Source organism: Mobula birostris, chromosome 9, assembly GCF_030028105.1.
Source record: "Mobula birostris isolate sMobBir1 chromosome 9, sMobBir1.hap1, whole genome shotgun sequence".
NCBI lineage: Eukaryota > Metazoa > Chordata > Chondrichthyes > Myliobatiformes > Myliobatidae > Mobula > Mobula birostris.
The window spans coordinates 112,848,853-113,137,210 of record NC_092378.1 but is presented as its reverse complement, the minus strand read 5'-3'; the positions used below and the strand labels follow the sequence as shown (position 1 = coordinate 113,137,210).

Here is a 288,358-nt window from a genome sequence, read left to right as displayed (position 1 = left end):
CAAATACACTTACTTCTCCACATTGTGCATCTAAAACACCCAGTAAGCTCAAATTTAAAGAAACATTGCTCCTATTCATCTATTCAGGACATGCTTTCTTCTTGCTACCGCCATTGGGTTGGAGGTACGGGAGCCTTAGGTCTCACACCACCAAGTTCAGGAAATTATTACCCTTCAACCATCAGGCTCCTGAACCGGCGTTAGGTGACTTCTATCGTTTCAACTCTGAACTGATTCCACAACCTATGGTCTCCATGATTCATATCTCCCCTCCCCCCCTTGGTGTTTATACTTCCAATCCAAAGTGCTTGTGGATTAATTTCACTCTAAAAGATCCCTGTGACAATATTCCACAACAGAATAAAATTGTACGTATACACGAGGAAATCTGCAGATGCTGGAAATTCAAGCAACACACATCAAAGTTGCTGGTGAACGCAGCAGGCCAGGCAGCATCTGTAGGAAGAGGTACAGTTGATGTTTCAGGCCGAGACCCTTCATCAGGACTAACTGAAGGAAGAGCTAGTAAGAGATTAGAAATTGGGAGGGGGAGGGGAGATCCAAAATGATAGGAGAAGACAGGAGGGGGAGGGATGGAGCCAAGAGCTGAACGGTTGATTGGCAAAAGGGATATGAGAGGACCATGGGACATAAATTGTATGTATGTTACTTCATCAAAAGCAATAAAATGATTTCTAATCACAAAGGAATGTATGTAGCAAATACCATTAACATTATTCTCCTTTGAACATTAATGGGGCCAGTTAACAAGGATAGATTTGAGTCATAAAGCTGATTATAATTATATTATAAATATATAATTCTCCGTAACTTCCGCCACCTCCAACGTGATCCCACCACCAAGCACATCTTTCCCTCCCTCCCTCCCTCTTTCTGCTTTCAGCAGGGATCGCTCCCTATGCGACCCCCTTGTCCATTCATCCCCCCCCGTCCCTTCCCACCGATCTCCATCCCAGCACTCATCCTTGTAAACAGAACAAGTGCTACAACATGCCCTTACACTTCATCCCTCACCACCATTCAGGGCCCCAGACAGTCCTTCCATTGGCGAGACCCGACGCAGACTGGGAGATCGTTTCACTGAACACCTACGCTCTGTCCGCCAGAGAAAGCAGGATCTCCCAGTGGCCACACATTTTAATTCCACATCCCATTCCCATTCTGATATGTCTATCCACGCCCTCCCCTACTGTAAAGATGAAGCCACACTCAGGCTGGAGGAACAACACCTTATATTCTGTCTGGGTAGCCTCCAGCCTGATGGCATGAATATTGACTTCTCTAACTTCTGTTAATGCCCCTTCTCTACTTCCCACACCATCCCTTATTTAGTTATCTATATATATTTTATATTTTTTTAATTTTTAAATTTCCCCCCCTTTTTTCCTCTCTCTCTTTTCTCCCTCTGTCCCTCTCACTATAACTCCTTGCCTGCTCTCCACCCTCCAGGCTCCCCTCCCCTCTTTTCTTTCTCCCCAGGCTTCCTGTCCCATGACCCTCTCCCTTCTCCAGCCTCATATCCCTTTTGCCAATCAACTTTCCAGCTCTTAGATCCACCCCTCCCCCTCCTGTCTTCTCCTATCATTTTGGATCTCTCCCTCCCCTCCCCCTCTCAAATCTCTTACTATCTCTTCTTTCAGTTAGTCCTGACGAAGGGTCTCGGCCCAAAACATCAACTGTACTTCTTCCTATAGATGCTGCCTGGCCTGCTGCATTCACCAGCATTTTTTGTGTGTGTTGCTTGAATTTCCAGCATCTGCAGATTTCCTCGTGTCTGTGAGGTTAGACAATATCCCTTTTGTGACTTAAAAAACATGACTTTTTCCACATTGGTACATTTTGTTGCCATTTATTCTTATATCATGGTATGTGTACTCATTTTCTGGTTTTGGAATGTCTCAAGGGCAATAGGCAGTGTAATCCTACCACATCACTGATGACAGACCCAAGCATTTTTTATAATGCTTAGGTCTTGGAAAACAAACTGCTCTTGTTGTTGGAAGTTTCAAGAGCCTAACTAATTAAAAGGCATCACCATAGATCCTGCCTGTCAAAAATGAATAATATTGCATACCCTGAAGCACTTAAGGAATGTAAAATGAAAGTACAGTATATTCTAGTTAATTGGGACACCAAGGGACAAGTTCATTTTGACCCACTTAAGTGGCTACCCCAATTAGCCAAAGTTTCATGGAAATAGTTAAAAAGGTATAAAAAAGACAAACTACCATTTAACAAATTATGTACTTAAATGAAATACAGAATAAATTAGAACACTACTAATGCTACTGTAGGACTATAGAACAGTTATTGACCAAAAATTAATCTAGTGTACACTGCTATGTATGGGGTGAGGGGCAGCACCTCTGGTGAAGGGGCTTGTCATGTCCATTCTGGGGCAGCTCACTCACCCTTAGTCCCCACCAGATATTCAGCTCTCCCCTGTGGCTCCAAGTAGCTGTTAGCAAGCGGCAGCGGCCACACCACTTCGGAAGAAGGGCTAAAACAGGGAGGGTAGCCTGCGGGTGAAAAAGGGACACACCTGTCCTAGCGTGCGAAGTCAGCTCTGGCAGACTGGGTGGATGAGATGAACAGTGAGATCTAACGACCAAGAAGTCGGGTCTGCAATGCTCGATGGACCGTGACATGGCACAGAAGTCATGGTCATCCACTACAACCAAGGAAGACCAGTTTGTGATGACTGCTCGTACCACTGAACATGGATTTCTGAGGTCAAGAGAGTGGAACTGCCCTAATGCAATGGCTTTTCCATTTTAAAAACTCTCCCACACAGGTTTCATTGTCATCATTGGATACAACGGACGTCCAACATGCTGCCATGTTCTTCTGATTAACTGTAAATGAACAAAATTAGCGCAAACACCTCGTGCAGATAATGGACTGCTCTCATACAACGCTTTTAATTATTGCATCTTTCAAATCTTCATTTTCATTGTAACATTCAAGATGATGGTTGATACCTTCAATTTCTTCATGATTCTTAACCTCTTGAATGAGAGAAGTCATTTCATTTTCATTCTCGGTCATTTCTGGCATCTCCAAGCCTGAATACTTGAAACTGCAGTGAGCAAAACAATTCTGGACACTGCTTCTTTCTCACTAACTTTCAGTGACAAAATTCAGTGCGTTTTTGAACAGAAGCACACACAACTGATGCTGTTTAAAAACTGCTTGCTCTAAACACAGTGTCATGTCTAATGGCCACACAAACACATGCATCTGACGCTAGTTAGAAGCTGTTCAGCAACATTCTCCTGCCCCAGGTAGGTGGCATAATGTCCCAAATAAAGGAAAGGAATCCCAGCAATTTTCTCCATTCATTTTTCTTCTTTAAGAATTGTATCAAATAAATGGCTACCCTGATTAACCAAATGGACCAATCAACTGCATTTAAAATTTAGAAAGAGATTGGAGTGATAAATAGTGACACATTGTTTCCATTGACAATTGGAGCATGAGATAATTCCGAGTGAGGAAAGCAATTTGTCCCATTCCAGCGCGTTCATTCAGTTAAAATAAACCTCACATTTTCACAGGAAACAAGGGCTAAATAACAACCTACACTGAAATTTTGATGATTGTCTGAAAGCACCGGACTAACCTCTTGAAAAGCCTTCTATAGTTCCGGACTACTCTTTATACTGATTGCCACAATTCTCTAGCTGTAGTGAACAGGTATCTGCAAGGTTTCCATTTGTCAAAGACAGATTTTTGCAGCTTTTCTGACGTAATAAAATTATTGTTCTTTAAGTAGTTCTTTTTCCTTGTAATTTTCAACATTTTTCTAATGCAAATTAATGATATAATGTAATCATCAGTGCTCATAATTTATTAGAAAATGATGGATTAGGCTTCAAACTGTGATCAACGTCTGCTAACATTATGCTCCCACGCATCCATCATCAACCTTTGACAGACCAGGAGTGAGAGATTGTCTTGGAATAGATGCCTTGTAGCAGTTGTGTTCAAGCTTGAATCCAGTTCAAACAAGTTAAAAATATTTGCAAGATTAAGTGAAAGAAAATGTGAATGATCTCAACCTTAAAAGTCAGCAATTATTTTATATTTGGTGTTGTGCAGTTAATATAGCCCAATGTGCCTTCTCACATAGAATGCTGAGATGGTGACTACAGGAAGCAGATATGACATATGGATCCACTATGAAGTTAGAATTCTTGAGAACCTGTTGTAAATGAGGTTGATTACACATTAGAAACCAATGGGAAACAACAGTTTCGCACTCTTTTTTATATACCACATTTGAGGAGCAGTGAAGTCCACATGTACTTGTTAGAAATGTGATTGCCCAAACACTTCCTTATGATCCTGCATTGTCAAAAGCTGAGGGAAATTACAACTCCCATATTATCTTAAAGCATTTCAAGGAACATCTAATGGCTTACCTCATGAGAAATAGAAAACGAGCAAGGATAAACTAAAAGGACAGAACTTTGCAGCTTTGCCATGGTACTGCATTGGACTTTCAGCATAAAATTAAATCATTTACTCTCTCGCTTAAAGGAAATGTTTACCCATTGCTTCCAAATTTTGTTCTAGTTCCCTCACCATGTTCCTGAACCGATTTTACAGTTCCAGGTCGGATGTGTTCTGCAGTGACAGCAGAAAATAGGGGCAGTCCTTCAACATCAAGCAATGGAATTTCTGGTTTGCTTGTTTGCACCTCTGCTGCTGTGGTATATCTGCCAAAATAAAACTGTTCATATAATATTCCAAATGAAGCAGACACAATAATTGGACTTTATACATTAGATCTGATGGGTAAGATAAACAGAAATTTATTTTCTGAAGTAAAATGGAATCAATATGTCACTGATTACCTGAATTTCTGGAACTCAGTTTCAAGTGTTGAAGTTTGAAGTGTCTGGTTAGAAGACAAGTGTTTCTAGCATTCTCTTTATTTCAGATTTCCTGTAACATATATTTGTATCTTCTCCAGGAAGATCAGTTGTGGTTAACAAGTCTTCTTCACCCTCTTTCAGCCTGTATCACAAACTTAGAATACTTGTTGTCTCTTGTTCTCCATGTTATCATTGCCATTTTATTTCTTACCTTCACCACCACCCTGCAATTGAAAAATCTGATGAACTTCTATAGATGTGTGGTGGAGAGTCTATTGACTGGCTGCATCACAGCCTGGCATGGAAACACCAATGCCCTCCCCACCACTGAGCACATCTCCATGGAGTGTTGTTTTTAAAAAGCAGCAACCATCATCAAGGACTCCCAACATCCAGGCCATGCTCTCTTCTCATTGCTGCCATCAAGAAGATGGTATTGGAGCCTCAGGACCCAAACCACTAGGTTCAGGAACAGTTATTACGTCTCCACCATCAGGTGCTTGAAACAGAGGGGATAACTTTACTCATTCCATCTCTGAACTGTTCCCACAACCTGTGGACTCCCTTTCAAAGACACTTCATCTCATGTTCTCAATATTTATTGTTTATTTATTTTAAATTATCATTTCTTTTTTTTCTCTTTGTACTAGCACAGTTGGATGTCATTTGCACATTGATTAGGGATGGTCTTTCATTGAGTGTATTGTGCTTCATGTATTTACTGTGAATGCCTTAGGGTTGTATATGATGACATGAATGAACTTTGATAATAAATTTAATTTTAACTTTGAACTTTGACAATGGTGCCAATATTAATACATGCAAACTAACTTCCAAATATCCATGAAGGATAAATACATTTACAACTAGTTCTGCTGTTCCACACTCACTTACTTTTGGTTACAGCTTGTTGTGAGATAAAGTATAGGGATGAGGCATATATGAGAGCATGCCATAAGAGCATTTACACTTTGAGAGATCATGGGATGAATGAGAACACTGACAGTAGCACAAAACGGGTAGGTATGAAGATTGTGAGGGAATCAGTGAAAGTGCCCAGGATTACTCTCAAGTAATGGCGATATTGGCAGAAATGATAAGACCAAAGGAATTTTACCAGATTTGGTTATGGATAAAAAGAAGTTTCCCCCTTTTTATGTGAGAGAACAGAAATACAGCCATACAGATGGGAATATAATAGAGAGTGGAAGTGTTATAAGTATGTAGGAATGTGGTGAAAATAGCACCAAGGAGGCATTTGATCAAATGTAGAATCCAGGAGCTCTGCTAAATGGTCAATGACCATCAAAGTGAAAACACTTCAGTAAATAAAAAGATCAACCCATACCTGGAGTCTCAGCACTCCAGTTCTTCAGGGCTTAACTCTCTTCAGCTGCTTCATTAATTATCTTGTTTCATTAAAAAAAACCTTCAAAATTGGGGATGTTTGCTGGAATTGAAGCAGTCTCAATTCCATAGCAATTCTTCAATAAATGAAGCAGCCTATGCCTGCATGCAAACTAACCGAGACAGCAAACAGGCATGGATTAAAAGGTGGCAATTAAAATTTGCATTGCAACAATACCAAATAATAACATACTTCAAACAAGAGTGTAACGACTTAACCTTGACATTGAATATCAGTAACATCACCTAATGCCATCTTTAATATATTTGGGGCCATCACTGATCAGAGACTCCACTAGAAGACGTCAGAGGCAGGGTACATCCCCTGATACCTCCAAGTATTTGATTCTTCTACAAAGCACAAGTCTGAAGCAGGAAGGAATATTGTCCAGTACTTGTCTAAACAAGAGCAGTTCCAAAGTTTGATACCATCCTCATTCACTAAGCTCAGTATCTATTCACTCCATCTACAAAAGACATGTCCTTACTTGCTTAGGCTACTTTAAGAATACTTCCCATACCAGTGACCTCTACTATCAAGAGCATCGCCACCTGCACGCTTTCCCCAAAGTAATATGCCATCATAACACGGAAACATATGACTGATCTTTCATTATCATTGGGTTTAACCTTGGAATTCCTGACCCAACATTATAGTAGTACCTTCAACAGAAGGGTCTACTAACACCTTCCTCAAGTAAGTAATGCTGACAGTAACAGCAACCACCATATCTTATCTATTCTCTGTAGCTAATGCTCTCAGTTACATTTCCAATTACAACAAATCAGCCACACTAATCTTACTCTGAAGTTAAAATGCAATTGGACATGATAAAGTTCCTGTCCACAAGATTTTGACTTACAGTAGCTGCAAATTAAATCAGGCTGTCTATTTTGCTTCTGATCCTCTCTAACATTATTATTAGAGAGGATACATACTGTACGTTGAATGTAGAAAGATGCTTGTTGCTGGGACAAGATGAAATCAGACTTGGTTAGTTACATAAAACTGACGCTACAAAATAGCCCATTGTGCACTTGAATCAACAAGGACACAAATAAGACAGACCCTATACACTTTTATCCCCCATCATGAAGGCTTCAATGTTCTCTGGTTCTTTTCTGACAAAAGATCCAACTAGCTGCCCTCCACCACCACTACCATTCTCCGTCTGGCAGAACTCATCCTCACCCTGAACAATTTTCCCTTCCGCTCCTCCCACTTTCTCCAAACTTGAAGGGTAGCCATGGGCACTTGCATGGGACCCAGCTATGCCTGCCTCTTTATTGGTTACATAGAACAATCCATGTTTGAAGCCTTCTGTGGTAATACTTGCCAACCTTTCCTCCGCTATATTGACTGCTGCATCACTTACCTGTGAGCTTGTTGATTTTATCAATTTTGTCTCTAACTTCCACCCTGCCCTTAAATTCACTAAGTCCATTTCTGACACCTCCCTCCCCTTTCTCAATCTCTCTGTCTCCATCTCTGGAAACAAACTGTCAACCAACATCTTTTATAAACCTACTGATCCCCCACGACTGTACCTCTTCCCACCTTAACTCCTGCAATAATCCTATTCCCTTTTCTCTGTTTCTTCACTTCTGCTGCATCGATTCCCAAGAAGCAGCTTTCCATTCCAGGACATCGCAGATGTCTTCCACTATTGATGCTGCACTCACCCGCCTCTCCTCCATCTTCCTACTGCCTTAACAATGATAGAGTTCCTCCTATCCTTAACTACTGTTCCATCAGCTTCCACATCCAACACATTATCCTCTGCAACTTCCATCATCTCCAAAGGGAACCAACCACTAAATATATCTTTACCTCCCCCCTCCACTTCCAGCAGGGATCATTCCTTGTGATTCCCTTGTTCATTTGTCCCACCCAGCACTTACCCCTGCAAGAGGTCTTACTACATGTGCCCATATACCTCCTCCCTCACCTCCATTCAGGGCCCTCAAACAGTCCTTCCAGGTGAGACAACAATTCACCTGTGAATCTGTTGGGGTCATCTATTGTGTCTGGTGCTCCCAATGCAGCCTCCACTACATTAATAAGATGTCAGAAATTGGGGGAACTGCTTCATCAAGCACCATCTCTCCATGCACAAGCTCGACTTACTGGTGGCCAGATGTTTTAAATCTGATTCCCATTCCAACATGTTGGTCTGTGGCCTCCCCTTGTGCCAAGAGGTGGAGAAGCAACACCTTGCATTTCATCTGGATAGCCTCCAACCTGATGGCAGGAACATCTTTTTCTCCTTCCGGCAAACAAATTCCACTCTCCCCTCCTCTATTTCCCACTTTGATCTTTTACCTATTCTCAACTGCCTATTTCTTCCTCCAGGGTGGCCCCCTCTTCCTTTTCTCCCATTGTCTACTCTCCTCTCCTATCAGATTCTTCCTTCTCCAGTCCTTGACCTTTCCCACCCACCTGGCTTCACCTATCACCTTCTAGCTATCCTCCTTCCACTCCTCTCACTTTTATTTTCTGGCTTTCCCCTTTCTTCTCAGTCCTGAAGAAGGGTCTTGGCCCGAAACATTGACTACCCATTCATTTTTATAGATCCTGCCTGACTTGCTGAGCTCCTCCAGCATTTTGTGTTTGCTTTGCATTTCCAGCATCTGCAGGCTTTCTCATGGCTAGAGCATAAAAGAGGTTGCTTGTTATACGCATGAAAGGATGGAGCAACTGAGCAAGTTAGACAGCATCTACTGAGGGGAATAAACATTCCTCCATAGACGCTGCCTAACTTGCTGGGTTCCACTGGCATTTTCAGTTTGTTGCACAAGATTTGCAGTATCTACAGAAACTCTTGTCTTTATGTGTTGGTTTGTCCTGATGCCCAAAAGGAATTATGACCCCCACCCCCGGCAGTAATTAAGAGGTAAATGCTATTCCATTTAGGGAGATTTAATAATCTTAAAAAAATTTTAATTTACCCATTTATGTTATTTTTCTCATTGTCCCCTTCCTACAGGTTTCTCAGCTTTTACCACAAGCATGGAGGGAGGTTTCTGTTATGTCTCTCAACACAAGATAGTCCCTTTCAGCCATTCAGTGGTTTTGGAAATGCTGGCCATGAACTGAAATCCTTATAATTTACCTCCTTGATTTGCCATGTTAAATTACTTGGCCCAAAGTAATGTATAATCGAGGAGTAAGAGTTTAAGCACTTTAATATTTTTGAATAATGAATCTTGGCAAGAGATATCTTACTGGAATTTGCTGAAGTAGTTCTTATTAAGTGAAAATTTGATACAGGCATTTTGTTTCTTTGGAGAAGGGGTACTTCCAATTCACTTACGAGGGAATCAGCTACTCCAGATATCTCCTTCCCTTCAGTTGGAGAGTCCATAATAGTGAAAAGCAAATTTACATCATAACTAAAACCTCCTATCTTCTTACAATCACACATCTAAACTATAAAAAGAAACCAATATGGTGTCTTATGTTTCTTCAGCAATTCATTCCCCGCAATTTTGTTTGATCAGATGACTAACTGATTAATTTCATGTTAATAAATTGTCATTTCACTGCCAAATACCAACATACAGCATTGCACAAATAAATTTTGACAAATAAAATGCTTTCCAATAAATTTCCACTGTCATTTTACTTTATATGCATGCTATGAAAAAGTACAAGGGTTAATATTACGGTATCATGATTACATTCTATTTAAACAAACCTACCCTGGAAATTCTTATACCCAAATCTACTAGTAAAAATAAACACTTGTAAAGAATTCTAACTAGTTTGGCCTAATAATACTTGTTTAATTTATAGGAGTAGGAACACTGACTCTTGGGAATCACTAAGACAAACATTTTCTGAGGGGAAGGTAACATGCGACGGTAATGTATAATACTCTGGATCAAGCTACTTGTGCTAACTTAGCTCTCTCCTATCAACACACTCAATAATTCCTTTTAGACAATACTTAGGTGACCTCTTCCAGACGTCATTCTACACTACTTGAACACAAATGTACTTGATAAAATGAGTTGGCAAAGGGAGCCAGCGATACTTAATAGAAATAATCTGACAAATAGTTTTGATTTCAGTGCAGTCTGCATCTGACTCTCTTTTTTAAAAACTACATTTACATGAGATCTCACAATAAACTACCCCAAAAACGTTCCACAAAATGAATTATTTCTGAGATGAAATCATTGTTTTTATTTAAAAAGCTGACACTATAAAACAAACACTTGGTATATCAGGCAGAAAGCACAATTAGTGTAGATCAAAGACCATTCTTCAGATCTGGGACAGAGACCAGGTTAGCTTTAAATTGCAAAGAGGGAATTGATGGATAGGACAAAGGCCAAGATTGCTCAGATGATCCTTATCTCTAAAGATTACTGAGGAAAATACAAAAGGAGAAAATCAAAAAAAGGTTAATTAAGGTTGTGAAATGCTGGCCAGAGTGGTTATTTAAATTTAAAACCTAAAGGAGACTGCAGGAAATTTCTAGCACATCATGCAGTGCCTGCAGGGGAAAAAAACAAGTTAATTTTAGAATATGGCAGTTAATGAAAATTAAGTTCTCCATCATTTACAGGAAAGTAAAGAGCAACATTTGTGAGCCTTAAGGATCAAAATGCAGAAACAAACAAGATACTACCAGAACTGTGGCAGAACCAAAATATATAAATTTCAAGTTCCTGGGTGTCAACATATCGATGCAGTTACAAAGGCACAACAGCAGCAAAATTTCATTAGGAGTTTGAGGAGATTTGGTATGTCACCAAAGACACTCACAAATTTCCACAAATGTACCGTGGAAAGCATTCTGACTGATTGCATCACTGTCTGGTATGGGCTGGGGGGAGGGTAGGGCACTGTACAGGATTGAAATAAGCTACAGAAAATGGTAAACTCAGTTATGGGCACTAACCTCCCCAGCATCCAGGACACTTTCAAGGAGCAATGCCTCAAAAAGGTGGCATCCATGAATAAAGACCATCACCCATCTCATCAGGGAGGAGGTACAGGAGCATGAAGGCGCACACTCAATGATTTGCTTCTTCCTCTCTGCCTTCAGATTTCTGAATGGGCATTAATCCCATGAGCACTATCTCACTACTTTTTTTCTTCTCTTTTTGCACCCCTTGTTTAACTTTTAAAAATATATATACCTCTTACTGTAATTTAATTTTATTATGTATTGCAAAGTACTGCTACCACATAACAAATTACATGATATATACCAGCGACATTAAACATGATTCTGATATAGTTAACTGAGAATGAAATATTCTTCAGTGAAAAAATACTTACACTAAAATTAATAGCATGTTTATTCTCTATAATTAACAAGCTTTCAACAAAATTTGACTGAACTAAGCTAAAATAAATCTTATTGAAATCAGAACTTTACAGCCAACAACGGCAGAAATTAGTGTTACCAGTGAATTAGACTGATTCAAAACAGCAGCGTGCAGCCACCATTTTCGGTTCTGCTTTCAAATGATCTACATTTGAAAAATGTCCTTTGGGCAATGAAAAACATCTGTTTAATTTCGAACAGAATATAACTCAAATGGTCATTAAATTATATCAGTGAGAATACTAAACGACACTTTAACTTCAAAATGCTGATGCCAGCAAATGTAAATCTGCTTATATAATAGTCCAGCTTTTTTGAAATGCTTAGTTTACAATTTTATTGTGGACACTGTGTATAATGTCACAGGGTAAAGGTACTGTTAAATGTTTTGGCTTCAACTTACATTTCTATGTCTTATTTAGACCTTATCAACCTTCTGGCAGCCCATTCAGGCTAATGTGCAATCTTAAATTTCTTTTGACTCTGAAATCAACTAATTTACCTTCCATTTCACCAAGGCCCCATATTTCATACTCTAGAATATTCACAGCTCATGTCCCTACCTGTACCTCTAAAATACTTTAATCAACACAGTTCAGACTGGAAGCACAATATCCCCAGACTACATTCTCTTGATTTATCCTCTAATTTTCTTTTCTTTGCTGGGTAAGGAACCCGCTTCTGTGTAAAGTTTTGCTTGACTTTTATGAGATTTGAAAATTAATGAGCTTAAGAATGTAATTGTGAAGAAACTAAATACAAATGGTGTTCCACAAGAAAAAGACCAATTCATTTTCAAAGACTTAAGAAAAAAAAAGTCCAAATACAATTATTTTTATTGTTTTATAACTGTGAAATGCAAGAAGAGAATAATAAATTTATCAACCATAACAAGTTCAGTTCTCATTACGGAAATAGAATTGGTTTATTATTGTCACATGTACTGAGGCACAGTGAAAAGCTTGTCTTGCATAATGTTCAAACACTTCAGATTATTACTCAGTGCATTGAGGCAGAATGAGGTAAAATGATATCAAAATGTAGAATAAAGTGTAACAAGGTATAGAGAAAATGCAGAGCCAGTAGACAATAAGGTGCAAGGTCCTAACAAGGTAGATTAAACTCACTCACAATGTGTGTAGGCTCAACCATTCACCTGGATAGGTCTAATTCCTTGTTAGCTTCAATAACTTTGACTTCATGGTTCATCCTATAAATTTGTCAGATGGTATTCTTTGATCAAATAAATTTGTTGACCAAAGCCAGATATTCAAGCTGAAGTCCAGAAATCAGTTGTATATGATTTTATTTATATAAAAGTTGCATACTTATTATAGAATTCTTTTTTTAATGCAGTTTAGGCAGATCAGTAGCAGTCTGCATCATTTTCTTCAGAGTTCTCAGCAGTGGCCAATATGTCTTGTAGCAGAGATTGAAGACTACTCTCAATATGATCACTGCTACATGCGAGGTATTGGTGTTGGTATTCCAAATCTAGTGCTATCAAAACGTTCACTGCATCATTCACATTTTTCAAATTTAGATCATTTAGGGAAAGCCAGCTGTTGAAACTTTCACTGTTTGGTTCTTTTCCATTAAGAATCTTGGCAATTTCTATGTTGTCAGCATGTGAAGCAGTCATTTTTAGTTTCATTAATATCTTGCACGCTTTCTGAGCCACTGGTCTATCACAGTCCCACAAAGCATGAAATAAGATATCAAAAATTCCTAGATCACAGAGATTTTGTAGAAAGCCTCGCACTTGTGATGAACATGTGTTACTTGGCAATGCAACAGCATATGGACTTAATGATAAGTCGAATGTTGATCCATCTATGAAAGCTTCGGCCAATTCCAAACTGTAAAGTTTGACCTCCCAATCCAAATCATTGCTTCCAACCTTTAAAACAACAGGAACCACATCCACCAATTCACATGAGCTGAGCTTGTGGCTATTTTTCACCCAATCAACAAACACTTTAACCACAGCCCTTCTAGGAAAGCCCTCTGTATCCTGGTTCAAAATATCCAACAAAGACGAAAGAATATTTCCCTGGAAGACAAAAATATATGTTACTTGCTTTTAAATGTTCTCTGTGCCATTTCATAAAACAAAAATTTAAATTTGTATAAATGAGTTAAATCTTTAAGGCAAATATCCAGTGCTTACATCAAACCAACACGAATAAAGCCCTCCCCACCATTGAGCACATCAACACAAAACATTGTCACAGGAAAGCAGCATCCATCATCAGGGAGCCCTATCACACAAGACATGCTCTCTTCTCGCTGCTGCCATCAGAAAGAAGGCAAAGGAGCCTCAAGACTCACACCACCAGGTTCAGGAACAGTTGTTACCCCTCAGCCATCAGGCTCTTGAACCAAAGAGGATAATTTCACTTGACCCATCATTGAAATGTTCCCATAACCTATGGACTCACTTTCAAGGACTCTTCATTTCATGTTCTTGATATTTATTGCATATTTATTATTTATTTCTTTTTGTATTTGCAGTTTGTCTTTTGCATACTGGTGAATGCCTAAGCTGGTGCGGTCTTTCATTGATTCTATTATGGTTAATATTTTATTATGGATTTATTGTGTATGCCTGCAAGAAAATGAATCTCAGGGTTGTATATGGTGACATACATGTACTTTGATAATAAAAATTATTTTGAACTTCGAAAATACCTTTGGATACAAATATTGAAAATTGTATTTACTTAAACATAATAATTAAATTACTACCTTCATTTATCTTTTATGGATTATATTAGCAAATAATAATTCAAACTATAAAATTTTAGTTCCAATTATTTAAGTGATGAGGGAATTTGATATAAACTATTCATGCCATAAATAATAGTTGCCATGACTTTCCCAAATAAATGTTGGGATTTTACACTCATTTCTAGCAACGAGCATTTGTATTTATTTAAATTTATATTGTGCACCTTCTTCTCTACGCACTGCGGAGGCACAAGCACTCATTCAAAACGAAACAGCCACCAATTTAGGTCCCATTTTTGCGTGTGATCTCTATGATGTGAGGATCAGATGGAGAATTGGTATTTACTTTGTAAAACGCTTCCATCCAGTCAATGCAGAATCTAATTCTTTGTTCAGCCGTTATACTTGCCTGTCCTTAGACCCCTACATTGTTCTGGTGGGACTCAACCTGTGCGAGAGGAATGACATCTCATTGCAAAGTCAGCTCTCAATTTAGCTATAGTGAGATCAGAAGGATAAAGCAGAAGCCAAGTCCTTCAGAGTTCAGTATTAAGTGTAACACAATACAGTCTCAGCCCTTTGCACATCTTTTGGTGGATATCCTAAGCTAAGAACAATCCCATTCACCAAAACCCTTTGGTAATGTGAAAAGCAGTCAAAATAAAATGATTAATTTAACCAAAACATAGGCAGGTGTAAAATATAATCAAAAATATAATGCACCTTCACTGCTGTGAAGTTATTTTCATTTGATATAGTTTGCCAATTAGGAGAGAGATAGTCCATCTTTCCCACTGCAATAATGCCACTTGCACGGACATAACTTTCAGGATCTGAAAGCAGCTCCAAAACAAGATGAGGAAGTCCACAGGTCCAAATTAACAGAGAGAAATTCTGAACAGCTGAAATAACGACAAAAGAGTCAAAATTAAAATCCAGTACAAATGAACACCTCCTACAACTGATAATACCAGCCTTAGCATGATCAATCATTTTGCCCATCCTAACTTAAAATATTTCACTAAGAAATTGGCTGCACTGTGTTGATCTCAACTCATCCTTAAATGTGGCTGCTAGGGATTAATCTAGAGATATGAAACTATGGATCGCAGATATTAATTTAAATGAGAACTAGTCTTCAGGAAATAAAACCTGTCCACAGATTAGCTTCAACTGAAACTGAAGGCCATCAAACCCAGTCATGGAGCATGACAATACATTCATGTTAATGTTAATGGTGGTCATTGAGAACTTCAGGATGAGACCAGGGAAGGCATCAAGTGGCCATCTTCTAACTTAACACACTATTCAAAGGCACATGCATGCCACTTAATGCACAGTTCAGGACATGTCTATTTTGTCACATAATACTCTGGCTAGTTGTATATTCAGGAAACACATGCAAAATTCATCAAGACTGATGAAGGGTCTCGGCCCAAAATCTCAAATGCTTATCCTCCCCATAGATATTGCCCGAGCTGCTGAGTTCCTCCAACATTTTGTGTGTGCTGCCCTGGATCTGCAGCACCTACAGAATCATTTGTGTATATTCCGGGAGTCATCCTCAGTACTGTAACAAAAGAACTATACTTTTCATGTCTAGAGTTTATACTTAGAAGCACTTAGATCAGCTGTGTTTGAATACTCAAAGGAATTCTGCTAATTGGGATGTGTTACATTGTAAATATGTAATTCTGAAAAGTTACTGTCTAAATTAAAAATACTAAAGCTAAGTAATTGATTATAGCCACTGAAATGGTAGTTAACCATTTATTAAACAAGAGATCCTGCAGATGCTGGAAATCCAAAACAACACAAAATGCTGGAGGAACTCAGGTCAAGCATATCAATGAAAATGGACGTTTCAGGCCAAGAGCCTTCATCAGGACTGGAAGGATGGGAAAACCACCTTGAAGAGGTCACCTCCTCTTACTGCTTCAAGAGGACTCCATTCAGTACTATCGGAAAATTGTCTCCAACAGATTAACCAAGCTCATCATCTTTGGAGATCTCCCATACACAGCCACCAAACTCATAGTGCCCTTACCCTGCACTGCTTGTTTCTACCTCCTTCCCAAGATCCAAAAACCTAACTGTCCAGGTAGGGCCTTTGTTTCTGCCTGGTCCTGCCCCACTGAATGTGTCCGCGTACCTTTTATCCCCTCAGTTCAGTCCCTTCTCATCTATCTCCGCGACACTTCACATGCTCTCAATTTCCTCAAGAACTTTCAATTCCCTGGCACCAACTGCCTCATTTTCACCATGGATGTCCAGCTTTATACACTTCTACCCCCCATCAAGAAAGCCTTATAGTCCTCTGATTTTTTCTTCACAACACACCCAAACAGTCCCCTCCCACCAGGAGCCTCCTCCACCTGTTGGAATTGGTCCTCCTCCTCAGCAGTTTCTCTTTTGGCTCCTTCCACTTTCTCCAAACTCAAGCTGTAGCCATTAGGCGCCCACATGAGCCGCAGCTATGCCCGCCTTTCCGCTGGGTACATGAAACAGTCCATGCAACTTGGCAATGCTCTCCAACTCTTTCTGTGCTACACTGATGACTGCATTGGTGCTGTTTCATGTAGCCATGCTAATCTTGGCAATTTCATGAACTTCGCTTCCAAGTTCCACCCTGCCCTTAAATTCACCTGAACCTTTCTCCACCAGTTCTATAAAAATGCCATACCCTTTCCTCAGTTCCCAAGATGAGACTTATGCTCCCAGGATGAGACTTCCCTTTCCAGGACATCAAATATATCCTCCTTCAAAGAGTGGGGTTTCTCTTCTTCCACCATTGATGCTGCCCTCAGCCACATCTCATCCATTGTCTTGACAATCATGTTCGCATCTTCCTGCTGCCTTAACAGGGACAAGAGTTCCTCTTATCCACACCTACCACACCACAAGCCTTCACATCCAACACATTATTCTCCAAATCTTCTACCACCAAGCACACCTTTACCTTCACCTCCCCACATGCTTTCTGTAGGAATCGCTCCCTCCATGATTCCCTTGTCCATTTGTCCCTACCCACTATTCTCCCTCCTGTCATTTGTCTCTGCAAATGACAGAAGTGCCTGTTCACCTCATCCCTCACTTCCATTCAAGGTCCCAAACAGTCCTTCCACAACACTGCACATGTGAGTCTGTTGGGGTCATCTACTATATCCAGTGCGGTCTCCTCTACATTGGTGAGACACGATGTGGGTTGGGGGACTGCTTTGTCGAGCACCTCAGCTCCATCTACAAAAAGCAGAATTTCCCCATGGCCAACGATTTCAATTCCTATCCCCATTCCCACTTGTCAGCCCATGGTCATCTCCTCTGCCACGATGAGGCTTCTCTCAGGTTGGAGGAGCAACACCCCTACGTAGCCTCCAACCTGAAATATCGATTTCTCCAACTTATGGTAATCTTTTCCCCCTTCCCTCATCTTCAATTACCCATTCTGGCCCCTTACCTCTTCTCCTCACTCGCCCCCCCCCCCCTTGTGCCCCCCCACCTTCCCCTTTTCCCCATGATCCACTCTCTTCTCCTATCAAATTCCTTCTCCAGCCACTTGCCTTTTCTGCTTATCACTTCCCAGCTTGTTACTTCATCCCCCATCCCTCTCCCACATAGCTTCACCTATCACCTTCTAGCTTGAACTCGTCCTCCTCCTCAACTTCTTATTCTGGCTTCTTCTTTTCTTTCCAGTCCCAAAACACCGACAGTTTATTTATAAACGTTTGTATTTCTATAGATGCTACTTGACCTGCTGAGTTCAGCCAGCATTTTGTGTGTTAATCATTTATTATAGCCTTTGCATTTACATGGTATAAAACACAACGGGAGGAGAGAAAACTGGATTCTCTCCAGAAGATCTACTGTTTTGAAGAAAGACTTTTATACTTCCAGTATCAGCTTCCGTCTGGCTCAATCTTGTTAGTCCAAGAAAAGATATGAGAGCTTGGTTATAGAGCACACTTCTGCAAGAATCTTCCCAATCCGGCACTCTTTATCATACAATAGTAAGTAAATTAACACCTATGAACTGACTGTTAACTGACTAATCTACTATTTATTGAGTAAGCTTATGTTATTTTTATGTTATGTTATTTTTAAGTGTAACAACCTGGGGAAGGTTTTACTGCTCATGTAGTGGTTTCTCTGTAGTGCAATGTTTGGGTTATGACTAGAGATAACGGGGGCTTTGGAATGTGCGCTGGCCAATGAGGGGAGATACTTTTCTTTCTTGTGTGCCCGAGCGAAGGTTTTGTGGTCTTTTGTTTGGCAGAAGATGGAGAGAGAAGAGACCAGAATGGGGAAGTCATAGACTGCAGGACGGAGTGGATTTGAAATGGGGTTTAGGAGTCAACACCCAGGGAAAATCAATGGAGAACGAACAGACAGGAAAACAGTGACCTCCAACTTTGCGCATTAGACTGTTTCGTGAGAATGGGCTCTTTTTCTTTTTTGTTTCTTTACTAACCCTATAGTCAAATTAAGAATGATAAAGCTCAATCATTTAATTGCATATTGTGTACTGTTTGTTATTTTGTGGTACTGATCTGTAACAGGGGAACACATCACGCAGCATCCACCCAAACAAGGTTTCTCAGGTTTGGCCGGGCCAGAGGCTGTCTTCCCCTAGATTAAGCCGCTAGCCGAACCCTAGGGTTACATAAGCATCTGCATCCAGCACATAATCCTCTGTAACTTCTGCCCTCTCCAACAGGATCCCACCATCAAGCACATCTTTCCCTCCTCCCCATTTTCCACTTTCCACAGGGATTGCTCCCTACGTAACTCCCTTGTCTGTTCCTCGCTCCCCACTGATCTTCCTCCTGGTACTTATCCTTGCAAGCGGAACAAATGCCCTTACACCTCCTCCCTCACTACCATTCAGGGCCCCAAACAGTCCTTTCAGGTGCAGTGACACTTCATCTCTGAGTCTGTTGAGATCATCTACTGTACCCCAGAGCTCCTGGTGTGCCCTCCTGTATATCGGTGAGATCTGACGTAGAGTGGGAAGCCACTTTACCAAGCACCTTTGCTCCATTCAACACAAGAAGCAAGATCTCCTGGTGGCCACCCAATTCAACTCTATTTCCCACTCCCATTCTGACATGTCAGTCCATGGCCTCACTACTGCCACAATCAGGTTGGGGGAGCAACACCTTATATTCTGTCTGTGCAGTCTCTAACCCGGCATGAACATCAATTTCTTATACTTGAGGTAATGCCCCTCCCTTCATCATTCCCCATTCCAGTTTCCCTCTCCCACCTTATCTCCTTACCTGCCCATCACCTTCCTTCCCTTTCCTCCATGGTCTTTTGTCCTCTCCTAGCCTTTTATCTTTTTCACTAATCAACCTCCCAGCACTTTATTTCACCCCTCCCTCTCTCCTGGTTTCACCTATCACCTGCCACCTCCCCTACCTGCATCTTCTTACTCTAATTTCTCTTTCTTTTCCAGTCCTGAAGAAGGTCTCAGCCTGAAATGTCAACTGTTTATTCTTTTCCATAGATGGTGCCTGACCTACTGAGTTCCTCAGAATTTTGTGTCTGTTGCTAATCCTTGTTAAATTAATGATACATATATCGGAACAATATTTTCCATTAGTGAGAAGGCTAATACCTTTAAGATGGAAGCACAGTTCACCAAGGAATTCAGCTGTGGAATCTCGAATCTCCCAATGAATATCGAATAGTCGCTTTTTCATTACTGATATGAAATCTACAACATAGTGAAAAAAAACATAACATTATTTGAGATACATCCACATAGACCATGTCAGTTTTGGAAGCCTCAAATAGATTATATTCAACAGCTGTACACCACATACAAACAAAATTTATGCATTCTGTAAGAGGACCAGTGATTCAAAGTGAAAATGCTCTGCACTATTATAGTTTACTAAAATTTTCCAAATATAAAGTAGTTTATAAGCTCTCATTTGTAAATACTTTTGGCACAATGATTAAATGAAGTTAAAAAATAAAATAATACAATTTTCTCTCTAAATTCATTTTGGCATCAGTTTTAAATATATTAAACCCAAAAAGGTTTGCAAGAAAACCTATTTGAAGAAAAGCAAAATTTCCTTACCCATGTACAGAGGGGAATTTTTTTTTAAGTTTGTCAGCAAACAAAAATGTTAATGAGGTAATTTTACACAATGAATTCTTGCTGGTGTAAATATTATGCATTATTTATAAATGCTGCGCATAACTAATCTAATATCAAAGGAAACTAGGCAGTATCATTAAATAAGTTTGTCATGATTACCTTGATCTGCACCCAAAAAGAAATGATATTGTCGAAGACACAATCTTCAGAATAGGATAATCAGATGAGACAGGAAGAGGTGCCAATACTAGGCCAAATGCATAACTGAAAATGACTTATGAAATTTGGTCCTCTAACATTTTCGTGGATCTGATTGCTGGGAAACCAGATATCATGTTCTGCTCACAGTCTGACCACCAGAGAATGTACAAACTGCCAGCACAGACTAAAGGCAAGTAGCTACATTTTATTTTCTGACTTATTTTTCTGAACTGAGCTACACGGGATATAGCAGGGATCAGTTTAAGAAGCAGCTCCAACAACATTAAAAATGCTGCTTAGTGCATAGCCATAATATATGCCAGTTCCTTACCTCCATGTAAGAACTCTTGAAACTCATTTTCAGGCATATGAGTATCTCCAGCTTTGAAGCAGCGTAGGATCCATTGAAGTAAAGCATGGAGAGTTTTCTTCAAAACCTAAACATTATTTAGCTTTGAATAATTACTTAAGCTTTTACATGTGATGCAACAAATTGGTACAAATATATATAAATATATAAATAATTATTTTACTGCTATGCATCATGTGAATAAAAAGATTTACACTGAAATATTATGTATCTGTATATAAAACAAAATAACACTCACAATACAGTCTGTATCTGGGTTTTGGACGTAATCAAGGAGAAGGCTTAATGCATTCTCTGCTTCCTTGATTCCCACTGTAATTAAATATAGGTCTATTTATTGTTGAAAATAACATATTTCAATATCACAACTGCAAACATTTTCATAATCAAAAGTATACAGGAGCCAAATTCACACTCCTGAACAGAGGATTCCTCAGGAAGTGGATTCAAGTAATGGTTATCAAGAAAAGACGGCAGTGGGTTGTAGAGGGAGGGGTGTGAACAAATAAGATTGAATTTACTATATTTATAACAAAAAATGTTTACTCACTCTATGCTAAATTAAAATTTCTAATGAAACTGAATTTTATCTTTGCCAATAAGCCTTCAGAGGAATGTTTCCTAACCTGGCATTGTGCATATTAAGTCACAGATAAATCCACAGAGTAGTTAACTGAAAACTATTCGGATCATTGTTTACCTGTTGGAAAAACAATAGCTTATTTTATAATATAGTTTCTTTAACACAATAAAATGTCTCAAGATGCTTCTCTGAGGATAAATAATATTGATCTATAAATTTATTTGCATATTTAATTATTTTGTTCTGCATGCCAAGTTACCGTTGTTATTAAGACATTAATACATAAAAACACAGCACACCTCAAATAGCAAACCATGCTTTTGCTTGAATGACTGGGCAAGACCAATACTTTAAGGCGCTAAAGGCATAATTATTGGGCAAGTGTTAGTATTTGTTAATATTTTGTTTTGATTCGTACCTGCACATTGAACAACTGCACCAATAACATCCATTCCTGCTCTCTGAACCTTAATGCATCCAATCAAATGTCTGCCAATGTTGACACCAGCTGAAGTGGTGGGAACTGAAGTGCCAATGCATAACTGTAGAATAGTTAATACTGAGTTTATCAGGGCTTGGTGTGGAAAATCTATCACCTGAGAGGGCTGAAAAAGAAAGAAATTCACCAATTTTTGATTTATTTTACAAGCTGTATAATGAAATTGATTTACAATTAGTCTCTGCTCCTGCAATTCAATACTTAAAAGCCCATTTGGAGAAGTATGGACATTTTTCATGAGTTGAGAAGACGTGTTGTTTTATTCCGTGTGATAAAACCAAAGATAAAATCGAATTTCCTCTGACAGACACAACATTTTCTGTTTATTTTCCTGTTAATGATTTAGATTCCAAATCTGAGAAGATGGCAGTCTAATTTAAAGCACAGTGCAACTACTTACCATTTGTAACAGTTCACAGAGATGTGAAAGTGTCTGACAGATCAAGCTGATGCAGGTTGATTTCTTGGAAAGATGATGCTCAGTATCAACCCTGCGATTTGAAAGTTCATCCAGCTGTACTGCAGTAAAAGTGTTTCAGTATTAAACAAAATGTAGATTTTGCTTAAACACAGATATTGAAAATTTGTTATCCAAAATGGAATGTTTTTCCAGAAATACTGTTTTTACAATAGTGTTATGTTTGAAAGAACATACATTATTGATTAATTACAACACTTAAAAAGTTAACAACTAAAAAATAGGATGTTCTTTGGATTAAGGGGTATTACTGATAAGGAGTGATTGAATAAACTTTCTCTGGAACATCAGAAGCTGAGGGCAGACCTGATAGAAGTATAAAATTATAAAGACACACAGATAGGGTAGAGAGCCAGAATCTCTTTCCTAGAGTAGAAATACTGAATACTAGATGTTGCAGCTTTAAAGTGAGGGGGAAACTATAAAGGAAATGTGCAGGGCATATTATTTTTGTTTTTAACACCGAGAGTGGTAGGTGCCTGGAACACAGTGCCAGGGTTGGTACTGGAAGCTGATATGATAGTGGCATTCAAGTGGTTTTTAGGGAGTCACATGAATTTGCAGGGAATGGAGAGATTTGGATCATGTACAGGCATGATTTGGCATCATGCTTGGCACAGACACCATAGGTGTGTTCCTGTCCTATACAGTTCTATGTTCTAACATGTTAATGTACTATATTCTCCAGATCCCCAAACTGACATCCCTCCTTCCCTCCTCAGACTGATTAGTCAGGTTTTGTTTATTCTCTGCTGAATGCTAAGGAAAAAAGTAGAGAAAAAAGTAAACATCCTCACTAAATCTGTCTTTTCTCACTGACAAGTTTTCAGCTATACATTTTCACTACTTAGTTATTTTCATAAAGTAGGAAACAAACAGGATTAAAGCTTCCAAAAAGTTAAAAGCACATTCTGATAAGGATGCTGTTCTGATCTGACACCAACCCTCCCTCTTGAGGTTCAAGTTTCAGCTCTCACCCTCTCAGAACCCTAAACATTCAGCAACAGAAAGCAGATCACACCAAATCAAAGTCTGCATCAACATTGTAAAATTTGTGTGGGAGTTCATGCTTTCACAGGGTTGTTGTTGATTGATGCCGTTAGGATTTTACTACAATATCACGGTACTTTCTGGATATTTTATGAGTTGCAAAAGTTTAAAGAAATGGTGTGTTTTGCTGCTTTTGTGATTTCTGCAAACAGCAGGTGCTTGTGACAATGTAGAATTTCCTTTGGAATGGAGCAGAATAGAAAACAAAGAATTTGAGAGTGGCACTGGTGAGAGTATGTATGATATCTTCTTGAGGAAAAAAGATTCATGTTTAATGGAGCCAGCCACTTCAATTACCCCACTCCCCTGGAATGAGTGGCGTCAGTAAACTTCTGGAGATCATATTTATTGCCTACAGTGCTACAAGCCCTCTGATTATGCTGCAGCAACAGTAATGCACGGCAGCTGGGCGCACAATGGATAGTGAGTCAATGGATAACTCACTACTGCTCCCACAAGGCGAAGGCTGCTTTCCAAGTACAGCGGTTTAGACTGTGTGAAGCTGATGCTGACACCTTCTTGCTCCTCAATACCAAACATAGGCTTTCTGGCAGATATCCTGATGTGTCAATGAATCATCGTGCACTTCCATTAATGTTTTTCCATTGCCTACCCCATCAAAATCTGTATCTAAGTCCCCTACAGCAAGACTTGGCTAATTGCTCCTCTGCTGAGCTGACACATGTCACTCTTGTCTCCTGCCCTGACTGCAGCACATATGTGCCAGGCAGATTATGCTTTCACACCATCCAGTAAATTGCCCAATGCGTCTGTACGGTTGCGAAAGTGAGACTGATTGACTGTGCTTTCCTCACTGCTGATCATGTTTCAGTCCTTGGGTGTCTGAAATGAAAATGTCACAAATAAGGAACTGGAATATAAGGGAAAAGTAGTAAGGGGCGCCTTTTTATATAAGAGATGTGCATCAATATCAAAATGTGTGTTTCGAACTGTGAGACATGAACAAGGGGCTTGTAGCAGTGTTAAATACATAAGGGTGAGCTGAAGTAAAGCAAGTGAGTGAAGTGCATGACTCCATTTGATAGGATCTCTTGGCACAGGTCACTGGGTATCAGTTGCTAGTGTATGGCTTTTGAATGTGCCTTCACTAATCTTGTGTGAATTCACAAGGACTTGCCTAATGGCCATGATTTCTGGGCTTCACCATCCACTGTTTTTGAATTGGAAGACATCCAAGTACAGAACATTCCTCATCTTGACTAAAAAGCCCCAAATGAAGTATTTGAAAACATCGCTGCTGAATTTCTCCCATTGCATCATTCATCAGTATTTCACCCCGCCACAATAAATTCCCTTTTACAGTTGGACAATTTTAATTGGCAAGGCTAATTTTAACTGGAGCTATTGCCGATTGCTGCTGTGTGCTGTCAATCAACAACACAGATAACACTGGCTAAATATTAAAATCGTTTAAATAAGCAGGCACCATGAAAATGCTAGACTACAATCAATAGGCACAGGGCTCCTTCTGCTTATGTTGAGGTCTACTGCAGCTCTTATAAAAGAAGAAACATAGTGTATCAATCTTCTCTCAAACACTTCTCTGGGTTTACATAATTATTTCTACAATATGGTCAAGTATTCAGTATTATCATGTTGCTTCCTGTTTAAATTTTTAAATCTACAAATTGAAAACAAAATTACCACAGGCAGAATTAGTCAGCTTTTGTAAAATCTATGTAAGCAGTACCTGCATCATCCCTGGTTACGTTAAAGATGTAATTCAGTGGCTGGAGCACTGTTGTCATAGCCTGCATCCTAAGTGGCTGTGGACTTTTAAAAAATACATTAAAATAAGATGCTGAAACAGGATGTAGTATACTCATCATTAATACAAGCACAATCTTCATACTTTTTTTAAATAAAACTTACAAGCAGTAATTGTTTTCTAAAATTATAACATCAGCTGCAGAACCAAAGTGAAGGGAGCAAGCTACCAGCTCATTAAGGAAAGCATTTAAAAAATAACAGATACATTCAAAATTCATTACTAAATAGTAGGACAAATCAAATATGAAATTACCATTAGATATTATATCAGCATTGGCTAAATTTACAGATGACAGAGCTATGTTAGTTGGTCTACATCAAAACCCCAACTCCCATCAAGGAAGTGTGATATTGATTAATACTGAGAAACAGATGAAGATCTAGGCATTGGAACTCAATGTGTTTCAAATATTCGAACATTCTTTCACCAGATTTCTCTACTTGCTTAAGCTGAATAAAGACTATTATATTGATAGCTCCAGCTCCAGTCTCCAGGAGACTCCTTCAAGCACAACATATGCAATAAAGAAAACCTTAGCAAAAATTGTGTGGGTTCCTTAGATTGAGGCAGGAGTAATTCTTTTGGTAGTTAAGATAATGGCAGAGATATCACACAAATATTTTAGTTTGTTTTCACAGGAATCAAACAAACCTGACTGTCTGTAGGTAGACCCATTGTTTCTGCCCGCTGCTCCTGCCGCACTGAACTTGTGTCTGCATACCTGAATTCTGTTTTATCCCCCTTGGTTCAGTCTCTTCCCACCAACATCAGTGACACTTCACATGCGCTCAATCTTTTCAATGATTTTAAGTTCCCTGGTCCTGATAATCATATTTTCACTATGGATGTCCAGTCCCTAAAAAAAGCTTGTATCACATCAGGAAGGTCCTAAGATCTCCACTTTTTTTTCCCTTGACAACAGACCCAACAGGTTTCTCTCCACCACCACCACTCTCCTCCGTCTGGCAGAACTTGCACTCATTCTCAATAATTTCTCCTTAGGCTCCTCTCACTTCCATCAAACCCAAGGTGCAGCTATGGGCACTTGCATGGGTCCCAGCAATGCCTGCCTTTTCATCAGCTACGTGGAACAGTCCATTTTCCAAGCCTACACCAGCATTGCTCTCCAACCCTTTCTACGCTACATTGACAACTGCAGTGGTGCTGCTTTCTGCACCCGTGGAGAGCTCATCAACTTCCACCCTGCCCTCAAATCTACCTGACCCATTTCTGACACCCATCTCCCCTTTCTCGATCTCTCTATCTCTATCTCTGGAGACAGTCCATCTACTAATATCTTTTACAAACCCACTGACTCTCACAGCTATCTGGACTACAGCTGTTTCTACCCTGTCACTTGTAAAAATTCTATTCCCTTTTCTAAGTTCCACCATCTCCACCGCATTTACTCTCAGAATTTGGCTTTTCATTTCAGAACAACTGAGATGTCCTCCTTCTTCAAAGAAAGGGGCTTCCCATCCTCCACTATTAATACTGCCCTCACCAACATCTCTTCCATTTTGTGCACATCTGCCCTCACCTCATCCTCCTGCCACCACACCAGGGATAGGGCTCCTCTTGTCTTCACCTACCACCCAGAAGTCTCCGCATCCAGCACATAATTCTCCGTAACTTCCACCAACTCCAACAGGATCCCACCGCCAAGCATATCTTTCCCTCCCCCCACCCATCCCCACTTGCTGCTTTCTGCAGGGAACGCTCCCTACGTGACTTCCTTGTCCACTCATCCCTCCCCACTGATCTCCCTCCTGGAACTTATCCTAGCAAGTGGAACAAGTGTCACACCTGCCCCTACAGGTCCTCCCTCACTACTATTCAGAGCCCCAAACAGTTCTTCCAGGTGAGGTGACACGTCACCTGAAAGTCTGTTGGGGTCATCTACTGTACCAGGTGCTCTAGGTGTGGTCTCCTGTATATCAGCGAGACCCAATGTAGATTGGGAGACCGCTTTACCGAGCACCTACGCTCTGTTCGCCAGAAAAAGCGGATTTCCCGGCGGCCACCTATTTCAATTCTATTTCCCATTAGCATTCCAACGTCAGTCCATGGTCTCCTCTACTGCCACGATGATGCCACACTCAGGTTGGAGGAGCAACACCTTATATTCCGTCTGGGTAGCCTCCAACCTGAAGGCACGAACATCGATTTCTTGAACTTCCGGTAATTGCCCCTCTCCTTTCCTTCACTATTCCCCATTCTTGTTTCCCCCGACACTTTCTCTTCTCACCTCCTTCTGCAGCTCCTCTCCTTTCCCTTTCTTCCATGGTCTTCTGTCCTCTATCAGATTACCCCTTCTCCAGCCCTTTATCTCTTTCACCAATCAATTTCCCAGCCCTTTACTTCACCTCTCCCCCAATCCCAGTTTCACCCATCACCTGTCACCTTGCACTCCTTCCTCCCCACCTTCTTATTCTGACTTCTTTCCCCATCCTTTCCAACCCTGATGAAGGACCTTGGCCTGAAACGTCAACTGCTTAGTCTTTTCCATAGATGCTGCCTGACCTGCTGAGTTCTTCCAGAATTGTGTGTGTGTTGCTTTGGATTTGCAGCATTTGTAGATTTTCTTGCATTAGTCAAAGATTATAGTTTTTCACAGGTACATCTACAGTTGATGCTTCCTCTGAGCAAGGATCACACCCTCAGAATAAGGACAGGAGTGATGGGGTGGAGATTCGTCTCTATCAAAGGAGGAGTACAGCACCCCTTGCCTCCGCTAGCCTGCATGTCACCCTTGGGTAAGGTGTAGCACCTGCTTAGCCCCACCGATCAGAGTCACATGAAGCCATGGCAGCAGGTGGCGGATGATCGTATGAGCAGCTAGTGCATATCACAAGTCCTGGTTAAGCAACCACTGACACCAGGCAATCTCTGAAGAGTATTCATAATGGATAATGGCCTCACCAGTTTGTAAGGACACTGCCCAGAAGGCAACTGCAAACCACTTCTGCAGAAAATTTTGCCAAAAACAATCATGGTCATGAGACCATGATTGCCTATTGTCATATGACACGGCACATAATGACGATGATGAATTCAGAAAAAGGACATGGATAAGTCCTATCACCTTGAGGTGAATAGGATTTGGAAATCATGAAGTAAAAGAAACATGCACCTGCAAATGCTGGAGATCCAAAACAAAAAGTGAAAATATTGGAAGCACAGGGTCAGTGCTTAAGTGAAGAGAGAATCAGAGTCAACATTTCCAGTAAATTTTGATTACATATGTTTGGAGAAAAGAGAAGGTCGAGATATATTACATTTGCTCAGAGACTGCTAAAGTCTTTTCAGTTATAAATAAGATGATCACTCGTGTGTGAATAAATCTCTTGAAAGGAGTGAAAGTAATCTAATGTTGGTTTATTAAGCTTTCTAAAGAGAGATGATTTTAATATACCAATGAGAGATGTCATAAATTAACCTGAATGGCTTGTCAGAGAAAATTTAGATTGTTAAAATGCTTGAATAGTCTTTATAGGGAAGAGTACTCAATTATTCTCCCATATTGAAATAAAATTTAGGTCTCTGAAAAACAACCACAGAATATTCTGCACTATAGTGCATTGTATTAACTCACAATGATTTCTATAAACATTCAAATTTAATTTATATTCTTTTTAACAATTGGACCAAGCTACAAGTTCAATAAACTTACTCTAAGGTTGGAGGAGCAAGACCTCATTTCACCTGGGTAACCCCCAACCTGAAGGCATTAACATTGATTTCTTCAACTTCCAGTAATTTTTCCTCCTCCCCATTCCTTCTTCTTCAATTGCCCACTCTGGTCCCCCCCTTACCTCCTCTCTTTGCCTCACTTGTCCATCACCTCCCGCTGGCGGCCCTCTTCCTTCTTTCTCCCATGATCCACTCTCCTCTCTACTGGATTCCTTCTTCTCTGGTTCTTTACTTTTTCCACCCATCACCTCCTAGCTTCTTACTTCTTCCCCCATCCCCCACCCACCTGGCTTCACTTATCACCTTTAAGCTTGTAATCCTTTCCCTACCCTCACGGTCTTATTTTGGTTTCTTCCCCCTCCTGTTCCAGTCCTGAGGGTCACTATCTGAAATGTCAACTGTTCATTCAAAGCTGCTTGACCTACTGAATTCCTTCAACATTTTGTTTGTCTTACTCTGAATTGCCAGCATTTGCAGCATCTTTTGTGTCAATAAAACCACTGCTGCGGTGGTCCACGATAGCTAAATTATAAAATAAAATATACTTTATATTTAAAAACGCAAACAACAGGAATTCTGCAGATGCTGGAAATTCAAGCAACACACATAAAAGTTGCTGGTGAACGCAGCAGGCCAGGTAGCATCTCTAGGAAGAGATGCAGTCGACGTTTCAGGCCGAGACCCTTCGTCAGGACTAACTGAAGGAAGAGTGAGCCTTACTCCTGACGAAGGGTCTCGGCCTGAAACGTCGACTGCACCTCTTCCTAGAGATGCTGCCTGGCCTGCTGCGTTCACCAGCAACTTTTACGTGTGTTGCTATACTTTATATTTTATCGGTTGTGATTCAAAAATGGGGATCAATCACATATGAGAAACCTATCTAATTCTTGCACATTTTTCTGATGTTCAGTTTACTTATTCCCATTGGTGTCAGTAGCCAAATATGAAAATAAATTTAAAATTTTGGATGTGTGAAAAGTTCATTTGACTCATTAGGTCACACAGTAATAAAAATCCCTATGAGTTTTACTCTAACGTATCTACTTCTTTGGAACTTGACATGAGTTCAGCTGGAATTCCCAATTTCCATCATGTATTGCAACTCTGGCTGCAAGAAAAGGATGAGCAGAGAGCAGAACTGACTGTACATGCATGCCTTATTGACAGATTACAAACTGAGGTTTCCTTGTTTCTGGGATCTGAGTATCATTGGCAAGACCATCACACTGCTGAGCAGAGAGTTGCAGAATTTAGACCTAAAAGACAGGTGAATATATTTCCAACTTTGATGGTGTGGGACTTAGGGGAGAACCTGGTGGCAATGTGTCCAAGCATTTGATCGCATTGCAGTACATGTTTGTAGATATCACAGGTTTAGGAGATGCTCTGAGGATATGCCTTTTCATTGGCTATGTAGAACAGTCCATGTTCCAAGTCTTCCCCAGTAATGCTTCCCCAATCTTCTTCTGCTACATTGACAACTGCATTGATGCTGCTTCATGCACCCATGTTGAGCTCCTCAATTTCACCAACTTTGCCTCCACTCTGCCCTTAAATTCATTTGGTCCATTTCTGACACTTTTCTCCCCTTTCTCAATCTCTCTGACTCCATCTCTGGAGACAAGGCGATGACAGATATCTTTATAAACCTACCGATTTCCATGGTTAGCTTGACGGTTATTTATTTCCACCCTGTCTCCTATAAAAATGCCATTCCCTTTTCTCAGTTCCTTCATCTCTGCTGCATCTGTTCCCAGGATGTGGTTTCCTTTCCAGGACATCAGAGATGTCCTCCACCATTGATGCTGCCCTTACCTGCATCTCCTCCATTTACTGAATATCCACAGTCACCTCACCTTCCTGTCGCTGTAACAGTGATAGAGTTCCTCTTCCTTACTTACCTCCCCATGAGACTCCCAACACATAACTCTCTGCAACTTCCACCATCTCCAAAGGGACCCTACCACCAAACATATCTTAACCCCCCCCCACCCCCACTTTCCACAGATTGCTTCCTCCATGATTCCCTTGTCTATTCATCCCTCCTCACTGATCTCCCTTCTGGCACATCACTGTACTCCTCCTCCCTCACCTCCATTCATGACTCCAAACAGTCTTTCCAGGTGAGGTGACACTTCACCTGCAAAGCCGCTGGGGTCGTCCATTGTGTCCGGTACTCCTGATGCAGCCTCCTCTACATTGGTGAGACCTGTTGTAAATTGGGGGACCACTTCACTGAGCACCTCTGCTCCATCTGCCAAACCAAAACGTCCTGGTTGCAAAACATTTTAATTCCGATTCCCATTCCTGTTCCGAGATGTCAGTCCTTGGCCTCCTCTTGTGCCATAATGAGGCCACCTCCAGGGTGGTGGAGCAACACCTTATACTCCGTCTGGGTAGCCTCCAGTCTGATGGCATGAATAGCAATTTCTCCTGGTTAAAAAAAATTGTCCCTCCTCCTCCTCTTCTATTCCCCATTCTGGCTCCTTATGTCTTCTCACCTGCCTATCATTTCCCCCTGGGTCCCCTTCTCCTTCCCTTTCTCCTATGGTCCACTCTCCTCTCCTATCAGATTCCTTTCTCTCCAACCCTTTATTTTTCCTACCCACCTGGCTTCATCTATCACCTTCTAGCTAGCCTCCTTCTCTTCCTCCTACCTTTTTATACTGTTATTTTACTCCTTCCTTTCCAGTCCTCAAGAAGCGTTTCAGCACAAAACGTCAACTATTTCTTCACTTCCATAGGCGTGGCCTGACCTGTTGAGTTCCTCCAGCATTTTCTGAGCTTTGCTTTGGACTTTCAGCATCTGTAGAATTTCTTTTGTTTAAAAAAACACTTATTTCTTCATATTGAAGTTCTGCCTTCAGTTGAAAAACAAGTTTTCCAAGGAGGCTACAATTATATTTTGTAGTGATATCACAATGTTCTCCATACTACTCAAGGCTGTACAAATTTCTACATTAAAAGACGACGAATAGCTATCAAATCTGCACCTGTAATTTCATTGCATGGGTCTTCTACTGGCAAACAGCACCAGACTCAACCTGTACATTTATCTCCCCTGTTGTTATTTTAAGCAGCTTCACTCATATTTGCTAAAAGAAAATACACTTGAAATTGTACAATCCATAAATTACTTAGAACAACAGACAAGAAATTGTAGAGGGAGCCTGAAAATACTTGAGCTATGCTTCCATTTCTAACGATTTTAAGAATATATTACACAGGGGCCAATAATTTCTACTTTAAGGAATAAGTTTGACACCCAGGACTGGGAGGAAACCTTTCTGTTTTAGGACAGCCTATATATCCATTCTTCAATTTCATTGATCATGATATAAAATATTTATATTTCCCCGTAACAGAAATAAATATCTAAGCATTCTTACCAGTTCTGGAGCTTTACAATCCCTGAAGATAATGCCAATGCTTCAGCCTGATTCAGTGACTTCAGTAAGAGACCAAGCAATTCCCATGTCTTGGACTGCAGTATTTCACATTGAACTGTTCTGTAAGATTGAAATTAAAAAATCTTTTACTCACTCCATGTGACTTAAAGACATAAAGCCAATAAATTATGCCACAATTCATCAATAAGTGACTTTTCTTCCTTTTCCATCTTTATTCCCTAAATCATGAAATGAGATAAGGAACTTAGATGTACACAAAGAATACTGACTGTACACATTTCAAGGGGCATTACCAAGACCAATTATTTTGAGGAACAAGTCAGCCTACTCAGTTTTCCACCTCCCTCCAATCACACAATTGACAGCAAATCATCACCATGGAGCACGAGCTTATGAATCCCATTGCAGTGAAGCAGCAATGGCAATGTTCCATCATTTACATTGAAACTAATTAATAACACACAGCATTTTTGAAGGTAGTATTAAACAGGTAAACCCCATTCATTTGGCGTGAATTAGCAGAATATGATTAGGTAATTTTAGTACCTATAGATGCCAATTTTTTTTTCTGTATTATTCTCTTGCATTAGAAATTTCCTACCTTCCCTAGCTTTTTATAAATGAATTACTACAAAGTTATAGGTTAAACAACGTGCCCATTGCACAAACCCCATTTCCAGAAAAGTTGGGATATTTTCCAAAATGCAATAAAGACAAAAATCTGTGATATGTTAATTCACGTGAACCTTTATTTAACTGACAAAAGTACAAAGAAAAGATTTTCAATAGATTTACTGACCAACTTAATTATATTTTGTAAATATCCACAAATTTAGAATTTGATGGCTGCAACACACTCAACAAAAGTTGGGACAGAGTTAAAATAAGTTTGAAAAGTGCACAGAAAAGTCATGTCACTGTGACAATTATAGCCACCTGGGCTCGGGAGTACTTCGCTCACTCAACACAGTCCGTCACTGCATCCAGAAATGCAACTTGAAACTGTATTACGCAAGGAGGAAGCTATACATTGACTCTATGCAGAAACGCCGGCCAGTTCTCTGGGCCTGAGCTCATCTCAGATGGATCGAAAGACTGTGGTACCGTGTGCTGTGGTCAGATGAGTCCACATTTCAGCTAGTTTTCGGAAAAAGACAGGCATCAAGTTCTCCGTGCCAAAGATGAAAACGACCATCCAGATTGTTATCAGCGAAAGGTGCAAAAGCCAGCATCTGTGATGGTATGGGGGTGCATCAGTGCCCACAGCATGGGTGAGTTGCATGTATGTGAAGGTACCATTGACTCTGAGGTGTATATTAGGATTTTAGAGAGACATATGTTGCCATCAAGGCGACGTCTCTTCCCGGGACGTCCATGCTTATTTCAGCAGGACAATGCCAGACCACATTCTGCACGGGCTACAACAGTGTGGCTTTGTAGACACAGAGTGAGTGTGCTTGACTGGCCTGCTGCCAGTCCAGATCTATCTCCTATTGAAAATGTATGGCGCATCCTGAAGAGGAGAATCAGACAACGGAGACCACGGACTGTTGAGTAGCTGAAGTCTTATATCAAGCAAGAATGGACAAAATTTCCAATTGCAAATCTACTACAATTAGTATCCTCAGTTCCAAAATGATTAAAAAGTGTTATTAAAAGAAAAGGTGATGTAACACAATGGTAAACATGCCTCTGTCCCAACTTTTGTTGAGTGTGTTACAGCCATCAAATTCTAAATTTGTGTATGTTTACAAAATACAATTAAGTTGGTCAGTAAAACTATTGAAAATCTTTTCTTTGTACTTTTGTCAGTTAAATAAAGGTTCACGTGAATTAACATATCACAGATTTTTGTTTTTATTGCATTTTGGAAAATATCCCAACTTTTCTGGAAATGGGGTTTGCAATTCGAGAAGTGTATTAAGTAAAGAGACTATTGTCAATTGCACTCTCAAGTATTTTCTTGAATCGTTCATGAAAATGAAGTATTTCCAGCTTTAGTTGGAGAATTTTAACTCAGTGTTATTTGTTCCAGTCAATATTCTCAATTACTCTTCTATTGCTTAACATCCCATGCTCCAAAATTGCAAACTCACATAAGAACACTCAATTTGATTCAAGTATCACTAAATGGTATCACTGTATGATATTTTCACTCACTGGGTAAGACAGCTGAAAGCTAATTTTTTTCTCTTGAAATAACATATTAGGTTCTAGAGACATTTTAGATCTAAAAGTAATCCAACTGGAACTGGAATAAATTCATCACAGCTTATTTCTGGTGGATTGCCAGAAAATCAACAAGCATAGTGTGAAGCAAACCAGAATGTCATCTGACAGAACTGTGGAGACAAATATTAAGAAGCTCTTCTAAAAGCTTCTGTATTCTTACCTGGATATATTCAAGAATAGCTCTGCCAAAGGTTGACCAATTTTAGTTAGATCACCATTTAAAAGTAACTTTAAACTTCCTTCAACTTTAGGCCACAATGATGCAATACAAGCTGGATCACAGGTTACAGAAATCTTGGAGAGTAGTTTCAGGGCCAGTTGAATGTTGGAAGTGATGTTGGATCTCAGAGAATCTTCAATGTGTTCAGTAATTGCACAGACACATAAAGACCAAACAGTAGAGTCCAAACCAGTATTTGTACCAATTGTGTCAGTTAATTGGATTTTTCTACTAGTTTCCAATGGAGCAAGTTCAGAATGTTGTAAAGAGAAAGATAAAATGTTCGCCAGAAGTTGGCTTGCTGCTGAGGCCACGAATATACTTGGATCCCTCTGAAGACATATGATCTTGGAGATACAGTCTAATGGCACAAATGATAAGAAAGCATAACCTATTGTTGAAATTAGAAGCACTTTTTTAGATAAAGCAGAAATACAATGTTAATATAGGAAACATTTCCAATTTACACTTTAAATTTCACGAAGAATTTTTTATTTCTCACAGTCTTGTTTCCTAAGAACAATGAACAACATCAATTCATCACAAAGGGCTTTCATCATATCCATTAATCAACAAAAAGATCACATCTAGGTATCCTAGACACTATAATTCCGGTATAAAACAGTAAATTTTCTGAAGTACTTCCAAAGGATTTAGATTTTTCCTTCAATAGAGAGACAAATACTTCTCACAGCACCTGAAATATGGCCTCACCAATGCTGTCACCAAGCCTTGTATTCAATTACTCTTGCAATACTCATCAAAGTGAGTCTGTTGAGAGTTAGGGGAGGATATCACATTTATTTATCTCATGACCTGGTTCGGATCTATTACAAGAAAGAAATAAGCAATATCATGCTTTAAGTGGTTTCTAATTGAGCACTTGGCCTTTAGCCTTCAATGCCAAGATGATGAAAGTGTTCATTTAGACATCTCTTAAGTGTTGGCAAGGACTATTTCCACCACCAATAGTGCAAGGTCTTTTCTAAACCACTTACCGTCCTTTCTCTAAATCCATGTCCTCTAGTTTTATTCACCTCTGTTAAGGTGAGAAAGATTCCTGCAGTCTATCTTATCTATACCTATCATAGATCTACATACCTTAACCATGTCCCTTTGAACCTCCCCCATTCCAGAGAAATAAGTTCCCTTGAACATCAATGCATCTGCTTTTGTGTGGAGCCACAGGAGACTGGTGAAGTTTTAAATTAATATTTCTCAACTGTATGTACCATAGTGAGGGTCACGGAAGCTAGAGAATTCAGGGAAGAGAACAGCAATATCTTGAAACATAACCACATTACAAAGGAGCTTGCTCTGGCAATCTTAAAGCACGTAAAGCTGAATAAATCCCCGAGACCTGACCAAATACTGTATATCCCAGGAAAATACAAAATCAGGAAAGAGATACATGTATCATCATTAGCTGCTGGTGAGGTACTAAAAGACTGAAGGGTAGATAATGTTGTAACTTTACCTAAGAAGGGCTGCAAGGATAAACCAAGGAACTATAGGCTGCTGAAATTAATTTAGTGGTGGGAAAGTTATTGTAGGAGATTCTATGAAACAGGATTTATCTGCATTTGGAAAGGCAAGGATTGATTAAGGATAATCAGCATGGCTTTGTGTGTGTGGTTCTATCTATTGCCTCGCCTCATTTCACCTTCTCCTTCTACTCTCAATCTTGATGCAGGATCTCTGCCTTGACAGATGCTGCCTGCCCCACTGAGATTCTCTAGCAATTGTTCGTTATACATTTAAGGAAAAGGATGAGGCAACAAAAAACCTCCCTCAAAGAACCTTTGGTAATTGGGTTCAGATCCTCAGTGTTCTTCATCTGTAGAAGCAAACTTACTGAACATTTTAAGGTGGAATTGGATAGACTGTTAAGTAAGGTAAAGCTAGATATCTAGAAAAGCGGAGTTAAAGCTACAATCATGTTAGCATCCCTACAATTACAACATTTGTACCATTTTGGTTTTCTTATCTAAGAAAAGATGTCTTAGCTAAAAGAAAGAGTAAAGATTTACTGGACCGCTTTCAGGGATGGAGAGTTTGCTGCATAGGAAAGAATGAGCAAACTTTCCCTTTTTTCATTTGCTCAAAATAATAAAAAGTCTCATTGAAACTTACAAAGTTCTAATAGGGTTTTACAGGCTGAATACAGAGGAAATGTTTATCTGGCTAGTAATTCTGGAACAAAGTCAATCGAAGAATAAGAGATAGCCTATTTAGGACTAATATGAGGAGAAATTTCTTCACTGATTAATCTTCATCTGAAAAGCTAATGTCATAGCACAAATAATTAACCTTCATGAACATTTGGAAAGAGTCAATCTACTGTAAATCCTCAATATAAGATGGCCAATAGTTCACAATAAAAATAACAAACAAAGTTTCCTTAAGGACGTAATAGCCAGGGGTGGTTGTGGGGATAAGATCCTACTACCTATTAAATGCTCCTAATGGTGTGCGTCTCAAATAACCTCTGACAACCGAGTCCAGCTCCTGGCCTTCACATGTGGCTTAGCTACTAAGTCCAGAAGAACCATTTTTATTGATAGGAGAAGGGGCAGGGGTGGAGGGTTACTGGTGCCTTAAAACCAGTCGCTTCAGGCAGATGGGGCTCATCAGCCGTGGTCGGAAGCTCAGCTAGAAGAAAAACTATGATCTCCAACCTCCGTTGCCTTGCAGCAATACCCACTCATAGGGAAGGCTTCAGGAGTAAACCCTGAAGAAAGGTCTGGAGTTGGAGTCCCTAAGGCAGTCCTACACTGAGCTCAACACTGAACGGCAACTCCTGCAATGTTGTTGGTGCCAACTGAATTGGTGTCTGCTGTACCTTTGTGTTCATCAGCTGCTTGGAAGGGTGTAGCCTGCTATACAGGTAACAGCTAGCTCTCTAACTCATACTGCAATGGTTTGTGTATCACGTAGACAACTGGGATGCAACAAATATGGTCGATCCCAACCAACAGAGGATCTGAGCAAATAAACAACACTACATGTATCAGATCAATCATACCAGCTCCCAAGAACAGGGTCAGCTGCCTTAATGATTATTGCCTAGCAGCACTCACATTGACTGTTATGATGTGCCTTCAGAGGTTGGACATGGCTAGAATTAACTCCTGATTGAGGAAGTACCTGGTCTAGCTGAAATTGACCTGTGGTTGGGTTGACTTGTTCTCTGCTCTTGAACAGTGCACTGATGAGATCTCCTCGTACGGTGACGAAACATTTGCAAATGTATTGCCAAGATTGGGAAACAACTAAATCCAACCATCGACCACCCGAGCTACATTTTCCGAGTTATTTCCAATTTACTTACTGTCACAATAGATCTCCAGTGGATGCAATCTCACTGGCTCTCCATTTCACCTTGTACCACCTAGACAACAGCAATATCTACTTCAGGCTGCTATTTATTGATTACACTTTAGGGGTCAACACCATCATCCCCGCAGTACTAGTTAACAAGATTCAAAACCGGCACCTTAGTACTTCCCTCTGCAACTAGATCCTTGACTTCCTCATCATGAGATCACAGTCAATGCAGAATGGAAATAACATCTCCTCAATAGTAATCAACACAAGCTCAAGAATCAGAGACACACCCAGATCAAGGGTATGTGCTCTGCCCACTACTCTATTCTCTCTACACTCATGACTGCATGGTTAGACACAGCTCAAATGCTACCTAGAAATTCACCAATGACACAACTACTGTTGGCAATCTCGGGTGGTGATGAAGAGGTGTATGGGAGTGAGATAGGATGGCTGTTTGAGTGAGGTTGCAAGAACAACTTTACATTCAATGACCAAGGAACTGATTGTGGACTACAGGAATAGGAAATTCGGAGAATTCACAGCAGTTCTCATCAACGGATCAGCAGTGGAAAGGATGAGCAACTTAAAGCTCCTGGGGGGTCAACAACTCTGCAGATCTATTCGGGGTCCAATGTATTGATGCAATTACAAAGAAGGGATGCCAGAGGCTCTATTTCATCAGAAGTTTGAGGAAACGTATGTCACCAAAGTTCCCAGCAAATTTCTACAGGTGTACCTTAGACTGCAATACCATCTGGCATGGAGGTGCCAATACATAGAATCAGAAACAGCTGCAGCTGGTTGTGAACTCAGCAAGCTCCATCATGGGCCCTCCCCTCCCCACCAAGGGGACACCTTCAAAAGGCGAAGCTTCAAGAAGGTGGCATCCATCATTACGGTCTCTCACCATCCAGACATGCTCTCTTTGCATTACAGCCACTAATACAGAGGTACAGGAACCCAAACAGCCATCAATTCGGAGGTACAGAAATCCAAAGGCACACACTCAACGTTTTGGGAATAGTTTCTTCCCCTTCACCATCAGATTTCTAAAGTGTCTGTGAACACTACTTCACACTATCTTTCTAAGACACTGTATATTCCTAATGTAATGTATAGTAATTTTTATGTATTGCACTGTAATGCTGTTGCAAAGCAACAAACATCACAATGTATGTCAGTGACAATAAACCTAATTCTGGTATCAAAGGAGCCTCTATAATTTGCATATGCAGAATTAAAGAACAAAGAGTTTCACATGCATCTATGCATTCAACTGATTTTTTTTCAGTGACCATAATAGACGCTTACAATAGAAAATGTTTATACTTCAGCATTATCATATGATTTGTAAGAGATTGAGTAATTACCATGTTTACAGAGAAAATGAATCACAGCTCTATGCTGTAGCATATTCTGGATACCCATGAGCCAGCCACAGCGTACAGTTGCATCCTTCCATGCTTCATCTTCAAGGTTCGCTGGACTCCGAAACAGACAGCTCATAATTCCATCAGTCTGGAATAACAAAGGCACTGGAATTCAGCAACACTTCAGACAAACTACATTAAAACAAAAATCAAAAGCTCCTTTGATAATCTTCTATTGCCTGGCTTTCCCTCTGCAAATTAAAATTGATAACTACTTAAACTTTACGAGACTGCAAGTTGAAAGAAATACAATAGAAACTGCTGTCAACACTCAGCAGGTTATTCAGCATCTAAAGACAAAGAATCAATCCCTCCACAGATGCCGAGTATTCTTTCCTACCTAACAGCTCTCTCTGCTCCCATGAACCCAATGAATGAAGATTTTATCCTGTGGATTTTTTTTTTTTTAGGCATCCGTTAGTCTCATGAGACCATGGATTTGCGCCTTGGAAGGTTTCCAGGGCGCAGGCCTAGGCAAGGTTGTATGGAAGACCAGCAGTTGCCCATGCTGCAAGTCTCCCCTCTCCACGCCACCGATGTTGTCCAGGGGAAGGGCATTACGACCCATACAGCTTGGCACCAGTGTCGTTGCAGAGCAATGTGTGGTTAAGTGCCTTGCTCAAGGACACACACGCTGCCTCAGCCAAGGCTCGAACTAGCGACCTTCAAATCACTAGACGAGCGCCTTAACCACTTGGCCATGCGCCAACACCCTGTGGATATATAGTGAAACTATCGAATTCATAGCCAGGTATGGCTAAGCCATATAAGGCACATATGGATCTTGCTCTGACCTGCCAGATGAGATGAAGACCCATTCATACTTTATAACATGTAGTCAGACTTGGCTATCAACTTGATCATTTTACCTACTAGATAAAGTCTTCATCCATTGGATTTAAGAGAGCAAAGACAATGGATGGACCACAGAAAGCAGTTAGGGTAAGTCAGCTAATAACTATTGTAGTGAGGATTCATGATTTGAAAGGCTGGAACAATGGAGTTGTTGCACATATAGGTAGCTGCAGAAATGCTGTGGATGATCTTAGTTCAAGACGTCTGAAGCCTGGTTCTAATGCCTACATTTCTGATCTATTGTTACTCAATAGTGATGGATATCACACTTTTTTTTATCTGGATAAGCAATACTGAGCGAGTTTTGGAGGGAAAAGGGAACTTAAACGGAGAGCAAAAATGAAGACACAAAGATGCACAATTCACCAGATGGGATAAGTGTGTCCATGTAACATTTTTTCAAAAGTGACCGTGAACAGGGTTCCTAATGTGGAGGGAGACAGACATAAAGAGAGAATGGAATACTGCATAGAGCACCTGTTAGTTTGGATAATCTCTTGATTTAATAGTATTGGTAAATATGAACATGAATGTACACACACACACACACAGTGATGTAAAGCATTGCTCATTTAGCAGTCTGCCCTATCATTTTATAATTAAGGTGGGTTGTGCAACATGTAGTGAATACAAATATAGAAATTAAGATGCAATTCATTACATTTGAAATTGTTAAAATATTAGAAAAGTGGAGAGTTGAAAAACAAAACACAAAAAAGACTTAGCAGGTTAACAAATAGAAAGGAAACCTAAACAAAATATTTAAAGTACACTTCACTTCTCAGAAAAAAATATCCACCCATCATTCAGCTTTTCAATGGTTATGGAACAGATGACTTTTGGCAACATTTTGTACTCTTATTTAGATTTCCAACTTCTTTTTGCTATTTCTTTCTTTTAAATTTTGAAACTACCATTGGGGAGTGGATTTGACTGTAGAAGAGATTCACCATGATGGCACCTGGAATGGAGGGCTATAGTTACAAGGGTAGGCTGGATTTGTTATCACTGGAATATACGAGGCTGAGGGGTGACCTTATGGAGGTTTATAAGATTCTGGTGCAGATCGGGTGACGGCTTTTTTTTTCTCAGGTTAGGAGAGGCTAGAACTACAGAGCATAGGTTTAAGATGAGAAGGGAGAAATTTGAAGGAGATCTGAAGGGCAAGTTATTCCACAAAGGAAGTGGTAAATGCAGAATCAATCACAACATTTAAAAGCAATTGGAAAGATAATTGGATAAGAAAGGAGGGAAATATGCCTTTTGCAGGTAAATGGGATTAGCATAAACAGGCATCCCAGTCAGCATGGGTCCCAGTTGTACTGAACTTTGGCTCATGACTACATACCTCAAGTTTACAGAAATGCTCCTCTGAAGCTGCAAGTAGTCCAGTCAGTCGCATAATGAAGTTCAAGATGCTTGGATTAAGGTCCTTGTACTTGGCAGCATTTACAATATTGATCAGACACAGATTCTTCTGCAGAGCACTGAGCTCAGTTTCTGAGGAAAGACCACAAAAAATGAAATATAATCTTAATAGTTCAAATGTTTACTTTGCAATTATAATTTTGCTTCTGGCAAATATATTTCAGATCATTAGATCAAAATTACTTTCACGGTCCTTAAAAGTAAGTAACACAAGCAGATCTTAGCTATAATCACATCTTTCACTGTTAACCCATTCTTAGTACATCACAGTGCACTGTGAAGGGCAACAAGGGTGGCTAATGTGAAAATGTGGGTGAAAAATCACTCTGGAGTGCACGTCAGTGCCAGGAATTACTACTATAGGATAAGTTACAATAACTTTATTAGTACAAATTGCAACATTTTAGTGCTAAAAACGCACACACGAGGAAATCTGCAGATGCTGGAAATTCAAGCAACACACATCAAAGTTGCTGGTGAACGCAGCAGGCCAGGCAGCATCTCTAGGAAGAGGTACAGTCGACGTTTTGGGCCGAGACCCTTCGTCAGGACTAACTGAAAGAAGAGCTAGTAAGAGATTTGAAAGTGGGAGGGGAGGGAGAGATCCAAAATGATAGGAGAAGACAGGAGGGGGAGGGATGGAGCAAAGAGCTGGAAAGTTGATTGACAAAAGGGATATGAGAGGATCATGAGACAGGAGGCCTAGGGAGAAAGAAAAGGGGGAGGGGGGGAAAACCCAGAGGATGGGCAAGGGGTATAGTGAGAGGGACAGAGGGAGAAAAAGGAGAGAGAGAAAAAGAATGTGTGTATGTAAATAAATAACGGATGGGGTACGAGGGGGAGGTGGGGCATTAGCGGAATGTTCATGCCATCAGGTTGGAGGCTACCCAGACGGAATATAAGGTGTTGTTCCTCCAACCTGAGCGTGGCTTCATCTTTACAATAGAGGAGGCCATGGATAGACATATCAGAATGGGAATGGGATGTGGAATTAAAATGTGTGGCCACTGGGAGATCCTGCTTCCTCTGGCAGACAGAGCATAGGTGTTCAGCGAAACGATCTCCCAGTCTGCGTCGGGTCTCACCAATATATAGAAGGCTGCTTCGGGCACACCGGACGTAGTATATCACCCCAGCCGACTCACATTCTTTTATATACACACACATTCTTTTTCTCTCTCTCCTTTTTCTCCCTCTGTCCCTCTCACTATACCCCTTGCCCATCCTCTGGGTCTCCCCCCCCATCTTTTCTTTCTCCCTAGGCCTCCTGTCCCATGATCCTCTCATATCCCTTTTGCCAATCACCTGTCCAGCTCTTGGCTCCATCCCTCCCCCTCCTATCTTCTCCTATCATTTTGGATCTCCCCCTCCCACTTTCAAATCTCTTACTAGCTCTTCTTTCAGTTAGTCCTAACGAAGGGTCTCGGCCCGAAACATCGACTGTACCTTTTCCTAAAGATGCTGCTTGGCCTGCTGCGTTCACCAGCAACTTTGATGTGTGTTGCTTGTTATTTTAATGCTAATTTGCTTCTGATGTACAAAAAATACGATTATGCAAACCATATTTTTCCACAAGCAATGGTTGCCTAGTAAACCAGGTTTAAATAAATTGATTACCATTTCCTGTAATTGCTTGGAAACAATCAAGAAGCTTCTCCAGACAGGTATCGTCAACAACTGACTTGCTGGTGTCTCCCAACACGGCACAAACACGGGGCAGCAGCTCCTCATAGTCACTTCCCATTGTACAACTTTACTACAAGTTCTCTGAAAAAAGATCAAAAATATAAAACCTTGTGCTTTTTTGCCAGTATATAAATATATCACACACCTTCCCAAGAATCTCCCTGATAAGCCACAGACTGCTAAATATCTCTCAACAGTTATCATATCATACCATACAATACTTACCCTATCAAGTAGGATAGAATGAGTTACAGGCTCCAATAGGTTGTTATACAGTGAAGTTTTATACGAGTACTTCCATTTTATACCACTTATTAGCTGTTTTTAATTTCATGTCTAATTTGCCAAATATCAAAATATTTTATATATTCAACACAACATTTTAGTTTCCTAATTTTTAGATGATATTGCTGTTTTCTTGTATATAGAACAGCCACAATAAAACTCATAACAATGTATTGCCTTGGTGTTCCTAACAAAGCATATCTGAACTGGTAGATAAGCAGAGAAATGAAGGCATTTTTTGAAGAACAATAAAATCCTGGGAGGAGAAAAAGGGTCGCAAACAAGAGAAAATCTGCAGATGCTGGAAATCCCAGCGACACACACAAAATGCTGGAACTCAGCAGGCCAGACAGCATCTCTGGAAAAAAGTACAGTTGACACTTCGGCCAAGTCCCTTCGGCAGGACTGGAGGAAAAAGATGAGGAGTAGGTTTAAAAAGTGGGAGAGGGTAGAGAAAAACACAAGGTGATAGGTGAAACTAGGAGGGGGAGGGATGAAGTAAAGAACTGGGAAGTTGATTGGTGAAAAAGATACAGGACTGGAGAAGGGGTGTCTGATAGGAGAGGATAGAAGGCTATGGAAGGAAGAGAACGGGGCGAGGGAGGAGTACCAGAAGGAGGCGATAAGTTGAGAAAGGGAAAAAGGGATGGGAAATGCTGAAAGTGGGCGGGTGCATTACCAGAAGTTCTAGAAATCGACGTTCATGCCATCAGGCTGGAGACTACCCGGGTGAAATATAAGGTGTTGTTCCTTCAACCTGCGTTTGGCCTCCACGACAGTAGAGGAAGCCATGGATTGATATATCAGAATGGGTATGGGCAGTGGAATTAAAATGAGTGAAAAAGAATTCTCTCAAACCTTGTTTATGCCATTGGATACCCCCCACCACTGATAACCGAAGGATCTATGGACCCTTGATTTAAGATAAAGGCATCCGTTAGTCTTGTGAGACCATGGATCTGCGCCTGGAAAGTCTTCACTCTCCGGGGCGCAGGCCTGGGCAAGGTTGTATGGAAGACCAGCAGTTGCCCATGCTGCAAGTCTCCCCTCTCCACAACACCAATGTTGTCCAAGGGAAGGGCATTAGGACCCATACAGCTTGGCACCGGTGTCCTCGCAGAGCAATGTGTGATTAAGTGCCTTGCTTAAGGACACAACACGTTCCCTCGGCTGGGGCTCGAACTCACGACCTTCAGGTCGCTAGTCCAATGCCTTAACCACTTGGCCATGTGCCCACACGGATTTAAGATAAGGAGTGAGATAGCATGCTGCTTCTGGGAAGAAACACAATTACAAATTTTAATCCATATTTTAGTGGCAGATTGCAATGACTTCTTCAGATTGGAGCTGAAATAGGATAACTTCAACACCATTCAGGATAAAGCATCCCCCATGATAATGCACCTTATCCACTCTCCAAATGTCCAATCTCTCCACCACTGATGGACGCAGCAAATGACCTTAACAAAATGCACTTTAGTTATTCCATAAGCACCACACAAACCAAGTAAGACAAGGGCAAGTGGGCATCTGAGAACATTACCACCTGCAGGGGCTTTCTATGCTGTATACCATACTAACTTGGAAATATCTCAACACCCCTTTATTATTACAATGCTTAAATCATTCCCTAAAGGCACTTTGAGATCATGTGTATCTGGACTGTGAGGTTCATGAAAATAATCCACCAATACGTCTCAAGAACAATGAGAGATGAACAAGTCGTACACCTTTCCAGCAATGCCCACAAGGTAACAAAACATTAAGAAAGTGGCCATGCGACTATTTGCAGGAAATGAACATTAAGGGACAAATTTGTTGAGGTTTGATATTAGCTTGGGTGCTTATTGCACAGGAAAAGAGACAAAGTTCTTTATTGATTCAAATTTGTAAAGCCAAAGGCAGTGAATTTGCAGAGACAAACTGGAAAAAAACAATATGAAGGCAGAGACAGTGGTTTCAACGGTGCACGCTGAAGTTGGGGAGAAAGTTGCCAATTTTTTAGAAACTGAGGGTAAAATAATTGTCAGTGTTACATTGCAAATCTAACTCTGATACTCTGATAGATGAAAGCAATATTAAGTGCTTATTCCAAATTACATTTTAAAAATATATTAGCCTCAAACACTTGTTAGATATAACATCAAAAAACTACCCTTAATAATGTCACTCTTGCTTTTCAGGGAATGAAACCTGCCGTTCTTGTCAAGCCGAGTGGCAATACTAGACCAACCAGGATCATAGATACAGAGAAAACCTACAGCACAATATAGGCCCTTCGGCCCACAATGCTGTGCCGAGCATGCACTTACTTCAAAAATTACCTAGGGTTACCCATAGCCTTCTATTTTTTTCTAAGCTCCACGTACCTGTCCAAGATTCCCTTAAAAGACCCCACCGTATCCAAACCGCAAATCACAGGCTTGAACAATTCCAAAATCATATTCAAGACAAACAAATGTAAAAGACATAAAATTAGTGAAGTATATGGTTTCATGACCTATCGGGAAAGAGCATTGCATGCAGATGGTATCTTGACTGGAATACAAGATACTCATTAGTAAATCTACCGGGCAATTCAAGAAGGATTTCATTTAAAGAGTGCTTAAAATGTGGAATGACCACCACAAGAAAAGCAGATGCATTTAAACCAGATAATTCAAAGTTCAAAATAAATTTATTACCAAAGTACATATATGTCACCATATACAACTCTTTCTTGTGGACATTCTCAGCGAATCTATAGAATAGTAACTGTACCAGGATCAATGAAAAGCCAACCAGAGTGCAGAACAAACTGAGAAAATGCAAATTTAAATAAGTAGCAATAAATAATGAGAACATGAGATAATAAGATAAAGAGTCCTTAAAGTGAGATCATTAGTTGTGGAACATTTCAATGACGGGGCAAGTGAGTGTAGTTATCCCCTTTTATTGAAGAGCCTAATGGTTGTGGGTTAGTATCTGCTCTTGAACCTGGTGGTGCGAGACCTGAGGCTCTCGTACCTTCTACCTGATGGCAACAGCGAGAAGTGAGCATGACCTGGGTGGTGGTGATCTCTGATGATGGATGCTGATTTCCTATGACAATGTTTCATGTCGATGTCCTCGATGGTTGGGAGGGCTTTACCCCTGATGTTCAGGGGAACTAGCGTCAGTGTTATGTAGCAGTGATAGACCCTTCAGCCTCATTAATTTCAAATCATGGAACACGCATCAATCTTAACCTCACTTTTCAGTGACTGGCCTGTAACTTTCTATTCCTTGGGGATTCAAGTCTCATCTATATGAGTTTGCGCCTAAACCATTCCCCTAGACAGTGCATTCGGTAAAAGCTGCTCCTCAGATCCCTTTCAATCCTCCTATAGCTCATCTTAAACATTCAACTGTTATGTAGCTTCAGCATCTGTGTTATGGGGAAACTTTTTCTTCTCTCCCTGCACTATTTTTGCACTTCATAATTATGTGTACCTTGATCACGACTCCCTACCCTACTCCAAGGTAAAAGGGTTAGATAGATAATACGGTGAGGTTAAGAGGGGGTGGGAGGCGGCTTCCAATGGAGCATAAACATTGAAAGAGTACACATTCTATGTGTTGCATAAGAAAACAGTAAATTACCAAACGGCGGAGGACTGAATTGTAACACTCATCCAAGCAGTTCCCAATACACAGCTGAGACAGAGATTAGATGCACCTCGAACTTTAACGCACCACTACGAAGACCAGCCGCAAAGGCATGACGACAATTTTATTTTTTGTAAGTTAATGAATAACAAGGCCGAACAGCAGCGCACCACACCGCCGTCTCCCTGCTACTCACTGATTGAGGGACCAGAGAGGCGGCCGCCCCACCACCGCTGGCTGAACATCCGGGACTTCCTGAAAAACTAAAGGGGTGGAGGGAAAAAACTCCATAACAAAAAAAATTCAACGACAATAACAATTAGCGCAACATCAGAGTACTTTACTTTTATTTCGTTTTTCATCTGAGACCACGCTGGTAACCAGTAAGGATCTCGCCCGCCTTTGACATCTTCCCCTCTGAGGTAAATAATCCACCCCTCCGGGCGCTGGGAGCGCCGCTGACCCCGGGATAAAGGTCAAACACCGGCGCAGTCGGTGCGCGCGCGCTCCCGAGGCCGGCCGCGCGCCCGCGTGAACGAGTGGCGCGCTCTCTCGTTCTTTTTCCGGCCGCCGATCTAGAGGAGGATGAAGGAAACGAGTGACGGGGAGGCTCGGGAGGCTGAAGATGAAGTTGCAGAGTTGGAGGAGCCAGAGGAAGGTTTCAGCGATCCCGAAGGCTTCGTGGATGACATCTCCGACGAGGGTAAAGCGGAAAAAATCCATCCCGTTCGATGATTTTGACGCAGAGCTGAAACAGTTGGTAGCACTGAGTCCATGTGCGTCTGGGAGTAGCTGGAGCCCGAGGCCTAGAGCCGGCTTTCGGAAGCAAGAACTGCTGTAGATTTTAAACTACGTTGACTAGATTGCTTGCATATTATTTCAACCAGGCCGTGTGGACTTTGTCATCGTTTATCTGGAGTGTCATTCATTAGTTATTGCATCTAATTACATTGTCGTCAGAGTAAAGCATCTCTAATGTTTAAAGACGTATGTAGGAAAGTGTTTGATCCATTAGTAAAGTGTGTAATGAGATGCTGGTGAGGATTTGAGATGAACTGGAAGGAGATGTTTTCATGAATTTTGTATGGGTTATCATTTAATTGCATCATACTGTAATTTTAAATTAGTGCCAACCGCCTGCTTCTTGTAGTATTTATTCTGAATTTTTGTTTTTTTTTGAGTGAAGGACTCTTTATTCAATAGATCAGTAAACTGAACTTTGCATTTTCTGCACCCCCACCACCCCATCTAAGTATCATATTTAAGGACATCGGAATTTCAGCATGTAATTCTGACTAAACAGTTAACTGCTACTAATGTTTTTCTTCTGTTCTTGGTTATTCGCATTTATCATGATCGTCATTGCATTTAAGTAAAGATAATAGATTCATTTTCCTTTACAAATCACAACCCATCTCCAGCTTCTCAAATTCTTGTCCACTTTATCTGGCATGTGAACATGAGATTCTGCAGATGCCACGAATTTAGAGATGATTTCTCTAAATCTAAAGAATACTATGTTTGAATGCTTCTAATTGGATGTCACTTGTTAAAATCATTGAATCCTGCATGGTTTTTGATAAACTAGTCTTCTAACTTCTCAACCAGCCTGTACCTTTAATCTAGTGGTTAGTGCAACACTGTTACTGCCTTGAGTTCAATGCGAGGAATTTGTCTATTTGCTCCATGGAATGTGTGGTTTTCTGTGGGTGCTCTGGTTTCCTCCCACAGTACAAAGATGTAACGGTTAGTAGATTAGTTTGTCACTGTAAATTGTCCCATGATTAGGTTAGGGTTAAATGGCAGATAGTTGGGGGTTGCTGGGTGGCACAGCTGTAAGGGCTGGTGGGGCCTATATCTCTAAATTAAATACTGTAGATAAAATCTCCTCTGGTAGCTCTTCTTCCCTAGAATACTAACCTAACTTGGACTGTAAAAGACAGTTGGCTTTATCTTGAGGATCAATCCTTGTCTGCCCCTTCCTTTCCACTTGTTATTCATCTATTTTGTGTTCTTAACCTTGTATTATAATCTAATCACTGTGTATAATTTACATATTGTGATTCCTGAATTTACTCATTCCACATTTGTTGGCTGTGTTTTCAGCTCCCAAGGTCCTAAACTCTAGAACTTTTACTGTAACTGGTCTCGTCTGTCCTTCTGAATTCTGAAGGGATTTCAAAATATCCTTAAATTTTTGGTCAATTGCAGTTACAGTTCCTTGTGGTCTTGAGTCAGTTTTATTTGATCATGTTCCTGTACTTTGCCTTGGGCTTCATTGTTGTTATATCACACAAATTGTGGTTGTCTTTCTCGTGTATGTTTGACAATATCTGTGTTTATTTAGGCAGAGGGAGAGTATGATACAAAACTGCGCAGGACATCAGAGGTTCTGTGTAGCCCAGTTTAAACACACGTCCTTTAGGGTAACATATAAATATTATCAAATGTACTAATTGTCAGTATATTTACTACAACGTAATAAACTTAACTGCAGTTCACTTTACTTAAAGTGGAATGTATTCTTCTGTAATCCAGTTTGGGGATGGGAGCCATTGATAACTGGTGTAAATGAACAACATCTGCAAGAATACAGAAGAAAAAATGGTTTTGCTTTTTATCATTAAACCAACCTTTCTTTCCATGGGTGATTATAAGATAATTAGGGAGGGGGAAATTAAAATTTGTAGTAAGATTAATCACACAGAAGAAAAATTGTTTTGGATATATAAACATTTTGTATTGTGGTTTATGAATTGGTATCTGCTGTTTCATTTCAGATAGCTGATAAACAGATCAATAAGCTGCAGTAAAAGAGACTGTTGATTGGATTGGCATAGTTATAATAAATAGCCTGGTTCTGTTTGTCCTGCTCCTGTATCGCAGGTATATCTGCCGGAATGTTTTCTGCTTGTTCCCTTTAGTCAACTGTGTAAGCACTTTTGCCCTCTCCTTTTTCTCACTAACTTCATGTCTCATGGGTATAGTCAGTGCTCACAGCTTTTTACCCTGATGATGTTGCCGAATCAGTGATTTGTCTGATGTCAATTTGTGGTTTACTTTCACATCTGCAGTTCTCCATCAGTTTGAATTTAAGAAATAAAAGTAGGATTAGGAACAGGCAAGAAGGTTTCACAACTTTGCTCAGGAAATCTATAAGATCATAGCTGATCTTTTTACCTAATACCACTTTCTTGTATAAACGCTGTGCCTGTTGCTTTCTGTTAATAGTTCAAAATCTGTTTATATGTCTTGAGAATGTTTTGTGACAGAATCTCCACAACCTACTTCAGTAGAGAATTCCAAATACTCACAGGGAGGAGAAATTTCTTCTCATTCTCGTTCTGAATGATCATTTTGAGACTGGCTCCTGACAACACAGCAAGGTGGTGATCAACTTTGCATCTATTTTGTCATGTCCCTCAAACTTCTGTATGTTTCAAAGAAATCTCATTCTTCTAAACATGGAGACCCAGTCAAATCTGCAATAACCAGATCAATTCCAGGGAACCTTTTGAGTATTTGTTCAAAAACAAATAAGCGGGTCACGACTGTACATAATTGAAGCAAGGTGGTTTTACTTTGTACTCAAATACTCTTGTAATAAATGTCCATGTGTTATTTGCTTTAATTGTTTGTTGTGCGTATATATGAATTTTCAGAGATTTGAGTACAAAGTCCCCTTAAAACTATTATTTTTCAACCTCTTACCACTTAAATAGCCTTTTATTAAACCTAAAGTGCATAGTTTTCCACTTTTCTACAGTACATTCCATCTGCCATGCCCTCCCAAAGCTGCTGTGCATCCCCTTGGCACCTTGTACTGGCCTAACTTGTATCTTCAGCAGACTTGGATATATTACATCCAATCCTTTGTCCAACCGATTAATCTAGATCTTCACTTCCTGGGGAACTGACATCTGTCTTGGTGCTGTCCGACTACTCAGACTACTCATAGTTTGGGAAGAAGATGACGCCAGCGAACAACATGACCAAGGGCGACATCCTCCAGACAGTTCACAAAACAACTTCTTTTACATCTTTTTCTTTCAATTGTGGTTCTGCTGCTGTTGGAACCCATGATCTACATTTTGGTGGCGTGTTTTCAGGCCAATGGAGCAATCTGGTGCTTTGCTGTTTCCGAGGGTGTTTGGTGAGGTTTCAAGTGAAGTGTGCAGCCAAGGCCTAAAAGCTTGGAGATGGAGTGTGAGTCCACGATTGACTCATATTTCTCACCGATTAAAGTGTCAAGGGAGATTGAAATTATCGAGGTGAGAGCAGAAGGCGAGTGGGTGTCCAGCGCTGTCTTATCAGCCTCTTACTCATTGCTGCCGGAGGAAGGTGTCTGTGTGTGATGGTCTCTCTCCCTCTTGCTTGCTGCTCCTGGAGGAAGGTCACTGTGTTTGAATGGTCTGTCTTTTCCTCTCGCTCGATGCTGCTGGAGTCCGGGGTCTTGGGCAAAGTTTAATTGACACGGTTTGTGGATTGGGCTCTGTTGTTCACATCATGATGTGTTTCTAGTCACTCCTTTTTTTTATGTTGCTATTTTGTGCATTTTTGATCAGGGCAAACAGGCTCTGTGGCCTGCCTATAATGAATGACACAGCACTAGATTGAACTGAATAATACCGGACTTTCTGTGACTTTGTGGGTTGGTGTTTTATATTCCGTGTTTCTCACTCGTTTTTGTTTCCATTTGTATGATTTTTTTTTTGTGTGGGGCGGTGTGGGGTTGATGTTTTTGTTTGAACAGGTTCCATGGTTTTCCCAGGGTTGTATATTGCATTCATACTTTGATAGTAAATGTACTTTGAATTTTGAAATTATTTGTTTATTCCTATTGTTTTCTGCCTGTTAACTAATCTTCAATCCACTGGTGTTTATTACTTCAAATAGAATGCATTCTAATTTTGTTTAATGGTCTCTTGATTGACATCTTATCTAAGTTTCCCCAAAGCTTAAAGGCATCACGTTAACTGATTTTCTACATTTATACTTGTTTATTTTAATCTTTTTAACATAGTGTAGTATTCCCAAAATGGTGACGTGTAGATAAACAAATCAGTACTGCAACAGTGACACTAATTATTATTTTTTTTAATTCCTATAGAATTGCTGGGTGACATTTTAAAAGATCAACCTCTAGAAGCTGATGGAATAGATTCTGTTATTGTTGTGGATAATGTACCACAAGTTGGACCAGATCGGCTAGAGAAACTTCGAAATGTTATCCAGAAGATCTTTTCCAAGTTTGGGAAAATTACGAATGAATTTTACCCAGAAATAGATGGGAAGACTAAAGGGTATGTTTCCTTTTAATATACACTTGTGTCACAAGTAGATTAGCTTTATTTCTGTTAAAGCATCATTGTTGAACCAAATCATATTGAGTAAAAGCATCATGCTATATTTTGCTGGTAAATGCAAATGGTTACACACTGAATCCTCATAGGTTTGGGACTCATGTAAATGTGAAAATCCCAATATTGCAATCTCACTTGTCAATGACTTTCTGGGGGATATCTCAAAAGAATCTCTTGTTTCTGTATTTAATGCAGGAGATGAACAGAGAGACTATATAACTGAGGCAAAAGAGTATTGAGGTAATGGACAGTATCTGGATTGCATAAGAGGAGGTGCCAGCTGTCTTGAGGTGAATTAAAGAGGATTTTTCCCGGGGCTTGTCAAGCTGAGACCTCAGATCTTGTGGGAGGCTGATGCAGAAATTGGAGGGGCCTTGGCAGAGATATCTAAAACAACCTCAGCCGTGGGTGAGGTGCTGTGGGGTAGCTGATGTTGTTCTGTTGTTCAAGAAAGGCTCTCAGAATAAGCTGCTAAATTATAGGTCAATGAGCCGGATGTAAGTTGTGTATAAATTATTGCAAGGTATTAAAAAGTTCAGGATATACAGTGGACTGCAGTTATTTGGGACACACTGGGACCAGTACATTTTAGCCCAATTAAGTGGATGCCCCAGTTAGCCAAGGTGTCATGGAAATAGTTAAAAAGTATTAAAAGTAAAGTCAAGCTACCGTTTAACTGAATAATAAATTATATGTTTTAAATGAAATGCAGATCAAATTAGAATACTACAAAAACTACAGTAGCATAAAGCTGTATTAGTTCCTAATAGGTATCGACCGAAGAATTAATCCAGTGTACATGTTCTTCTGATTGACTGCAAATGAGCAAAATCAACACAGGCACCTAGTGTGGGTAATTGCCTTCAAACAATGCTTTCGGCAATTATATCCTCCAAATCATGATTTTCATTATAATGTTCAAGATGATTGCCAGTACCTTCAAATTCTTTGTAGGCCCTAACTTGTTGAACTTGTTTCATTTTCACTCCCAGTCGTTTCTGGCATCTCCAAGCCTGAAAGCTTGAACCCGCAGTGAGAAAAACATTTCTGAATTGTCTTGCTGCTTACTACTTGGCAACTATCAGTGACAAAAATCATTGCTTTTTGAACACAAGTGCATGCAAGTGAAGTTATTTTAAAACTGCTCTAAGCACAGTGTAGTATCTAATGGGGCCACATGACATGCGCACAATTGATGTTTGTTAAAAACTGGCAATTGTCTCTTGTCTTAATAACTTGCGCAGTGTCTCAAATAAACAAAGGGAATTCTGGCTATTTTATTGTTTTGTTTTTGGTCTTTTTTTGTACTAAATAGGCAGTTGCACCAATTAACTGATGGCCCACATTAACCGGAATCCACTGTACAAGGATTTGGATAGACAGGATTGGTTAGGGATGGTCAACATGATTTTGTGTGTGGCAAGTCACGTCTAACTAATCTTACAGCATTTTTGAGATAGTTATAAGGAAAAAGAAGGAAAGGTGGTGGACATTAAAAACATGGACTTTAGCAAAGCCTTTGACAAAGTCCTGTATAGGACATAAGTCTGGAAGGCTTAGTTACTTGATATTCAGGATGAAGTAGCCAATTGGATACAGCATGGGCTTAACAGGGGGAAGTCAAAGATTGGTAGTAGTTGTCTCTCTGTCTGGAGGCCTATTACTACCTTGTGCCAGATGGATTGGTGCTGGGTTCACTGTCGTTTATCATCTTTATGGTTTAGATGATGATATGGTAAAATGGATCAGCATACATGCCAATAACTCCAAGATTGGGGGCATAGTAAGCAGTGAGGGAGGCTATGAAAGCTTGCAGCATCGTGTTGCTTAGCTAGAAAAAATGGCAGATGGAATTTATAAGTGTGAGGTTTTGTACTTTGGGAAGACAAAACAGGATAAGACTTGCAGAATGAATAGTAAGCCACTGAGCTATTGAGTAGTATCAATTAAATTCACCTGGGAATACAGATCCATAATTACTTGAATGTGGCATCACAAATAGATGGGATTGTAAAGAGGTCTTTTGGCATATTGGCATTTATATATCAGGGCATTAATATGGGGGTTGGGATGTTATATTGATATTTTACAACGTATTGGTGAGGCTGAATTTGGAGTATTGTGTGCAGTTTTGGTTGCCTACCTAGAAGAGTGATTAGAGGCTTGAAAGAGTGCAGTGAAAATTTACTTGAGGATCTGAATTGTAGGCAAATGTTGAACAGTTTAAGATTCTACTTCTTTGAGTACAGGAGAATGAGGGGAGACCTTAAAATGGTATGTAAAATTGAGGAGTATAGATAGGGTGAATGCTTACAGGATTTTTTCCCTCGGGTTGAGTGAGACTGGAGCTGGAAGTCAGGGGTCCAGAGTGAAAGAGGAACTGTTTAAGGGGAATCTGAGGGGAAACTTCTTCACTCATATGGTGGTGCAAGTGTGGAATGAGCTGCCAGTGCAAGTGGTAGATGCAGGTTCAATTGTAACATTTAAGAGAAGTTGGTGCATGAATGGGAGGGTTTAGAGAGATATGGGACCAAGCAGATCAGGTCGGCATGGACTAGATGGGCTGGAGAGCCTGTTTCTGTGCTGTAGTACTCAATGACTAATGTTGGCTAGACTGGACCCTGGATCAATATGCCCTTTCATTTTAGTGACCGATGTATGGCTGTGGGAATTAAAAATGAAACAAGTTTTTTTGTGTTATGTTCACTGAGTATTTTTTTAAATTTCCTGTATTATATTTTTAAAATTTTATTAATTGCATGAATGCTTTGAATATAATAGTTGGGGGTGTTGTGGATAGTGTGGAGGGCTGTCAGAGGTTACAGCGGGACATTGATAGGATACAAAACTGGGCTAAGAAGTGGCAGATGGAGTTCAACCCAGGTAAGTGTGAAGTGGTTCATTTTGGTAGGTCAAATATGACAGCAGAATATAGTATTAATGGTAAGACTTGGCAGTGTGGAGGATCAGAGGGATCTTGGGGTTCAAGACCATAGGACACTCAAAGCAGCTGCACAGGTTGACTCTGCAGTTAAGAAGGCATACGGTGTACTGGCCTTCATCAATCGTGGAATTGAATTTAGGAGCCGAGAGGTAATATTGCAGCTGTGTAGGACCTTCGTCAGACCCCACTTGGAGTACTGTGCTCATTTCTGGTCACCTCACTACAGGAAGGATGTGGAAACCATAGAAAGGGTGCAGAGGAAATTTACAAGGATGTTGCCTGGATTGGGGAGCATGACTTATGAAAACAGGTTGAGTGAACTCGGCCTTTTCTCCTTGGAGTGACGGAGGATGAGAGGTGAACTGATAGAGGTGTATAAGATAATGAGAGGCATTGATCGTGTGGATAGTCAGAGGCTTTTTCCCAGGGCTGAAATGGCTGCCACAAGAGGGCACAGGTTTAAGGTGCTTGGGAGTAGGTACAGAGGAGATGTCAGGTAAGTTTTTTACGCAGAGAGTGGTGAGTATGTGGAATGGGCTGCCGGCAACGGTGGTGGAGGTGGATATGATAGGGTCTTTTTACTTTTAGAGACTTTTGGATAGGAGCTTAGGGAAATGGAAGGCAATGGGTAACCCTAGTAATTTCTAAGGTAAGGGCATGTTCGGCACAACTTGGTAGGCCGAAAGGCCTGTATAGTTCTGTAGGCTTTCTATGTTTCTATATCCAGAAATGTTGGAAAATCTTATGAGCTTTCACAGAAGAAAGCTCAGAGTGGTGGGAGTGTGGAACGAGCTGCTATCTGATGACGTAAACGCGGGCTCACTCTTAAGTTTTAAGAACAAATTGGATGGGTACATGGATGAGAGAGGACTGGAGGGTTATGGACTAGATGCAGGTCAATGGGACTAGTGGAATAATGTTTTGGCACAGACTAGAAGGGCCGAATGGCCTGTTTTCTGTGCTGTATTGTTCTATGGTTCTATGAAAGAGGAGTTTCTAGGAAGCGGTTTATTCTGCCCTGCCTATGTCATCTTATTTGATTGAGGTCCTGCCACCATCTAGCCTCATTTTTGAACTTGGAGGCATTCTTATCTATAAAGACAAGGTTGGAACAGCAGGAAATATGATCAGATGCTGGAGGCTGTCCTGCTGAGCATTTGCAAGATTTTTTTGAATTTATTTTTGGGATTGTTTCCTTTAGTTGACAAAGTAGAAGTTTTTATTCAAGTATTTTCCTGCACTATTAGAAAGCCATTTATTAGAATTGTCCTAAGCTCTAATGCTGTTGACAAGATTGTTAAGAAACAGAATTTGACAGGAGCCTTGGAAACAAGTTGGAGCAATTGCTTTAAATTTTGTGACCTTCTTAGAGAAGTAAAGTAGTGCAGAGGTTTAGAAAGAGATTTTGAGTTTGGATTGCAGCCAATGTCATGTCATCGGCTTGAAGCAATAGAAGTCAAGAACATGTAAGAGGCCATAATTGGAGTGCAAATATCTCAGGACTGTAATACTGGAAGTGATTTATGTAGATAATAGATTGTAAAACCAGTGAAATTTGAAAATAAATTTTAAGTAAAATTTAAATTGTGTGCAATTGTAGAACGGAGGAATTTTTCTGAAATTCTATATTAGTCAAAATGCAGGAGATTTGAAGTACAGACGGAACCTTCCTGAAAATATATCAACACAAAGCTTAATGGAAGTAATGATATTGGAATTAGATTTATTACTACTTGTGTATGTTGTGAAATTTATTGTTCTGCAGTAGCAATATGATGCAAAACAAAAATGTTGTGCAGGAAGCCATTATACTTCACCTTAGAAATATGACTTTTTCCTGTGCTCAAATAAAAGAGACTGAATTCTAAACATTGTGTAGATAGTTTTGAGTCTGATCTGAAATTTGGGCTTCAGTTTTTGTGTGATCTGACTTGACAATCCATCCTCTGTAACAGGTACTAAGTGTTTAAAAGGTTTGGTGTGTAGCCAGTAAACATTGTGGCAACATTTTTGTTTCCAGGTACATTTTCTTGGAATACAGTTCACCAGCTTTTGCTGTGGATGCTGTAAAAAATGCAGATGGATACAAGTTAGACAAACAGCATACCTTTCGTGTCAATCTCTTCACGGACTTTGATAAGTGAGTGTGGACTTATTTCTATTTGGGGTGGGAGGAAGCCTTAGAAATTTTAATTTTGATGTTTCACACTGAGGGCTATTAAGAAACAAATGGACTGAAGTTACGGGTATTAAGTGGGACTATGGGCATTAATCATTTGTGAAATAAATTTATTGAATTTGCTTAATTTACTTAAATGCCACTTAATTTATTTGAATGCCAAGAACCTGCTTGTTGCTGAAACGTTCATTAACAGAACTTCCTTACAGCTACATTCAATATGTATTTCCTTATCAGGTACATGGATATTAGTGATGATTGGGAAATTCCAGAGAAACAGCCTTTCAAAGATTTTGTAAGTATTTTGTAGTATTTTAAATCAATAATACAGAGATGTATTTGTTAAGACATTATTATTGGAAGTTTTTTTAATTGTACCAACATATAACTTTAGAGTTCTACGGATACAATAGGGTCTTTTAAGAGACTCTTGGATAGGTACATGGAGCTTCGAAAAATAGAGGGCTATGGGTAACTCTAGGTAATTTCTAAAATAAGTACATGTTCGGCACAGCATTGTGGGCCGCAGGGCCTGTATTGTGCTGTAGATTTTCTATGTTCTCTTGAGCAGTGTAGAGGGATTTAGATTCAACGTGAAAATGAAACCTGAACCAAGCAGCAGCAGATCCTTTCGAAAGCTTTATCCCTGTTTCAGAAGTAATTATAGTATCTCAGCACCTATCTGTATTGGGCAAATAGTACTGATGATTTTAATATCACAAATGTTGGTTACCACGGTGTCATTTAAAAGATATTAAACAGCAATGGCTATTTTGCGAAGTCCAAACAACTGTTTTCACTTTTTAAATCATTGAATCGCGTAAACAAATTAAACATGTCCATTATAAACAGTGCAACTACAATAAGGGGAAAGTTCTGTTTTCAATTCTGCCAGTTAAAAGTGGACATTTTTACATCTAGTCCATTAAAAGTTAGTGTTGTTGACACCTGTATGTTATACAGGGGAATCTTCGATACTGGATAGAGGATCCAGACTGCAGAGACCAATGCAGTATTATCTATGAATCTGGAGACAGAACAGCTATCTTGTGGAATGATATAAAAGAACCAGTCATCATTGAAGAGCGTGCAGTGAGTATCATTTGAATATTAATATTGAATTGCAGGGGACCTTTGAGAGAACTAAATATGTAAAACAAAATAATTGTACCAAGTTAACAAGTTTGTTTGTTCTTTTTTGCTGTACTTGTATAGTAAAGTAAAATGGATTGATAGCAAAGGGAATCTTATTTTTTTGTCTAAGCAGTGGCGTTCTGCAGCCACCAATACTTGGACATCTATTGTATGTGACTACATATAAATGTAGCTGGGCTGATTTTAGTAAATTCAAAGGTGAAAAAAAAAATTGACATCCTTCCTCACTGTGCGAAACTCCATCAAAGGTCTCAGTCAGATATAAACCAGCTGGAGACATGGGCAAAGAAGTGATATGTGGAATCTAATCCTGACAAGTGTGAGGTGTTACACTTTGGGAGATCAAATGCACAAGGAAAGTATATAGTAAATAGCAGGACTTGAGCATTCATATCCAAAACAAACTTTGGGTGCAAGTTGTAGCTCCCTGGAAAAGGAAACATGGATAAATAGTGTGGCAAACACATTGTATAGCATACTTGCCACTGTCAGTTTGGGTGCTAAGTATAAAAGTCAAGGAATCCTATTGTAGTTTTAAAACCTAGGTCCCATTTGAAGTATTATATGTAGTACTAGTTGCCACATAAGAGGAAGGATATGGAAGCTTTGAAGAGAGTGCAGAGTAAGTTCATTAAGATGCCGGGATTAAAAAGTATTAGCTATAAGGAGAAGTTAGACAGACTAGGAGATCTAATAGAAGTCTATAAGATTATGAGAGGCATAGATGGAGTAGATGGTCAGACATTTCCCATTGAAGAAGTATAATGTACTAGAAGGCATAGCTTTAAGGTGAGAGAGAGAAACTTTCAGGGAGATGTGTGGGGCAGGTGGGATGTGTCTGGAACATGCTGCTGGGGGAAGTGGTGGAGAGAAATATGAAAGAGATATTTAAAAGTTGTTGAGACAGGCACATGAACAGATAGAGGGTTGAGGGATATAGACCATGTACTGACGGTTGGGGTTAGCTTAGTTTGGCAATGTGGTTGGCACAATCATGGGACATAGGGTCTGTCCTTATGGTCGAACATTTTGTTGTATGGAGTACCTTGTGGCCAATCACAGACACCACCTTGCTTGGAGCACTGTGTACCATAGAATGAATTTCTATGATAAACCCACTAAGCTAAGAACATCGAGAGATATGGAAGTAGACCATTCAGCCTCTTGTGCCTGCTCAGACATGGTTGATGTTTTACAATCAGGTCACTTTGACCCTATACATTAATATCTTAAATTCTCTCTGAATGTACTTCCGGAGTGAACTGCTTGATGCAGATAGATTTCCTCTTTGTTCTGAATGGCTTACTTCATAATTTGTGACTGACTCGGGGATTGTATTTTCTCCAGCTAGGATAATGCTAACTCTGCATGAATCCTGCTTGGATTTCTGTGAACTTGTATGTTTCAATGAGATGTCTTCTCATTCTTCTGAACTGCATTATGGGGCCTATTTGCTTAATCTTTCCTCGATCATCCTAGGAATAAAACTGGTGAATGTTCAGTGCCCTCTCAACTACAAATGTACTTTTCCTTACTAAGGAGAATGGAATTGTTTAGTCTTCAGGTGAAGTCTTGCCTGGACTGTATGTAAAATTGAACGAAAGGTTTTTACTCTTGTATTTAAATCTTCTTGCAATAAGGAACAATGTTGGTTTCCCAATGCTTGCTGAACTTGTGTACCAGAATTCAGACAGGTTTATTATCACTGACGTACAATGGAAGACATAACATTTCCTATGTTACAAAAAGTAAATAAATCGTACTAAAGAAGAATAACGAGGTAGTATTCATGAGTTTGTGGACCGTTCAGAAATCTGATGGCAGAAGGGAAAAAACTGGTCTTAAAACATTGAGCATGGATCTTCAGGCTCCTGAACCACCCCTCCCAATGCTGTAATTAGAAGAGGGCATGATTTGAATGATAAGGTTCTTTAATGATGGATGCTGCCTTCTTGGGCACCACCTTTTGGAGATGTCCTCGACATTGGGGAGTGCGATGCCTATGGTGGAGCTGGCTGAATCTACAACTCTCTACGGCCTCTTTTGATCCTGTGCAGTGGAGGCTCCGTACCAGGTTATGATACAAACAGTCAAAATACTGACTACAGTACATCTGTAGAAATTTGCTAGTGATATACCAAATCTGCTTAAACTGATGAAATATAGCCATTGTTGTGCCACCTTCATGAATGCATCAGTATGTTGAGCCCAGGGTGGATATGCTGAGGTGTTCAAATCTCACCCTTTCCACTGTTGACTTCTTAGTGGGACTGACTTGCCCTGCCTGAAATCCCTAATCAATTTCTTGATCTTGCTGACGCTGAGTGCAGGGTTGTTGTTGTGACACCACTCAACCAGCCAGTCTATCTTGCTTAGTCTTTCACCACCTGAAGAAATTTGTTTTCTTCCAGTATGGATGATTGTTCCACTTTATATTTCATCTGCCATGTTGCCTTATTCTTGATCCCTTCATTTAAATAATTGAATATAGTTTGTGGACAACTGGGGCCTGATAATAATGCTGGTGGTTGCGACCTCCCAGTCTAAGAGTAACCTGAGTATTTCTATTTTTAACCACTAATCACTTCCCAGTTCACACCAATATACTATCCTTGTATAACGGATTATAATTCTCTGTAATAATTTGTTGAGTGTCACTCTTGAAGACCTTCTGGTCAAATTTTGCCACATCAGTGAATTTACTCTTTTTTTAAATCTGCTTTATAATCTCTTACAGATTAGTTTATTAACTGCTCCATTCTATTGTTAATTTTGACGTGTTTCCTTCCCACTTCCTTAATTTTCTGCATATTCCCTTCCAAAGTTGTTCTCACTAGTTTATAGCTCCTTGTATCCAGTTTCCCTTCTTAATTTGTGGTGATAAGTTTGCTGCATTTTCAAGCATTATAGAATTTGAAATGTTAGAAGATGATAACCAGTACATTCACTGTCTCTATCAGCACCTCCCTAATTCCTGGAATATGAGTTAACAGGTTATGAGGATTTATTGTGCTTCATTTCCATTAGTTACTGATATTAATTTCCTTGAACTCATTTGCTCTGAGCAATTAGTCTTTTACTACTTCTGAAAAATTTTGTTTGTCATCTTTTGTTGGAAGAAAGCATAAAACCATTTTATTTCTTTGCTATTGCTTTATTTCCCCCAATGTATTTTTTACTTTCTCAGTCTAAGCAACCCCATCAAATTCTGATTTTTGACTTAATAGAAACCTTTTGTTTTCATTTCACCTATTCTTGTATTTGGGTTTACTTTTTGATTTATATGCATCTTCCATTGATCCTGTCTTCACTGATTAACCATGGATAGATCACTTATTCCATTCTTCTTTGCCTACAGAAGGTTAAAATATTACTTGTAAGATGTTAATTGTTGAGATATTGACTATTGCTTTGCCATGTAGGTTTGGAGTTTTTATAGCCAGTTCATGTCATTTGTCTTGGCAGTTTACATTATTCAGATTTAAGACGTAGATTTAGATTGAATTTAAGGCTACGTCCACACTAGACCGGATAATTTTGAAAACGCTGGTTTTGCGTAAAAATGATAGGTGTCCATGCCAGGCGTTTTTGAAAATACCTCCGTCCACATTAAAATGGATATTTGGGTGAATCTCCTCTTACTGGACATGCACACGACACATCTACAGAAAACAAACGATGAGGAAACGGTATGCTATTTCTGTTTCTGTGGCGGCGTGCTGTTTCCATTGGTCAAAATCTAGAGTACCTACAACAACAGCGAAAGAAAGTTTTCAGCAATGTCTTCGAGGAATACAGTACAAAGAAAACCTCCGCTGGAAAAAGCAGACCGGACTTCTTCGTATGGACAGACGATGAAGTCGGGCTGCTTCTGGAAGTTACAAACGACTACAAAGCCAGCAAAGCAGTGGAGAACGTGGACTGAGAGTCATGCCAAACCAAATACAACGACATCCTCGACCGCTATAAAGAGTGCTATATGCGTTAAAGAAAACAATGAAATCCTGCGCTACCACCACCATCTGTTCCGGCACGTCATGATAGTGTTTTTAAAAAGCTTCGGTTACCTTGTACACACTACACTGCCCAACCGGCGTTTTCAGATTTACACAGTCTGGAGAGCGTTTTAGAAAAGCTCCGTTTTCGGGGGAGGAAAACGCCGTTTCAGTGTGGACGGAGGGTCAAAACGAAGAGAAAAAGCTTCGGTTACGGATTTATCCAGTCTAGTGTGGGCGTAGCCTAAGTCACCTTCAATCTTAGTATAAAATTGCAACATGTAATGATCACTGTTAGCTAAAAGCTCTTTAATTGACAGATTATCAAAATAAACAGATTAAAGCTTTTTTCATTACATAATGCTAGAGTGAAAGTATTAAGCTCCTTCTCTTGGTTCCTCAGTGTTTTGTTGGAAACCATCTCTTTTACATTCCAATAAAGTGTCCTCTACACAACCACTGCTGATTTTTGTTTCACCTGTTTATATGTAGGTTAAAGCCTTCTATGATACTGGATTTCTGTTAGATGCGCCGCCAGTTTCCTGGTTTGCAGATTTGTCATTATGAATTCTGTGGTTTGGGAGCACATTTAGAAACTGCTGCTGATATTTTCAGTCACTTGCTGTAATTACTTCTACCCAAACTGAATTTTGTAAATTTTCTTACCTGACAAATTTCACCACTGTTGCAGTTATTCTGCTCCTTAATATAAAAACTAATACCCTCTTCTGCTTTTGTACTGTATGTCTGTTCTAAAAGTTAATGTTCTGGAATATTTAATTCCGTTTGTCATTTTGCAAGTACATCTCCATAATGGTTCTTGGGTTGTAACCATTAGTTCTCATTTGTGCCATTAATTCATAAACCTGTTATAAGTGTTATAATTTCTATTTGTTTACTTACTGATAAATGGACTATTGTTTTATTTGTCTGTAATCTCTGAATATTATATATTATATAATAACAGTGGGCATGCACATATTACTTGGAGCAGGTTCACCCACCCACCCACCCACCTTCCCCTTTACCTGGTTTCACCTATTCTCTGCAAGATTGTACTCCTTCCCCTTTCCCCCAACACCTTATTCTGACTTCTGCCTAACCTGCTGAGTTCTTCCAGTATTTGTGTGCGATGCCTAAACACTTTTAGGCCTCACGCTTTAACTTTGAATATTAATTATCATGTCTACTTTCAATAATCGCTGAGCTAGTTGTATCTGCTATAAAATGTTCAGGTTTGTAAATACTTTTTATTTTTGTTTACAGCGCTGGACAGAAACATATGTTCGTTGGTCTCCCAAAGGCACGTACTTGGCAACATTCCATCAGCGTGGTATTGCTCTTTGGGGTGGGGAGAAGTTCAAGCAAATTCAGCGGTTCAGTCACCAAGGTGTCCAGCTAATTGATTTTTCTCCATGTGAAAGGTATTTGTGTAGATGAAGACTAATAGCTTCCTCAATCGTAATTCTATATTTGTGCTCAGTGTTCCAGCTATGTTGTATCCTATAATTGAAGTGTGTTGAGTTTTTTAAATAATCTATCCATGAAAATTTTGGATTGGATCACCTATGTTTATGATCAGTAATGTATTAAATTTTATTATTTTACCTATACTTCTTTTTCATGCACAGTGCTTTAAAATGAATAATCTCTTTATTCAGCAGTCAAACAATATACATTACATTATAACAATCTTTCTTGGGACAGTAGTATGGACATATGGAATTGAAATTTATTTCTGCAATGGTGGTGCAGTTGTGATGTGGTGATGTGGAAATGTGGCCACATCACAACTGCAATATCCATTCTGGAATGCAATTTGTTCTTTCACTAGCTGAGGTGTAGTCTCTGTCAACAATAGAAATGCAGGCATAAATATAGTGCAATTTTTTGTAGTCTTAGTGAAGTTTGAGGTTAGAATGCAATGTACTCATAAGGACTGACTATAATGAGGATCAGAAGTGCTTTTCATACCCAGTGTCCAACTCAAGCAATCACAGGTCCAAGCTAAGTTACTACCTTGCAAATGTATTGTCAAGAAATAATCAAGCACTTTGTGTGGGGAGTATCATGCTTGTCTTGCAAGGCATTTCTGAGCTAGTTCTGATTCATTGGCAAAAATCAAGGGTAGCTTGATGTTTGTGCTTAATGATAATTGGATTGAGATTGTATAAACATATCCACAGCAGATTTTGTCTGTGTCTGAACTTGTAACTCATAAATAGATTAGTACAGAAAACTAGATAGCATTTTAATTTAATTTCCTTCTTTCATTCTCCTTTTAACTACCTTAATTTAGCAATTTTTGATTATTAATTGAAGTTTGTTTCTGACCATTTTGCAAATGTTTTAGTGCTGCTGATGTTAATGCCAGCAGAGCTAAAGAGTGAACATGATGTGGATGTATTTGAATGTTAACAATTTGTTTCTTTAATTACCCTTCAGGTATATGGTGTCATTTAGTCCTTTAATGGACACAAAAGATGACCCTCAGGCTATTATCATTTGGGATGTATTAACAGGCCAGAAGAAGCGAGGGTTTCATTGTGAAAGCTCAGCCCATTGGCCAATATTCAAGTAAGTATAATTTCAAGAGTGCCTCTGTGCCAGAAGGTAATTAAATCTGAAGAAAGTAAATTTGTAATTTTTTTTCTTTTTGTTATATTAAGTTTTGTAAATGTTCACCAGTTAAACACTTGCATTGTTCCTGTCACCTGTTTTGTATTTCAAGAAAATAATAGCTTTTTTAAAAATTCAGAGGCCTCAGCTATTCATTCACAAAACATTTGAATTCTCTGCAGCAAATGTGGAATTCACATTCAAACAATTTAATTAAACTGGGCTTATGAATGAAGTTGACTTTTAATATAAAAACAATGATCATAACTCCAGATTGTCATGAATCTCTATCTGATGCATTTGTGTTCTTCATGAAAGGAACTCTGCCAACTTTGTCCATTCTGGTTTGTATGTGACTCCAGACCCTGGTCAGTGTGGTTGGATTACCAAGATACCAAGAATGGTCCATTCAATTCAGAGGACAAATTGGATGAACAGAAAATGTAGGCTGTGGTATTAGTAGTAATAGTGTGATCTTTGGAGTCAAGTATGATGTTCTCCTAAGGCACTGTCTACTGGTATTTCCTCACATAGTTGTAGAGACTGATCTGGGATCTGTGTGTTCTGGTGCAGTGTGAGCAAGAGTGAGTGGTGGCTATGATCAGTGGTTGGGTGTTTTGGTTGTTCATTCTCCCATTTTGCAGCTGCCACATGTTCTCTGCAGCACAGCAGAGGTTGTTCTCATGTAGCACAGTTCCCTCTTCAACAGATTTCATCCAGGTATCTATTGGGCACAATATCTTCTCAGTTTTTAGATGTAGCTATAGAGACATATTTGTTAAGACATTAATTATTGAAAGTTCTTTTTTAATTGTACCAACATACAACTTTAGAGTTCTGCGGATACGATAGGGTCTTTTAAGAGACTCTTGGATAGGTACATGGAGCTTAGAAAAATAGAGGGCTATGGGTAACACTAGGTAATTTCTGAAGTAAGTACGTGTTTGGTACAGCATTGTGGGCCGAAGGGCCTGTGTTGTGCTGTAGGTTGTCTATGTAATATCGAATTTCTTCAGGCTGATTTTGATGTTATATTTGGGTGTTTCCGTTCCCACCGGGGCTCCCTGATTTACCATTGAGACCATTGAAGAAATAATTTAAATGTATGTGCAAGGTGCAACCCAGCTCTTCTTCCCCCCCCCCCACCACCTTTCAATTACCGTGGTATTATAAACTCAGCATTTTCTTCTTCATTTTGACTTACCAGGACAATATTCCTCGTGTAGTGCTGAATTTTCTCCTGTACAAAGTTTAAATGTCATATGGTGCCAACCAGAGCACTGCCTTCAATAATGAAGATGGCAATTTGGACTGTAAAGAGTGTCATATAAATATTGATTTAAATGTTTCTTCTTCAATAGGTGGAGCCATGATGGCAAGTTTTTTGCACGAATGACGCAAGATACTCTTAGTATTTATGAAACACCTGTGAGTATATCTGTTAAATGCTAGGATTTTTAATCTTGGAATCATGAAGTGAACATGTTTAATTTTTTTTCTTTAAGAATGTTTCTCAAGGACAGAATACAACCAATGATAGTGTAAGATAGAATTCAAGTCACAAGAGTACTACAGCACACAAATAGGCCCTTCAGCCCATCTAGTCCATGCAGACCTGATCTTCTGGCTAGTCCCATCCACCTGCAGCAGGAGCATATCCCTCGAACCCCCTCCCATCCATGTACCTATGCAAACTTCTCTTAAATGTTACAATTGAACCCATGTGTACCAATTGAACTGGCTGCTTGTTTAACACTTGCACCACCATCTGTGTGAAGAAGTTTGTCCTCAGGTTCTCCTTAAATAGTTCCCCTTTCACCTTAAACCCGTGACTTCTACTTTCAAGAAACACAAACAAAATATTGGAGGAACTTAGCAGGTCAGGTAGCGTCTATGCAAATAAACAAACAGTTGGCCTTTTGGGCTGAGACCCTTCTTGAGGACTGGAAAGGAAAGGGGGAAGATGCCAGAATAAAAAGGTTGGGGGAGGGGAAGGAAACTATCTGGCAGGTGATAGTTGAAGTTAGGGGGTTGGGAAAGGTAAAGAGCTGGGGAAGAAGGAATCTGATAGGAGAGGAGAGTGGACTGTGGGAGGAGGGGACCGGGGGCGGGGTTGATAGGCAGGTGAGAAGAGGTAAAAAGCCAGAGTGGGGAAACAAGGGGGTGGGGGGAGTATTTTTTTCACCGGAAGGAGAAATCAATATTCTTGCCATCAGGTTGGAGGTCACCCAGATGAAATATAAGGTATTGCTTCATCACCCTGAGGGTGGCCTCATCTTGACACAAGAGGAGGCCATGGGCCAACATGTGGGAATTGGCATTAAAAAATCCACCAGGAGTTTCGCTTTTGACAGGTGTAGCAGAGGTGGTCCCCTAATTTACTACGGTCTCACCAATGTAGAGGGGACAGTGTCGGGAGCACTGGACACGATCGATTACCCCAGCAGAACTGCAAGTGAGGTGTTGCCTCACCTGGAAGGACTGTTTGGGGCCCTGAGTGGAGGTGGTGATTAGTCAGTAGCACTTAGCTCGCTTGCAGGGATAAGTGCTGGGAGGAAGATTAATAGGGAGGGATGAATGGATCAGGGAATTGCGGGGGTGGCGGAGGGGAGTTTGGAGATAAAGGTATGTTTAGTAGAAGAATCCCTTTGGAAATGACGGAAGTTGCAGAGGATGATTTGTTGGATACAAGGGCTCAAGGGGTGGTAGGTAAGGACAAGAGTAACTCGATCACTGTTAAGGCAGCGGGAAAATGGGGTGAGCGTGGACGTTCAAGAAATGGAGGAGATGCGGATGAGGTAAAAAAACTGAGAAAAGGGAATAGCATTTTTTACAGGAGATAGAGTGGGAAATGATATAGTCAATATAACCTTGGGAATAGGAGGGTTTAAAAAAAGATATTGGTTGACAATTTGTCTCCAGAGGTGGAGACAGATCGAGAAAGGGAGGTCTAGACTCTAGTCTCACTTAATCTGAGAAAATCTTGCATGCTTTCATCCTATCTATACACATAATGTTGCATACCACTATTATAAGATCTCCCCTCATTCTGCGCACAGAGGAACAGAATCCTAAACTATTCAACCCTTCCCTACAATTAAGGTCCTCAAGTCCTGGCAACATTCCTGTAAACTTTCTCTACACTCTTCCAAGTTATTAATTCCTTTCTAGGAGGTAGGTAGCCAAATCTGCACACAATACTCAATTCAACTTCGCCAAATTGTTGTACAGTTTCAATATAATATCCCAACTCCTGTACTCAGTGCCCTGGTTTACATAGGCCAATATGCCAAAAGCACTTTTAGGGAATTATAGATCTGTATCCCCAGGTCCCTTTGTTTGATTTTGCCATGCACCTCAGAGCCCTAACGTTCATTGTGTAAGTCTTGCCCTGGTTTGTCTTCCAAAGTGCAGAACCTCACAGGTACAAATTCCATCTCCCTTTTCTCTAACCCACTTTCCAAGCTGATCAAAATCATGCTGCAAGCTTTTATAGCCTTCCTCGCTGCCCACTATGCCCCTATTCTTGATGTCATCTACAAATGTACTGATCCAGATTACCACATTATCTGAACCATAAAGATGAAAAGCAATAATGGACCCAGCCCTAAATCACACAGCACAACAGTCTCCAGACAGGAACAAGACTCTACTACTAACCTTTGACTTTTCCTGTTTAGCTAATGTGGTATCCAGTGAACTCCGTCATTCTGAATGCCAAGCAGCTTAATCCTTCAGGCCATTATCCCATGCAGGACTTTGTCAAAGGCATTGCTAAAGTCCATTTAGTCAATGTTCACCACCTTTCCTTCATTAACCTTCCTAATAACTACCTCAACAAAACTCTTGATTGATTAGACGTGGACCACCATGCACAAAACCATGTTGACTATCCCTAACCAACCCTGTCTATCCAAATCCTTGTACATCTTGACCTACTGAATACCTTTAATAATTTGCACAATGTTGACATCAGGCTCACTGTCCTGTAATTTCCCAGCTTATTCTTAGAGCCTTTCTTAAGCCATGGAACAATATTAGCTATCCCCTAGTCGTCCTTCACTTTACCTGTGGCTAAGGATGTTTCAAATATCTTTACCAGGGCCCCTGTAATTTCTGCACTAACCTCCCATAAGGTCTGAGGAAATAACTTATTAGGCCCATATCCACCTTAATTCACCTCAAGACAGCCAGCATCACTTCTGCGATGCAGATACTGTCCATGACCTCGCTGCTCTTTTGTCTCCGATATATAATCTCTCTGTTTGTCTCCAGAGTAAATAAGGAGGCAAAATTTTCATTTTAGGATCTTCCCCAGAAAACTTAAAAGGTCTAGAACTATCTGCATTTACCAGGGAAATTAATGTTTTGATTTTCTTTTCCACCGGAATGATAAAATGCTGCCTAACCCTCTGGATTTTCAATATTTTTTGTTTTGCGTTATTTATTCCCAACATCTGTAGTACACAGTTGCAAGAAAAAGTTTGTGAACCCTTTGCAACCACCTGGATTTCTGCATTAATTACTCATAAACTGTGGTCTGATCTTCACCTAAGTCACAATAATAGACAAACACAATCTGCCTGAACTAATAAAACACAAATAATAACACGAAGAAATCTGCAGATGCTGGAATTTCAAGCAACACACACAAAAAAACGCTGGTGAACGCAACAGGCCAGGCAGCATCTCTAGGAAGAGGTACAGTCGATGTTTCGGGCTGAGACTCTTTGTCAGGACTAACGAAAGAAGAGCTTGTAAGAGATTTGAAAGCAATTGTACTTTTCATGTCCTTATTGAACACATTGTTTAATCATTCACAGTTTAGGCTGGAAAAAGTATGTGAACCCTTGTATTTAATAACTGGTAGAATCTCCTTTAGCAGCAATAACCTCTACTAAGCATTTCCTGGTGCTGCTGATCAGGCTTGCACAACAGCAAGGAGGAATTTTAGACCATTTCTCCATAGAAAACTGTTCCAGTTCATCAATGTTTCTGGGATATCTTGCATGAACGGCCTTCTTCAGGTCATCCCACAACATCTCAATTGGGTTAAGGTCTGGATTCTGACTTGGTCGTCCCAAAACATGAATTTTCTTCTTTTTAAACTATCCTGTTGCTGATTTACTCTTGTATTTCGGATCGCTTCTTGTTGCATCGTCCAACTTCGATTCAGCTTCAGGTGATACAACTTTGAATTCATTGTTCCCTCAGCGATTGCAAGCTGTCCGGGCCTTGAGGCAGCAAAGCAGCCCCAAATCATGATGCTCCTTCCACGATGCTTCAGAGTTGGGATGAGGTTTTGGTGTTGGTGTGCAGTGCCCTTGTTCCTCCAGACGTAGTGGTGTGCATTTTTCCCAAAAAGGTCAACTTTTGTCTCATCTGTCCATAGAACGTTGTCCCAGAAGCATTGTGGAACATCTAAGTGGTCTTTTGCAAACTTGAGATATGCAGCAATGTTTGTTTTTGCAGAGCCGTGGTTTCTTCCGTGGTGTCCTCACATGAAAGTTCTGGAGATTTCTGCATGTCTTTTGCTGTTACCCATGGGTTCTTTTTCACCTCCTTTAGCATTGCACTTTGTGCCCTTGGTGTGGTCTTTGCAGGACACCCACTCCTGGAAGAGTAGCAATAGCACTGAATTTCCTCCATTTGTAAATGATTTATTTCTCTTACTGTGGATTGAATACTTGGGTATTTAGAAATGCTTTTGTAGCCTTTTCCAGCTTCAAGCATTTCTACAATTCTTCTATGGTCCTCTGAAAGTTGTTTTGATTGAGGCATAGTGCATGTAAGCAGATCTTTCTTGAGAAAAGCAGGCTCTGTCAGTAACCTGATTCCAAACAGCTTTTGTAGAAGCCATTATCCCAGGGGTTCACATACTACTTTGAACCTAGACTGTGATTGTTTAAATGGTGTACTCAGTATTGATGAGAAGTCGTAAAATTGTTTGAGTGTTGTTAGTTTAGGCAGACTGTGTTTGTCTATTATTGTGACTTGGATGAAGTTCAGACCACAGAAAACCGGGTAATTGCAAAGGGTTCACAATTTTTTTTCTTGCAACTGTACTTTATGGGGCATATAGCAGTTGATGCTTTTACTTAGTATGGTTTGGTTCAACAATCATACTTTAACAGAAATATAACTAATGCACTTGTGACTCAGAAGTATATATTAAAAGGAAACATACCTGTTAGTCTTCCCATTTGTTTCTAGGTGAAGTTCATTTGTAATTTTCCCAGGCTTGGAAAAGATCTGGATAATGTTTTGAAGTTTCTCTGGCCAATCTGGTTCAACTTGTACCTTTTCCACAACAATAACAGAATCTATTTTATCAGTTTCTAGAGGCTGATCCTTTAAAATATCACCCAGTAATTCCTCATTGGAGATTTTGGTGCTCAAATGGTTGCTCCTGGAAGCTGGGGAGAGAGAAAAATGCAGAATATTTTATTCAGTCTGTAATTTACAGCTTAAAAGCTTGGCAGATATGGGCTGTAATTAAGTTTGGTGAATGAAATTAAAAGAAAGTTCTGAGTGGGTGAGGCAGTATTTGTAGTTAATATTTCAGGTCAATGACCATTCATTAATGAAATGAAACATGTTTTAAGATGTAGAAGATGGGCAAAGGTGGAGAGAACAATGGAGATGTTCATGATGTAGGCCAAAAGGGACTGATTGGCTCAATTATTAGTGGCACTGGTTGAGAGGGGGATTGATGAAAGTAGGTGATGTGTCTAGAGATTAAGTAGAAGATGAATGAGAACAAGAGGAAAAGGAGTAAGGCAAAAAAAAAATTGGAACTAAGGTGCATGCAGAAGCAGTTTACACAAAAAGTGCAGGAAGAAATCATCAGGTCAGACAGCATCTCTGGGGGGAAAATAACATTTGGTTTAATGTTTTTGGAATTAGTCAGAACTGGCCAATTTGGATACTTACAAAAAAGGCTGTGTGTCTGAAATTGAGTACCGAGGCCTGTAATCTGCCGATTCAAAGGATAAGATGCTTTGCAGCTAAGCTTCCCAGACTTCTGTCTGGGATGGTAGGAGGCCAAAGACATGGGCGCTAGAATGGAACTGGGAAACAACTTTCATCCCTCAAACATGTTTATCCCTTCATAATTTATATGTTTCTATAAGATCCCATTTCATTCTTCTGAATTTCAGCAAGTATATTCCAAGGTGACTCAGTCCTCTCAGACTTAACCGTCTCATCTCTGAGATCAACCTGGTAGACCTTCTCTGCACTGCCTCCAAGACCTGTATATCTTAAGGAGACCAGAACTGCATGCAGTAGCCCAGCCATACCCTGTACAGTTTCAGCATAACCTCTGTGCTCTTAAGTTCAACTCCTTTAGCAAAGAAGGGCCAACATTCTATTTGCCACCTTGGTATTTTGTTGCATCTGCAAACCAACAGCACTCCCAGGTCCCTCTGTGCAAAAGCATGCTGCAATCTTTCACTATTTAAATAATAATCTGATCTTCTAATTTTCCTTCTAAAGTGGATGACCTTGCATCTACCAGTTATACTCCATCTGCCAGGCCCTTGCCCATTCATTTAACCTATCTTTCTCACTGCAGACTGCAGTGCCCAATTTACTATTTTACTTAATTTTGTGTCATGAGCAAACTTAGATATGCTACACTCTGTGCCCTCTTCCAAATCTTTAATGTATATCGTGAACAGTTGTGTGCCCAGCACCAACCCTTGTGACTATCAATGGGAGATTTATTCCATCTGCCTTCAATTGGTTAACCAATCCTCCATCCATTCATGCATCCTTATGGATTTTTTAAAAATATGGCATCGTACCATAAGCCTTCTAGAAATCCAAGTATTCAACATCCATGTATTCCCCTCTCTATCCACTGCACTCATTAAGAAATCCTGAAAGTTTGGGCTCCCTTGGCCAAAGATTTTAGCACTCATTTGATACCACTCCCAATTATGTCTTTTCCCCCCTCTCTTTGTATATTATTTAAAATAGATTTCAATCTTTTAATGCCCATCTGTCCTGGGGCTCTGATATTTAAATTTAATCTCAACCAAGCCCAATTCACTTTAGGGTTGCAGGAATGTGTCAACCTTTCCAGAACTAGCCCCATTTGGGTGCTAATGAGCTAGTGTAAAAAATGGTATTTGGTGGAATGGACAACAACTGTTTACCTTTTCTCCACTGTTGCACCTAAATTTCTAGACCCACCATGTCCCTTAACAGTGTTATTACCGTAAATTCCAGTGTATAAGCCCCCCCCCCCCCCCCCCCATTTTCAAGGTTAAAAAAGTGACTTTTTCATGTTGCCTTTGTATAAGCCAACCCCTTTTGTATAGGCTTTTAATTTAACCAGAAAAGATCACAAGATCTCACATGCCTGTACTCAGCTTTGCTGGATCCGGAACCTGGAAATTTTGTGAACCAGTACCTGCTAAGAAAATAGGCCTACACATTATAGAGTGTTATAAGCGAATTCTTAATAAATAAATCAGGAAGGGAAGTTTTGGATTAGGTTCCTAATGGTAAAGAATCCTCTGAAATGTAACCCCCGTGAAACCATTTAGCGCCCATCGTAATCTCGTTAAAACATAACACGGGGTGGCGGGATCAGTACGTGTACTCAGTATTGAGTTTGCGACCACCATGTACAAAAGATTAAAATGAATGCAGTATGATGCTGGCTTCAAGCTGAAGGTTGTTGATTTTGCTAAAGGAACGAATAATTCTGCAGCTGCTAAGGAGTTTAGTGTAAATGAGAAACAAGTGAGAGAGTGGAGAAAGGCAGAGGACGCTCTGAGGGAAATGCCAAAGAGGAAATATGCAAACTGCGGGAAAACATGCCAGTGGCCAGAACTGGAAGAAAAAGTTTTAGAGTGGGTGAATCACCAGCAATCGTCTGGATACATTGTTAACAGAGAAATGATTCAAGTTCAAGCGTTGAAATGGGCCAAAAAACACCGTGAGGTCAGCAAAAATTTCAAAGCTACGCGAAGTTGGTGCACCCGATTTATGAATAGATGTGATCTTGTGTTGAGACGAAAAACAAAGATTGCTCAGAAGTTGCCGAGTGACTTTGAGGAAAAGATTATGGCCTTCCAGTCGTTTGTAATCAAGCATCAAAAGGCGCATTCTTACCCGCTCTCACTGTTTGGTAACATGGACGAGACATCAATGTTCTTTGATTTTGCTGGTAACCGCACTGTCAATCAGAAGGGGGAGAAAACGGTCCTTGTCAAAACAACTGGACACGAGAAGCAACATTTTACTGTCGTGTTAACGTGTATGGTTGATGGGACCAAACTACCACTGATGGTGATTTTTAAGAGGAAAGCATTCCTAAAGAAAGAAAAATTCCCGCAAGGTGTTGTTGTTTACGTTCAGGAACGCGGCTGGATGGACGAAGCGGGTTGCTTGAAGTGGGTTAAAGAGGTGTGGCGTCAAGGTCCCGAAGGTTTCAGGAAGGAAAAGTCGCTGCTTGTCTGGGACATGTTCAAAGCGCACTTGTCAGGTGAGACAAAAGCAGCACTGAAAGCTGAAAATACGGACATTGCAGTCATCCTCGGTGGTTTGACGTCCGTGCTCCAGCCACTGGATGTGAGTTTAAACAAACCATTCAAGGAATTCATGCGATGTCGAAGCAGAAATTGACATTCCTTACGATGATATGATGACTGCCGAAGAGTAGGACGAGATTTTCGGAGAGTCAGATAATGAAGAGTGAGAGTTTCAAGCTCTGAATGTTTGACGACAACAGTGTGTACAAGTAAATTGAGAAACAGAATGTGTTTTGTAGGTCTTTTGTGTAGATTTCATGTGTTTGTATTTTCTTTTGTATTTGACTCAAAAACAGCCAATAAATACAACCTGTCTTCTGTGTATTCATTTTTCCAAAGTTAGCACCCTCTGTATAAGCCGACCCCCTAATTTTAGGGCCAAATTCTGGGCTTATACACTGGAATTTACGGTATTTTTAATCTGCATTTTGGATCTTCCTTTCAGCTCTTAAGGTTCATTGTTAAAATTTGTAAAGGTAGGTTATTTGATTGAGGAAATCATGGTTCTCTGGCAGATTAGTGGATAGAGAAGGAGAAATCAAAGTATGGTGTTGAATGTGATTGGGTTTAAATGCTGGCAACAATAAAAGTGAAGTACATTTTAAATTCCTCTGTAGTTTGTCAATTGCTTTCTCTTTAATGTGTAATCTTTTACTGTACATTTGAGGATCACTAATAATTAATTTTCTTTTCCAGTCCATGGGTCTGTTAGATAAAAAGAGCCTCAAGATCAGTGGAATAAAGTAAGTGTATTTTGAGCTAGCTTTTGTGAGTTTTGCCAAGGTTATACCTGTGCCATTCCTTTATCCCTTTTGTGCACTCTTTTTCTACTGAATTTATATCTCTTATTCCATACAAATATTTCATTTCTTTGCAGTCAGCTTTGTGTGTTATTTTTCAAGCTTGTTCAGATGCACAAGGGCTCTTTTTAATCATACTGTGCTTTCTCATCAGGGATTTCTCATGGTCTCCAGGTGATAATGTTATTGCATTTTGGGTGCCAGAGGATAAAGATATTCCAGCCAGAGTCACTCTAATGCAGTTTCCAACAAGGCAAGAAATAAGAGTGCGCAATCTTTTCAATGTGGTGGACTGTAAATTACACTGGCAGAAAAATGGAGATTACCTCTGTGTGAAAGTAGATAGAACTCTGAAAGGTATACAGGTATGTGCTTAACCTGAGCATCATGGTCAACAAAGGGATTTTTTTCCTAATTATGTAAAGTCTAAACTCTTATTGATGGAGGATCTACAATACACACCTTTTAATTAATATGAAATAAAACTTGAATTTTGAGGAGGATATTGGGGACGGTTGTAGATCCTGAGTCATGGTTAATTAAAATATAATTCAGATTGAAGGGAAAGGATGGAGGCAATGTCTTTGCAAAGATTATAATGCTAAAACATTTAAACAAGATTGCTTGTGTGCGCAGTCTTTGAGTTACAGCAATGGGATTAGTGTTGCACTGATTTTTCAAAGAGCCACCTATGAGAATGTAGGCCTCCTGTGCTGTAAAATTTCTCCATCAGATTAGAACAGAATAAATGGGGATCAGTTGACCACTGAAATACTGAATTTAATCCATAGTTTGTGACCTTACTCCCCAGTTAATATGTGAATGTGTAGGTTTTGCGTAGTAGGTATTCTGGCATTCTCTGGATTTGATGGTGCTAGACTAGCAGATTTTTCCTGAACTTATTGGATAGCATTTCTTATTAACATCCTAATGCGCTTAATTTATTACTGTATAGCCCTCTCACCATGGCTCATAACAAACTTGGCTCGTTAGCTCTGGCTAGCAGCCTCGTGAATCATAGTTGCATGGATAACGATGAGAAGGCCACCTTCAATAAGCAACACGTCTCTTGAGTCAGTATGATTCATGTTCAACCAAACAGGATAGTTGGAATGTTCTGATAAGGGAATGAAAATTATGGTGAATGCCGTATAAATGCTGCCCCATGCAAAGCAAGAAAATAAGACCTTACACCAGCATAAAATTAAAGTAGAAATATATTTACAGATATTTCAATTTTAATGAACAGTTAATAGGGAAAAACTAAAATGGCCCAGTACAGCTAAATCAGTCAAAATGTACACATAAATGTTGGAGCTCATTTCTTGGGTGGTTGGGTGCTTTACTTTGATTACTCATGCATTGACCCCACATTCTGCATGGAGGTGACCAGCCACAGTTCAAACTTCCCTCGAAGACCATTTTGGATGAACTGGCTAGCTCAGGAGTATTGGTACTCCTCCTTAGAACCATTCATCTACACAAAGCACTTTTTACAACAGGATCTCTCCTATGAGCAGCATTCTGCAAGCATCTTCCCCTGTGCTCCGGTCCACACCTCCTCTTCCAACACCTCCCAACCAAAAAGCTAAAACCAGACTACTGTCCTTCAGAAATCTGATCCTGCCCAAATCTTTCAAGTGTTCCATGGCATCCCACTGGACAGAATGCAACCCAGCTGGTTGACATAACATTCTTAAGTTGAGCAGAGGACTCATTATCTTAGTCAAAGGCAAAACACTGGTCTATGAAGCTTAATAGAACACGCTACGGTTGCTGAAAATCTGCTAACTAAAATACCTAACAGTATAGCAGGAGAAATATAAAAAACATGTCCTTAACCAGGGCATTACAATTGTTCCACAGTAGTGTAATAAATTTTCGTGAGTTTAAAAAGAACAAAGGAAACAGCAGTTGTTGACCCAGGTGTGGATTATTGGAGTTTTATTGTGGATCTTTTCATTCAGTGAAATTTATACCAGATTTGTTGTAGCAACATTTGACTCTGCTCTGGCTAATTTGCAGTCGCAGTGTAACAACTTAGTCATAGTTGTTGGAACATTTTTGTTCAGGAATTATTCTTTCTAAAACTTATTTCTCATCCATGGTTTTAAAGACTGGGAAATGTACACATTTTAAATGAAGTGTCCAAATTTACGTAAAGCAGATAGTTTGGCTTTGTAGCGATTGGCATTTGTGATTTCAACTAATCCACCTCAGGCAGTGATGGTAATAAACTGCTGTTAATTATTTTGGCATGAAATACATTGCATGTGTAATGTTTAATAAGTTTTTCATTTATAGGGTCTTGTGACTAACTTTGAAATCTTCAGAATGAGGGAAAAGCAGGTTCCTGTAGATGTTGTGGAAATGAAAGGTGAGTTGTGACTGATTTATTCTTGTAATTGAACAAAAAATAGCAGTTTTGACATTGCCATGGAAGTTCATCTTTTATGGTCTACAGTTCTACTTGATGCTTTATAAGCAGAATATGTAGCGTACTTACCTTCTTTTTAAACAAATGAGCACAAGGGGACCCTTATTTGTGTCAGCCCATTTAATCCTAGACCCTGGATTGATCCTTTTGACGGTGGAAATCTTTGTGCTTCAAGCAGTTATCCAGTTTATCATTAAATGTTGTTACTAAATCTGCCTTCAGGCAGTGCATAATGGATCATAAAAAATATTTTGCTTTAAGAATACAGTTCGTCTGTTGCCTTTGCTTATTTTGTTAAATTCTTTAAATAATCTGGTAGTGGAAGAGGATTCTTTTCACCAAACCCCATTAATGATATTTAAATCTCTGCTAAATCTCAGATTCTGTGCTCTCAGTTAAATTTCCATAGTCTTTCATCACTAGAACATTGTATTGGAATTTAACCCTCAAATGGCTGTGGCCAAATTTTCCCACCATATTCCATCTTGCTTAAGTTTTAGAATGACTACTTGTAATGGTAGTCATCATCATCATCGTATGTGCTGTGTTGTATGATGTGGGCAATCGTGGTCTATGACCATGATTTATTGTTCTTGGCAAATTTTTCTACAGAAGTGGTTTGCCATTGCCTTTTGGGCTGTGTCTTTACAAGATGGGTGACCTTAGCCACTATCAGTACCTTTCAAAGATTGTCTGCCTGGTGTCTGTAGTTGTATTATCTATCCATAAAGCAGGTGAGATCATATCATATAGGGTCCTTAACATTCCTGCCATCTTCAAAGTTGTATCCCCTCTCTTTCCTCTTTGGTCCTGCGCCATCTTTTGTTCACATAGTATGTGTTGATTCTTCTTGTTCTCTTACATTAAATTTAAATTAAATTAAATTACATTGAAGTAGAATTGGGCCACTTGGTCCATCAAGTCTGCTCCACTATTCCATCATGGCTGATATATTTTTCCTCTCACCACCATTCTCTTGCTTTCTCACTGTAATCTTTGACACCCTGACTAATCCAAGAACCTATCAATCTCCACTGTAAATACACTCAGTGTCTTGGCTCCCACAACTGTCTATGGCAATCAGTTCCACAGATTCACCACCATCTGCCTAAAGAAATTCCTTCTCATTTTTTAAAAAATGGTTATTCCTCTTTTCTGAGGCTGTGCCCTCTGTCCTAGACTCGCCCACTATAGAAAACATACCTCTCCACATCCAATCTATCATGACCTTTCAATATTCCATTGGTTTCAGTGAGATACCACCCTCATCCCATTCTTCTAAACTCCAGCAAGTTCAGGCCCAGAGCCATCAAATCCTCCTCATGCATTAACCATTTCATTCCCAGAATTATTCTCTTGAACCTCCTCCAGGCCCTCTCCAATGCCAGCACATCTTTTTGTAGATAAGGGACCCAAAACTGCTCCCAATACTTCCAAGTGTGGTCTGTTCTGACCAGTGTCTTATAAGGCCTCAGCATCACGTCCTTGCTCTTATATTCTAGTCCTCTCAAAATGAACGCTAACGTTGCATTTGCCGTTCTCACCACCAACTTAACTTGCAAGTTAACCTTTAGGAAATCATATAAAAGGATTCCCAAGTTCCTTTGCTCCTCTGATTTATGCATTTTTGTCCACATTGTAGGACATAGTCTATGTCTTTATTCTTCTATCAAAGTGCATGACCATACACTTCCCTACACTATATTCCATCTGTTACTTCTTTGCCCATTCTCCCAATCCGACCAATTCTTTCTGCAGATTTCCTGCTTCCTCAACACTACCAGCCCCTCCCCATATCATCTGCAAACTTGGCCACAAAACCATCGATTCTGTCATCCAGGTTGTTGACATATATCGTGAAAAGAAACTGTCCCAGTACCAACCCCTGCGGAACACCACTTGTACTAGCAGCCATTCAGAATAGATACTCTTTATTCTAACTCTGTCTCCTGCCAGTCAGCAAATCTAGTACCTTTCTTGTAATACCATGGGCTCTTATCTTGTTAAGCAGCCTCAAAGTGCGGCACCTTGTTAAAGGTCTTCTGAAAATCCAAGTAAGCAACATCCACTGACTCTCCTTTGTCTGTCCTGCCTGTTATTTCTTCAAAGAATTCTAACAGATTGTCAGTAAGATTTCCCCTTAAGCAAACTGTGCTGATTTTGACCTACTTTATCATGCATCTCCAAGTACCCTGAAACCTTATCTTTAATAATCACCCCGATGTCTTCCAACCATCGAAATCAGGCCAACTGGCCTATAATTTCCTTTCTTCTGCCTCTCTCCCTTAAAGAATGGACTAACAATTGCAATTTTCCAGTCCTCTAAAACCATTCCAGAATCTGATGATTCTTGAAAGATCATTACCAATTGCCTCCACAATCTCTTCAGCTATCTCTTTTGGAACCTGGTCATTCTGGTCCAGATGTTATATCTACTTCAGACCTTTCAGTTTCCCACGCACCACGTCCTTAGTAATAGCAAATGTGCTCACTTCTGCCTTCTGTTCTGGCATATTGTTAGTGTCCTCCACAGTGAAGACTGACACCAGATAATTAAGTCCTTCTGGCATTTATTTGTCCCTCTTTACTACCTCTCCAGCGTCATTTTCTAGTGGTCCAATATCCACTCGTTCCTCTCTTTCTTTTCTCTCTTTTACTCTTCGTATATCTGAAAAACTTGGTTTTCGTCTTTGAAATTATTAGCTAGCTTACCTTCTTATTAATCTTTTCTGTCCTTATGGTTTTTAGTTGCCTTCTGTTGGTTTTAAAAGCTTCCAAATCCTTTAACTCCCCACTCGTTTTTGCTGCATGTATTTGTATTCTCATGAGATTGATGCTATCTACAGCACTATAATCAATTAAAAATATTCTCAGGGTAGGGAGGATCATAGTTAGACATCCTATTCAAATCATTATATAAATTATACCTCATTTTCTTGAATATGATGCAAACCTACTTGATCACTTGTGAGTGTAAAGGTTCAGTTTGAATGAAGCTCATCTGAATTACACTCATTCTGAATGTAATTCAGAAATGTTAATTATATTAAGGACATTTAGCTCCCTGACATTTTGTATAAATTCTGGCTGACATTGTAGAAATTACATAATAGATAATGTGAGTGGAGAAAACTACTAGAAGTGTTCAATTTTTCAGTTTGTCTGAAGTACATTGTAAGTATTTAAACCCATTCTCTTTCATTCGTTATTTATTTTGGGATTTTGGATGGGGTACTGTAGATGGTGAGAAATGAGAATGTAAATGAGCTAAATATTAATGTATCATTTGAGAAACTCAAATTCAAGGAGATTTGGAGTGGTTTCGTGTATCCATGTTTTCGTTTATGGTGTAAGCAATTTTAATAGGCTTTTGTCTTTTTGTATTCCATATTTTATTAGAGGGTATCATAGCTTTTGCTTGGGAGCCAAATGGAAGTAAGTTTGCTGTTCTACATGGAGAAACTCCTAGAATATCGGTATCTTTCTACCATGTGAAGAATAATGGCAAAATTGAACTAATTAGTAAGTGATTGCCTATTGAATTTATTGTTGACAGTCTTGCGTTAATGTTACCTTGATTGTGATTTCTCCTGTCCCGCTCATTTAAATAATAATTCTGAAGACCTTTATTGGGTTACCAAAAAGGAACCCAGTTAGGTCCTCTGTGCACTTAACTCTATTAATTGGATGTATGCTACAGCATATTCACCTTTGCTAATTGAAAACAAGAATAGATTAGATGATTGTCCAACAATTCTGCTCTTACAGGCATAGAGAAGTAAGAACATAGAACAGTACAGTAGAGAGCACGCCTTTCAATCTATGATGCTTGTGTCCAACATGAAGCCAATTTGAACTTATTCCATCATGTCCTTCTATCTCCTGCCTGTTCCTGTGCCTGTCTATATGTCTCTTAAGCATTGCTGCTGTATCTTTTTCCACCATTTCCTCTGGAAGTATATTCCAGGCACCTTCCACTCTATGCTTTTAAAACAAAGCATGCCACAGACATCTACTTAAAGCTTTCCCCTTCCTGTTTTAAGGCTATGCCTTGCAGTAATTGACATTTCCAACCTGAGGGAAAAGACTACCTACCCTTTCAGGCCACCCTTGATCAAGATTTTTTTTTAAATTCAGTCTACCATAAAGGACCTTGTCGAACACTTTTCTAAGGTCCATGTAGACAACATGCACTGCCCTAACCTCATCAAACATTGTCCCCTCTAATCACACGAGTGCACACCTTTAAAGTCCATGCTTTTCCAGACGTGAGTACATCCTGCCCCTAAAAATCTTCTCCAGTAATTTCCCAGTGTTTGCTGTTTTAAAATGTTCAGTTTCTTGCAATACCTTAGGGTAAATCCTATCAGCTCTTGGAGACTTCTCCATCCTAATGTTCTTTAAAGGACCCATTACAACACTACCTCCTAAAGCCCCAGAATGTCAGTATACAGCAAAATACAAGGATGTATTTGTTTGAGTCTTGCAGCTTAAATTCAGTTCACTCATTAAGTGTATTGAGCGTAAAATTAGGGTGTTAATCAATGTGGGTTTGTAATTTCAATTAATTCCTTTGGAATCAGTAGGATTTTATAATTATAATTACTGTTCAACTATTAATCAGTGTTCAGTTTTATTGCAGTTAAAACTCAGATGTTAAAATATTTGTGGTTATGAGCACATAAAATGACATTTCCCAGGGAGAAAAGATAATTTGACTTTTTATAGGAAAAAGAAAAATGCATGATTTATTATGTACATTAATAATTGCAGACTGATGACCTTCAAATATTGATATGACATAAAATATAAGATTGGTTGCTATTTTAATGGTTAATTTTTGCAATCTGCTAAGAGTTGACTTTTGTCAATCTGTTCTTGTAACAGAATAGATTCTGCCAGCATTGTGCTGTAAAGGTCAAATAGCAGCATGAGATAGTTGTGATGTTAAAATTTAGATAAAATGTATTTAGCTGCAATCTCTTTCTGCAGAAATGTTTGACAAGCAGCAAGCTAACAGCATCTTTTGGAGTCCACAAGGCCAATTTGTGGTACTGGCTGGTCTGAGGAGGTGAGTAATGTTATGGTATTAAGGTTATTCTGCATTGCCTTTGTCTTTCTATTGAAACCTTTCCAGGTAAAAGTGGATGGAGTTGGAGGGTTTTTTGGTCAATATCAAAATAAAAGGTAAAATGTAGTAAATTCTGATTTGTCTCAGGCAGAGATATGTGGTGATTTTTGTGAGATTATCATAGTAGGTGTTCTTCAGAGAGGTAGTTGAAAGGTATTTTTAGAAGAGCAGCTGGAATTTGTGTTTCTTTTATTTTAAGAACCTTTACCATTATACAACAGTTATATAATCCTGCAGAACATCTGCCATTTTGATGTAAAACATTACCAGAGTTACATCAAAAGTTTAAATTGACAGCTATGTTATTAAGCAACAATCAATTCAAGTTGACATATCTATCTGAGAGGAATAAAAGCTGCAATTGTGTACAGGATATTTTCCAGCCTGAGTGACTTAGAAACATTTTGTGGTCAGTGAAATATCTGGATTTATCTGTTCTGGGACCCTTTCACTTTGATTTTTATAAATGACTTAGATGAGGAAGTTTGCAGATGACATGAAGGTTAGTGGTGTTGTGGACAGTGTAGCGGTTACAATGGAACATTGGCAGGATGTAGTGCTGGGCTAGGAAGTGGCTAACAGTTTAATCCAGGAAAGTGAAGAGATGCATTTTGAAAGGTTGAAGTTGAAGGCAGAGTACAAAGTTAATGGCAAGATTCATAGCAGCGTAGAGGAGCAGAGGGATTTTGCAGTCCATCAATCCTTCAAAGTTGCCGTGCAGTTTCATAGGGTGGTTAAGAAGGTGTGTGGTGCGTTGCCCTTTATTAGTCAGGGGATTGAATTCAATAGCTGCAAGCTAATGTTGCTTCTGTATAAAACTCCTGTTTGACCACGTTGAGTATTGTGTTCAGTGCTGGTCGCCTCATTATAGGAAGGAAGTGGAAGTTTCAGAAAGGGTGCAGAGGATGCTCCCTGGGTTAAAATTAGAAGAGTTGTTGAAAAATACAACACAGAAACAGGCCCTTTAGCCCACCTAGTCCATAGCGACCCATTTAAACTGCCCAGTCCCATTGACTTGCACCCGGGTCAGTGCCCTCCATACTCTTACCATCTGTGTACTTTCCAAACATCTCTTAAACATTGAAATCAGGCTTGCATACACCAGTTTGCATGGCAGCTTGTTCCACACACTAATGATCCTCTAGTGAGGAAGTTTCCCCACGTGTTTCCCTTAAATGTTTTATCTTTCACCCTTAACTCATAACCTCTAGTAACAGTCCCGCCCAATCTCAATGGAAAAAGTCTGCTTGCATTTAACCTACCTATACCATTCAAAATTTTGTATATCTCTACCAAATCTCCCCTTAATCTTTTGTGTTCCAATGAATGAAGTCCTAACCTATTCAGTCTTTTCTTATAACTCAGGTCCTCCAGACCTGGCAACGTCCTTGTAATTTTTCTCTGTACTCTTTCAACCTTATTTACATTTTTCCTGTGAGCTGTAACCAAAACTGCACACAATACTCCAAATTAGGCCTCACCAACGTCTTGTACAACTTCAACATAGCATCCCATCTCCTGTACTCAATACTTTGACTTATGAAAGATAATGATGTGCCAAAAGCTTTCTTTACGCCCTCATCTTCCTGTGGTGCCACTTTCAATGAATTATGAACCTGTGTTTTACCACACTCCTCAGTGCCTACCGGTCACTGTGTAAGACTTGCCCTGGTTGATCCTACCCAAGTGAACACATTACACTTGTCTGCATTAAATTCCATCTGCCATTTTTCCAACTAGTCCAGATCCTGCTGCAAATTCTATGTCTTCCTTGCTGTCCACTACACCCCTAGACTGGGTGTCATCTGGAAAATTTACTGATAGCCACATTATCATCCAGATCATTGATATAGGTGACAAACAACAGATGCAGCACCAATCCCTGTGGCACTCCACCAGTCACAGGCCTCCATTCAGGGAGGCAACCATCTACCACCACTCTCTGCTTCTTCCACAAAGCCGATGTGTAAAACATTTCAAAGGTTTCAAATGTACATTTAATAGCAGAGAAATGTATAATGCATCCTGAAATGCTGCTTCTTCGCAACCATTCACAAAATCAGAGGAGTGTCCCCAAAGAATGAATGACAGTTAAATGTTAGAACCCCGAAGTTACCCCCCAGCTCTTCTCCCTCCCGTGCGTAAGTGGCAGCAATGATTCCCCCTCCCTCCACCGGCAAAAAAAAAGCATCGGCACCCACCACTGAGCACTCAAGGGTGCAGCAAAGACACAGACTTGCAGTATCCCAAAGACTACTCATTCACCCGGTATTTGGCGTACCACAGTCTGTGTCTGTCTGTCTCTGTCTCTGTCTCTGTCTCTGTCTCTGTCTCTCTCTCTCTCTCTCTCTCTCTCTCTCTCTCTCTCTCTCTCTCTCTCTCTCTCTCTCTCTCTCTCTCTCTCTCTCTCTCTCTCCCCCCCCCCCCCCCTCCCTCCCTCTCCCTAATAAGTGAGAAAGAGATGGCTCCGTTTCACAGCGAGAGGGGAGACATAACAAACAGCTTGCTGGTTTGTGATGTTTAAAGTCCATTGTGTCGCTTTTTCCAAGCTCTGTGCCCAAAGATCTCAGATCTTCCGACTCCCAGGACACACCAATGTGCTGGGACACCGACCTCTGATCCACCCATCTCCGGAGCCATGAGATCCTGGCCCTCCGAAGGCGAGGTGAGCTCTTAGGTCGCGCCAATGGCATGTCGAATAACAGCCAGTCGTGAAACCCTGAGAGCAGGTCCCATTCCTGCAAAGGACCGAAGTCAGCATGCAACTCCAGGTCAGGGTCTTCAAAAGAATCCTGAATGGGAAAAATAGAGATAATAAAGATGGAAATAGAGCTGTTTCCGAAGATGCAAGCAAATGAGTCGCCATTGGACGCTGTTGTCTCCTCCTAACTTTTACTAATTTATCTTGAATGCCAAACGACTGAACCTTCTTGACCAACCTCCCATGCGGGATCTTGTCAAACGACTTGCTAAGTTCCATGGAGACAGCATCCGCTGCCTTGCCTTCATGAATTTCCCTGGTAACTTCCTCAAAAAAAACCTTAAGTTGGTTAAACACAACTTAGTATACACAAAGCCATGCTGACTATCCTTAATCAATCCCATGTCTATGCGAATACTGATATCTGGTTTCTTACAATACCTTAATTTTCCCACTGCTTATGTCAGACTCATTGACCTTGCTTAAACAGCAGAACAACATTAGCTGTCCTGTAATGCTCCGGTACTTCACCTGTTGCTAAGGATAAGGGCCCTTGCAATTTCTGTACTTGCCTCCCACTGGATCCAAGGGAACACCTTGTCAAGCCCTGGGCATTTATCAACCCTAATTTGGCTCAGGACATCAAACACCTCCTCCCCTGTAATCTGTATAGGGTCCATGACCTTGCTGCTGCTTTGCTTCACTTGTACAGACTGAGTCCATCTCCCAGATCAGGAAATTGTAGGCTAGTGAGCCTGACATCAGTAGCGGGAAAGTGATTGGAAGGTATTCTAAGGGACCGGCTATATGAGTATTTGGATAGACATGGACTAATTGGAGATAGTCAAATGTAAAAAATCCATTTAAGATCTCCCTCGTCTCTTTTGTCTCCACACGTAGATTATCATTCTGATCTTCCAGAGGACCAATTTTGTCCCTTGAAGTCCTTTTGCTTTTAATGTATCTGTAGAATCCTTTAGGATTCTCCTTCACCTTGTTTGCTAGGGCAACCTCATGCCTTCTTTTAGTTCTCCTGATTTATTTTAAGCACTCTTTTGTATTTCTCAACCTCCATAGGTACCTCATTTTTTCCTACCTGCCTATACCTGCTATGCACCTCCTTTTTTTTTCTTAACCAGGCCCTCAATATCTCTTGAAAACCAAGGTTCTCTAAACCTGTTATCTTTGCCTTTTATTCTGACAGGCACATTAGAGTTTAGAGATCATGTCTTATGAGGAAAGATTAAGCCAAGCTGGAGCTTTTCTCTTTGGAGTCAGGTGTTGAGAGGTGACCTGATGGAAGTGTATAACATGATCAGGGGCATAGAGTGGACAGCCAGTGCCATTTTACCAGGGTGGCAATGGCTGAGGCAAGAGGATGTATTTATAAAATGATTGAAGGAAAGCATTTGGATGTCAGAGGCAAGTGTTTTTTTTTTACAGTGATAAATACATGGATTACACTGCCAGAGGTGATAGTAGAGGCAGATACATTAAGGACGTTTAAGAGGCTCTTAGATAGGCACATACATCTGTCCATCGATTTCAATGTGGACTGACACATGCAAGAAAAATGGAGGAAGTGTTAGATTGATCTTGGGAGTAGGTTAAAAGGTCAGCACCATGCCCTACTGTATCATACCCTACTGATCATTGCTTTTTGCTTGTGTAGGAAAGTACTTTTCCTCTAGTTCCACTATACAAAACTGAAAAGGCAATGCATAAATTGAGTCATGTTGCTTTGTACTTAAATATCTGTTAGTTGGTTAATGTAAAGTATTCTTTATCTGTAGCATGAATGGTGCTTTAGCGTTCTATGACACATCAGATTGTACATTGATGAATGTAGCAGAGCATTATATGGCTTCTGACGTTGAATGGGACCCAACCGGACGATATGTAGTGACTTCAGTCTCGTGGTGGAGTCACAAGGTAAGCGTAAATACTTATCTCAGATGTCAGATTTCTTATTAGCGCTTCAAGGCCAGGGTAAATAGAGCACCAAGTCCAACTGGGGATTTACATTACATAGAGGTAGAAGTGCAATAATATAATTAATATATGATTGTGTATACAAGAAATGCTGGCACTGGAATCTTCTTGTAACCACTCTTTAAGATAGTAAGTAACAGGACTTGAGTTCTTCATTCTGGAAATGCTGATAGTTCTCTGGGTGCAAGGGGGAAAACTGGTCTTCTTTAACATTGAATTTAGTAGAGAAGAGAGCACATTGCCTCTGCTTTGTTGAGAAGGGTGTACTTCTGTAGCATCCAGGTGCTTCTGTAATGTCACGGATGTTGTCATGTGTTTTGCACTATTAGGTGGATAATGCGTACTGGATGTGGACGTTCCAAGGGCGTCTCTTGCAAAAGAACACCAAGGATCGTTTCTGTCAACTGCTGTGGAGACCTAGACCTGCAACTCTGCTCTCTCAGGATCAGCTTAAAGTATGTATCAAGTGCTGCTTTGCTTTTTAATAAAAGTTATTATTGTGACTAATTGATAAATTTTCTCTCGAAGATTTGGTTTGATAGTATCATTTGGTTGAGAGTTAATTTGGAAAAAACATACTAAAGATGCCTTGTACTGTGCTGTAAATAAGTTAATACCTGATAGGTAAATTACAAAACTGGTGTGCTGCTCGTCAGATTCAGAACTTGAATATTACAGCAAAACAAAATACAGGGGAGGCTTTCAAATTTAATATTGGCCCACTAAAACTCTATTCTATCTTAGTTGAGTTGCTTACTTAATGTTGCATTCAAACGTAATTGTTTTGTGAGACTTGGTTGTATGAGGGCAATACTATGCATATCTTTTAGTGTGCCTACAAAGATTTGAAAGTCTGAAGTCTCCACTATCACTGATATGAATTCTGAGATACTTCCAATTTACTTTATGTGGATATATATATTGTGACATTAGGCGAGGTGGAAGGCATGAGAGAGAGAGATAAATTGGGATATACAAACCCCATTTCCAGAAAAGTTGGGATATTTTCCAAAATGCAATAAAAACAAAAATCTGTGATATGTTAATTCACGTGAACCTTTATTTAAATGACAAAATTACAAAGAAAAGATTTTCAATAGTTTTACTGACCAACTTAATTGTATTTTGTAAATATACACAAATTTAGAATTTGATGGCTGCAACACACTCAACAAAAGTTGGGACAGAGTTAAAATAAGATTGAAAAGTGCACAGAATATTCAAGTAACACCGGTTTGGAAGACTCCACATTAAGCAGGCTAATTGGTAGTAGGTGAGGTATCATGACTGGGTATAAAAGTAGTGTCCATCAAAGGCTCAGTCTTTGCAAGCAAGAATGGGTCGTGGCTCACCCCTTTGTGCCAAAATTCATGAGAGAATTGTTAGTCAGTTCAAAAGGAACATTTCTTAGCGCAAGATTGCAGAGAATTTATGTCTTTCAACATCTATAGTACATAATATTGTGAAAAGATTCATAGAATTCAGAGACATCTCAGTGCGTAAAGGGCAAGGTCGGAAACCACTGTTGAATGCGCGTGATCTTCAAGCCCTCAGGCGGCACTGCCTAAGAAGCCGTCATGCTGCTGTGACAATTATAGCCACCTGGGCTCGGGCGTACTTCAGAAAGCCATTGTCACTCAATACAGTCCGTCGCTGCATCCAGAAATGCAACTTGAAACTGTATTACGCAAGGAGGAAGCCATACATCAACTCTCTGCAGAAACGACGGCGAGGTCTCTGGGCCCGAACTCATCTCAGATGGACCGAAAGACTATGGAATCGTGTGCTGTGGTCAGATGAGTCCACATTTCAGCTAGTTTTCAGAAAAAATGGGCGTCAAGTTCTCCGTGCCAAAGATGAAAACGACCATCCAGATTGTTATCAACGACAGGTGCAAAAGCCAGCATCTGTGATGGTATGGGGGTGCATCATGGGTGAGTTGCATGTATGTGAAGGTACCATTGACTCTGAGGCGTATATTAGGATTTTAGAGAGACATATGTTGCCAGCAAGGCGACGTCTCTTCCCGGGACGTCCATGCTTATTTCAGCAGGACAATGCCAGACCACATTCTGCACGGGCTACAACAGCGTGGCTTTGTAGACACAGAGTGAGTGTGCTTGACTGGCCTGCTGCCAGTCCAGATCTATCTCCTATTGAAAATGTATGGCACATCGTGAAGAGGAGAATCAGACAACGGAGACCACAGACTGTTGAGTAGCTGAAGTCTTATATTAAGCAAGAATGGACAAAATTTCCAATTGCAAATCTACTACAATTAATATCCTCAGTTCCAAAACGATTAAAAAGTGTTATTAAAAGGAAAGGTGATGTAACACAATGGTAAACATGCCTCTGTCCCAACTTCTGTTGAGTGTGTTGCAGCCATCAAATTATAAATTTGTGTCTGTTTACAAAATACAATTAAGTTGGTCAGTAAAACTATTGAAAATCTTTTCTTTGTACTTTTGTCAGTTAAGTAAAGGTTCACGTGAATTAACATATCGCAGATTTTTGTTTTTATTGCATTTTGGAAAGAACACTGAGAAAATGTCTTAGAGTGAATGTAGATCTAAAAAGTCAAAATAAATTGGATTCTAGCAATGTTTCTGTGAAAGATGACCAATTTATCATGATGAGAACTGTCCATCTTTCTAAATCTATATGTATACCAAGCTTTGAATTTACATTTTATCAAGGTGAAGTATAAATATTTTGAAATGCCATTGAAGCATGCAAATTCAGACTTGCAGTCCACTACTCAACATCATTAGCGTGCTATTAATCTAATTGTTTTGCTATTTTATTTCCATAAAACCATTACATACTGGAGCAGAATTAGGCTATTTGGCCCATCGAGTCTGCTCCACCATTTCATCATGGCTGATCCAATTTTCCTCTCAGCCCCAATCCCCTGCCTTCTACCGGTATCCCTTCATGCCCTGACCAGTCAAGAATCTATCTATCTCTGCCTTAAATATACATGTAGACTTGGCCTCCACAGCTGACTGTGGCAAAGAATTCCACAGGTTCACCACTCTCTGGCTAAAGAAATTCCTCCTCATCTCCATTCTAAAAGGAAGCTCCTCAATTCTGAGGCTGTGTCCTCTGATCTTAGATTCTCCCACCATAGGAAACATCTTGTCCATGCCACTCTATCAAGGCCTTTCACCATTTGATAAGATGCATAGAGGTCACCCTTCATTCTAGTGATTACAGGCCCAGCCCCATCAAACTCTTCATATGACAATCCATTCAATCTTGGAATCATTTTCGTGAATCTCCTTTGAACCCTCTCCAGTCTGGGCATATCCTTTCTAAGATGAAGGGCTCAAACCAGCTCACAGTACTCCAAGTGAGGCTTCACCAGTGCTTTATAAATTTTCAACATTACATCCTTGCTTTTATATTCTAGTCCTCATGAAAGGAATGCTAACATTGCATTTGCCTTCCTCACTACAGACTCAACCTGCAAAGTAACCTTCAGGGAATCCTGCACAAGGACTCCCAAGTCCCTTTGCATCTCAGTTTTTTTGTATTTTCTCGCCATTTAGAAAATAGTCAACCCTTTCATTTATTCAACCAAACTGCATGACCAAACACTTCCCAGCACTATTCCATCTGCCATTTCTTTGCCCATTCTCCTAATTTATCTGTCCTTCCGTAGCCTCTCTACTTCCTTAAAACCTCCTGCGGCTCCAAATAACTTTGTATCATCTGCCAACTTTTCAAAAAAGCTATCAATTCCATCATCCAAATCATTGACAAATAACGTAAAAAGAATCAGTTCCAACTCAGACCTCTGTGGAATACCGCTTGTCACCAGCAACCAGCCAGAAAGGGCTCCCTTTATTCCCACTATCTGCCTCCTGCCAATCAGCCACTGCTTTAACCATGCTAGAATCTTGGCCCTTGTTTAGGACTGAACTGGATTCTATCCCCATTAGGGACATGGTTACTCCAATCTATGTGACTCAATTACAAACGTTTGTATATATATCCAGCATATACAAAATATTTATTGAAATTAAGCAGTCCAAATTTTTCTATCAGCAGAATTTTCAGATGAAGTTTTTTGCATGTAAACTGATTTTATAAAGTTATTAATAGACCTTATTATATCTGTGGAATTCTCTGCCACAGGAAACAGTTGAGGCCAGTTCATTGGCTATATTTAAGAGGGAGTTAGATATGGCCCTTGTGGCTAAAGGGATCAGGGGATATGGAGGGAAGGCTGGTACAGGGGTTCTGAGTTGGATGATCAGCCACGATCATACTGAATGGAGGTGCAGGCTCGAAGGGCCGAATGGCCTACCCCACCTATTTTCTATGTTTCTATTAACAATGCTATAAACATAATTTTACCTAATTGTAATATTGTGTGTGTGTATATCTTTTAGCAAATTAAAAAAGATTACAAGAAATATTCAAAAATCTTTGAGCAGAAAGATCGGTTGAGTCAGTCCAAGGCTTCCAAGGTAAGTGCTTTATAGTGAACAAAAGGTTATTGAAATCCAAACCTGCATGAAATACAACTTGTAAACTTTACTTTATTAAAAGTAACTTTTCTTAATTTGTATTCTGTCCATCATGATTTAAAGTGAAATAATTATAACCTAGAACTGCTTTTTTGATTCAGATATAAAAGTTACCTTTTAGAATTGGCTGTCATTGTAACATTAGTTGTCTTGAATCAGTCTGTTGTGTTGCAGCATTAGGTTATAGAGCTTTCACTGGAGTTTTCTCTAAAGTATGTCACTAAACACTGGCAATCTCAAAAAATTTCTGTCAAGATTTTAAAAAAAGATTATTTTGTTAAGAATTTGTTAGCTTTCCTGCATATGCTGAAATTTAGAAATCCCATTTTCCCCTTGTAAGTGCACAAGGTGGTCACTGGTTACAGTAACAGCAGTTGAAAAACAGTTTGGTGGGGTAGTATTATTTCAGTCTCTTGTTAATCTCTTCATGTGAAATCAGGATGGATGTTTAATAGTTCTCCAGGCACTCCTTTTTTATGCCATTAGCAGCTGGTTAAATTTCTTCAAAATAGAAAAATTTGAAATTTAAGTAACTCTTTAGGATCAGTCTCCTACATTAATAACATTCTTTCTTTAAAGGAATTAGTAGATAAACGGCGTAAAATGATGGAAGAATTCCATAAATATCGTGAGAAGGCTATTCAAATTTACGCAGAGCAGAAGCCCCAACGTTTAGAGCTCCGTGGAGGTAATAAATGAGTTTCTGGTTAATCTGTTCAGTGCTAAAATTGTAGGTTTAAGGACTATTTCTGTGGGGGTAATAAAATCAATTTAATAAGTATACAATCTGGGGCAAACTAACCACAAAGGTAATTTTCCATATGTGTACTAAATAAGTTTATTTTAAACGTTAGTAATAAAGTTTGCGTTTGTGGTGGGAAAGGTCATTTAGATTTTACATTGTTCTGTAGTATGTTAAAAGGATAATTGCTTTTTGTTTTAAAATGGATATTTCAAGTCATGAAATGCAGCTGTCTTGTAGCTCCATTAATACAGTTTTTTATTTTGATCTCTTAATATCATCTTTGTGGAATTTGTACGTTCTTTTTCTGATCATGTGAGCTACCACAGGGAGCACTAGTTTCCTCCATCATCCCAAAGATTTGCTGCCTGTGAATTGGCCTAGGGTAGGCGGCCAGTGGGAGAATTGAGTGTTTAAAGGCCATGTCATAGAGAAAAAGTGGGGAAATGGGCCTGATATACTGGCTTTCAGACCATACACAAACTTAATAATCTCAATGACAATCTGCATTCTAACCAAATATGAAATACATACAGTATGGTTGTCCTAAAGTATATAAGATTCTACTTGAAAATTGGCCCATCCACATTGTTACGTACCCCGTAACTGGGTTGCCAAACCAGCAGAAATGGACCACTCGTTGGAGTCTGGCTTACAAGAAACTAATAAAGTTTTATTAAAGAAATAAGTAACACAGTACTCTAATCGTAAGGATATAAATGCAACAGGTTAGCAATAATAAAACACACATGTACACAGAACTAGGGTAATAGGAATCAACCAAGCTCGATCGCAGTCTAGGGGTAAAATGATCCGTCTCAAGTGAGCATAGTTCAGTTCACCTTAGTACAGTTCGCAGTAATTGCTGTTGTGCCGTTGGACAGAGAGAGAGAAAATGCAAATTTTGATTCAAACAGGCCTTTGATGATCTTCGCAGTTAGCTTTCGGGCGAACCCTTTTATGTCTTCTGTGGTCACCAACTGTGACCCCTCCGTTCCAGATACAACCGTTCTTCCGCAGTGAATCCGGCACCCAGGCAAGGGCGGACACACACACCAGGTTCCCGCTGATCGAACCTTTTCACCCAGTCAGTCTAGGGTCGGTTCCCTTGAACCAGACCTCCAACTCCCACCAACTTGTGGGGGCAAACCGCTCTTCCAGGGTCTCGTGATCTCGTGGTGTGTGTCATGCCTTAGCGAACCTGTTCCTTTTATCCCCCTGCTGGGGTATCGCCTGTCTATCAAACTTCAAACAGTTCAGCTTCAAAGCAATCGGTCTGTCAATATTCTGAATTGCGTCTCTTTTCGTTATCTCTCTCTTCTCATTAACATTTTGAACGTTCCTCCATTGTCTCCCTTATCTCTTTCTCATTAGCATCAATCTTCTGATAACTTGGTTTGTCCTCACAGCATAAAGGAAACTCTTAATTATTTTATTGATTAAAAATAATTGCAGGAGTTTTGATTCTGAGTTTAAGGAATTTGGCTTTCAACTAAGTGAGGTGGAATAAAAACAAATTGTGGACTAGATGCTCTGGCTGCAGCCACCTTGTACATCGGAGTAGCATCCTAGCTTACATTTATTTAATGAATTGGATACTGCTTTGTATCTTACGATTTCATAACTAGAGCAATGAGCACCTTGAACTAGTTCCTTACAGATGACTTGAGTGTAACATTTCCATTTAAAATTAAATGGAAACTAGACAACCGGGTGACCCATTGGAGCACCTTTTGCGAGAAAGGTAGTGCAGTGTGATGTGCTTTGGAAATTGAAGAAAAACCTCAGTTTATTAAAGAAGAAAGACACATAGCCTGCATTCTGTAAGTTAGTGCATTTTAAGTCGATTTAGCCAAAAATAGTGCCGCTGCAATGCACCGTTTGCACTAATTGGTAGTCACAAACAGAGAAACAGAGCATGAGAGTTTTAGTAGTATATAGATACCACTTTGGTTGGATAGGAATTCTTACCTTTATAACAAAGTGCACAAGTTGGTTGAGGTTGGGGCCTCACCTAACTGAATTTGATTAGATGATGCTTAATGCTGCATGCTATCTCTTTTTTTAAAAAAAGGAAGATTTCTTGATTGAAACAGTAAGACAGAAACAATTTTACCTGAACAAAACTCTGCTGATTGAACTGGTGTTCAAATGTTCTTTTGACAAAAATAAATGTCCTTGCAATTAAATTCTTCCTCCTTGCCTTGCAGGTGTTGACACTGATGAGCTGGACAGTAACGTTGATGATTGGGAGGAAGAGACTGTTGAATTTTTTGTGACAGAAGAAATTATCCCTGTTGGAGATCAGGAGTAGTCTTATACAGGTGAGCTACTGTAATAATACAGAATCTGATGGACTTTGTTAAGTGTAGTATGATGAAAGGGAAGACTTCGTCTTTAATACTTGAAGAAGCAGGAGACATTATAATGGGAAGTAAAGAGGTGGTTGAGGTTTAAAACAAAGTGAGAAATTCTGATTATTAGTTATCGGAATAAATTCCCAGGACTCCAGATGGCTGATAACCTGGGGATCTAAAACTAGTGTCTGCTGAAATAGTATATACATTAGTGGCAATCTTATAAAAACGTACCAAATTATATTGTTCAAGAAAGGGGTCGAGGAAAAATGAGTAGCCGCAGGCGATGCTAGCCTGGTATGAGTTGGTGGAAGGATACTGGAATCCAATAATTGTAATAGGGGTCTTAGGAGGTTATATGATATGTGGGGGTAGTGGTTAGTATGGTTTTCTGAAAGTGAAATTGTTTGACATGAGAAATAGAAATCTGATAAAATACTGTATAGCCTTGATCTGATTTTCCCCAAGGATATGATTAGCAAGGTGGATAAAGATGCTGTAGTTTATCTGATTTTCAAAGGGCACTTTGGCAAATGCTACATAAAAGTCTGTGGGCCAAGATGTATGGGATAATGTATTAGCAGAGTTAAAGAGTTAAAGAATAAAGGAATAGAAATAAATATGGTATAACTATTTGTCACAGGTTGACTGCTTTTGGGATTAATGTTGAGCCCCTAGTGGTTTTCAAGTAACTATAGATGAAAAGGCCGGAAGTGATGTATGTAGATTTGCTGGTGGGACAGTACTAGAGGACAGGAATCCGCAAAAGCACTTTATTTGATTAAGTGGGGAAGAACATGGGGAAAATTATTCATCTTGGTATAAGGACCACTAGAGTTTGTTCAGAAAGACCAAATACCAAGTCCTGATACAAGGAAGGATTAAGGCTCTGGTACATGGAAACTCAATGTGTAGTAAGCATTTTGGCCTCTTTCTTTTTTTGCAAGTTGTTTGGAATGCAAATATAAGAAATAGAAATCTGATAAAATACTGTATAGCCAAATGTAAGAAACTCTTGCTGGATCATTGACATCATACCTTGAATGCAGTTTTAATCTCTGTACCCATTCATATGACTGATCTTTCTGTAGCGAAAAGCTCACTTCTGAGTGAGCAAATGTGACGTACGCTACCCTTCAGTGAAGTTTTGAAGAAAATGCGTGATCTCATTGAAGTATACTATATTCAGTGGAAGTTGATAAGCTAAATGTCCAGGAATTAATTGCCCATGGCTGAAAAGACTGGAATAATGGCGCATAAACTTTTTAAATAAAAAGGTCACATTTAAGATTGACACAAGAAATATCTTGAATTCCCAATCCAACAGATTATATTCTGAATAAATATATTCTGGTCTGAGATTGATAGGTTTTTTAATCAATTGATTTGAGGATTATGGACTTGAGGTAGAGGATTGCTATATTCTTAATGAATGGCTAAGTAAGCTCGGAACAAATTGATTATTTATTGTTCTGATGGAACATCCAATTTGATATGAGTAAATATAAAAATATATACTTCAAAGATTGAAAACTCTTGGTTGTGGCTACAAACATTTCTGTTGTGACCTCTATTTAAATAAAACTTTTATCATTACAACATTTGAATTGGAACATTGCAAATAATTGTACTTCCTAACATAAGTTACAATCTAGTGGAGTTTTCTGTTAATGCAAACTAACTGAATTTTTGGTATGAAGCACTCTCAGTCTTAGAATATCCCAAAGTACTTTACAGTCAATTAATTAGTTTTAAATTGAACCACTATTACATAGGAAACAAGACAGCACATTTCCAAAATCCAAGACACAGCAGTGAGATAACTTTGAAATAATCTCCTTTAGTCCTGTAAATTAAAGAAATTGTTGGTGTGATTATTGTGGGTAGAGGGAATAAAATCATACTGTTTTTCAAAACCTTGCCATGTAATCTTTAATGTCCAACTGAGAGAGGATTGGGGCTTCCATATCTAATTAAAGAGCACCTACAGATTTACAGTTGTTGGATACTTTTTTCAGTGCATGTGCAAACAGTTTTGTTTATTGTCTTTCCCCAGTGCCACCATATTTTTCAGCGAAGCTGATTTCTCCTGTGTCACCTGGAAGTTCAATGCGCTCCACTCTGCAAAGATCATCACAGTGCCTTTTCCTATATTAGTTTCCGTGGTGGTGATAAAGACGCTGCCTTCACTTTTACTAATTGTGAATAAATTTCACTTATTAGCAGCAGCTCTGCAGTTTACTTTGTGTATCACTAGTCACTGTGGAAGCTGTCATTGGTTTAAGTAAGTATACTATTGAGGCACTCTTTCCTGTAGCCATGGGCTATTTTTACATCCATGGTAAATTAACATTGCATTTTGTATGGAGGAATATTGAGACTACAATGAGAATTATTATGTATTTTAGTGTCCACTTAAGGCACTACAGTGGACTGTATCCTCCTCCATTCAGGTTATATCTGACATCAAATGGGATAAAATAAAGCTTAGTAACACCAATTACTGTTGTACTTGTGTATTAATTATTTAACAACTTAAGTCTGAAGAAACTGCATGCCTTGCTGACTTTGTATATTATCAGCACAGTTTATGGTTTACCTTGGTGTGACAAACCATTACAAACCCAGGTTTTGCATTCTGCTAGTCTACAGTCTGCTCAGTCTCATTAGGTACAATTAATTCTAAACTATACTAAATGTAAGTTTTAATAAATGACTATTTGTCTAACCAATTAAAGAGCTATAGGAGTATCCGAAAAGTCTGCATATTACTTTGGATGCTAAGGAAATCAGTTTTCCCATATTGATGCCGAAATTGAGCATTAAGTTAAATTAGAGCAAGGCAATTTGATCTAATTGGGTTGGTGGCTACTTTACCAATAATCTTTCAGAAAATTCTTAATTTGCAGTGAATTTTTGTATTTTACAAAACTGCACAGTTGTAGTACAGTAATATCCAGTCTTTGAGTTGGTATTTGGTCTTGAGTTTAAATAGTTCAGACATTTACATCTTTATGAGAAGTTTTTTTTTAATTGTGTAATCTATGGCAAGTGAATGATCAATTTATATATTGCATAACAGGTACATGTTGGAATTGCATACCTTTCTCCAACAGGGTTTTGAGTAATCTAGTGCTCAAACTTCGTCCGTGTTGCTGATCATGAAACGCAAGTCACGAAGAAGGGAATGGGAGGGGTATGGTGCTGGAACAGGTAGATTTGAACACCTCGTAGAAGACCTGAGTAAAGCAATGCTTCTCGCAGAACCATCTATTTATTCTAAAGGTCATTGTCAATCCTACTATGCCAAAATTATGTAACCTTTTAAAAACATAGGGTGTGTGCAGGCAGGAATGCCTTGAAGCATCTATGGGAGATAAAATGGAGCCATTACAAAATTTAAGAATATGAATAAAATCAGTAAAGGAGATGATCCCTATTGGATATTGGTGCATGTAGAATAAATAATCATACTTGGTCCTGTAACCTTTCTGTGAAGTGGATGTGCCTTCCAAAAAGACTTTGATCTGCTCATTCTCTGTTAGAAGTGAAACAACAGCTGCTATCTTAGTTAGTCCTTCTTTTGATGGAATATTGATGTAGCGTCCATTTTGTAGTGAGGAATGGCTAATATTTTGAATTATTAAAATTGGTCTCAAAGATTATGATAGTAATTGTACTGCTGATTGATATTATTTGTATTCCTGTGCCGTGGTTTAAAGAACTCAATCATACAGCACAAAAACAGGCCTTTTAGCCCATTACATTCATATCAACCATCTGTATTAATTCCATTGATCAGAATTTGGTCCATAGGGGTTGTAGTGCTTATCCAGATGCTTTTGAAATGCTGTGAATACTTATTTAACCAGCTCCTTCAGACAGTGGGATGCTGGGCACAGAAAATAACAGCATGGAAGTCATGGTCCATTTTTTTTAAACACTGGTTAGACCACAGCTGGGGTATTGTGCAATTTTGGTTACCAAACCACAGGAAGATTGTGATTGGTGCAAAGAAGATGCAGTTTGGGAGATATGATAGGTGAGGCCTTACAAATTGCAGTGACCCTCTGCATGAAAGTTTCCTCTAGTGATCCCTTTAACTTTCTTACTCATCTTGAACCTATTCTCAATAATGGAGGTGTCAAAAACCAGAGGGCAAACATTTTCACAACCCTCCCCATCTCTATCCCTCAATTTTGATTGCCTCTTACAATTCGCTCTTCAGCCACCTCCACACAGAAAAAAAGCTACTGAAACGATCCACCGCATACAACATACTGGTAAATCTCTGCATTGTCTAGTGCAGTCAGTCTTCCTACTGTGTGACAACCAAAATTGCATGATATTTCAGTTGTGGCCTAACCAGAGTTCCATAAATTTGAACCGGGACCTCCATGCTGCTATTTTCTGTGCTACTTGTTAATGGACTTTTTCACCATCCTGCTGTTCCTCAGTCATGCCATATGATTAGGCCTCCCTTGTAAAACCACCCAAACTGCATCTCCTCATTTATTGGGAATTAATTCCATGTTCCATTGCCTCGCCCAACTTGCCGGATGTTCGGTGTTGTTACATAACCCGACTATTTTGCAGGTCCCAATTTTTGTGTACTCTGCAACTGTATATGATAAACAGTAAAGATCCCAGCATTGATTCCTGTGGTATACCACAAATACTAGGCTTTCAATTGCAAATGCAATCTGCCATCATTATCCTGTCTTCTATTACCAACCCAATTTTGAAATCAGTTTTCCAACTTGCCTTAGATTCTGTATGCTCTAACCTTTAGGCCAGATTTCCATGTGGGATCTTGCTGAATGCCTTACTTCAGAAATCTTGAAATATTAGAATATGAGTGCAAATGGGGCAGGGTGGGAGGGGTTGCAGCTGTGGGCAATTATATGACCTTCAAATTGCCCACAGCATAAACAGCTAATGACATGTTAATAAATGCAATATTATATTTGCCACTGATTTCATAGTAGTTTGACAGTTGACTGCCAGATGTGCTTGTAATGTTGGTTGAGGGATAAGTATTGGCCAGCATGATGGGGTTAATTCCCTCATTCTAAGAATGATGTCAAACAGTAAGTGACATGCAATAAATTTTAACCTTTTTGACTTGAATACGCTCTAGTTGAAAATCCTTCAAGAGTCTTGTATAAAGTGTATTTCAAAGTGTCAATTCAGTTCATGGCAGATATGCGATTACATACAAAGATGTGGATAATGCAAATCTGACTGCTTTGACAAGCTGTTCTAAAATGTGGAAACATTGACATTGGTTGCTCTTTTCAGATTGAGAGAAAGCTGTCTTCCAATACACAGCAAGCAATGTATTATCCTGATTAATTACTGATCCTGGTTGGAAAACTGAAATGCTGTACTTGGCACTGACATAATTGGGTGAATGAATACATAACTCATTCTTTTAAAGGCAATTCAATTCACAATTTTTTTGTGAACATCTCATGCATTATTTAAAAATGTACAAAACAGAATGAATCAAGACTGCTGTGTAAAACTGCATAAAATCTTGCATTTAATTATATCAATGAGTCATTAATATAGTAATGGTGTGTGTTCTACATCACATTATGCGTCAAATAAATTAAAATTTTTTATGTACCTAATTTATCCAATATCATTGATGGGGAAGAGTGGAAATTGGGTTTATTCAAATGATTTTTGTTTTATTTTTGACATCAATAGAACACAGAATACTGGAGATGTACATTTAAAATTTTGCCATCTTCAATTCTCAACATATGTGCTTCTCCCAACTGAATGTCTGCTATAGTTTCTGATTCTAATTTCCAGAAACTGTAGCATTTAATTTGCAATTTAAACAGCGGCTGGATGGATGACCTTAATGGTAGGAGGAATGACATGGAATTAGGGCAATGCAGCATGGAAATGTGCCCCTCAGCCCAATGAGTCCATGCTGACCACATTAGCTACCCAACTATTACTAATTTCCTGCATTTGGTATTTTACCATATCTTTGTAAGCCCTGGCCCACCATCTACCTATCCAAGTGATTCTATTCTACCTACCTCACCTTCTTCCTCTGACAGCTCATTTCATACTCGCCACCCTCTGCGTAAGAAAAGGCTGCCCTTCAGATTCATTTTAAATCTTCCTTCTACCCTGAATCTTTTCGCTTAGTTTTGTACTCCCATATTCTTGGGGGTGCTGGGAGATTATTACCTATGCTTCTCATAATTTTAAACATTTCTATTAAGTTCTCCATTCTTCCATGTTCCTTTGGAATAAAGTCCTATCCTGGCCGACCGACCTCTCCTATAACTCATGCCATCCAGTCCTATTAACATCCACAAATCTTTTCTGTACTCCTTTCAGTTTAACCACATCTTTCCTATAATAGGGTGCACGGTGACCAGAATTGTAAAATTCTGAGTGCAGTTTCACCAACAACTGCAACATCATGTCGAAACTCTTAAATTCAATGCTCGCCTTGAAGGCCAACATGCTAAATGCTTTTTTCACCACCCTATCTTCCCTAGTGCTCTATTATTCATAGTACAAGTTCTATGCTGATTTGACTTTCCAAAATGCAACACCTCACACTTAACTGTATTAAAGTCTACTTGCCACTCTTTGGTCCACTTATTAACTGATCAAGATCCTCTTGTAATTTACAATAACCTTAATAATCAACAGCACCTAATGTGTCATTTACTAACTTACTGATCAAATCTCATGTATTCATATTCAAATAATTCATAAATACCAAGGGTCCTAACATTGACCCCTGCAACACACCTCTAATCACTGGACTCCACTCCAAGAATCAACCTTCATCCACCACTCTCTGCTTCCAACCTCCAGTCCAATTTTGAATTAACTGGCTGTACCTGTATTCCACAGGACCCAACCTTCCAGACGAACCTATGATGTGGAGCTTTGGTGAACACTAAGTCCAAATAGGCAAGTCTCACCTACCCTCAACTACTATCTGGTTACTTTCCAAACTTATCAGACTAACTGGTACCTGCATACCTCGACACTGTTTTATCCCCCCTTGTTCAATCCCTTCCTACCTAGTTTTGTGACACTTCTCACGCTCTGAAACTTTTCGATGATTTTTAAGTTCCCTGGCCCCCACCGCTTTATTTTCACCATGGATGTCTAGTCCCTATATACTTCCATCCCCCATCAGGAAGGTCTCAAAGCTCTCCGCTTCTTTTTGGATTCCAGACCTAACCAGTTCCCCTCTACCACCACTCTGCTCCGTCTAGCGGATTAGTCCTTAATTTTAGTAATTTCTCCTTTGGCTCCTCCCACTTCCTCCAAACTAAAGGTGTAGCCATGGGCACCTGTATGGATCCCAGCTATGCCTGCCTTTTTCTTGGTTTTGTGGAACAATCTATGTTCCAAACCTATTCTGGTATCTTTCCCCCACTTTACCTTCGCTACATCGACGACTGCATTGGCGCTGCTCCCTACACGCACGCTGAGCTCATTGACTTCATTAACTTTGCCTCCAACTTTCACCCTGCCCTCAAGTTTACCTGGTCCATTTCCGACACCTCCCTCCCCTTTCTAGATCTTTCTGTCTGTCTCTGGAGACAGCTTATATACTAGCAAGCCTACTATACTAGCAAGCCTACTGACTCTCACAGCCATATAGACTATTCCTTTTCTCATCCTTCTCTTGAAAAAATGCCATCACCTTCTCGCAATTCCTCCGTCTCCGCCGCATTTGCTCTCAGGATGAGGCTTTTCATTCCAGGACGAGGAACATATCCTTTTTTAAAGAAAGGTGTTTCCCTTCCTCCACCATCAACTCTGCTCTCAAACGCATCTCCCCCATTTCACGTACATCTGCTCTCACTCCATTCTCCCACCACCCCACTAGGTACAGGGTTCCCCTGGTCCTCACCTACCACCCCACCAGCCTCCGGGTCCAACATATTATTCTCCGTAACTTCAGCTACTTCCAACGGGATCCCACCACTAAGCACATCTTTCCCTCCCCCCTCCCCCCGCTTTCCGCAGGAATCGCTCCCTACGCGACTCCCTCGTCCATTCGTTCCCCCCCACCCCCCATCCCTCCCCACTGATCTCCCTCCTGGCACTTATTCTTGTAAACGGAGCAGGTGCTACACATGCCCTTACACTTCCTCCCTTACCACCATTCAGGGCTCCAGACAGTCCTTCTAGGTGAGGCGACACTTCACTTGTGAGTCGGCTGGGGTGATGTACTGCGTCCGGTGCTCCCGATGTGGCCTTCTATATATTGGCGAGACCCGACGCAGACTGGGAGACCGTTTCGCTGAACACCTATGCTCTGTCCGCCAGCGAAAGCAGGATCTCCCAGTGGCCACACATTTTAATTCCACGTCCCATTCCCATTCTGACATGCCTATCCACGGCCTCCTCTACTGTAAAGATGAAGCCACACTCAGGTTGGAGGAACACCACCTTATATTCCGACTGGGTAGCCTCCAACCTGATGGCATGAACATTGACGTCTCAAACTTCCACTAATGCCCTACCTCCCCCTCGTACCCCACCCGTTATTTATTTATATACACATTTTTTTTTCTCTCTCTCCTTTTTCTCCCTCTGTCCCTCTCACTCTTCCCCTTGCCCATCCTCTGGGCATTCCCCACCCCTCCTTTTCTTTCTCCCTGGGCCTCCTGTCTTCTCCTATCATTTTGGATCTCCCCCTCCCCCTCCCACTTTCAAATCCCTTACTACCTCTTCTTTCAGTTAGTCCTGACCAAGGGCCTTGGCCCGAAACGTCGACTGTACCTCTTCCTAGAGATGCTGCCTGGCCTGCTGCGTTCACCAGCAACTTTTATATGTGTTGCTTGAAATTCCAGCATCTGCAGATTTCCTCGTGTTTGCAGAGTAACTGGTCTGTAGTTTTCTAGTTTGAACCTTGCTACTCTGTAAACGGATAAACATTATCCAATGTTTAGTCTTTGGGAACTTCAACAGTGGCTAATGAGGAAGTAAATATCTCCACAATTTCCTCTCTAGCCTCCCAGAAAATTTGAGGATACTTGGTTTGAGCCGGTGAATTTATCCACCTTATTGTGCAGTATGGCTGCAAATACCTCCTCCCTGCTAATACAAATGTCCTTAAAAATATTTCCACTTGTTTCCCCTACTTCTTGAGTAACCATGATTTCATCCTCAGTAAACACCAACAAGAAATATTAAAAATCTCATCCATCCTTGTCATTGTCTTTCTGATTTCCTTTAAAGTATCCTTTTTTTTGAATTTGCTCAATAGTTACTTATATGTTTCCTTTCATTTCTTGACCAGAGCTTCAGTATCTCTCGTTGGCCAAAGCTCCCTAACTTCAACCTATCAGAATCATGTTGGCCCTGGACTATTGGTATCACACTCTTAAAAGCCTCCCTCTCGCTAGTCATTCCTTTCAAACAGGCTCACCCATTCAGCCTCTGATAGATCCTGCCCAATTCACCCATAGTAAGCTCTGCTCCTAATCTGTGGGCCTATCTTTTCCCATCGCTATCTTGAAACTAATAGAATTATGGTCATTAAAGGCAAAGTGCTCCCTGACTGCCACTTCAGTTCCTTACCCTGTTCTTTTCTCTAAGAGGTGATCCAGTATAGCTCCCTCCTCAGTAGAGTCTCAATTTATTGATCCAGAAAACTTCCCTGGACACTTTTCACAAATTCCACCCAGTCCATCCCTTAACACTCTGGAGGCTCAGTCAATAGTGGGGAAATTAAAATCTCACACTAATGTCACCCAATTATTCATACAATTATGAGCAATTTTTCTATACATCTGCTCCTCAGATTCCCCCTGACCAATGGTGTGTCTGGTGGGGGGGGGGGGCGTGGGTTGTGCAGAGTAGTCCGTAATACAGCACTGCTCGAGTGAACCGCCCTCCCATCACACCTTGTTTCTAAGTTCTACCCATATGGCCTCATGGGATGATCTGCCAAAAATGTCATCTCTAAGTACAGCTGTTACACCCTTATCCAAAAGGCTGCATTCCCTCCTTGCTTACCTTACCTCTGTCACACCCGTAGCATCTATATCCTTGAATGTTGAGTTGCTAGTCCTGCCCTGCTCTCAGCCATGTTTCTATTATGGCCATAACATCCCAATCCATGGTCTTGAGTTTGCCTGCCTTACCTGTTAAAACTCAAGCACTGAAATAAATGCAGCTTAAATATTCTTTGTGTCCCTGGCTATCCTGATTACTAGACTTGCTCTTTGCTAATTACTGCTTTATCCTATGACTTGCTCCTTCTCAGAGTCTCTCCCATGTGGCACTGCTTTATATTGTGTACAGTATTATGGTCTGATTATTTGGATATCTGAAGTAACACCATAATATGTGGCCTAAAATGTACAAGAACCAGCTGGGGCAGAGTGGAGCAAGAGCAAGGAACAATTCAATCAAATTCTGTTCTGTTCAAGAACTGCCAGGTGGTGGTGTAGTGGCATCAGCACTGGACCTCAAGGCAGACCGTCCTGAGTTCAAACCCAGCAAGGTCCCAGCGGTATCTGCTCAGAAGAAAGGCCTGGCAATCTACTTCTGTATCTTGCCTATGGTCCATGAGGTCACGAAGAGAGGGACTCAACTTAACAACAATCAAGAACTGAGGCACACAGACTCAAATAATTAGAGAGATTTTATGCAAAATGTATTTGTGAATCAAATTGATACATACATTGACTGGAAAATAGTATAAAAATTTGATAAGGAAGATTGCTGGCAGATCAAAGATAATAGTTTTGGATTGTGTTTTTGTGGTTTTTATTACCTTGACATTAGTAATTTTTCTTCTCCCATTTCACTTCAAAGTTGTAGCTATATATTCAAATGTCCTGTTTTAGGTAAATAACAACTTTTTTAAACTCCAAGTTCACAAAATTGATCATAGTTTTAGACTTATCTACAGTACTGCACATATATATATATATATATATATATATAGCTAGGGTGCCTAAGACTTTTGCACAGCACTGTAGTCATTTTAGGTACTGCACTATACTGTTGCCACTGGAGAAAAAGTTTCATGACATATACGAGTGATAAACTTGATTCTGATCTGGGTCTCTATTTTCCCACTGAGAGTTGGAAGGAGCAGGGAGAGGGGAATTACGGTTGGGAAAAGAGGAAAGGAGAGGGAGCGGGAAACACCAGAGAGACATTCTGTCATGATCAAGAAACCAATTGTTTAGAATCAAATGACTTTGTCTGGTGTTTCAGGGCTGGGCGTGTCTGCACTCACAACACCCCCTGCCCCGGCACTCCTCTGCCACCTAACCCAACACCTCCCATGCATTCCACCCTCACCATTCCCAACATTCTATGCTCCCATCAGATTTACAAATTCACTCTCCACTCCACGTTGACAAATACAGACAGTACTGTGCAGAAGTCTTGAAACCTGGCTAGATATATGTGCCTAAGACTTTTGCACAGTACTGTATATCTTTTGTTCCAAAGCTCTAAGGATAAAAAAAAGACATGTTCAGCATTGATCATGAGCTGAGTAACTTGCTTTTGTTTCGCCTTTACTCTGTACTGTATTTTTAAATCTCAGAATGTTGTGCAATTTTCTCTCTCCCCACCCCCCCCCCACCCACCCCGCACCACTCCTCGTCCATATGTTTAATCCTCTTTCACAACCTCTCAGTTTTGCTTCTTCAAACTTTTCATTCTTTGGCCATTCAGAACTGTGATCTTTCCAGGTCAAATTTAACAAATGATCCTACTTTTTTTCTACACCAATTCTGAAGATACAGAAGTAAGCTCTTTAACCCACTGCCCATGCCAACTACAAAGCAGCACTTTTATTGGACTGCCCTACACCATCTTATTCTCCTTTTCACAAAACATACTAATATTTTCTCTTGAATTTCCCATCTGTCCCGTTACAATATCATTAACAGCTTCTAGCATTTTCCCTGTGGCAGATGTTAAACTAAGTCCTGTAGTTTACTATTTTCTACTTTCCTCCGTTTCTTAAATAACATTTCACTATTATAAATAATATTAACACTCCCTGAATCTGGGGATGTTGCAAAATTAAAACTAACACACCAGCTATCTCGCTAGCCACTTTTTAATTCTCAGTTTGAAGTCCATCAGGACCTGGAGACTTGTCAGGTTTCAGCTCCAGTAATTCGCTGAGTACAGGCAACCCCATGCATTACAACCATTTGTGTTATGGAAACTTACCCTTACAAAATTCACAAATCATTCCCTAAAAAGTACGGAATAAAGTTTGCACTCACAATAGTTACGTGAGAGAAAAGGTAAAAAAAATTGTTTTTCTTTTCAACTTGTATCTCTTGACAGGCACAGGTGATGCACCTTCATATTATGGCAATAATTTGATTATGGGCCACTTTCTAGGAATGTTATACCTCTCTCCCTTTGTAATGTGGGGGTTGACTGAACTACTGTGCTGTTTTCCTGAGTTCCTTTCTCCCTTCCAATTCCTAAATTAGTGGTTTTTTGGAATGTTACTTGTATCTTCTACAAGGAAGACCATTGAAAGATACCCATTTAATTCATCTGTCATCTACTTAGATTTAAGTTTTTAGCTAGATCTGCCACACCATCTGTTTTTTTTTCTAATTATTGTTTGTTTTATAATTCTTTGCTTTTATATTCTGTCCAATCTTCTCAGTTGTCAACAATCTTTGTGGAATTGGATGTTTTCTGCTCTTTCTCAAACTCGATACATCAACACTACTCCCCTCAGTTATTCTTTGAGCTAGCTAACTCCAGATGAAGAAGTTCCTTCTCAGTCCCTATTGAATTTCATTTTGAGATCCTAGAAGTGGGGAGATTTGGCGGAGTGGTAATTACCACTGGATCAGTAATCCAGACCCAATTATATACTGAGGACATGAGTTTGAATCCCACCATGTCAGATGGTGAATTTGAATTCAATAAAAATATCTGATGACTACGAAACCATGTCGATTGTTGTAAAAACCCATCTGGTTCAGGAAATGTCCTTTACTTGGTCTGGCCTACATGTGACTCTAGACCCACAGCAATGTGATTGACTCTTAAATGCCCTAGCAAGCCATTCAGTTGTATCCAACCACTAAAAAGAAAATAATAAGGTATCAACCTGGACAGATAACCTGGCATTGACCTAAGCACTGGGAAATACAACAGCAAAACCCACCCTGTTGACCCTGCAAGGTCCTCTTCACTAACATCTGGGGACTTGTGCCAAAGTTGGGAGAGCTGTATTACAGACTAGTCAAGCAAGGTTGTACTGACAGAATCATACCTTACAGTTAACATCCCAGACTCCACCATCACCATTCCCGGGTACGTACTGTCTCATCAGCAGGACAGGCCTAGCAGAGGTGGTGGCACGGTGGTATACAGTAGAGAGGGAGTTGCCCTGGCAACTCTCAGCATCGACTCTGAACCCCATGAGGTCTCATGGCACCAGGTTAAACATGGGCAAGGAAACCTGCTGCTGATTACCACGTACCATCCTCACTCAGCTGAGGAATCAGTACTTCACCATGTTGAGCAGCACTTGGAGGAGGCATTGAGGGAGGCAAGGGCACAGAATGTACCCTGGGTGGGGATGTCAATGTCCATCACCAAGAATGGCTCGATAGTACCACCACAGACCGAGCTGGTCGGGTCCTACTGGACATGGCTATTAGACTGGGACTACAGCAGGTGGTGGGGGAACCAACAAGAGGGAAAAACACACTTGACCTCATTCTCACCAACCTACCTGCTGCAGAAGCATCTGTCCATGACAGCACTGGTAGAAGTGACCACCGCACAGTATTTGTGGAGACTAAATCCCATCTCCACAATGAAGAAACCCTCCACCGCGTTGTGTGGCACTACCACCATACTAAATGGGTTAGACTTTGGACAGATCTAGCAGCCCAAGACTGGGCATCTATGATGTGCTATGATGTGGGTGGGCCATCAGCAGCAGTAGAATTGTACTCAACTACAACCTGTAACCTCATGGCCCGGCATATCCCTCACTCTAATGTTACCACCAGGCCAGGGGATCAATGCTGGTTCAATGAAGAGTGCAGGAGGGCATGCCAAGAACAACACCAGGCATTCCTCAATATGAGGGTCACCCTGGTGAAGCCACAATGCAGGACTACTTGCATGCCAAACACCATAAACAGCAATTAATAGACAGAGCTAAGTGCTCCCACAACCAACAGATCAGATCTAAGGTCTGTAGTCCTGCTACATCCAGCCATGGAGGAGGAGGAGGAGGAGGCTCCACAAATATCCCCATCCTCAATGATAGAGGAGCCCAGCACACCTGTGCAAAAGATAAGGCTGAGGAATTTGCAACAATCTTCAGTCAGAAGTGCTGAGTAGATGATCCAGCTCAGCCTCCTCCAGAAGTCCCCAGCATCCCAGATGTCAGTATCAATCTGATTCACTCCACGTGATATCAAGAAACAGCTGAAAACACCGGGTACTGCAAAGGCTACGAGCCCAGGCAAAATCCCAGCAATAGTCCTAAGACTTGTGTTCCAGAACTTGCTGTGCCACTAGGCAAGTGTCACAAGGTCAGAAGTGGGGATGTTCACAGATGACTGCACAATGTTCTGCACCATTCGTGACTCCTTGGTGAAGCAGTTCATGCCAAAATGCACCTGGACAATATCCAGGCTTTGGCTGACAAGTGCTAAGTAATATTCGAGCCATGTAAATGCTAGGCAAAGATCATCTCCTACACCTCAGGGGCTGTAGCAGCAGAGAAGGCAGCTCCTCACCACCTTCTCAAGGGCAGCTAGGGATGGGCAATAAATGCTGGCTTAGCCAGTATTTATAACGCCAGTAAATGAATTTAAAAATTCTCTCCATTAGCTTGATAGAGTCCTTATAAATTGACTGCACAAATTATCTCCTTCCATCCTGCTTCCTCTAAGGATTTCATTCGATTCTGCAAATTTCTTTGCTCTATCTGTCTGCAGATGAGATTTTCCACACCACCGCCTTCGAGATGTTTTCTTCTTACCTTAACTGTGGCTCTTCCAAAAAAGTCAACAGGGCTCTAAGTTGCAAATCCTCTATTTCTTACATCTGTCCTTACCTCTCTCCTGCTTGGAATAAGGATAAAGCTTCCTTTGTCTTCACATCCATTCTACCAGCATCCCAATTTATTCCATAATTTCCAGGATTTTGCCACCAGGTGCATTTTCCCCTCCCTTTCAGTAGTCCGTAGGTACTGCTCCACTCTCCCATTCAAAAGATTCCCAGCTCCACTCTGCCATTCAGAAAATTCCTTCTCATGCAACCGCAGGGGATGCAATGTTTTCCCTTTTATCTCTTTCTTACTCGCTGTCTAGAGAATCAAATTATCCTTCAGGGTGGGGCAATAATCACTTGCATTTCTTCCAGTTTTGTGTGTTGTATTTTACGCTCAAAGCTTGGTTTCGTCCCGTTCTTGTAACCACTTGTCAAAATGCTTCCTTGCAATCTGCAGGAACATCTCTGTGCTTCTATTCATCGGTCAGTCTAGTTCTCTAGAAAACAAATAAAGTTAGAGACATTGGAATCTCCGGTGGTCGCCCCAAAATTCCAGGCAGTTCAGCAACCCTCATGGAAAGTTTACATTTTGAGCCAGGGCCCCTTCCGAAGAACTGACTTCTCTTGCCGCTGGAGAATGCTTGACTGACTGATTTTACTGGTGGTGACTCTAGTTCTCCTTTCCACTCCCACTTTGATCTCCGAGTTACCCTGCTTCAGCAATGCTTGGTTTGAGCTCTAGAAAAAACATTTCACCTTATGCCTAAGTATATCGCAACCTTGAGATTAATATTAATCTTAACAGTTTCCGGTAGATTACTTTTCGAAGGTGTGATTGTAATTTTTGCTTCAATTTTTCTCCAGTTTTTCCCAACAAAAGGATTAAAAATTTATTTTATTTTGATACCTTTGCTCTGCATCCTATCACATGCACCCATTCCGGTTCTTCTCTCCACACTCGTGTGCAACTTAAAACATCTCTGTCTGTCTTTTCTGTTTTCCGGTTTTGGCGAAGGGCCTAGGACCCGAAAGTTGAGTCCGTCTCTTTCTCTGGAGACGCAGCATGATCTACTGACCAACACACATCAAAGTTGCTGGTGAATGCAGCAGGCCAGGCAGCATCCCTAGGAAGAGGTACAGTCGACGTCTCAGGCTGAGATCCTTCGTCCTGACGAAGAGTCTGGGCCTGAAACGTCGACTGTACCTCTTCCTAGAGATGCTGCCTAGCCTGCTGCGTTCACCAGCAACTTTGATGTGTGTTGCTTGAATTTCCAGCATCTGCAGAATTCCTGTTGTTTATGATCTACTGACCACTTCCTTCTCTGCCTTTCCTAGTAAATGTATTATCAAAGTATATTTGAGCAAGGCACTTAACCACGCATTGCTCTGCAACGACACCGGTACCAAGCTGTATCAGCCCTAGTGCCCTTTCCTTGGACAACATCGGTGGCGTGGAGAGGGGAGACTTGCAGCATGGGCAACTGCCTGTCTTCCATTCAAACTTGTCCAGGCCTGCGCCCTGGAAACCTTCCAAGGCGCAAATCCATGGTCTCATGAGACTAACGGATGCCTATATATATATATATATCAAAGTATGTATATGTCTCTATATACTTCCCCAAGATTAATTTTCTTCCAGACATTCACAGTAGAACAAAAAGAATACAACAGGATCAATGAAAACTACACACAAAGGCTGACAAACAACCAATGTGCAAAAGAAAACAAACTGTGCAAAGACAATAAATACAATAAATAGATAACAATGAGAATATGTATTGTAGAGTCCTTGGAAGCGAGTCCATAGGTTTTGTTCAGTGTTGTGGTGAGCGAAGTTACCCAGCTGGTTCAGGATCTTGATAGCTGAAAGGTAATAAATGTTTCTGAACTTGGTGGTGTGGGACCTAAGGCTCCTGTACCTCCTTCACTGCAGTAGCAGCGAGAAGAGAGCGTGGCCGAGACGGTGGGCGTTCTTGATGGTGGATACAGCTTTGTCGTGTCAAATGTGCTCAACGGTGGGGAGGCCTTTTGCTGAGATGGACATCTCTCATATGGCCCAGCGCTTGCAGTTGTCTTCCTCCCGCTACTTAAATCCAAAAACTATTTAAATCCGGTCTGCCAGCGTTGGTTCCCATTGCTCCGTTCCACTTCGCTACGTGCGCTCTACCTGGCGAGTGGCTGGCTGTAGCATTGCTCCTCCTTCATTCTTAAAGTTTGCGGGTGGAGGTTTGTTTCCTGGGTTTCTATAGCTACGACACGGCTGCTACAACCTTTTGGTAATTATTTCCCGGGTTCTAATGTCGGATTTAATATATCCGTGCTGCCGCTTCTGAGCGCCTTTCGCTTTAGACACTTAAAGTATATCTTAAGAGTAGTTGGCACATTGATTCAGCTGATACCACCAAGAAGTTCCCGGACGTGTCAATGGTCACCCCAAAATTCCCGGGAAAGCGAAAACTGCGTGCCAGGAAACATGGAACGTAACCAGCGAATATGCTCCAAGCATTCGGGGTGACATTCACAACCAGAAGAGGAGAGTCTGAAAGTTGAGATCCTGGCCAAAAACAATGAACGATATTTGCTGGAAGTAGTGTGGGAAATTAAATCTCTGCAGCCATGAAGGAGCTGGGAGGAGAGTCGCGGATTTATCACCAGCTCACGGTGAGCAATAACGTGTGCGGCTGGGTAGAATCAAAGTTAAATTCTTGCCATTGAACGCCATCCTTGTTTCTAAATCTGTTCAGAGTAAGCTGCTGTAATTAAAAACTGAAAACTGGCTGGTTGTTTGGCTACATGTTCTTTTCCAAACGAAACAGCCCTGAAGCGAAAAGTTGGCGTTAGGGTTAGAGTCAAGGGTAGCTTGATATGCTTCATGATAAGAAGTGACTGGAGAGTCAGGAGAATAAGCAGAGCGAGATCATACAGTAAAATCACCAGGATTTTGAATTGCTGGGAAGAAGGTAAAGAGAAACAGACTGCTGTGTCTTGCTCTTGCAGACAACATTCATTGACCCAAATTCGGCCTCTATGATTTTTTTTCGTAAACTGTATGTTTACTACTATTTTATATGTGCTTTAGGTGCCTTGTGCTTTGTTCAACTGTTGATACCTTGTTTTGCACCAAGTTCCAAGTTGTGTTTGACGTATTTCATGGGTATTCATGTTATGGTTGAATGACAATTCAAATTGAACTTGATCTTGGAAAGTAGGAGAGAACCACTTTGCTCTTCAGACCTGCTCTACCATTCAAAGTGATCATGATCAATCATTTAAATTCAGTAGCTTGTTCTTGCTTTTTGCACATCTCAGTACACCTTTAGTCCTTAGAGCTATGGTACATTGCACTCCTTGTCGAGAGTTCTGTCGATTCACCAATCTGTGGGAGAAGACATTTCTCCTTATCTCACCATCAGGAACATCTTTCCTCTGCTTTGTTGACTAGTCCTTAAAGTTTATGATAAATTTCAGTAAGGTCCCCTCTTATTCTAAGTCATCATTCCAATTTTTCCTGGCGATTCAGTCCCACCATCTTACGAATCAGTCTGGTTTAATATCTACATGCTCAAGCTTTTAAGTCCGCTGCAAGTCATCCCTACAATCGTCAAGATCCTTTTCTGTAGTGAATACTGAAGCGAAGTATTCATTAAGTACCTCTGCCATCTCCTCCAGTTCCATACATACTCTTCCATTGTCACACTTGATTGGTCCTATTCTCTCACGTCTTACCCTCTTGCTCTTCACATACTTGTTGAATGCCTTGGGTTTCCTTAATCCTGTCCGCCAACACCTTCTCATGGCCCCTTCTGGCTCTCCTAATTTCATTCTTAAGATCCTTCCTGCTAGCCTTATAATCTTCTAGATCTCTATCATTACCTAGTTTTTTTGAACCTTTCATAAGCTATTCTTTTCTTCTTGACCAGATTTACAATATCCTTTGCAATCCACGGTTCCCGTCCCTACCGTACTTTCCCTGTCTCATTGGAATATATCTACGCAGAACCCCACGCAAGTATCCCCTGAATATTTGCCACGTTTCTTCCGTACATTTTCCTGAGAGCATCTGTTTCCAACTTATGCTTCCAAGTTCCTGCCTGATAGCCTCATATTTCCCCTTACTCCAATTAAACATTTCCCTACCTTGTCTGTTCCTATCCCACTCCAATGCTATGGTAAAGGAGATAGAATTGTGATCACTATCTCCAAAATGCCCTCCCACTGAAAGAACTGATACCTGACCAGATTCTTTTCCCAATACCAGATCAAGTATGGTCTCTCCTCTTGTAGGCTTATCTACATATTGTGTCAAGAAACCTTCCTGAACACACCTAACAAACTCCACCTCATCTAAACCCCTCACTCTAGGGACATGACAATATTTGGGAAATTAAAGTCTCCCACCACAACAACCCTGTTATTGTTACCCCTTTCCAGAATCTGTCTCCCTATCTGCTCCTCTAGGTCACTGTTATATTGGGTGGTCTGTAAAAAACACCCAGTAGAGTTATTGACCCCTTCCTATTCCTAACTTCCACCCACAAAGACTCCGTAGACAACCTCTCCATGACTTCCTCCTTTTCAGCAGCCATGACACTATCTCTGATCAACAGTGCCGTTCCACGCCCCACCTCTTTTGCCTCCCTTCCTGTCCTTTCTGAAACATCTAAAGCCTGGCTCTTGAAGTAGCCATTCCTGCCCCTGCACCATCCAAGTCTCTGTAATGCCCACAACATCATAGCTCCAAGTGCTGATCCTCGCTCTAAGCTCATCCGCTTTGTTCATAACACTCCTCGCATTAAAATAGACACATTTCAAACCCCTCTGCGCCCTGCTCACCATTCTTACCCAGCTTTGTGTCATTGCCATATCTGGAGATATTGAGTTTAATTCCTTCATCTAAATCATCAGTATAAATTGTGAAGTTATGATCCCAGCAGTGAAACTTGTATTACTCCACTTGTTATTGCCTGCCACCCACAAAAGAATGCATTTACTTCAGCTGTTTTCTGTCCATTAATCCATTTCGTATTACTGTCAACATGTTAACTCCTATCTCATAGGCTTTAATTCTGTGCACTGATCTCTTACATGGCACCCTGTCAAAGTCCTTTAAAAGTCCAAATACACTACATCCACCAGTTCTGTTCCTTCCATTCTACAAGATACATTCTCAAAAAATTCCAGTAAGTTTGTCAAGCATGATTTCCCTTTTGCAAATGTATGCTGACTTTGACAAACGCAGCCACTGTTTCCAAACACTCTGCTATTAAATCTTTAATAATGGGCTCTGGCATTTTTCCCACTGCCAATGTCAGGTCAACTGCAATATTTCCTTGTTTTCTCTCTACATTTTCTAAGTAGTGAGACTAAAAAGAAGCCAGCAGTCAACAAACTTGTAGTTATGTACTGCCTCTTAAATAGCAAAATCTTCTAAGAGACTTTCTGTTGTTTGTTCTAAGACACTTGGCTCGAAGGGCTGAATGGCCTACTCCTGCACCTATTGTCCATTGTTTACAGGAGAATTTTAAAACAAAATTTCCCATTGAATCACATGACATAAAAATGCACTTAACATGACCAGAGAGATTGGTTTTAAAGATTATTACAGGAAAGAAGTGGCGAGTTTGACACAGAGAAATCCAGAATATAGGTCCTCGGCACCTGAAAGCCCTGCCAAGAAATCATGGAGAGTTAAATTCTGGATTGGTGATAAAGCTAAAAGTTGAGTAGTGCAGAGATCTCAAAGAGTGAAGGTTGCAAAGATAGGGAAAGACAAGAACATGGCTGAATTTTCAAAGTAAGAATGACAATGTTAAAACAGAGACATTTAAATGAAAACCAAGATTGGACAGCAGGTATGAGACTGTTGGGTGAACATTGGATTGGTGAAACGAAGAACAGCATGATGATTGAGGACTGTATTGCAATAGGAAGCCCTTGACCTGTGAATCAGTGGTGGAACCTTCACTTTTTTTATTCTGGGTCTGAATGTGTGAGGTATAATTAGCATTTCCACAGATGATATGAAAAAATGTGGTATTGTCGATAGTGATTTTTACCACAATGTTATGTTCACGTAACATTAAACACTAGAGGTAACACTATACTACAATAGTGAGTGGCTATAATGTGTGGGCCAGATCTGGTAATAACACAATCTCTTCAGTCCAGATTTCTCATGATCACATTCCTCTTCAACAACTAGAATATGCTTTGTGCAAAGTCTAAGAGAACAGTGGGTCAGCAAGAGATGGAGGTGATTATGTGATCATTGTAATCAATTATGAGGCAATAAGAATCAAAAACTTACAATAAGCATTTCTTAAATTAAGCCCGCAATCCCTGAATTGCCCCCTTCCTACAGAGCAACCTCTCCTCCAACCACCCCCATTATTTTTATTGCTCCCTTAGAAACTCCCACTGCCCCCAGAAGGACAATATCATCAATTTTGTGAACCACTGGTGTACATGGATACTTAATGGCCAATATAAATATGATAGATTGCAGCACTCTTCTCAGGCTCTACGACACTAGGACACCATGCAATTTAAGACATGGATAGCAGATCTTAGCTTTATGGCAGGTAAAATGAGAGAGGCAACCAAATCCATAGGAAATGTAGGATCATTTTTAAGTATTTTAACTGGTGTCCATACCTTAAGTTACCTGATTTACCTCAAGACTTAAAGTCTTACCCTGAACATTTCTCCCTCACATACACACTCTCTCTCCCCCTTTGACTTACATCTTTGACTGAATGTTTGTTCATCTGTTCTACCGTCTTTTTTATAGTTGCATGTCAATTTTGAAATCACTTTTGTGAAGCAAACTGGAAGTTTTACATTGTCAATAATGTCATGTAAATACAAATTACATTTGTTGTTCCTCATCTTATTATTCAGAAGCAATTTTTTTTGACGCATGGAATGTTCGATAAAAATCCTGCTAGAAGCTGATTAAATCTGAAACCATGAAACGAAGCAGGCAAACAACCTATTCAATAGAAGTCAGAAAGTTTGCATTTGGTGCATCTTTTAACTTTGTGTTCTATTTGTAACTTCTGATGCATTCTAAGCAAAGTTTCCATGACATTCGGGTATAGTATTTCACATAGAGAGATTTTGCTTTTCTGCACAAAGTTCTGGGATTTGTGGTTGAGATTAAAATTCACATCTATTTATTAACATTTTTAACAAAATATATGTGGAGTGAGTTTCAAAGCAGTAATTGAATTAAGATGTCAATGCTACATTTAAATCGAAAGATCTGGATTCAGAATTAAGATCCCGGTGTTACACTATCTGTCATATTGTCATAGACACTTGCCTGATGCGCTCTCTATTTCAGTCTGGCACTGAAGCATGCTGAATGAAGTAGAGATCGGTAATGTTGACCCTGGGGGATACAGATCAATTTTCCAGGCTACTGATTTGTGAAACCCAACAGCATTGTTCAGGGGTGGTACCGAAAAAGAACATGGTGTCTCTGTGCAGTAGATTTTGAACACTCAGGCTTGTAACAGGATGTTGTCAGAAGCTTCCAGTGGATTGATTCGTATGGTTTCAGCACTGTGGTGGGACCAACTTGGTTGCTTGCTGTAAGAAGCGCTAAGCCTAGAAATTGGGATCGGTGACAACAGAACTATTAGAGGTGATTGTTATAGTTTGTTGTGAACACACAAGACTAACATCCCAACCATTCCTCAACAATCACGGTCAAATTGGTTTCACCCTTAGATTTATTTATATCATACTAAGAATTTTTCTCTGTAACTATGCTCTGTGGTGAATCACCCTCAACAAAAAAAAATGCACGTACTCCTCTTGCCAAGTTGAACTATCGCTTCATGTCAGTGTATGATTGAATTTTTTAAAAATGTTGTGGTTTTGACATTTCTGAGAAAGTATTTTCAACCCAATAGGTCATTGAATTCTACTGTAATCTGAAATGGCCAGAAATTTGATCTAAATATAGGGGGAAAAAAAACAAACTTGCATTTATAGATCATTCTTCTTGACATTAAACATTCCAAAATTCTTTACAGCCAGCATAGCATGGTTGAAAGCCAATAGCCAAATTTCACACAGCAAGTTCCTACAATCTATAATGTAATATTAACCTGGCACTCTGTTTAAGTAATGTTGATGGGTTGGGGGGGGGAATTATTATTGGCTAGGATACCAGGGATAACCCCACTGATCTTGCATGTAGTGTCCAGGGAGCTTTTTCTATACACATAGCTGAAACAATGTAGACAATTTTTACATATCACCCAGAGGAGATCAACTTTTCCAGTATGGTTTTCTGCCAGAGTGTTGGTCTAAACTTCTTACTTGAGTCTCTGGTGTAGGACTTGTACCTTTCAGATTTGAACTATCTGAGCTAAGGTCAAATAATTACTAAAATAGACTGAGTAGACAAAAATGACCCTGTTTGTTTACACTTACCATGTATTTCTGTGATTTGGAAATTTGATATCAGATAGAGCATATTCACAGTAACTTCTTGATGGTTACTAATGTCTCCAACTACACTGCAGCATGTCTTATATGTGCCACCTCTGGTTGGGTTGTTACACATTCAGTGTACACCTGGCCACTTTATTGTGTACACCTGTACTGCTGCTCGTTAATACAAATATCTATTCAGTCAATCATGTGGCAGCAACTCAATGCACAAAATCATGCAGAACTGGTCAAGAGGTTCAAACCCAACAACAGAATGGGGAAGAAGTGAGATCTAAGTGACTTTGACTGTGAAATGATTGAGTTGGTTTGGGTATCTCAGGAACTACTGATCTGGGATTTTCATGCATAACAGTTTCTAGAGTTTATAGAGAACGGTGGGAAAAACAAAAAAAAATCTAATGAGTGGCAGTTCTGTGATAAAAAATGCCTTGTTAATGAGAGAGGTCAAAGGAGAATGGCGAGATTGCTTCAAACTGACAGGAAGGCGACAGTAACTCAAAAAGCCATGCGTTACAATGCTCTGTCCGCCAGAGAAAGCAGGATCTCCTAGTGGCCACACATTTTAATTCCACATCCCATTCCCATTCTGATATGTCTATCCACGGCCTCCTCTACTTTAAAGATAAAGCCACACTCAGGTTGGAGAAACAACACCTTATATTCCGTCTGGGGAGCCTCCAACCTGATGGCATGAACATTGACTTCCCTAACTTCCGTTAATGCCCCACCTCCCCCTCGTACCCCATCCATTATTGCCCATCCTCTGGGCTTCCCCTTTCTTTCTCCCTAGGCCTCCTGTCCCATGATCCTCTCATATCCCTTTTGCCAATCACCTGTCCAGCTCTTGACTCCATCCCTCCCCCTCCTGTCTTCTCCTATCATTTTGGATCTCCCCCTCCCCCTCCCACTTTCAAATCTCTTACTAGCTCTTCTTTCAGTTAGCCCTGACGAAGGGTCTCGGCCCAAAATGTTGACTGTACCTCTTCCTATAGATGCTGCCTGGCCTGCTGCGTTCACCAGCAACTTTTGTGTGTGTTGCTTGAAATTCCAGCATCTGCAGATTTCCTCGTGTTTGCATTACAACAGTAGTGTGCAGAAGGACATGTCTGAAAGAACAGCACATTAAACCTTGAAGTTGATGGGCCACAGCAGAAGAAGACCACAAACATACACTCAGTGGGCACTTTATTAGTTAAAGGAGGTACCTAATAAAGTGGCCACTGTGTGTATTATAACATTATTTTCAGTTACAGTGTCTGAATATTCTCTATTAATTTATTAATATTTAAATGTAAATTGCCAGAGTATTGTCCAGAGAAAAAAGAGGTCACCTGATTTTACAATATCACTAAGGTACATAAGGATTAAAATTCCATTCAACTGCTAAAGAAATGGAATGACAAGAGCAGGAAAATTTGTCCCATTCAGTGAAATTATGGCTGAACTCTTGTCTACTTCTACTTGTCTCAGTTTATCTTTCTTTTACATACTGTAAATACCCAGAAAAAAATAGAGATTTACTGAGTTAGCACCTTTTGCACTCTGAGCGGTTCTACAATTGCTGTTTTGCAATTTCTCCATTAAATAGCTCAGTTCCAGTATTAATAGTGATGTCTCCAAGACACCCCAAGTAGCAGGAAGATGTTTCTCTCTATCCACTCTATCAGTTCTTTACAAACTTCAAAAAAAACTATATCAGATCATCCTTACATTTTTCATCTTCTCAGAAACTCATGGCTATTTTATATAATGTTATTTTTTATGATCAAACTTTTGGAGACCTGATAACATTATCTACTCTCTGTGTAAGATCAGCAATGCTTTTCGAGATATCGTACCAAAAATTATAAAGTACATCAACTGAGTTCTAATCTGTGTCTTATTAAAGGCATCCATTAGTCTTGCGAGACCATAGATCTGCGCCTGGAAAGTCTTCACTCTCTAGGGCGCATGCCTGGGCAAGGTTGTATGGAAGACCAGCAGTTGCCCATGCTGCAAGTCTCCCCTCTCCACGTCACCAATGTTGTCCAGGGGAAGGGCATTAGGACCCATACAGCTTGGTACCAGTGTCGTCGCCTTGTTCAAGGACACAACATGTTGCCTCAGCTGGGGCTCGAACTCACAACCCTCAGGTCGCTAGTCCAATGCCTTAACACTTGGCCACGTGCCCACACAGTCTTATACTGGTTTAGCATTTCTTATTCACCTTTATATCCTAATTTCCTATTTATAAAAACTAATATTTTTAGTACCTGATCACTCTGTTTAAATGCTTTGTGTACTTAGAGTTGTAAATCTCTTTGGATCTCCTAGCTTTTCATTATCTGATGTTTATCAATGTACATTAAATTGATAATGCAAGAACATTCTTGCCTTAATTGTTTTAAGAGAACAAGTACCCCCTATCTACTGTCATACAATAATTTAAAATTATCTACTACTCTGCCTGATCATATTTCTGTTACAGTCACTGTGTTCTCAACTAATACGCTGATTTGATTCTAATCTCAATAGTGCACTTCCACTGTGAAATCTTGGGTTTGAACAGATATTTGAATGGTTCATAACCAAGGATCGAGTCACTAGTTTAATAATCTTTGCAAAGACCACTTTAATCCTATTTCAATATTTAGATTGATTGAAAGATCTACTGCATTTAAGCAAAAGCTAAGAGTTAAGACCACTTGTGGATTTTGGATTACACTAGTGCTGTCCAACCACCTTGCTCCTTCCATCTCAACACAGGTACCTACACATCTGTATTTGTAAAATGATACCTGCTAAGGCAGCATGTTGTGCTAGGAATCCTTGCCTATTGCTGATGCCTCCCAATGAGAAATTACTCCACAGCTTGGTGTGAGAGTCTGCCTGGCGTTGGACAATCTAGAGCAGGTGGTAAAACCACTCAGCATTAGTAAAGTTCAGGCTGTAGAGCTGCCCATCACTGCTGGGGATAAGTGTAGACCTCCCCGATTCCACCATCTCCCTTATTATTTCACTGAATGTGATGGAAGCTGCTGTGTCTCCCTCTCTTTGCCTGGATAGCTCTCCCAGCCCAGCAATTCCTGTGTGGTAACAAGATGGCCTCTCTACAGCAAACCGTTGCTAATTCATTGCTGAACTCCTGTCAGAGTTCCTTGATCCCTTGGGGCCCAGGGGGAGATAGCGGATTGGATTCATAACTCTCTCAGTGCTTGGAAGCAGAGGGTGATGACTGAGAGTTATTTCTCTGGCTGGAGGCTTGTGTCTAGTGGTGTGCCACGGGGCTTGACACTGAGACCTTGTATGTTAAAGATCTGGGTGTGAATGAGCAAGGCATGATTAGTAAGTTTACAGATGATACTAAGATAGGTGGTGTGGGTGATAGTGTAGGAGGTTGTGAAAATTACTGGGGGATCTTGATCAGCTAGGTATGAGGGCTAAAAGCTTAGCAAATGGAAGTACAACTGAAAGTGTCAAAAAGACCCTGATGTGAGTTATATACAGGCCTCCGAACAGTAGCCAGGATGTGAGCTAAAAATTACAAAGAGAAAAAGAAAAGGCATGTCAAAAGGGTAATGTTACCATAATCATGGGGGATTTCAGAGATTGGGAAAATCATGTTTGTGCTAGATCCCAAGATAGAGAATACATAGAATGCCCACAAGATGGCTTTTTAGAGCAACTTGTGGTTGAGACCAATAGATCAGCTATTCTAGATTGGGTGTTACGTAATGAACTGATTTGATTAGGGGGCTTAAGGTAAAGGAACTCTTAGGAGATATTGATTATAATATGGTCAAATTCACCCTGCAATTTGAGAGGGAGAAGCTAAAGGCAGATGTATCAGTATTACAGTAGAGCAAAAGGAGCTACAGAGGCACGAGAGACCAGCTGGCCAAAGTTGATTGGAAGGGGATGATAGCAGAGATGACACCAATGGCAGTAGTTTCTGTGAGGAATTTGGAAGGTGCAGGATAGATGCATCCCAAAGAGGAAGAAGTATTCTAAAGGCAGGAATGGCTGACAAGGGAAGTCAAAGCCAAAAAAGAGAGGGTATATTATAGAGCAAAATTTAGTGGAAAGTTAGAGCATTGGGAAACATATAATCCAACAGAAGGCAACTAAAGAAGCCAAAGTTCAAAGTATATTTTATTATCAATGTACATATATATCACCAAATACAACACTGAGATTCATTTTCTTTTTGGTATACTCAATAAATATATAGGATAATAACCATAATGGAGTCAATAAAAGACCACCCATCTAAGGTGTTCAACCAGAGTGCATAAGACAACAAGCAGTACAAATAGAAAAAGTAGGAACAATAATAATAATAAATAAATAAATAAATAAACAAACAAAAATTATCGAGAACATAAGACAAAGAGTCCTTGAAAGTGAGTTCATTCGTTGTGGAAATATCTCAATGATGGGGCAAGTGAAGTTTGAGTGAAGTTATCCCTTCTGGTTCAAGAGCCTGATGGTTGAGGGGTAATAACTGTTCCTGAAGCTTGTGAGGTGAATCCTGAGGCTCCTGTACCTCCTTGCTGATGGAAACAGCGGGGAGAGGACATGGCCTGGATGATGAAATAGTAATAATAAGGCGGGAAAAGGTGAAATATGGAGGTACATAAGAACATAAGAAACAGGAGCAGGAGTAGGCCATCGGGCCTGTTGAGCCTGCTCCACCATTGATAAGATCATGGCTGATCTGGCCACGGACTTATCTCCACCTTCTTATATGTATATATATGTGTGTGTGTGTGTGCGTATATATATATATAATAAAAGAGAGGTGAGAGTAGATATTGGACCACTGGAAAATGACGCTGAAGAGGTGGTGGTGGGGGACAAGGAAAGGGAGGATGAATGGAATAAGTATTTTGCATCAGTCTTTGAATTGAATTGAAAATTCAATCTAATTGAAGACACTAGTAGTATGGCAGATGTTCAAAAGTGTCAGGAGCAGAAGTGAGTGCAATCGCTATTTCTAGGGAGAAGGTGCTTGGGAAACTGAAAGGTCTGAAGGTAGGTAAGTCACCTGGACCAGATGGACTACACATCAGTGTTCTGAAACAGGTACTTGAAGAGATTGTGGAGGCACTAGTAATAATCTTTCAAGATTCTCTAGATTCTGGAATGGTTCCAGAGGACATGAAGATCGCAAATGCCACTCCACTTTTCAAGAAGTGAAGGAGGGAGAAGAAAGGAAATTATAGACCAGATAGCCTGACCTGAGTGGCTGGGAAGATATTGGAGTCCATTGTTAAGGACATTGTTTTCAGATACTGAAGACACATGATAAAATAGGCCAAAGTCAGCATGGTTTCCTTAAGGGAAAACCTTGCTTGACAAATCTGTTAGAATTCTTTGAGGAAACAACAGATAGATAAAGGAGAATTCGCAGATGTTTGTACTTAGATTTTCAGAAGGCTTTTGGTAAAGTTCTGCGCAGGAGGCTGTTGACCAAAATACGAACCCATGGTATTGCAGGAATGATATTAGCATAGACAGAGCATTGGCTGATTGGCAGGAGGCAACACGTGGGAATAAAGTGAACCTTTTCTGTTTGGCAGCCAGTGATTAGTAGTGCTTCACAGGGATCAGTGTTTATGCTGTATGTCAATGATTTGGATGACAGAATTGATAGCTTTGTGACCAAATTTACAGATGATATAAAGATAGGTGGAGGGGCAGGTACTGTTGAGGAAGCTGGGAATCTGCCGAAGGAAGTAGATAAATTGGGAGACTGGGCAAAGAAGTGGCAAATGGAATTCAGTGTCAGGAAGTGTATGGTCATGCACTAGAGTAGAAGGAGTACAAGCGTAGATTATTTTCTAACCAGGGAGAAAATTCAAAAATCCGAGGTGCAAAGGAACTTGGGAGTCCTTGTGCAGGATTCCCTAAAGGTGAATTTTCAGTTTGAGTCAGTGGTGAGGAAGGCAAATGCAATGTTAGCATGCATTTCGAGAGGACTAGAATATAAAAGCAAGGATGTAATGCTGAGCCTTTACAAAGCACTGGTTAGGCCTCACTTGGAGTATTGTGAGCAGATTTGGGCCCCTTATTTAAGAAAGAATGTGCTGTCATTGGAGAAAGTCCAGAGGAGGTTCATGTGAATGATTCCAGGAAGAAAGACTGCATGAGGAGTGATTGATGGCTCTGGGCCTTTGCTCACTGGAATTTAGAAGATTGAGGGGGGATCTGATTAAAGTCTATTGAATGTTGTAAGGTTTAGATAGAGTGGTTATGGAGAGGATGCTTCTCGTGGTAGAGGAATCTAGGACCAGGGAGCACAGCCTCAGAATAGAAGGACATCCATTTAGAACAGAGATGAGGAAGAAATTCTTTAACCAGAGGGTGGTGAATATGTGGAATTTGTTGTCACAGGCAGCTGTGGAGGCCAGGTCATTGGTTGTATTTAAGGTGGAAGTTGATAGGTTCTTAATTAGTCAGGGAGAAGGCAGGAGAATTTGACTGAGAGGGAATTGGATCATTCATGATGAAACGACAGAGCAGACGATAGGCCGAATGGCTAGATTCTGCTCCTGTGTCTTATGAGCTTATGGCCTTATAGATTTCCATTCAGATAAATGTGAGATATTACATTTTGGATGATCAGACCAGGGTAGAACTTATATAGTGAATGGTGAGACCCTGGAGATGTTATGGAACAGAGGGACCTGGGAGTGGAAGTGCACAGCCCACTGAATGTGGCATCACAGGTAGAGAGAGCAGTGAAGAAGGTGGACTTCATTAATCAGGACATTGAGCACAGGAATTGGGAAGTTGTGATGCAATTATACAAGATGTTAGTGAAGCCTCATAGAGAATAATGCACAGTTTTGATCACCTTGCTGTAGGAAAGATGTTATTAAAGTAGAAAGGGTTTACCAGAATGTTGTCTGGACCTGGGGTCTGACTGACAAGGAAAGGTTGCACAGGCTAGAACTTTACTCCCTGGAACGTAGAAGATTGAGGGATGGTCTGTTAGAGGTATATAACATCACGAGGGGAAGAGATAGAGTGGAAGCTTTCCTGGAGGGGTGGTGCTAAAAACAAAAGGACAGAGGTTTAAAATCAGTGGAGAGATATTTAAATGAAGCAGCTCTTCACACAAAGAGTGTTGATGACCTTAATAACTTTGTTTTGCAGTCTACCAGATATTCCCTCTCTTCTCTCCATCCTCCTCCTGCCCCTCTGCAATTTAAATTGTGCTGTCTTCTTATTTTTCTATGAAGACTACTTGTTCTAAAAGATCAGCTCTGTTTACTTTGCTGAATCCTTCCAGCACGTTTCCGATTTCCAGCAGCTGCACTTTTTTTTTTGCTGACTTCCCTCTAATGCTCTGGATAATGTTTTGACTTCATCCAAGATCACCAAATTCAACACATTACCTGATTGTTATCGTATTGGTGGTCCTTGGACTACTTGGTTCCAGATTAGTTGCTGCATTTCACACATCTCCATGGTGAAACATCACAAGTATGTCTTCACCTCTAAGCTGAGGCTGTAAAGGGTGCTATAGGAATGCAAATCTTCCTTCATTCGCACTGTTCAGAAGCCCCACCATTTTCCATAAAGGAAGTAGTTACATCATAGAATGCTGTTTATTGCTATGGATACGTTTATTATGAAAACAAAGCCGTGAGAATCTTTTTTAAAGACTAAGTGAAGATCAAAGAAGAAATGTCACAATGGGTGGGCAGGATGTGAACTAGGATGCTTCTGATTGTCGAGCAGGAATGGAAAGTCCTGATCGTCCGAGTGGGAGTGGAAATGTTTTGTACTGTGCTGGTTAATGTCTGAATTACCAGGAATAGTGTCAGCATTCTGGTGCAGAGCTCCAGAACACTGTCAAATTGTGTCATGGTGATTGCAGGGGACATCACCGGTTCTCTTCCCCTGCCTGCACTCTCTCAGCCCCAGGGAAGAATAGTGAGGAAGATAGGCTCACCTGGCCATTTTATTGTTCCCCTGATTGTAGTCCAGTATTTGGCTTCCTGTACCCCTTCTTGGTTGAAGAACCTGAAGGAAGTGGTTCTCAAATAACATTCTTCAAGATAAGAACACATTACTGGATTTCATAAACTTGATTGATCATTAACAGGGATAGGGTTCTAGAATTCTATATCTTTTGTTTGTTTTTAAAATTCTCTGTGCACACAACAAATATAGGACTGAATATGCAGTATGAATCTTTCTGAAAAAATAAAGGTAGGATTTTATAAAATATAGAACTGGCTATTTCTTCATCATACAGTAATCTGATTTCACTAACTTGCCTTTTTCCTGAACGTTGGTAACCTATTTAGTTTGAGCTAGCCTTTCAGATCCACATTACTCATTCTCTGAGACCGATAAGTCCACACCAGTGTCTGTCTCTGGCTTTTGTCGACCCATCTCTGCCCTTTCTACCTGCAGCCCTGACTATTTCAATGTTTTCCTTGTCTTCCCACCTTAAGAGCAGAGCTCAGCTAGTATGAGCACAACTTTTGGATTTGAATGAGGGTTCTGAACTTATTTGCATTTCCATCGCTAAAAGCCAGGAGTGGCAAAAAAGACCAGGCCCATGAATAAGTGACGTAAAATAGAGATGCATTGTTCTGGTCATCAATTATGCTATGGATTTTGAAAATAAGCATTTTACTACAGATAGGTATAGTAGTAGTCTTATTTTTATCTGAATATGATTTGAATCTGAATCCTATATTTTAATTGGAAAATAAAAGTTAACATGCCATTTACTAAGGATAAGATTCTCTTTTCAGGTTATGTTTTTCTCTGTGCTTCCTCTCAATGTTCACTAAAGCCATGGAAATAGGTCAGAACCATTTTGCATTGCCTTTATGTATGCGATCCTGACTATGGCAGACAGAACTTTTTCCTTTAGTTCAGTGTACACGTGGTTATCCGGGGCTTGTGAGCGGTCTCTTTAAGGGGTGTTGTGATTCTTTGTCAACTCCCTCTCGGAGCTCAATAACAGCACAAAACAGAATGAATCAGAATCTGGTTAATTATCACTGACATAAGTCATGAAATCGGTTATTTTGTGGCAGCAGCACAGTGTTGGCACTCAAATTACTAGGTTAAAATAAGATATAAGTCATGCAAAAGAGGAATAGCGAGGTAGTGTTTGTGAGTTCATGGACCGTTCAGGAATCTGATGGCAGAGGGGAAGGAATTGTTCCTAAAACATTGAGGGTGGATCTTCGGGCTCCTCCCTGATGGTAGTAATGTGTGTCCTGGATTGTGAGGGTCCGTCGCGTTGGATGCTGCCTTCTCGAGATACTGCTTGTGGAAGAAGTCCTTGGTGGAGAGGAAGATTGTGCCTGTGATGGAGCTCGCTGAGTCTACAGTCCTCTGAAGCCTCTTCTGATTCCCTGCGTTGGAGGCTCCATACAAAGCAGCGATGCAACTAGTCTGGGTTTTCTCCATGGTACAGCTATAGAAACCTGCCAGAGTTCTTGATGACCGAAGAATTCTGAGAGTTATCTTTACTCGCTGTTCTCCTACACTGAACAGTACTGCTCACATTGAATATGAAAGAGAATTAATCACTATGGTTACGAGAATAACTGATGCTTGCTTTTCATGTGTTTCTGATATGGAGCTGAAGAGCAGCAGGGTCAGGTTGAATATCACTGATTAAGTTTTCCAAGCAAGAAAATGTGACCACAGTTGGTACCTTTATGTCCTTTCAACTGCACAATGGAATTATTGATTATGTCCAAAGGTTTGGAACACTTTTTCGCAGCAATGACACTATAGAAGGAAGGATGCCATTTTGCTTTTTAGCTAAGCCAAACAAGTTGATTTTAAAACGTCCTTGCTCCACCCAAGAGTTGATTAAACTATTTGAACAATATGATGGAATCAGAATATCACTGGCATATATCGTAAAACTTTTTTTTTTGCGGCAGCAGTACATTGCAATACATAGTAATTTTAAAAACTATAAATTACAATAAGAAATATATATATAAATTAAATTAAATAAGTGGTGCAAAAAGCAAGCAAAAAATTAGTGAGGTAGTATGCAAGGGTTCATGGCCCATTCAGAAATCTGATGACAGAGGGGAAGAAGTTGTTCCTGGAACATTGAATATGTGTCTTCAGGCTCCTGTACCTCCTCATTGATGGTAGCAATGAGAAGAGGACATACCCTGGGTGATGGGGGTGCTTAATGAGGGATGCTGCTTTTTTTGACCCATCATCTTCTATAGGTGTCTTCGATGCTGGGGAGCCTAGTGTCTGTGATGGAGCCGGCTGAGTTTACAACTTCCTGCAGCTTTTTCTGATCCTGTGCAGTGACCCCTCCATACCAGAAGGTGATACAACCAGTTAGAATGCTCTCCACAAAGAATTTTTGATGACAAACTAAGTTGCCTCAAACTCCTGATGAAATATAGCCACTGTTCTGCCTTCTTTATAATTACAGGACAGATCTTCAGAGATGTTGACACCCAGGTACTTGAAACTGCTCATTCTTTTTACTGCTGATCCCTCAATGATGACTGGTGTGTGTTCCCTCAACTTCCCCATCCTGAAGTCCACAATCAATTCCTTGGTCTTACTGACATTGAGTGCAAGGTTGTTGTTGCGACACCACTCAAACAGCTGATCTGTCTCAATCCTGAATACCTCCTTGTTACCATCCGAAATGCTGCCAACAATAATTGTATTTATAAATGGCATTTGAACCGTGCCTAGCTACATAGTAGTGGGTGTAGAGAGAGAGTAGACCAGTGGGCTAAATACACACTCTTGAGGTGCACCAGAGTTGATTATCAGTGAGGAGGAGGATTATTTCCTGTCTTCCCTGTCTGTGAAAGTCAGGGATCAAGTTGCAGAGGGAGGTACATAGACCCATGTTTTGGAGCTTGTCAACTAGGTCTGAGGGTATGATTGTGTCAAATGCCGATCTGCAGCAGTATTCCTGCTGTCCAGGTGGTCCAAGGCTTGGTGGAGAGCAGTGAGGTTGTATTTGCTGTAGACCCTTTGTGCCGACACACCATTGGCGCCTCCTGCCCCGTGAGTGCTTATTCTCTTGAAAAATGTTCTGACGTCTTCCTCTGAGACAGAGGTCATAGGGTCACCTGACGCTGCAGAAATCTGCACAGGTGTCATTTTATTCTCCCTTTCAAAGTGTGCATAAGAAGGTTGAAGTCCTCTGGGAGTGAAGTTTCACAACTATTCATGGTATTAAGTTTTGCCTTGCAGGAGGTAATGGCCTGTAAACCCAGCCAGAGCTGACATATATCCCATTCTGTCTCTAACTTCAATCAGAATTGTTTTTTGTTCTTAATAGGTCATAGTCTTTCAAAGGTCATACCTGGACTTCCTGTAAAGTTCTGGATCACTGATCTTGAATGGCAAAGATGTAGCCCTCAGCAGACTACAAATCTCCTGGTTCATCCCCATCTTTTGGTTTGGGTATGTCTGGTATGTTCTCAAAGGCACACAGTCACCCACACAGGGCTTGATGAAGTTGGGGACAACTGTGGCGTACTCATTCAGATTTGAAGACGAATCCCTGAATATTGTGCGGTCCACCCACTCAAAGCAATCCTGTAAGTGCCCCCTTGACCGTCATTTCTTGGTCCTCACCACTGGTGCTATGGCCTTTAGTCTTTGCCAGGGGAAGTACAGTCAGGTGATCAGACTTTCCAAAATGTGGATGTGGGATGGCACAGTAAACATATTTGATGGTGGTATAACAATTGTCAAGTGTGTTGGCTGCTCTGGTTCCACAGGTGATATGTTGGTGGTAGTTGATCAGAGACTTCTTCAAGATGGCTTGGTTGAAATCCCCCATTGTGGGGAAGGTATCAGAGTGTGCAGCTTTGTGACTTGCTGATCATGGTGCACAGCTCTGCTACTGCCTGCTTTCTGTTGGCCTGAGGTGGAATGTACACTGCTGTCAGGATGATGGCGGAAAACTCCCTCCACAGATAAAATAAATGACACTTGACTGCTAGATGTTCCCGGTCAGGTGAGCAGTATTGAGACAGATCCGCCATGTCTGTGCACCAATGATATACAATACGTTCCCCCACATACTACTCCCTCTCTCCATCACTCCCAATTCCCTGGACAAAGAGGACAACAGGGAAAGTTTGACAACTGAAAAGAACATCTGGATAAAACTGGAGCAGATTGGGGGTTGATTGCAGATGAGCTTGGTACAAGTTTGGAGGAGCTGTTTTGGGAATACTTGGTTTGTGTACTGTGTGATGTGTGTACTCAGAAGAGGCTGGTTAGTGAAAAGAAACTGAGCTTTTGGCCAGCATTTGATATGGTCCAGGCAATGAAAACAGTGGCTGTGCAGGCTCAGAGTTCACAACATCCACCCACTGAAAGCTCAGGATGTTAACAAGATGGAATCTGGCTCCTTGAGACTTTCAAGAATGGAAAACTATCTCGGGGGAGATTAGCTGCTGTGCACAGCAGCATCTTACGTTGATGAGTACAGATACAAGCAGTCTGGTTACGATAAGTTTGATGTCAAGGGGTATTTGTCACCAGTTTTCTTGAAATCAAAAAGCAAACTCAAGCAACAGAACAGTGCACAGAAAATTAGGAAGAACGGTACATGGAAGAGATCTAGATGAAGAAAATAGCGATCTGGATGCATCAAGTAGACATTGGCAGTTCCATTTTGCTGTAACCTGGTGTACACTGTAGGAATGAAAACAGGAATAGAAATCCACACTGGTGCTACGAAAACATGATGTAAGTGGCTTTTGCCAGATGCATGTCACCCTTCTCTCTATGGACCTACACCAAGTAAAGGGTTAAGGTGAAAGGGATTTGTGGAATTGGTGGCCCTAGAAATGCATTTTTGTTTCTGGTCCACAGGCAAGATATCTGGCAACATGCTGGATAGAATGATGTACCTGATGTCCTTCATGGGACCACTTTAGAATAACTTTAAACAGCTTTAGAAAGCTGGTTGTTCCTTGTGGTTGAACAACTTTAGATCCCGAAAAAACCAAACATGCAAGGATACTTGACTTATACCTTTCCATATACCCCAGTCACAATGTGCCATTTCACATTTTCTTTCCTGTGCATTGCTGGCAGGTCATGCTTCATCGTGGTAGCAAACCGGTGGGGATTCATTTACTCCAGTAATAACACGGGCTCACCTGGTGCTGCTGGGAGATGGTCCATCAGGCAGCTACAATATCCTCAGGTTGTCAAACTTCTTCAGAGCTGTTGGAGTTGCACTTTTTCCAGAAAGTACAGGGTATTACATCGTGCTCCTGGCTTGTGCCTTGTTAGCTGTCCCCAGTCTGTAGTGAGTGCCGGAATCTGGGGCAAGTTTATGAGAATGTGGGGAGAATGAGAAAAGGGATTCATGTTGGGTCAGTGTAGACGAGTGGCAATGGTTATCATACATTCAGTGGGTCAAAGGATCTTCTATGTTATATCTCTATCTGGCTCTGTGACTAGTGGGGGAAAGGCTTTGCTGTATCAGGAGGTGAATTACTCACCTTTGGGATGCTCAACCTCTGACTTGTTGCTGTAGACACGGTGGAATTTCTGATTGTTGTGATCCTTGGCTGTTGGTTTATGGAGACAAATGCACATTGTTCACTCAGAAGAAAGCAGCAAATTCAGCACTAGTGAAGTTATGTCCATTACCCATCGCAAGCAACTCTGGAACTAAAGAGAAAACACTTCGATGATTGATGACCATACATTGCACAAAGGAATATGGTTGTTGTTACTGGAGTTCTCTTATCCCTACACTGGAGACTCACTGATAGCTGTATCATTGTATGTCAAGGATAAACAATGGGACTCTTTCCTGAGGAAGCAGGTCATTGCATGGTTACTTTTTGTGATAGGGATGGTCACTGACCTCTTATTAGCCAATGTCTGAAACTTGTTTAGCAGTGCATCACCTACTGAGGAGTTTGAACAAGGGAACATCATACATACTTCTGATCCTGTAGTGAAAGGGTGGTCATTGGTGAAGCAGCTGAGGATAAATGGGCTAAGGACACTGGATTATGAAGCTCATGTAGTGTCCTTGGGCTAGGATGACGTAACTACAATAACCACAACCATATTGCTTTGTTAAATGCCACGCCGTTAAAGTTGTCAGTGCACCAGTTAAAGGATTTGCTGAAAACTGAAGGTTTCATCATCTGTTCCAGAAGTAATTATAAAAAGGTCACACCTCAGAGATTTACTATTCACTAGTGATCTACAAGTGCAAACCACCGAATTTATGCCAGCTCTCAGAACAATCTCATAAGTCCCATTCTACTTATTTCCATGTAACCTATTCTCTATCACATGTCAATCAATGCACACTCTTCCACTGGGGGCAATTTATGATAGACAGTTTGCCTACTTGCAAACCTTTGGGAGATGGGGGAAGGGGACCTGAACTCCCAGAGGAAATTCATACAGGCAGAAGGGAATGTGCAAATCCCACAGAGACAACTCCAAAAGACAGGACCCAATGTAGATGGCTGGACCTGAGGGGCAGTAGCATTATCTGTTCTATCTCTATGATGCCAACATTTGCAACAAATGTGGGAATTGCCAGAAAGATTAAAATTGCAAGCAAGGAATCGTTGGATGTTCTCTTTTGTTATAGTACTGTATGTTTATGATTGTAGTTTTACTTATGACTGTTTTCATTTTCATAAAGGGGGAAAAGACATATTAATCCTGGTTTTGTGAGAAGTTCCTTAAAGGGATGGTGCTATTTTATTGTTGTAAGCACCCTTCAATGGCTGGATGATAGCGCAAGATAAAATAATTTTGAGCCTAGCACATGACAAAAAACTGGTTTGTGTGCGTTGATTTTACTCAGTTTGGATACACTCTATGGTCAGTTGAGATAATTTAATGCCAAGGAGTTTGAACCATTGGCTACACATCCAATATTTAAAATAAAAACTGAATATATCACAGATCATGGTTAAGCTGGTTATTTTTCTCAATAACCATATGATAGATAGATAGATACCTATAGATAGATAGAACAGATAGATAGATTGATAAGAAAACAAAACACTTTGCTTTACAGCTTCTATTCCAAGGCAAAAGGGAGTGCTTATATTAACATGTGCCCAGTTATATATTGAGAAGAGGAAATGGGTAGATGTGAAGCAATAAGCATTCTTTGTTATGAACCTTTTGGTTACTGTTCTCCTCATATCCCTGTAAAAGTGATTTGCTTATTTCAGTTATCAGGCTTAAAAGAAAGCATGCTGATAAGTGAATCTGCCAGGTTAACAGGAAGTTTGTTTCTGCAGTTGTGTGATTTTTCTTTCACATTTAGAATTTGGTTTGATTTAGTAATCAGTTGCTTAGCTCTGAAATCACTATATCCAGAGCATTGGAGAGGATTCATTAGGTTGTCCTGCTGTTTAGTTATTTTTAGTAAATGCAGTTTTTGTCACTCTGTAAGTATTAAAACCAAAGTTTTCTCACAAGTGTGATACCCTGTTGTTAGTGAAGCTAAATTTATGCATTTGAAATAAATCCCTGTAAACGTAGTATTTCTGTAACATGCCACCTTCTCTCTAAACTAGGCACAGTGACGTAAAACTTGTGTGTGGAAGTCTAACAGTGTCTCATGATGATGTGATCTACTCTTACTTGTATATTTTTAGGTGGCTCTCCGAATTCGCCCCATCAATGAGTCAGAACTTGATGAAGAAGCAACCATCATAGCACATAAAGTGGATGATCAGGTATGTGGTTCTCCCCGTTTCTTACAGCGCAGTCTTTCACCACTTTGCTAAAAGCTTATTGTTAATGCATTATATTCTGTAAAGTAAAATGTACTATATTTGATAATGTGTATACACACACACACACACACACACACACACACACAATATATAATTCTGGTTAATTGGGACACATCAGGACTAGTACATTTAGTCCAATTAAGTAGCTGCCCTAATGAGCCATATTTTCATGAAAATAATTAAAAAGTTTTAGAAAATAGATGAATAACAAATTATGTATTTAAATAAAATATAAAACAAATTAGGACATTACCAATACTACTACAGAACTACAAAACTGTGTATTCATTTCTAATAGTTATCAATGGAGGAATTTGTCCAGTGTACACTACGTTCCTTTGATTGACTGCAAATAAACAAAGTCGGCACAGACACTTAGTGCAGATAATGGACTGCCTTCAGACAAGGCTGTTGACGATTACATCCTCCGGATCTTTGTTTTCATTGTAACATGCAAGATGATCAGCGATATCTTCAAATTCTTTGTCCTGAAATTGTTTCACTTTCACTCACGGCTGTTTCTGGCATCTCCAAGCCTGAATACTGAATTATCTTACTGTTTATTTCTCGCCAGGTATTAGTGATAATAAATCACTGCTTTTTGAACACAAGCACACTTAACTAAGCTATTTAAAAATTGTTTGCTCTAAGCACAGTGTAGTGCACGTGATTGACGCTAGCGAGAAACGGTTTGGCAACAGCGTTTTGTCCCAATTAAGTGGCATAGTGTCCCAAATAAAGAAAGGGAATCCCGGCTATTTTCTTGATTAGTTTTTGTACTTTTAGAGTTGACACAAATAAGTGGCTGCCTCGACTAACCAATGGCCCAATTAAACAGAATTCACTGTATGTATATATTTGTATTTGATGGTGAAAAAAGGCTGATGTTCCACTTCCAAAAGAAGGTTTGAAGATTCTGCATTTTATTTTTTGCTTCCAAAAGAAGAAAACATTAGTCTTAAATAATTATTTAATCTAACAGAGGTTAATCTGTCAATCGCGCATGGTTTCAAAATTATGTATTTGTATTTCCTATACTGCCATTAGCTCTAAGAAAACATCTTGCCATGAAATACTGCTGAGTAGTCCTAAAATGATCAGACCTTTCAAAACAAAATATGTATATCGATATATATTAACACAGAGGTAAGTAAATATAACAAATATTTTCTGCAGACGTCACCAGCTTTAACACTGAATCTTAAAATAATTAATGTCCTTGCTGTGTAGAGCTAGCTAATTTCATTAAGAAATCAGCAAAAGTGTCTATCACACAGAGAGACAAATACACTGGCATTTAGAGCTGAGCAATTTCTTAATTTATTATGAAAAGAAGGTGCACGGATGTCAAGCAAAAAGTAAATGCTGCAAGTGCCTTTCACCTTCCATAAACATATTCTAAAGGTGGTGAACTCTTCCTCATCCAGTAAATTTCTATTGTTTTCTGTCAATACTCCAATGGGGACAAAGAGTCACACAGTGCAGAAACAGGTCATTTGGCCCACTACATCAAATCCAACCTATCTAAATTAATTTAATTTACCAGCACTTAGTCCATAGCTTTCTATGCTTGGAGATCCAAATACTCATTTACTGTAGGCACTTCTTAAATAGGACAGTAATTGTGTCACCCACTTAGGCAGTGCATTCAAGTTCTAACCATCTTCTGGATGAACCAGTTCTTTCTGACATTCTCTCTAAACCTTTTAGTATTTACACTAAATCCATATTTTGCTAGTTTTAAAGCCCTTTGCCTTGGGAAGGATTTTCTACTATATATTCTGTTATTGCTTCTTACAATTTTGAACACCTCTATTATGTCACCCCTACAGTGTCCACCCAGAGGAAAACAAACCCAGCCAATCCAATCTCTCTTCATAAGTGAAATGCTCCATCCCAGGTAACATTCTCATGAATCTCCTCTGCACCCTCACCATTTCTGCAGTATCCCAGATGTGGCATAATCATAACCTTATTGATTTAATATTCTGTGCTGAGCTAATGAACACAGGCATTTTGTATGTCACATTTACCATCTCAACTATCACCTTGGGACCTGCACTGATGTCCTGCTACCTTTCAGTACTCCCGTGGGCCCTAACTTTCATTGTGTATGCCCTACCATTATTAGCCCTTTCTTTGCATTTATCAGGATGAAGTTCCAACGGCCATTGCTCTGTTCCCCTTACTAGCTCATTACCATCACCCTGTAGCTTTTGTAGACCCTCAAAAAGCAATGTTAATTCTCATCTCTGTGAACTTATTAATTATACCTGCCACATTCACAACCAAATTGATTCCCTTGGTACATCACTGCCTCTGAAACTCAGAAGTAACTTTCAACCATCAGCTTCTGCCTCCTATTTCCATCTAATTTGCCAAGCCCCATGGATTTTGTAGGTTCTAATAGTTTAGACCAGTCTAAGTCTGTACAATCTGCTAGTAATATTTCCCTTCATAATTTCTCTTTCAGGTGCTTCTTATACTCCAGAAGCCTTCTCCCATTTTAAAATCTCTATATCAACCATGTGCTACTTTGTTTCTTTATCCTTTGACATCCAGGGTTCTGGGACTTTCTGCTCATTTTTTCACTTCTAAATGCCTTCGACTTGTAAGACGTAGACTTACTTTTTTAGTACCCATTCCTAGTATACTTTTGTCAACCTCTGTCTTCTGATATTGACATTGAAATTCACTTCAGTACCTTAATGTCAGACTGTCCTTATCCCTTTCATTAACTACCCTGAATCTTCCAGAGTTATGTTCATTTTCTCTAAAATGCTCTCCTTCTGACACTCCAACCATTTGTCTAACTGTGCTCTCTAAACCATCCCCAGTACTGCCCCTTCTCTAGTAGGCCTATGTAGTCTCAAAAGCCCTCCTGAATGCATTTTAAAAACTTCACCTTCTCTTAGTGTTTCACACTGAGGTGATCCCTGTTAATATTGGGTAAGTTGAAGATAGGACCCTTTTACTCTTACGCCTACATATTGCCATCACTTTCTTCCACTGATTGCTAGGAAGCCTGGTACTAAATTCAGTATTCATGACCACTTCATTGCATGACAGTTGTGGAGATGCAAATGGTTGCTTTTGCCTCTGCTCTTCTCCCTGCTGCTCTTTCTCTGCCAGTGATTCAGTGTTGAGGATGATTTGCTTCCAGTCCAGTCCTGACAAGGGCAGGATGACTGTGTGTGAACTCTTCAGTGTTGGCTAGCCACAGTGCACCAGCTACCACGTGGTTTTGACAGAGCAAGCTCTCTGATCAATGGTAAGATGGAGACCATTCTCTCCTGCACAAACATAGGACACAATATTTGCGGATGTACTGGGTCTTAAATTCCTCCTCAGTTTAGGAGTCATAGTCATAGAGCCCTAGAACACGACAGCACAGAAACAAATCCTTCGGCCCGTCTCATCATGTCGAACTGTTATTCTGCCTAGTCCCACTAATCCACACTTAGACCACAGCCCTCCATATCCGTCCCATCCATATTTCTCTTAAATGCTGAAAATAAACCCACATCCACAGGAATGCCAGCAAGGCTCAAATCTTGTGAATGAATAGATTTTTATAAAATAAGAAAATGAAATTGTGTGCATTCCGGAAATGTGAGGCATGAGGTAGTAGTTGTCGTTGTTCCTTTTTGCACCTCGTGGCACATCGGACGGCACTTTTGACTGATTTCTACGAGGCCAAGTTGCTAGCTGGACCCTCAGCCCAGCATGGATGGAAAGCGTGGAAGGGGCCAGCTGGGTTCCAACACGGGACTAGCTCAAAGTCCAGTGCTGATGCTACTGTACCACTGGCCAGCATATGAAGTAGTAATGGTGGAAGAATTAAGGTTCAAAGATGTTTTTTCTTTGAACGGGTTCCATGGTTTTCTTTATGTCGTGGCTGTCTGTGGGGAAACACGTCTCAGGGTTAAATACTACATACTTACTTTGACATTAGATGTGCTTTGAATCCTTTCAATGCTTTAATGCTGACACTGCATGTCTGAAATTGAAAATCTTTCACACCCCTGTGACTAACACATCTCACCTGGCTGAGTACATTTGGTACTTCAGTAAGTGTCTAGCACGTCCCACAGCAGTTACAGTTTGTCATTACTATGTTTCCCCAAAGCTTGAATTAAATAATTTACACCAGCAGGTTAGAAATGGATATTTGAAATTCACAGAAAACAAATTTTGTTTTTTTTACCTGCTATATACTTTCCCCTTTGTGGAAGTATTTCTCAAATGCCTTTAATACACATGTATACATACCTGCCCTCTCTCTAGGCATATACAGATGTACTCCGGTGCCATTTGAAAGTGTGGATGGAGGGTGAGGACAGGGTGAGAACATTACCATCTCTGGCTTATAATAGCATCATCTTCAATAATCAAATGGCATCCTTCATTATATCCTCAGAACCCACTCTTTCCTATGTTGTGCTGCTCCTTGCTGCTTCCCTGGCCAGTTTTAGCTTTCGAATGTCTGCTACAGTCATGTTGCACCACCTGTGTAAAAGGTCAGTGCAGTTTAATTATCCAGTGCAGACCTTAACTGGTATTCGTGCCTCACAATACTAACCTCTTGCTGACCAGCGACCAGTGCCCTTACAGTCGACTGGATGCCGAGCACATCATAATTAGCAGGCCTCATCATGCAGTCACAGTTCCCTCGAGGCAACAAGGGGCCACGTGCTACAATATCTGTACCCATTTTCAGGGCTATCGGATTTAATCCATTGTAGGTTAAATATAAATTTTGGATTTTAAACTTAAGATATTAAATATTAAGTTTCACTGAAATAAATCCAATGACATGGATATTGACTTCCTTTGGGCAGGTTCCAACAGTTTGCTTTAAAGGACTAATATTAAATTCATATATTGAGTACTTGCAGTAAATGGAGCCATATTTTACTGGTGCCTGCTATTCCACTTCTCTTGGACATACTTTTAACTTCACCATTTTAATGCGGTAGCGATTGGTGACAGACCCAGGGATGTCTCACCAGGAGCCATTCTGGACTACACAATTCATCAGCATTGAACAGGCCTTGGTGTATGAATTTCAGTGCTTCTTTTCTCTGTAAATCAAACACAGTGAACGGTGTGATCAGCTCAACCCACCAAATTGTACCTGACACTCCTGTGCATAGCACTCCCAAGTCTCCTGGACCTCTGCTGCTTGGAACATGCACGGATGATGTCAGTTTCTCCTGCGAAGCTTCTTTGGAACGTTTATAAATGAAATCAGATCATGTTTTTCTTTATAAGAAAAGTTATGAGGCACTCACAGGGAGCAAGCTTTTAATAGCACCAGATGTACAGCAGATGGTTTATTTAAAGGGATGCTCAGGCGCTTCTTGCAGTCTGCCACACGAAAAATTGAAGGGAGTTGCAGTACGAGTGTCTCTGCTACTTCTGTTCAGTTGCACGGTGTTCTGATCATTTGTTAAACCTTTGCCAAAGCTACTTCTGGAGCAGTTGTGCTGGGAGTACTGAGCTAACTGCAGCTGCAGGAAAGAAGTTTAAAACTTATTGCTGCAACTCCTTGAATGGCTCGATGAAATAATTTACTTTGTAAAATTCCTATCAGGGCACTCGGACATTTTATCTTTCCAAAACTGTATCATAGATTTAAGCTAACACACACAAAATGGTGGAGGAACTCAGCGGGTCAGGCAGCATCTACGGAAATGAAAAAAACAGTTGACGTTTCAGGCCCAGACCCTTCTGAAAAGGTAGAATAGAATAGAAAGGTGGCGGAGGGGAAGGAGGCTCGCCAGAAGGTGATAGTTGACGTCAGGTGGGTGGGAAAAGTAAAGAGCTGGAGTAGAAGGAATCTAATAGGAGAGGAGAGTGGGCCATAGGAAAAAGGGAGGGAAGAGAGGACCGAGGGGGAAGTGGTAGGCAGGTGAGAAGAGGCAAAAGGCCAGAATGGGGGATAGAAGAAGAGAAGATGGGGATGACCAGAAGGAAAATTTGATATTTATGCCATCAGTTTGGAGGCTAACCACATGGAATACCCTGATGGGAGCTTCATTACGGCATAAGAGGAGGCCCTGGGCCGACGTGTCAGAATGGGAATGGGAATTGGAATTGAAATGTTTTGCCACCGGGAAGTTCCGCTTTTGGCGGATGGAGTGGAGGTACTCGACGATGTGGTCCCCCAATTTACATGCCTCTCTAATATCATCCCATTAGAACCCAAAAAGTAGATGCAGGAGTGGGTTATTTGGCTCTTCCCACCTGCCCTGACCTTCAATAAGATCAGGGCTGCTCTTTTACTTTGTACCACTTTCCCACACTAACTTGAGTCTCGTAATATCTAAAAGTCTATTGATTTCTGTCTTTCATCTGCACAGCAACGGAACATTCCTGGGAGGGGAATTCCAAAGATTCACTGTTCTCTGGGTGAAGAAACATCTCCTTGTGTCCATTTTGAATGTCAAGCCCTTTACTTTGTGACTGTGACCCTTGTCAGCCAGGTGAAACCTCAGCTCTACATCTTCCCTGTCAAATTCTAGAGAATTCTGTGTATTTCAATGAGATCACATCTCTTCTAAATTCAGAACGGAGAAGACACAATGTTCCTAATCGTTTCTCATATGACTACTATAGATCCAGTGAATTAATTTAATGAAGCTTCACTGAGCTCCCTTCCTTACATGTCTATTTTTCTTTGGGAGTATTTGCACACAATGTTTCAGCTGCAATCTTACCAGGTCCTAGTGTAATTAGAACAAGACAGCTCTACTCTTGTATTCAAATTGACACAAATAGTCCTAGTTCAGACTTACTGGACTGGTAAAAGATAAATCCTTGCACAAACTGAGCCCATCACCTACAACACAAATTGCATGGGTCCTCTTCTTTTAGAATAGTAGTGTGCTGTTGTAACAGCTATACTGCCTAAAAACACAAAACCTGACCTATAGTGTTGCTGTGTCTTGCTACCATGCTGTGTGGTAGATAAACATTTTCACTTACATCACATCTTATCACATCTCTGCAGAAGACGCCTCAAGGCATTTTACACATGATGAATTACTTTGAATTACCACATTAATACACCCTGAGAAAGACTGGGCTATCAGGCCCATATGTATTCAGCCATCCTTTAACTGATAACCAATCTATTGGACAACTCTAGCTTCTTCTACATCCTGGGAGAGGCAACAGAGAATAGATACCTACAACAATTTTATTAGCTGTCTGTCAGCAACAGTTAGATGGTTTGTTAGTAGCAATTTCTTCTCTGAGAAGGTTGTGGCTTTGAGCTCATTTGAAGGATTGTGCGATGTCTCACTAAAGCTGATGTTTCAGTATGGATCAAAGCTCAATTTATACAGAAATGCTGGCAGTTCTGTATGTAATTGCCAGGGTTTCCCCAAGTATCTGCCAGAAAGTTTGGGTCTTGCACAGCAGCATGCATGACAGTTCCTCATGGCTGATCTCCTGACTGTTGTCTATAGCTATACTCCTCACAGTAGAGAGACAGCCTCCTGCTGTTTGTTCGAATTTATTCAGGCTAGATCAGGTACAACTTCAGAGCTTCTCCTCACCTCCTTGGAGTAGAATGACAGCGGGGGACAGATAAATGTACTAGCCAATTTACAGTATTTTAAATAAATTGAATATAAAAGGTTTTGTTTTTAAATGTCTGTTAATATGCTTGTTTTTATGATAATTTTGAAGAGTTTAATGTATTTTTAGTTTATAATAGTTTTTGCATGTCAGATATTCAAAAATATCCATTCTATTTGACAGCAGGTTCAATCTGAGGTATGGCTTAACTAGCATCTTTGAAGGATCACGGGTAGAAGACTATATAGTTCTGGGTCTCCCCATTGAGATCAGAGCTAATGTCAGGAAGTAATACACACAAAGTGCTGGAGGAACTCAGCAGGCATGCCCCCACCTTCTTACTCTGAATTTTCATCTTTTTTTTTCTAGTCCTGATAAAAGGTCTCGGCCCAAAGCGTCAACTGTTTACTCTTTTCCATAGATGCTGCCTGGCCTGCTGGGTTCCTCCAGCATTTTGTGTGTGTTACTTTGATTTCCAGCACCTGCAGATTCTTCTTCTTTGTAACGTCAGGAAGTTGCTGCTGAAAGATCCACTTTAAGTAGGTGCAGGTGTAACAGGTAATGGAAAGGCAAATACTGCTCCCACAAAGTCCCAAGGCCTTGTCAAGGGATCTTGTTCTGTGAAAGTTGGTTATCATGTTTAAATCATTCTATTAACCCAAATTGAGACCAATGAGATTAAATATTGGAAAGAATGTGTTCAGGAGACAAAATAATCATATAATCAAACAAGTAAAATAAGTATTTACTTCACAGTACACTCCTGTATGCAATATTGTACATCATCAATGCTAGACGATTATTGGCTTACCACAGAAGCTTGATTTAACAACTTACCTGAAGAACAGCCAGCAAAGAAGCAGATTTGACCTCAAGCACTTTCCAAAACAGAGACGGAAATTCTTGAATCTGCAGTTTTTGGTTGTTCATCTGTCGAATCTATTGAGTTTCAATGGAGGAACATTGGAGTGATTGTCCAGCACTAGAAACATTGTTTTGTATTTTATAACAGCCAATTAACACATTCTCCTTTACGTGTTTAACTGGGACAACTGTTTGACCTTTATACCTCAGAAGTGAGAATGCCACAAAATGAACCATTCTGGCCCCGTGAAGCTTGTCAGTTCTCTCTGTATGAGATGTTAAGGCAAAGTCACTTATGCTTAATCAGGTAGAAATAAGGCTCCTAACGCAAGTTCCTGACATAATCCTGGATGCAACAGCCAATAATTATTCCTTAACTACTAGCACTGGAGCAGAATATCCAGTTACTATTGTCTTTGGGATTTGCTATATGCAAATTGGCTACCACAATCCTAAATCCCTATAGTGAAAATATATAGACAGCCTTTCATTGGCTGCAAAACATTTTGGAATGTTCTGTGTAGGATGCCATAGAAATACAAATCTATTTTTATTTTATAAAAAATGTAAATGACCAAAAATTTACTCTTGGTTGGTAGTGCTGAATACATCATCCATGGAATGAACCTTTGAAAGTCGGGTCAATTGGCTGTCAGTAATTTGGGGTAAATCTCTCAGCATAATCCCCACTTCAATTGCTTCAAAATACTTCTTATTTTGGCTAAATTCTATTAATCTTAGTCTAAACCTAATGCTGCAGTTTGCAAAAAGTACCCTTTATTGATCAATCGTATCACAAGTTTTGTCTGTAAAAGGTGAGTGAATGTGAGTACTTACGAATAATGCAGGGCACAAATAGGAACACTAACTGGGTGCTCTAGATTTACAGCATCTGCTGAATATCTTGTGTTATATTTAGATTATGAAGACATGCAGTCCTCTTTTATTGTCATTTAGTAATGCATGCATTACGAAATGATACAATATTTCCTCTGGTGTGATATCACAGAACACAAGACAGGCCAAGACTGAAAAAACTGACAAAACCACATAATTATAACATATAGTTACAACAGTGCAACAATACTATAACTTGATGAAGAAGTCCATGAGCACAGTAAAAGTTCAAAGTCTCTCAAATGACCCACATCTCACACAGACGGGAGAAGGAAGAATTCTCCCTGCCATGCTGACCACAGTCCGACTCTGAGTCATCCGAAAACTTCGAGCTCTGATCAGCTCTCTGACACCGAGTACTGAGCGCCATCTCTGTTCAAACGACTCGACCTCAATCTTGGTCGCCAACAGCAGGCAAAACCGGGGATTTTGAGGCCTACCCTCCGAAAGATTCCCAACCACGCAGAAACGACAGCAGTGAACGAGCGTTTCAGAAATTTCTCCAGATGTTCCTCTGTACTTTCACGTCCATCTCCATCAAATCAGAATTGTCCACGGCCCCTATTTAACGGATACGATATCATTTTTCACCAGAGGGCTGCACATACGCGGTGCGCTGCTCTCTCTCTCCTCCCGCCATATTGCATTCATTTCTTAGCTTATGGACAGGAGTGAGGAGCTAAAGGAAAGAAGATGAATATATATGAATATTAGTTAATGAGTTCAAGACTGGCAGTGATCCCAGAATCCCAATGATAGCCTTGTTCTGGAATACTAATTCTCAATTGTCATTAGATTAGTTGAGATTAATTTATTTTCATATACGCCAGGGTGCAATGAAATTCCTTGTTCGTATGAAGCTGACAGGGTAAGCAGTGCACATATGTGTTAACAAATGCAGTGACAGGCACAAAGCAACAGAGTAGACCAGTACAAAGAAATTAAAGTGACAATAAAAGAATTGCCGAGAAAGGTAGAGTTAAGAATCCAAGAATGCGACCACTCCACTGGGACGGGGATGTGTGACAGACCCTTGTTAGATCATAATTTCCAATCCAATCCAAAGATTCCCAGTTTTGCCTGTATTTATTGCTAAAAGTAAATAACCAGCTATAACTTGGCCTGAGAGCAAATATTTCTAATCAAAGTAATTTCTGTTGTACCATAATCTACCAATTAACGATTTAGATCATGTAAAAGCCCCCTTCTGTTGATCAGTTCACCAGCTGTGACAGTCCTGCTATTACATTGCTGCTGATTCTCAGACATTGCCTTTTCTCTTTATCAGAACGTCCAAGCTGGCTGTAGATGTACGCTCGCGGTCTGTCAAGGGCTTCCTTTCATTAAGTCTTCCAATGGTAACTGAGCAATTGTGTGAAGCCCTGAGCAAATAATGCTCCCCATAGATGCACTCAAATAGCCTCACATAATCAGTTTGTTCCAGTCTGCGAAAACAAGACCCACTTGTGTATCTGCAATAGATTGTTCATCCCTTTAAATTCAGCAGAAATGCTTGAAGATACATAGATTCTGCTTTTAATTTGTGCTGTAATATATGGAAGGAGAAAATAATATTGATGTAAAGTTTCATGGTTAAAGGGAGAAATTGGTAGGAGAATTAGAAAGAGTGAATACTATTCAATCCACGAACTTGTGTTGCAAAAGCAAATTAACTCTCATTGTGAACTGATGGCAAAAATACATGATTTATCTGTAAGGTTGAAGTATATACTTTTGAATCATCCTCACACACTTGATGTCTGTGACATTTTAGTGACTGCCAGGCCATTTTTCATTCATGGATATAAAAAGCAGATTAAAATGAATGAACTGCGGCATTTTAAAATAGAAAACTCACTTGTACGTGAGCAAGAAACTTTCTAGCTTACCTGATGTGAATATAATTCTCAGAAGTATTTTTGCCTTTCTTGAGTGAAAACTGCAGAAAAACAAAAATTTATAGAAGAGAATGATGGTGGGTCTTCCTTAAAATTAGGCTGATTGTTGTGAAAAAGAAAATTTATTGAGATATAATATTCCTCTCATGTCTGCGTTTTTAAATTCCTCCAGAATGTTACTTTTCAGTAATCTCCAAGTTCCTTCAATTCTAATATCCAGACAATTCATGATTTTAACTGCTCCTGTCACTGGTGTCCTTACCTCATTCTGGGATTTCCTCCATAAAACATTTCACTTATGCCTCCCTGAATACTTTCCTCAAAACCTGAGACTTTTTAAGACATTGGTCAGTCTGCACTTGGAGCATTATGAGAAGCTTTGGGCCCCTAAAAGGGCACGACGGTAGTGTAGTGGTTAGTGTGACACTATTACAGCTCGAGGTCTTCTGGAGTTTGGAATTCAATTCTTCCACCATCTGTAAGGAGATTGTCTGTTCCCTCTGTGGTTGCTTGGGTTTCCTCCAGATGCTTCGGTTTCCTCCCACAGTCCAAAGACGTACTGGTTAGTCGGTCATTGTTAGTTGTCCTGTGATTTGGCTAGTGTTAATTCTTTATTAATATTCATTAATATATGTTAGCTTGATCTTAGAGTAGGTTAAAAGGTTGGCACAACATCGTGGGCTGGAAGATTTGTGCTGTACTGTTCTATATTCTATGCCCAGGAAATTAAATTGAATTAAATCGAATTGACTTTATTTCTTATATTCTTCACATACGTGAGGATTAAAAACCTTTATGTTATATCTCTACCTAAATGTGCAATGTGCAATTAATAGTAATTTGAAATAAATGGTTTGAACAACAGGACAGTTAATGTAGCATAGAAATACAATTGTACAAGATGAATGTTTTTCTTTACATCCTGTAGGAGAGATAGAAATGAAGTCTTTGAAAACATGAAAACCAGTCCCACTGTCGTTATTATCTCTGGCCAAACTGTCCTCATGTGATTTTTCATTACTCACTCTACAAATGTTGCCCCATCAAAACAGAAAGCAGCTGTGGTGTGGAATGTTGTGAACAGGAAGACACATCCTTAGCAACAATAAATACAGATGAATGTTTTTCCAGCTATTGTTCTAACTTTGTATGGTTCGTTCTCCAAGTGTTTATGTTCAGCTTTCAGTGCTGTTTAATATAAATTCAGGAAAGTGTAACGTGAAGTTACTCTAATTTCCAATGGTAATTTGCAGCCTGTTGGCAGGATATTAACTCTTTGTTGGGGAGCTCTCATCATGAAGACAAATCAGCCGTAAGCTCTGTTGGACCGGTTGCAGAGTTGGTAAAATCTAAAGGCTGATTTATGCTTATGTGTACTAGCTTACGCCACAGCCTACGCAAGTGGGCTACGCCGTTGTGAGTATTTATACTTGTGTGTTGGTGTGTCTGCATCTCTCTGCAATTCACCGCCAAAATGCTAGTTGGCGGTGGGGTTTCTATGCCACTGTGTTGAGTTTCTTCGTGTTGAAACTCAAACTTTAAAACAATGGCGACTGAAACTGAAGGAGAGTGTATTTTCTGTACTCGTCCGGCCACTGAGAGACATGGACGAGGAAATGCATTTCAAATATTTTCGGATGTCAGCAGGCAGATTTGACGATTTGGTTCATCGTCTCCAACCATTTATTTCACATCAGTTTACACACAGTAAAATCAGAGACTGGCAATCACCATTCGAGTTTTGGTTTCAGGTGGAAGTCAACAGGCTCTAGCAGCTAGCTACAAACTGGCGTCAAGCACAGGGTCCTCCATAATTCCGGAGGTCTGTAAAGCTTTATGGAAAGCATTGCAGCCAGAGTTCCTTCCCTGCCCTCCAGTTGCCCAATGGGAAGCTATTGCAGCGTAGGAGGAAATGAGATGCTACCAAGTAGACCAATCACAGTTGTTCGGTGTGAGTTGCCGCGACGCGTAGTTACATTTTGGGAGAGGTGTTCGTTAAGCTACAGCGTAGGGTTGGCGTAGAGTGCAGCATAGGATATGCGGCTACGCCGTACTTGCGGCATACATTTGACGCACAAGTATAATTCAGGGAAAGGGTAAAGTACTAATATGTGCTGAATCTTTAAAGAAGATTATTTGTCACATGTACATCGAAGCAGCGAAATGAAGCTGCGCCATTTGCGTCAATGACTTACACTATCTGATGATGTGTAGGGGCGGCCACAAGAGTCGCTAACATATCATGCCCACACTGACTATCCCTATCCCGTAAGTCTTTGGAATGTGGGAGTCCACCAAAACACCCAGAGAAAGTCCCTCACAGTCACAGTGAGAATGTACAAACTCCTTCAGGCAGCTGTGGGAATTGAACCCGGAATGTTAGTGCTGTAACAGCTACGCTACCATAACCCCCACCTGCCCCCCTGACAGTTCCATTGAAGTGTGCAACACAAATCAGCAAATTCATGTCTATTCTACTGCTCCCTGCAAAATCTTTATCTAGCAATGAACTTCTCACAAGAACACCTGATCTCTATCCCAATCCTGATCAATTTTGCAATCTTGAAAATCCACCCCCCCCCCCCACTGACAAAAGAGATGGTATACAACACCTTTCCCTCTTGCACTTCACAGGGAGCCCGTCTCTCAGCCCTTCTGCAAGGTAGTCCTCATTTACGTCTGTGATCTCAGAGGACCATGAGGACAAGCTTACAGAGCTGCCTGCACAGCTTTCAGAATCAGGACCCTTCTGGTCTGCGTCTGTTGATAGGCGCTCTGCTGCTGACAAACTATCTCTCACTGCTGCATTACAGAAATAAATAAAACCTCAGCCTTCCTGGTATTTATGTTTAATGTAACCATCGTCTTCAGGGCTGGAAGGGTACACTGCTGCTTCACGGAGCTCTCCGAAAGTGGAGGCAGTCAGAAAGGGCACTCATACCCCTACAGCTGCTTCCCTAGCAACTCTGCTAGAAATGCTCTTGCACAGAGAAGATGCAGCCTGCACACTCTTTCCTTCCTCGGTTTGAGCAGGTTCTCCAGCTTCTGGAAGGACCTTTAATTCACATCCCATTACTACAGCTTATCATTCCTTATCAACATTCCCCTGTAACACAAAGACTGCAGCTTGTATCATGGTATGACGCTTAAGGGCCACTTCACAAGGCCATCGCTGTGAGGAATGCTATTAGTAATTCTTAAAAACAGTACAGGTCCCTATGGCCCACTATGTTGTACTGACCCTTCTACTCCAAGATCATTCTAATCCTTTCCTCCATCATCCATGTATCGATCCAGGAGATTCTTAAATGCTCCTAATGTATCTGCCTCTACCATCACTTATAGCGAACTCTGTGTGAGGAACTTACCTCTGACAGACCACCGCGCCCCCCCCCCATGCTTTCTTCCAGTCACCTTAAAATTATGCCTTCTGGTGTTAGCCATTTCCACCCTGGGAAAAAGTCTTTCTTTTCCACTCTATCTATGCCTTTTATCATCTTATGCACCTCTTTCAAGGCACCTCTCATCCTCTTTCGCTCCAAAGAGAAAAGCCTTAGCTCGCTCAACCTCTCCACATAAAACATACTCTCTAATCCAGGCAGCCTGGAACAGAATATTGTCACATGAGAGCCTGTTTTCAAATGGACAATAATGATTTTTGCAACCTTTGTCGAGCCTTTCAAAATAGTGTTAGTGAAGTTGCTGATGTTATTTCAACCTGTGCCTGGAAACCTGGCACAGAATAGATCTTTTAATATTAGACTTAAGAAGTTAAGTGAAATGATTATACTACTTAAGCTCTGAAAAAAAGCAGTAAAGTAAATTACCAGTTGCAAGGCAGACTCACAGACCTATGCACAAATTTAATCAAAGTAGTTTTGGGTCATTGTGACTTGGACAATGGACTAATGGTCATGAACTGAAGATTACAGTCAACGAACTGATGGAGTGCTTTAGGGAAATGTTTTCTTGCAGAGGAGTTAAGGGGTCACAAGTGTCCTATTGGGAAGAATCAGCATCAGCTTCGTTATCACTGACATGATGTGAAATTCATTGGCTTGCAGCAACAGTGGCATAATATTACTATAAATTACAAAAGACATAGTGCAAATAAAAGGAATAATATGGTTCATGAACCATTCAGAAGCCTGATGGCAGAAGGGTAGAAGCTACTGTATACCTGAATTGTTACTGCTAGTCTTTAGGCTCCTGTACCTCTCCCCTAATGGTAGTAAAGTTAAGTGGGCATGTCCCAGACATCGAGTCTTCCCAATGATAGATTCCACCTTCTCGAGGCACGGCCTGTTGAAGTTGTCCTTGATGGTGAGGAGGGTTGAGCTTGTGATGGAGCTCCAGTTCTCTGTTGCCTCTTCGGATTCTGTGCATTGGAGACTCCATATCAGGTGGTAGCGCGACCAGTCAGAATCTGCAGAAATTGCCAAGAGTCTTTAGTGACGTACTAAATCTCATTAAACTCCTAATGAAGCAGAGCTGCTGGTGTGCCTTCCTCATGAAGGCATCAATGTGTTGGGCCCAGGACAGACCCTCGGAGATGTTGACACTGGGAACTTGAAGCTGCTAATCCTTTCCAGTGCTGATCCCTCATTGAGGACTGATGCATGTTCTCATGGCTTCCCCTTTCTAAAGTCCGCAGTCAATTCCTTGGTCTTGATGATGTTAAGTGCGAGGCTGTTAACACAACACCACTCAACCATCTGATATGTCTCACCGTTGTATGCTTCCTCATTGCAATCTAAGACAGTGATGTCGTCTGTGAATTTATTAATGGCATTTGTTTAGACACACAGTCATGTGTGTAGAGAGAGGACAGTCATGTGCGTAGAGAGAAAATGGGCTAAGCACGCATCCTTGAGATGCACCTGTGTTGATTGTCAGCGAGCAGATGTTACCACTGATCCATACTGATTGTAGTCTCCTGAGGAAGAAGTCAAAGATCCAGTTGCAGAGGGAGCTACAGAGGCCCAGGTTTAGAAGCTTGGTGATTAATTCTGAGAGGGTGAAGGTAATGAATGCCAAGGTGTAATCGATAAACAGCAGACTGACGTACATTTTGCAGTAGTGCAGGTGCTCCGAAGCAGGGTGGAGGGGCTGTTAGATTGCACCAGCTGTATACCTGTGGTGGTGAAAGGCGAGGGATGGAAATGGAATCCATAATCGTTCCTAAGTGGAAAGTGGAAACAGATTTGGAAATGTATAATTTTGTAGTTATGGGGGACAAGTAGAAGAATAAGCCTGATTAAGATTGGTGTTTCAAGAGCCTTCACAGTGGCCTCTTTGTGTGTTTAAAATGCTATATACCAAACATAGAGTATCTATTGTTAACAGAAATGAAAGGTTACTGTGTTCTTCCATTCTTCCTTTCAGCCTAATGCAGTAACACTCAGTCTGAGTTACAATGACTAGAAACAACTTTGATTAAATTTGTCCATACGTTTGTGAGACTGCCTTATCAAATCTCTTTTCACACGAAAGCCTTATTCTTGGCTTGTCAAAATTCACACTTGACCAATTAAAAATTCTGTAGTGCGGATTCTATTGTTGCAAAAGTGTACTTGATAGCATTGTTTATTGGAATCAGTCCTCGTTTCAAAGGGTGTAGTGATTACATCTAAAAGGGCATAAGGTTTAAAATAATCAATAGCTTTATTATCTTTTCATTCATCACTTCCCCCTTCACATTTATTTCCACTCGTAATCTCTTTAACTTTAAAAAACAATTCACTGGGTGCCAGTGACTGTGGGTTAAATTACTCTGGTTCGAGCATGTTTAAACCTGCCCTCCTTTTGTCTTGACAGCTAAGAGTAATATTACAATGAAGTAATAAGGCAATGAATTATAAATAGGAGGTTTCTTCAAAGTAATTTATGAAGCATTATTGCCTTTGAACAATTCTTTTGTTCATCTGGCCTCAGTGATTTAACATCATGCTTAATTTTTCAATGTGTAAAGTCCATGAGTTTTATTGCTGTTTGAACCTCAGAATATGATCAGATTTTATGGAACCTTTGGAGTTAAATTATGAACTTAAACTTCTTAATTCAAGCCACTGTCTTCCCTCGCAAGACTCCCTGGTTCCATACATCATTCCTCGGCTAGAGGGCAGGCAGACTATATATTTCCTCCTGTCAAGAATCTGCAGCGTGGCTTTGGAACTGTTCCAAAGGCAGCCAAACCACAGAGGTTTTAAAACTCCAGTCCAGTCCAACCCTCAGAGGGTCTGGCAATGTAAAATATAAATATTGTAAAATACCAGTGAAGGGACTAATGCAAAGTTAGCCATAAAAGGGAAAAGCAGTTCACATAAAATGTCATTCAAATGTTGAATAATATCAGGATACTTGAGCCATGGAAACTCTATATAATATACTGGGAAAAAACAAATATTGAGAGGGAGAGACTATTTACTTGAAATAGATCCACTAATTATTGTGGCATCACAATAGGTAAGGTCATTTGGTACAATTTGTTGTTCAGTAAGGTTTGATGTTTGTCTTGCTGGACCCATTTTGGTTTTTCTTCTGGGTAAGTACAGAACCCTGGAGAGAATGGGCAACATGCTAGTCATTAAAAGGTAATTTGCCTTAACTGTCCCCAGCAGCACTTGAAGCAGGGTGCATAACACACTGCAGCGGATGTTAACCGGTCCTTGTACAGCTGTGGTCATTTTAGTTGTGAGTTGGCTATTTGGAAACTCAGTAGTGCCTAGGGTGAAGTCATGGGATGCCACTGAATGGTCTTTTCATGAATGGAGACTCTTCCTTCACACACAGTACTACTACAGAGACAGAGCATGTTCAAAGATTCATCGTGGAATTGAGACCCAGGGATGGAGGGTAGGTGGTTGGGTAGGGGCAGAGGGAGACCAATGTGAGGAGTGATTAGAATGAGGACTCAATTGGCAATGGGGAGTAGTGCTCAGGGCTGGGAATAAAGGACGCGGGAATTAGGTTGGATGAAGATCGCAAGCTTGGATGGTATCGTTGGAGCAAAAGGAGGGGCTGACTGGTAAATAACTTAAAGGGACCAACCTTAGTTCTGTCCCTAACACTGGGCTGGAAACTGCCGAGGTGGGTCACCATTAAGTCACGCAGAATCTGCAGGTCCTGTCAATATCTATGTTTATAGCAGTGGCCTGTAGAAAGTGTATAAGTACCCTGAAACCATATCCAAGAGTCCCAGGATACCATTGTTTTTCTTTAGAATCTTTTGTGATTTCAGTAGAAGTTCATGGAGGACTTTGGAATAAATATTGTGAATTTCCTAATCCATGCTGTAAATCTTTAGTTTATGATCCTGTTTATGTCTTATAGATATTGGATCATATTGAGCACAAAACATGACATAATCTAATTTCTCAGCAGCTTTCTTGGAAATTAATAACTCATTGCCTAACTCAGGGAATTGTTTTAATTTATCTTCATTATTAACTGATCCTGTCAATATTACAATCATTGCTCTGATGCAGATTAAGGGAAATGTTTTCAGGAAAAGCAGTTACACATTTATCCTGGCAACACACACAAAATGCTGGAGGACTCAGCAGACCAGGCAGCTTCTATGGAAAAAAGTACAGTCGACGTTTCGGGCCGAAACCCTTCAGCAGGACTGGAGCAAAATGAGATGAGGAGTAGATTTAAAAGGTGGGGGGTGGGGAGGGAGAAACACAAGGTGGTAGGTGAAACTGGGAGGGGGAGGGATGAAGTAAAGAGCTGGGAAGTTGATTGGTGAAAGAGATACAGGGCTGGAGAAGGGGGAGTCTAATAAAAGAGGAGAGAAGATAATGGGAAAAAGAAAAGGGGGAGGAGCACCCAAGAGAGGCATGGGCAGGCAAGGAGATAAGGTGAGAGATGGAAAAGTGGATGGGGAATGGTGAGGGCTGGGAACATTACCAGAAATTCGAGAAATTGATGTTCATGCCATCAGGGTGGACGTTACCCAAACAGAATATAAGGTATTGTTCCTCCAACACTTATCCTGGCTTTTATTCAGTTAAGGCTAAAAATTGAATTACTTACCAAAACTAGGAATAAATCTTGAATGACTGAAGCATCAACCTAAGCAAATGGTTTAGGAACAACTTCTGCTACATTTTGCTTTAAAGAAAACCACTATGTTAACCTGAATAATAATGCTGAGATCATCCCATTTATGAATATTTCTATGGAATTAATTGTTTCTCATGATCAGTTTTAACATTTCTTCAGTGACCTCCTCGCATAGTTTGTGTGTAACCCACAGCTCTCCATATTGCTCAGGAAGTTTAAATCATCGGACTTGATAATCTGTCGGTGTTTCTGAATGTATACAAGTCAGATGGTTTATGATGGATGAATGAGCTTTATGCTAGTGGACTTTATTGACTTAATTCAGAGACTCATTTTTAGGAAACAGCATTGACTGAGACTCAGAATCATCAACAAGAAGCTGCAATTATACTACTTTTTTAACACAGGAAATAAGAGCATTATTGGAGTTAGATGCAAATTGGCATTCTGCCAAGAAGGAGACACAGAGGGTAACTAAAAGTGTGGTCAGTGAAATAGGTTTTAAGGAGAGCTGTCAAGATTCAGATTTACCTGGGAAAGAGCAAGGATAGAAAGGCACTTCTGCATTGTGTTCCAATTTGGATTCAGTACAATGTAATGCCATCAATAGAATTGATTTGAAGCCTTGTTGTGTGGGTGTGATTCTGGCTGTATTGCTTCTCTGTCTGCATGTAGACTTAACAACCTTTGAAGGGTGTTAAGGTTATAAAAGGAGTATTGCAAATCAAGTTAGATTTAACATCACTGGGGACATGGATCTAATCAACTAAACAAAAAATGAGAAGATCCACAGATGCTGGAAGTCCAAGCAACACACTCAAAATGCTGGAGGAATTCAACAGGCCAGGCAACGTCTATGGAAAAGAGTAAACAGCTGACATTTCAGGGTGAGCCCCTTCATCAGGACTGGGAAAAAAAGATGATAAGTCAGTGTAAGAAGGTGGGGGGAGGGGAGGAAAAAGTACAAGGTAGTAGGTGATAGGTGAAACTGGGACAGGGGGAGGGGTGAAGAAAAGAGCTGAGAAGTTGATTGGTGAAAGTGATAAAGGGTTGGAAAAGGGGGAATCTAATGGGAGAGGACAGCAGGCCATGGAAGAAAGGGAAGGGGGAGGAGCACCAGAGGGAGGTGATGGGCAGGTAAGGAAATAAGGTGAGAGAGGGAAATAGGAATGGGGAATGGTGAATGAGAGGGATCGTCCAATTACCAGAAGTTTGAGAAATCTATGTTTATGCCATCAGGTTGGAGGCTACCCAGATGGAATAACATGTGTTGCTCCTCCAACCTGAGTGTGGCCTCATCTTGGCAGTAGAGGAGGGTCTGGACTGACATGTTAGAATGGGAATGGACAGTAGAATTGAAATGCGTGGCCACTGGGAGATGTTGCTTTTTCTGGTGGAAGCTACAGAGAATTATGTGCTGGATGCAGAGGCTGGTGGGGTGGTAGGTGAGGACAAGAGGAACCCTATCTCTGGTGGGGTGGATTCCATCCCCTTCTTTCAATTCCTCATTGAGACACATCTGCTCTCAGGATGAGGCTTTTCATTCCAGAACTAAGGAGGTGTCCTTCTTCAAAGAAAGGAGCTTCCCTTCCTTCACCATCAATGCCATCGGCAACTGCATCTCTTCCATTTCATTCACATCTGCCCTCACCCCATCCTCCTGCCACCCCACCAGGGATAGGGTTTGTCTTGTCCTCACTCATCACCCCACCAGCCTCCATGCAGCACATAATTTCCTATAACTTCGGCCATCTATAAAGGGATCCCACCACCAAGCACATCTTTCCCTCCCCCCAACTTTCTGCTCTCCGCAGGGATCACTCTCTACGTGACTCCCTTGTCCATTCATCCCTCCCCGCTGATCTCCCTCCTGGCGCATTCTTGCAAGCGGAACAAGTACTACACCTGCCCTTACACCTCCTACCTCACTACCATTCAGGGCCCCAAACAGTCCTTCCAGGTGAGGCGATACTTCGCCTGTGAGTCTATTGGGGTCATCTACTGCTTCCGGTGTAGCATCCTGTATATCGGTGAGATCTGATGTAGATTGGGAGACCACTTCACTGAGCACCTACACTCCGTCTGCCAGAAAAAGTAGGATCTCCCAAAGGCCATCCATTTTAATTCTACTTCCCATTCCCATTCTGACATGTTGGTCCATGGCCTCCTCTACTGTCATGATGAGGCCACACTCAGGTTGGAGGAGCAAGACCTTATATTCCACCTGGTTAGCTTCCAACTTGATGGCATGAATATCAATTTCTCGAAATTTTGGTAATGGCCCATCCCTCTCCTTCACCATTCCCCGTTCCTATTTCCCTCTCTCACCTTATCTCCTTATGTGCTCACCACCTACTTCCATGGGCTTCTGTCCCCTCCTATCAGATTCCCCCTTCTCCAGCCCTTTATCTCTTTCACCAATTGACTTCCGAGCTCTTTACTTCACCCCTCCCCCTCTCTCAGTTTCACCGATCACCTACTAGCTTGTACCTCTTCCTCCCTTCCCCCCCCCCACTTACTCTTACTTCTCATCTTTTTCTCCAGTCCTGATGAAAGGTCTCAGCCAGAAGCGTCAACTGATGCTGCCTGGCCTGCTGAGTTCCTCCAGCATTTTGTGTGTATAACTAAATAAAAATATGCCCTCAGCCTTTAATGTAGAATAGTGTTACCCGAAATTCAGTAGAGATGGGAGGAAGTGCTTCCAATGTGAAGGCTGGTGACATCAGAGAGGATGTTCAAATGAGCTTGATTTGCTCGGTGTGTACCGACTGAGGTGGAGTGTGTAAGTGGAGTTAAGTTCTGGTTGCATTTCTGACATTGCACCATGACCCGCCATTTTAACCAGGCGCAAAGGGAAAATGAGCCACGTGTCTTGTGAAGGTGGCATTTGTATGAATGGACTGCCCTTGAGTTGTATCATTGTCTTGCTGCAGTTTTGAAAGGTATACTCAGCTGATAATTTAGAAGTCGATTGATTTTGAACCCATTCTTTTCTGTGTTTTCTTCTGCAGATGGTGGTTTTGATGGATCCAGATGACATCTTGCGAGCTAATCGGTCCCGTGAAAGAACGTTTATGTTTGACATGGTATTTGATAACAATTGCAGTCAGGTATTCTGCTTGCTATTTTGAAATGTCTTAGCTGCTACATCAACAAAACTTTGCAGTTCTTAGCAGTGGCTGAGAAGAAATGATGAGTTACCCTTTTGTTATTTTAATGTAATGTTGTTGAGCAAAAGATAACTGTAAACATAGTTATTGTTCTTGGTTTCTCAAATTATGTTAAAAAGACATGCAAATTGGTTTTAATGAAACTACAGTGTTTTCTTCAAAAATTAATTTGAGATCACAGATATCAGCACTTGTCATTGTGAAATGTTTGCACTCTTTGTCAGATAGATTTAATTGGAACAACGCCTCCTTGTTCCAAAGTCATGTAATAGAACCATGTTTGTAATCACACACCATGAATCGTGACGGCCTCTTTGAGATGGGCTTTCAATTAGTGCTGATGTTCTCAGCCCAGTGCCCCTTGGACTGAGTATTCAAGTTATTGCTCTTAGAACCCAGAGATCCATCAGAGTCAAGACCTTCAATTTTTGCAAACTGCACTGGAATCTAACTCTGTCCCCTGGGCTGCCTTGTGTATGGTTACTGAGCAAGATTCGATTTGATTTGATTCAATTTGATTCATTTCAAGTCAATTCAGTTCAATTTTCCAGTACACAGGAATAAAGGAGAACAAAATAATGGTTACTCCGGATCTGATGCAGCACAAAAAAAAGCCACAGAAGATAAAGAACACTATAATAAAAAAACCACAATAGATATAAATACATAAGATTGCTTATATCCATAGATTGATGTACAGTACGTCGATAAAGTGACATTAGAGGCAGGAATGGCAATACATAATGAGACTGACAGGAAGTAAAAAAGTAGAGGCTGCTGGGGTGTGGACGGGTGGGTTAGTAGGTGGAAGTGTTGGTCAACCTTACTGCTTGAGGAATGTAATTGTTTTTGAGTCTGGAGGTCCTGGTATGGGTGCTACAGAGCCTCCTCCCCGATGGGAGTGGGACAAATAGTCCATATGAAGTGTGGGCGGGGTCCTTCATGATGTTACTGGCCCTTTTCTGGCACCTTTCTGTTTATATGTCCTTGATGATGGTAGAATTACGTGTTAAAATTACAAGTCTTGTTTCTGGATCCCCTTAATGCCTTCACTAAGTCTATGCTGAATTGAGGGATTGCCTGTCTCTTATCAAGAAAACAAGATCAAAACCGTAATCTGATAAGCATTGCTGCAACCAAAATGGTTTTGTTTTTAAATTGGTGTTTACAATGGAGACTGGATCAATCTGTCTCTCTCGTCACCTACAATTGTCAGAGTGATAATATTAATTTAATCATCTGCTCTAAAGATAGTTTCTAGTTGTCAGTGCTATTTTAACAGTTTCTTAATTAATCTCCATTTACCAATAATTGCGCAATTTCACTATTGTGAATAATAAAGAAAACATCTGCAAAGTTTGAAGTTCTTTAGTAGGAAAGATGTTAATATAGTTTAAAAGTTTAATGTTCCATCTGAGTTCATATTGCAGTTTCAATAATGCATTAAAATGATGCCTTTAATAAAGTTAATCATCCAAAGGTGCTTCACAACATTTGACACTGAATAAAATAATGAAAGAAGAAGGTTTCAAGGACACCCATTAATGGAGGAGAATTGGAAATGTGGAGAGATTTAGAATTGTGGAGTTTAATATCACTGCAATGGAGGGTGCAGCTGCTAGCATTGACCTAAGGGACAGCTGATACCGAGTGCCAAGTGGAATTATTTTCTGTTTTCTGCGCTGAAATCTCTTGGGTGAATATGAATACATCCATCACTTCCAGCTCTTCTTTCCAAGTCCCTGCTGTATTTAACTCTGCTTTATGTTTCCACATTTTTCCGTATGCTCATGACATAATCTTTGCTAAAGAGCGAATGTGAACTTGTGCTCCTGGATGTGTAAGTGAACCATTCACGCGAAGTGAGTCATCTGCCAGTGAATGAAAGTAGGAGACTCTACAAAGTCAGAACATTCTTCACAGCTTGGCCAGTATCGAAGAGCAGATGGGTGAAGTTGGAAGTTCATCGACTAAGGAAGCTCATCTGTGGACCTGAGTGAATACACCATGGCTGTCACAGACTTTATTAAAACAGTTGTAGACAAGTGTGTCCCCACAAAATCACTTAGAGTCTTTCCCAACCAGAAGTCCTGGATGAACCATGAGATCTACAGGCTACTGAGGCCCTGTTAAGAAGCATTCAAGTCAGGTGACCATGAAAGTTACAAGAGGTCCAGGTACGATCTCCGGAAAGCCTTCTTATGGGTGAAGTGGCAATTCTGGACTAAAATTCAATCAACAAAGGATGCTCAACAATTGTGGCAGGGCTTGAACACTATTACTTTCTATAAAGTAAATCAGTGACAAAGGTGACAACAGGGCTTCTCTTCCAGATGAGCTGAATGCCTTCTATGCTCACTTTCACAGCCAAAACATGGAGGAACCATCACGGACTGCCATAGCCCAATAATCCTGTGATTTCAGTCTCTGAGGACTTCAGGGTGGTGAACCCACGAAAAGCATCTGGCCCAGATGGGTTACCTGTCCAGGTACTAAAGACCTGTGCTGATCAACTGACTGGAGTGCTCACTGAGATCTTTCACCTCTCACTTCAGCAGTCTGAGGTACCCACTTGCTTCAAGCCAGCTTCAATTACACCAGTAACTAAGAAGAATGTGCTAACCTGCCTCAATGACTATCGTCTAGTAGCACTTACATACACAGTGATGTAGAGTTTTGAGAGGTTGATGATGAAACATATCAACTCCAGCCTGAAACTGAGATCTGTTCCAATTTGCTTACAGAAGCAACAGGTCCACAGCAGATACCATCTCATTGTCTCTTCACTCAACCCTGGAACATTTGGGCAGCAAAGGTGCATACTGTCAGGATAACCTTTATCTACCACAGCTTGGCATTCAATACCACCATCCCCTCAAAACTAACCAATAAGCTTCGAGGCCTTGGTCTTAATACCTCCTTGCGCAATTGGATCCTCGATTCCCTCACTTGCAGACCCCAGTCAGTTCAGATTGGCAACAACATCTCCTCCACAATCGCCATCAGCACAGGTGCACCACAAGGCTCTGTGTTTAAACCTCTGCTCCACTCACTTTACACTTACGGCTGTGTGGCTAAGCACAGCTCTAATGCCACATTCAAGTTCTCTGATGACACCACTGTCGTAAGCCATATCAAAGGTGGTGCCAAATCAGCACATTGGAAGGAGATTGAAAATATGGCTGAGTGGTGTCATAACAACAGCTTCTTACTCAATATCAGCAAAACCAAGGAGCTGATTGTTGACCAGGAGGAAACCGGAGGTCCATGAGCCAATCCTCATCGGAGGATGGGAGGTGGAGAGTGTCAGCAACTTTAAATTCCCCAGTGCTATTATTTCAGCTGACCTGCCTCGGGCCCAGCATGTAAATGCAATTACAAAGAAAGCACACCAGTGCCTCTACTTCCTTCAGAGTGACATCTAAAACTTTAAGACCTCTTCAGATGTACAGTGTAGAGTGTTTTACCTGGTTACGTCACAGCCTGGTATGGAAACACCAAAGCTCTTGAATGGAAAATCCTACAAGAAGTAATGGGTACACCCAGCCCATCATGGGTAAAGCCCTCCCCACCAGTGAGCATACCTACATGAAACGTCGCAGGAAAGTAGCATTCGTCATCAGGTACCCTATCACCCAGGCCGTGCTCTCTTCTCACTGCTGCCATCACGAAGAAGGTACAGGAGCCTCAGGACTCACACCACCAGCTTCAGAAACAGTTATTACCCCTCAGCCATCAGGCTCTTGAACCAAAGTGGATAACTTCACTCAACTTCACCTGCTCCATCATTGAACTCTTCCCACGACCTATGGACTCACTTTCAAGGACTCTTCATCTCATGTTTTCAATATTTATTGCTTATTTATTTATTGTTATTATTTCTTTCTGTCTGTATTTGTACAGTTTGCTGTCTTTTGAAACTGATTGAACACCCAAGTTGGTGCGGTCTTTCATTGATTCTATTATGGATTTATTGAGTATGCCTGCAAGAAAATGAATCACAAGGTTGAATATGGTGACATATATGTACTTTGATAATAAATTTACTTTGAACTTAAGGGCATAAGAACTGATCTCTATTACTGCAGATATGACAACTATTTTGCCTATCGCTTTTAGGAAGATGTTTACTTGGCCACTACAAAGGACCTGATTAAAGGAGTCATCTGTGGATACAATGCTACAGTGTTCGCCTATGGACCTACAGGTGGTGTGACATCTAATTTTAACGCACAGTTTAATTATTTGAAGTTCAGTCCCATTGTGTTATGTTTTCACATACCGAAGTATTTTTATTTGAAGGAAGAATCATATATAGAATTCTAGAATTATACAGTGAGTGTCTTTGAAACCCAACCTAAGGGCAGCATCTCTGAGAATGAATCTAATGAAATGTTAGCCTGGATGATATATTCAAGCCCTAGAGTGGGTTTTAAATCCATGACTGGAATAACCAACTGATCAGAATGACACTGGGAGGCTGTGAGAGGGAATATTAAATCATAAGAGCTAGATCATTAGAATGTAAAGAAAACTAAATGGCTTTAGCTGGTGTGGGTTTGTCTACCCCGGTGCATGACTACATGGGTCAGGCTAGTTGGACCACTGAATCTCCAGTCCCACACATTTGAATGTTTGGGAAAATAAGACTGATTAGATAGATAGATACTTTATTGATCCCAAAGGAAATTACAGTGTCGCAGTAGCATTACAAGTGCACAGATATACACGTATTAGAAAAGAAGTAAGAAAGAATACAAAGTAAGTTACTTCAAACAGTCTAACAGGAGGAGGTCATCACTTCCCCGGCTCTAGATTCACTCATTATAGAGCCTGATAGCTGAGGGTAAGAATGACCTCATATAACGTTCTTTGGAGCAGTGCAGTTACCTTAGTCCATTACTAAAAGTGCTCCTCTGTTCAGTCAAGGTGGAAAGCAGAGAGTGAGAAACATTGTCCAGAAGAAGATATAAATTAAAAAAAGAAATCTTGGCATCTATGGAGGGGAATGATGAGAATGTAGTTTCCTGAAAATATAATTGATGTCATCCTTTCATTTACCAAAACACATGAAAAAAATGAGCAGCACACAGAAAATACTGGAGGAACTCAACAGGTCAGGCAGCATCTATAGAGGGGAATAAACAGTCCATGTTTTGGGCCCTTCATCAAGTCTGACAAGGAAGGGGGAAGAAACCAGGGTAGGAATGTGAAGGAGGGGAAGGAGTACAAGCTGCCTAACCTGCTGAGTTCCTCCAGCATTTGTGTGTATTGCTCTGGATTTCCAGCATCTACAGAATCTCTTGTGTTTATAAAAACAAGATATCTCTAGTCTTTGGAAAAATGCACTCCAGTCCATTGTTGGAATCCTGAAATTCATTTATCCCTTTAAAGGCTTATCTATAGTTATCTCATAAGAAATCTGTCTTCCCTTTGACCCTAGTATTGACCAGCCATATTTGACCCCGGCACTGACCATCCATATATGACCCTGACATTAACCAGCCATATTTGATGCTTGTATTGTGGACAAGGTTGTTGCCTAAAAATCTGGAAAGCTTATTCTCACAGGCGGGTGAATTGGCGGCAAATAATGGAAATTTATTCAAACTTTATTTCACACAGGAGCTGGTAAAACCCACACCATGCTTGGGATGGACTGCAAACCGGGAATCTATATCCAAACACTGAATGATCTATTCCAGGCAATTGAAGCCAACAGTGAAAACATGCTCTATAGTGTCTCAATGTCTTACTTGGAGGTAAATCGAAGGCAAATTAATCAGAATTTTTGATGGATAGGAGTGCTTTAGTGACACTGTTATTAAATACAAATTTATTTCTCAGATAGAGCAGGTAGGTCCCATCAACTGTCCAGCTCTTGACTCCATCCCTCCCCCTCCTGTCTTCTCCTATCATTTCGGATCTCCCCCTGCCCCTCCCTCTTTCAAATCTCTTACTAGCTCTTCTTTCAGTTAGTCCTGACGAAGGGTCTCGGCCTGAAACGTCGACTGTACCTCTTCCTACAGATGCTGCCTGGCCTGCTGCGTTCACCAGCAACTTTTGTGTGTGTTGCTTGAAATTCCAGCATCTGCAGATTTCCTCATGTTTGAGGTCCCATGTTTGACTTCTGTGTTAGCCTGCTGCTGCATTTGTCCTGAGCACCTCCTAGTTGAGGAATACTTGGACTCCCGCTCCTGTACAAGCTGGATAACTGCAGGATCAGGACTGACTGCCATGCCCCCAGTCAGAATGCAATATTTATGCTAAGAGACAAAGAAAAGCTCCTTGAAACTTGGGCTGAAATTTGAGTTGAATGTTCAGTGTGACTGAAGAGTTCAATACATTTGAAAATACTGGCCATTAGCAGTTGTAATTGAACAGTAGCTGGTACTTCCTGGGAGTTAGAAAGGGAGATGCTCACAAAAGTGAAGATCATTTGTACTCTCAGTATTTGTCACTAAATGTTTGTGTAAGAATTTGTTCATGGTTGCTTGCACTTACTAGCATTTGTACTTGATACTCTGATTTCAGAAACTGCTTTCATTGACATAAGTTTCTATCACATATGCATGTTTTTTTAAAGTATGCAAAGACTTAATGTCTTTTCAGATATGATTATCAACAATTGATATCGCAAGAGTCTTGCTGGCCCGAAATGTCGACTATATTCTTTTCCATAGATGCTGCCTGGCCTGCTGAGTTCCTCCAGCATTTTGTGTGCGTTGCTTGGATTTCTAGCAAGTGCAGGTTTTCTCTTGTTTGTGATTGGACAACTGGTATCCTGTTGTTTATTTCTGCTAATTTCAATCCCTCCCCAGAAATAAAGAACAAATATGTATTCTATGGCAATTTAACACCTCCTCAAATTGAAGTATTTTATAACAAATAAATTAACTTGGAATGCAATTATTATTGTCTAGGTATGTGCAGCAGCCCACTGACACATTATAGTCCATAAATATTGAATACACACTCAGTGGCCACTTTATTAGGTACAGGAGTGGAACAAAGAGTGGTCTTCTGCTGCTGTAGCCCGTCCACTTTAGGTTTGACGTTAGAGATGCCCTTCTGCGCACCACTGTTGTAATGTATGGTTATTTGAGTTACTGTTACCTTCCTGTCAGCTTGAACAAGTCCGAGCATTCTCCTTGGCCTCTCTCATTAACAAGGTGTTTCACGCACAGAACTGCCGCTCACTGAATGCTTTTGTTTTTCACACCATTCTTTATAAACTCTAGAGACTGTTGTGTGTGAAAATCCCCGGAGATCAGCACTTTCTGAGATAGTCAAAAATCCCATCTGGCACCAACAATCATTTCACGGCCAAAGTCACTTTAATCCCATTTTTTCTCCATTCTGATAATGGGTCTGAACAGCAACTGAACCTCTTGACCTTGTCTGCATGCTTTTATGTATTGAGTTACTGCCGTATGATTGGCTATTAGATATTTGCTTTAATGAGCAGGTGTACTTAATAAAGTGCTCACAAAGTATATAATTGAGCAGATACATTTGATGTTATTTGAAGGACAAATGTTGATCAGCATTCCGCAGAATTCTCTACCTTTCTGTTCATGATGATAAAGGATTTTTTTATATATACTTCTTGCACAGAATAGGCTCAAGATAAACTCTTGAGGAACAAGGCCCCAACAAGTCATCACCTTTATCCTTGCACTGAAATGTCAGTTTATTGCTCAGTATGTTTTAAATGTATAACAGATTGCAGAATACAGGTTGGTACCATTGCTTTATGGAATAGTTCAGTTTTGGTGACATGCAAGTGAGCTTGAGCTGCAATGTTATAAATCTAAAGCAACTTTGAGCAGAGTCTGCAACCCAATCAACAACTGAGCCCGAAGAATCCGCTACTCATATGTTCCGCTCATCAAAACTGTTAGTAAAATTGCCAAGGGAAACAAAATATGGCCAGGAAACAGAAGTTAACACATTCTGAACTTGTAGGTTCTCGTCATGGATTGGATTTAGTGATCAGCTTATTTTGGTTCTATGTTTCCAGTTCATTTTATTCTTTGAGCTATCTGAATTCATTACAAACATCTTGATTTCAAAATTAGCAGGTATATTTTAAGTAGGTTTTCAAAATTATGTTTAGATTTGATTAGACCACGAGTTCTAATCAAGTATGCGAAGAGCAAGAGGATAAGACATGACAGAATAGGACCAATCAAGTGTGACAGTGGAGAAGTGTGTCTGGAACCAGAGGAGATGGCAGAGGTACTTAATGAATACTTTGCTTCAGTATTCACTACGGAAAAGGATCTTGGCGATTGTAGGGATGACTTGCAGCAGACTGAAAAGCTTGAGCATGTAGATATTAAAGAAGAGGATGTGCTGGAGCTTTTGGAAAGCATCAAGTTGGATAAATCACTGGGACCGGATGGGATGTACCCCAGGCTACGGTGGGAAGTGAGGGAAGAGATTGCTGAGCCTCTGGCGATGATCCTTGCATCATCAATGAGGACAGGAGAGGTTCTGGAGGATTGGAGGGTTGCAGATGTTATTCTCTTATTCAAGAAAGGAAGTAGGGATAGCTCAAAAAATTATAGGCCAGTGAGCCTTATTTCAGTGGTTGGTAGGTTGATGGAGAAGATCCTGAGAGGTAGGATTTATGAAATTTGGAGAGGCATAATATGATTAGGAATAGTCAGTATGGCTTTGTCAAAAGCAGGTCGTGCCTTATGAGCCTGTTGAATTGATTGAGGATGTGATCAAACATATTGATGAAGGTAGAGTCGTTGATGTAGTATATATGGATTTTAGCAAGGCATTTGATAAGGTACTCCTTGCAAGGCTTATTGAGAAAGTAAGGAGGCATGGGATCCAAGGGTATGTTGCTTTGTGGATCCAGAACTGGCTTGCTCACAGAAGGCAAAGTGTGGTTGTAGACGGGTCATATTCTGCATGGAGGCCGGTGACCAGTGGTTTGCCTCAGGGATCTGTTCTGGGACCCCTACTCTTTGTGATTTTTAAAAATGACCTGGATGAGGAAGTGGATGGATGGGTTAGTATATCTGCTGATGACACAAAGGTTGGGGGTGTTGTGGATAATGTGGAGGGCAGTCAGAGTTTATAGCGGGACATTGATAGGATGCAAATCTGTGCTGAGAAGTGGCAGATGGAGTTCAACCCAGATATGTGTGAGGTGGTTCATTTTGGTAGGTCAAATATGATGGCAGAATATAGCATTAATGGCAAGAATCTTGGCAGTGTGGAGGATCAGAGGGATCTTGGGGTTCAAGTCCATAAGACACTCAAAGCTGCTATGCAGGTTGACTCTGTGGTTAAGAAGGCATACGGTGCATTGGCCTTCATTAATCGTGGGATTGACTTTAAGAGCTGAGAGGTAATGTTGCAGCTATATAGGACCCTGGTCAGACCCAACTTGGAGTACTGTACTCAACTCTGATCGTCTCACTACAGGAAGGACTTGGTAACCATAGAAAGGGTGCAGAGGAGATTTACAAGGACATTGCCTGGATTGGGGAGCATGCCTTATGAGAATAGGTTGAGTGAACTCGGCCTTTTCTCCTTGGAGCGACGGAGGATGAGAGGTGGCCTGATAGAGGTGTATAAGATAATGAGAGACATTGATTTTGTGGATAGTCAGAGGCTTTTTCCCAGGGCTGAAATGGCTAGCACGAGAAGGCACAGTTTTAAGGTGCTTGGAGGTAGGTACGGAGGAGATGTCAGAGGTAAGTTTTTTTACGCAGAGAGTGGTGAGTGCGTGGAATGGTCTGCTGGCCACGGCGGTGGAGGCGGAAACGATAGGGTCTTTTAAGAGACCCCTGGGTGGCTACATGGAGCTTAGAAAAATAGAGGGCTATGGGTAAACCTAAGTAGTCCTAAGGTAAAGACATGTTCGGCACAGCTTTGTGGGCCGAAGGGCCTGTGTTGTGCTGTAGATTTTCTAAGTTTCTTTTCTATGAGTTTTGGAGAGTTATTTTGCTCAAGTCGGAGGAGAAGCAAGGGGTTTATCTCTTTCTAATGCTGATGTGCATTACTAGATATCTGTCAGGATGTGGCTCACCAAACTTCCCCTAGCTTGCGTATACCAATGTTAACATTTCCTCTATCATCTAATACTGCACCCATTATGGAGCAATCCTAATACACGCCAGATTTTACAGTTCAGTCCAAAGGGACCCGAGTAGCTTTGGAATTAATTTTAAAGTTTAATCCTTTCCCTTACTTTGGAATGCTGCCTACTGTGTTGAAGTCAAAGCTGGGCAATACTAGGTGATTAAGAATGTTTAACTAGTAACAGCGTTGATGAATTACACAGTTTTCCAGTTTTCTTTTTCATTTCAGATTTATAATGAAATGATCCGTGACCTGTTGAACCCTTCCTCAGGGTATCTAGATTTGAGGGAAGACTCCAGGGGTGAGATCCAGATCGCTGGAATCACAGAATTCTCAACCAGCAACGCAATGGAGGTATGGCCCAAAGGATTAGTTGCCGCAGGCACAAAGATGAACAGGGCAGGCAAAGTGCCAGCCTCAGTAGACTTTCACCAATTTCGACAAACCTTTATGTTAGAGAGGTGAGAATGGAAAGGAACCTTATGCAGCTAAAGTTGGAATTGGCTTTCCTGTAAAGCATTTTATTGATTCAAAGTTCGGCAGCTCCTACGTGATTTCACAGTTGTAAATACTGAACACATCAGTCATTCATCTAATCCATGCCTGTGTTATTGGTTGTCATCGCTGACATTCAAAGCATTGAAGGTATATCCCTAGCACCTACCATTGTTGGCTTTGGTGATACAGCTGATGATTAGAGGCTTGCTTTGACATTTCTGCTGTACTTTATGCTAGAGGTCATATCGATGCAGGAGTTAAAGAGTACAGAGCTTGTATCTGCCAGAACTATACAGAGAGCAGGTAAATAATGCTAATTACAGTGCAACTTTGACATAATGCCAGCCTGCCTTTTTGGAGCTTTTCTTATCACCTTGCTGAATATGTATTAAGCAGCAGGAAGTTCCCTGGCCAGTGCTATTTAAGTGGAAAGACCACAATTACTTATGGTGTACTTGTTGGTACAATTGCATCTATCTGCTCTTTTCAGCGGTTGTTTCTATTTGCCTAAGTATACAGGGTGTGTTGTGCCAAGTGATAAAGGACCTTGTCCTAGTTCAAGATTTCTGCATAAAACATCCCCTTGGTGTAGGTAGAGGGTAGGAGAGGATATTGCTGGAAGGACTGAATGAAAGGTACTTGGCAGAAGACATGCCTGCCCAGCACGTTCAAGGAGCTACTCTCTGACTGAAACCTCGGCGAGGAAACATGATGGAGTACCTGCGCATCAGTAAGGACATCCTTGTTGAAAGGTGCCACCAGCTGAAAAATCAGTGCAGCAGGCATTACATTGTCAGTGGTTGTTAAGATTACTGTAGCAAATAGTACATGTAAGGTTTATATTTCAGCTGAAGATATTTGCCATCTATCATCATTTGCCCTTGACTGAATGGAAATCTCTTCTCTCACACTTTGTTCTAAGGCATTTTATTCTGTCAAGGACTGTAGGCTTTTCCATGGTGCAATCACTAGCCCACTTCTCCACAACAGGTTATTTAGGTGCCATGTGTCAATTTTGCGATGCACTGCTGTGATATGAACAAACACACTGAGACAAATGGTGTAATCCCCACTACCCTGGCTTTCATGGTGCCTTCATTTCACAGTGGAGTGCCAGTGCTATTTTAACCATCATGATAAATCAAAGGCTGGCTACCAGCAGCAACATTACCCAATGAAAGGATGGATAATGACTGTGCTGGATATACACCCAAGGGCCACTTTATTAGGTAAATTCTGTACAAATATACTGAGTGTACGCTCATAGTCTTCTGCTGCTGTAGCCCATCCATTTCAAGGTTCAACATGTAGTATGTTCAGAGAAATTCTTCTGTATACCACTGTTGTAATGCACAGTTATTTGAGTTACCATTGCCTTTCTGTCGGCACCAACCAACCTGGCCTTTCTCCTCTAACCTCTCTCATTAGCAAGGTGTTTTCTCCCACAAAACTGCCATTCACTGGATGTTTTTTGTTCTTGTGCCATTCTCTGTAGCCCCCAGCTGTCCATGAGGGCTGTTGTGTATGAAATTCCCAGATTAGCAGTTTTTGAGATACTCAAACCACCCTGTCTGGCGCCAACTGTCATTCCATGGTCAAAGTAACTTTAATCACATTTCTTCCCCATTCTCATATCTGGTCTGAACAACAATTAAACCTCTTAACCATGTCTACATGCTTTTGTGCATTGAATTGCTGCCACATGATCGGCTGATTAGATATTTGCATTAGAGAAGAAAGTGATCTACCAATATTTTGCAATGCTGACTTTAATGAGAATTTAAAGTTCCTTCAATGAATCAGAATAAGATTTATTATCAGTGACCTATGACATGAAATTTGTTGTTTTGCTGCAGTAGGCATAAAATTCACTATAAATTACAACAGGTAAATAAATAAATACTGCAAATGGGGAATGGCAAGGTAGTGTTTGTGGGTTCATGGACCATTCAGAAGTCTGGTGGCAAAGAGAGATAAGCTGTTCCTCAATTGCTGAGTATGGGTCTTCAGGCTCGTAGCCCTTCTCTGATAGCAGCAAGAAGAAGGCATGTCCCAGATGGTGAGGGTCTTTAGTGATGGATACTGCCTTCCTGAGGGATTGCCTGTTGAAGATGTTCTCGATGGAGAGTGCCCCAGGTGGGTCTGGCTGAGTCTACAATTCTTGCAATCCTGTGCATTGGGGGCTACACACCAGGCTGTGATTCAACTAGTCAGCATGCTCTCCACTGTATAACCTATAAAATTTGGACGTGACATACCAAATGTCCTCACCTCATAACAAGGTAGAGCCACTGGCATGCTTTCTTCATGATGCTGAGTGTGAGGTTGCTGCTGTGATGCTACTCGACCAGTCTATCTGTCTCAGTCCAGTACGCCTCCTCATCATCATCTGAGTTTCTGACACCAGCTGAGGTATTATCAGTCAAGTTTATAGATGGCATTTGAGTTATGCTTTCGTGAGTTTTGAGACAGTAGAGCAGTGGGCTATGCACTCATCCATGAGATGCACCTGAGTTGACAGTGAGAAGTTATTATCTATCCTCGCTGACTGTGATCACTCAATAAAGAAGCTGAGAATCCATTTGTAGAGAGAGGTACAGAGGCCCAGGTTTTGAAGTTTAGCTATTAGTACTGAGACAAAAAAAATTACCAGAATTTTCAGAAATAAATAAATGGTACAAGAGGCAAATGATGTGGTAGTGTTCAGGGGTTCGTGGACTATTCCGGAATCTGCAGTGACCTCAACAGTGTTGAACGCGGAGGTGTAACTGATAAACATTGTCTGATGTACAGTATGTCTTGCAGTTGTCTTGGTGCTCCAAAGCAGAGCGGAGAGCCAGTGAAATTGTGTCTGGAATAGACCTGTTGCAGTGGTGAATTGCAGTAGGCCCAGGCCTTTGCTCAGGTAGGAGTTACTTCTAGCTATGAAGTAACTTCTTGAAGCACATCTTTCTGTTACATGTGAGTGCTATTGGATGATAGCCATTGAGGCAGCTCTCCCTGCTCTTGTTGGGCACTGGAGTGATTGCTGCCCTTCATGGAGTTCTTGTTACCATCCTTTATACTCACATTGTGGAAAGTCTTCATTTCAAAAGTCACCGAATCTACGTTGAGTTCAGTGTGACAGTAGCACATCCATGTAGTCACCCTGTGATTATTACTTAGTGCTGCATAAACTCCTTGAATTACTGTAAGTTGGTGAATCTGAGCATCGGGCAGTACATTACTAAACAATAGTCTTTAGGGCATGCTTAGCTGCGTTTTCTAGTCAACAAGTGGCTCATTAGCGTGGAGTATATGGAGCCGCACTGAGGTAAAGTGCTGTGGAGTTTGAACAGATTATTTGAATGTTATCATTTTTGATTGAACTATTCAGCAGAGCAAGGGTCAGAACTCTGTTCTCTGCCTATGTTGAGTTAGCTCATTCTTTCCTGTGCTGGCAAGAATGCGATAATGAGAGCCCTGAGCTGGGAGAGGAAACAGGCAACCAGTGTCTTTCAGAGGAGACAATGAACCAATGCTCCAGTCAGAGGGACATAGGAAGTATCCCAATGAAGCAAGAGGCATTAGATTCATAGAGCTGTGCAACATAGATACAGGACCTTCGGCCCATTGCATCACTGCTAGCCCTCACACCAACCTATATTAATCCACCGTGCACTGTTCATTCAGCTGTCCGAACTTTAGCTTCTTATATCATGTTACTGGTCCTGCCTCCACTGCCACCTCTGGCTACTCATTCCAAATGCCACCAACCTTTCAGATCCCCTTTAAGCCTCCTCTCGCTCACTTTATATCAATGCCCTCATAGGAAACATACTGGCTATCTACCCTATCTATGCCTCGTAATTTGACATAACTCTACTGTGCTATTTCTCAGGCTCCTTTTCTCAGGAGTGGATCCATCCTAGGCAACCTCTCCTTTAGCTCAAGCTCTTCAATCCAGGCCACCTTTTCTGCACCCCCTCTAACTTTATCATGTCCTTACAATGCATTCAATGGTGTAGTCAGAATCAGAATCAGGCTTTGTTATCGCTGATATGTTTTGTGAAAGTGGTTGTTTTGCTGCAGCAGTATAGTGTTAAGACAAAAAAAATTACCAGAAGTTTCAAAAATAAATAAATGGTACGAGAGGCAAATGATGTGGTCGTGTTCAGGGGTTTGTGCACTATTCCGGAATCTGCGGTGACCTCAGCTGCCCAATATACTCCAAAAGTTTTGTACAGCTATAAGATGGCATCCCAACTCCTGTACTCAATATACAGAGGTTGAGAATGCCATATGCCTTCTTCACGACCCTGTCTGTCTGTGATACCACCTTTGTGAAACGATGTACTTGTATCCCTAGGTCTATGTTTCATAAGTCACCCTGGACCCTGCCATTTGCAGTGTATGTGAATGTCCTGGTTTAACTAAATTAAACACTTCACACTCGTCTGAGTTAAATTACATTTGACCTGCCTTTGTCCATTTTGCACACGTTAAACTGTCCTGGCCAATATTAGTGTGGCAACTGATCTGGCTGTGTCCCTCACTCTCTTCTGTGCAAATTCACTGCTCCATTTGACCGTATTAAGACAAAGATGAACTTTGAAAAGCACTTTATTGATTGTAATATTCTGAAGTTGTGGAAAGAGCTTTATAAGTGCAGACTCGCTTTTGCCTGTAGGATTACTGCACTCAGTCTCTGACCCTGTCAAATGAGAAGAAGGTTGGAAGTGCAGAGTTGCTGTTCAACACCCGCTGGAACAAATGGTGTGAGCTCATATTGAAACACGATGCGAACAAATAAACATATGATCACTGGATGCAGTGTGTAGTGAGGTGGTGAAGAAGGACAGGCAGATGATTGAGCAAACTTGCAGTCAGTGGGATGAGTTAAAGTGTAACAGGGGGCTAAAACAGAAATGGATGATGAATACAAGGCTGAAGGTGTTATATTTGAATGCACGCACTGCACTATATGGAATAGGTAGATAATCTTGTAGCGCAGTTAGAGATTGGCAGGTATGACGTTGTGGGCATCTCTGAGTCATGGCTTTAAGAAGATCTTAGTTGGGAGTTTAACATCCATGGATATACTTTGTATCAAAAGGATCAGGCAAATTCTTTCAAAAGAGGTGACATGGGATTGGAAGATGTAGAATCCTTGTGGGCAGAATTAAGAAACTGCAAAGGTAAAATGACTCTGATGGGAGTTATGTATAGGCCTGTGAACAGTAGCCAGGATATGGACTACAAATTACAATGGGAGGTACAAAAGGCATGTAAAAAGGACAATGTTGTGATAATCGTGGGTGATTTCAATATGTAGGTAGATTGGGAAGATCAGGTAGGTGCTGAATCCCAAGACAGGGAACTTGTAGAATGCCTATAAGATGGCTTTGTAGAGCAGCATGTGGTTGACCCCACCAGGGGAACAGCGATTCTGGATTGTGTGTTATGTAATGACTCAGATTAGGGAGCTTAAGGTGAAGGAACCCTTAGGAGACAATGATCATAATATGATAGAATTCACTCTGCAGTTTGTGGAGAAGAATCTAAAATCAGATGTATAGAATTAAAGTGGAGTAAAGGGAACTGCAGCTGCATCAGAAAGGAGCTGTCCAGAGCTGAAAGGACAGGTCACTATCAGGGATGATGGCAGAACAGCAATTGCTGCTCTTTCTGTGGGTACTTCGGAGAGCCCAAGAAAGCTGCATCCCAAAGATGAAGTACCCTGAAGGGAGGATGAGGTAACCATTGCTGATAAGGGAAGTCAAAACCAGCATAACGATAAAAGAGAGGGAAAATAATACAGCAAAAATTCGTGGAAGATTAGAGGATCGGAAAGCTTTTAAAAACCAACAGAAAGCAACTAAAAAAAAACATAAAAAGAGAAAAGATAAAATATGAGGGCAAGGTAAACAATAATATAGAAGAAGATACAAAAAGTTTTTTTCAGATATATAAAGAGTAAACAAAGGACAAGGATGGATATCAGACCGCTGGAAAATGACACTGGAGAGGTAGTAATTACGGACAAAGGATTAGCAGATGAACTTAAAGTATTTTGCATCGTCTTCATTATGGAAAACACGAGCAGAATGCTAGAAATGTGGGAGTGTCAGGGGGCAAAAGTAAGCGTCATTGCAATTACTAAGGAGAAGGTGCTTGGGAAGCTGGAAACTCTGAATTATAAGTCACCTGGATCAGATGGTCTACACCCCAGGGTTAAAAGTTCAAAAGTTCAAAGTAAAATTTATTATCAGGGTACATACATGCTACCCCATATAACCCTGAGATTCTTTCTCCCGTGGGCAGACTCAGCAAATCTATAGAACAGTAACTGTAACCAGGATCAATAAACAACTAACTGTGCAAACGTAAATATGAATAAATAGCAATAAATATAATGAAATTACAAGATAAAGCGTCTTTAAAGTGAGATCATTGGTTGTGGAACACCAGAAATCGAATGAGCGTAGTTATCCATTTTTATTCAAGAGCTTGATGGTTGAGGGGTAGTGACTGTTCTTGAACCTGAGGCTCTTCACCTTCTATCTGATGGCAGCAGTGAGAAAAGAACATGGCCTGGGTGGTGAGGATCTTTGATGATGGATGCTGCTTTTCAACAAGAATTAAGGTGTGCTTAATGGTTGGGAGGGCTTTACCCACGATGTACTGGGCTAAATCCACTACCTTTTGTAGGATTTTCTGAAAGAGGTAGCTGAAGAGTGATGATCTTTCAAGAATCAATGGATTGTGGAATGGCTGCTGAGGACTGGAAAATTGCACATGTCACTTTATTCTTTAAAATTGAAGGGAGACAGAAGAAAGGAAATTATAGGCCAGTTAGCCTGACTTCAGTAGTTGAAAAGATGTAGTAGTTTATTATCAAGGATGAGGTCAATGGTACTTGGAGGCACATGATAAAATAGGCCAAATTCAGCACCGTTTTCTAGAGGGGAAAGCTGCTGACAAATCTGTTGGAATTCTTTGAAGAAATAACAGGCAGGATATACAAAGGAGAGTCAGTGGATGTTGTTTATTTGGATTATCAGAAGGTCATTGTCAAGGTGCCACAAATGAGGCTGTTTAACAAGATAAACGCTCCTGGTATTACAGGATAGGTGCTAACATGGATGGAAGATTGGCTGACCGGCAGGAGGCAAAGAGTTGGAATAAAGAGGGCTTTTTCTGGTTGGCTGTTGGTAACGAGTGATGTGCCACAGGGATTTGTGTTGGGACTGGTTCTTTTCAAATCTTGTCAATGATTTGGATGAAGGAATTGATCACTTTGTGGCAAAGTTTGTGGACAATACGAAGATAGGTGGAGGGGTAGGTAGTGTTGAGGAAGCAGGGTGTATGCATAAGGACTTAGACAGATTGGAGGGATGGGCAAAGAAGTGGCAGATGGAATGTAACGTCAGGAAGTGCATGGTCATGCATTTTGTCAAGAAGAATAAAGGTGTGGATTATTTTCTAACTGGGGAGAATATTCAAAACTCAGAGGTACAATAGGAATTGGGAATTCTTGTGCAGGATTCGCTAAAGGTTAACATGCAGGTTGGGTCAGTGGTAAGGAAAGCAAATGCAATGTTAGCATTCGTTTCCAGAGGACTAGAGTACAAAAGCAAGGATGTAATGCTGAAGCTTTATAAGGCATTGGTCAGACTGCGCTTGGAGTATTGTGAGCAGTTTTGGACCCCTTATCTAAGGTGAGTGAGTCTAGGACCAGAGGACACAGCCTGTGAACTGAAGAATGTCCATTTAGAACAAAGATGATGAAACAGTTCTTTAACTGTTGTGAAATCTGTGGAATTTATTGCCACTGAGGGCTGTGCAGGCCAAGTCATTGGATATATTCAAGGTGGAGTTTGATAGGTTCTTTATTAATAAAGGTGTCAAAGGTTATGGGGAGAAGGGAGGACAGTAGGGTTGAAATGGATAATAAATCAGCCATGATAGTTATTTATTCAATGGGCTGAATGGCCTAAATCTGCTTCTATGTCTCATGGTTTTATGGTCTAAGAAATGAGAGTAGGAGTAGGCATTCAGCATTTTGTACCTGCTCTAGACTATCTCTACTAAAGAGAAGAGAAAGCATTTAAGTGAAGTGATGAATGTCTGCAGGATCCCATTGAACTGAGCCAACACCACCTATTGGCTTCATCTCTTATTCGTTCTGTTTGTTTTAGCTCTGATCCTTTGAGATTCTCAATCATTAACCTGGCTAGTCAAGCGCTTTTTTCCTTTAAACTGCACAGATTAAAGTTCACCTTTCCTGCCCTTGGTGATAAATTATCAAAATGCATTGCACACTGTTGAAATCAACCCGTATCTTCTGCGTTAGCTGGTTCATTTCTTGCTGCTGGTTTATTGCATGGGCAGTGACAGCAAAAATGTACTTCCAAGCCTTTCAATAAATTTAGATCAAGTTACAAGTGACTTTTTATTTACATAATTCTCAGATCATGCGGTTGTTGACAAAAGGGAACAGGCAACGAACGCAGGAACCAACAGCAGCCAACAAAACCTCATCCCGTTCCCATGCAGTGCTGCAGGTTACTGTCAAACAGAGGAGTCGAATAAAAGACATTTCAGAGGAAGTACGGATTGGCCGTCTATTTATGATTGACCTTGCTGGATCTGAGAGAGCATCTCAGGTAATCATGAATCAGCCTAAACTTCCTTGGTTACCTCACTTTGTTTTTGATGTATTTCAAAGTTGAATTGTGATTGTGTAAATCATTTGGAAAATTTCAGCCATTTCAAGATGCTAAAAACAAACACAGTATGTATTCTCTTGTGTTTGTCTTTGTCTATTTGACCCTTTGATCAGTCTGCTTTGGGGGAAGAGGTTTGGTGGAATGTGTTGTTATATTGGTGTGGGGAGATGGAATTAAAAGCAATTTGATTGACACCCAGATCTCAGTACGTATTGCATTTCTTTTGGGAGGAAGATAATTGTCTCCTTTTCATTCTAATCTTTGATCTCTGCTTCTCATGGATGGTTTGAATAGATATTGGTGGACACCAAGAGGTAGGAAAGCCACCATGCTTTCAGCATTAGGATACTGATGACCTCAGGGAAACAAGCATATTCAGGGTTGAGTCTCATATCAAATGGCTGACATTATCATGTAAATGATTATCACTAATGAGGCACGGCAAGCCACTGCCCTAAAATGTTGTTAACCTTGTTTGCCAAACAGGAGGATTCCAGCCTTATTTCCCAGAATAGACCTTTTTTGGAATTCCTGAAATGCATAGAAATATTGTCTGAGAAGGAAAATATATAATGATTTAAAAAAAGAACAAAGGGACTACATAAACATGAGTCCTGATGAAGGGTCTCGGCCTGAAATGTCGACTGTTTATTCTTTTCCATAGATGTAGCCTGGCCTGCAGAGTTCCTCCAGCAATTTGTGTGTGTTGCAAGGAGACCACATACTTTGTAGAGTAAAGTAAATTCCACAGAGATAACAAATTTTATGGACACCTGGCCAACAGTCAAACCAATCAAGTCAAGATGAAGTGAATCAACAGAATATGTGAAGATGGAAAGGAGGATCAGACGTTTTGATAAGAATGCTGATGGGGACTCAATTGACTCAAATGAAAAGTGACCAAACTAGCGTTGCTAAAACTGATTGAATTGGATTTGTGGAATTGACTCTGAGAGAGATGCTCAAAATGGAAGCAGTTTTAGGGAGGAAGGGGGATAGAAATTTGAGAGAAATGGGTAAATGTGAGGGTGAACTCTCCTCTTCATCTGGTAGTGATGGAACGCCATACAGCAGCCTTGCATGTAGGTAATGACAGTGGAGAAATGAAGAAACATCTCACCAATTTTTCTTCCAACAGACTCAGAATACTGGCAAAAGGATGAAAGAGGGAGCCCACATTAATCGGTCCCTACTTGCCCTGGGAAACTGTATCAATGCACTGAGTGAGAAAGGAGCGAATCGTTCCCAGTATGTCAACTTCAGAGACAGCAAACTGACCCGGCTATTAAAGGTACCAAGAAACTTTTTACTCTAGATTCACAAGCAGTATTTAAAAACCTGGTGCTGACTTTTCTCTAGATGAAATGACCCTGATTCAGGCAATTTAACCTGATCCGTACTCACATAAATGTTTGTCAGTCTTATCTATAGTATTGTGTTACCTCCTTCCCATTTAATTTAGACGAGAAAAACTTAACATATAGATGTAGGTTTAGGCAATTTGGCCTATCAAATCCATTCCACCATTCAATCAAGGCTGATTTTAAAAATCTCATTCTCCCTGTAGCTCTTAACCCCTTTACAAACCAATATCCTATCAATCTGTCTTAAATACACTCAATGACTTGGCTTCCACAGCCCTCTGTGGCAAAAATATTCCACAGATTTACCACCCTCTGGTTGAATGAATTCCTCCCCATCTTAGTTTTAAAGAGACATCCTTTTATTCTGAGGCTATGATCTGTGATCCTGGACTGTCCCACTAATGAATACATTTTTTTCATCTATCCAGGCCTTTCAGTATCTTGTAGGTTTCAACGAGGCCCACCCAACTCATCCTCTGGATCCTACTGAGTACAGGCCCAGAGACATCATTCTTGTGAACCTCCTCCGGGCCAGCACATCCTCCTTTAGATATGGGGTCCCAAATTCCGAACAATATTCCAAATGTAGTCTGGCCAATATAAAACCTCAGCAGTTCATCCTTAGTTTTGTATTCTAGTCCTCGCGAATGCTAACATTGCATTTATATTTTTCACTACTGATTCAGCCTGCAAGTTAATCTTCAGGGAAACCTGAACTAGGACCCCCAGGTCCCCTAACACTGAATTTTCTCCCCATTTAGAAACTAGTCTGCACTTTTATTTTTCCCACCAAAGTGCAGAACTCTGTATGTTCCTATGATGTGTCCCATATTCCCATTCTTTGTCCAATCTGTCCTGGTCCTTCTGCAGGCTCCTTGTAACTCCCTTTCGTTTTATCTGAATGAAATAAATTCACCGATAGAAAATGGGGTCAAGTGTGAAAATCATTTTCATTGTGGTCGAGATTATCCAATGATAACACGTAAATTTAGAAGAAGGGTGGATCAGCTGTTAGCTCTTTCCAGTTGTTCAAACTGCCCTGCTGTTTATCAAAACCAAGTACTGTAACTTATCATCTCAACTCTGAGTTTTTATGTAATCCTTGTGTTCATGATCAATGGGTTGCATTGAAATGAAGAATAATTTGCTTTGTTTTATTCCAGGATTCATTGGGTGGAAATAGCAGAACTGTGATGATTGCTCACATCAGCCCTGCCAGTAGCTCATTTGAGGAGTCCAGGAATACCTTGATATACGCAGACCGTGCCAAGAATATTAAAACCAGGGTAGGAGGGAAGGCAGATAACCTAAATCCTACCTTTTTAGCTCTGGATTAGCGGTGTAATGGTGAACACGTGCCGAGAATAATGTTCTCACAGCTATTGTTCCACCCGGCCTTTACAAGAGGGTGGAGAGTGTGAGTGTGCTTGTGATGTAGAGTGGGATGCCACACACCTAATTTTCCAGTAAACGGGGTCTCTTGATAAGAAATGGGAATGTGTAGTGGACAAAGAATGTGTTGCTGTACTACTGGATTATTGCAAAGAATGAAAGTTAATGAAAACCAAAGATAAGCTATCCATTGAGAAGTCCCCCAGCCGGGCATGAAGAAAAGGGCTTTCAATGAATGGGGCATTATTTTGTGAGTATACAGTTGAGTGTCAGGAAGCTGTTTGGTTCGAGTGGACCTATCACTCATACTCACAGGCCACTAGAGAGTGAGAAGTGAAGGATACCTAACAAAGTGCTACAGAGCTCTACTACAACCTCACAGATCTGAACTTCCGTGCTCAAAACGTGCTCTTCTATGATTGTTTCTCTTCACACCTCTGAAGAGCGACAATGAAGGATGTGGCGGCACAGCAGTGTAGTGGTTGGCATAACACTATCTCAGTGCCAGCGACCTGTGTTCAACTATACCACTGTCAGTAAGGAGTTTTTGTGTACTCCCTGGGTTTCCTCCAGATGCTCCAGTTTCCTCACACCTTCCAAAAAACATACAGATTGGTAAGTTAATTGGTCACATAGGTATAGTTGGACTAAAAGACCATAAGGCATAAGAGCAGAATTAGGCCATTCTGCCCATTGAGTCTGCTCCACCTTTCCAACATGGTTGATTTATTATCCCCCTCAACCTCATTCTCCTGCCATCTCCCTGTAACCTTTGACTCCTGGAATAATTGAGAACCTATCAACCTCCACTCAATGGCATGGCCTTCACAACTGTCCGTGCATTATTGAATTTCACAGATTCACCACTCTTTGGCTAAAGAAATTATTCTTCATCTCTGTTCTAAAGGGATATCCCACTATTCTGAGGCTGTGCCCTCTGCTCCTGAGTGTCAGGAAGCAGATCACACAGTAGGTCATGATACTGTCAAAGTTACACATGCTGCTGATAGCTGAGGATTAAAAATTGGTGAGTATGTCAGAGAGAACTGCTCTGTTTTGCATCAAAAAGCTATGATCAACTGAAGCAACGTGCCATTTGATATTTTACCTGAAATATGCTGTCTCGGACAAAGTAGTGCTTCATCACTACTGCAGTAAAGTCAGTCTATGTTTTGTTCTCGAGCCTTTGGAGTGAGTTTTGATTTTATTTTCGACTGCATAGACCTTGTATTTTAGTAGAGGCAAAAGAAATTTGATAAAATAGAAACTGTTGGAAGTTCATACCCATGGTAACTATCTATAGAAGAATGGTTAGGTAACATAGCAATTGTTCATTACTAATAAGCAGAATAACTTATCAGGTAGCATCACTGTCATGTTTTTTTTGAGCTGGTACACATTGTTCTGGCATATTGTATTCCGGGTGCCATTTAATGCAAGTTCCCTTGCAGATGTCAATCAGCCCCTGATGTCTCAGCTTGTTCCTGGTTGCGTTTCCTTCATTTTTCATGTTTCTAATTACAGAATTATTACACTTCAGGTGAAACAAAATCTGCTGAATATCTCATACCACATCACTCAGTACACCAACATCATAGCTGATCTCAAGAAAGAGATTGAGCGACTCAAACTGAAGATTGAGCAGCAGGGACCAGAACAGAGAAAATCAGAGAGGGCCAATATCAGGGATATTCAAGGTAGGTGAGGGAGTTCAGATATCCTCAGGATCTGTGTGAGTGGGAATAACAAGTGTCTAATCATTGACCCACAGGAAACACAATAGCCAAAAAGGTTATTTATGATAGTCGTAGTTAATGGTTGCTTCAATTTTGTACACATTTTGTGATTTGAAAATGGTGAATGCCCATTTTTACTGGTTTGTTCTAAAGTGAAACGTGATAATGACTCTTCCAGGGATTTTACATGCCCCCTCAGGAAATTGGATGGGCATCTTCAGGGCGAGTGGCAATCTGATCTGACACGTTCTGTAGGTGGGGAAAATTAGGAATGTTATTCTGCGACTGACCCTTGGTGGATACTTTGTACACCTGAGGCAACCATGTTTTAGTAAAGCAACATTGTTTTGAGAGCCTATAGCTACACCCATTGATCTTCTTGCCCTCTATCATTCATCAAGGCCTAGATCCTCAATTTTCCCAACTCCCCCAAGGGTGACTGATTCTCTCAGCTGTTTGGTACCCCTATAGAGGCCCAGATCACTGAATCACAACACCACACCCCAGCCATTTTGGCAATCATTGGCAAAAACCACAGACCTGAATCATTTCAAGCACTCACCTTGGCATGAACCCTGGTCCTTCCAGACTACCCCCGACCATGGACTCCTATCCGTCCAGACTCTCCTTGACCACTATTCTCAAACCTTCTTGATTGTGCCTCCTGCCAACCTGGACCAGCTCTGGAAGGGCTCTGAACTCTTCAACAATCCCATTCCAGATCCAAGGCCCTGATCACCATTCTCCAACCCTCAGATGTCCTTCTTTCATTACCCAACCCCAACCCCTGTCCTGAGCAGCATATTATTGGACCGTTTAGTGAGTTTAAAATTTACCATCAGGGCCCAAGCAGCTCCTCCACAGTCCAAACCTCTGAAACTTCTTGAATGTTCCGTTTTGTGCCAGGTGTAAAATAATCTGATACAAGACAAGGAAAAAAATCCACGTTTTTTCTGGCCTTGGTGTGATGCCAGGAATTTCTAACCACCTGCCATTTGGCAGTGAAACAATATCTCCTACTTGACCCCATTTACAGCAATTCAATCTTGTTAAGGGACACTGAACAGCAGCATAATTACCCAATATAAAGTTCCACCTTTATAAAATACCGTATCCTTTGACTTGCCCATGAACAGTGCCATACAAATGCGGACAATTGATACTCACCCATCTGCTGCATGTCGCATTTTCCTTGTTTAATAATTTAATAATAAAGTACATACCCACCACATTTATGATTGATTGTCTCACATTTCTTTTCGAGAAATACTTCAATATTTATGTAGATCACTGACTTGTGAGCAGTTCCTTCCAAGTCAAGCTGGATCTTATAAATTCACAGGCGAATTTTTGTCTATTTTATTAATAAAATATTTTTGGCATCTGCTATAACTATTTTATTCTGTATTTTCATGAAGCATATATCAGCATACGACACAATTTAAATGCTGTTCATGTCTCGCTGCCGATATGTTTGAAAAACTTTGTAACGTGCAGCATTGTTTGTGGACAGCTGATTGGCTGAGGGGCACAAAAAATTAATTACATCTACAGTCTCTCCAAATGAGTTAGGGAGGAATATGTGTTACTGTGATTTCTGCTTGGCTGGTCTTACATCATCTACCCATTGTTAAGTCTGTGTGACCTTCAAACACACAGTGAGTATAACAGTAGTCTAACTGGCTAAAATTCTGTAACTAATAATCCTGTACAGAGGACTGCTATGCTTCTCTGTTTGTCCAGGTGGGAGTATTAAGGCACCAGTTCTGTCGGGCATATGGCCATGTGACCATGAGAACAGGTCCCTTTGTGCTTTTTCTGCCATTCCTGAGGTGGCATATCCATTTGAGCTGCTGCCTCACACAGCTCCGGTTGACTCTGGTTTGACCCAGACCTCCAGTGCTGTCCGTGCGGCGTTTGCACGTTCTCTCTGTAACTCCATGGCTTTTCCCAGGCTGCTCTGGTTTCCTCCCACATGTTGGCTGATAGTTTAATTGCCCACTGTATCTTGTTTCTTGTGTTGGCGAGTGGTGGAGGGTTTCATCTCCCAGAATTCCATTGGATAACAAAGCACCATCAATCTCAGATTTAATGTTCACATTGAGCCAACGTTCACTGCTTGTTTTTGTGAGAGCACTCCACAGGCTTCACTTTTCCCAACATGACCTGGTTCTGATTTTGAAGCTGCTTCTACTTGCCCTAGATTCCCTTACTAGCAGACAAATGTTTCTCTCCCTCAAAACTGTCAATTCCTTTGAAAAATCATGGAACTTGAACAAATAGTCCTTTGTATTCCACGGGATTCCTCAATAAATTTTGTAATTTCTTCTTTTAATGTAACTGTTGGAGTGCTAGTAATTTTTTGGTAACGCTGTCCAAGATATTCTTTCTATTTTGTGGATTTCAAATTAATCCAAATGTGATATAACCAGGCCTTCAAGTAGCTTTGCCTTATTGGTTACTTGAATTGAATCATCCAGTGACTAGCATGCAGTGATACAGTGAGGGAGAGAGATCTGGAGAGTTTGGCCCATTTGGATTGTTCTTTCAATTATCCAGCACAGGTACAATGGGCCAAATTCTATTATGAGTCAGGTTGACTGATTAGTTATTCGCAGTGCGCTACAGTTGTGTGGCATCTTTAGTTCAAATATCAGACCAAATCACATTGGTCAATCACAGTCACTACCCCCTAATGATGCTTGACATCTGAGGTGAGAGCAGTACAGGCACTTTCAGTAAAGAGTCAATCAATTCCCATTCTACACCAGTGATAGGCTGAGCTTTCTAGGCTGTTCAGATAAGCATTGTACAAATTAGGTTTTGACAAATTCATCCTGCTTAATTTTCCAAGCTAGGTGTTTGCCATTGTTCAGTGGCAACACATAACTTAAAAATGTTAACATGCAGATTGTGTTAATAAGTTTATGTAAAGTTTATTTTTAATAACAATCACAGGGTATATTTACTTCTGTTTCTTTCCATTTGAAAAGGACATTCAGACCTGCTCTTTTATGATGCCCATCCAATGCGTTCTCTCCCAGACCTTGAGTTTAAATCCTTTGATACCATATTAAAGTCCTCAGCATTCTTAAGTGGGAGGGTGAACAGCCAGAAGTTGTGGACCATGTAGGTACCAATGACATGGGTAGGACAAGTGACGAGGTTCTGCACAGGAGTTCAGGGAGTTTGGTGCAAAGTTAAAGGGTAGGGTTGTGTTCTCAGGATTGCTACCCATGCTACACGCCAGTGAGGCCAGAAGTAGGAAGATTATACAGTTTAATACGTGGCTAAGGAGTTGGTGTAAGAGGGAGGGCATAAGATTTTTGGTTCATTGGGCTGTCTTCGAGGGAAGGTGGGACCTGTACAGAAGGAACAGTTTGCACCTAAACTGGAAGGAGGAGTAATATCCTAGCAGGAAGGTTTGTTAATACTGCACCGTGGGGTTTAAACTAGAGTTGCAGGGGGATATACTGCACCGTGGGGTTTAAACTAGAGTTGCAGGGGGATATGGGAACCAAAGTGCCAGATCAGTTAGTGGAGAGGTTGTGGAGACAGATGTTGGTAAGACCTCAGACAAAGTTAGGAATTAAAAGGTTGAACATGGTGTGACAAAATCAGAAAAGGTGAATACAGGACTGCAGGTGTGTATCTGAATGTGTGCAGTATACAGAATAAGGTAGATGAACTTGCAGCACAGTTGCAGATTGGCAGGTATGATGTTGTAGGCATCACTGAATCATGGGTGAAAGGTTAGAGCTGGGAGCTTAATGTCCAAGGATACACATTGTCTTGAAATGATAGGTAGGAAGGCAGAAGTGGTGGTGTTGATCTGTTGGTTAAAAAAAAATGAAATCAAATCATTGGAAAGAGGTGACATAGGGTCTGAAGGAATTGAATCATTGTGGATAGAGCTAAGGAACTGCAAAGGTAAAAAGACCCTAATGGGAGTTGTATACACCTTCCAAACAGTTGTAAGGATGTGGCCTACAAATTACAATGGGAGATACAAAATGCATACCAAAAGGGCAATGTTACCAGTCATGGGGACTTCAATACACAGGTAGATTGGGAAAATCAGGTTGGTGCTAGATTACAGGAGAGGGGATTTCTAGAGTGCCAATAAGATGGCTTTTTAGAGCAGCTCGTGGTTGAGCCCACTATAGGATCAGCTATTCTGGATTGGGTGCTGTGCACTGTACCAGAGTTGATTAGCGAGTTTATCATAAAAGAACCCTTAAGGGAAAATGATCATAATATGATTGAATTCACCCTGAAAATTGAGAAGGAGAAGCTAAAGTCAGATGTATCAGTATTACAGTGGAAGTAATGGGAATTACAGAGGCATGAGGGAAGAGTTTTTTTGTGGGCATCACCAGCTAAGCCAGCATTTATTGCCCATACATGAGGAAATCTGCAGATGCTGGAATTTCAAGCAACACTCATAAAAAATGCCGGTGAACACAGCAGGCCAGGCAGCATCTATAGGAAGAGGTACAGCTGACGTTTCGGGCCGAGACCTTTCATCAGCATTTTTTATTTATTGCCCATCCCTAGTTGCCTTTGAGAAGGTGGTGATGAGCTGCCTTCTTGAACCGCTGCAGTCCCTGAGGTGTAGTTACACCCACAGTGCTGTTACTGAGGGAATTCCATGATTTTGACCCAGTGACAATGAAGTAACGCCGATATGTTTCAAGGACACGACCCACCCAGCCAACACACTTTTCGTCCCTCTTCCCTCCGGGAGTAGGTTCAGGAGCTTGAAGACTCATACGGCCAGATTTAGGAACAGCTTCTTTCCAACTGTGATAAGACTGCTGAACGGATCCTGACCCGGATCTGGGCTGTTCCCTCCGAATATCCCGACCTGCCTCTCGGTTTTTTTTTGCACTACCTTACTTTCCCTTTTCTGTTTTCTGTTTATGATTTATAATTTAAATTTTTAATATTTACTATGGATTTGTATTCCAGGGAACACGAAGTACGTTCTCTATTGTACGTTCTAGTATCAATTTGGCGACTATAAAGTATAAAATATATGTTTCCAAGTCAGGATGGTGAGTGACTTGGAGGGGGATTTCCAAGTGTTGATGTTCCCTGGTATCTGCTGTTCTCGATTTCTAGATGGTAGTGGTTGTGGGTCTGGAAGGTTCTGCCTTAGGAACTTTGTTGTGTTGTTGCAGTGCATCTTGTAGATAGTACACACCACTGAAACTGTTCACCGATGGTGGAGGGATTGAATGCTTGTGGAAGGGGTACCAATCAAGTGGCTGCCTTGTACTGGATGGTGTCAAGCTTCTTTAGTATTGATGGAGCTGCATTCATCCAGGCGAGTGGCGAGTATTCCATTACACTCCTGACCCGAGCCTTGTAGATGGTGGATAAGCTTTGGGGAGTCAGGAGGTGAATCACACACAGCAGGATTCCTAGCCTTTGTCCTGCTCTGGTAGCCATGGTGTTTATATGGCGAAAGCAATTCACTTTCCTGTCAATGGTAACTCCCAGGATGTTGATAGTAGGAGATTCAGTGATGGTGATGCCACTGAATGTCAAGGGATAATGGTTAGAGCCTCTCTTGTTGGATATGCTCATTGCCTGGCACTTGCCTGGCTTGAATGTTACTTGCCACTTGTCAGCCCAAGCCTGGATATTGTCCAGGTCCTGCTGCATTTGGGCGTGAACTGCTTCACTATCTGAGGAGTCACGAATGGTGCAGAACATTGTGCAGTCATCTGTGAACATCCCCACTTCTGACCTCATGACGGAAGGAGGGTCATTGATGAAGCAACTGAAGATGGTTGGTCCTAGGACACTTCCCTGAGGAACTCCTGCAGTGACGTCCTGAGGATGAGATGATTGACCTCCAACCACCACAACCATCTTCCTTTGTGCCAGGTATGATTCCAACCAGTGAAGGGTTTTTCCCCTAATTCCCATTGACTCCATTTTAACTAGGGCACCTTGATGCCATACTCGGTCAAATTCTGCCTTGCTATCAAGGGCTAACACTCTCACCTCACCTCTGGCATTTAGCTCTTTGGGCCATGTTTGAACCAAGGATGTGATGAGGTCAGGAGCTGAGTGGCCTTGACGGAACCCAAAGTGGGCATCCGTGAGCAGGTTATTGCCGAGTAGGTGCTGCACGATCACACTGTTGATGACCCCTTCCTTTACTTTGCTGATGACTGAGAGCAGGCTGACAGGGAGGTAAATGGCTGGGCTGGACGTCCTGTTTCTTGTGTACAGGACATACCTGGACATTCCAGATGCCGGTGTTGTAGCTGTACTGGAACAGCTTGGGTAACGGTGCGGCAAGTTCTGGAGCACAAGTCTACAGGGTTATCGCCGGGATTTTGCCTCAGCCCATGGTCTTCATGGTATCCAGTTCTTTCGGCCGTTTCTCGATATCAAGTGGAGCGAATCATATTGGTTAAATACTGACATCTAGGATGTTGGGGACTTCTGGAGGAGGCTGAGCTGGGTCATCTACTTGGTAGTTCTGACTGAAGATTGTTGCAAATGATTCGGCCTCATCTTTTGCACAGGTGTGCTGGGCTCCTCTATCATTGAGGATGGGAATATTTTTGGAGCCTCCTCCTCCAGTGAGTAGTTTGATTGTCCACCGCCATTCACGGCTGAATGTGGCAGGAACACAGAGCTTAAATCTGATCCATTGGCTGTTGGACCATTTAGCTCGGTCTATTACTTGCTGTTGGCCAGAATTGATAGGAAAAGAACATGGGCAGGGATGATGGCAGAGCAGCAATGGCTGGAACTTCTGGAAACAATTCAGAAGGCACGGGACATATGCATCCTAAAGAGGAAGAAGTATTCAAAAAGAAAAATGACATAACTGTGGCCAACAAGATAACTCAAAGCCAACATACAAGCAAAGGAGAGGGTATATAATAGAGCAAAAAATAGTGGGAAGTTAGAAGATTGGGAAGGTTATTAAAAAACAAACAGAAGGCAACTAAAAAAGTCATTAAGGAGGTAAAGATGGAATACAAAAGTAAGCCAATCAATAATATTAAAGAGGATACCAAAAGTTTCTTCAGATACATAAAGTGTAAAAGAGATGGGAGAGTGGATGTTGGACCGTAGGAAAACGATACTGCAGAGGTAGTAATGGGGACAACAAAATGGCAGATGAACTGAATAAGTAGTTTGCATCAGTCTTTACTGTGGAAAACACCAGCAGTATGGTGGAAGTTCTTGGGGAACTGAAAGGTCTGAAGGTAGATAAGTTACCTGGACCTATGGTATACATCCTAGAGTCTGAAAGAGGTGGCTGAAGAGATCGTGGAGGTATTAGTAATGGTCTTTCAAGAATCACTAAGTTCTGGAATGGTTCTGGAGGACTGGAAAATTGCAGATGTCACTCTACTCTTCAAGAAGGGAGAGAGGCAGAAGAAAGGAAACTATAGGCCAGTTAGTCTGACCTCAGTGGTAGGGAAGATGTTGGAATCGATAATTAAGGATGAGGTCTCAGGGTACTTGGAGGCACATGATAAAAATGGCCTTAGTCAGCATATTTTCTTCAAGGGAAAATCTTGTCTGACAGATCTGTTGAAATTCTTTGAAGAAATAACAAGAAGAACAGACAAAGGGGAATCGGTTGATGTTGTGTACTTGGATTTTCAGAAGGCCTTTGACAAGGTACCACACATGAGGCTGCTTATCAAGCTATCAGCCCATGGTATTACAGGAAAGACTCTAGCATGGATAAAACAGTGGCTGATTGGCTGAAGGCAAAGAGTGGGATTAAAGGAAGACTTTTCTGGCTGGTTGCCAGTGACTCATGGTGTTCCACAGGGGTCTGTGTTGGGACCAATTATTTTTACATTATATGTCAATGATTTGGATGATGGAATTGATGGCTTTGCAGCAGTGAGCAGCCAATATGAAGGTATTTGGAGGAGAAGGAAGTAGAGAGGCTACAGAAGGATTAGGAGAATGGGTAAAGAAATGGCAGATGAAATACAGTGTTGTGAGGTGTATGGTCATGCACTTTGATAGAAGAAATGAAAGGGTTTACTATTTTCTAAATAGAGAGAAAATATAATAAACTAAGGTACAAAGGGACTTGGGAGTCCTTGTGCAGGGTTCCCTAAAGGTTAATTTGCAGGTTGAGTCTGTGGTGAGGAAGGCAAATGTGAAGCTATCATTCATTTTAAGAGGACTAGAATATAAAAACAAGGATGTAATGTTGAGACTTTATAAGGTACTGGTGAGGCCTCACTTGGAGTATTGTTATCAGGTTTGGGCCCCTTGTCTTTGAAAAGGTGTGTTAAAACTGGAGAGGGTTCAAAGGTGGTTCATGAAAATTATTTTGGGATTGAATGGCTTGTTGGATGACTAGCATCTGATATCTGTGGACCTGTATTCACTAGAATTCAGAAGAATGATGGGTGACCTCTTTGAAACCTATTGAACAGTGAAAGGCCCAGATAGAGTGGATGTGGGGAGGATGTTTCATGTGGTGGGAAAGTCTAAGACCAGAGGACACAGCCTCAGAACAGAGGGGTATCTTTTGGAATGGAGGTGAGGAGGAATTTCTTTAGCCAGAGAGTGGTGAATCCGTGGCATTCTTTGCCACAGGGAGCTGTGGAGGCCATGCCTTTATGTTTATTTAAGGCAGAGGTTGATAGGTTCTCAATTGCTCAGGGCATGAAGGGATATCGGAAGAAGGTAGAAGACTGGGGCTGAGAGGAAAATTGGATCAGCCATGATGAAATGGCGGAGCAGACTCAATGGGCCAAATGGCCCAATTCTGCTCCTATATCCACTGGTCTTCTGGACATGGAATAAGTTCAAGTCATTCAGCCCTATTCTCAGTTGTGAGAACAGATTAGAAAAGGAGGCACCTCTTAACAAGCCAACCCTAAACTGGCAATCTAACTCAATTGGGGTTTGTGCAGAAGCTACCAGTACTTTTCTGTGATGAACTGTAGGGGTAATATGGAATGAATTCTGAATAACACCTGAACCTTATAGGAAACCAGAGAATGCTCATCATACACTCAGGTCACACTTGTGGAAAGTTGCTTTGTTTCTCAATGCTGAGAAGCCTCATTTTATTCTGTTCAGAAATTCTTCGGAAGATAAAATCTGGAAAGCTGTTTTCCTTGCCGCTGAGAGAAACAGTAATGCAAGCTTGCTTGTGAGCAGTGCCTCAAGTTATTCTGCCTGAGGATATTTGGTTGATACCAGTGCCCACCTAGCATTCATCCACTCTGGCATGATCACACTTCCCTACTCTTCCTCCATGTCCCAACAACTGCCTACTGATTATGGATTTTCCAAATTTCCTTTTGGAAGTTAAAATTGCATCTGGTTCTACAGTTTCCAGGCTGGGCATTCCAAATTATAATGCCTTGTCTCATCTGCCTGGATTCAGACTGTATGGCCTGACATTAAAGTGGAACATTTTCCTTCATGGGACTGATTTTCACTTCGGAAATCATTCATTGGCTGAGAGTTGACTGCTGCTCAGCACCAGATGGGCTGAAGGGCCTGTTTCTGTGATGATTGAAACCTGAGATTGATGGTACTCTGTTATTTAATGAAATTCTGGTATGTGCAACTCTGTCCCACCCACTTCCAATGAGCCTACCAGCCAACAGGAGGAAACCAGAGCACCATGGGGTTGCATGGAGAATGTACAAACTTCACAGAAGTTGTACTGGAGGTCATGAATTAACCAGAATCACTGGAATTGTTTAAGTCTGGGGGTGTTTCATGCAACTCAATAATTCCCACAACCAAAAACATAATGGAGATGAAAACAACTGAAGAAAAAAATCTTTAATGGAATAAAAAGAACAGAACTTGATAAACTGAAAAAGGGGAAATAGTTTTTGCTTATGAAGTCAATTTGTGATGTGCTTTCAGCTGAAGTCCAGCAGCATTCAGTGGAATACAAGCGAGGGGAAATGGCCAGACTGAGGGATCAATTGATGGTTGCTTTTAGGCAACAAATGGAGATCCGTCACAACCTCATGGAGCTTGAAAATACCAACATGGAGCTTCACATTGACACCTCCAGACATCTGCTAACCATAGCTGAGTGAGTTCGACTGACACCTTAATCATGTCATCAAGCCTTAAACTGTGCCAGTGGTTTGGATTTTGCAACATGTTAACAAATAATGTGAAAAAGGATCTAGTGTTTTCCCCATGTATATGACGAATGAACACTTCTCGGGTTTCCAGCTGGGTATATATATCGATTTTAACTGACATTTCTATAACAAACTCAGCCATCTTCGTCAGGGCTGATGCCCGGGCATGTCTAGTCCGGTGGTATTTAGGCCCCCGTTGTCCATCCTTCCTGATTGGTTAGTCCTCATCCAATAAAGCTTCTGCTCTCCCACCTTGTTTACAATCGATTTTCAGTTCCTACTTAGAGTGAGACCTTCAACTTTGTCAAAATTCTTTCTCTCTAGTTTTATTTCAATGGCTTCCTTCACTAGGTGGTCCCAAAAACTATTGGTATAGTATAGTAGTTCTGTGCAATCAAAGTCAATCCTGCAGCCATTATGAATGTAATGTTCCGCTGCCACCAATTTCTTTGGGTAACCCAAATGGATACACCTCCTGTGCTCCTTGATGTGGGTCACCACCGTGCATCCCGTCTGGCCGATATACACTCCTCCACATTTACAGGGAATCCTGCAAACACCAGTCATCCTGAGTCCCAGGTTATCTTTGACCCGTGTAGGCTGAGCTTTGAGCTTCCTGACGGGCTTGTGAATGGTATTAATCCAGTATTTGTTCAGGATGCTGGTGATCCTTCCAAAAACCATGGAAATATATAGGAAGACAGGCAGCAGCAATGGGTTCCTCCTCATTGTTAGGTTTCCTGTTTTTACCGTTGATCCTTTTGACAGTCCGATTGATTTCCTTCACCTTGTAGCCATTCTGTAGGAATGTTCTGCGTAATCATCTTATTTCCTCGTGGAGACTGTCCAGGTCCAAAATAGTTTTCTCACGGTTAATCAAAGTAGAAAGAACTACTCTACATTGGGAGGCGTGATGGTGGCTGTTATTGTTGAGGTGTGAGTCTATGTGAGTGGGTTTTCCGATAGATGCCATGTCTGAGGTTACCATCTGGTTTCCCTCGTATTAGAATATCCAGGAATGGGAGGCAATCATTCTTCTCCATATCGATTTATGTTGAATGTTTGGATATATACTGATCAGATGGTCGTGGAACTATTGGACCTCCTGGTGAACGAAGTCATTGGAATAAAACCAGAGGAAAAGAATTTTAACAAAGACGAAAGTCAGAACTGGAATTCGATTGTATACAAGGTGGGATAGTGGTAACCTGATTGGATGAGGACTAGCCAATCAGGAGGGACAGACTACAGGGGTTTAAATACCACCAGACTAGACATGCCCAGGCATTATCCCTGATGAAGATGGCAGAGTTTGTCAGCGAAACATCAGTTAAAATTGATATCTGTACCCAGCTGGATGCCTGAGAAGGGTTTAACAAATAATGTGTTTATTTATCTCATATGATTAGTGCCCCTGTGTATATGACAATTACAAGTTAAATTATCCTATGTCACGGCAGCTTTTTCCATTGGTTGGGAAGTTCTCTGGAACATATAATGTGAAATATCATCAAGCTATTTAGTTGTAGGAGCTGTTGCACTAGTCACTACGATCCCACAGTTTAAAGATATACCAGTTCGTAGGCTAATTGGTCATCGTAAATTGTCTTGTGATGAGGCTAGGGTTAAATCATGGGTAGCGTGGCTCAAAGAGCTTATTCCGTGCTGTAGCTCGATAAATAATCACCAAGATCTTTGCTGATTAATAATTAACCCCATATATCTATCATCTCTCAATATTTTTTAAACTTCTGATAAACAAATACTGCCTCCACCTTTTATTTCTGCAGCCTTTTAACAACAAAAATTGTGGGATAACCCTGAAAGAAAAGGCACTTGTAGCTGCTGCCTCCTCTATCTCTTCTTTCTGAGGCTCACAAGTGTCAAGTGCTGAGTGCTTGAATCCTTTAAGTTGTCTGCTGTGATTGTTGCATGGAATCCTGTGCTCTGGCTTATCACCATTAAACAGCTTTAAAGCTCTCCTAAACCATGCAGCTTCACACACAGTCTATGATGGGGCTTTTATTCTTTTGAGTTTCGTGTTATGTCTGAATGACACGAGGGCTGTGAGAACAATCTGTGGCAATGACTGACTTTCAGTCAAAAGCTCAGCTGTGTTTCAAACCCACAGAAAGCTGTTGCCTGCTGATTGGGATAATTTTGCTGTCAATACGGAAGATGAATTGCAAGTGTATTATTCCCACTGCAGTGGAAGTATTCGATGAGATGCGTGGGCAGCCAATTTGGCAGGAAGGCAGTTGAAGTCACAGCAGTAGAAACCTCAACCCACAGTATATGCTGATTATGATTACATAGTCTTTTAAGAGAACTGTTTCTGCCTTTATTCAAACATTTTGGATATTGCTTTCCTGATTATTTCAGTTCTAACATTGAATCTGTATTTTGTAGTAAATAATGTTTCACCCGCAAATCAACTGGATCATCAGTTCCACTATGTCCATTACCTTCAAAAAAACTAAAAAGAAATTTTGAATGTTTTTTCTAGGTCACGTTATAACATTGGTTTCCTGTAATCTTTCTTGAATTCAAATCAGTGATTATCTGATGATGTGATATGGCCAGGTCATATTACACATGATGTGGTCAATGGTACTTGTACAGTTTTACTGTCCAGGGTGAATTTCTACCCCATAAAGAGTTCAAAATGATTTACGTTGTTTGACTGAAGTTTCACATGAGGGTCAGAAACAAGTTATTTTGTCTATGATTATTAGTAGGAGGCCATCATCTTAAGTTTCTTGCATTTTAAAGTTAAATCTTACTATTTGCAGTTGTAGCAATAGACTTGTTTACTGCCATTGCTCTTGCTCTTCCCTGTGGGCATAATCTTCAGCATCTTCCTAATACACTCTGAATTTCCTCACTAAATCCCTTGTTGCTGCACCTCTTCCTCAGCCCATTAACACTATCTTTCCACCTGCTCTAACCTTATACTGTACCAAGAACCTCACAGCAACACCAACCATGTGCTCAGGGACAATCATAACTACAAAATACTTTTCTAAATAGGCAAACTATATGGAAACTCAAGCCATTTAATTAAAAATCGCTCAAAAATTAGCCTTTTTCATAAAATAATATAAAATAATGCACAAAATGAATGAAATCCTGTTGAAAATTAATCTTCAAATTAACCAACAAAGGATTTAATAATGGTTTGATTTCATATAGGTGTGTGTTGGAAGTATGTTTTAGTATTTGCAATATAGAATTACACAGCGAATTGAGGCAATGGATATGTGTGATGCTCCTTGCTTTCTTTGAATTGACTTGAAAGATTCAATTATAATGAAGCAATCCATCAGATTTTTTGTTAAGGAATGTTCTGATTGTAATGCAAAATGTCTGTGGGGATGAGATAAAACTAGTGGTTAATTACATCAGGAGAACTTTTCCTAGTTTGTAGTGGTGCCGGAGGGCTCTCACTTATAAAGTCTCAGAGGTTTACAGTTCTTAAACTTTGAGACAGCCGTTTTGCCAGCTTTGCCCTTATCTTCAGCTTTAACCTTTTATCCAGATTATCCCTTTACAGATGTGGTTCTTTTTGATTGACCCAAGCACAGAGATATTTCCTGTCATATTAAATAAGGATTGACCTACACGTACAACCAGGACTAACCGTGATTTCTCGAAAAGGCCACAATCCTGCAGTATTGGGGGCGGTACAGACTTGGTATCCTTTCAGAGTACTGCATGCAGCTGTGGAATGCTGTATGTAGCAGATGCTTGGTGTACAAGAAGGCGGTGAATTCCAATTTCTATGCACATCAATTACGTTGTAACTTTTACAATTATTTCAAATGACTGGAATACTCTTCTGAAAGAGCATTTTGGTGTTTTTGACGTAAAATAGTGTAGCTGGATTTGGGCCACTATAATATGAGAAGGTGGGGGAATGTACCTGCTTTAAGAAATTGGAGACCTGCTTGCTTATTGGGATTTTGGGAGGTAAAGAAATACTGTCAAAATTACACTTTTCCAATACGTATTTGTTTCAGAAGCACAGCTTTGACCTTTGAGCCATCCTTATATCTATCTATATGATTAGAAATTTGCTATGGAGGGCTAAGGGCAGGGAAAACTTCTTCACACATAATGAATTGAAATTTTGGAACATTTTAACAAAATCAAGTTAAGATTAGCTCAAATGATTTAAAAAAATAAACAAGGGCATGAAGAGAGATGAAGTCAAAACATTGTGGTGACATGATATTAATCCAGCCATATTCTAAGAACAGGCTCAAATGACGTAATAGTTTGTTGTTGTTTCTATAGGACCTAACAGGAGTAACTTAAGTTTATTTTGTACAGTTTTTCCATAATATTTGAGTAATATTGTAAATGCATTGTTTGAATAAGCATTCTTTATTTGGTTAAATAATTCATTACAGGTTATATGTAAAATTACATTAATTGCATAACGACATGATGCTATCACGTCATACGTACATACCTTGCTTAAAAGTAAAAATGAAGTTTGATTCATATTCCAAACTCCCTTGTTTTTCTTCCAATTAGTTTTATATTTTAGAGTTAGAAAACATAACTGTAGTGACGATGTATTTCTTAAGATGAACTCGAGACAACTGTCTACTTATTGAAGCGCAGTGGGACATTTGAGTTAAAAATAAAGTAACACATACAAAATGCTGGAGGAACTCAGCAGGCCAGGCAGCATCAATGGAAAAGAGTAAACAGTTGGCGTTTCGGGCCGAGGTCCTTCATCAGGATGGGAAAAATAAAGCACACCGAGATGTTCAAGTTAAAAAAGAGCAGCGTCTCTTTGGAAAGGGAAGAGAGAACATGGTTGAGTTTTAAAAAAGGCAACAAATAGGCAAATTCATGGGCTCATAAACAGTGAGTACTGCATGATACTAATTAGTTCATTTTTAATAAGATTATTTTATTGAGATACAGTGTGGAATAGACCCTTCCGGACACTCAAGCCACCTCATCCAGCAACACACCTACTTGACCCTTAGTCTAATCAAGGGACAATTTACAATGACCAATTAACCTAGTTACAATGACCAATTAACCTAGTTACTGGTACATCCTTAGACTGTGGGAGGAAATCCATGCGGTCACGGTAAGAACATGCTAACTCCTTACAGGCAGCAGTAGGAATTGAACCTGGGTTGCCTGTACTGTAAAGCACTGTGCTACCAATATGCTACTGTGCCGCCCCTCATAATGGACCTAATGATGCACTGAGAGATAATTTGGTGTTTGAATCTTACAAGAAAACATTCAAAGATTTCTCCCAACTGAAGCACAACTTACATTTAAAAGAGCAGTTGAAATCACTGTATCAATGGAAACAGCAGACAGGATCAAATTGAGTTGCAGTCAGGAATGAAAATGAGAGTGAACAAAATTGCAATGTCTAAACAGAAACCAGCCTGACTGAACAAATTGTGTTACTATTGTGGTAGGGGCTTACATACAGCCGACCAATGCTTGTTTAAATGCAATACTTGCAGGAAATGCAACAAAGTAGGACAAATACAAAGAGCATGTTGGGCAGACAAAAATGAATAGACTGCGCAGGAAAAAGAAAAAGGTAAAATGTCAAGTTGCAGTTTCAAAAAGCACTAATCTGCATGCTGTTGATGAAAAATCTGATAATGATCAGAGTGAAACAGGACTGAGTGGCCTTATGATTTACTATGTGAAAACAAACAATAGACAAGCAATATGGTTTATACCAGAGTGAAAGGCAAAGTAAATAAAATGGATTTGAACTCTGGCTCAACTGTTTCAGTCATTCCACAAAATGAGTTTGATGGCATTTCAAAGATACTAAACTGAAGCCTGTAGTAATCCAACTAAGAACTTATACTGAAGAAAAGATAGTTCCTGTAGGAATTACAGCAGGGTCAGCATTGTGGGGGTGTGATTGGCTGAGACAACTACAACTTGATGGAGATGAATCCACTATTTGCATGGAACGACCCCTGCAATAGGGTCAACTGAAAGTGAATTAAGAAAGGTACTGGATCATGCCACAGCATCATTAGTGTTGGCATTGGAAAACTCAAATATATCAAGGGTAAAATAGTGCAAAATGAAAATGCCACACCCAAGTTTTCCAAAGCCTGTCTGGTCCCTTATACCGTCCATGATAAACTAACCAGTGAGCTTGATCACATGTAGGCCAAAAGAATTCTTTCCAAGTTTGAGTGGAGTCCATGGACAATGCCAGTGGTCCCAGTAGCCAAGAATAATAGGATTCTTATTATGTATCAGGATCTGTGGTGATTTTAGGATCGCCATCAACCCAGTACAGGAAGTAGATCAATACTCTTTGCCCAAATTAGAAGATATCTTTGCAAATCTTTTTGGAGGAAAACACTTCTGAAAAGTGGACTTAGCTGAGTCCTACTTACAGATGAAGATGGAAGAAGAGTCCAAAGTGTTTCAACATAAACACTCACAAAGGGCTTTATCACTATAATAGGTTTATTTTTCGAGTAGCATCTGCACCTGTGCTCTGGCAGAAAACCATGGACCAGGTGCTGCAAGGTTGCCCAGGCACTCAGTGTTACTTGGATAACATCATCGTTACTGGTAAGGATGACAAGGAACATTGCTAAAATCTCAAGATGGCATTAAAACAAAAGGACGTGTTGCAATTGTGGTCCTTTTTAGGATTTGTCAATTGTTATGACAGGTTCCTGCCAAAGCTGGCCATTGTGCGCCATCCCTTGAACTCATTACTACAGATCAGGAAGAAATGGCAATGGCACAAAGCAGTGTGAGGTGGCTTTTAAAAAGTAAAGGAAATGCTGACACCAGACACCGTACTCACACATTGTGATCCACATCCTCCAGTGAAGCTTGCCAACATGTCCAGAAGAAAGGTATCCAGATCTGTCAGAACCACTTCCTGCAGTCCCAGAGTCAACTCCTACAACCATCATGGAGGAGGCCCCGGAACATGAGATTGTTTCACAGATCCCCCTCATCAGGAAAGAAGTTATCACACAAGAGTAAGAAAGCATCCACAGCGATCAAATCTTTAGGCCAGAAAGCTTCCACAGCAATTAATTCTTTAGGCCAGAATGGAACAATTTAAAATTTACTATGCTGTGGATGTCTTTATAGTAGTTGCATCTCTATCTATATCTTTCTATCTATCTACAAACATATATGTGTGTGTGTGTGTGTGTGTGTGTGTGTGTGTGTGTGTGTGTGTAGTATATACACACAGATATCAAGTTGGAGTGCATTCATTATTGAGTTGGGGTGTATGGGTTTATAGCTCTGTGGAGAGGAGTGTTGTGTAGTTAATATTTCAGTGATATTTGAGTAATATTGTAAATCTATTGTTTGAGAAAGCATTCTTTGTTTGATTAAATAATGAAATATGGGTTATATGTAAAAATATGTGAATTACATATGTCATGATGCTTCCATGTCATACATGTGCGCCTTGCTTAAAAGTAAAAATGAAAAAATGAAACTAATATGCATACACAATCTTTGCTCCCTTGTTTTTATTTTGATTAGTTTCATGTTTTTGAAGTTACAAAATATAACAGCACATCAACAGTCTTTGCAGATTGCAGAATGTTTTTCCTGCAGGATACTGAGAATATTGCCACACAGGTCTGACAAGTCATACAGGTCTCTCTAGACTATAAATGCTGAATCTGACAGGAGGGCCCATTAAAGCTTTATTAACTATTACTCGTATCAGAGTTGTCATCTTTGTTGCTTTATATCATCCCTCACTACAATCGTGTGTGGCCTCCAGAATATGAAATCTATGCCCTACAGGGGAGGTAAATGCAGACGTGTATGGATACATCATAGTCATTATGTTTGGCGTTGACAGGACTGTGTCCTTTCAATGCTCCTATTGATTCCCATTTTATTGCAGAACTAAATTATCGTTGTGGTCTTCCATTTAATATACTTGATGACATTTCAGAGAGAGAGTAGCTTGTCTTTATTATTGCTGTGTAAAATATTGTTTTATATATATTTTATATAATGAAAGTAGTAATGATAATAAAGTGATCAAATGCATCATAAAATAATTTAGATATCCAAAATCCATATTGACACAGGACCCCGACAGCTGCTGTCACTGACAAGCATTGACCTAAAGCAATTTCAAGTTTTGTTAAATATTCACTGAACATTGTAATCTGTGCTAATTTGATAACTATAGCAACTGAATTTGAGAGGTTGAGCATCTTCGATTGCTGCAGATGAAGGTTCCCACCTGTTTCAGAAGGGCATCAACTGTACTGGTGCCAAGAAGAGCCGAGTGAACTGCCTCATCGTGTAACACCCAGTAGCACCCACATCTACTGTGTTGAAGTGCCTTGAAAGGATTGTCATGGCTAGAATTATCTCTTGCCTGTGCAAGGACCTGGACCCACTGCAAATTGCCTACTGCCCACAAGTTGCAATCTCACTGACTCTCCACTTGATCTTAGACCACCTGGACAACTGCCTACATCAGGTTGAAGTTTATTGATAACAGCTCAACGTTCAACACCATCATCCCCTCAACATTAATCCAAACTTCAAAACCTGGGCCTTTGTACCTCCCTCTGAACCTCTCTCTAAACTGGATCCTTGCCTTCCTCATGGGGAGACCACAATTCATACAGATTGGAAATAACACCTCCTCCTCACCGACAATCAACACAGGCATACCCCAAGGAGGTGTGCTTAGCCCACTGCTCTACTCTCTCAATATTCATGATTGTGTGACTAGGCACAACTCTAACGCCATCTATAAATTTGCCAGTGACACATCTGTTTGCAGAATCTCAGATGATATGAATGAAATGTACAGTTGCTGACAATACAATGATAGGTGGAGGGGCCGGTAGTGCTGAGGAAATGGAGAGTCTGCAAAGAAACTTGGATAGATTGGAAGAATGGGCAGAGAACTGGCAAATGAAGTACAATGTTGGAAAGTGTATGGTTATGCACTTTGGCAGAAAAAATAAACGGGCAGACTATTATTTAAATGGGGAAAGAATTCAAAGTTCTGAGATGCAATGGGACTTGGGAGTCCTCGTACAGGATACCCTTAAAGTTAACCTCCAGGTTGAGTCAGTAGTGAAGAAGGCGAATGCAATGTTGGCATTCATTTCTAGAGGAATAGAGTATAGGAACAGGGATGTGATGTTGAGGCTCTATAAGGCGCTGGTGAGACCTCACTTGGAATACTGTGGGCAGTTTTGGTCTCCTTATTTAAGAAAGGATGTGCTGACATTGGAGAATCACTAGAATGATTCCGGGAATGAGAGGGTTAACATATGAGGAACATTTGTCCGCTCTTGGACTGTATTCCTTGGAGTTTAGAAGAATGAGGGGAGACCTCATAGAAACATTTCGAATGTTGAAAGGCATGGACAGAGTGGATGTGGCAAAGTTGTTTCCCATGATGGGGGAGTCTAGTATAAGAGGGCATGACTTAAGGATTGAAAGGCCCCCATTCAGAATGAAAATGCGAAGAAATTTTTTTAGTCAGAGGATGGTGAATCTATGGAATTTGTTGCCATGGGCAGCAGTGGAGGCCAAGTCATTGGGTGTATTTAAGGCAGAGATTGATAGGTATCTGAGAAACCAGGGCATCAAAGGTTATGGTGAGAAAGCGGGGGAGTGGGACTAGATGGGAGAATGGATCAGCTCACGATAAAATGGCGGAGCAGACTCGATGGGCCGAATGGCCAACTTCTGCTCCTTTGTCTTATGGTCTTATGGAAATATACAGTAGTGAGATAGATCAGCTGATTGAGTGTTGTCACAATATCAATGCACTCACCGTCAACAAGATAAAGGAACTGATTGTGGACCTCAGGAAGATGAGGTCAGGAGAACACATGCCAGTCCTCAGCAAGGGGTCCGCAGTGGAAAGGGTGGGCAGATTGAAGTTCCTGGACAGCAGCATCTCAGAGGATCTATCCTGGGCCCAACATATTCATGCAACCACAAAGAAGGCCAAACTGCATTAGGAGTTTGAGGGGATATGGTATATCATCAAAGACTCTAGCAAACCATGAAAAACATTTGGACGGCCTGCAATCTGTATGGAGGCTCTAGTGCACAGGATCGAAAAAAAAGCTACAGATGGTTGTAGACTCAGCCAGCTCCATCAGGGGCACAAACCTCCCCACCATTGAGGACATTGTTAAAAGGCGGTCCTCTAAAAGGTAGCATCCATTATTAAGGACACTCACCATCCAGGACATGCTCTCTTCTCTTTGCTACCATCGAGGAGGAAGTACAGGAGCTTGAAGACACACACTCAGCACTTTAGGAATATCGTCTTCTCCTCTGCCATCAGATTCCTGAACGGACAATGAACCGGTGAACATTAGTTACTATTTTGCTTTCTTTTTGTACTATTTTAAAATATTTTGTATTGTAACTTACATAACTTCTTATGAACTGCACTGTACTGCTGATGCAAAACAACACGTTTCATGGCATAGTTCAGTGATAATAAACCTGATTCTGATATAATTAACCATATTGATGCAGAATAGAGGGGACTGGAAAGTAGTTTTAAAAATGTACTTGACTTTTTTTTAATCTAGTCTGTATTGCTTAGAAATTAATCTGTGCACAAAAACATGTGCTAAACTGGTCGTGTACACACTGTCCTGGTGCTGTTCAGATGTGATTTTTGTGCACATGCCTCATGCATGGACTTCAGCGATTGGGAGGTGTCAACCATAATGCATGTTAGGTGCAGGTCATCCCCAGACAGCCTTTTCCCTGCAGAAACTAACCAGTGCTGTTTGACATTGAGCTCGTATTAATTGAAGAGATGCAAACTCACTCCAAGCACAGCCGATGTTTTGGGATGTGGCTTGGCAATAACTCGAGCAGTACAGACACATTAAAAATGTTTGGCATGCCGACTTAGCTGTTTCTGTGCAAGCGATGATGCTGAATGAGCATAAATACAGGAACCATGCCTCTGCGGGGATTCCCTTCACGGAGTGATCCAGTTGGAAAACGTGCTCTGTAATGATCATGCTAGTATTGGACTAGAATGAAAATTCAGATGATTCACGTGGGCAGCCAAATCGCGACTGATCTCTTTCCTCATCTCCTCTTTGTGCCTTGTGTCAAAAATATTTAATCTGCAAATATTTAATTGTCTGGTCCTTGAGCAATCACAAACTTCCCCAACTCTTATTTATTTTTTGTACACCTCTATTGAACCTTCTCTCAACTTTCATTGTTCCAAGGACAACAATCCCAATTTCCCTAGGCTTTCCCTATGACTTAGTCCCTCATCTCTAAAACTTTTAGAAAGAATAATCTTTTTTTTACCCTCCCTTGGATATTTAAATCCTTTCTGGCAACCAGAGATGAAAGCAATGCTCAATGCTTTTCCTCTCTGCGTTTGTTTTCTATACTACCCCAGGTTCTCGATAATGCTAGCTTCCCAACTACTTCACTCTAGTCAACATGTCCTTCCCCGTCAAGGATTAATGTACGTTTGTACATGTATTGAGTATAGGAGTTGGGATGTCATTATTGAGTACAGGAGTTTGGATGTCATTATTGAGTACAGGAGTTGGGATGTTATATTGAAGTTGTATGAGACATTGTTGAGGCCTTACTTGAATATTGTGTGCAGTTCCGGTCACCTACCTACAGGAAATATTTCAATAAGATTGAAAGAGTACAGAGAAAATTTACAAGGATGTGTCTGGAATTTGAGGACCTGGGGCATAGGGAAAGGATAATTAGATTATGACTTTGTTCCCTGAAGTGTTGGAGAATTAGGATTTGATAGAAGTATATGCAATTATGAGGAGTATAGATTGGGTAAATGCAAGCAGGCTTTTTCCACGGAGGTTGGGTGAGACTAGAACTAGCAGTCATAGGTTAAGGATGAAAGGTGAAATATTTAAAGGGGATCTTCTTCACTCAGAGGGTGATGAGAGTATGGAACGAGCTGTCAGTGGAAGTGGAGGATGCACGTACAATTTCATCATTTAAGAGAAGTTTGGATAGGTATATGGATGGGAGGGGTATGGTTCAGGTCAATAAGACTAGGCAGAACAATAATTCAGCACAGAATGGATGAGCCAATCGGCCTGTTTCTGTGCTGTAATGCTATATGACTCTATGACTCTACTCTCATGTTCCTCTGTTTCCACAAACGGTTTGTAAATTCTCCTCTTCTTGAACTGGGGCCATACATGACTGCAAATTTGCAGTTCATTTATCAGCTTCAGCCATCCGGATTGTGAAATTCAAGGCATCGGGGCCTTACTCTCTAAAGGCATAGGTAAATGTTTTGACGTCTGCTTATATAAGGTTACTGTTCCCTTTCACAAGTGATTTTCATAACCTTAGAATCTGAATGCATTAACCTTCAGGCAGATGGGGGTAGATATGTGACTGTTCACTACCTCTCCCTCTCCCTCTCCCTCAACCTTCTGTCTCTCCTTCTCCAGCCATCTCTGTATGGGCGACTTTCACTTTGCCCCCTTCACCTCCAGTGAAAACCCACAATAAACGTCACACACCTGCGGCAAGAAAAGCCGAACTCTGCAGTCAGCCAAACTCACACCCAGGTCTGTAACTCCAGCCTTTAGCTCTTTACAGTGCGGCAAGATTTCCTCCGGTTCAGTCACTAACAAACCTGAACGTTATTGGAAGTGTACAGATATGGGGTTCATCGGGCCTGTCTACCTCTGCGGGGCCCACACTGAGGAAGATGTATTCTTTAAATTAGTTTCACAACCCAAGCATGACTTGGACTGATGTCAGCCCTGTGTGCTCCATGCAGTTTGTTTATGCATACATTCTGTGCATGGAAGTGAGTGATTATTGATATGTTCTCGTGAAAAGGTCCAATCACATTCATTGGCCGATTGTGTTACAATCCAATCATTTAGGAGGTTAAAAAATGTGCTCTGAATGACAGAGTTTCCGGGTCCCAGCTGGTTTAAGGTGACCTGCTTCACAAGTAATCTGTTTTAATAATGTAATCCTCAACTTGTGTGACAAGAGACCTGGACGAGGACGGTGTGGACCCGAACACTGGAGTACCCGAAGCAAGGATCGAGACACAATATCAAACTGGGTCGGGAACTGAGCACAAAACAAACGCTTGATGATATCACTAGTAGGGCTTACGAGTGAGCACTGAGGCTCCGTCCAGGTGCTCTTTAAATACTCAGTTCTTGGCACCCAAAACATGTTTGCCAATTAGCAGGACCACCCTGAACCTGCAAAAGAGCCACGTCAGCTATCCATGCTCCGGAGGGTTAGAGCATCTAAATCCCAGAAGCTAGTGTGATTGGGAGTGTCTCCCACGCTTGATTTAAAATTTTTAATCAAAAATGCCATCTTCCCTTGGAGTGGCTGTGGTTACTTAATGAGTTTATTTTTCAATATTACAGATATCGCTTCATTCTCTGCCCAAAAAAGAATGTATAGTTCCAAAATGCCCATAAAACACTTTGCCAAGCCTTTTCGATTAACAAAATTCTGCCTACTGAGACAGGTAAGTCGAGGGATGCCTGCAGAAACCAATTGATTTTTGTGTCTTCTTTAGCTGGGAAAGGGAGAAAGCAAACCGTTCTGGGAAGTGGTGGAAGAAGAAATGGAGCGAGATACCTGATAAAGATCACAAAGGGGAGGAGCAGGAAGCCAGACTAATGGATGAGTCGGATATGACTGAACCGCTGGAGGTGACAGTGGCACGGGAGGAAATCGACATGCTGCTAAATGAGCAGCAAAAAACTGCAGCACTCAAGGTGAGCAGGGAAATAGCTGACAGACCACCTGCAATGGGAGATGACAGGAGGAACTTTTAACTGAATTATAACAAAACACAAGGGACTTCTATGTGGAAGAATGGCACTTAAAACACTGAAATAATATTAAATCTTAGGTACATAAAACACAGTGAATTGCCTGGAATCTACACTCTTTCACTCAGAGTCATATAGCACTGAAACCGGCCCTTTGGCCCACTGAGTCTATGCTGTTCATTAAGCACTTAAGGAATAAGCAGTTGACATTTTGGGCCAAGATTCTTCATCGGGATCTGACGAAGGGTTTCGGCCTGAAACACTGACTGTAAGTACTTATCCATAGACGCTGCCTGACCTGCTGAGTTCCTCCAGCATCTTGTTCAAAGTATACTTGTTATCAAAGAATGTGTAAATTGTACAATCTTGAGACTTGTTTGCTCCCAGGTAGCCACAAAGCAAGAAACCCAAAAGAATCCAGTTAAACAAATAAAAAAGACAAACAGCTGATATACAAGAGAAAGAAAAAAAACAAAAGTCAAACAAGCAATTGAAGTGAACAGCGACAATCCAAACATTGAGTCCTCGGATCTGAACCCTGGAGCAACCCAGAGTAGGCCCAAAGATTCACCTATCAGTTCATTATTTTAGCAGGCGCAGAGCACAACAGCTGGGGCTGTCTTCATAGCCCCAGCTATACTGTAGAGAGAGAGGAGTGACCATTATGGAGAGTGAGCGAAATCATCTCTCGCTCCTGATCCCAACACCCTGTCTTTTCAGTCTCTTTAGGCTGGCATTTAAATTGACCAAATGATGGACCAATTGAAAGGCTCTGGCGCCTTGGAGAGAGGGGTGAAGATCATGAAGAGCAAGTGAAACCAACTCTTGCCCTGGATCCTAACACCCGGCCTTTTCACTCCAGTATTTAAATTGACCAAATGACTGAACAGCGAAAGGCTCCGCCCTGGAGAGAAGAGTGAAGATTGCAGAGAGTGAGCGAAATCAGCTCTCACCTCTGATCTGGTCCAGCATTCAAATTGTCTAAATAGCGTATTGTACCTCACACTAGGACCCGGCTACCGCAAAGACCTTGGGGCCTAGACCATGCAACCCAGTGACTCGCTCTGGGCCCAGATTTTGTCGTCCAGCCCGAAGCCGCTCTCAAGCTTTTCACATCAGCTCGATACCCACAGTGATCCTACTTCGCACCTGGGCCAGTTGTAAGGACACCAAATCTCCTCAGCCTGGGCCCCGACTTCCCCTTTCAGTGCCCAGAGTGATCCAACCTCACTCCGAGATCACCTATACGGACATCAGAACTCCATCTGCAACACCCCATCTCCGCTTAACCCCCGAACCCGCCTCACCTTCGCTCGCCCCTTCACTATTTGCGGTGATAATTTAGCACAATTTACTTCAGGAAAGTTATTTTTGATGATGCTTTAGTCGGAGTTCTTAGCTACCAGAAGGCTGTTGCACGTGTTTGGTAATATCATCTTAACTGGAAGAGGTAAAGAATTTATTAATCACAGGCTCCCTCCAAATTCCATAGGACCATAAGATATAAGAGCAGAAGTAGGCCACTTGGCCCATCGAGTCTGCACTGCCATTCCATCATGACTGATGTATTATCCTTCTTAAGCCCCTACTCCTACCTTTTCCCCGTAGCCTTTGACACCCTGACATACCAAGAAACTATCACTGCCGCTTCAAATATACTCATTAACTTGGCCTCCATGGCTGTCTAATGCAACGAATTCCACATATTCACCACTCTCTGGCGAAAGAAGTTCCTTCTAACCTTTGTTCTAAATGGACATCCCACTATTCCAAGGCTGTGGCCTCACGTCCTAGATTATAGAAACATCCTCTCCATATCTATTCTATGGCCTTTCAATATTTGATAGGTTTCAATGAGATCCTCCCCTCTTTTTCCTAAACTCCAGTGAGTACAGGCCCAGAGCTATTGAACATTCCTCATACATTAACCCCTTCATTCCCAGAATCCTCCTCTGAACCCTCTCCAATGCCAGCACATCTTTTCTTAGATAAGGGCCTAAAACTGCTCACAATTCTCTAAGTGCAGTCTGACCAGCTTCACATTCTTGTTGTTTATATTTTAGTCCTCTCAAAATGAATGCTAACATTGCATTTGCATTCCATACCACCAACTGAACCTACAAGTTAACCTCAAGGGAATCCTGCATGAGGACTCCCAAATTCCTTTGTACCTCTGATTTTTGAATTTTTGAAATAGTCTATGCCTTTATTCCTTTTACCAAAGTGCATGACCATACACTTCCCGACAGTATATTCCATCTATTACTTTTTTGCCTGTTCTCCCAGTCTACCTAATTCCTTCTGCAGATTCCCTGATTCCTCAACACCACCTGCCCTTCCACCTATCTTCCTATCGTCTGCTAACTTGGTCACAAAGCTATCAATTCCATCAACTGAATGGTAGACATATAGCATGAAAGGGAGTGGATCCAATACAACCCCTTTGAAAACTACTAGTTACAGGCAGCCAACCAGAATAACCTCGTTTATTCCCACTCTTTGCCTCATGCCACTCAGCCAATCTTCTATCCATACCAGTATCTTTTCTGTAATATCATGGGCTCTTATCTTGTTAAACTGCCTCATGTGCGGCACCTTGTCAAAGGTCTTCTAAAAATCCAAGTAATCAAAATTCACTGAATTTCCTTTGTTTATCCTGCTTGTTATTTTCTCAAAAAATTCCCACATTTATCAGGCAAGATTTTCTTTAAGGAAGCCATGCTGACTTTGGCCTTCTTTGTCACGTGCCTCCAAATACCCCAAAATCTCATTCTTAATAATGGACTCCAACATCTTTCCAACCACTGATCAGGATAACTGGGCTATAATTTCCTTTTTTCTGCCTCCCATCATTCTTAAAGAATTGAGTGACACTTGCAATTTTCCAGTCCTTCAGAACCACTCTGCAATCAAATGATATTTGAATGATCATTACTAATACCTCCACAATCTCTTCAGTTACCTCTTTCAGAACCCTGGGATGAAGTCCAACTGGTCCAGGTGACTTAGCTACCTTCACACCTTTTAGCTTCCCAAACACCCTTTCCTTCATAACAACAACTACACTCACTTCTGCCCCCTGACACTCTCGAATTTGTGGCATACTGATATTCTTCCACATGGAAAACTGACATAAAATACCTAAGTTCATTCACCATTTCTTTGTCCCCATTACTACCTCTCCAGTGTCATTTTCCACTGGTCCCATATCCACTTACATCTTTTTTACTCTTTAAATAGCTGGAAAAGCTTTTGGTTTGCTCTTTGATATTCTTAGCTACATTACTTTCATTTTTCATCTTTTCTTTCCATACAGCTTTTTAGTTGTGTTCTGTTGGTTTTTAAAAGTATCTCAATCCTCTGTCTTCCCTCTAATTTTTGCTATATTATGTGCCTTCTCTTTTGCATATATGCTGCCTTTGACTTATTTTGTCAGCCAAGGTTGTCTCTTGCTCCTTTTAGAATACTTTTTCGGATGTATCCAATCTGTGCCTTCAGAATTGCTTCCAGGAACACCAGCTGTTGCTGTTCTGCCATAATCCATGATATTGTCCCCTTCCAATCAACTTTGGCCAGCTCCTCTCTTATGCCTCTGTAATTCCATTTACTCCACTGTAATACAGACACATCTGACTCTATCTTCTACCTCGCAAACTGCAGGGTGAATATTATGATCACTATCTCCTAAGGGTTCCTTTGCCTTCAGCTCCCTAATGAAATCAGGTGGATTACACAACACCCGACCCAAAATGTCTTTCTCCGAGTGGGCTCAACCATAAACTGCTCTGAAAAGGGCATTTTGCAGGCATTTTACAAATTCCCTCTCCTGGGATCCAGCACCAACCTGATTTTCCCAATCGAGCTGCATGTTAAGATCCCCCATGACTATGTAACATTGTCCTTATTACATCCTTTTTCTATTTCCCGTTGAAATTTATATCCCACATCCTAGCTACTATGTGAAGACCTGTTTATAACTCCTGTCAGGGTCTTTTTACTCTTTTAGTTTCTTAACTCTACCCACAAGGGTTCTACATGTTCCAATCTATCATCTCTTTCTAAGGATTTAATTTTATTTTTTACCAACAGAGCCATTCCATCCCTTTTGCCTACTCGCCTGCCCTTTTGTTACAAAGTGTATCCTCTGAGGTTAATAACTATGATTTGTTTTCAGCCACAGCTCAGTGCTGCCCTCAACATCATACCTACGAATCTCTAACTGTGCTACAAGAATATTATTCTGAATATTTCATACATTCAAATATAATAGCTTCAGTCCTTTATTCATCCACCCTTTTTTGATTTTGCCCAGATGTTGCACTTCAACTCATCTCAATGATAGCAATTTTGCCCTATCATTTGTCTGTCCTTCCTTACAGTTTCATTACACAACTCATCAACTTTTATACCAGTTGCCCCATCCTCAGCCCTATCACTTTGTTTCCCATTCCCCTGCCATATGGGTTTTAAACCCTCCAGCAAACCTGTCCACAAGGATATTCCCATCAACTAGCAGGTTCTTCCACTCACTCACACAACAGAGGCAATTTACAGTGGCTGTTTACTAAACTGCTGCAGGTCTTTGGACTGCAGGAGGAAATCAGGGCAGTCAGAGGAAACCTATGAGGTCATGGTGAAGACAAGTAAACTTCATATGGACAGCCCTGGAGGTCAGGACTGAACCCAGCTCTCTGAGGCTATGAGGCAGCACCTCTATTGTCTCTGCCGCTCTGCTATCACTGTTGTTGTGGAATGAAATTTTGCTAATTCTGATGGCCTGCAATAAATCCCCAGATCAATCTGTTCTGAATCCACCCCATCTGATAAAGTGCAGGTGGTGTACTAACTGACTAGGGTGTCATCTGCATGAAGGTAGAATGTAGCTTCTGACAGAATTGTACACTCCTTCTGGCCATGCCATAGGCAACTACATATCTGATAGGTGGATTAGTGCAGACAATGGAACATTATAACTCTTATATTTGTTCTCCCACTGTTTGTTCGAGGCTCAGTCTGGCCTGAAGTCCTTCAGTACCTGGCCAGCTCAGTTGGTATGTGTGCTACTGATGGATGTTGAAGTCTCCCATCAGAGTACGTTCTGTGCCATTTACGTCCACATTGATTTTTCTAACTGATATTCACCAAGGAGGAAACCAATTCATCACTTGAGCTTTGTTCGTAGATGGTAATCAGCCAGAGGTTTCCTGGCCCCCTGACCTGTGAGGTGTTATGAAAGTGTTGGGGACTGCAACCACCATTCCCTTCTAACCCTTTGGCATAGTCCCTTCACGGCTGGTGTTCCTGTCCTGTAGGGCAACCGGACATAGCTTTAAATGGTCATGTGTGTTACATGTAAAGTATGATTCTGTGAGGGTGACTACATTAGAGTGTTGGCCAATCATTCTGCAGCCACCCTCCTGATTTTGATCCTTTCCTCAAATATTAATGAAGAGCACTTGATTGGTGTGTCTCTGTCACGGTCGAATCTACTGCCTGAGCCAATGTAGAGTTGTCCACCCAGTTTAGTTTCTCTTGTACCTTATTGTGATTTGGAAACTTGAGTGACCTTTTCAAAAGATCTGCAGTCACATTTAAACCAGATAACAGGAAAGCATGGGTGGTTTCCAGATGAGCTTTTAAGGATAAAGCTTCATGCTGGCCATTACTGATTCCTGGTTTTATTCCACATTTATTTAAAAACAGAATTTGAATTCCTCAGCTGCTATTTATGATTTGTACTTACGCTCAGTATGATGAGTCTGGATCTCTGGATTACCATTTCAATGATGTAAGCAAAGTGAGTACTGTGCCATTTCTTTCACTATCAGTGAGAAGGTCATTATAGAGTATAGCAGCAGATCTCAAGGGTAAATATTTGTCATATCAGGAGCATACCAACCCTAGAAGATAAATAAATGTTTGCATTTAGGAAAGCTGAGAAGCAGTTGAAAAAAATACCAGAATATTACCCCGATATCAAAATTTCAGTAGACACCATAATGAATGCAAACATTGTTGGCAGGACCTCCACAAATAAACCCCAAGGGTACACATTCTGTTCATTGGCAATCAATTATTCATATATATGCTTCCTAACTGCTTAATGTGGATAAAAAGAATGTGTCAGGGTGTAGAGTGAAGCCAATAATTGCAGTTGTTTGTTTTGTTTCTTAGTGTGAGTTGGAGCAGAAGTTGGAGGAAATCAAGGCTAAAGTCTCAAAGATGGAGGATTTGCTACCAAAGTGCATCAGTAATAAGGAGCAGCAGGAGATCATGAGTTTGCTCTGTAAAGTTCATGAGCTGGAGGTGGAGAATACTGAGATCCAGTCAGCTCTGCTGAGGAAAGAGAATGTCCTCCAACAGAAAGACTTCGTTGTGCAGCGCTACGAACAACATCGATCACTCTGCAGTGAGATTATTCGGCAGCAGCAACAGCTGATAAATGGTACGGTAACAAATCAGTTAGAATGCTGGATGGAATATGATGCATATTAATTGTTAAGCTGCAGCTGCAGTGGATGAATGCAGAGCTGAATCTATTCTGACTCATTTTAAATGAACCTCAATATTCTTCCTCAGGTTCAGAACCAAGGTTGGTGAAGTTGATGGGAGCTAGATGGGTGAATAGTTTAGCTCATGGGGGAGCTGCGGAGCAGACTCAATGGGCCGAATGGCCTACTTCTGCTCGTTTGTCTTGTGATCTTGTGAAGTTCTCTAAATAAGCCCCAACCAGGAGTGTAAAATAGCTTCCACCACTTGTATATTCCAGCTCCCTTTCAGTGAAGGTCAGCATTCCATTAATCTTTTAAGTTCTTTTGTATGTACTTATTGATTTATAATGCCTTGTATTCTTGGAATACCGAATCGCTCTTGATGTTCCCCTTCATGCCTTGTGACGCATTGGGCAGCAACCTTGCCATTGTCTGTTTTTTTTTCATGAGGCTGAGTTCCTAGCTCGACACTCGACCCGGCACAGATGGAGAGCGTGCAAGGAGTTGGCTGGATTTGAACCCGACACCACTTACCTCAAAGTCCAGTGCGGATGCCACTACACTACCGGACGGCTATTGAATCTCTCTGGAGGCTCACAATTCCAGATACTGAGAATGACTTTCTCCCCTCTGGTTTTGCTTGACTGTTGACGCCAAGACATAAACCACAGATGTCTACCGTAGAAGGGGCAGGAGGTGTCTGATGGGTAGGTATTTTGTGAGGTAGAATACTCCTGCTCTTTACATTGGATGTCTATGTACTACAATTGCATGGATTTTTCTATGCTATTTGGAGTGTCCCTTCTTCAGTTTCAGTGGCCATGGGGCCAAGATTACCAGGAGTCAGTTTTTTGGAAACCTGACTATTTTATTATGCCCACCTGGTAATTTCTTCCTCTCATGGTAATTTCTATTCCATGGAATAGACTATTTTGGGCAGTTTTGTGTCAGGCTTGCTAAGCACATGGCCTCTCCAATGGAGACAACTAAGTGTAGTAGACTTCAGAGATAAGGATGTTGGGCCTCGGAGAGAACACTGATACCATCCTTCCAGTAGACCTGGAGGATTTTGCGGAGGCCTCAGGACTGGTATCCTTTCTGTGGCTTGAAGTATCTGCTGAAGGTAGATGTGAGTTTTATGCTGGGTTCGAGGTTCTTGACCTTCATTCTTCTCCTCAGTGACCTAATGGCTGTGCTGTTGGACTTAAGGGAATGGTAGTTTTCATCAGCAATATTTGCTCCTGCGTTGTTGGAGCTGTCTCAGGTCTCATTGTAAAGCTTCAATGTAAGAGGGTGGGTCTTAAAGAGATGGAGAAGTTGGTAGAAAACCATTACCTTGCGGATGCTGAGTGTAATGCCCATTCTCTTGGATGCTTCACTGAAGAAATAATGAGTGACTTGGAGGAGTTTGGTCCCTGAACAGGCAGAAACACTGACATTTGTCCGTGTACTGCAGCTTCACTACTGTGCTTGTGATGACCCTGGTTCTGGAATGGAAATTTTACACTTGGCCACAGTGAGGAGGTGGTTGGGGAGGACTCTGGAGATGACGTTCCCTGTGTTAGACACCAAAGCAACTCTTCTGTAGTTAAAACATTTGGATTTGTTTCTGAAAGATCGTTCATTCTTATGGTCACTCTGAGGACCTCTGGCACTCCATCTTCCAAATGTGGATAAGGAAACTGTGGATTAGTGAATATCTTCACTCTGATTCATCGAAGAGTTAAGCACAACACATCTGAGCAAGATGCCTGGTCCAAGGACTGGCTCCGTTAAATTATCAGCAAAGGATGTTAGCATTGCCTATACCATGTCGGGTCCTGATGACAGTTAGACTAAACATGGTCCAGTCTTCTCTTTCATCTCCATCACCCAGCTCCAAAATACCAGTGTCCACTGAAATGTTGCTCTGACAATGTTAAAAGCAGCTCTTCCGAGGCAACATCTCACAAACAACTTGCCATCAGCTTTTAGCCAACAGTGGCCATAGCCAATGGATTAGCACCTATGAAGAGACTAGTGGTTGTCCTATCAAGTAGAACCATGACTGGTTTAATGAGAATGGCCAGGAGATCCAGGAAGAAGTTAATTGTAGGTTTAAGGCATTCCTAGATTGGAAGCTCCACCATGCCTCAAGTGAGAAGGATGACCTAAAGCAGAGGTCCAACAGAAAACCATTGACTCAATTTGGTAGACTTGGTTAGTATGATAGCTAACCCCCAGTAGGATAGAATTTGGTGGGGGTATTAATGAGAATGTGGGAGAATAAAGATATGGATTAATGTTGGACTACTGAAAATGAATGTTTAAAGGTCAGTGCGTACTCCGTCTCAGGGCCTGTTTCCATGCTGTGTCTCTCCGAGTCTGCTCCATCAACTTTTTTCTCAGCCCCACTCTCCTTCTTTCTCCCTGTAACCCTTAACCCCTTCATTATCTGTGTTAAAGGGATAGCCCTTCATTTTGGGTCTGTGTCCTTGGTTCCAAAACTCTCCCACTAAGGAAAAGTCCCCTCAATGTTCACTCTATCCATGCCTTTCAATATTCAGTAGGTTTGGACAAGATCCACCTTCATTCTTCTAAACTCCATCGAGTACAGACCCAGAGCTGTCAACTGCTCCTTATATGTCAAGCATTTCATTTCCTGCGATTATTCCTGTGAACCTCCATTGAACCCTCTCCAGGGCCAGTACATCCTTTCTTAGATATGAGGCCTAAAATTGCTCATAGTATTCCAAATGGTGTCTAACTAATGCATTATAAATTCTCAGCAGTACATTCTTGCTTTTGTATTCTAGTCCTCTTGAAATGAATGCTAACAGCTCAACCTACAAGTTAACCTTAAGAGAATCCTTCTTTAGGACTTCAAAGTCCCTTTACACCTTCAAATTTTGAATTCTTTCCCCATTTAGAAAATACCTGCATCTTTATTCTTCCTACCAAAGTGCGTAGCTCACACTTCCTTATGCTGCCACTTTATTGCACAATCTCCCAACCTGTCCATTACCGTCTGCAGACTTCTTGCCGCCACAACACTACCTGTCCCTTCACCTATCTTTGTCTTGTCTGCAAACTTGGCTACAACGTTGGGCAGAAGCAGTACAGGAACCTACCAATTGCGAGCAGCAATGATGTGCGGGGGGTTTTCAGCCGTACAAAGGTCATTGACAGTCCAAATACATTGAATGCCAAGAGCAGAGACAAATTTATTAGGGGCAGAAAAGCAGATTGTACTTACTTTTGCTTCCAAACCTGGCTAACAAGATGTTAAAAGGGTTTATAACAGCTTTAGATGAAACAAGGCCTCCAGGGGCAGACAAGTCTCTGAAATTCTGAACTAATTATTACCTAGAAAATATTCTGGTTTCCATAGTGGATAATTTATGATTACAAAGTCCACTCAGCTATAAAATTTAAAAAAAAAACAACCAAAAGCAAAAATAATTCAGTTAATTAGCTTCAGTGCAAAGGAGGACCTACTTCTCAGGGAGAAGGGCCAAATCTGTCAATAATATGGCATTATATCAGACCACAAAATGCAAACTGGTATGAAGTCCAGTTGCAGTTTCCACCTGCTTCAAAATGACATGACTCCTAGAGGTGGCCAAGCGGAGCAGGGTGAGCTGCCTCAATGAATATCGCCAAGTTGCAGTCTCATCTACTGTGATGAAGTGCTTTGAGAGGTTAGTCATGGGCAGAATTAACTCCTGCCTGAGCAACGAACTAGACCCACTACAATTTGCCTACAGCCACAGTAGGTTTACAGTGAATGCAATCCACTTGGCTATGGAGCACTTGGACAACAGTAATGTCTACAAAAGGCTCCTGTTTACTGACTACAGATCGGCATTCAATACCATTATCCCCTCAGTTCTAATCAATAAGCTTCAGAACCTGGACCTCTGTACCTCCATCTGCAATGGGATCCTTGACTTCCTCATTGGGAGACCACAGTCAGTGCAGATCACTAACAGCATCTCCTCCTCTCTGACGATCAACACAGGCGCACCTCAAGGATGTGTGCTTATGTCACTGTTGTACTTGACTCTGTGACTGGGCACAGCTCAAATGCCATCTTTAAACTTGCTGATGGCATAACTTTCATTGGCAGAATCTCAGATAGCACTGAGGAAGCATACATGAATGAAATAGATCGGGTGGTTGTGTGGCATCACAACAATAACCGTACACTCGAAGTCATTAAGATCAAGGAATTCATTGTGGGCTTTAGGAAAGGAAATCAAAGGAACACACACCAGTCCTTATTAATGGATCAGCAGTGGAAAGGGTGAGCAGTTTCAAGTTCCTGGGTGTCAATATCTCTGAAGATCCTTCCTGGACCCTATATATATAGGGGTTTGAAGAGATTAGGTATGTCTGCCACCAAAGACTTTTAACAAATTTGTACAGGTATACTGTGGAGAGCATTCTAACTGGTTGTGACAATGTTTGGTGTGGAAGGGCCATTGCACGTGATCAGAAAAACCTGCAGAGGATTATAAATTCAGCCAGCTCCATCATGAGCACAAGCATCACTCACAACACGCTGGAGGAACTCCGCAGGTTGGGCAGCATCTGTGGAAAAGATCGGTCGACGTTTCGGGCCGGAACCGTTCATCAGGACTGAAGAGGGAAGGGGCAGAGGCCCTATAAAGAAGGTGGGGGAGAATGAGAAGGAGAAGGCTGGTAGGTTCCAGGTGAAAAACCAGTAAGGGGAAAGATAAAGGGGTGGGGGAGAGGAAGCAGGGAGGTGATAGGCAGGAAAGGTGAAGAAGGAATAGGGGAAAACACAATGGGTAGTAGAAGGAGGCGGAACCAAGAGGGAGGTGATAGGCAGCTGGGGGAGGGGGAAGGGTGACATAGGGATAGGGGAAGGGAGGGGGAGGAAATTACCGGAAGTTGGAGAACTCTATGTTCATACCAAGGGGCTGGAGACTACCTAGACGGTATATGAGGTGTTGCTCCTCCAACCTGAGCTTAGCCTCATCATGGCAGTAGAGGAGGCCATGTATGGACATATCTGAATGGGAGTGGGAAGTAGAGTTGAAGTGGGTGGCTACTGGGAGATCCATCCTGTTTTGATGGACGGAGCGGAGGATTGGGGGACCGCTTCATCGAGCACCTCCGCTCCGTCCTTTTTTTAAGCATTTAATGGTCTTATTGTGTGGGGCGCTTCTTTAAATGGGTTCTATGCTGTTTCTCTATTTTGAGGCTGCCTGCAAGAAGACTAATCTCAAGATTGTATATTGCAGGGGTCCCCAACCTTTTTTGCACCACGGATCAGTTTAATATTGACAATATTCTTGCAGACCAGCTGACCGCAAGGTGGGGAGGGTGTTCAAGTAGGGTTAAACTCACTAAACTCACCTCAACATGTCTTTTACAGTTAGGGTTGCCAACTTTCTCACTCCCAAATAAGGGACAAAAGTAGCAGTCAAATCCCGGGACACTTTACCCGAGGAAAGACTACCATGACCATGAAGCCTTGCGCGGGCACCTGTGTGCGCATGCACGTAGGTGCCAATTTTTTTCCCCACAAATCGGTTTTGCCTTCATCTTCCTGACTATACTGTACATACATTATTTCTACTTTATATAGGCTGTGTATTTGTCATATCATTCTTGCTTTTACCGTATGTTAGTGTTATTTATTTTTGGTTTTATGTGTTATTTGGTATGTTTGGGTAGGATATTTTTTGGGTCTGAGGACGCTCAAAAATTTTTCCCATATAAATTAATGGTAATTGCTTCTTCGCTTCACGCCATTTTGGCACGAAAGTTTTCATAGGAATGCTCTACCTTAGCGGGGGAAATATGGGACAAGGGCGGTCCTGTAAGGGACAAACCAATTTAGCCCAATATACGGGATGTCCCGGCAAATACAGGACAGTTGGCAACCCTATGTTCAAGTTCAACAGTGTGTGACAGGGAATGAGGAAATGTGCAGCTCACTCATATCATTTCCCCACGGCCCGGTAGCACATGCTTTGCGGCCCGGTGGTTGGGGACCACTGGTGTATTGTATACGTACTTTAATAAATGAACCTTGAACTTGAAATTACAATTTCTAGTATATTTTATGTATTACATTGCTGCTGCAAAACAACAAATTTCACTACATATGTCAGTGATGATAAACTAGATTCTGATTGTAATTCTGATCCAACCAGGAGTGGTTGTTACCAATTTCACTCCACAAACTACATTTTCAATCATGCAGCACTGAAGTAAACAGTGATGTGCAATCTAACCTGTGGCTATCATATTTTTGGAAAATCGTACCATATACTTTCTTAAAGAGTGATACCCATAAAAATTGCTTATATATGTATAATTTATTAAGTCGTTTGGTTCTTTGGCCAAACCGTTTTTTTGTTTAATCCAGTATCTTGCTTTCCTTTATACATATCTATTAGCAAGGCGTAAAAGGAAACCTAGCAGTATAAATCACTTCAGTGTGCTGAGCAGTGGCTTAAATTTTCTATCCTCTGCGTCAATCCATTGCCTGCCAGGAAGTGCTTTGATTATATATCCTTGTAGAAAATAGGTTTGGTTTGTGGCACATGGAGCTTGTAAATTCTGTGCAAAAAGGCTACAATTATAAATCCTAATTACCCGGTCAGAGCCACGTTTGAAATGAAATGTTAATATGCCCTGTGATGTCCTGCACTGCCCAGCAGATCCGCAGGATACTAGGCACATAACACTTGATTTTAGCGGCTGCTCTATAGGAACCATTGCCCATCTGCTGTCTGATGTTTTCCTCTCATCTCTATGCCAGCCATGGCTTCTAGATGAACTCCATTTGTTGGTGTTTCTTTACCTTTCTTTAGTTCTTTGTAAATTTATATTTTTAATTTCTTACAGTTGTATTTTAACTAAATTTATTATCTTTATTTTTAAAATATTATGGCATTCACTCTCTAAATTATGCTCCTGGTTTATTTCCTCTTCCTAATTCATTGTAACTGGGACTGGCCACTGCCAGATTGAGATCGGCTCCGTAAGAATGTTCTGAAAAGTAACTTGGTGACCCTCTTCTTTATCCTGTTTCTGTTACGTTGCTGCAGTCATTTGCAACAGTGATCTGGAATAGCGACTAGATGGTGCCAGCAACCAACGGCAATATGCTGCGGCCATCTGACAGAACTACTACTGTACTTCTTTTAAATATGCTTCTTCTCGAGTCAAGTCAAGTCAAGTCACTTTTTATTGTCATTTCAACCATAACTGCTGGTACAGAACATAGTAAAAATGAGACAACGTTCTCCTGAACTTCCATCAATTGCAGCCTATAATTTCCATTTTGAAGATGTAAGTTTGGGGCAACTAAGCGATCGGGCGCTTTTGCTACCTCCTGAGGAATTCAGCAAAGTTGAGAGCAAACCCATAGTCAGCTCCATCACTCCTCGCTGATTAAAGCAAGATTGAAATCGACAAAGATGAGAGCAGAAGATGAACGGAAGTTCAGGGTTATGATTTGTAGCTTCACAACATTAAACAAATTCAGATGAAGACATGGGAGTCCAAAATGTGAGTCAAACTTTGTGTTTACTTTAAGCGAGGCGTGCATGTATCACGTGATAGTGTGATGACGTCTGCAATTCATGTATTTATGCATAAAGAATTATTTAAACAAATAAGAAAACTTAATCAAACAATATATACACCAGATTACTGAAATATTATATACACAATATTTGGCACCATCTGCCTGCATTTGACTGGTTTCCGTCTTGCTGGTACCGGAAGAAGGTGCAGGTTTAATTGCCCCAGCATGGCTCATGGCTGTAAAACTCTATTTTTGGGCGACTCAGCAGTTTGTTGTTTAATATCCTCATAGCTGAACACTCTCTGCAGTTGTGGACTTGCCTTTGGAGGACTCTGCAGTTCATATTCCATGTGTTTCTGGTTATTCTTTTCCTGCTATTTGCACGATTTGATCAAAGCACTTTGGCATGGAACGAGCTCTGCAGCTGAGGCCTGCAGTCGTCAACTCAGTACTAAACTGAACTGAACAACAGGAATTCTGCAGATGCTGGAAATCAAGCAACACACATCAAAGTTGCTGGTGAACGCAGCAGGCCAGGCAGCATCTGTAGGAAGAGGTGCAGTCGACGTTTCTGACCGAGACCCTTCGTCAGGACTAACTGGACGTTTCAGGCCGAGACCCTTCGTCAGGACTAACTAAACTGAACTGACTGGATGACTGTGGTTCCTGGACCATTTTGAGGACTCCATGGTTTGATGATTAGTATTCTGAGTGTTATTTGCTTGCCTTTTGCTGTTTGCACAATTTGTTCTTTATTTCACACGTTCGGTGTTTGATGTTTTCTTTAAATGGCTTCCATGGTGTTTCTTGGTTTTGTGGCTGCCTGCAGGAGGACAAATCTCAGGGTTATATACAGAATATATACTTTAATAATAAATGTACTTTGAAACTTGGAAGTCTGGGCAGTGCTTCCTATTGTATTATTTGGAGATAATGTTACATTAAAGATAACATTGAAATTTTTTCTGCAAGCTGACTTCCCTTGAGCATTTTATATAAGCACTAATTCCGTCTCTTAATTTTTGGTTTGAACTTTCCTAGAGGTGCCAGCTGTGATTCAGAAATTGGCACTGGCACTTCTCAGTTGTGTGTTTTTGACCCAGATCTGCAGACGCTCCTGTGAAATGCCAAGAGAGTATAGCACTGTCTTTCAGACAAAATGTTAAACCGAGACTTTGATGTTAAACCCAAGGACTCACTTTAAAGGGTTTTACCACACATGTTCTCGGTATTATTTATTTATTTATTTGTTTGTTTATTTGTTTTTTTGTACCTGCACAGTTTGTCTTTTGTACAATGGCTGTTTGTCAGTCTTTGTGCACAGTTTGTCATTGATCCTTTGTATTTCTTTATTCTAGTGCAAATGAATCTCAGGATAGTATATGGCGAAATATATGTACTTTGATAAGAAATTTACTTTGAGGTGAATGTAAGACCCCTTTAGTACTATTTTGAAATAGAGCTGAGATTTCAGCCTAAAATGCTAACCAGTTTCGCTCATTCAGCCTTAACAGCTATTTACTATCACATCATGGGGAGTTGATAATGGACACCTTGGCCATCCTGCTTGCTCCCTTAAATAGTGACTTCCCGTCAAAATAAATTAATTAGTCATAAAGTGTTCTGGAATGTCCTGAAGTTTCAAGAAGCAATGTGCTAGAAACTGAATCTACCATTTGGTGTTCGTAGCATTGATGCTGCCTTGCCCATTGCTGTTCTGAGTGTGCATATTTGATAGATCCTAATTGGCTCTAATTATACTTTTTAAGGTCTTTGCTTGTGAATTTATGTCCCACAGCTGCAGTTCTTAAATCCTTGGTGTAATTTATAATAATGCTTTAATCTCTCATGTGAAATTCAAGAGACAACTGTTAATTAAAGTACACTCATAAATATCTTACTTTTGATATTCTTCCTTGTTGATAACTAAAAATTTCCAGAGGTGTGAATGTGGTTAAATATTATCAGATAGCATTTTTGCTGTCCATTGTTTGCAGTGGTTAAGATTAGGAAAGGCAATGTTGAATAAGTGAAGAACATGTGAGATGTGTCCTTATATATAAGTGTTGTGTATTTACTGTAATATTTCTGTAATGTTGTAAATATATTGTTTGATTAAACATTCTTTTTGTTATGGGTTATACAGTATGTAAAAATACATGAATTGCATGTGTCAAGATGCCACCACGTGATACGTGTGAGCCTCACTTAAAGTAAAAACAAAATTGGACTTGCATTCTCCACTCCCCAGTTTTCCTTTCAATTCATTTCATTTCATGTTTTAGAGTTAAAAAAACATAACAGATGCAACAAGGTATTTTAAAAACAAACCCAATATGACTACCAACCTTTTGAAGGGCAGTGAGAAATTAGTGTTCAAAAAAAGTGCAGTGAAGAATGGTCAAGTTAAAAAAAAAAAGGTGGAGCATGTTTTTTCCTTTTGGAGCAGCACAATTTCTTCATGAAAATAAAGACAACTGAGATAAGAAAAACGCAGTAAACAGAAGAATTCGCAGGTTCATAAATAATGAATACCATGTGATAATAATCATATAAAATAAAGAGAACAAAAGGTTGGCTACATCAGAAAGATTGGTGCATTTGATGACACGATGGATAACTGGTTCACGTATACTGAGCAAATTAAGCAGTATCTTGATCCAAATGAAATAGCTGTTGGAAAGCCTATAGCAGTTTTGCTGTTATTTTAGTGTATTTGGTTTAAAGGTATATGGTTTGCTTAGAAGTTTAACTGCTCCAGCCAACCAGCTGAAATGAGCTTTGTTAATATTGTGAAAGTAATGCAGAAACAATTAAAACCAAAACCATTGTTGATTGCTGAATGCTTTAGGTTTCATAAGCAGAATTAAAAGGAAGGGGAGTCCATTTCAGCTCTCATGGCTCAATTGAAGAGATTGGTTGGTTTAGTAATGGGATTAATGATGCACTGAGAGATTGTTTAGCTGTGGAATCTTACAAGAAAGCATTCAAAATGGCTTCTAACTGAAGCATAACTTACTTTAAAATATCAGTTAAAATAGCTATATCAATGAAACAGCAGAGAGAACCACAATTTAGGCATTGAGTAAAATTGCAATGTTGAAACAGAAACCAGCTTCTCAATAAATTTTTTTACTATTGTGGCAGGGGGTCATGTATACCAGAGCAATGCAGGTTTAAAGATGAAACTTGCCTGGAATGCAACAAAGTATGACACATATGAAGATCAAGTTAGGCAGACAAAAGTAAATGGACTGCGCAGGGAAGAGAAAGATAAAAAGTTGTTGCAGTTTTAAAAAGAGCACTAATCTGCACGCCGTTGATGAAAAATCTGATAATGAGGAGAGTGACACAGGTCTGTATAGCCTTGAGATTTACATTAGACGATCAATATGGCTTACAACAGAAGTGAATGACAAATTAATTAAAATGGAATTGGACACTGGCTCGGATGTTTCAGTCATTCCACAAAATGAGTTTTGAATGACATTTTAAAGATACTAAAGTGAAGCCTTCAGATATCAAACTACGAACTTATACTGAAGAAAAGGAACTCCTGTGGGAATTACATCTATAACAGTGAAATACAACAGTCAATAAGCCACATTAGGCTTGTATGTGGTAAAAACTAAAGGGCCAGCATTGTGGGAATATGACTGGCTGAGACAACTACAACTTGATTGGAGATCCATCCACAATCTACATGCCACATCTCCTGCAAAAGAGTTAATTGAAAGTGAATGCAGAAAGTTACTGGATGATACCACAGCAGTGTTCAAAGATGGCATTGGAAAACTCAAACATATCAATGGTAAAATTGTGCTAAATGAAAATGTCAAACCCAAGTTTTGCAAACCCTATCCAGTTCCTTATACTCTCCATGATAAATCAGCCAACTAGCAACATCACATGGAAGCTGAAAGAATTCTTTCCAAGTTTGAGTGGAACCATGAGCAACACCAGTGGTCCCAGTAGCCAAGCAGAATAGGTCTGTCAGGATCTACGGTGATTTTAAGGTCACCATCAACCCAGTACTGGAAGTAGGTCATTACCCTCTGCCCAGGATAGCAGATATCTTTGCAACCTTTCTGGAGGGAAATACTTCAGCAAAGTAGGCTTAGCAGGGGCCTACCTACAGATGGCGATGAAAGAAGAGTCCAAAGTGTTTCTCACCATAAACACTCACAAATAGTGTTGTCACAATAATTGTCTTATTTTTGGAGTAGCATCTGCACCTGCACTCTGACAGACAGCTATGGGCTGGGTGCTGCAATTCTACCCAGACAGTCAGTGTGATCTGGATGCCATCATTGTTACCAGTAAGGATGACCAGAAACAACTCCAAAATTTCAAGACAGTGTGTTAAAAAGATTAGAAAATTATGGGCTCAGAGCATGAAGCAACAAGTGTGAATTCTTTAAATCAATCACTTACTGTGGTCACACCATTGACATACAAGAACTACACAAGTGTCCTGAGAAATTCAGGCAGTGGTGGATGCCCCAAGGCTGAAGTGTCACAGTTGTGGTCCTTTTCAGGATTTGTCAATTACTATGACAGGTTCCTGTCAAACCTGACTACTGTGCTCCACCCCTTGAACTCATTACTACAGATCTGAAGAAATGGCAATGGAGGTAGCTTTCAGAACGGTAAAGGAAATGGTGACATCAGCCACTGTACTCACACATTATGAACCATACCGTCCAGTGCAACTTGCCTGTGACACCTTGCCTTATGCTATAGGTGCAGTTATGAGTGATGGAAGTGAATGCCCCATAGCCTCTCATCATGTTCCCTGACTGCTGCAGAGAAAAATTACGCATTGATTGACAGGGAGGCCTTTAGTCTAGTTTGGGGTGTAAAGTATTTCAACCATACTTGTATGGGAGAGTATTTAAAATTATGAGGGGGATAGATAGCGTTGACATGGATAGGCTTTTTCCATTGAGAATGGGGTAGATTCAAACAAGAGGACATGAGTTGAGAGTTAAAGGGCAAAAGTTTAGGGGTAACATGAGGGGGAACTTCTTTACTCAGAGAGTGGTAGCTGTGTGGAACGAGCTTCCAGCAGAAGTGGTTGAGGCAGGTTCGATGTTGTAATTTAAAGTTAAATTTGGATAGATATATGGATAGGAAAGGAATGGAGGGTTATGGGCTGAGTGCAGGTCAGTGGGACTCGGTGAGAGTAAGAGTTCGGCATGGACTAGAAGGGCCGAGATGGCCTGTTTCCGTGCTGTAATTGTTATACAGTTATATGGTTATAATTTACACTTGTTATGGATCATCAACACTAGCATTCGTTTTCAATCCACGGAAGGGTGGTCCATAAACACCAGCAGCACAAATGCAAAGATCGTCTCTGTTTCTTGAAGAACACAATTACAACATTGAATTCAAGAGGAATACCAATCATAGAAATGCTGATGGATTGTCCCATTTACAATTTGAAGAAATACCTGAAAAATTTACAATCCTCTTGACATATTCTCCCTAACTAAATTTGATAGTCTCCCCATTATGGCAGAGATACCAGAAAAGACCACACCCTATTTCAGGTCTACATGGCACCCAAAATGGCTGGAATGTGCATCAGAGGCTCCAGTTCCCCCATTATTACCATCGTCAGGATGAACTTGCCGTTGACGGAGGTTACTTTTTGTGGAGATTAGTGGTTGTTTTTACCATCCAAGCTGGAAACTAAAGTGTAGCAGGAGTTACACCATGCCAGTTATCTAGGCAAAATGAAAGCATTGGGTCAAAGCTTTGTCTGGTGTAAATCAGCAGATCAAGTAGTGTGCCAGGCACTGTTCAGAAAGCCAACAGGTCCAGAAGATAACTAGATCAATGCCCCTATATCCCTGGGAATAGTCTGCAATGCCCTGGTAGAGGAATCATGTGGATTTTGCTGGACCATTCATGGGCACAAATTTTCTTGGTAGTGTTGAATGCAGCTACAAAGTGGCCAGAAGTGTTCCCAATAGTCTCCACTACAGCCTCGCACACTGTTGATTTGTTGAGAAGCCGTTTTGCAAGTCCAGAACACTTAGTCAGTGACAATGGACCATAGTTTTTCATGGAACAGTTTCAGTCATTCCTGAAAATTAATGGAATAAGGCCTATTACATCTGTACCTACCACCCAGCTACAAATGGTTTGGCTGAAAGATTTGTCCAGAGTCTAAAGAACACACTGTGAGCAAATGTCAGCAGAACAGACTACACTCACACTGAATCAGAAACTCGTCAATTTCCTCCTTGTAGATCGCAATGCAACACCCTCCACAACCAACAACCCACCAGCTATGCTGATCCTGGTTTGTCCCTTGCGTTCACACTTAGACTCCTCAAATTGAACCTTAAAAGGAGTATGCAGAACAAACAGCTGAGACAAGTTGCTGGCTCCTCAAACAAGGAGGTTTGATGTTTCACTCCTGGACAAGCTGTCTTGGTGAGGGACTATAGGGCTGATCAAAAGTGGGTACTTGGAAAGATTAAGGACAGAACTGGACCACTCTCCAACCCAGTGGAGATTGGGTCTGATGTCGTCTGGAGATGAAGCATTGATCAGTTGAGGAGGGTGGAGTCAATTGTCAGAGAAGAAAGGTGGCCAGCGATGTCAGAACCACATCCTGCAGTCCCAGAATCAACTTTACAGCCACTGTGGAGGAAGCCCCAGAATCTGAGATTGCTTCACAGCCAAAAGGCTCCTCTGCCAAGCAATTTGACTCACCTTATCTGGGGAGACGTTATCTCACAAGAGTAAGAAATTCTCCATGATGATTAAATCTTTAGGCCTGAATGGAACAGTTTAAAATTTATTAAGCAATGCCGAGGATGTAAAGTAGTTGTATTATACAGTATACTGTGTGTGTATCCATGTTTATATATATACACAAAGCACCAATGAGACATTCTGGAATGACCAATAATCACTTGTTTGGATTCAGATGACCTTGCCTGGTGTCTCAGGGCTGGGTGTGTCTGCACCCAGGCTTCCTCCCCTGTCCCCCCCTCCCAACACTGCACTCCTTCTCAGCCACAACCCACACACCTCCTGGCTCCATTCCCAACATTTACTCCTGCTAGATGTACAACCTCGCTCTTCACTCCATGTTAGAGACAAGAGACTGCAGACGCTGGACCTGGAGAGAAACAAACAGTCTGCTGGAGAGCTCAGTGGGTCAGGGAATTGAACAGTTAACCTTTCAGGTCAAGACCCTACACTTGGACTGAAAGAGCAGAGGTGAGAGGACGAGGTGGGGCAAAAAACTGATAAATGATAGGTGGATTCAGTTGAGGAGGGATGAATGGCAGACAGAGGAGGGAAGGGTAGAAATAGTGACAGAGGCTGGGAGATGATAGATGGAGGCAACAAGGAGCTCCAGAACCTGATACGAAAGGATCATTGATCCAAAAAAGGCAGGTGGGGTGGGCAGCTGGGAACAGTAGGGCTAGGGGATGCAGTGGGAGTGTATGTTTTCACCAGTAAAGTGGCAGAGACATTATACATTTCAGAAAAGCCATAACAACTGATTTATTGCACCCCAAAAACTGAACCCAAAGCACGCTAAAAAACGCTTTACATAATAATGTCATCACGTCAGACCAACCTCTTAAATGGAAACCCCAACTCAATGTCAGTGGTTGTGAGTTATGTACATTTCCTCAAGTTACATTACCCTACACAGGAACCCCTCCCCCACCCCCAGAATTTACTAAAACTGGCATTGTGAGCCTGTCTGGAGCTCAGACGAGGCGCCCAGCTCAGGTCTTATGTTCCATTGGTAGAGGAACACCAGATGCTTCTGACTTGTCCAGAAGTGTGTTGACACACTCACGGTCATGTTGTGATTCAAGGGGTGTAGTAGCGGAATCCTCCAAACCTTAGTGGTCCGGATTAAGGCAATCTATTGAAATATGTTCAGGTTTACCGCTCTTATCTATGATAAAAATCTTTTCTCCCCATTTCAAAACATGAAACAGGCAATTATAAGGGGGCCTAAGGGGACGATGGTGTACATCACGGGGGACAAAAACGAACAAGGCGGAATCAAAATAGGATATACATGGTAAATGGTAGGACATTGAAAAATGCAGTAGAACAGAGGGATCTAGGAATAATGGTGTATAGTTCCCTGATGTGCAATCTCATGTGGATAGGGTGGTGAAGAAAGCTTTTAGTATGCTGGCCTTTATAAATCAGAACATTGAGTACAGGAGTTGGGATGTAATGTTGAAATTGTATAAGGCATTGGTAAGCCAAATTTGGAGTATTGTGTACAGTTCTGGTCACCAAATTATAGGAAAGATGTCAATAAAATTGAGGGAGTACAGAGGAGATTTACTAGAATGTTGCCTGGGTTTCATCTCCTAAGTTACAGGGAAAGGTTGAACAAGTTGGGTCATTATTCTTTGGAGCGTAGAAGGTTGAGGGGGGACTTGATAGAGGTATTTAAAATTATGAGGGGTATAGATAGAGTTGACGTGGATAGGCTTTTTCCATTGAGAGTGGGGGAGATTCAAACAAGAGGACACGAGTTGAGAGTTAAAGGGCAAAAGTTTAGGGGTAACATGAGGGGGAACTTCTTTACTCAGAGAGTGGTAGCTGTGTGGAATGAGCTTCCAGCAGAAGTGGTTGAGGCAGGTTCGATGTTGTCGTTTAAAGTTAAATTGGATAGATATATGGACAGGAAATGAATGGAGGGTTATGGGCTGAGTGCAGGTCGGTGGGACTCGGTGAGAGTAAGAGTTCGGCACGGACTAGAAGGGCCGAGATGGCCTGTTTCCATGCTGTAATTGTTATAATGTAGATCAATAGGAACCCAGGAGTGCTGTGCACCATGTTGAGACATAGGAATAGTTGAAAAGGAATTTAATTTACTGAGGAGGGTGGAACACTGTGGAAAGGCAGATCAGGTGGTCATGGTATCAGGAGCAAAATCTCCTGGCACTCATATTGGATATCCATGTGCCAACTCAGCCACGGACGACTGCAGGTCCTCTTTTGGAGCTGTTCTGAGCCCCAGCAGGACCCAGAGGAGCCAATCATGCCAACACTCATTGGTCAGGGAAGCCCTCAAAGCAGCCTTTAAGGAGCGGTGAAACCGCTCACACAGGCCATTGGATTGTGGTGTGATGTAGCCTAACGCTGAGGTTCTGGGCCATTGCCACCCCAGGTCTGATATGAATTGGGGATCCCGGTCAGAGCAAGTATAAGATGGGGTGCCAAACCAAGCAACCCAGCTGCTGAAGAATGCCTGAGCCATGTCTGCGGCCATTATTGATGCTAGGGGAGCAACCTCTGGCCACCTGGTGTTACAGTGCACCATGGTAAGGAGATGCTGAGAGTGGGGGGTTGGGGGGAATGTGGAAGAGGACCAACACGGTCCACATTGACCTAGTTGAACCGTCGCACAAGGACTGCAGAAGTTGCCAATGGCATCTGAACATGATGGTTAATTTTTGCCCTCTGGCACTCCACATGGGCTACAGCCTAATTATGCATGTTGTTTCAAAGGCCATGCAACACAAACTTTACAGCAACAAGTTTCTATGAAGTCTTCCATACCGGAAGCGAGATCCATGTATGGAGTCAAAAACAGTCCGCCTCCAGTTTGCAGGCACGATGGGACGAGGGCGACCAGTTGAGACATCACACAGAAGGGGACCACAGGCCCATGATTGCTGGTTGCTAAGCCTGGACCTCTGTGCCAGTAGGTTCGTCAGTTGTCATGCTGACATTGTCAACCCCTATGCGTACGGTCTCAATGGCTGGCTGTGAGAGGCAATTAGCCGCAGCATTATTTTACCTCTTGATATGTTGTATATCAGTTGTGAATTCGGATATATAGGTCAGGAGACATTGCTGTCATGCAGACCAAGGGTCTGATATTTTGGTGATTGCATGCACGAGGGGTTTGCTCCTGTAAAGTCTTCTCTAAGTCAAGGACCATCTGGGTCTGAGAATGTATTGCCTTTTGCTTACCACTCTCATGTGTTGGTGGTAGAGATCATGGGTTTGTGTGTGTTGTCACAGGGCACTTGGAAAATTACAGAACATTAGTAAAGAAGTTAATTGGTGCAGGATGGATCTTTTCGAATGTGCATTCTCTGCTACCTATTCTGCTTTCATTTCAAAACCATGGATGGTCAATGCTTCTCAACTCATGCACTGTTTTGACAGATTTGTCCCGGTAAGAATATTAGTGCCAGGGACTAGGTTAATGAACACAAAAGGCTGTATTAGCACATTGCATGCTTGCCATTCTTTACCTGGTAAGCACAGAGTCACTATTTGTTTGCTATACCTCCACCAATAAGTAAACAGTGCAGAAGGTCTGATGTGTTGAAAAGCTCCACTCCAACCCAGGCTCATTAATTATCCCAGTTTCCCCATTTACAACTGGTGTAGAATTTAGTCATAATTAGTATGTTCATTAATGCTACATCAACAAGATGTACAATTAAATGTATGCATAATTTATGTACTTCCTAATCATTAATTGCCGACTAGCACTGAAAGTCCATAGCAGTTGCCATTTCATTAGCTCCTCACTCAACCCTGGAACATCTGGACAGCAAAGATGCATACTTCAGGATGCTCTTTGTCGACTACAGCTTGGCATTCAATACTATCACCACCTCAAAACTAATCAATAAGCTTCAAGTCCTTGGCTCCATATCTCCTTGTGCAATCGGATCTTCGATTTCCTCACTTGCAGACCCCAGCCAGTTTAGATTGGCAACAACATCTCCTCCACGATCTCCATCAGCACCCCTGCTCTACTGTCTTCACACTTATGACTGTGTGGCTAAGCACAGCTCCAATGCTATATTTAAGTTTGCTGATGACGCCACTGTCACTGGCCGAATCAAAGGTGGTGATGATTGGAGGGAGATTGGAAATCTAGCTGACTGGTGCCACAACAACAATCTCTTATTCAATGTCAGCAATCTCAAAGAGCTGATTATTGACTTCAGAAGGAGGAAACTGGAGTCCATGAGCCAGTCCTCATCGGGGGATCGGACGTGGAGAGGGTCAGCAATTTTAAATTCCTCAGTGTGATCATTTCAGAGGATCTGTCCTGGGCCCAGCACTTAGGGGCAATTACAAAGAAAGCACAGCAGTACCTCTATTTCCTTAGGAGTTTGCAAAAATTCGGCATGACATCTCTAACTTTGACGAACTGCTGCAGATGTGTGGTGGAGAGTATATTGATTGGCTGCATCAAAGCCTGGTATGGAAGCACCAATGCCCTTGAAGGGAAAATCCTGCAGAAAGTAGTGGATATGGTAAAGCCTTTCCCACCACTGAGCATATCCACACGGAGCACTGTCTCAGGAACCACATCAAAGTTGCTGGTGAATGCGGCAGGCCAGGCGTCATCTCTAGGAAGAGGTACAGTCGACGTTTCGGGTCGGGACCCTTTGTCAGGTCTCGGTCCAAAACATCGACTGTACCTCTTCCTAGAGATGCTGACTGGCCTGCTGCATTCACCAGCAACTTTGATGTGTGTTGCTTGAATTTCCAACATCTGCAGAATTCCTCGTGTTATTGTCTCATCAGGATTCATCAGTGACCCCCACCACCCAGGTCATCTCGCTGCTACCATCAGAAAGGAGGTACAGAAACCACACGACTCATACCCACCCGGTTCAGGAACAGTTATTACTCCTCAACTATCAGGCTCCTGAACTTCATTCAACTTCACTGGCCCCCATCACGAACTATTCCCACAACCTATGGACTTACTTTCAAGGATGATCTCATGTTCTTGATATTTAGTGCCTGTTTATTTATTGTTATAAATTGTTTTTAAAAAAACTTTTCTTAGCACAAGCACGCTCATTTCTCAATTGCTAGGAACTTTCAGACTATTCTAGTAGTGCTTAGTATTGTGGCTTTCTGAAGATTTACAGAAATATTGCTGTGTAATCCTAATTATATAATGCTATTGTGCAGTGACTTTGGGAAGGTACCCATTGTAGATATTAATATTAGGACAATGTATACCCTGTTTATGTTCCATAGTCTTTCAATTTCCTCTTTTAATTCAGCATACTTCTGTTGACTTCCATTTAACGATTTCTGTACTTTGTGTGTGTTTGGAATGGCTGTATCTATTGAGTAAGTTGTTCTTGCCTGTTTATCCTGTATCATTATATCCAGACTGTTATAATGGATTGTTCCATCTGTTATAACGAATCAGTTGTAATATAATTTGTTGGACTCTGACTCTAAATCTAGATCAGGCTTTTATTTATAGTAAGGTATGGTGTCTTTTATGAGTTTGTATGTTAAAGCAAGATTTTAGTGAATGATGTTTGCCACTTGATTGTGCCTGTGTGAGTAATCAGATTGAGTTAAACTGCTGCAGGATTCTGGTTTCTCTTGGCATTTTCTGCATTTATCATCTTGAATTTGTTGGCCTTTTGTTCTGTATTTCTGATTATATATTGTGTTAATCACCTGGTCCTGTATTGCCACAAGGAACCCCTCTGTTTCTCTGAAGAGGTCTTCAACTATTATTATTATTATTATTATTATTATTTATTCTCTTTCTTTTTGTATTTGCCCAGTTTGTTGTCTTTTGCACACTGGTTGTCGGATCTTTTGGTATGGTCTTTCATCGATTCTTCTATGATTGTTGGATTTATTTATTATACCCACAAGAAAATGAATCTCAGGGTTGTATATGGTGACATATATGTACTTTGATAATAAAATTTTCTTTGTACTTCTTGAACTTTGAATTGTCCATAAATTATATTTTCAACCATAGTCAGTTAATGGTAATGGTTAGACAAGCAGTTGTGGAAGGAAAATGTAAAGAAGGAGCAGATTATTAGTTGGGGGACTGGAGAAAAGAATGGAGCTGCTGCCCTTTGTCCAGTTGAAAACCCAAAGTTTGTCCATGGTAATCAAGAAGATCTTGATGCATGAAACCTCACTATCAGTACCATACTTAAAATTCAAAGAATTATAACAAGCTGACATAAAGTTGCTTCTTTAAAAATATTTCATTTCTAATAGAGGCATTGAAACTTTAGATATTAATAGCTTTAAAGCAGGGTTTTAAGCACAGTACATTACATATTGGGTTAAGTTATGCTGCAGGCTTACAGAACAGAGGATTAACACACTTAAATGAAATTCCTTGGTTCAAAACATTGCCAAAAGCATTAAGTCAGTTTTTTTATGACCAGTATTTGACAGTCATTTAGGATATGTTTTATCAGCAGTCGGTGCCAATAAAAGTCAGGAATCAAAAATATAACAGCAAATATTTCAATTTGCAAAGGTGGATCTGCAGATGATAAATGGTAAGAAAAGCAGCAAAAGCTTTGAGGATAAATTGTTAATTTCCCCTGAAAGTTGATGGATGATTTAATTGAGTTGCTTAACAGAAGAAAGGATATGATGAGTAAACACAGTAAAACAATTTCCTCTCATGAAGTCACAGGCTTGGAAACTCTTAGTCACAGCACATTGCTTTCACGTACTGTGTGAAGAAATATAAAAACATTATTGCAAGCCATGGGGTTGGACAGGGTTTCTCTGAGTTACAAAAGGATGCTTTCCTGGAAATGCTTCATGGAGCAAAATCTCATTGTTGCAATAGCTGTGCCAAATTTTTTATGGTTATTTTAAACAATGAATTTCAATGGGTGGAGAATGAGAAGCTATTTGCTATCGTGAGAAATAGATTTGTATGTTGAGGATATACTTCTTACATAAATCAAGGAATATTTCTAGGTTTGTACAGTTCTGGTGACATGCCAAATTGGTTCGGGATTCTCAAAGCATGTCGTCGTTGTCGTCGTGGCTATCCCTCGAGGTCGAGGATGATGGTCTTCGTTCCGTTGATCTATTTATGGGCTCTCAAGTGGCTTATGAGTTCAATTTTGGCTTTGAAAGTTTTTCCGCATTCAGGACAGGTAGTTCCAGATGACAGATCGGGCTTTGGTTGTTGTTGCCTCTCTTTCCATTTTCTTCTTTTTTCTTCTAATTCTGCACATCTGTTGGCTTCGAAAGTTGCTGTTCCTTCTTGGATGATGGCTTGCCAGAGTTTCCTGTTCTTAGCATTGGTTCCCAATTGTTGATGTCGATGTTACATTTCTTCATGTTGGCTTTTAAAACGTCTTTGAATCTCTTCTGTTGTCAGTATCTTTTACGTTTGCCTTCTTTAAGCTGGGAGTAGAAGATTTGTTTCAGCATACGTTCGTCTTTCATCCGAACAACATGACTGCTCCATCTTAGTTGGTTCTTGATGACGTAGGCTTCAATACTTGTTGCTTTTGCATCATATAGCACGCTGACGTTGGTTCTGCTATTTTCCCAGCTGATATTTAAGATGTTTCGAAGACAGCGTTGAAAAGATCCATCAAAGTATGTAACATGCTTAGATACAGAGAAATACAGATATATATATTGCCCCATTGGCAATGGATTACAGCCTGAATGTTTCCCTGAACTACTGCCAATGGTTAATTATAATTCTGAATCCCCTGATGAACTATCAATATAAGTGAAGTCACAGTGTCTTAGCGCATGAGTCTGCACCAACCATCAAGCATTCATTTACAAATCCTAAATTAATGTCATTGTGTTCACTCTACATTCCCACTCACTCCCCCAAGATTGTACCAGTCACTTACCGACCAAGGGAAGTTTGCAGTGGTTAGGTAATCTCCCTTTGGGATTTGGGAGGGAACTCACATGATCACAGTGGGAATGTGCCAATTCCACACAGACAGGACTGGAGCTCAGGATTGATCCCAAGGGCACCCTATCTGTGAGGCAGCAGCTCCACTGGCGGCATCACTGTATCACCAACAGAGGGAAGAGTAAAACCTTTGCTTTACCATACCATCTCTATCCCCTCTACCCTATAATCCCACTGATCCTTCAGTAGACCCCAGTCTCACAAAAACTCACAGATCTCTATTAATGCTGAAATCTCTTTTGTGGCTCTTCAGTTTCCCCTTTTCTGTATTCCACCCCCCCCCCCCACCCCGCCACCATTCTGATTGACAGGACTCACACCACCCAAATGCTGGTCTTCACTTCCTCCTGTTTTGCCACTTCTCTTGTTTGCCAACATAACCTAGTCATTAATCACACACGTGACCAATGGCTCTCTCGTCCCTGACTCCCTGAGAGTCCCAGCCTGAACACTACTGAAGCTCAGAATAACAAAACGATAGTGGAAATTGATGTCGCTAAAACCAGCTGCACACTCAACATTGTTCCTCTGTTGCTCGGTACAGAAAAATGGAAGCTCATTCATACTGATAAATCTGATGGTGGATGCATTGTTCAGGTCCTATCAGATAAAGAACTGGTGAATAATAATGGATAGGTTTAGCAGGAAGTAAGATATTGAATGTATTTATTTGACAGCCACCTACATTGGGTCAGTTATGTTCTTTAAGTTATAATAATGTGAGAAGTGCCCCTTTTCTGTCTCAAAATCACTATCACTATGATGGATCAGGAAAATGTAATTGACAAAGCCCATGGAAACACATTCATTTACCTAGAAATAATGTTACTACTTCATAATATTATGTCTTTCTCACAGAGTAATGCACGGGAGTCCTTACAGTGGAACTAATCTGAATCAATCAGGTTTTCAGCAAAGTTTAAATTCTAACTTGGAGCCTGACTCCTTCATGTAGTTAATGCTGCTTTTTATCTCCCCTAGATCACAACATTGATGTTCCACAGCAGCTACAGAATCTCTACACCCTGTATAGGCAAGAGACGGAGGAGGGGATGTTGGATAATTTGAACACCCTTCATACCATCACCTCCAACACGTTGAAGGTAACAGAGCCTTTGCTTTAATTGTATCATTCTGTAGTTGATAGTAATGGAGTTATTTATTAATCAATTATATGCTATACCACTACCATGACTGGTGCATCAACTACAGCTTCATGGAATAGATTTACAATAACAACAACAATAACATTGATATAGCAGCTAAGGAATTTGTTCTCCTAATGCTGATAAAAGATCAGGGCAGTTTAATATATGCATTTGATCCAGAGTAGAGCAAACCTGCAATTATTTCTTGCTCTCTTAACACCCAAAGGGAACCAGAGTCCCTGCGAAAGCTGCTGCAATGGTGTGGTACTCTCCAGAGTGTGGAGGTCATGTAGTAATTCCGACACCTAAAAGGAACACTCTAAATCATAAATGTAACTGAACAATTAATTCCACTGCATTGAGTAATCTTGTATGTGTGTGACAAGTGCACACCTACCTCACTTGTCCATTTAAGTCCAGAATAAATGGGACATAAAACATAATTTGCATGACAATAACACTGAGGCTCTGAGTGATCATGGTATAATGGAGCAAATCTGTTAGCAATTTCTGTAGTATGTAGCTAAATCAGGAAATCCAGATGGTTCCCTACTTCTCTAAAGGTGGAGATATTGCAGTTTGTTGTGTAATCAATGATCTGATGCAAATAACTATTTACCAACTGTTCTTTCTCTACAAGCTATTGAAAGTGCCCCATCTCAATTTACGTGGTATAATGTGAGACTATTATCAGAACTGCTCAACAGCACTCGTAGCTCTAAAATACTCATTTTATATGTGTGAATTGCAATTCTTTTAGTACTCATTTTATGATTCCAAGCTTTTTACTAAGTACATGAAGTAAAAATGTTGTCATTCAGCAAACTCATGCAGGATTCTGCAGGGAACAGATACTGGTCTATTTTCTGTTTCAGTCAAGTAAAATGATCCACCAGTATGATGTAATCTTTCTGTGGTGTGATAACACAAATAGAAAATTTCAACCTTATAACCTTTCTATCACAAGATCAACTTCTAAATCCATAATAATTCCTGTCTTCAAACAGCATGAGCCTCAGCCTTGTTGCCTCATCAAACCCAACATTTCCTATGCTCTCTAGGTGAGCTCCCAATATCACATAATATAACTTTTCCTTCATCTTAAACTCTCAGATAATACTACGTTGATTGTTCCATGCCACACCACTCACCCATCTGTCATGATGGATTGTCTCCCATACCTCAAAACCAATAAACGTCGTTGATATTGCTGCTGTAGGAGTCCCAAGCGAACTCAAGTGCAGGAATCAGAGACTTTGGCAACTCAAACAAAACAAAAGATTCATTACAGAAATTAACTAACATAACTAACGAAAGCTCAGGCAAATCATACAGAATCTAGAAGCATGGAAATTACACAGGAGAACTCGGTCTGAGACAAGGATTCACATACTAACTGAAAAAAATCATCTTTTTCTTTTAAAAATGACCCTAGTTGTGACAGTTGTGTCTTTAATATTTTAGTAATATATGCTTTATATTGTATATATATTGTTTGATGCAGCATTCTTGTTCCTTCATTATCGGTTATATCTATAAATATGTGATTTGAATACGTCATCACACTACCACAAGATACGTGCATGTTTCACCTGAAGTAAAACACGAAGTTAGACCCACATTTCAGACTTCCGTGTCTAGAATTAGTTTAATATTTTGAAGTTACAAAACATTACATTGTCGATTAAGTATTTTTAAGGCAACCCAAAGCAGCAAGACGTTCAATCACAGCGAGACATTCGAAGTTAAAAAAAAAACGCAATGAGGAATGGTCGAACTTTTAAAAAGTGCAGCCCAGCACATTCAAAGACGGTCAAGTTAAGAGCAATCCAGAACATGTTCTTGGAAGGGAATACATGATTGAATTTATTTTAAAGTCAGAAAATGGAAGAATTCACAGGTTCATTAAGAGTGAGCACTGGGTGATAATAATCATAAAAACAACAGAAATGGCTGGCTATATTGCAAAGATTGATGTATTTGATTACACAATGGGTAACTTGATGGGTATAAAGATCCAGAATCTACTCTGAATGCATGAAGGTTATTGGATGGACACCAAGTGAGAGACAAAAAGTTGCTCATAAAAAGTAGATGCAAGGACCAAAGCCCGGCTGGATGAATGGAAGGTCAAAAAGAAAGGAGTTAATGTAGATATTAAAACAGGATTTGTCAGATTATGTTGTGGATGAGGAAACCACGAGGAGAAATCAGATCGTAGAGGGAGCAATCGAGGAACAAAGAGAGAATGCTCCAGTGAACTCAGTGCATCTTCCCAGGGCCAATATGCACAAATTAGTAGAAAACAAGGACGAGGAAGATGATGAAGAATGTGAGTGAGAAAGAGAATGATGTGAAAGAGAGAAAGAGTATGAGAAAGAAAAAGAAAGGGATCAAAGTAGATCCAGAGAGAGAAAAGAATAAGAAAGGCGTCCAGACAGTCAGAACCACTTCCTACAGTCTCAGAGTCAACTCCTACAACCACCGTGGTGGAGGCCCCAAACCTGAGTTTGTTTTCACAGCCACAAGTCTCACCGGCCAAGCAAAATGATCTCCCATTTCAGGAAAGATGTTATTTCACATGAGTAAAAAAAGCCTCCACAGTGATGAAATCTTTCAGCTTAAATGGGACAATCTAAAATTTACTATGCTGTGGATGTCTGTATATAGTTAGTTGCATTATATAGTATACTGTGTATAGTTGAGATATATTCACTATCGAGTTGGAGTTTATAGTCAAGCAAGGAGGAGTGCTGTGTATTTAATAGTTTAGTAATATTTGAGTAATCTTGTATGTGTGTGACAAGTGCACACCTCACTTGAAGTAAACACGAAGTTAGACCCGCATTTTGGATTGCCGTGTCTTCCCTTGAATTAGTTTAATGTTTTAAGGTTAAACAGATATGTTTTGAATATTTCCGATATTTTTGAGGTTTTCCTTTATTGGCGCCTTCTTCAGCTCTATGAGCAACCCTAGAACTCTGTTGTTTTGTACATTTGATGTAATATGAACTCAAAAACCTTTACTCCCAGCATTGGCAGCATGACTTCAATAATCTGGGCTTTAAAGTTCTCGGAATTCCCTCCCAACAACTCTCTGTCCATCTTATTGAATACATTTTAGTCACGCATTATAGCATCTCTTAAGCTTGCCTTTAATTTCTGATAAATTGCATCTGTTGCGAATCCCCTGACAGCTTCTGTATATTATTACTGTCATGTAATAAAAACGACCAATAATTGTTGTACCAATTGAGCTGAGGATTTCTGGTAAATGAAAGTTGAAAAAAAATGCTAGAAATCTAAAATAAAAACAAATTCATTCATTGGCAATAAATCTTGTTTACAGTTCATCCCATCATCACTCTGGTTTAACCCTATCTCCCCCACCCCCACAGCTTCTCTTCTCTTCTCTTTTCTCTTCTTCCCATTTCTTACTGACAATCTTCAACCCAAAACATTCTTTCTGTTTCTTTACCCACACATGCAGACTTCCCTGCTGAGTATTTCCTGCATTGTTTGTTTTTGTTTCTGCTTTGATGTTGCATGTGAGGTTTTATCCTTACTGCAGGCTAAAGCCATTCATTGCACAAAGACCAGGCTTAATCACTTGTAGTGATGGTCGGGAAGACTGATATCACCTCTTTCAGAATTCTGGGGTGTACACAATCTGGTCTAGGGGACTTATCTGTCTTCAGACCTTTCAGTTTCCCAAGAACCTTCTCTCTAGCAATGGTAACTTCATACATTTTATGATCCCTGACACCCGGAACTGCCACTGTACTGCTAATGTCTTCAACAGTGAAGACTGATGCAAAACACTTATTTGGTTCGTCCGCCATTTCCTTGTCCCCCATTACTATCCCTCCAGCATAATTTTCCAGCAGTCTGATATCCACTTTCACCTCTCTTTTACAATTTATGTATCTGACAAACTTTTGATATCCTCTTTAATATTATAGGCTAGCTTTCTTTTGTATCCACCTTTACCTTCTTGGTGACTTTTTAGTTGCCTTCTATTGGTTTTTAGAAGCTTCCCAATCCTCTAACTTCCCACTAATTTTTGTTCTATTATATACCCTTTCATTGACTTTTATGTTGGCTTTGACTTTTCAGCCACAATTGTGTCATCTTTCCTTTATAATGCTTCTTCCTCTTTGGGATGTATATATCCTGTGCTTTCCAAATTCCTTCCAGAAATTCCAGTCTTTGCTGCTCTGCTGTTATCCCTGCCAGTGTTCTTTTCCAATCAATTCTGGCCAACTCCTCTCTCATGCTTCTGTAATACCCTTTACTCCACTGTAATACTGATACATCTGATCTTAGCTTCTCCTTCCCAAATTTCAGGGTGAATTTGATCATAATATGATCACTTCCCTTAAGGGTTATTTTACCTTAAGCTCTCCAATCAATTCCAGTTCATTGTACAATACCCAGTCCAGAGTAGCTGATCATCTAGTGGGCTCAACCATGAGATGATTTAAAAAGCCATCCCATAGTCACTCTGGAAATTACCTTCTTCCAGCCATGATTCAGTGATTCCTACAACATCATAGCTGCTAGTCTGCAACCGCGCTGCAAGTCCATCTACCTTATTTCATATTCTGCATGCATTCAAATATAACACCATCAGTCCTGTATTCACCCTTTTCGATTTTGTCCACATTTTGCATTGCACCTCATCCTGTTGAGTGCAATTTTGCCCTATTAATAGCCTCTCCTCACTACACATTGCCTTTGCCTGTAAACCTGCTACCTCATCTTCTGTACTATCATCTGCCTTTCCAACGACACTTCTTGCATTGAAACGTATGCAGCTCAGGACATTAGTCACACAACGCTCAATCTTTGGATTCCTAACTTTGTCTGATGTTTTACCTATATCTGTCTCCACAACCTTTTCGCTAACTGTTCTGGCACTCTGGTTCCCATCTCCCTGCAACTCTAGTTTAAACCCACCCCCCCACCCCGTGCAGCATTAACAAACCTTTCCACAAGGATATTAGCCCCCCTCCAGGTCAGGCGTAAACCGTCCTTCCCGTACAGGTCTCTCCTTCCCTGGAAGAGAGCCCAATGATCCAAAAGTCTTAAGCTCTCCCTCTTACACCAACTCCTTAGCCATGTATTAAATTGTATAATCTTCCTAGTTCTGACCTCACTAGCACATGGCACATGTAGCAATCCTGAGATCACAACCCTGGACTTCCTGTACTTTAACTTAGCACCCAACTCCCTGAACTCCCTATGCAGAACCTCATCACTCATCCTACCCACGTCATTGGTACCTACATGGATCACAACTTTTGGCTGTTCACCCTCCGACTTAAAAAAACTGAGGACTTGATCTGAGGTATTCCAGGCTCTGGCACTTGGGAGGCAGCATACCATCTGGAAATCTCGTTTCTGCACACAGAACCTCTTGTCTGTTCTCCTAACTAACAAATCCCCCATCACCACAGCATATTCCATCTGGATAGGCTCCAACCTTAATGGTATGAACATCAATTTCTCTAACTTCTGGTAATTTTTCCCCTTCCCCCTTCCAACTTCATTAATTCCCACTCTGGAACCCTCTAACCTTTTCTCCTCACCTGGCTACCACCTCTTGCTGGTACCCCTCTTCCTTCCCTGCCTCCCATAGTCTATTCTCCTCTCTAATCAGATTCCTTCTTCTTCAGCTCTTTTATCTTTTCCGCCTATCACCTCTCAGTTTCTCGCTTCAGTCTCCCTTCCACCACCTGGCTTCACCTATCACCTTCTAGCTTGTACTCCTTCTCCTCCAGCCACTTTCTATTCTGGCATTTTCCCCCTCCCTTTCCAGTCCTGATGAAGGGTCTCAGCCTGAAATGCCAACTGTTAATTCCTCTCCATAGCTGCTGCCTGACCTGCTGAGTTCCTCTAGCATTTTGCATGTGTTATGACAGTGCTAAGTCCATTTCACACCAGACGGGCCACCACAGTTACTTCATGCACACATGATATATTAAGCACAATGTGATTATGACAATTGTGATTGAACAGCGGACATCACCCCTGACATTCCAGGTAGAATGGTGCAACCTGAGAGATTTCAATCCACCGGATGGACTAAATGGTGGAATCAGGAAAGGGTAGAGGCAGCAATATCTGCTTCATGATAAGCTCCTCGTGGTGCGTGGACATTTGTGGTCTTACCTCATTCTTGTTCTCACAGTCTGGAACATCTGATGATTAAGTGCCGACCATTCTACTTGCTGCATGACTTCTGAGTGATGTTGAACACAGTTTGCATACCACTAAAGCAAGCAGTTGATGTACTGAGTGTCATGATTAACAAGCAAGAAGCAGCATACCCTAATGCCATTCACATTCTTGCCAGGGACTATCATGAAGAAATCTCTGCTCAACTGCATCACCTGCAGCACTAGAGGACCCTACACACGTGAGTACTATGAAACTATCATCAAGAGTGTCTACCATTCCATCCCTTGATCTCATTTTGGAAAATCTGATCATCTGGCTGTCCTCCTCCAAACTGCTTATGGGCAAAGACAAAAGAGCAAGGCACCAGGGATTAGAACAGCAAAGAGGTGGTCATAAGAGGCAAAGGAATGGCTACGAGATTGCTTGGTGTTGGTGCAGAGGGCCATGTTCAAGGATTCATCGGAGAACTTGAATGAATATGCCACAGTTGTCATGGACTTTGTAAAGACACTTGCAGACAAGTGTTTATCCACAAAATCTTTCAGTTTTCCCAAACCAGGAGACCGAGATTAACCAAGAGTTTTGCAGTCTTCTGAGGGCTAGATTGGTGGCATTCAGGACTAGTGATCAGGAAAAGTACAAGAGATCCAGGTACAATTTCCAGAAAGCCAACTCACATGCGAAATGGCAACTCTGGACCAAACTTTCAATCATAGAAGGATGCTTGACAGCGATGGTAGGACTTGAATGCCATCACCTCCAACAAAGCAAACCAAGCAACATAAATGACAAGAAAGTTTTGTGCCCAGATGAGCTCAAAGCCTTTTATGCTCACTTTGGCCAACAGAACATGGAGGCAGCTTCACAGACCCACACACCCACAATGCTGTGTGGCTACGTACAGCTCCAATCCCATATTTAAATCTGTTGATGGTACCATTGGTGTTGGCTGAATCAAAGGTGTTGATCAGCATACAGGAGCAAGATTGAAGACCTGGTTGAATGGTGCCACAACAACCTCTCACTCAGCAAAGCCAAAGAGCTGATAACTGACTACAGGAGTAAGAAGCCAAAAGTCCATGAGCCATTCCTCGTCAGGGGGCGGAGGTGGAGAGGATCAGAAACTTTACATTCCTTAACGCTATCACATCAGAGGGTCAGTTCTGGAGCCAGCATGTAAGTATCATACAAAGAAGGCGAGACAGTGCCTCTTCTTTCCCAGCAGTTTGAGCAGATTCGGCATGTCATCTAAAACTGTCAAGCTTATAGATGCGCAGTGGAGAATATTTTAGCTGGTTGCATTATGGTCTGGTGTAGGAACACCAATGCCCAGGAATGGAAAAGTCCAGAAAGTGGTGGAAACCGCCCAGACCATCACGGGCAAAGCCCTCTCCTCAACTGAGCACATCTACTTGGAGCGCTGCTACAGGATAGCAGCATCCATCATTAAGGACCCACACCATCCAGACCATGCACTCTTTGTACATCTACCACCTACCTTGGGTCCCAGACCACCAGTTCCAGAAAGAGTTATTACTTAAAGCTATCTGGCTGCTGAACCAACAATGATCATTTCACTCACCTCAATTCTGAACGGATTCCACAACCCGCAGGCTCACTTCCAAGAATTCCACAACTCATGTTCTGAGTTCAGTTAATGAATTAATTAATTTGCTTACTTATTTATCAACAGTATACATCTATCTATTTATATTTTATATTTGCACAGTGTCTTGTTTTTCTCATTAGTTGTTTTGTGGCCTTTGTGCACAATTTTCATAAATTCTATTGTATTTCTTTATTTTCCTGTAAATGCCTGCAAGAAAATGATTCTCAAGGTAGTATATAGTTGCATATATACAAATGTACTTTGATAATAAATTTACTTTGACTTTGAATTCAGCCTTATGAAACAACGAAAGTAACACCCTACTTATTGTATTGTGCCTGCATTACATCACATTGAAGTTTACAAATCTGCAGCTGTGCATTTCCCAGTACTGTAATGGTCTCCAACTCCACAATATATTTCTTCCAGGATCACACAATTCTGAATGTTGCTCGTCAGCTGAACCTAGAAGAATATGTGTTGTCCTTGGAAGGAAGGAGAGATGATGCCACGTCAAGGACAGTTCATGAAAACAGACAACTGCTCCACGCCCGGGTTAAGAACCCGTTGCCTCCAATACTTCCTGAACATGAGAGGTAACATTTGCAGGATGTGTCCCATGATAATTGACACAGACTCTGTTCAGAAAAAGCAGAACATAAACCAGACACTGACACAATGTATAATGGAGATGCGAGAAATAGTTTTGCTGATGCACTTATTTCATTAGAAACTTGATTGCAATTTTGACAGACAAATGATCCAAGCAGCTGATGCTTCATTCATTTTCTTTCATCAAATGCCTTGTGCATTTTCAGTAAACCTGATGTTGTCAAGTATGTTTGATAGAAGATTGCTAAGCAAACCAAATATAAAAATTACAAGCAATATTCCAGCTACCTCTTTCTGCTTATTTTGTGAAGTAAATAGTTGCAGTATTAGTATGTGTCTGAGGCCATTAATGTTTTTATCAGCAAGGGTTACTCTGGGGTCTGGCTGCTGAATTTTGCTGATCCTGGGAGAAATAACAAGGCATCTTGGAACATGTAGGACAAGCCCATCACACTGAGTGAGTGTGATGGGTCTCAGATTCCTATACAGCGATTAAGCAATTGACTAGGCAACTGCAGAATCGTCCCTAAGACCCAAGAATTGAAAACCAGTCTCCAAAAAAAGGTCTTCATAGAGACATAGGGTGGGTTTTTTTCATAATACATGAATGTTTGAAAATGAAGAATATTGGCAATTGGAAGAAAAGCCTGACTGATATCAAAATTAACTCAATCAGGTAACAAGACATGGGAGGGCAGATACCAGCCAATAATAAGTATGTGGGGGTGGCTATATCATAGTGTGAGGCTTCGTGATGTTTGCTCTCCAATAATGTTTGCGACTGGAGCTGGGGCAAACCACAATATTGACAAAATGAATTGTTAAGACTTAAGTTGAAAAGCAGGTTTGAAGCTGTGTTTGTGCCTTCTGCTACATGTTTTACAATGTTGTACAAGCATGCAAGATTCCCCAGCAATCACAAAATATTCTATTTATTCCTAACATAGAAGTGTAAATGCTTAAGAAGTTGGTGCAGGAGAGAGGCAACCAGCCTCTGGAGTAGATATAATAGCTCACCAGGAAATGAGCAAAAATCCAGCATGTCTAATTTTAGAAGAGTGGTGATAGGAATCTGCTGGAGAAACTCTCATCCCTCCCTTACAAGCTTTGGTTTCCACATTTAAGGACATAAGATACTGGAGCAGAATTAGGCCATTTGGCTAATCAAGTCTGCTCTACCATTTCATCATGGCTGATCTATTTCACTCTCAGCCCTAGTCTCCTGCCTTCTCCCTGTAACCCTTCATGTGCTGACTACTCAAGAATCTATCAACCTATTTGTATACCCAATACTTGGCCTCCCAGCAGCCCGAGACAACAGATTCCACTAGGGGTAGTAGGTCGGTTGGTGGCCGGGCTGGAGAACGGAGGTTTCCGAGTTCGATCCAGTGACAGACTGCTCTCGAACGCACTCTCCATCCGTGCCGGGTTGATGTCGAGCTCCAGTTTAACGAAAAACACTGCCACCTCCAGCTTAAATTCCCACGCGGAATATTGTGGAGGATCAAATACCAATACCCATACCCTACTTTTGTAGCAGAGAAGGTACCGCTTCACTGCTACAAAATACACCAGAAAACACCTTGGAATGCTTATCATGTAGGGTTTATGTAGGCAGTTTCTTCATGCCCTTGATTCTTCCTCAGTCTAACCTTATCTCTGGTATTCAGTTGCAATCTATCAACAGAATTGGACCCCTGCCCTGAAACAATAAGCATAAAAAGTTTTCCTTCACTTCTACCAGTTCTGATTCTAACTTCACACATTGCTACCATTTTGCATCTTTTCCTCAAGTGAGTTCAAAGAAAGGCAGATGACTCCTTTAGCTTCACTTGTACCATCTATCAAATGTTGGTTAAATTCTTCCTCACACATTATCAGTATTGCTGCAGCTGTGTTGATTTCTATTAATGCTCTCTTCCAAACATACTGATAAAAGTAAAGATTCAGTGATCTTTTGATATAACATCTAGATCTCCTCCTCCTTCACCTAGTTTACATGACTGATACCAATGACTGTTCTTCCCAATAGATTTAGCAATACCCAGTTACTTGAATTTGCCATGTTTTTGCTTCACTTTCAGTCAAACTTGACAAATGTCCCTGGATACCAGGATTATGGCAAACAGACTGTATCTAATGCACTAACCCAATACCGTAATTAACACCATAGCAATTTCCCCTACATGTTTCTTCAACTTTGCAGTCAAGCCAAACCCCAAATTGTTAACTCTCGGAGCTTTTGCTAGATGACATACATATCCTCTTCTTGCCTGATTGGTTTTTCTGTTGCCGAGACAAAATCAAGTTAAAATTCAGTTTCTTTGCACTAGTAGCCCCCTTTTTTTGCACACTTCTTGAAGGCAGCATAATCTTACAATATCTCTTCCAATTTTGTAACATAAAGTGCTTTCCAATCTTAGATCATAAGGCCAAGAGGTATAGGAGCAGAATTAGGCAATTTGGCCCATCGAGCCTGCTCCACCATTTCATCATGGCTGATCCAATTTTCCTTCAGCCCCAATCTCCTGCTTCTCCCCAAACCCCTTCATGCACTGACCAATCAAGAATCTATCAACCTCTGACTTAAGTATACATAAAGACTTGACCTCCACAGCTGCCTGTGGCAAACAACTCCACAGATTCACCACCCACTGGTGAAAGAAATTCCTCCTCATCTTCGTTCTAAAAGGATGCTGCTCTATTCTGAGGCTGTGTCCTCTTGTCTTAGACTCTCCCACCATAGGAAACATCCTTCCACATCCACTCTATCATGGCCTTTCACTTTCCCCTAAGGGTTCTTTTACCTTATACTCTCTAATCAATTCTGGTCCTTTACACAACATCATACCTGCCAGTCTGCAACTGTGCTGCAAGTTCATCTACCTTATTCTGTATACTGCACACATTCAGATACACCTTCAGTCCTGTATTCATTCATTTTGCTTTTACCCACCTTTTGCATTGCAACGCATCCTCTTGACTGAAATTGTGCGTTGTCAACAGCCTCTCCTCACTACACACTGCCTCTGTTTGTAATCCAGCTACCTCATCTTCGGTGCTATCAATACCTTTCCTACAGTACTTCTTGCATTGAATTATAGTCAGCTCAGGACACTAGTCGCCTCATTCTCAACCTTTGGATTCCTGACCTTGTCTGAGGTCCTACGACATCTGCCTCCACAACCTCTCCACTGACTGCTCTGGCTTTCTGGTTCCCACCCCCCTGCAACTCTCGTTTAAACCTCACCATGCAGCATTAACAAACCTTCCTGCTAGGATATTAATCCATCTTCAGTTCAGGTGTAAACCATCCCTTCTGTATAGATCCCACCTTTCCTGGAAGAGAACCCAAAGATCCAAAAATCTTATGCCCTCCATCCTACACCAACTCCTCAGCCACATATTAAACTGTATAATATTCCCAGTTCTGGCCTCGCTAGACATGGCATGGGTAGCAATCCGGAGATCACAACCCTGGAGGCGTTTCCCTTTAAATTAGCACCGAACTCCCTGAACTCCCAGTGCAGAACCTCATCACTCATCCTACCCATGTTATTGGTACCTACGTGAACCATGACTTCTGGCTGTTCACCCTCCCACTTAAGGATGCTTTGGACCTGATCCAAGGTATTCGGAACCCTGGCACTTGGGAGCAACATACCATCCAGGAATCTCATTCTCACCCACAGAACTTCCTGTCTGTTCCCCTAATTAACCAATCCCCTATCACCACAGGGTGCCTGTTCTTCCCTCTTCTCTTCTGAGTTACAGAGGCAGACTCAGTGCCAGAGACCGATCACTGTGACTTTCCTCTGTTAGGTCACTCCCCCACCCCACTGACAGTGTCTGAAGTAATGTACCTGATGTTGAGGGGAATGGCCTCAGGGGTACTCTGCACTGGCTCGTTAACCATTTTCCCCTTGCTGACTATCACCCAGTTTCCTGTGTCCTGCACTTGGTTGTAGTCGTCAGGGACACTGGAGGTCTCCCTGCCTTCCCACACCCCACAAGAGGAGCATTTCACTATTCTGTCTGGCATCTCTACTGTCCTAGCTGAGCAGATATAGAGAAGAGAAGGAAAAAAAAACTTGAGCTTTTCTTTCCTTTGCTTTGCTTTCTCTGAGTGAAGCCTCTCTTCGCTGAAGCCTTGAAGAGCTTAAGCCTTAAGATCACCACTCTATGTCCACTCAGACAATGGCTGCTACACTTGCCTCTGCCTTCCATTAATTTGCTCTGTGAATCTATCCCAAACGCCAAGTGGTCGCTGGTCAAAGCTCCTTTTTGCTGCTGCGAACTGCTCCTGCCTTTTATCCTTGGGCACTTGACCTGATTGAAGTCCCCTCCTCTCCAAACTGCCAATATCCGGATTGGCTGCTAGATAAAGCTGTATCTCGCACAATTCTGAAAATGTCTGGATCTTGATTCCATCTGTACAACTTGCACCTTTGAACCATAGAATTACTGTTCAACTATTTTAACCAATTCTTCGAATGCCTCATCTCCTGGATTGCCTCAGCTGCTGCATAGATAAACCTTTTTCTTTTTTGCAATGAAAAATATATTCAGTCCTACCTATATAATTAATTCAAGGTTCGAGTGAACTGGTAAAAAAATCTAGACACCGAACTGTGGACATCTTGTCTTGGCTCCACCACAACACCACTAATACAAACACAAATGTTTAATTCAATGCAATTCAGCCTGAGCAAACTAAACCACACAGTTATTTCATAAAGGAAAGAAGCCATCCTTAAAAAATAATCCTGACTTGGCTTTGTAACCAATTACTGTAACATTATTCTCTCATGGGTTCAAATTCCTAGCAGAAATAACATAAAACAGTGATTATTTTCAACATGGAGAAAAACAATCTTATCTTCCCACTCATCCACTAGAGAGCTTTGATAACAATGGGATTACAAAACAGATTATTCACAATGTCCTAGTGCCTTAAGGTCATAATTATCAAAGCTTTAAGTGCTGGAATTCACTTGCTAAACTTTCCAACTCTCTTTCCCCCTTTGAGGTACTCTTGAAACATATTTCATTGATCAGGCATGTGACCAACTGTCCTAGTATCTCTGTGTAAGGTTCAACATCAGTTTTTGTTTCATAATACTCCTGTGATATTGATATGATTATTTTGTGATGCTGAAGCTGCTGCATAAAGGGAAGCTGTTGCCTTATCGTGCTTGCTGATGAGATATAAAACTTTGATGGCATGTTTTTCACAGTGATGCCAATAAGGTGTTCAAAGCTACCACACAATCACGCTACATGAAACAGTTGCCAAATGTAACACCACCTCCCATCCGCCTGGCTGGACCATTGTTACTGCAGGTTAGTAAGAAGTAATTAATTCTTTCAACATAAAAATAAAGGGCATTCAGCATTGAGAGGAAGTGTTTTGAGTCAGAGGTCATCCAGCTGGGAGGAAAAGTCAGATATTGCTGGAGTGTTGGAATGGGTACTTGAGTGGAACTCCACTGTCTGCAGTGGTGTTGATAGTTGGGTACAGGTCAGTAGTCAGCAGGGGAATTAGGTTATCAGAGGTGTGGATGGTGGTGGAGAATGGACAGTATTTGGGGTAGAATATTGGTAATTGGGATTAGACTTGTCATGAGTGGGTGAAGTCAGCTGGAGTCTGGTAGGAATGGGGTCAGGCTGTGTTGACTTTTCAGTGGGAGGAAAGTTGGTAGGTTTAGATTGGGACTGGGGCAGAGTTGTTCTTACGAAGGTTAGGTTCTGGAGTTACTACAGAACCTTATCAGACTGTTCCACAGTAATTCATTCTGCAAGTCAAAGCACTGTGGAGATTTGCTTCCCTTGTACTTAACACAATCTATGTGTGTATGATTAGAAGTTATGCAAGTAACGTTAAGACTTCTATTGAATATCACTGCCACAGCCAGGCTCCTCTTATCATTAAATGGCATAATTTCAACTTGTTTGAAAATGTTGAATCTATAGTTTTCTGTAGATGTTGACTGGACACTGTTGTTACTCAGAAATCTCTGTACATCCTCCTTGCTACCATTTGCAAGGAAGAATACTGTGAATGACAAACTGCTAGTAATCTCGGAGAGAGCGTGAAGAAGCTCACAGGATTCTCAGATGCAGCTGTCAAGGAGGTCCAGAGGAGGAGAGACATCCTCTTCCTCTAACTGCTCATGTGCGTCTGTGTTTGAGGTCACAGGAGGTCATAGATCTTAGGGAGGTCAAAGAAAACAAGTCGAGTGTTGGCCTTTGAATACCTCAGTTTCGGGGGAAATGCATTAGTAAAACCAGATTGCTCTCTCAGGGAATAAAACTGTCATGCTTAGACCAGAATTGAAAACCTCACTGTAGACTAAGTTTGTATTTTGTGTTGTGGAAGAAATATGTGAGGGAGAGCAAAATTCCTGATAATTGACCAATCTCACAATAGGTTTCAGGACATTTAGAAAGTGCAGAAAATTGCTGTGCTTCCGTTTAAGCCAATTTTGAACAGCACGTGCTCATTGTTTGGATTTGTATGAATGAATTTCATGTTCAATGTTTGTAAAGAAACATGGTATATATTGTTGATTCCCTCCTTGTTAAGAGTGTTTTGTAAATCGTGTTTGCTGAGAGATTTGTTGTCCGTGTTTCCACTATGTTATTAGTGCAAGGTCATTTTTTTTCACAAACTGAGCAACAATTGAGGTATTGAGTTCAGTTTCCATAAGAAATAACCTGCAATTAATTTCCAGTCATTTCAGTCTCTTGAGAGAAACTTGTAAATTATATTAAGTGGCACCCTAACATGAATTACTATATCAAGTTGACTGCAAGTTATTTCCTTCCATCTGAGGCTCATTTTAAATGTTTTAAAACTTGTTTTACAACTTCAGTATTTCCCTCCAGATTTCCATGTTGTTATTTTTATTGCATTGTTGCCTGCCACACTTTCTCCCCTGGGGAGGGGACGTTACAGGAGTACAGTGGGTTTTGGCACTGATGTTTGCAATACAGAGGGAACAATGGACGGGAGCTTGGAGGTTAATCAGGCCGAGTAGGTGCTGGATGGATATGGGGAGGAGAACAGAGGAATGGCAGTTGCGGAAGAAGGACTGGATCAAGGGCAGGATGAAGAAAGATAAAGGGGAAAGCATAGGCCTGGGGTTGAGAGGGTGTACAGGACCTTTGAGTGCCGGGATAGAAGAAGCACAGGATCAGGGGAGGAAGTGAAAGGATGAGGCTAGGAGTTGGTTGATGTTAACTGGAACATAGTTGAGCACTATTGATTGTGTCAGCATTGGTAAGATGATTTAAACTTTCTAACTTAACCGACAGCTCAGAAGAGTGCTGTCAACACTACTCACTGATAGGCCTCAAAGTTCTGTACTTCCATTCTAGTTTGACTTTATGGTAGAGACTGGAAAGTAGACTAAAGTTATGCAAATAACTGCAAACCAGGAAAGTCATCCAAATTGTGAATATACAGACCCTCAGCTGAACAAGAAATATCATATGCGATTCTCAAAAATTCTTAAATTAATTTGTCCCTGGAAAAAAACATCCATCTCTGAAAGGTCTCCTATCCGGAGTACAGGAGTGAATTAATAGCAAAAGAAAATCACTCCTTCCCCTGATAGTCACAAGTTAGCCATGGGATAACCTTGCAATCACCTTACCAATTGGTTAGGAAATAGAATTTGCAACTTCTTATTGGTTATTGTTTATTATTTTCTCATATACCAAGTTACAGTAAAATATATGCCATCCATACCAACCATTTTAACCACATCAGAGGTAATATAAGGGAACAGCAATATCAGAAAGCAGAATATTAAGACAATATTCTGTACTCTTGGTCTATTGTCTTGATTACTTATACCTCTGCCAAGGCATAGTTGTATGTGGTTTAACAGTACATTTATTTTATCAGGCTGACTATCATATTTCATGTTGGGCACAAATTCATCTGATTAGATCCTTCCTCTCTGCTTCCACTAAATAAGCTTTGGTTAAAATATATCCTCCAGCACACAATTCAGTTCAATAAATCAGGTCTTGATTTACAGTTATCAGTTTCACTGTTAACTCAGAGCTCTCACAAATACAAAATGCCATTCTAAATCATGACAGCAAGTCTTTAGTTAAGCTAAATCAAATTCCCTGACTGAGTAAAATAGTGTGAAAATCTGCAAACTTCTTTCACAGCTTATCAAGTAACTTCTCATTCGGTTCAATGCAAGCTGGCTGTCTGGTGAATTTTATCTCTTTGCATTTTTTTTTGTTGTTTGTCCTTATTAGAAACAGAATCTGATCACTCTGAAGGATTGGAGCAGAAGTGGAGAGTCCAATACACCATCCGAAGCAGGAAGCAGCCAATCAGAGTTCGCCGTAGTGAACAAGCCACAGGGCTCAGGCGATCTGCAGGAAATTATGGGCACAAAGAGCATCTCAGTTATAGCAGCAGAGCGTCGCTCACGAGCAAATGTGGCTGACTCTGCATTAGCACTCACGAGAGGAAAGGGAAGGAGGATTCAATCCACACCTTCTGCCGAGGAAACTGAGAAGGAGAACTGGGGTCAAGTAGACTCAAAGAAAGACACATTAAACAATGAAAAGAAACCTGGAGTCAAAAGTGATCATCTTTCACTGAAAATGGGAGGGAATGCTTTTGGAGACAGTCCAGAATCTAGCAGTCCCTCTCCTCTAACTTCATGGTCCAAATTGAAAGGATTGAGAAAGGCAGATCAAAAGGACGATTCAACTGAAATAAAAGAAAGGAAGAAACAATCACGTGCTTTTGGAATAAATTCCCAGGGGGTAAGACTGGTAGACATCAGAAATGTTAATGATGATGGTTCAGACATGGTGATTGTTCCACAGTAAGTGACTCTTCAAAACAATTCTCCAGAATGGAGAGGCTCAATTCTGCACTATCTCCCACCCCCACACAGCTACAACAAAAACAGAAGTAAAAATCCTTCTTGTACTTGAACAAGAATTTTATGAAAAACACATCAGTGCACCCATGAAACACATTTTTCCGCTGAGTGCATGTGTAGGTTAATCAGCAGTGCTAATGTGCCACTGGGACAAAGAGGTGCATAACCAAGTAATCTGTATTCTGTTGGGTTGGTCTGGAAAAGGAAGGAGTGGTTGGCAAGAGGGCTTTCAAAACTGAAAGTGATAAAGAATACTGCTGGCTTATACTTCTAGTCAATCATCTGGGTATGGACCCATTCCAACTGACCCATGGGCAGATGTATATGTTTATAAAATGCAGGAAATAATTAAGAGAATTGGGATTTTCACTTTGAATCAATCCTCTAAACTAAAATTCAGAGCATTTCATCTCTTCTGATCTAAGATCATGATCTGAAATGTTCATTTGGTTTCTTCTTCCATCAGCGCTCTCTGACATACTCTAAAATTCCCTGTTTTGTTGTTATTTGAGGAGTTTAATTCTAAGAAGAAAAACTTTTAGTTTAATGTCAGTTATATTAGCTAAGAGGCTGGAAAGCATGGGCTGTGACTCCTGTTCAAAAGGAGAAGATGGTATTCTTTAGGGAATTTCTGTATCAGTTAGGGCTTCAACAATGTGATTAAGTTCTTTAATATTTAGGGGTAATTGCAGTTGATGCAGATACCCAGAAAGTCTTGAGTAAGTAAGCACTGAGACATGGATGGTTATAAATTACAGAGAACAGAAACTTGTCTGTATTGCTGTTATCAGGAGTTGCTCATCAGTATGTGGTGAATAGATGCATATAGGCCCCATGTTTCTTCATTGATCTAAATTAGAAACATTGATACCTGTCAACTTCATTAACAATTTGGATTTAGTAGCCAGAAAATTACTTCTGTGCACTTTCAATTTTGCTTCTGGTGTTCCCTTTTATATATCCTTATTATCTTTGCGCTCGCTTTTGGGAATAGCCATCATTTTCTGCATGTGAGCCAGTGATATTTAGTTTTATCTCTCTGCTGCTTCTCTCTGCCTTTCCACAGACTCTGAAATTTCAGAATGCTTTCTAGCAAGGGTGAGCAGAAATTTCCCCTGGCTAAATATTGGGAAGACCAATACTGGCCAATAATGCCTTACCTCTTTGGTGTCTATCACAAACTATTTCTCTATGTACCTACTATATTCCAATTCATGGTAATTGCCTGAAACTGAACAAGGCTGACAACAGTTTTGTTTTGTTAATAACTCTGAACTGAGTTTCAAACATGACTTTAACAGCCTCTTTTTCTACCTCTACTAAAACTCTCATTCTCCGTCTCATTGCTTGGTATCTCTAGAGCTCATTATTCCAACACTGTGCTGTCAGGCTAAATAAACTTGAACATTCAAAACTCTATTGCACCTATCGTAACTCACACCTAACCACACTCAGCTAACTTTTCCACCACCCCTTCCCCATCCCCATTTGCTTGCTGACATGTACTGAATCTCACTTAAATAACCACTTGATCTTAGAATTCTTAACCTTGGATTTAAAATTTTAAAATCTCCAGTTTTACAAGTCTCCCAAATTTATAATCCTCCTATCTGAGTGTTTATTTTCAAATGTAATTGGTGGAGTGATGGTTAGGTTACTGGTTGGTAACTCAGTGATATGGTTTCGGATTCCACCTAGCAGACAACAGAATTTAATCAACTGTAATTTTTTAAAAAATCTATTTAATAATGACTACAATACTACTGGATTTTTGTAAAAAGCTCACTAGTACCTTTACTAATGGATTATTAATGCCTTTCTTGGGAGGAAATCTAACTTTTTTTTTATCTGTTTTGGCCTGTATGTGACACTAGGCCCACGAGGATGAGGCTGATGCTTCATCGCACCATGAGATCACCTGGTATGCCACTCAGTTCAAAAATATATTTCACCACTATGTTCTGAAGGACAATTACTTACTGATGGGCAAGAACTGCTGGCCTTACCAATGACACCTCCATTCCAAAAAAACAAACTGAAAAAATACTCATTCCATCACCAGAAGCCACATCTTCAGTTTTAGAATTCCCTTCCTTTTATTTTTCACTTCTATTCCCCTTTCTCTGCATCAAAAAAATTCCCTCTTATTTTTCTATCTCCACAGGTGCTGCCTGACAAGCTGAGTGTTTTCAGATTTTTCCTTTACATAAAAGATTTGCAGAAACTGAATAATTTTGATATTGTAGGCAAAGTAAGATTGATTTTCAATTCTTAATATTCAGAACAGACAAAATGAATTGGAATAATTTTCAGTAGAAAATGAAGACATGTTGGAGATGGAGCTGAGTGATTTAGTATGAATAACGGATAAAATAATTGCTGGAACAAGAGCAGACAATGGTGAAGACCATTAACTGTGAGCATGTAAATCGACCCTGTGGCAAGTCAATAGAAAAGGATGAAAGTTCCATGGAACAATAGGAAGGAAAAGCATTAGGTTTCACAACAGACAACAAAATCTGAAAATAAGTTAGATATTTGTGATTGTCAACCGATCTTTCAGCTGGAAGCTGGTCAGGTTCTCTTCCAGGACAATGGACAAGCTTCCTAGTGTTTTTCTGAATATCTTTGTTATTTTTTATTGTTTATCCTTTGCAGCTGTGTGTCTAAATAGAGCAGGCTAATTGTGTGAACAAATACTTGAAGTTTTCCCCAGCCCTCAGCTTTCTGATGGACTGACTTTGGTGAAATAACCTCTAACTTGCTGAGGCCCGGCGACAACTGTCAGACACATCCTCTTACTTGCCCCTCAAACAGGATCCCACTAAGGAGCATCAGGACATTGTCTCCCACACCAAAACGGACCTTATTAACTCTGGGGTTCTCCTATCCACTGCCACCAACCTCATAGTTCCCGGACTCCTCACCTCCCGTTTCTACCTCCTACCCAAGATCCATAAACTTGCCTGTCCAGGTAGACCCATTGTTTCTGCTTGTTCCTGCCCCACTGAGGTCTGTATACCTCAACTCAGTTTTATGGGCGTGGGCACTCACATGGGCCCCAGCTATGCCTGCCTTTTCGTCAGCTACGTGGAACAGTGTGTTCCAAGCTTACACTGGTATCACTCCCAACTTTCCCTATGCTACATCAATGACTGCATTGGTGCTGCTTCCTATACCATGTGGAGCTCATTGACTTCATCAACTTTGCCTCCGACTTCCACACTGCCTTCAAATTTACCTGATCCATTTCCAATGCCTCCCTCCCCTTTCTCAATTTCTCTGTTCTGTCTCTGGAGACAGCTTATCTACTGATGTCTACTACAAACCCACAGACTCTGACAGCTACCTGGACTATAACACTTCCCACCTTGTTACTTGTAAAAACACCATCACCTTCTCTCAATTCCTGTCTCTGCCACATCTGTTCTCAGGATGAAGTTTTTCATTCTACAACAAAGGAGATGTCCTCTTTCTTCAAAGAAAGCAGCTTCCCTTCCTCCACCAACAATGGTGCCCTTAGCCGCTTCTCATCCATTTCACACACGTCCACTCTCACCCCATCCTCTTGCAAACCCACCAGGGATAGAGTTCCTCTCGTCCTCACCTACCACCCCACCAGCCTCCAAGTCCAACAGATAATTCTCCATAACTTCCGCCACCTCCAGCGGGATCCCGCCACCAAGCACATCTTCCCCTCCCCCCACACTTTCTGCTTTCCATAGGGATCACTCCCTACGCGACTCCCTTGTCCATTTGTCCCTCCCACTGATCTCCCTCCTGGTACCTATCCTTGCAAGCGGAACAAGTGCTACACGTGCCCCTACACCTCCTCCCTCACTACCATTCAGATCCCCAAGTAGTCCTTCCAGGTGAGGCAGCACTTCACCTGTGAGTCTGTTGGGGTCGTCTACTGTATCCGGTGCTCACAGTGCGGCCTCCTGTATATTGGTTGAGCCCAACGTAGATTGAGGGACTGCTTTGCCAACCACCTTCTCACCATCTTCCAGAAAAAGTGGGATCTCCCAGTGACCACTCATTTTAATTCCACTTCCCATTCCCATTCCGACATGTCAGTCTATGGCCTCCTCTATTGTCATGGTGAGGTCACACTCAGATTGAAGGAAGAACACCTTATATTCCATCTGGGTAGCCTCCAACCTGATGGCATGAAGATCAATTTTTTGAACTTCCGGTAATGCAACCCCCCTTCACCATTCCCCATTCCCCCATTCCCATTTCCCTCTCTCACCTTCTCGTCTTACCTGCCTATCACCTCCCTCTGGTACTTCTCACCCTTTTCTTTCTCCCATGACCTTCTTCTGCTCCTATCAGACCCCCCACCTTCTCCAGCCCTGTATCCTTTTCACCAATCAACTTTCCAGCTCTTTACTCCCACCCCCCCCCAGTTTCACCTATCACCTTGTGGTTCTCTCTCTCCTCCTCCCACCCCCCCCCCCCCGCCAACCTTCTTACTCTGACTCCTCTTTTTTTTCCAGTCCTGCTGAAGAGTCTTGGCCCAAAATGTCAACTGTACTCTTTTCCACAGATGCTGCCTGACCTGCCGAGTTCTTCCAGCATTTTGTGTGCATTGCTTGGATTTCCAGCATCTGCAGATTTTCTCTTGTTTATATATTGCACATTTATCACAAAGAACAAGATGTATTTCCACAGCAGGATTCAGCAATGGTTCTGATAATCAGCATTTGATCTCAACAACTTTGTTCATTTAATTACTCCCTGGCTTCTTTCAGATCTGAATTATGGATTTCAAGCTTCACCCAAAGATTTTGGCACATAATCTAACAATTCAGCGGAGTGCTGAAGGAATAATGGAAGTGTTGTCTTCCAGCTGCGGTGTGAATCGGGAGTCAGTTGACTATTAATTCTTTTCCATAAGTGCTGCCTGACCTGCTGAATTCCTCCAGCATTTTGTGTGTGTTGCATCAGTCTACAGTGTTAGCTGTTTGTTAAGTAACACTATTCAAAGAGTAGTAAGTCATTAAAACGTGAACAGGAAAGCTAAAAATATAAACAACTGTTCATTGTATTCTGAGTCCAAAGTCAGGCCCGTTGAAGTTTGTTTGAACCTCCACTGCTTCCAACTGTTTGCTGTTTCCTTTCCTTTGCAGCTCCAGTCTGAATGACCTCACATTATCCTACTCCGAATTCCATTCATCTAATTTTGCTCAATTTATTTATACTGATTTGTAACACACACAAAATGCTGGAGGAACTCAGCAGGCCAGGGAGCATCAATGGAAAAGAGTAAATTGTCGATATTTTGGGCCAAGACCCTTCATCAGGACTGGGAAAAAAGATGAGAAGTTAGAGGAAGGGAGGAAGAAGTACAAGGTGGTAGGTGATAGGTGAAACCGGGAAGGCGGGGGGAATGAAGTAAAGAGCTGGGAAGCTGATAGGTGACAGAGATAAATGGTTGGAGAAGGGAGAATCTGATAGGAGAGGGAAGGGAGAGGGGGACCAGAGGAAAGTGATGGGCAGGTAAGAGAGGGAAACAGGAATGGGGAATGATGAAGAGGGAGGCAATTATTGGAAGTTTGAGAAATCAATATTCATACCATCAGGTTGGAGGCTACACAGACAGAATATAAGGTGTTGCTCCTCCAACCTGAGTGTGAAGTACATCAAAGTCATAATTAAATACATTCCACTCGCCTTTACTTTTCTTGCATCATCCACAGTTCTGTAATGCTCATTAGAATTGACCTTTTCTTTACATATCCATGCTGACTAACTAAACATTTTAAAGTCATTATCTTAAATACAAACCTTTAAAGTTTCTGTAAATCAATTCCTTGTTCACCTCTCTTAAACAGTTGAGTAACATGTTCAACTTTTCACCTTAACTGAGGGAACTGCAAAAAAAATAGTAAGATCATTTGAATCTTTCTCACCTTCCTTTCAAACCTTGGGGTGAAAACTGCCTGGTTTTAGGGATTTGTCATCTAGTTTGCCATTGTTTCCTTAATCACTATTAGTTAGGCAGGTCCCTGTCACCATTTCATTATTCGATTACTCAGGAGTTCCAGAAAGCTCTCCTCTAGTTTTGTGCAGTGGCATTTTTCTGTTTTCTTATTTACAAATTCACTGTTGTCCATTTTTATGATATCAGCTTACACCTGACTACTTGCTCTCTGTGGCATTTGCTATCTGTTTTGAAAGCTCTACACCTGTAGTTTTCTGTGGACTTTGAAGTTAAGCTAGCCGTGTGTATTTAATTTTTTTTACCTGTTGTCCAGTACATGCAAATTTTGCTTCTGTGAAAAACAATGACACTGAAAATGGGTCAGTGTGTGAAACAGGCGGTCAAAGTGATAGTATTTATGTTGTCACTCCCCAATCTCCTAACTCCACTGTTACTCTTTAATTCATATACCAGTGATTAGTGTATTATTTGCATGTAAACTTATTTTTCTTTTCATTCATAGATTCCTAAACTCAGGCCATACCCTTCACGGCCGCACAATCTCAAGAGTGTATTTGATCACAGGTTTTCGGTTGCTCCACACCTCTCACAGAACTCTAATCTCAAACCAAGTGTTGTGCCAGTAAGGATTGCCAATCTGTCAAATGCCAACGTGCCAACTGCAGCAAAGATCAAATTCCCACTCAGCTATCGTTCAGGTGACTCTCCATTTGTTTAATACTAACTCTCTTCCCTATTTATCACCTCGGTTTTAAACAGTTACCTCTGTTATCCCCTCTTTTCCAATGGTCCACAGACCAGGAACATAAGGAACACAAATCAGATACTCACGACTATATAAAAATGTAAGTATTAATGAAGGAGCATTGCTCAGTTGATTTTTAAATCTTCCAATCATCATTCTAAATTCCCTTTTTGAAAAAAAATTCTTAATGTTTAAGCTAAAGATATCCTATGTGCTCTGATGCCTGAGTCAGTGAGTTGGTGATCTGGTTCTAGATAAGTTACTGATTTTCAAACCTCGGTATACTTAGTTTGAGGTGTAAAGTTGCAGCTTCTGATCTCTCTGCTGATATCCTTGCAAATATACATGCATATTCATGTTAACCATGAATATGTATAAAAATCAAAAACCTCAGGATAAGTTATTAATATCCCTCGTGCCAGTGGGTCGTGAGCACTTGTTTGAGACTGCCTTGGTGTTAGAAGTAGCACAGGGATGACACAAAGGGGTTTTCAAGTGGCCACCCTCCTTCTTCGATGTTATTTCGATTAGCCCACTATATCCCCAGAGGGCTTGACGATTAACCCTCCTCCCCCTAATTTGTCTTCCCATTCTTTCGAAACTATCTTGGAGCTTGGAGCCATTGACTGCTTTTTACCCCCTGCCTCTGATGTGGCTCGGATGACTTGCAGTACAGTCTGACTATGGATCCCTAGCTCCTTCAGCAGCTCGATGGTGGATGTTCACTCAAGGTAGAGCTTTTCCGAGTAGCAATTTTGATCAATAAAATGTTACCAATTAGAATACAAAATGTAATAACTGATTCTGTGGGGAGATATGTGATTATACATTGTCAACTTTTTTCTGAACTATGGACTTTTATGAATATTTATGCACCAAACGAAAATGATGCAAAATTCATACAAGAAGCTTTTCTGAATTTGGCGGATGCACATGAAAAAATATTAATTGGAGGAGACTTTAATTTTTGCTTAGACCCAGTCTTAGATAGATCAACCAAGGCTGTTATAAAATCGAAGGTAGTAAATTTAACTTTATCATTGATGAAAGATTTAAACTTGATTGATATATGGAGAAGAATCAATCCTAAAGAAAGAGACTATTCGTTCTATTCCCATAGACATAAAACTTACTCAAGGATAGATTTTTTTCTATTATCAATGCATATTCAACACAGAGTGAAAAATATGGAATATAAAGCAAGAATATTATCAGATCATTCTCCTTTATTAATGACAATAATAATGGCTGATAGGGAAGAAGTGGCTTATAGATGGAGATTTAATTCAACATTATTAAAACGTCAAGATTTTTGTGATTTTATGAAAAAACAGATTCAATTTTTTTTGGATACAAATTTTCATTCAGTGGATGATAAATTTATATTATGGGATGCGATGAAAGCATATCTTAGGGGCCAGATAATAAGTTATACGTCTAAAATTAAGAAAGAATATATGGCAGAACTAGATCAATTGGAAAAAGAGATTACAAAAATAGAAAAAGTATCTCAAAGATATATGTCAGAAGAAAAATGAAGACAACTTGTCAATAAGAAGTTACAGTATAATACGCTTCAGACATATAGAATGGAAAAAGCAATTATAAGAACTAAACAAAGGTATTATGAGTTAGGTGAGAGAGCACATAAAATTCTTGCCTGGCAGTTGAAAACAGAACAAGCTTCCAAAACAATAAATGCAATTAGAACAAGGGCAAATAAAATATCTTATAAACCTCTTGAAATAAATGAAACCTTTAAAAATTTCTATTCTGAATTATATCAGTCAGAATCCCAAAATGATGTTAATGAGATAGAAAGGTTTTTATCACAAGTTTCTCTTCCAAAATTGAATTTGGAAGAACAGAAGGGATTAGATATGCCTTTTACATTAAAAGAAGTTGAAGGAGCTTTAGGATCACTCCAAAGTAATAAATCTCCAGGAGAAGATGGTTTTCCACCTGAATTTTATAAAAAATTTAAAGATTTATTATTTCCTCTCTTTATGGAACTAATACGTCAAGCAGAAAAAATACATAAACTTCCAGAATCTTTTTCAACAGCGATTGTACTAGTATTGCCAAAAAAAGACAGAGATCCTATGAAACCAGCATCATACAGGCCTATTTCTTTATTGAATACGGATTATAAAATAATAGCAAAAATTTTATCGAATAGATTATCTAAATATTTACCAAAATTAATACATATGGATCAAACAGGATTTATTAAAAATAGACAATTGGCAGATAATGTAACCCAGCTACTCAGTATAATTCATTTGGCACAAAAAAGGGATGAGAAGAGTATAGTGGTAGCCTTGGATGCAGAAAAAGCATTTGATAGATTAGAATGGGATTTTTTATTTAAAGTATTAGAAAAATATGGGTTAGGAACATCTTTTATAAATTGGATTAAAACTTTAAATTCTAACCCTAAGGCTAAAGTAGTGACAAACTCTCAAATTTCAACACCATTCCAGTTAAAAAGGTCAATTAGACAAGGTTGTCCATTATCACCTGCTTTATTTGTACTGGCGATAGAGCCATTAGCAGAACTAATCAGAATTGATCCAGATATTATGGGTTTTAGAGTTAATCAGGAGGAATATAAAATTAATCTTTTTGCCGATGATGTTTTGATCTACTTAACAAACCCACAACATTCGTTATATAAATTATCTTCTAGATTGGATGAATATGGGAAGGTATCAGGTTACAAAATAAATTGGGATAAAAGTGAAATTTTACCTCTTACTAAAGGAGACTATAGTCAATGTCGATTAGTAACCCAATTTAGATGGCCGGTAAATGGTATAAAGTATTTAGGTATAAGACTTGATAATGATGTAAGGAATTTATATAAATTTAATTATTTACCACTATTGAAAAAAATTCAGGAAGATTTTGACAAATGGATGATACTACCAATAACATTAGTAGGTAGAGTCAATGTTGTAAAAATGAATATATTTCCTAGATTACAGTATTTGTTTCAAACATTACCAATACAATTGCCACAGAAATTTTTTCAAGAGTTAAATAAATGTGTGAGAAAATTTCTTTGGAAAGGTAAAATGTCAAGAATATCATTGGAAAAATTGACATGTAAATTTGGGTTAGGAGGGTTACAACTTCCAAACTTTAAAAACTATTATAAAGCAAATCAACTTAGATTTATTGCATCTTTCTTCGATGATCGAAAACCAGCATGGATTAAAATAGAATTAGACAAGATAGGAGAAAATAGACCTGAAGATTTTATATATAAATGGGAATCTAAATGGATACGGGAAAAGAAAGAATCTCCTATATTAACACATTTGATTGATCTATGGGATAAGCTATATGTTGATAATGAAACACCGAAATCTCTATTAGCAAGGAGACCTTTGTTCCAAAACAGACTTATTCCTTTTACAATGGACAATCAACTTTTATATAATTGGTACCAAAAAGGGATTAAATTTATAGGAGATTGTTTTGAACGAGGTATATTGACGTCATTTGAACAATTAAAGGATAAATATAAAATATCAAATAATACTTTCTTTTGTTACTTTCAATTAAAGGCTTACTTAAAAGGTAAGCTGGGTCAAACAATGTTTTTGCCAAAACCTAATGAAATTGAAATTTTAATTCAAAAAGAGAAAATTAAAAAATTTATTTCTTGTATGTATAATTTGATTCAAGAACAGACAATTAAACAAGGAACCCATATGTCAAAGCAAAAATGGGAAACAGATCTGAATATTAATATTGATGAAACAAATTGGTCAAGACTCTGTCTTGACAGTATGACAAATACAATAAATGTTCGACTTAGATTAGTACAATATAATTTTTTACACCAATTATATATTGCACCACAAAAAATAAATAGATTAAATTCAAATTTATCTGATAAATGTTTTCGGTGTAATCAAGAAATTGGTACTTTTTTACACTCTACTTGGTCTTGTTTTAAAATTCAACCCTTTTGGATAAATTTAAGAGTCTTATTGGAACAAATTACTGGAACTCAACTTCCACATAACCCTGTATTATTTCTATTAGGTGATATTGAAGGGATAAAACCGAAACTTAAATTGAATAAATATCAGAAAGAATTTATAAAAATTGCATTGGCAGTAGCTATCAAGACTATAGCAGTTACTTGGAAATCTGATTCGTATTTAACTATGAATCGTCGGAACAATGAAATGGCTAGCTCTATTCCACTCGAAAAAATTACTTATAATTTAAGAGATAAATATGTAACATTTTTGAATATTTGGCGCCCTTATTTACAAAAGATAGGATGGCATATTTAAGTGCTCCGATAAAGACCTTGGTCCCTTGGGGAAAGTAACGAATAATTATACCAAATTTATTTTGAATCCCATGGAGCATGTGGAAACCTTCCAACACCCAGGCGGTTCTTTTCTTTTTTTTTTCTCTTTTCTTTCCTTTTAGGTAGGACTATATATGGGGGGGAGGGTAGATTTTATCTTTTCATGTATTCTTTTTGAAAACTCAATAAAAATTATATTACAAAAAGGTAGAGCTTTTCCCTCCCTCCCAGACAAATGCTGCTGGAGTCAGGGCATTAGTTGATCTAGGGGACAAGGAGTTGGTTGCTGTCCTCTTGGTCTCGATTGGCACTGCCAGACTCTTCAAGACCTAGTTGTGATGCCACGGGTATCTGCCTTGTGCGAGGCTGGTTTTGCAGCTTGCCAGGCATGCTTGAGGGTTGCTGGAACCAGGCACAGGGCACAATCTGAGTCCTCACTGAACCACTGGTGGAGATTTTCTTTTGTGAGGGAAGCACATCATATGTAGCTCTGATGAGAGAGCTGTTTGCTTCCATCTGCCGTATGTCCTTCCAGCCGATTTTCCTCCTCTCAATGATTTCCCACCACATCCATTGCCCCTGCTTGGCCAGGGAGATAACCTTTGCACTTCCATCTGTCTCTTCTTGTTGCTGCACTTCCTGGACAGTCACCTTCCTTCGCTCTGGAACTGTGACCTTGTGCCAGGTGGGTCCACTTGCTGCCAGAGCAAAGCCGCCCCTGCCCTGTAGATTTGCCCCACAGTGTCTCTATGCCTAAGGGCTGCAGTGCATCAGCTGGGGTCCATTTCCACCCAGATGATAAAGACGGTGCAGGGTTACTGATGGTCTTGCCACGTAAGTTTTTGTGTGTCATCTGTAGAGGCACCTGTGGAACATTTGAATTTCTCTGTAAAGCCAAATAATGGAGGTTCGAGGACCCCATTGCCATAGAGACTGATGTTACTGATACACCTCGGGACACTGAGCCACTTCTTTACAAACAACTTGATGATTCGCTTGAGCTTCTTCACGGTTGTTAGTGGGACCTCATAGACAGTGAGTGGCCACATTACCCGGGATAGGAGTCCAAACTCTAAGCACCAGAGCTTCAGTTTTCCAGGGAGCATGGTCTTGGTGATATTATCCAGGCCATTGGCGATGTGTTGCTTTAGTTGCTGCACCTGCTCTTTGTCCGTGAGGCTGGCATTGTATCATCTACCCAGGCTTTTGACAAGTTGTTCAGATGCTGTTGGAATTGGGTCAACACTGATGTCTTTCAGCATTCCCTTGACTGTGGAGGTGCTTTGTGACTTGCTGGGTTTGATTTTCATTCTGGCCCATTTGATGTTTTTCTGCAGCTTTCCAAGTATTCGCTTGGTGCACGCTGCAGTAGCAGTCAGTATTGTTATATTGTCCTAACAGGGGGAAGACGAAGGCCAGCACCTGTTCTTTCACCACCTACCATCCACCTTGAAGGCCTGATAATGATCTCCATGACCAGGGGTGATATAGTACAACCTGCCATAATGCCTGCTTCCAGTCTCTGCCAGGTTGTGGTAAAATCTGCTGCTGTGAGGCACAATTGCAGGTCTTGAAGGTACAGCTTCACCAGAGTTGCAATTGGCTCTGGTATCCGGAAGAAGTCAAATGCTTCTCAGAGGAATCTGAATTATTGTCTTCACTTGTTATTCAATCTGGAATATTACATCACCTTTGAGTTGTACAACGGTAAATATTTCATTCCCAGAGGTGCTGCTGCAGCACCTTACCATTGTATCTGCACCTATCTTCTGGTGTCTCCTTGCAAGATATTGGGAAAGGGCTCCAATTTCACCAGGAGAAACAGGTGAGAAGGGAGGCAGGAGAGGAGGAGGCTGATGATGATGATGATGTTGACCACAGCACACATCCCAGAGACTGGTTCTACAGTGGATGAGTTAACTAGTTCTGTGTGTCATAGGGAAAGACATCTGTCAGTATGGCAGGAGCAGAGATATGATCCACATGCAACTTCATCCAGACTAATGTCCTGTCCAGAGTGTGCAGAGACTTTAATTTGGGAAGAAGAGTGAAGACAACAGAAACCAGATACATGTGGATTGGAGTCTGGGAGCTTGGTTTGTTGCTGGTCTGGTGGTTTGATACTGTATAATAGTGATATTTTGATTTATCTATTTATTGAGATAGTGTGTTAATAGGCCCTTCTGGCCCTTCAAGCCATGCCGCTCAGCAATACCCCTAATCCTAGTCTAATTATGGGATCATTTACAATGACCGATTAACCTACCAACTGGTATGTCTTTGGAGAGTGAGAGGAAACCAGAGCACCTGGAGGAAACCCACGTGGTCATGGGGAGAACATGTGAGCTCCTTACAAGCAGCAGTGGGAATTGAACCCAGGTTACCTGTGTTGGAGAGCGCTGTGCTCAACACTACGTTACCATGCCGAAGATTGCAACATCTTCTCCCCAGTCTTTTGAGGGTTTGCCTTGAGTGCAGGTTTAAGATATTGATGATTTTCTGAGGAGTCAACTCATCACAGCCAGTCAAGCAGCAGGTTATCATAACCAACCACCAGAATGTACCTTCACTTGGCTGTATATAAATGCCTGAAAACAGCCTATCAAAGGAAACACATATCGACTGTACCTCTTCCTGTAGATGCTGCCTGGCCTGCTGCGTCCACCAGCATTTTTTGTGTGTGTTGCTTATTCCTTATCTACTTCCATTTGCTTTGTTACAAAACAAGTTTAACATTCAAATGCATACTATTTTTGCCATATAGCATCACAGAGTCAGACAGTATAAAAACTGGCCATTCAACTCAGCATGTCTGTGCCAAACATGAAACATTCCATCTACATTAATTATCACATCCTCATCAACTTACTCTCAATTGTCCTACCACTTAATTACCAAGGACAACTTACAATGGCCAATTGACATATTAAACAGCATGTTTTTGCCATGTGTCATCAAATTTATTTTTATTTTCATTCTATTTATTTATTATTGTTTTTTATATATTTCTTATTGTAACTTCTTCTAGTAGTTTTAAAATGTATTGCACTATACAACTGCAGCAAAACAACAGATTTCACATCTGTCAGTGATAATAAAACGGATTCAGGTTTTGATTCATCGATGGAAACCCATGCCATCACAAGAAGAATGCGTTAAATCCACAGAGACATAATCCAGGGTCAGGACACAACTTGGGTTTCTGGAACTCCTGGCCAGTAGCAACAGACCATTGTGCCTTTCCTTGAATGTATAGGGTCATCACAGTTGGCATCCTTGTATCCTTGCAGTGATCACATTTGTCAACTCAACCATGGACAGTGAGGGATTCTCTTCCTTTAAAGGAAAATACTTTAATTCAACAGAACATACAATTATAAAATAATTAGATCAGTGCCATACTTGCCAATTATTACAGCAATGATTTTATATGACCGGTAACGCAATATTGATTGCTGTCTTCTGATTCTTCTCCCTTTGTTGGTTTGCTCTTGCAATGACAACTTCTAAGGGAAGGGGAGGGGAACTTCTAGGAAAGCATGTAAAATATGACATGGTGTGATGATGAGCTGAAACGTCTGCTCTGTGTTGCTCATTTCGTAGTAGCCATGCTTTATGCTTGAGTTTGAACACAGCAGGAATTGCTGAGAGAAAATTAGTTTAGAGAGCTTGCTTGTGCAGAAAGCCTGACATAACGCTGACCACATCCAGTCCTATCAAGCAGAAAGAAACATTATGCTTTTACCGATGATCATTCATCCATTCCGTCTTTTTATGCACTTTGAAATGATTATTCGGTACAGTGGCTTAAAATGGGAGTTCCATTAGGGATTTCTCATTACTGGATGCGTGTGAACTTCATTGACTTGAAATTTGAATTGTTATTGTGCTTCCAATTTATTGCATGGCAATCTTATCACTATATTTTGATATGTATACCCTTAATTGCATTAACTATGATGATGACCAACTGGCACCAATATTGAGCAACAGTGCAAAGGGCTCAAGATCTCAACCAATATTCCAACTTCCAGAGCTACTTGTGCAGAAGCCACAGTTCTTGAAGCAAGGAGACACTTATCATGAAATTCAGAGATCTTGTGTGAGCCATTCAAGTAACTGGATCAGGGATTCATTCAATTATAATTAGTATAAGCCTACCCAGTAGCATATTATAGAAAACTATGCATTGTCTGGGCCCTCTTTAATTAATGGTGTTCTTTGTCAAAGTTAAGGATTGGATTGAAAGTACGATAATTTGGCAGAAATCTTCTGAAAAATGTCTCTCCATGAGAAGGTTTGTTGCATCCTTTGTGGACAATATTCCGCTTCTTGGCTACCATGAGAGGTGAAGTTGATGATACTGAGTTGGGATATCCCCCAGTAGCCCTCATCATCCTCCTACTTCTCTTGCTCCAGCAGGTCTTCACACCCTGCACATTGGACCCAGGACCTGATGCTCTTCCTGCAGCAGTGGCTGTGTCTTTGGTTGTGTAGGTTATGCAGCAGAGCATACAGCACAAAGAAGTCGATGCAGCTGATCAGTGCATACCCTGCAACCCTTCAAACAGATGTAGTCAATGGAATCGCATTGCTTTCAGTTGTCTACTTAATATTTGAGTTATATTATAAATGGCACCCTCCTACCACTTCAACAACTGAATTAGTCTGAGAATCTAGGGAAGTGTAACACTTGTCTCCAAGGATCAACTGTTCTGGGATATTGTGATAATTGAAGATATTTGCCAATGTGGACACCCTCAGAGTGAAGGTGTTGCCAGAAAACATGGCATTGCGGGATTGACCATCAAGAAGCTCTTCCCATGACTTTCAGCAAGTCATACATTAATGAAATAGATTACAAGGTCCCGTTTATTCATGGGAGCACTAAGGCAGCCCTGAAGCCAAACAGTGTCTAACTTAATTCCAAGTAAGCCAGGTAAGGCAGCCCTGAAGCCAAACAGTGTCTAACTTAATTCCAAGTAAGCTAGCATATCTCAGCACTTTACTAAAATCAAAAGAAGAAGTGGAGAACCTTTCTGATTCCACAGCGTGCAGATATTTCAGAGACTGGGCATAGAGCTGCTGCTGCTATCTGAAAAAATCCACTGGAAAGGGAGGTAAGTCACCATGACTTAGACCTCTATGTATAGATCAATTCAAGCATGATAGCATGGCTAAAGATCATGTTATTAGATGCTATCTCTATTGTAACATCTGTAGAAAGCCTGTGGAAAAATCCCTCTAATCCTTCTCGTAATTACTTCAAATTACCTGGTATTTGACCCTCTGCCAAGGGAGAAAGGTTCTTGCAAAGAAACACCATAGAATCAGTGAAAGTCTGCACACAAGACGGACAAACAGCCAATGTGCAAAAGACAGCAAACTGTGCAAATACAAAATAATAATAATAAATAATTAAACAATAAATATCAAGAACTGAGATGAAGAGCCCTTGGAAGTGAGTCCATCGGTTGTGGGATCAGTTCAGTGTTCGGTGAGTGAAGTTGAGTCAATTCTTTAGTTCAAGAGCCTGATGGCTGAGGGGTAATAACTGTTCCTGAACCAGGTGATGTGGGTCCTGAGGCTCCTGTACCTCCTGCCTAGCCAGACTATTCTGGCCTGGGAACCACGTCTGGCTGTCCTTCCAACAGCTGCCCCTGCTCACTGACTCCCACAAGCTCTCACCCAATTCATTGGTCTCTTTAAGATTACCCATCGCATCAACCCAGCCACTTACCAACTCCAGCTGCTCTCTCTCTCAGGATCGCACCCATCTTCCATGTGTTCTGCCTTAAGCCCATTGTCCATGGACCACTCAACACATCTGCATTTCTGGAACCAAGGATGGTGGAAGGTGGTCCAGTACACATGGTTTTGCTGGTTGATAGATTCACGTTATCGTGGATCGGGTGAGCAGTACCTGGTTGACTGGGAAGGGTATGGCCTGGAAGAAAGGTCTTGGGTGCCATCGGATTTTTCTTGGATCCATCACTCATCAAGAAATTCCACTGGATCCATCTGGATTGTTGGGTGCTGACACTGGTAGGCTCCTCTCAGTCTCCACCCAGCTACCAGGAGCTACCTGCTTTCAACTCATCACCTGCAGACTAGTTAGGCCTAGCTCTCATCCACAGTCCCTTGTCCACACATCGATCAAGCCAGCCTCAAGCATTTGCTCCAGGCCTTCAATTGTTGCAATTGTATCTGTTCTCTCTTATTTTGTGGCCACTCATGGCTTGATATTTTGTAGTTTATTATTAAAGGTATCACTCACTGATATAATGGCTCTGCTGCACTGCATTTGGGTCAAGCATTCTCTATGTTTCCTGACAACTACTTCCTGTAGACTTTTCCATTCAAGAGCATTGGTGTTTCCATACCAGGCCGTGATGCAACCAGTCAGTATACTCTCCACCAGATGTCTATAGAAATTTGTCAAATTTTTCCTTTACATTCCGAGTCATCGTAAACTTCTAAGAAAATAAAGGAGCTGTTGTGCTTTCTTTATAATGACACGTGCATGCTGGACCCATATTTCACAAATTTCCCATTATATATGGCAGAGATAATAAACCTGATTCTGATTTTGAGTCTGATCCTTCCCACAATGCGGTGATCAGAAAAGTACACAATACTTGAACCCATCCTAGCTGGCATTCTGTACAATTCCAGCATAACTGCCCTGCTCTTAGCTTCTATGCCTCAGCAAAAAATAAAAAGCATCTCCAGTCCTGATGAAGGGTCTCGGCCCGAAATGTTGACTGTTTACCCTTTTCCATAGATGCTGCCAGCCCTGCTGAGTTCCTCGAGCATTTTGTGTGTGTTGCTAGGATTTCAAGCTCTTGCAGATTTTCTCTGATTTGTGAAAGTATTTCATGCGTCTTTTTAGCCAAGTTATCGACCTTCCTGTTTCATTTAAGGACCTTTAAATGTACACAAGATCCCTCTGCTCCTCCACACCATTTAATATCATGCTACTTATTATATATTCCTTGGCATGCTAAACTTCCCCAAGTGCATTCCCTTGGCCTTCTCTGTATTATCTACCATATGAATTAAAGCTTTCCTTATCACAATCAATGACACAGTCAATATTTCGATCTGAAATCTTTCTTATCATGTTCCCTACATTTAGGTCAGATTCATCAACATATTTATAAAACCAAGGGGAGAACTGCTGAATCCTGTAGAACTCCGCCATTAGTAGCCTTCAAATAAAAAAGCACGTATTAGCCGAGGGCTTCCAGCCATTGAGGCAGTTTTAAATCTTATTTGCCACTCTTCCTTTGATCCAGCAGGCTTTTTTTTCTGACTACTCTGCCATTTGGAACTTTGTTAATCTTCCTGTAGGTTATATTACATGCATTCCATCAATGACCTTCCTTGTTCTCTCCCTAAACCAGGAAACCTCTTAACTTTTCTTTAACAAGTTCATGCTGACTGTCCCTGATTAATTTGTGCCTTTCCAAATGCTGTATGTTCCTAAGGATGGAATCCCACAACAGTCCCACCACCAAGTTAAACCAACCGCCCTGTAATTACACGTTTATCTCTTCCTCCCTTTTAAAATACTGGATTAATGTCAATAATCCCCTAATCCCCCAATCCCTCTGGCACTACTCCCATGGCCAGTGCAGCTTGAAAGAATATTGTTGGAGCCTTTGCAATTTCTTTACATGCTTCTCTTAATAGCCTGGGATATATTTCATTTGTGCTTCATTTTTTTTTTCAATAATTATAAGAACATAAAAAGTAGGAGCAGGAGTCGGCCATTTGGACAGCTGAGCCTGCTCCATCATTCAAGTAGATCATGGCTGGTCTGGCCATGGACTCTGTTCCATGCTTTCCCATAAACCTTAATTCCCCCACTAGGCAAAATCTATTTAACTGTGTCTTAAATGTACTTAATGAAGTAGCATCTACTGCATCTCTTGGCAGAGAATTCTATAGATTCCAGAGAAGAGCAGTTTCTCCTCATCTCCATCCTAAATTTATTCCCCGAACGTTGAGGCTGTGTTCTCTAGTTCTAGTCTTACTTACCAGTGGAGACAACTTTGCCCCTCTTATCTCATCGATCCCTCTCATAATCGCTTAAATCCCTTAAAAATCCTTCTTTTTGCATATTTAACATTTTGCTCTGGTTCAGCTTAAATATAATGTCAGCATTACCTCCCTATTCTGAGAAGACACTATCAAAATAATCATTAAGAACCTTGCCCGCATCTTTCATCACAGCTCCCTTTTTAAGCAAGTAAAAGGGCAGGGATACTAATATAGATACAATGAAAAATTACAAATAATCTAACAATAACCTTTGATGATTTTCAGGTGAGAGCCAGTTGCAGAAGATTGAAGCGAGTAATGCCGTGTCAAGTATCATCCATCAGATAAATGCAGAAGGGAATAAAGGGCTGCTCTTGCAGAAGCAAGTCAGAGGTCAGATATTCATACTTGTATGAAATAGCAGATGCGCGGTGTGAACAAAACATGCAGATGTGGATATCTGCCCATTCAGCCCCTTAAACCTGCTCCAATAAGATCGAGCCTTCCATTTTCCTGGTGCATCCCCTCTGCAATATACTTTATACTTTATTGTCGCCAAACAATTGATACTAGAACATACAATCAGCACAGCGATATTTGATTCTGCGTTTCTCACTCCCTGTATTACAAAGCGATGGTAAACATTAAAAATTTAAATTATAAATCATAAATAGAAATAGAAAAATGGAAAGTAAGGTAGTGCAAAAAAAGCTGAGAGGCAGGTCCGGATATCTGGAGGGTACGGCCCAGATCCGGGTCAGGATCCGTTCAGCAGTCTTATCACAGTTGGAAAGAAGCTGTTCCCAAATCTGGCCATACAAGTCTTCAAGCTCGTGAGCCTTCTCCTGGAGGGAAGAGGGACGAAAAGTGCGTTGGCTGGGTGGGTCGTGTCCTTGATTATCCTGGCAGCACTGCTCTGACAGCGTGCGGTGTAAAGTGAGTCCAAGGATAGAAGATTGGTTTGTGTGATCTGCTGCACCGTGTTTACGATCTTCTGCAGCTTCTTTCGGTCTTGGACAGGACAACTTCCATACCAGGTTGTGATGCACCCTAGAAGAATGCTTTCTGCGGTGCATCTATAAAAATTAGTGAGAGTTTTAGGGGACAGGCCAAATTTCTTTAGTTTTCTCAGGAAGTAAAGGCGCTGGTGGGCCTTCTTGGCAGTGGACTCTGCTTGGTTGGACTAAGTCAGGTCATTTGTGATATTGACCCCGAGGAACTTAAAGCTTTTGACCTGTTCCACTTGCACGCCACCGATGTAAATTGGGTCGTGTGGTCCGCTACTCCTTCTGAAGTCAACAACTAATTCCTTTGTCTTGCTGACATTGAGGGATAGGTTATTGTCTTCGCGCCATGCCACCAGGTTCTTAATTTCCTATTAATTTGCCAGTGTAATGTAGCTGATGAATAATGTTTTGACAGAAGTGCCATTTTCTCCTTGCCTTTGTATTCTATGTCCTGGATAATGAAAGCAAGTATCCTGTATATCATCTCAATCACTTTATCTACCTATCCTGAATTATATACAATACAATTCTTATGTTTCTCAGTAGTTTCTTGGGTTCTAATATCCATCGCACATTTCCTAGCTTTACTAGTTCTTTCAAATTGTGACCACTTACACTTCTATCTGTTATTTCTCTGTCCGTCTTACTTTCATTTTGCAGCTGAAAAATAGACTCCCCATTGTCCGTCACACCAAACACTTGTGCAATCTATAAATTTACCAGTCACACCTCCCACATGCATATCCACATCATTTATATACAAGCTGCAAAAGGCTCAGCACTGATCCCTGTGGTGCTGTACTGATCACAGGCTGTAAAAACAGCCCTCGATCAATTGTAGTTCCAACTTATTAAATTGCCCTGGATCCCATGGACTAGAATATTTTTGAACCAGTCTCCCATGTGGGACCTTGTCATAAATTCTACTGACATCCTCATAATCTGTTTTAACAGTACTTTCCTTAGTGGAGCCATGTGGACTATCGCTGATGAATTCCTTACCTCTCCAAATTGCAAATTGGTCCTGCTCCAATGGAAACGTTTCCCATATTTCCCTACTCCTGAGTTAGATGCACCAGTCTTTAAGTCCCTAGCTTATCCCCTCTTGAATAAATATATTACATTTGCTGCACCCTGCTAATAGATTTCTGAATGGTCCATGAACCCATGAAGACTACCTTATTATTTGTTTTTTTTAGAGCCAGAATCAGGTTTAATATCACGGGAACAACAGGAATTCTGCAGATGCTGGAAATTCAAGCAACACACATCAAAGTTGCTGCTGAACGCAGCAGGCCAGGCAGCATCTCTAGGAAGAGGTACAGTCGATGTTTCAGGCTGAGACCCCTCGGGCCAGTACTAACTGAAGGAAGAGTTAGTAAGAGATTTGAAAGTGGGAGGGGGAGGGGGAGATCCAAAATTATAGGAGAAGACTGGAGGAGGAGGGATGGAGCCAAGCGCTGGACAGGTGATTGGCAAAGGGGATATGACAGGATCATGGGACAGGAGGTCCGGGGAGAAAGACGGGGGTGGTGGGGGGAACCAGAGGATGGGCAAGGGGTATAGTCAGAGGGACAGAGGGAGAAAAAGGAGAGTGAGAGAAAGAATGTGTGTATAAAAATAAATAACGGATGGGGTACGAGGGGGAGGTGGGGCATTAGCAGAAGTTAGAGAAGTCGATGTTCATGCCATCAGGTTGGAGGCTACCCAGACGGAATATAAGGTGTTGTTCCTCCAACCTGAGTGTGGCTTCATCTTTACAGTAGTGGAGGCCGTGGATAGACATGTCAGAATGGGAATGGGACGTGGAACTAAAATGTGTGGCCACTGTGAGATCCTGCTTTCTCTGGCGGACAGAACGTAGGTGTTCAGCAAAGCGGTCTCCCAGTCTGCGTCAGGTCTCGCCGATATATAGAAGGCCACATCGGGAGCACTGGACGCAGTATATCACCCCAGTCGACACACAGGTGAAGTGTTGCCTCACCTGGAAGGACTGTCTGGGGCCCTAAATGGTGGTAAGGGAGGAAGTGTAAGGGCATGTGTAGCACTTGTTCTGCTTACAAGGATAAGTGCCAGGAGGGAGATCAGTGGGGAGGGATGGGGGGGACGAATGGACAAGGGAGTTGCGTAGGGAGAGATCCCTGCGGAAAGCGGGGGGGGGAGGGAAAGAGGTGCTTAATGGTGGGATCCCGTTGGAGGTGGCGGAAGTTACGGAGAATAATATGTTGGACCCGGAGGCTGGTGGGGTGGTAGGTGAGGACCAGGGGAACCCTATTCCTAGTGGGGTAGCGGGAGGATGGAGTGAGAGCAGATGTGCATGAAATCAGGGAGATGCGTTTGAGAGCAGAGTTGATAGTGGAGGAAGGGAAGCCCCTTTCTTTAAAAAAAGAGGACATATCCCTCATCCTGGAATGAAAAGCCTCATCCTGAGAACAGATGCGGCGGAGAAGGAAGAATTGTGAGAAGGGGATGGCATTTTTGCAAGAGACAGGGTGAGAAGAGGAATAGTCCAGATAGCTGTGAGAGTCAGTAGACATCAGTGGATAAGCTGTCTCCAGAGACAGAGACAGAAAGATCTAGAAAGGGGAGGGCGCTGCTTCCCGCACACATGCTGAGCTCGTTGACTTTATTAACTTTGCCTCCAACTTTCACCCTGCCCTCAAGTTTACCTGGTCCATTTCTGACACAGCCCTCCCCTTTCTAGATCTTTCTGTCTCTGTCTCTGGAGACAGCTTATCCACTGATGTCTACTATAAGCCTACTGACTCTCACAGCTATCTGGACTATTCCTCTTCTCACCCTGTCTCTTGCAAAAATGCCATCCCCTTCTCGCAATTCCTCCATCTCCGCCGCATCTGCTCTCAGGATGAGGCTTTTCATTCCAGGATGAGGGAGGTGTCCTCCTTTTTTAAAGAAAGGGGCTTCCCTTCCTCCACTATCAACTCTGCTCTCAAACGCATCTCCCCCATTTCACGCACATCTGCTCTCACTCCATCCTCCTGCCACCCCACTAGGAACAGGGTTCCCCTGGTCCTCACCTACCACCCCACCAGCCGCCAGGTCCAACATATTATTCTCCATAACTTCCACCACCTCCAATGGGATCCCACCACTAAGCACATCTTTCCCTTCCCCCAACTCTGCTTTCTGCAGGGATCACTCCCTACGTGACTCCCTTGTCCATTCGTCCCCCCATCCCTCCCCACTGATCTCTCTCCTGGCACTTATCCTTGTAAGCAGAACAAGTGCTACACATGCCCTTACACTTCCTCCCTTACCACCATTCAGGGCCCCAAACAGTCCTTCCAGGTGAGGTGACACTTCACCTCTGAGTCGGCTGGGGTGATGTACTGCGTCCAGTGCTCCCGATGTGGCCTTCTATATATTGGCGAGACCCGTCGCAGACTGGGAGACTGCTTTGCTGAACACCTACGCTCTGTCCGCCAGAGAAAGCAGGATCTCCCAGTGGCCACACATTTCAATTCCACATCCCATTCCCATTCTGACATGTCTATCCACGGCCTCCTGTACTGTAAAGATGAAGCCACACTCAGGTTGGAGGAACAACACCTTATATTCTGTCTGGGTAGCCTCCAACCTGATGGCATGAACATTGACTTCTCTAACTTATGCTAATGCCCCACCTCCCCCTCGTACCCCGTCCGCTATTTATTTTTATACACACATTCTTTCTCTCACTCTCCTTTTTCTCCCTCTGTCCCTCTGAATATACCTCTTGCCCATCCTCTGGTTCCCCCCCCCCTGCCGTCTTTCTCCCCGGACCTCCTGTCCCATGATCCTCTCATATCCCCTTTGCCAATCACCTGTCCAGCTCTTGGCTCCATCCCTCCCCCTCCTGTCTTCTCCTATCATTTTGGATCTCCCCCTCCCCCTCCCCCTCCCACTTTCAAATCTCTTACTATCTCTTCCTTCAGTTAGTCCTGACAAAGGGTCTCGGCCCGAAATGTCGACTGTACCTCTTCCTAGAGATGCTGCCTGGCCTGCTGCGTTCACCAGCAACTTTGATGTGTGTTGCTTTAATATCACGGGCATATGTTGTGAAATTTGTTAACTTTATGGTAGCAGTACAATGAAATACATGAAAGATAAATATAGAGAAAAAAACTGAATTACAGTAAGTATACATGTGTCTTTTAAATAGTTAAGTTAAAATAAGTAGGTCAAAAAAAATTAGTGAGGTAGTGTTCATGGGTTCAATGTCCATTTAGAAATCAGATGACAGAGGGGAAGAAGCTGTTCCTGAATCATTGAGTATATGCCTTTAGGCATCTGTACCTCCTTCCTGACAGGAACAAAGAGAAGAGGGCATGTCTTGGGTGGTGGGGGTCTTTTATGATGGATTCTACCTTCCTATGGCACTGCTCCTTGATGTTGTCTTGGATACTATGAAGGCTAATACCCATGACTAAGCTGACTAATCTTACAAGTTTGTGCAACTTACTTCGATCTTGTGGAGTAGCTCCCCCAACCCCATACCAAATGGTGAGCAGCCAGTCAGAATGCTTCCAAAGTATATTTGTAGAAGTTTTTGAGTGTTTTAGTTGACAAACCAAACCTCCTCAAACTCCTAATAAAATATAGCCACTGACTTGCCTTCTTCATACCTGCATTGATACGTTGCATCCAGGTTACGTCCTCAGAGAGCTTGACACCCAGGAACTTGAAATTGCTCACTCTCTCCACTTCTGATCCCTGTATGAGGATTGGTTGGTGTTCCCTCATCTTACTCTTTCTGATGTCTGCAATCAGCTCTTTGGTCTTGCTGATGTTGAGTGCAAGTTTGCAACACCACTCAACTAACTGGTATATCTCGCTCCTCTATGCCCTTTTGTCACCATCTGAAATTCTGCCAACCATGGTTGTATCATCAGCAAATCTACAGATGGCATTTGAGCTATGGCCAGCTGCACTGTTATGGGAGTAGAGAGAGTAGAGCAGTGGGCTAAGCACACATCCCTATGGTGCGCCAGTGCCGATTGTAGAGAGGTGGAGATGTTATTTCCAATCCACACAGATTGTGGTCTGCACTTCATTACTATTTTCATAATTTATAGTAATTTTATATCTTTGCACGGTACTGCAGCAGAAAGCAACAAATTTCACATTATATTTTGATTCTGATCCTAACTCATCTAACATCTCTTCTTTGCCTAGAGATTTGAGAACTTCTTGCAGTGCCCCAACAATCACATCCCTTACCTTCCACAGCAGTCTTGTATATATTTCATCATGCCTTGTTAATTTGTACAACTTTAAGCCCAATAACACACCTAATATCTACTCATTTTTAATTGTAATTTGATCAATAATTCCACCATGCCCCTCCCTGAATTCTCCACCTATCACGTCCTGTTCCATAGCAAATACAAATCAAAAGCATTCATTTAAGACTTCGTCTATATCTCCATCTCCACACGCAGATAGCCAGTGTGCTCCCTAATAGGTCGTACCATTATTGCCCTTAATAATCTTGTAACATACTTTTCTATTTTCTTGAATCTTGTCCAATAGTGCTATTTCATCTCCTTCTTTACCGTGCTAATTATTTTAAGTACTTCCCTACACATTCTATACTCCTGTCGAGATTCACTAGTTTTCAGTTCTTTAAACTTGCCATATATCAACTTTGTTTTCTTAATTTTCCTTCTGATATTTAACCATATGTACCCCTGTAACTGTGCATCTACTGTGTTGCCCGCTCCGTGTCAACTCTCCTCCACAGCTCTAGCAAGCCTCTTGGGAGGGATGTGGGATTTTTTCTGGTCCAGATGCAACTTGTCCATGTTATACACTCCCCATTTTCCCAGAAACAATCCTAGTGATTACATCCAATGCCCTCTGTCCTGTAACATCTCTTTAGTCACATATTCATCTGACCTATTTTCCTATTGCTATGTCCATTGGCATTAGAGGTCATCTAGAGATTATAACCTTAGGACCTGTCTTTTAATCTGCTCCCTAGCTCCATAAATTCAAGTTGAAAGACCTCTCCCAACATTTTACCTATGTTGTTGGTATCGTTGTGAACATTGACTTCTGAGTGTTTACCCTCCCCGGTTAGGATACCTTGTAATAGTTCAGTGACATTTTTATTGCTTGCATCTGAGTGGGACACACCATCTTAGATTCACATCTAGGACCACAGAAGGATCAGTCCAATCTGATAGCAGCCATATTACCAATGGGTGCTATCACAGGGTATAAATCTGCTTCTTATATGTTATTGTACAATCTCAACCAAGGAATAATAAGAAAGTTGATGATGTGGGAAATGGATTTGGAACCGGGGACTGTTCTGAAATGAAAGTTGGGATTTTCCTGAGAGCAGTAAAAATCAGATAAAATTCAAACATACTAGACTGCCTAAACATGATGTAGGTACAAGACGCTCCATTCCTCTTAATGGGTTTGAAGGACTTTTACTTGCTTATTTATCCCCTCCTTTACACCGATGCATTGTTAAACAACAACATCAATGAATATGATGCAGCAATGGCAACAGTTGTCCAGATGACTGAAAATAAACTGTGTGGTGTCAATCTTTTCATTCATGCTCCACAAAAACAAAAATCTCATTGCTTTCATTTAATCTTACCTTGTTAGCATAGTTGTCCACTTGCTTTCCTGTGGCCTTTCCTAACTTCCCTTTCAAAGTTTTAATGATGCTGAATGTGCCTTGTGGTAGCATCCTGGGAGTAAATAAGCTTCTCACAATTTCCCTATTGAACATATTAAGTGAATGGCTTCTGGTTATGGCTTATAATTTTGAACACACCACAATGGAAATATCATCTATTTAATTATCTATCAAACCCTTGCGAAATTTTAGTTCATCATCTCCCACTTTGAAGCAGATGATCCCAACCTGTTCGTTCTTCAACAGCAGTACAAAGAGTAATGAGTTGGAGTCTAGAATCAGAATGACCTCTCTGGCAGTTAGCTTCCAAATCTTTCAAGACAGGAGTTGACTCTACAGCCCTTGAGCCTCCTGTGACATTCAACAAAATCAGGGCTAAGGATCTCCATCAAGTCCATCCATTTATTAATTCCCTCTGTGCCCAAATAGTTATTCATCTCAGCCTTAAATATATTTATTAACCAAGTACCTACTGCACCATGACATGGAAAATTGCAAAGGTTCAGTTACCCCAGTCATCTTCAGTGGTTCCTGCTTATTTTGAGACTTGCATCTTTTAACTCCAGGTAATGTCTCTCAGTCTCTACCTTGTCAGACCATTGAAATGATCACCTCTTATTCCCCTAACCATCAGAGTCCATGGATCTATCCCACTGGCTTTCTTCTCAAGGGGCAATGCTCTCTTGGAATTAATCGAACAAACCTTCATCCCACTTCTGTAAGGCAAACACATCCTCCCTTAGGGAAGAAGACCAAAATTCTACAATATGTTTCTACTATGAGTCTGCTTAAGTGCAGATCTTGCACTTAAGCTAACCTCTGCAGGAGTAAGGTGACAGCACATGAGTCACATCTTCCCACCAATTCTTCTTAGCTTTTGCTGAGACCTTTCTCAGGATGTGTTGGTCCATGTGTGAAAAGGGTTCCCATTTCTGTGTCTGTGAAACTGAGTTACAGTATAGCTGAGACTGTGAAGCAGCTTACCCATATCTCTATTCCTGTGTCTGTCTCTGGAGCTCCCCAAGCTGTGCAACAATGTGTCTATCAGTGGTCAGCCTCAGGGATCAATTTGTTTTAACATGATGTGAATTTGCCCTTTTGGTACTGGCGCATTGGATTCTGGAAATTATTCGCAGTTTGAAGTGTGCTAATGAGTAAAAATATTGCAATTAACACTCCTTATAAGCTCAAGTCCTTGTATAGAGTGAACGCACAGAAAATCACTTAGTGATGACATCTGAGGTAAAGTATTTTGAGTCTCCAGAATAGCCGTACTGTAGTATCTATTGTAAGTGAGTTCTCTGGTGAAATGGAGCCTGACTGGCTGGCTCCATTTTGTTGACACTGAGTTTAATATGTTGCCATTATATTTGCTGATACTTGATACCAAACAAAACACATTTTAATTTGATTCTGATTACTCACAATAATTTGACTGAATAATGAATTTTAATTTGATTTTTCTTCGTATATGGCATCTGCAGACCTTTGTCAGGGTGTACTCATAAATATTGTCCACGCCACACATTTTCAAACTTCTTCCCACATGAAGGAGTGCTGCAATTTCATCCCTGCAATTAATGAGATCTTTGTGAGGCATCGGCACAGAATAACCTTTACAGCAGCCAAATGACGACTGACAGCCATGAATCTTTTATAACCCCCAGAAGTTAGATTAATGTTTAGATTACAGCAGATTTAAATGTGAAATATTGATCAGATTAAACATAAAGCAAAGGAACTGGTACAGAAAATGAAAGACTGCGAATTGCTCACTATTATTGATGAGCCTTGGCTGCTACCTTATTCATTTTTATTACCTGCATTCTCATTGAGTTTGAATCAATGCAGCAGAGGGTAACCACAGGTTAAATAGAAATAATTTATTCAGTCTTAGTGAATGGGAAGGGGGGACAAAAACTGAAATTATGACTGAAATGTCCATAAGTTTGGCTTTCATTTTTTATTTTAACAGTGGCTTGCCTGCTCTCCATTTGACATGTTAACATTTGAACAGTTTTATTTGGTAATTGCTTAGCCAAGCTGGTGCAGCAGGCAGCTTCTGGGAGCCAAGGCTTACTGAGCACAACTCAAACCTCACCACAAGTATTCATGCTTTTCCTGTCCCAGTTGGGACTGCAGGCTCTGATGTTTGTAACAGCACAACAGTGTAGGAATATATTAGGGCCAGCTCCGCTTTCCAGAACTGTGTCTCATGCTGCTAATACATGGAGCAGCATCAGAAGTCTTCTGCCTGACTCTAAGCAGCATTCTGACTTAAAAATGAAATGAGTCCAGTGGAGGGAACGGTGTAACCAGAAAGGAATAAAGACGTTATCATATTTTTTACTCCTATTCCCTTGTCATGTCCAAACCATACTTAGTATTTTTACTGTTTTACCTTGCTATTAATTCATAATGAAGTTTCATTTAGAAAATTGCTCATTTAGTAGTTTTTGATAAAGTAAATTGCTATTTTAACAATGGATCTGGTATTTATTTAATCTATGAGAGATCTTTGTTAAATACCTGAAGAGTCTTCTGACAAACAAGAGACACCATGCAACATGTAAAAATATTGGAAAGACAAATAGATCACTGATTGATGCAGTGACCTGATATGCTTAAATGTAGGTTACTCAGTGTTGCTATGGAATGAGATTTCTGCTACATCTTGAGGTAATAATAGACTTGAGGCAGAACACTTGTTTCTCGAAGAAGAACACTAATTCTCTACCTATGCAAGCATCTAGCGAAGGGATATGTTGACAATTCTTGCCCATGTACCCTCTTGATATATAACACTTTAAAACTAGCTTATGGAATAGGAAAGTATGGGGGGATGTGAGAGACATAATCTTTACACAAAGTGGTGGGTGCATGGAACGCATGCCAGGGGTGGTGGTAGAGGCAGGTACCATAGGGGGCATTTCTTAAAAAAACTCTTAGACATGCACATGGATCAAGTCTCGTTTACCAATTACCCTTGGATTTCCTGATCTAACATGGTTTCCAACTAAGCAATGGCTCAACTTTAAAATTCTCAACCTGATTTCAATTTTCTTCATGGCCTCATTTGTCCCTGCAATCACCTCCAGCTCAGAATCCTAAAGAATCTGTGCTCCTCCAAGTTTAGCTTTAACAGTAAACTTCCTCTGTTGGCTCAAACTCAGGAATTTCATCCCAATTCTCTCAGCTGTTATTTCTATTTTTCTTTTGGTTATCTGTGCCCAGGTATCCATTGTTTTATAGGTATGCTGAAGTGTTTTTGCATCTTTAGTAACTCTTTATAAAAAGATTCTGTGCTGTCAGAACTATGCAGTGTTAATTAAATGCAAGTGTAAATGAATGGGATCCTGTTATTGCCTACTTGTTTTCAACGAATTGGTTACATTTAGCGAGACACTGAATTTGAGACCTGCAAGATTTCCTAATTATCAAGTACTTGGCACAGCTAATCGACATTTAAAATTTAAAATGATACAGGCTGTAATTTAACCTGGGTGGTAGTGTAACTGTAACATGATAGCAGGCAGCTTTCCTTGTGTGCCATGCCTATTATTTAGTTTCATTGACTTCAATGGATCCAAGCATGAGGAGGAGTGTATGACAAGCACCTTCATTATTACTGACCAAACATCAGGTATACTCTCCAACAATTAATAAAGTGTTTTCATACTTCATTAAAATGATTGGTCTGTTGATCATAAAACTATAAACTTTTTGTTTCTGAGTTCACTCAGGGACTCATGTTTGATTCTGATGTCCATTCCTTTTCATGCACACCATGTTCAGAGATGTCAGAAGCATTATTGTAGGTTCATACTTAAAATATCCTCCTTACTAAGCCAACCAAGAAAAGGCATGTTTACTCTTTTCAAAAAGCCTGTTTTTACTCTAGTATATAACCCTCTTATTTAAAAAGAGCTAATGCTGGGGTATTGCTTCAACTTTAGAAGTTATAATGAAGAAGAAGAAAGCAAAGGCACACTGTATAAATTAGACCTTTTCTTTTTCCAACTGCTATTACAGGACCAGGTTATGGTGCCAATACACAACACCTGCGAACACATCCTGGAAACTTCAAAAAAGGAAGTAATCTGCCTCCCAGGATAAGAGATGCAAATTCACGTAGCAGACCCAAAAAGTGATCACAAGTGGGAAGCACTTGTGCAATATAATGGCTGATTTGTGAAATAAGATGCAAGGATTCAGGAGAAACCTCAAACAAATTAAAGCCAGCAATGTGATATCACCTGATCTTATGCTGAATTCCAAATGAATTAATTTGCTAGATTTTTTGATTAAAGTATACTGAGACATTAATTTCTGCATTTTACAATCCACGGTGCAAATGAATTCATGTAGCATTACTGAAGTTGAGTGAGCTAGACAGTTGAAAAAGAATGCGAGCATGGATGGACTACAAGAAGAGCATGAATTCTAAACTGCTTATGGTGCAATTCCTTTGAGAGCCATTGACGAATGCACAGATCTTTGGTACTGTAAGAACTGAATTAACTTTGTAGGCATTTGAGTCAAAAATGTCATTGGCAGATATTAGAATTTACAAATATCTTGTAACAAAATTATAAACAACTTGTTATTTCAAGTTACAATTAGTTAAAAATTTTGAATAAAAAACTACCGACAGCATTTTTGTTCTGCTTCATAAAAATAAGAAGTTTTGTTATTTCCTATAGTGTCTTACATTAGACTAACAAATGGTGAGTTAATATTTATTTCACATGAAATAATCAGTTTTATGAATTGTACTCCAATCGATACAATTGATGATGCAAAACAGTGTATGAATAATAATTAATGATGGGAGAGCTGTGAAATAACAGTATGATAACTGAAATAACAACTGTGCGAAAACTCCGCACATATAACCAATGCATGGCCCATTTAAAAACAGATGCCACTAAAATTTACAGATTCATTGCTTAGGAATTGGATCAATTTGTGCACATTGGAGCTATTTTCCACATGACGATTATTTCCAGGTTGCTAAGCACCCATCAGGAAATTGGCCCAGACCCCACCATGCATGATTTAACGTCAGTTGTGCAGCTAATTATGTTATCACGTGTATTGTGGCCATTTTTTAAATTGCTGAACTATATTGGTTTTTAAAGATGAAGCCTATCACCTTTGTTTATTAATCACAAGAGAATTTGCACCAAACCCCATAGCAGATTGATGGTGATGTGAATTAATGCGTCTTTGATGTGACCTCTGTCTTAACTGCAGTATAATCTTCCCCCAGACTCAATTTTCCAATGGTAAGTGCAAAAGCACATACATCACTTTACATTCCCATAATGACTCCAGCATCTCTATGCTGTGCCATTCATTACAGCCACTGCAATGTCTGCCAGAATCACTCTGTGTGGGACCTCTCACGGTCTGGGATTAGAGTTGGGCAAGATGGGTGGACACACACGTTGTGAGATACAGGGTGATGAATATGGTAAACATTACAGTACTTTGCTTTGAACTCTTCACTCTTGGACATTCTCTCATCTCCATCACAGCCCTTACTGTAGCTGGAAGGTACAGTCATAAGGAGAATTCATTACAATCTGACCATCTGCCAGCATCTAGAACTCCAGTGATCTGATAGCTGCAACTTCTGACAGGAACTGCACATGATTTTAGCCTAAGTTGCCATAATATGACTTTTAACATTCTTTCACCCCAATTAACAAATATTTTCAGGAGATCCAACTGGGCATTAGTGATATTTGCAGCATTTGTTAAGTGCATGAAAAGAGGGTGAATTCCATTTTCCAGGGATATAACATCCTGTGCTGTGGTACTGCTAGATGGTAAGCGGTTTTGTAAATTGAAAGCATTGTAAAATATGTGATTTATTTTTAATTGGCCAAGTTTCAATGCAGGGTTTTGCCACTTAAGTGAATAATCTCTTCAAAATGTTTTTATTTTATAACACCAATGAATGTTATGAGCGATCATTTTAAAAAGAGCACTTCCACTCAATTACCAGCAAGAAACACTTTGATATATTTTTGCTTTTCCAAAGAGGTGATAAAGAAAAAGCTTGGATCTCTTTCGTATCTTATCATGTCTCTCAGAAGCAACTGCCAAGTTTTTGCTCATATTTTACTAAATGATCTATAACATGCTTTGGATGAGTCATTAAACTTTTAGTTGGAAGCAAAAGGACTTGCAACTCTGTGCAAAGAGGAGAATGTAGTTCAACTTGATTTATTAACAAATATTTATTCTAATCAATATAATGTTAAAACCATGGTTTATCTGATCATTAGTTCGTTTTTTTGTGGATCTTTGCCATTCCCATATTGGTTTTCTTATTTCCTTTATTGCAAAGTTAAACACATTTCAAGAACAATTCTAACAGCTTTTAAGTGTTTTCTGAGGTTAGAAGAGGTGCTGTAAAAATTTATGTTTTATTTTATGAGCAATTTTTGATTTAATTTGATTTAGTCCCCAAAGGATAAAACACTCCATATATGGTCCAGGGAATATGACATTTCAGTGATGAATTTATATTCTGCTAATCCTATGGTGGAAAATTTATGGTACGCACCTCCCCTAGAGATGCTCCACGGTAATGGTGGTGCACACACAAACTCTTTCTCCTCCAATATCAATCAATTCAGAACAGTTTCATATACGTTGCTCATTTTCAACTCATTGTTACTGCTAGAACCATCTGTCTCACCAAGTCATTGAAATAGAGTGCCAATGAAATATTTGTCTTGAGGTGTTGTGGGTTGTAGAAAACATGATAGTTAGCTTGCAAATAGTAATCTGCCGCAAGCAGTGAAAAAAAAAACAAGCTGCTAGAGGAACATTGCAGGGCAGGCAGCATCTGTGGAGAGAAATGGACAGTCACTGTTTCAGGGCGAGACCCTTCAGATGGACTGAAAGATAGAGGGGAGATAGCCAGCAATACTGGGTATTGCACAGTATACCTCTACAGATGCTGCTTTCCTCTAGAATTGCCTTCTGTATTGCACTACATTTCAAAAATAGTTTTATCAGTTTATACATGCTTAAGGATTTCCTTAGGTCAAGAGAGGTGATAGAAATCATTTTCAAACATTTTTGCAAATAGCATAATTGAACAAATAGGATTTAAGATACAACATAATCTTAAGAAAAATAAATCTTATTGCAAAATAATTTTTCTTCTACATTTTGCAATTCTATTTCTACTGGCTGCATCACAGCCTAGTATGGAAAGACTGATGCCCTTGAACAGAAAATTCTACAGAAAGTAGAGGACATGACCCAGTCTATCATGGGTAAAGCCCTTCCCACCAATGAGTACATCTGCGTGTAATGCTGTGGCAGGAAAGTAGCATCCATTATCAGGGACTCCATCACCCAGGACATGCTCTCCTATTGCAGCTACCATTAGGAAGAAGGTGCAGAAGCCTCAGGACTCACACCACCTGGTTCAGGAACAGTATCACCCCTCAACCATCAGGTTCTTGAACCAAAGGGGGATAACTTCACTCTATTTCACTTGCCTCATCATTGAAATGTTCCCACAACCAATGAATTCACTTTCAAAGACTCTACATCTCAAGTTCTTGCTTATTTATTTTATTATTATTATTATTATTATTATTATTATTTATTTTGTACTTGCACAGTCTGTTGTCTTCTGTTCTCTGGTTGAATGCGCAAGTTGGGTGGTCTTTCATTGATTCAGTTATGGTTATTATGCTATTTATTTATTGAGTGCACCTACAAGAAAATGAATCCTAGGGTTGTATATGGGGAGATGAATATATACTGATAATAAATTTACTTTGAACTTTGAAATTTCCTCCTCCTTTCTCTCATCTAGCATTTGACGCCTTCCTCCTTTGATCACATCTTGCATTAATTATTGCTACAGTATCTATTCAAATCATTGCTATGGTTCTCACGGCTTCCTATAATATTCTTGTCCATCTCACCATGCAGTAAATAAAATTGTTCCACTCTTTGCTCTCCATACTTCTCCTGGGAAGTGATCTCATTCTAATTTCTCTGATTACCACCTCTGCTGACCCTGCCTCTTGATCAATAACCACCATCTGTGTTTTTGTATGTCTCCCCTGCTGTGCATTCACTCTGCAAGGGCCCTGCCATTCACGATATTATTGCGATTCTAGCATTCAAAAAAGATAACTTTTTGATAACAGTTCCTATCCCCTTATTGAAGCCAATCACATGCCAATCTCTTTATCAACAGCCTGATTCATATATTCTCGAAATAAAAGTGCCCTTTCTCCAAAAAAGTCTTTCTCCTTATTCTATCAACATCCTCTCCTTTGAGAATTTCACTTCCATGCATCATCCATGTCTCTTACTTACTGATTAATTGTACTCTCCCCCACCTTTAATAGGAAGATGTCCTTTCACTCTCTCTATGGCATTATATCCACGCAACCTCTCATGTTTCTCATCTTGAGTAAGTTTTTTACTCATCTCAGTCTGATATCACATCCCTTTTGTCTTTCTTCATTTTCACTCTTCAAGTAAAATCCCCTATTCCTAATCTCAGCCTTGCTTTCAACCATCATCCGTTAGTGATCATAGTACTTGGCCCGAGTACTAAGTTCAGGCTTTAAGTTTGAAGTCCGGTGTTCAAGTCCTTGATCAAGCTTAGAAATCTAAAGACCTAACTCTTTGTTTTACATGCTCTGATCAATCTGATCTCACTTAAGGTTTGTC

At 40.7% G+C, this 288,358-nt stretch overlaps 3 protein-coding genes across 7 annotated transcripts; 2 read left to right on the top strand and 1 right to left on the bottom strand.

Moving 5' to 3' along the window:
* Positions 1-9,927: 9,927 nt before the first annotated feature.
* Positions 9,928-48,124, bottom strand: brat1 (BRCA1-associated ATM activator 1). 3 transcript variants are annotated; one of them, XM_072268627.1, is made up of 14 exons: positions 48,003-48,124; positions 43,678-43,827; positions 41,981-42,132; positions 39,718-39,865; positions 34,958-35,408; positions 32,545-32,664; positions 25,382-25,464; positions 22,543-22,661; positions 22,062-22,248; positions 21,299-21,372; positions 21,022-21,127; positions 19,998-20,096; positions 15,104-15,282; positions 9,928-13,703 (listed from the first exon to the last, which is right to left on the bottom strand). In XM_072268627.1, exons 2-14 carry the CDS (start codon positions 43,802-43,804, stop codon positions 13,017-13,019), a joined length of 2,532 nt encoding a protein of 843 aa, XP_072124728.1. In that variant the 5' UTR covers positions 43,805-43,827; positions 48,003-48,124; the 3' UTR covers positions 9,928-13,016. The 3 variants fall into 3 exon arrangements, with proteins under 3 accessions (XP_072124728.1, XP_072124726.1, XP_072124729.1); XM_072268625.1 differs by lacking the exon at positions 48,003-48,124 and adding an exon at positions 47,653-47,879 and having other exon boundaries at positions 9,929-13,703; XM_072268628.1 differs by lacking the exon at positions 48,003-48,124 and adding an exon at positions 47,653-47,879 and having other exon boundaries at positions 9,929-13,703; positions 34,958-35,378.
* An 84-nt stretch (positions 48,125-48,208) lies between these two features.
* LOC140202975 (eukaryotic translation initiation factor 3 subunit B) lies at positions 48,209-98,656 on the top strand. Its single transcript, XM_072268629.1, has 19 exons — positions 48,209-48,361; positions 52,769-52,961; positions 57,986-58,105; positions 58,382-58,439; positions 59,108-59,236; positions 64,561-64,718; positions 65,740-65,871; positions 67,275-67,341; positions 76,155-76,201; positions 76,413-76,623; positions 78,563-78,635; positions 82,095-82,217; positions 83,688-83,766; positions 88,321-88,459; positions 88,849-88,974; positions 92,920-92,997; positions 93,637-93,745; positions 96,010-96,123; positions 98,213-98,656. The coding sequence occupies exons 1-18, from the start codon at positions 48,244-48,246 to the stop codon at positions 96,111-96,113; spliced, it is 2,064 nt and encodes a 687-aa protein (XP_072124730.1). The 5' UTR covers positions 48,209-48,243; the 3' UTR covers positions 96,114-96,123; positions 98,213-98,656.
* A 14,743-nt stretch (positions 98,657-113,399) lies between these two features.
* Positions 113,400-284,279, top strand: LOC140202973 (kinesin-like protein KIF19). Of its 3 annotated transcripts, none has more exons than XM_072268623.1 (20): positions 113,400-113,841; positions 135,273-135,353; positions 157,738-157,812; positions 162,016-162,103; positions 163,522-163,658; positions 168,232-168,357; positions 176,955-177,149; positions 178,351-178,503; positions 179,740-179,862; positions 181,509-181,665; positions 191,599-191,773; positions 205,405-205,606; positions 211,838-212,108; positions 235,410-235,531; positions 243,798-243,964; positions 249,218-249,323; positions 252,261-252,779; positions 259,351-259,546; positions 272,258-272,365; positions 283,670-284,279. In XM_072268623.1, the coding sequence occupies exons 1-20, from the start codon at positions 113,797-113,799 to the stop codon at positions 283,786-283,788; spliced, it is 3,165 nt and encodes a 1,054-aa protein (XP_072124724.1). In that variant the 5' UTR covers positions 113,400-113,796; the 3' UTR covers positions 283,789-284,279. The 3 variants fall into 3 exon arrangements, with proteins under 3 accessions (XP_072124724.1, XP_072124723.1, XP_072124725.1); XM_072268622.1 differs by having other exon boundaries at positions 113,401-113,841; positions 157,738-157,836; XM_072268624.1 differs by lacking the exon at positions 113,400-113,841 and adding an exon at positions 137,246-137,313 and having other exon boundaries at positions 135,279-135,353; positions 157,738-157,836.
* The last annotated feature ends 4,079 nt before the right edge of the window (positions 284,280-288,358 follow it).

Excerpts from the sequence above, each read along its gene's own strand:
- LOC140202975 (XM_072268629.1), top strand. The coding sequence starts at position 48,244 with ATGAAGGAAACGAGTGACGGGGAGGCTCGGGAGGCTGAAGATGAAGTT. Across the intron at positions 48,362-52,768 it reads GGATGACATCTCCGACGAGG|AATTGCTGGGTGACATTTTA; the intron begins GTAAAGCGGAAA and ends TAATTCCTATAG. Across the intron at positions 59,237-64,560 it reads TCATCATTGAAGAGCGTGCA|CGCTGGACAGAAACATATGT; the intron begins GTGAGTATCATT and ends TTTTGTTTACAG.
- brat1 (XM_072268627.1), bottom strand. The coding sequence starts at position 43,804 with ATGGGAAGTGACTATGAGGAGCTGCTGCCCCGTGTTTGTGCCGTGTTG. Across the intron at positions 21,128-21,298 it reads ACCCAGATACAGACTGTATT|GTTTTGAAGAAAACTCTCCA; the intron begins GTGAGTGTTATT and ends AATAATGTTTAG. Across the intron at positions 13,704-15,103 it reads ATAACTTCACAGCAGTGAAG|GGAAATATTCTTTCGTCTTT; the intron begins GTGCATTATATT and ends TTTGTCTTCCAG.
- LOC140202973 (XM_072268622.1), top strand. The coding sequence starts at position 113,797 with ATGAAGGAGCTGGGAGGAGAGTCGCGGATTTATCACCAGCTCACG. Across the intron at positions 249,324-252,260 it reads CTGGACCATTGTTACTGCAG|AAACAGAATCTGATCACTCT; the intron begins GTTAGTAAGAAG and ends TGTCCTTATTAG. Across the intron at positions 272,366-283,669 it reads CTTGCAGAAGCAAGTCAGAG|GACCAGGTTATGGTGCCAAT; the intron begins GTCAGATATTCA and ends CTGCTATTACAG.